Raw genomic sequence first — 288,358 nt, 5'->3', positions numbered from 1 at the left:
AGCAAAGTCCTACATTTCCTCCTTCCCATTTCCCATGATGCTAGAATATTACCCAGGAAATAAACATGATTGAAATTGTTTGTTTCCTAAAACCATGAGAAAAATGTGAACTGCTTGGAAACTTACACCCAAGGGAAAAGGCTCATACTGAGATCATTGATGTTGTGAACGTGTTTGGTTACTTTTCTCAAGAGTCCACTTCTCATCACTGGAATGGCAAGCCTGAAGCCCATGGAGAAATAGCCTCCTGTCCAAGGTCAACAGAGTTGGGGGAAAGGACTAAGCTTAATAGACCTCTCAAATGTTTAGTGATGTTGATGGTGGCAGAAATGTTGCACTCAACCTTCCACCTCTGTCAGCTCCTTGGCAGGGCACACATTTGATATTTTAAGTATAATTTATTAGATGCCTTCAAATCTAATCAAAGATTTGGATTACATTTCTTATCTTCTCTGAGCTGCCTTTGTTTACATCTGTGGCCTCGGCTCTTATAGAGTTAATTCTCTGTTTAGCTTGCTTGTAGTCAAATGTATAAATAAAGTGGCAGGCTGTAAAGGACTATTTGGACAACTGCCATTGTGAGAATAGGGAATCCACAAAGAGAATGAGAGGAGTAAGCAGCTCTGCTGTGTAATGGGCAGAACAGGAAAATATTGGAGGGAGGAGAAAGGAAACTGGAGAGCTCTGTGTTTGAGAAGTGTCATGAGAGAGCACAAGAGCATGGAAGGCACAAGATACATAAAGGAAATCAACAACCAAAATAGTCAAGATGTAGAACTCTAGCAAGGCACAGTGGAAGAGGAGGGTATCTAGTTTAATTATTTTGTAAAAATAGCTCTCACGTCCAAAAGGTCTGGAACCAGCTGAAAAGTTAACTGACTGAAAGGCAGGATCTATGGAGGATAAGGAAAATTCAAATGAGACTTTTCTTCACACTGTATTTTACTCTGGGTGCCACAAACTTTGAAATAAAATATTAGTGGCAATGAAGAGGGGCTTAAAAGAATACTTCAAATGTTGTCTCAAAAAGAAAACTCTCAAATCTTTTTCCTTCTCTTGAGAAAGCTTTCCTATGTCGTTCATTGCAGTTTCCTTGCTCCTGGTGACACACTGCTTTCTGAGTTTGGCTTTGCTTATTAATAGCTTTCCAGCTTGTGACTGAGACTGTTTTACTCTCTGGGGTCCATGTCCCTTTCTCTTGAACACTAATATCTCATTTTCTATCTCCCTGTCTTCTTGATCAGATGCCTGCTGCCTACTATCGCATGATTTTCCCATCCATAGAAATTAACATAGAATTAAGGCAGAATCATGGCATGACATGTTCACTTAGCTACTATTAATGTTGCAATAATTTTAGAATGCAATTGAGGGATCACTAGCAACTAGTTAATTCTTCATATTAACTGTTGAAAATGCTAAGGCCCTCAATTTTCTCTTTTTATCATTATCCAGGTTCTTTTCAAAATGTTTTCTTAATAAAATGCAGGTGAAGGAGTCTAGAATATGTCACTGTGACATAAAAATTATTTTGTGCAGAAGATATTTGAAATAGGCTTTTTTTCTGAATTTCCTTATCTGCCTAAAAGTAGAGCCTCCCAAAATAATTTCATTGTCTTAAATCCCCTTCCTAGGAGTTTCCCAGAACAAGGCAAGATTGACTCTTCCAACTAGAGGAAATCACACACCATACCTAAATAGACATTGTCTTAAAACTATGATTATCTCCTATCTATTCTCCTAAAGACCCATTCATCTTTCCTAAAGGCCATTTGTTTTCTCTTCTCTCCTTTCTTTCCTCTGCTAAGATGACCTATAAGCCCCAAATTCTAATCATCTCCTTGATATACATTTTTCTGTGAACTTCTACATGATTAAAATTTGCCTTTCACTAGTCTGTCTTTTGTCAGTTTAATTTACAGGTCCCCAATATAAACCAAAGAGGGTAAAGGTAAATTTTTTCCTCCCTGACACAGGCCATTCAGTACGAGCTTTTCAATGTCCTACTGCCATTTGTCATCTGATAAACTTGTGTGTTTGTCCACCCACTCCTCCATTCTGCAGGGGTCCTTGCTCTCCTCTTTGCCATTTCTGGTGAGCCTCTCTGTCTGCTTGTCAACCTCTATTTAAGAAATACCTTGTCAAAATGACAAGAAATAACAAGTGTTGGTGAGGATGTGGGGGAAAAAAAGTAACCCTTGTGCACTGTTGGTGGGAAAGTAACTTGGTGCACAGACTCTGGAAAACTGTATGGAGTTTCTTCAAATTAAAAATAGAAATACCATTTGATGCAATAGTTCCATTACTGAGTATTACCCAAAGAAAATGAAGACGCTAATTTGAAAAGATATATGTACCCAATGTTTATTGTAGTGTCATTATAATAGTTGAGATACAGAAGCAACCCATGTGTCCATGAATAAATGAATGGGTAAAGAATTAGTGTGTGTGAGAGAAATGGGATATTATCCAGCTGTAAAAACATTGAGATTCTTCCATAAAGCATAATAACATCCACATTATAGGGATCTCAGATGAAGAAGAGAGAGGTAGAAGGGAAGAAAATTTATTTGAAGAAATAATAACTTAAACTTCCCTAATCTGGGGAAGGAAACAGATATCCAGATCCAGGAGACAGAGATCCCCCCAAAAGTTCAACTCAAGGATATCCACACCAAGACACATACTAATTAAAATGGCAAAAAGTACTGGTAAAGAAAAAAATTTAAAAGCACCAAGAGAAAAGAAGACAGTTACTTACAAGGGAACCCTCATAGAGCTACCAGTAGATTTTTCAGCAGAAACTTTACAGGCCAGAAGGGAGTGGCATGATATATTCAAAGTGCTGAAAGGGAAAAACCTGCAGCCAAGAAAACTCTATCCAGCAAGACTATCATTCAGAATAGCAGAGATAAAAAGTTTCTCAGACAAACAAAAACTGAAGGAGTTCGTGACCACTAAGCCAGCTCTAAAAGAAATATTAAAAGGGACTCTTTGAGTGGAAAGGAAGTACCAAAAGAGGGAGTATAAAAAGTAAAAAACATAAAAGCAGTAAAAATATTTCTGTAAAAATCAGTCAAAGCATTCATAAAATAAGAGGATGTAAGATGACACTATAAACCTAAAACGCGGGAGGGAGAGGAGTAAACAATTGGGTTTAAACTGGAGCGCCTGGGTGATTCAGTCAGTTAACCATCTGATTCTTTTGGCTCAGGTCGTGATCTCACAGTTTGTGAGTTCAAGCCTCGCATTGTGGGCTCCACACTGACAGTGTGGAGCCTGCTTGGAGTCTCTCTCTCTGCATCTCTCTCTGCCCCTCCCTCACTCATTCTCTCTCCTTCTCTCTCTCTCTCTCTCTCTCTCTCTCTCTCTCTCAATAAACTTTAAAAAATGGGTTTAAATTTAAACCATCAACTTACTATATATTGCTATATGGAGAAGATGTTATATACAAACCTAATGGTAACCACAAATAGATAATAGATATGTAAAGAATAAAGAGAAAGGGATCCAAGTATGTCATGAAAGAAAGCCAACAAACCATGAAAGAGAGCACACAAAAGAGTAAAGGGGAAGAGAGAGAGAGAGAGAGAGAGAGACCAACAAACAGACTCTTAACTATAGAGAACAAATTGATGGTTACCAGAGACTGGGTGGGTCAGGAGATGGGAGAAATAGAGAATGGGGATTAAAGAGTACACTTACCATGATGAAGATAAAATGATAAAAAGAAAAAGAAAAAGAATGAGATCTTGCTATTTTCAACAACATGGATAGACCTACAGGATATAGTCGTAAGTGAAGTAGGTCAGAGAAAGATAAATACCATATAATTTCACTTATGTGTAGAATCTAAAAAGTAAAAAAAAAACAAAAAAAACAAAAAGCAGAAACAGACACATAAATACAGAGATAAACTGATGGTTGACAAAGAGAAGTGGGGTGGGGGATGAGCCAAGTAGGTAAAGGGGAGTGAGAAATACAGTCTTCTAGTTATGAAATGAGTAAGTCAGGGGGATAAAGGGTACATAGGGAATATAGTAAAAGAGGAACAAACTCATTTGAGGAACAAACTCTAACAGTGAGAATAGCTAACATCTCATTGAGCACTTACTATGAGCCAGACAGTGTTCCTAGAAGTTACATTAACTTACTGGAGGTCACACTGCTCCTGGTGACTGGGCAGAGATTCCAGTGCACTAACCTGGGGCATAGCTCACTCTCTTTGACACTACACTTGATTATACTTCCTGCCTTGCTTTCAGGAACCAACATTTTAATAGAACCAGGTATAAGATAATAGAAAATTTTGTGGCCTGGGACCAAAAAAAGAGGTCATGCCCAACAAAAAGCATTGAAAGTCAAAATTTAAAAATACTTTTTTAATTTTTTAATTTTTAATTTTTTTGCCGAACAAAACCATTGTCTTCTAAATTAGGACTACTGGGGCAGGCTATTTTGTGGTCTCTGCCCCACAAGGTATTTACCCACCTTGGTAAACACCAAACCTTCATACTCTATTTCTCTCTAGAGAATAAGATGAGAATAAGATGTCTCTCTAGAGACAAAATACCAAAGATGGATGTATGTTCACTGGCATTTCAAACTCATAATGTTCACCAGCATTCCTGCACTACCTCCTCATGATGAATTGTCTTTTTGGTGTTTCTGGTTCCATTATTCTGTAATCTGTTCAAATTACTAACCAATTGTTGACTCCTTTCTACTGTATCCCAAATACCATTACAGGTGAAATCAAATTTCTTTTTAGCATATCAAATCATTTCCTCTTTAAATTGTAATAGATAAAGACCTAGTTCACATCTTATTCTTCACACCTAAACTAACCTTTTAAAGGGTATTTATGCTTCTAATCTCTCTCTGTAATCCAACTCATTCAGTTGGCTTCAGATTAATTTTCCCAAACAACTATTGGAGCTTCAATTGTTCCTCTGCTAAATAAAATTCTAGAAGGTACTCTTTTGGTAATAAAGGCTGAAAGGAATGTGCATATAGGAATCTGGAAAAGACTGCATAAGCTAAGGCTCATTAGAAGCAAGTCAAGGCAATTCTCAGATTGAGCTGCTCTCCTATCTTTCTCTCCTTCCTCATTTCTCTGCTTTTCTTCATGCATCAGCCACAGTGTTCCCCCTCTCCAACACCTGATTTCCTTTGCTTATTCATAGCCTGAATCTGTACCATGCCAGGACCAATTCTGCCTGACCTCTCAGGTTCAGGGGCCACCACCACTTGCAACATAGTCTCAGTTCCCCAATTTCAAAGTCCCTGAAAAATAAGATGACTCACATGTTTATTGTTTATCATTCACTTCTAGAAGGAAACCTGTATTTTCCCTTCTTATGTTGTTTTAGGATAGGTCTCTATTTGTCTCCTGAGGTGGGAGAGTATAGGAATCAATACTTCAAGTTTTTCTCTATTCTTTAACTGTCATTGGGTGGGGGTCCAAAGTCTTATGTCAACAGTGAGACTATAAAGATCTTGGCTTCGGGGCGCCTGGGTGGCGCAGTCGGTTAAGCGTCCCACTTCAGCCAGGTCACGATCTCGCGGTCTGTGAGTTAGAGCCCCGCGTCAGGCTCTGGGCTGATGGCTCGGAGCCTGGAGCCTGTTTCCGATTCTGTGTCTCCCTCTCTCTCTGCCCCTCCCCCGTTCATGCTCTGTCTCTCTCTGTCCCAAAAATAAATAAAAAACGTTAAAAAAAATATTTAAAGGGGCGCCTGGGTGGCGCAGTCGGTTAAGCGTCCGACTTCAGCCAGGTCACGATCTCACGGTCCGTGAGTTCGAGCCCCGCGTCGGGCTCTGGGCTGATGGCTCGGAGCCTGGGGCCTGTTTCCGATTCTGTGTCTCCCTCTCTCTCTGCCCCTCCCCCGTTCATGCTCTGTCTCTCTCTGTCCCCAAAATAAATAAAAAACGTTGAAAAAAAAATTAAAAAAAAAAAAATATTTAAAGATCTTGGCTTCTTTGGGCTATCTTATCAGTAGGAGGGATCATTTGCTCCTCAAACACCCTGCACCTTGGTTCTTTCTCTCCCTTCCCTCTTCCTTCCTCCCCCTCCCCCATACACTCTCTTTTCTCTTCCTCTCCCTTCTTCTGCCTCTTCTTTCCTCTTCTCCCTTTGTCCTCCTCTTCCTTCTTGCCTCACTTCCTCTCCCTCCCTCTCAGCTGCACATAAAGAGCCAGGCTTGCCTTATATGTGCAATCTCCATGAAGTAGGTGTAGGGAAGGAAAATACCTTTTTCCTTTGCCCTTCTAAGTTCTTGGCTGGGACCCCTGTAACAAAAGACATATTTGCAAGAGAAAAACACAAGTTTAATGTAAGTTTTATTTGACACAGGAGCCTTCAGAAGAAGATGAAGACCCAGGAAGTGGTTAAATCTGAGTGTTTTTGTGCTGGCTTTGATGAAGAGTGAAGAGTTGTAGAAAGATGTTATAGGACAAGGGTTTGAATTAAGTGTTGTCAACTGGGAATCTAAACCGCAAGGCCTGTTTGTTTAGATTCCTCTCTGTGTCCTTCTGTGTCTTCAAAGATAAGGATCCTCTTTTCCTCTGGGTATAGGAGGGCACTCTTACATAAAGTTTTTATGACCCATATCGGAGGAAGGTCAGAAAGTCTTTCCTATATGTGCTGTTTCTCAAATTCCTTCAACTTAGAAAATATTCAGTATGCCAAGGGGCCATGTTTCAGGGTAGTGTGTTCTGAACTCTGTTACAAGCAAACCAATGCATGTAGCTAGACCTCCACTTTTGAGTTCCAGTTTTCTGCCTGCACCTGAGTTAACCAGACTTATCCTTCTCAAGGAGTTAATAATCTTCAGTCTAAGGGAAAGCTCCAATTTAGCTTCAGATCTGAGGGGTTCACTAATCCAATGTCACCAGGGAGACTCGTACTTTGAGAATTACTGGGCCTCCACAGTAAAACTTGATCTCCATTGTTATCTCTTCTTAATTTGTTAGATCCAAAAATATATATTATATTTAACATATATTTTTATATATATTAATATATATTAAATATATATTTTGGATATAACAAATATATATATATATATATATATATATATATATATATATATATATATAATTTTCTCCCTTGGCCTCTAATAGAGCCCCCAGACCTGCCTCTATTTGAGATGGGAGTCAGGTATACAAGGGCTGGGTCATGTAGTCTCATTCCCAAGGTTACACTACCTCCTGGTTTGCCAGGGATAGCCCCAGTTTACAACTCATGACCGTACTGACTTATTAATATAGCCCCCTCTTTCTTAAAACTGGGTTCCAGTAAGGACAGGTGATCTCATCACTCTATCTGTTGTCTACCCAACAAGGGCTATCCATCTGCAGATTCCTTCAGGAAGGGATATATGCTTAGCTATCACTACTGTAGTTTGTACCAGCTACAGACTTCTTGGTTTGGCATTCAAGTGCCTCCATACTCCTTCCCCTGACTATCGGCTTATATGCTTTTTATATTTCAGCTAATGTGACTGCTATTTTTTGTGGTCACACTATTTGGTTTTCTACCTTTATTCTGCTTTTGTTTTACTCTGGAAATACCTGTCTCTTCTGTTTTTCATTCTGTTTTTTACAGAGTCCTAGCCATCTTTCCAAAGCCAGCCAAAATGCTATTTTCACCATGAAACATAAGAGTTCAGATAGAAATAACATCGATAAACAAGGACTTGAGCTTCTGTTCCATTACTTATTAACTGGGTGGACTTGAAACGTTTAATTGTCCTCAGTCCCTGTTTTGTCATATATCTAATGGGGAAACACCTACCTAATAGTTTTTTTTAAAGATTAAATGAGATAATTGCTTATGTAAAAACATCTGGCATAGAGTAGTTGGTAAATAAAGATGAGTTAATTTCCTTTTATTCCCCTGAATTCATATAGTACTTTTGGTATACTGACTTATAGATAATTGTATATGGGTTTTACCACTTAGCTAGATTTCTTAAAGTAAAGGCTCATGATATGCATATGCATATATATATATATATATATATACACACACACACATAAATACATACATACATATATATGTGTGCATGATATGTATTTTGTGTATGTGTGTACATATGTATGTATATGTGAGTGTGTATGCACACATAGTGTGTGTATACACAGAAAGCATTTTTTCTACATATTCATTCAATAAATGTCCAAACTGAGACCCAGAGATGTTATGACTTGCACCCAGCTAATTAGTTAATTAAGGTTGCCTCCTTTTCTTTCACCTAAAGTTTTTATAGAAGGGAAGTGTGTATCCATATATAGACTTATACTCTAGAGAAGTCCATATAATATATTGATTGAACAGCACAGCCTGGAAGTTGAAACCATACTGGCACACACTCTTTATGTATATGGACACACCATCCCGCATACACCATGATCTCCCTGTTGACTGCAGTTGGGCTAGTTCCATGCCTCTACTGACTTGAGTCCAGATCAGTGATATGGACACTGTAGCAGAGTGTCCAGGTTAAACTGGGAAACTTCTGTAGGGGTAAATCTGTTTTGAATCCTGGGTCTCCCATTTCCCAGTTTAAGACCTTGATAAAATTATGAAATATTTCTGTGCTTCACTTTTGACATCTGAAAATAGTATCTATTTCATACGGTTGAGTGTTAAATGGACCAGACCTTCAAAGAACTTAACCTGGCATATAATTAGTACTTAATATGAGCTGTCTTCCTTCTCCTCCTCCTTCCTTTCTTCCTCCTCTAATAGGTGATACTACTTTAGAGTTTAAAAGTTGGTGGGAGCTCCCCACTACTTGCTAAATAGGATGCTGCCTGATTCATGAATAGCTTAATAAAGCCAATTTGATCTTTAAAAGGAGGAGGCAAGGGGAAAATATTTCATGTGAAATATTGTATGACATGTGAAAAATATATGAAATTCAAATTTTGGTGTTTATTACTAAACTTTATTGGAAGGCAATCATACTTATTTACTAAATATTGTCCTATGGCTGCTTTCACACCACAATAATACAGTGAAGTAGTTGCATCGGAGACTGAATCCTACAAAGCTGAAAACATTTACCAACCGGCCCTTTAAAGAAACATCTATTGATCTCTGCTTTTTAAAAAAAATTTTTGTAATGTTTTTATTTATTTTTGAGATCGAGACAGAGTACAAGAGGGGGAGGAGCAGAGAGAGAGGGAGACACAGAATATGAAGCAAACTCCAGGCTCTGAGCCTGATGCGGGGCTCGAACCCATGAACTGTGAGATCATGACCTGAGACAAAGTCAGACGCTCAACTGACTGAGCCACCCAGGTGCCCCTGATCTCAGCTTTAAGAGGTTAAATGACTTGCCCAAAATTACAGAGCTTGTAGCACCAATATCTTGCAATTTGAATCCAGATCCTTTCACTATCTCAAAAAACAAGCTCACTGACTAGATATCTCTTTACTTTTTAGACAAAAATGTGTGTGTGTGTGTGTGTGTGTGTGTGTGTGTGTTGAATTTTTTGGGGACTGCCAGTCTTCTTAGCTTCAATTTCACTTGTAAAAAGTTCAATTAGGGAAGTGCAAACTCTGCAGATGCAGCCTCTCGAGGATGGTTGCCACAAGTACCACCTACTCCCCACTTCAGACAGCCCCACTTCTCTGTCTCAAGCTCTCCTCAAAGCTGAAGTGTGTCACTGCAGGATACTTGTCTCTTCCAGCAGCACCATGATGAGACTTATTCTTAGCCTGACCTCAGCTATAATACTTACCAAGAGTATTACACCCCTCGGTGCTCTTGTGATTAAGGAAAATCAAAATAACATATTATCGGATGGAGGAAAATACCACCCTCCTATTATACCGTAATAATGGTTTCTCCAAAAAACAATTTTTTAATGTTTACTGATAGTATCTCCTCTGTTTAACATTTATACAGAGAAAGCTTTAGAAACTCATATGCTTACTTCTTCTGCTTCAAAAGAGGTTTGTTGATGGTAGGTAAACTTACAATAACCTGGAAGACAGTCATCTGTTCTCAACAGGAAGTAAGTTGCCCAGAAGATTTAATCAGGAGCAAGATGGCCAATTTTGGCAGTTTCCCAAATATTTCTGGGTTGGCCCATGGTACCCATTATTTTGTCTTTTTGTATGAGTTCTCAGAATATTAATCATATCCCCATTCAAGCTAAATAACCATATTCCAAAACCCAGTTAATTTTGGAAACCACCTAAATTTTGGTATAAAGCCCATTCTCCCTTCTTTGTGTTAATGCTGATAGCCAAGAATTGAACTTCAGTGGTAGAAGACAGGGTATATAACTTCTTTCCCAAATATTACATTAAGTACATCTAGTAGTACTAAGGCCAGTTATCCATTGGGCTATGATTTCTCATGCATATTATAGTTATTAATATTTTTGTCAAGGGAAAAGGCAAAACACACATACTATTTTATATATATATATATATATATATATATAATATATATAGTAGCAAGTCTCTAAGATATAGCTATAAGGTGGTTTATTTCATTATCATCATCACCATCATTATTACTAATAAAGGCCTATCAGAAATACAATAGGACTGATTCTCTACTAAGCTATCAGTCAGGGAAACCTCCTCCAAGGCAGTAATTCCTTAAGAGTAGAGAGAATGACTACAGCAGAGATTGCATACCTTGCCTTTGTTACAAGTTGCACCGGGTCATGGATCCCTCCTAATACTATACAATCCATTGTGTAATTTATCTGGCCACTGAAGGTTTTAAGTTTTCACTTTGAAATGATTTAAGGCTTACAGAAAAGTTGTGAAAATACTGCAAAAACAAATTTCCCTAAACTCTTCACCCAGATTCTTCAAAAATTAACATTTTATATTTGTTTTATCATTTTTTAATAAATTGATATAGATAGATAGATAGATAGAATTGTGGTTTTTGCACCACTTGACAGTAAGTTGTAGATATGATGCTCCTTTATCACTAAATACTTCAGGGTGTATTTTCTAAAACCAAGGGGATTTTCCACATAACCAGAGCACTGTCATCAAAATCAGGAAATTAACTTTGATACAGTTAAGTCAGGAAATTAACTTTGATGTATGGAGCTCATTCAAATTTTGCCAGTTGTCCTACAAGTATCTTTTATAGGAAAAGAAGAATAAATCTGATTTAAGATTCACTCTAGGAGCACAAATTATTGTTTGTTTACTTTTCTCTCTTTAGTTTACTACTTTAGTCTGGAATCTCCAGTCTGATGATCTTGACACTTTGGAAGAGTCCATGCCATTTATTTTGAAGAACACCAATTTGTAGATTCTGATATTTTCTCATGAGTAGATGCACACTATACTTTTGGGGACTGGAGTATCACAGTGATATTTGGCTCTTAGTGCATTGTATCAGGAGATACATGATGTCTACTTGTTCAATTGTAGGTAATATTAATGTTGAACACTTAGTAAGGTAGTGTCTACTGGGTTTTTCCACAGTCAATTTTCCATATTTTCCTTTTTTTTAGTAAATATTGTATCTAGAGACTGTGTAATATCTTCTTTCTCATCAAACTTTCAACCAGTAATTTCTTGCCTGAAACAGTTATTGCTATAGAAGTTGCCAAATGGTGATTTTCTAATTTCATCTTTCCTTCTACATCTATGACTGTATGGAGGAGCTTTCCACTCCTTGAACATTTATTTATCTATTTATATTAGAATAAACATTAACTCTTATTTTATTCAATGAATTATAAGCCATACATGTCATGGTTTATTTTGATGCATAAATTGTTCCAGTTTTGCTAGTGGGAGCCCCCACTGAAAATTTCTGGGGTGAGCAGTAAGTTCACCTGTTTATGATTATTCTGGCAGCACTGTAAAGAGCATTTTAGAAATATAAGACAGGATGTGGAGAAGAGATGACAAATGAGAGCATTGGGTATGGGAAGGACAGAATGGGTCCTAATACCTGGGGAAGCAGAATCAATAGGATTTTGAAACTGGGTGTAGAGTTAAAGGAACAGAGGTTTAGGTCTGGGTAATTGAGAAGGTAGTGGTGCTACAGGTAGAAGCAGAGATTTCAAATGAAGACAAGTTTGGATTTGCTGAGTTCATGTCTCCAAGGATACATCCATATGGAAGTTTTGTTGCTATTTCTTTGCCCCCCAGTCAGGAATTCTGCATTTTGGGACAATCAGATTCTACCAGAACAAGTCAGGAAGGAGTGAAAAAGTAAAAGGGTAGAATTCCCATACATTCCTTCATCCTGCCCCTTTCCCTAGCAGCATTCCGACCAAATGTTAGCTGGTGAACTTCTTCCCATTGGTAGGAAATGTGTGGTGACTGAGTGGTCTATGTTCTTATTGTTAGTGGGGTGATGGAGTGGCCTGAAAACCATACGCTGTGAAATTTGTTGTGTATTTTCACTCTGGAAAGCAAGATTGAGACAGACAGAGAGAGAGAGAGAGAGAGAGAGAGAGACCTAGAGTTCAGAAAAGAAATAATGGTAAAGGAGTAGTCGGTTAATCATCCAACTTTGGCTCAGGTCATGATCTCCTGGTTTGTGAGTCGAGCCCGCGTTGGGCTCTGTGCTGACAGCTTGGAGCCTGGAGCCTGCTTTGGATTCTGTGTCTCCCTCTCTCTGCCCCTCCTCTTCTCACGGTCTGTCTCTCAAAAGTGAATAAACATTAAAAAAAATAAAATTTAAAAAAATGTCAGTGGTAGAGTAAGGGAAAGACCCTACAGAAAGTAAGAATATCAGAGACAAGTTTTTGATTGGTCATCAAAACCTAGATAAAAGACATTTCAAAAAGAAAACAGTAGTAAATAAGTCAAATTCTGAGACTGAATAAAATGAAGGATGAGATGAGGCCATAAACTTGACAATTAGGAAGGGAGTGTCATCTTTAAGAGAAAAATCTCAAGAGATCAGTGTGGATAAGAATGAATTTACAGGTGAGTAAGATGAGGTGGTAAATTGACCACAGTGAATGTAGTCTACACTTATAACATCTAGGCATGTAAGGAAGATAGCGAGTGCCTTGAATGAAGTGGGAGCAAGAGGATATTCTTAGGGTGGAGGACCTGACTAACACGTTGGTCTAAAGTACCTAAAACGGGACAAGATCAAGAATGCAAGAGGCCACCTTTGGAAAGGAGAAAGTCTTACTGGACCTGGGACAGAGGGGAGAATAATGGATGTAATTACAGAGGAATCTTGAAGTGAAGAGGAAGGCTGGTGAGGGAAGCCCATGTTCAAGATAAGTAGCCTGCTTTTCTCAGAGTGGAGAGTGGAATCAGAGTGGAGGAAAGAAAAGGATTCAGAGATTTTTGAGGATTGGAAATGATTTGGAACAATGGCCATAAGGAGTGAAATATGCCCAAGGATAATGTAGCAGCATTATTGTATATAGGAGAATCTGATTGTGCATATGCCATGTTAATGATGGTTTGAGCATCTTAACACCTCAAATATTTCACAGATCAGAAAAAAAAACAAATGGATGGGTATGTTGTGTGTTAGGCTTTTCAGAAAGCAGATGTCGAGTCAGGATTAAATGTGCAAGAGGTTTATTCAGAGGAAATGCCTGTGAAGGATAGACAAAAGAAAGTCACAGAAGGTGAGGAAAGCCTTCAGACTGATGCGGGTCTGACCTCTGTGATGGAGAAGGGGAAGGAAGGAGGATTAGCTAGTAAGAGTCTCAAACTTCAGTGCAGTTCTCAGAAGTTTGGCCAAGCCAATGGGAAATCCATAAGCAAAGTCCTCTGTTAAGGAGTTTCCCATCTTGCAAGAATGGGCTAACTTTAAACTTTATTTATTTTGAGAGAGAGAGAGAGAGAGAGCGCACACACATGCAAGTGGGGGAGGGGCAGAAAGAGAGGGAAAAGGAAAGAATCCCAAGCAAGTTCTGCACTGCCAGCTTCAGAGCCCAGTGAGAGGCTCGAACCCACAAACCTTGAGATCATGACCTGAGCTGAAACCAAAAGTCAAACACTTAACCTGCTGAGCCACCCAGGTGCCCCTGGGCTGGCTTTAATATGCCATGGCCAGGCACTGGTTGGGAGCAGCTTGCAGAAAGCATGGAGTGGGCCTTGGGTTCCAGGGAGAAGGCAGCTCAATTTTTCTTTGCAATAGGGGATTTGAGGACCGCATACTCATGGCTGCCACAGTGGGCATGTAACAATATGTGTGTGTGTGTGTGTGTGTGTGTGTGTGTGTGTGTGTATATATATATATATATATATATATAAAGATCAATTCTCTGAGGGAAAGAAAATCACCTGATTGAGTTCCTAGCAAAAGCCCCCAAAGATGGGCCAAGATAAAAACCTTAGCCTGCAAGGACTTGTCTGCCTCTAATCTGCTGTGACATAGGGCTGGAAACTGAACCCCTAAGTGAATGCATTCAGGGGCCTGTGGAAGGTTTGAACTGCCGGATCCAAAGTGAGAGAAGCAGAACCTAGATAAAAGCTAGGTAGATCACCTTCTAGTAGTTCTGAGGACCTTGCATCACCAAATTTGAGTAGATAGACAAGAAATCAGGAAGGAAGCAAATCATACAAAGGTGCCTGAACAGCTGTGTTAATTTAATAGGAGTAAGGGCAGTGTTAAGGAAGAAAACTCCATTGGGAATATAAACACTTGGAAGAAGAAACAAGGATCTCATTTTTATTGCTTTCCTGATCAAACTTTGGATGGCTTTGTGCTCTATGTTAGAGAGAAGCCATTTTCGGATAGGTGAATTAAAAACAAACAAAAAAAAAGATTAGCTATAATTCAGGACCAGCTGAGAACAGATAAATTGAATTTTTAATAACCTTAGATAGCATAATTATAGGAGTCTTGGCAGAAAGTTAAAGATTAGCAAGCACTATATAGAGAATATATAGTGTTTGAAGGGGGTGATAATCAAAGATGTTGGTCATAACCTCCATCCATCCATCCCCCTTTGTGTTCTGTGTAGCCCCTGCTCATCCTCAACCTAGGATTGATGTCAAAAATAATTTCTCACGAGCTCCTGAAGAATTCTGACCCAGATATATACCAGTGCCTAGAACATTGCCTGGGACATAATAGGCATGCTATGATGAATGAATGAAACCAGGTTCACTGAGATTTTATGTGAGACATCAAAGGTCATTCTGAAGGACAAACCAGAAAACCAGGAAGTCGTTTCTCCTGGGTATCCCAGCTAAAGAAAGTTCATTTTCATTAATTTGTCATCTCTAGTATGTATCTTTTTACCTCTAAGTATCCTGTTGCTTCTGTTATAGATAATACTTAATAGATATCTCTAGGGGCACCTGAGTGGCTCAGTTGGTTAAGTGTCTGACTTCAGCTCAGGTCGTGATCTCAAGGTTCATGAGTTCAAGCCCAACATCTGGCTTTCTGCTGTCAGCATAGAGTCTGCTTTGGATCCTCTGCCCCCTCTCTCTCTGCCCCTCCCCTGCTGGTGTTCTCTCTCTCTCTCTCTCTCTCCCTCCCTCCCTCCCTCCCTCCCTCTCTCAAAATAAATAAACAAACTTAAAAAAACAGATATTTCTACTTTGAAAGTTGCTATATTAGTCTGAGTTCTCCAAAGAAATAGGACCAATAGGAAGTAAGTAGATAGGTACGTAGAGATGATAGATGATAGATAGATAGATAGAAAAAAAAGAAAGAAAGAAAGAAAGAAAGAAAGAAAGAAAGAAAGAGAGAAAGAAAATGTATTTATTGTAAGGAATTGACTCACATGATTATGGTGACTGAGAAATCTAAGATCTGTAGTCAACAAACTGGAGACCAAAGAGAGCTGATGGTATAAAGTAACAGCCCAAATCCAAAAGCAAAAGAAGACAGATGTCCCAGCTCAAACACAGGTAGAAAGAAAAAATTCTTTCTCATTCGGCCTTTTATTCTGTGTAGGCCTTCTACAGATTGGATGAGGCCTACCAATATTAAAGAGGGCAATCTGCTTTACGAAGTCTACTGATTCAAATGTTAATCTCATTCAGAAACACCCTCACTGACACACACAGAAATAATGTTTGACCAAATATCTGGGCACTCCACAGCCCATTCTAATTGACATAAAATTAATCATCATGGTTGCTAATTGAAAATCTAAAAACAACGTTCTGTAAATAAATGACACTTCCTTAGACTATTCCTATGAAGATAACTTCTCCTTGGGTGAATTTAACACAGATGGAAATAAAAATTAGACTTGGCTAATTCCCAAGTTCTCAGAATTACAAGGTTGCCTAAATGAGACCATTAATAAAGGCAGGACTTTGAAAAAGAGAGCACTTTCCATTTTAATACTAAGTGCCATTAATGTATGTAAAAGACATAAAGACATAAGGAGTTCAGTGACAGGCAGCAATCTCCTGGGTCAGGAAAACAATCTCAGTTCTGATTATGTATAATCATCCTCCAAGGTATGAGCAAGGGGGCACTTTCATTTTTAGCTAAAGGGTTATGGCATTTTAGAATAAATTCAATTACTTTTCTAACTCAGTGTCGGACTTTTAAACTTAACTGCTCTGAACTCACTTCTATTGTGCAATGTTTATGGGCTCACCAGCTTTCAGGTAAAAAAATAAGTAGAAACAATAAGACTACTACCCTATAGCTTGTCCACGTTCTGTTCAGGGTCAGGTTCAAAGAGGCTCAGTTTTGTTTTGTTTTTTAAGTAAGCTCTACGCCCAAAGTGATACTTGAACTCAGGACCCCAAGATCAAGAGTTGCATACTCCATGGACTGAGCCAGCCAGGAGCCCCAAGGAAGCTCAATCTTCATAATCTTCCTCGGATCTTTCCCAGGTTTGGGGGTTTTATATTTTTAACAAGTAGGTACAAAACTAATTTACAATTCTTCATTTGGAAAATATTTAATCTTCATTTAGAAGATTCTGTTTTCAGGTTTTTTAAGTGGGAAATTATAGGATTTTTTAATAGGAGACACAGTCATACCATTTTTAGTTATAAAGATAATATAACAATGACATTTCTTCATATCTGTTTTCAAAATTCTCATTCAAAAAGTTATTTTCTCATTCATTTTTTTTAAAACATCACCTTTTTGCACAGATGGATAAATTTTTTTTTAGGTAAATGGTACAGTCAGGTATAAGATAGAATCATTTTAACCTCTTAAAGTGGCCCAAGAAAGCTTGAGCTATGAATAAAAGAAGACTTATCTCTGCCATTTCCCTTTCATTTAGTTGTGCTTGCTGTATTGTTTCTATCTTTGATCTGAGATTTCTCTGCAGGAACATTTTTGAGGCTCCCTGTCCATTTTATGAAGATGAGTTAAAGCTAGATGATACAATCTATAAAGCCATTCATTTGTGCACATACAAACTGAACTTTGCATATGCTGAAAGCAAGTATGTGAACATCAAATTAACTCCACCCCCTTCCACAAGTAATCCTACCCTCTCCTCAGGATACATCCTGTACCAAACAGACGTGACATGTGACCATCTGATGGGCAGATGAAATCAGAGTGTTAGAACCAATCTCCATATTTACTAGTAGTGTTACGTCACTTACTGTTCACACCCCCCCCTCCGGAATCTATCTTCACCTTGAAGTCATTTGTGGGCCCATCCCAACAAGGTCAAGGAAATTCCAACTATGAATCACTGCAGAGACATTTAGATCCTGTAAATTCTTGAGAGCAAAGCTATGTCAAGACAAACAAACCTTCCTCTTCATAATATTGATATAACTCTCATAACATAACTTTGGTGCATTATTTTGCTAGTAGAGCTTCTTTATATTTTGTCTATCCTAAGCACTCCCCCTATGTAAGAGTGGATAGTAAGGAATAAGGGACTCAAGGAGAAAAGAAAAGAAAATCCTGTCCTGCTACATTATCAGGGTCTAGCATTTAGCATGTGCTCCACATTAAGTTGTCATAGTGATGTGCTACTGATCTTTTTTGTGATCTCATTGGAAGTTAGGTCTCACTTTGTGATATGCACAGAACCAAACTTAGACTGCAACACCCCCCTCTCACGCTGACATTCCTTGATCCTATGAATCTGTGTCCTTGATGAAAATTGCCTATGTTGACCAGCAGTGCTGTTCCTGAGTGATGTGCACACCGGTCTGAGTCCTTACTTGGCCCAATGTCTCACTCTGCTTTTGCTGGAATGCAACAAGAGCTTCAAAAGATGGGCCTGAAAATGGATATTCATGAGAATTAGAAACAAATCACAGCAGGGAACTAACAACATAAAAATACTTCAAACTGTGAGGAATTAAAGCAACAGTTCCTGTTGTGATGTACACAATGGACACAGCATGTGGGCAGCTATTAAAAAAAAAACTGGAAGAAAAAGTATATCTATGAGAAACAACTTTTAAAAAACCACAGAGAATTCAAATGTCTCATGGTCAGAGAACTGTAGGGTTGAAATAGTGAATCTGTGGAATAAGTTTAAAGTTTGAATCCTGAAGTATGTTTTGCCACAACTTGCCCCATCTCCTGGTGCCCATAAATCCCTCTCAGTGTAACCAAAAGTCCTCCTCCTATCAGTCCCCAAGAACTACATGGTTAAGGTTACCATGTCCATTCCAAAATCACTTAAGTACATAAAATTGGATGAGGAAGGTGGGTAATCCTGATTCAGTCCCCAACCTAAAACAAGGCATTTATGAGGCACCTGGGTGGCTCAGTCAGTTGAGCATCCAACCCTTGATCTCAGCTCAGGTCTTGATCTTGGGGCTGTGAGTTCAAGCCCTGCATTGAACTACCTGCTGGGCATAAAGCCTACTTAAAAAAATAAATAAGGCATTTCTTTCTAGACTAGTGTTTTAAGCTCAGAGTAATTTGTGACTTGTTATGTCTATGGGTGATTAATAAATCATATTACATCATCACCATATTATTTTTCAAATGTAAACCTACCCTAGCATCTCAAGGCAAGTTACTCTGAATTGAACAAAGAATGAAAATAAAAGTATAAGCTTATGATTATCATTTAATACTGTGTATGCCTCAAAGGGATTATTTTACTTAAGGATCACATTCTTCTGGGGGAAATTTTTTTAATAATATTTAATAAATCTGACAGTGACCCAGAACTCCCTTTGATATTGAAGAAAATAACTTTTCCTAGTTGGGTAACTAATGAGCAATTTATTACACTCAATCTGTTCTATAATCATGATGTCTAGATTGTAAAGTCCCAGAGGGCAATGACTGCACACTTTGTTCAGTGATTTAAAGACCTTCTCCAACTGGTATAGTATTAAATAAGAAGAACATTTTTGTATCACTTAGGATACTTTCAGCTGGAATTAATAGAAAACTCATTTCAACCTACTCAAGCATTAGAGAGATGCATTATCTTACATAACAAGTAGTCTAGAGTTAAAGGGAGTTATCAAGTGGCTCAATCATATTATCAAAAACCAAAAGGCTTTCCATTATATTCAGAATATCAGCTTTTGCTTAGAGGCCAGCTCCCCTCATGGTTGTAAGATGGCTACCATGTCCCAAGCATCATGAGGAAATGTATCAAAGTCTGATGGATAATATGGCCATCTCTTCCCATGCATCTCTAAAAGGAGGAAAACATTTCCCAGAAGCCTCCTACGTTCCCTTCTTCAGGAACTTGGTCACATGACTACTATTAAGCCAATCACTGGCAAGACAAATATAACCCAATGGTTGATTAATTTACGCCAATTCTAATTTAAGGTTTTGGCTCATGTTGGAAATATAGATAACTATATCAGTTAAGAATAGGTTAAGAGATCCAAAATAATTGAGACCTCAATAAGAAAGAAAATCACCCACAAAAAAAAATTGAGGGGCAAGCAATCCTGGACTATGTACAAGATACCTATTGCCACCCAATGTTTTAAAACAATAAATAATTGACTATGACTCTGAGAATGTTCTCTGGTCTCAGCTGAACTTCTGCATCTACTGTCGGTGGATATGTCAGCCACAGCAGGATTTATTGTTGGTGGATGGGTTTCTTCATATATCTGAGACCTCAACTGTGACAAGTAAGCTGCCTCAGATCTGTTCTACACTATCTCTCAACCTGAAGTAGACTAGTCTAGGCTTGTTCCCATGGCATAGGCAAAGGTCCAGGAGAGAAGCAGAAATATGCATATCTTCCCATTATAGCATAGCAAATCTCCCTAAAGTGTAATGGTTTGAAATAGCCACTTACTTAGTTTAACAGCCTGCAAACAGCAATTTAGGCTGGTCTCACCTGAGCTCCTTCATCTGTTTACATCAGCTGTGTTATGGCTAGATATCTCTGCTTTTGCAAGTCTGTCAGCTGGGAGCCCTCAGCTGGGATCTCTCATCCTCCAGCAGGCGAGCCATAGTTTGTGCTCGTGGTAGAAGCAAGAGTCCAAGGAAGAAAGTAGAAGCATGCAAGTGTATTTGAGATCTAGGCATGAAAGTGGCACAGGGTCACTTCTGCTGCATTCTATTGACCAGAGTAAGTCACAAGGCCAGCCCAGACACAAGGTGTGTTAAAAATATATTCCACTTCTTTTTTGTTTTGTTTTTTAATTTAATTTTAAATTCCAGTATAGTTAACATACAGTGCTATATTAGTTTCAGGTACACAATACAGTGATTCAACAATTCTATACATCAACCAGTGCTCATCACTACAAGTGCACTCCTTAATCCCCATTGCCTATTTTACTCGTCCTCATACCCACTGCACTTCTGGTAACCATCTCTTTGTTCTCTATAGTTAAGAGTCTGTTTCTTAGTTTACGTCTCTCCTTTTTTCCTTTGGTCTTTTCGTTTGTTTGTTTCTTAAATTCTACATGAGTAAATCATAAGGTATTTGTCTTTCTCTGACTAGCTTATCTCATTTAGCATTCATTATACTCTCTAACTCCATCCATGCCATTGCAAGTAGCAAGATTTCATTATTGTTAATGGCTGAGTAATATTCCATTGTATATATAGGTATACCACATCTTTATTCCTTCAGCTATCGATAGACACTGGGGCTCCTTCCATAATTAGGCTATTGTAAATAATGCTGCTATAAATGTAGAGGTATATGTATCCTTTGAATTCATGTTTTTGTATTTTTTGGAAAATACCCAGTAGTGCAATTACTAGATTGTAGGATAGGTCTATTTTTAACTTTAAAAAATGTTTATTCATTACTTATTTTGAGAGAGAGAGAGACAGACAGACAGACAGAGAGACAGAGAATCTCAAACAGGCTCTGTGCTGTTGGGGCAGAGCCTGATGAGGGACTTGAATTCACAAACTGTGAGATCATGACCTGACCTGAAACCAAGAGTTGGACACTTAACAGACTGAGCCACCCAGGTGCCCCCTATTTTTAACTTTTTGAGGAAAGTCCACACTATTTTACCCCATGGCTTCACTAGCTTGCATTCCCACCAAGAGTTCATGAGTGTTTTTTCTCCACATCTTCACCAATACTAGTCGTTTCTTGTGTTGTTGATTTTAGCCATTCTGACAGGTGTGAGGTGGTATCATTGTAGTTTTGATTTGCATTTCCCTGATGATAAGTGATGTTGAGCATCTTTTCTGGTGTCTGTTGGCAATCTGTATGTCTTCTTTGAAGAAATGTCTATTCATGTCTTCTACCCATTTTTTAATTGGATTATATGTTTTTGGGGTGTGGAGTTTTAGAAGTTCTTTATATTTTTTGGATACTAACCCTTTATTGGCTATGTCATTTGCAAATATCTTCTCCCATTCCATAGGTTGTCTTTCAGTTTTGTTCATTGTTTCCTTGAGTGTGTAGAAGCTTTTATTTTGATGTTGTCTTAATAGTTTGCTTTTGCTTTCATTCCCTTTGCCTCAGGAGACAGATCTAGAAAAATGTTGCTATGGCTGCTGCCAGAGAAATTACTGCTTGTGCTCTCTTATCTTCTAGTATTTTTATGATTTTGGGTCTCACATTTAGGTCTTTAATCTATTTTTAATTTATTTTTGTGTATGGTGAAAGAAAGTGGTGCAGTTTCATTCTTTTGCATATCGCTGTCCACTTTTCCCAGCACCATTTGCTAAAGAGCAGTCTTCCCATTGGATAGTCTTTCCTGCTTTGTTGAAGACTAATTGATCATATAGTTGCAGGTTCATTTCTGGGTTTTCTATTCTGTTCTATTGATCTATGTGTCTATTTTTGTGCTAGTCCCATACTGTTTTGATCATTACAGCTTTTTAATATGACTTGAAGTCTGGAATTGTGATGCTTCCAGGTTTGTTATTCTTTTTCAAGATTGCTTTGGTTATTCAGGATCTTTTATGATTCCATATAAATTTTAGGATTTTTTGTTCTAGTTCAGTGAAAAATGCCAGTGGTATTTCGACAGGATTGCATTAATTCTGTAGATTGCTTTGGGTAGTATAGACATTTAACAGTATTTGTTCTTCCAATCTATGAACATGAATTTCCTTGTGTCACCTTCAGTTTCTTTCATGAATGTTTTATAGTTTTTGGGATACAGATCTTTTACCTCTTTGGTTAAGTTTAGTCCTAGGTATCTTATTCTTTTGTAAAAAGAATCGTTTCCTTAATTTGTCTTTATTAGTGTATAGAGATGCAGTGGATTTCTGCACATTGATATATATCTTGTGACTTTATTAAATTCATTTATCAGTTCTATGAGTTTTTTTCAGTGGAGTCTTTCAGGTTTTCAATACAGAGTATCATGTTATCTGCAAATAGTGGAAGTTTTACTTCTTTCTTACTAATTTGGATGCCTTTTATCTCGTTTTGTTGTGTGATTATTGTGGCTAGGACTTCCAATACTATGTTGAATAAAAGTGGTGACAGCGGACATCATTGTCATCTTCCTGACCTCAGGGGGAAAGCTCTCAGTTTTTCCTCATTGACTATGAGGTTCACTATTGTTTTTTTCATATATGGCCTTTATTATGGTGAGGTATATTCCCTTTAAACCTACTTTGTTGAGGTTTTTTAATCATGAATGGATGTTATGCTTTGTCAAATGCTTTTTCTGCATCTATTGAGATGATCATGTGGTTTTATCCTTTCTCTGATGTGATGTTTCATGTTGATTTATTTGCAAATATTGAACCAGCTTTGCATCCTGGAAATAAATCCCACTTGATTATGGTGAATGATTTTTTAATGTATTGTTGGATTCTATTTGCTAGTATTTTGTTGAGGATTTTTGCATCTACGTTTATCAGAAATATTGGCTTATAGTTCTCTTTTTTAGTGGTATCTCTTTATTTGGTTTTGATATCAGAGTAACGCTGGCCTGATAGAATGAATTTGGAAGTTTTCCTTCTTCTATTTTTTGGGTGACTTTAATAGAATAGGTATTAACTCTGTTTTAAGTGTTTGGTAGAATTCACCTATGAAGCTGTCACGTCCTGGACTTTTGTTTGTTGGGAGTTTTTTTGTTATGATTCAATATCCTTGCTGGTAATCGGTCTGTTAAAAATTTCTATTTATTCCTGTTTCAGTTTTGGGGGGTTATATATTTCTAGGAATTTATCCATTTCTTCTAGATTGTCTAATTTGTTGACATATAGTTTTTCATAATATTTTCTTATAGTTATTTATATTTTTGTGGTGTTGATTGTTATTTCTTCTCTTTCATTGGTGATTTTGTTTGTGTTGTATTCTCTTTCTCTCTCTCTCTCTCTTTGATGAGTCTGGTTAGAGGTTTATCAATTTTGTTGATCTTTTCAAAGAACCAGCTCTTAGTGCAATTGATCTGTTCTATTGGGTTTTTTTTTTGGGGGGGGTGTTGGGTTTTTGTTTTGCTTTGTTAGTTTATATATCATCTATTTCTGTTCTAATCTTTATTATTTCCTTCCTTTTCTGGTTTTGCATTTTGTGTTGTTCTTTTTCTAACTCCTTCAGGTAATACACTCTACTTCTTGATGAGCATAGTGGCAAAGTCACATTGCAAGGATCCTGGATTCAGGGAGAATAGTTGGGTTCACTTTTCCAAACCAGTCTACCTCAGCAGTGGTTCTGCTCCTTTCAGCTCAGTAGTATGCTATCAGTCTGTGATCCTTGTCCTTTTGGTCCAAGATGTCAACCACCACATTTACGTGCCAGGCTGCAGCTTGGAAAAAGGAATAAAGAAGATGAGGTGATCTCTCTCTCTCTCCCTCTCTCTCTGCCCCTTCCCTACTCACATTCTCTCTCTCTCTCTCTCTCTCTCTCAAAATAAATAAATGAACTTAAAAGAAAAAGAGGATGAGGTGAACAGCATGCTAGCTGTCCTTTAAGGGACAGTCTTGGACGCTTCTAAGTGATTCTTTGTTTATATCCAGTTGGCCAAAACTTAGTCACTTGGCCACACAAGGAAGTTTGGGAAATGCAGCCTTTATTCTGCATGGCTAAAGGCACTGATAAATTCTATTCATTTGGAAGAAGGAGAATAAGCACTATTGTAGGATAAATGTCAATCATCCACAACACCCAAATATATCAATCAGAGAAGATGGGGAAGGGGTTGTATATAGGTAGCCCAACCAACTGTATCTGATACAATCTCTCATGTGTACAATATATAAAAATCATTTCAATCCAAGTTTTTTTTTGTTTTAACAAATTACCCCTATGATTAGAAAAAAAAAATCCACATTAATGTTATGACTTCCATTTTCCTTTTTCTCCAGAGGTGTGAACTGCTGTGTACTAAACCAAGCACAATAAAGATTCCCTTTCTACTCAGCTAAGTTTGCACTTGGATGGACTGCAGAATATCCCAGATGTCACTTGTAGCCCATCCTAGAGAAGAGTTTTGTTACAATATTTCCACACCAGTGTGATAAAATCTTGTCAAGAATTGTATTGTCAGAATATCTTCTTGCATTCAATTATTCTTCCTAGGCTTTTGAACCACAATATGCCTGTGGGGATCGAGAGAAGCCCTGATTTTAGAGAAAGTACTTAAGATTTTTCATTGCATCAGAAATCAACTCCAGTTAGCTTAAACAATAAAAAAAGAATCATTTAAAGGGGTAAGAGATGCTCATAGTATTGATGAGAAAGCTGAACAACAAGGACTGTCCTGAATGTAATAAGACAAAGCCAAGATTAGCCCCAGTCATGGCTACTTGGGACTTCACCTCTGACACTTTCCACCAGATTCTGGCTTCCAGACTCCATAGCAGCCACCTGGAACTCTCTTACTGACCCCATGCTTTCATCAATTCTTTAAGATCTAAAGTTCTAGGTACATCTAATTCAACACCTTTAAGTCAGCTGTCCAAGCTCTGGTTGCCAGGACAATGAAGAGAGAAATATCTACCCTTCCATCAATTTTTTTAAAAAGAAATCAGGCTGTTTCCCACCTGTCATTGGATTCTTTCTAAATAGGAATGATGTTAGGAAGCTGGTCAACCAAAACAGCAAAGGTACAGAGGCTATGGGTGCTACAGAGGAATAGAGTCATTTCACTCAGTTAAACAGGACATTGGGATGAAGGGGTAGAGAATCATTAGCCAACATTGGGTAGGGAAAATGAAATTTATGTGTATGTGTATTAGAATATATGCTGATTATCAGAATTTCAAGGGGAATATTTTTTTTTATCTTTAAACTAGAAACAAACACTCAGTTAAGTGAACGATGTGAATATAACATGGATTACATTTGAAAATCTTATGTATGTTAAGATGAAGTAGAAGAAATTTTAAATTGAGGGACACTCACTAATAGAAAAAAGTAATTATGAAATAAATACGACAATTTTTAGACGTGAAGATCTCAAAAGGTATTCACTTTTTATACCCTTTTCAGGAAGCCTCTAGGGTGTGTACTACACCAAACAAGAAGATAAACCAAGAAAGTGAAAAGCATAGGACACAGGAAACAATGTACCTAGTATAGGAGAGCACTGGAAGGAATTCCTAGCATGAGGGTGAAAAATCCCAGGAGAGAGCTATGCAACAGACCTAGACAGCCACCAGCTCATAGTGGAGCAGGAGGATGGCTCCAAAGTGTGGGAAATATCCATACATATGGATATATGTATGGAGATATTTGGAGGATAAGTTGGTGATAGACACATAAAAAACAAAGCAGATGGAAAATGATTTCATTATTAACTATGTAAGATATAAAATTATATAAGAAATGTAATCCCAGTCTACCATACTATATAGTTCAATTGCAAATAACTTGGTTAAAACAATGTTAACACTGAATATTGTTCTAATAAGAAATAGTGATTTTTAAAAAAAGAAATAATGATAAAACCAGGTTCTGGGATTTGCTTCAAAATAGTATGAGATGGTGGAGGAAGAGGGTGCTGGGTGGGTGGGGCAGGACCAGCCACAGGTTAATGGTCGTTGAGGCTGGGTGTTGGGTACACCAGGGTTCATTATATAATATACTTTTTGCGGATATGTTCAAAGTTCTCCATAATAAAATGCTTTTTAAAATGATGATATAACTATATTAGAAAGATAGTGGTGGGGGCAGTGATACAAGAGAACTAATCTTCATCTTCTATAGTAGGAAGCCCATAGACAGTGTCTAAAACTAAAACTCACATAGTAGCTGAAAAAGCATATTACCTAGAAATATGGACATAAAACACCATAAACTATAGCTAAGAGACAAAATCAAGTGCATTGAGGAGAAGGAATCAAGGATAAGGAGATTGAGGCTGCTGTTTTCCATTTTTGGCCTCGTAAACCAAGTTGACTTCTAAAGCTATGTATCTTTAAATCTTTTAAAATAAAAATTAAATTATTAACATCCAAATAAAAAAATATCTTAAAAGAAAGTAAAACAAAGTAGAGGAATTAGCCTGAAAAGGTCATACTTGCTGTGTACCACTGGAGGATCCTCTCTGAGCTGAATAACCAGGACTTCTGTAGGGGTAGAGGACAAGGATATAATCAGGCATGAGCTAGACTCCACCCACAGATGAGTTTCCCAATGGCTACCCAAAGTTTCCATTAAAGTTAACAAGAGGGGCACCTGGATGGCTCATTCGGTTGAGCATGGGGCTCTTGATTTCGGTGCATGTCATGATCCCAGGGTGGTGGAATTGTGCCCCCTGTCAAGCTCCGCACTGAGCATGGGACCTGCTTAAGATTATCCCATTCTCTCTCTCTCTCTCTCTCTCTCTTTTTCTCTTTCTCTCTCTCCCCCTCCTCTTCCTCCTCCTCCCCCTCCTTCTCCCCTCCCCCGCCCCTCTCCCCCATTCTCCCCACCATGCGCACACACGCACTCTCTCTCTCTCTCAAATATAAATAAATACATAAATAGATAGATAGATAAATAATAAGGTTAACAAGAAAGGCAATTAGGTAATTACAAATCTGTCCTTGGCATACCAATTATCTCATACTGGCCAGCTACTTACAAGCTAAATTTCTAACTTTAAAAGATGAGAGACACTAAATACTCCTGAAATTCTCTTAAAGCTTTTTCTCCTTCAATACATTCCTTCAACACATCTTTGGACTTTATAGCCTATCCTTTTCCTTGTGCCCTCCTTTGGCAGATAATTTTGGTTTGAGGAGATATTAAATATATTTGATGATTGATATGTCATAACAACTTAATCAGTATGCATGAACCCCAGCCCTACTGCAGAGGTGGGGGCCTCTAGGCTGTCTGCCAGACCAAGCCCTAATCATTTGGTCATTGGACTCTGGGGAGATTCTGGGGATTCCAGAGGCTACCAGGGCAAGGGTACAAGGCATACAGGGGGCTCAGGACATTAGCTAGCTATTTATGAACTTTTACCAATACTTTTCAACATTTTTAACAATCCTTCACTGCACTAGTACAAACCAACCAGTATCAGCTCTGTCTCAGGATTCTCAGCACTTAGCACCTAGGCCAAGATGGAATGGCCATATTTAGTCAGGTCTCAACCAACCTGCAGTTTGGATCTGCTTGAGACCAGCACCACAGATTTTAGCACTTCTATTGGAACTTAGCATTGGGAGATAAGGACGTGAACACTCTTTGCCTAAGAATGTATCACTGATGTTCCCTAGTCTGCTGAATGACACAATATCTTTTTTGTTTTCACTAGTTTGCCATTTTTCACCATTCTGCCATCGCCTTAATGCCTACCTTCCATGTATTACCGAAAGCGTCTTTGATTGCTCAAAGACACAATAATCCCAGGCACACAGGAGGCACTCGGTGAATGAATCACTATGGCTTCTAGGAAGGAGTGAAGGTATCTTGTGCAGAGAAAAGATATGAAGGAAAATCTAAAGAGAGATCCTGGAATTCTGATACTATCTTAAGAGAGGGCACTCTATGTATGGAAATTTTATCTCAATGACAGCACTCAGGATCCCATTCTTTTCTCAAATGGCAAGACTGCAAATCCAAGAGAAACTTAGATAGCTAGGTGTATTAAGAAAAGGGCAGTGGGTGATTACTGCTTTTGCATTCTCCTCAGTCCTATCTGTCAGCAACAGTCAGTCCATTTTGATAAAGAAAAGACACTGCTCTGCTTGTAGATAAGCCTAACTGCCTTATTCTCATCCCCAGCTGCTTCCCTAACTCTATCCAGTCTGAATGAGAACCTCTTCCCTATGACCCTAACATGCACTCCTCTTACTCCATCCTCCTAAGAGGCAGTTGTTTTTGGATTGACGACTGAGTCATGCATTAGTTTAATGCTTTTCTTCTGTTCTATGTCCGTCTCCAACGGTCATAGATTCTAAATCCAGGAAAGCAAGGAGTGAGTCTAATTAACTGTCCCATTTAAACAGTCATGCAAAGCACTAAATACAGTAATGCACTTTGTAGATTTTTAAAAAATGATGGTGAGAGACCCCAAAATCTGAAGCATAAGCTCATAATAATGATCACTTCTACAAACTGGGATTCTTTGTTTTGTTTTGTTTTGTTTTGTATTTATTTATTTAGTTAGTTAGTTATTATTTTTAATATATGAAATTTATTGTCAAATTGGTTTCCATACAACACCCAGTGCTCATCCTAAAAGATGCCCTCTTCAATACCCATCACCTATCCTCCCCTCCCTCCCACTCCCCATCAACCCTCAGTTTGTTCTCAGTTTTTAAGAGTCTCTTATGCTTTGGCTCTCTCCCACTCTAACCTCTTTTTTTTTTTTTTTTCTTCCCCTCCCCCATGGGTTTCTGTTAAGTTTCTCAGGATCCACATAAGAGTGAAAACATGGTATCTGTCTTTCTCTGTATGGCTTATTTCACTTAGCCTATGACCCAGCAGTAGCACTGCTAGGGATTTACCCAAGGGATACAGGAGTACTGATGCATAGGGGCACTTGTACCCCAATGTTTATAGCAGCACTCTCAACAATAGCCAAATTATTGAAAGAGCCTAAATGTCCATCAACTGATAAATGGATAAAGAAATTGTGTTTTATATACACAATGGAGTACTACATGGCAATGAGAAAGAATGAAATAAGGCCCTTTGTAGCAATGTGGATGGAACTGGAGAGTATTATGCTAAGTGAAACAAACTGGGATTCCTAATCTGGTATTCATAAATGTGAGTGGGGAAAAAATACATCTTTTTTAATATCTCTAACTGAAATTTATTCATTTCTTCCATAATATAAGCAATAAACCGGAAAAGCATCAGCTGTACATATGAATTTGTCTCCAGTAGAGATCACAGATATATTACATTACAGTTGCTGTAGATAGCTCAAAATAATGTTTACTAATCACTACTTCAAAATTATAATAGAATGTATAATAGAATTATAGTAGTTATTAGACCTTTCCACTAAATCTTGCTATTTGATGTGTTAATAAAGAAGCATGTATGTGGGGTACCTGGGTGACTCAGTCGGTTAAGTGCCCAACTTTGGCTCAGGTCACGGTCTCACAGGGGTTCGAGCCTGGTGTCGGGCTCTGTGCTAACAGCTCAGAGCCTGGAACCTGCTTCGGATTCTGTGTCTCCTTCTCTCTCTGCCCCTCCCCCACACACGCATGCTCACTGTCTCTCAAATAAACATTAAAAAAAAGTTAAAAAAAAAAGAAGCATATGTTCTAAATTTGTCTTTCACAATATATGTTGATAACTATGTTTAACATGTTTTATTTCCTTTGAAATTCTATGTGTTTTATTTTATGCTTTTTAAAGCATATTCTGAGAAGCAGTTCATAAGTTCAGGCTGTCAAAAGGGTCCACGACACACACACAAAAAGGTAAGGATCCCCTGCTCTATGCAAAGCACTTTATGTAACTATTTTATCATTCCAGTAACCCTGTGAGTTAGATATTCTCATTCACCATGGTACAGATCATGACACCGAGCCTTAGAGAAGTTAGTAACATGCCCAAAGTCACAAAGCTGAAAAATGGCAAAGTCAGGATTAGTCAGTCTGACTTCAAAGCCTGTGCCTTAATCACATCTACAGCACATTGTGGGAATGGCATGCAAATTATTATCTTATGTACTATAATAGGGTTAATTTCTGCTGTGAAATGAGTTTAAAAATATTTTTGGCCTTTGTCTCAAAAATGATTCTAGTTATTACTAAGACTTAAAAATAACATTTTCTGTTACAGAGGTACTATAGGGAATAAGGGTAAAGCAAAGTAGGATTACAGAATCTCTTTCCTTTAATATCTAATGAAATGAATGAAAAAGTTAGTCTAGGAGTCAGGCAGCAAATATTAATTTCCAATGATGTGACAGATGCCATTCTAGGTTCTGGGGGACTACAGCAATGAAAAAAGCCCTGCTGTCATTTAACACCAACTCAAAATTCACCCAGCAGCAAGCAGACATGGAAAGGGAAACCGCTTCATGGAACAAATGGCTTTCCAGGAAAGATCCTGATACGATGAGGCACAGTCAGACTGCAAATCTGGTCTCTGACTCCCAGAAGTAATGCAAAGAATAAAGGATGGATTTTTTTCTTAAAACGTGACTGGAAGATTGAGTAGGCAGGTGTAGTAAGTCCTCATGAGGACTCCTATATCCCACCAGAGTGAGTCTGCGAAGGCCAGAGCTAGCACCAGTGTTTGCAATTTTCATAGCACTAAAAATGCATGAGTTGGGGAATTTGCTGCTACACTCATTTGACAAGAATTTTTTTTTTTTTTTTTTTAAGTAGGCTCCATGCTAAGGGTGGAGCCCAATGCAGGGCCTGAACTCACAACCCTGAGATAGATCAAGACCTGAGCTGAGATCAAGAGTCGGGTGCTTAACCGACCGAGTCACCCAGGTGCCCCATTGACAAATATTTTTAAAATATAGACCTGAAAGAAGAAGCTGTGCATTCTAGGAATAGATAGTGGAGATTTTAGGCTGAAGAAACAGGGAATACAAGAACAAATTAAGAGGGTGTGATGGTTAAGTTATGTGGCAGCTTGGCAAGGCTGCAGTGCCCAACTACTCATCAAATACTAGCTTAGGGTGACTCAGTTGGTTAAGCATCTGACTTCAGTTCAGGTCATGATCTCATGGTTCACGGGTTTGAGCCCCACATCAGGCTTGCTGCTGTCAGCGTGGGGCATGCTTCAGATCCTCTGTCCCCCACCTCTCTCTGCCCCTCCCCTGTTCTCTCTCTCTCTCAAAAATAAATAAAAATTAAAAAACAAAACAAAACAAAACCATGAGCCTAGCTGTATCTGTGGAGGTATTTGGTAGATGTAATTAACATCTGCAATTAGTTAACTTTAACTAAAAGAGTTTACCCTGGATAATGAGGGTGGGTCTCATCCAATCAGTTGGAAAGCCTTAAGAGCAAAGACAGGTTTCCTGGAGAAGAGGAAAAAATTCTGCCTCAAGACTGCAGTACGAATTCCTGCTTAAGCTTTCAGGCTGCCCTGTGGATTTCAAACCTGTCAGCTCCATAACTGCATGAGCCAGCTCCTTAAAATACACACATACACATACACTCACTCCATTTGAATATCTGCTTCTGAAGGACCCCGCCTGCAATAGTTGCTTCCAAGAAATATATCACATTGATTCTGTTCCTCTGCAGAATGCTGCTTGATACAGAGAGTTTGAGGAACAGAAAGGCAGCCAGTATTACGGAGCACAGTGAAAGTGGAGTGGGGGCTGGTGGAAGAGTGATAGACAATGAGGCCAGAAAGGTAGGTAGTGGCCAGGTTACCTTAGGTCTTATATTCCACAAAATAAGAATCCATAGAAGAGATGAAAGCAACAGGTTAAGTGAGGAAAGACATCAAATGTTAATAGATCTAAAAACTAGGCATGCCTGGTGGTTCAGTCGGTTAAGGGTCCAACTTCAGCTCAGGTCATGATCTCATAGTTCATGAGTTCAAGCCCCACATACAGCTCTGTGCTGACAGCTCAGAGCCTGGAGCCTGCATCAGATTCTGTGTCTCCCTTTTTCTCTGTCCCTCCCCCACTTGTTTTTTTTTTTCTCTCTCTCTTTCTCAAAATAAATAAACATTAAAAAATAGATCTAAAAATTAAATTAGGTTTCTTGACTATCAGATTGGCAAATATCCCAAGACTCAACAACCACTTTGTTGGTAAGGCTGTGCAAAAGCAAGCACTCTCAAGTATCTATGGTGGGAAGGTAAAAGGGCTTAACCCCTATGGAGGGGAATTGGGTAATATCTATCAAAATTACATATACATTTACCACTTGATCAAACAGTCCCGATTCAAGGAATTTACAATGAAGACGTACCTTCATAAATATGAAAAACACAAAAAGTTCTTCTTCATAGCATTATTTGTAATAGCAAAATATTGGAAGCCACCTAAATGCCTAGCCATAGGAGATTGGTTAGTAAACTCTAGTACATACACACAGTAGAGTTCTGAGCAGCTTTACAAAAAAAAAAAAAAAAAAAAAAAAAAAAAAGATTTCTTTATACTGACAAAGAATGATTTGGGGGATATTTTGTTAAATAGAAAGCAAAAGGAGAAGTAATATAGATTGCTAACTTTTAAGAAGAAACGGGAAATAAGAGTGTATGTTTGTGTGTGTGTGCACATGCATCCATGCACATATTTGCTTATTTTTGCAAAAAAAAAAAAAAATCCAGGAAAAAAAAATTAGCAGGAACTAGAAAAATGTTCCTATTTCCTATGGAGTGGAAGAGATAGAGATAGGAATGAGACTTCCCTGGGTATAGCTTTTCACATGATTTTGACACTTACACTACGTGAACATTTTAAATAATTCTAATAATAAAATTAAAATGATATGGTAGATATTAATATGTGCTACCCAGATCCTCTTTTAAGGAAGCATGGGCTACCCAGCCATGGGAAGGGCAGACAGCAGACAGCAGACAGCCTGCAGCTCTCAGCTACTTCAGGATTTGCCAGCTGCAGATGAACTGCCTCATGCAAAGTCACACCCTTCCTGGGGCAACCACATCCTGCAACTGAGTGAAGCAGGGACATAAAGGCCCAATGCTGGATAGTAGTCCTGAGCTCCTGCCAGGTTGGCTGAGGCTTTGTTTGGGCTGCATCACCATTTGTCTTCTCCCTTCTCCTAAATCCTATTTCATTTCTCTTCACAGATATTGATCTCTAATAAACACCTTGCACCCTAAACTCCAGCTCAGCATGTTTCTGAAGAACCCAGCCTATAATAGTTGCAGCCAAGAAATGGATTACTCATCAACTGGCTGGTAATAAGGACCCCTTCACCGGTGGCAGGTGGAGCATAACAGCCCCTGGCACAAAGTGGTGATCCAGTTGTTCACTGGTGATGAATTGGAAGGATAGACCAGTGAAGGGAAATGCACTAATGCACTGTATCTCCTATCTGAGAAATATAGAGGAAATGGTAGTATTGTCAAACTCCATTGATGCCTTGCAGAAAGATAGTGAACAACTGAGGGCCAGTTAACCGATAATAAAAAAGGCTCTGGAAGCCAAAAGGCCTCTCTTTTTATTTACATACAAATAAGCTCATCTCTGTTGCTAGGAGAGCAGAGAAAGTTGAGGATGAAGTTAAGGTGCAACAATGTCAGGTAGGTTATGCCCTGGTGGGGAAAAACTGGGCCACTGACTCAGGGGTGGAGATACCAGGCCAATGCTTCTGAAGATTTTGACTCCCCAGATTCCTCTGGACCTTCTGAGCCTGTAGTAGTGTCCCACTACTCCCTATTAAAAGTGAGTATTCCTGGGGCACCTGTGTGGCTCAGTTAAGCATCCGACTCTTGATTTCAGCTCAGGTTATCATCTCATGGTTCGCGAATTTGAGCCCTGCATTGGGCCCTGCACTGACAGCGTGGAGCCTGCTTGGGCTTCTCTCTCTCTCCCTCTCTCTGTCCCTCCCCCTGCTCTCTCTCCCTCCCTCTCTCCCCTTCTCTCTCTCTCTCTGCCCCTCCCCTGCTCATGCACATGCTCATTCTCTCTCTAAAAATAAAAAAATTAAAAATTAAAAAAGAAAAGTGAGTACTCTAACCATTCTGAAGGATAATCATAGAGGCCTCTTTCCTAAAAGGCAGCAAGTTCCCACCTCAAGATTTGTCCCCACCCCCACTTCTAACCTATAGTCCTATGATTAGGGTTAAATCACAAAATAGCACAATAACACAGCGAGGAATGAGCTAGGCCTGATAAGGGAGGAAAGAAATCATATCCTAGAGTAACAATAAGACTATGCTAGCAGGTATTTGAAGCTGAGGAAATATGTACTGACTGGATTCTGAAGGTGCTGATCAGGGAAGAGTTTATTGGCCTGGGAGCACTTCACAAAAATACAGTATTTATTAGCCTTGCATGGGCCCCTGAAGAGGGTGTGACCTTGTTCCTAGAATGGCTCTTTGAAGCATGGAAATGGCCTGCTCACATGATGCTACATCATGGCCAACATTGAGCAAAACTGCAATGCCAGTGTTGCTGTGGTAAACAGTAGAGGAAGGGATTAAAAATCTTAGGAAAGTGAGTATACTTAAATGGATATACTACTATGATGAGAAGACTCTGCAGATGATTATGTCCCATAGGGAGGACCAGAAGACATACCATTTACCAAGGCTCTGAGAACAAACTGCGTGAGAGACACTGGCATCAATAGAAATTTCTAACAGGGTCAGGGATGATGGGAGGAGAGTCTATTACAGAACTTGGCTTACTGATAGAAATGGGGATGATAGAATCCCAAGAATAATAGAAGGCCTGAGGTGGCCCTAGGGAATAGCAATTATTGTAATGGCCAGCAAGATCAGAGGGTAAGCCAAGGGAGTCTGACCCACACAAAGTTACCTAGGTTATTAATGATGTACAACTGGCCCAGGGGTAAAGTGGATTGGAATTAGTTAGTTTATATCAGCAGAAGCAATGAAGGATAAATGACCAAGGGGTGAGTGGTATGATTCCTTGTCCAGTCTGATACCTGAGCCAGCTTTCAAATGAAAAACTTAACTGAAGAAGTGGCAGGATCTTGGGAAGGAAGAACTCTGCAACGCCATGACCAGTAAACATGGCTGATGGTTTTCCTAGTTCTTCCCCAAAGAGACTTCCAGCCATTTGTATGGGTAAAGGAAACTCACCAAGGTAAAGGAAATATCCAGACATGCAAGGACGGATGGGTCCAGGGTCTAGGTGAGTCAAGACCAGGCCAGTCAAGTCAAGACCAATGTAGTTGGGTTCTCTGAGTACATGTCCATCCCCACTGTTTACTTCTCTTGTCCCTGAATTAAGATTCATATGCTTGGCAGTTGGTATAAACTTTACATTGGCTTCTTGGTCTGTAAAGCAACAGTAGAGAAGACCAAGTGGAAACCTTTAAACTATCACCCCACCCCCAAGATAATAGATATATAATACAGTAATGCTTCCCAGGGCAGCAGAAATTAGTGCTGCTGCTCTTAAGACTCTAAAGGATATAGCAGTGGTGGGTTCCATACATTTAAGCCACTAGTCTGGCCCCTGAAAAAACTGGTTGAATCCTGGAGAATAACCATAAACAAGTTCAACCAGTTAGTACCCCTGATCACAGCCACCATTTCACTTGTGGTATCTTTTTTTTTAATTTTTTTTTTCAACATTTTTTTAATTTATTTTTGGGACAGAGAGAGACAGAGCATGAACGGGGGAGGGGCAGAGAGAGAGGGAGACACAGAATCAGAAACAGGCTCCAGGCTCCGAGCCATCAGCCCAGAGCCTGACGCGGGGCTCGAACTCACGGACCGCGAGATCGTGACCTGGCTGAAGTCGGACGCCTAACCGACTGCGCCACCCAGGCGCCCCTCACTTGTGGTATCTTTGCTAGAGAAGATTAATATGGCCTCATAAATGCACTGTGCAGCCATTGATTTAGTGAGTTCTATCCTAGTCAGGAAAAAGTATGACATGGAACAGTTTTGTCCCAGACATCTGTTAGCTCCCTTATCCTCTACTGTTATATAGCCTGAAGCCATCTGGACCATCCAGATATTCCACAGAATATCACATTAATTTGTTACATTGATGACTTCATGTTAATAAAGCCACATAAACAAGAAGTGGTTGGTGTGTTGGAGGCCTTAGTAAGACACATATGTTCCAGAGGGTGGAACATAAACCTTGCAGAGTTTCAGGAACATGCCACATCTGTAAAATATTTAAAATTTCAGTAGTCAGGGTTTGTTGGGATATCTCCTCAAAAGTAAAAGACAAATTACTGCCTGTTATACCGCCTACCATGAAAAAGGAAGTATATTAGCTGGTAAGCTTTGGTCCCTAAAGGCAACACTTTCTGGTTCATATACTGGGTGATGAATGACTGCCAGCTTTGAATGAAGCCCAGAGTAAGAAAGAGCTCTGTAATAGGTCCAAGAAGCTATGCAAGAAGTTATGCCACTGGGACCACATGATCCACAGAACCTACAGTGCGAGGATATCAGTAGTAGGAAAGGATGCTATGTGGAGTTTTTAGCAAGTCCTAGCAAGAAAATCAGAGCAGGACCCCTGAGGCTCTGGAGCAAGGCTATACCATTGATAGAAGAGAATTATGTACCTGGCATGCCACGTGGGCCCTGTCGAGATGGAATGCGTAACCATGAGAATCCAAGTGACCATGCATCTGTAATTGTCTCTCATGAGAACTCATAAATTTATAAGATTGAATAGCCAGCAATAATCTCTCAGAAGGCAGTAGTGGTATATCCAACTTTGAGCACGATGAGTGACAGAAGGCACAAAGCAAGCTGCATGTGCAGATAACCCAGACTCCCATGATACACACCACTAGAGCATTAGTGCCCTCTCCTAGGTGAAGGAGGAGGGAAAAAAATCTAACCTTAGTTTGTAGATAGGTCAGCTCTATATTGTGGGTACAAGCTGATGTGAAGGCAACTGCAGTATAGCCTCATTCAGGAATAGCTTCAACAGTGATGAGGAAAAGCTTATCTCATTGGGTAGAGGTCTCACCAGCAATGACTTGGCCAAGATCAGTGACAAGGAGGTCTGGAATAGAAGCATATGGATGGACATATGGAAGTGCACACAAGGTGTGAAGATTTTTATATCACATCTTTATACTCACCAAAAAGCATCCACTGTGGGAGACAACCAAGTAGACAAAATGATTTTGCCAGTTAATGTCAGCCGGCCTTTGTCAGTGCCCATCTAAGTACTGGTACGATAGGCACAAGGGTCAGGATGATACGTTCATTCCTTATCGCTAGCCACTGAAATGGCCTACCACCAATACTCCAGTAGTAATGAGTATAACTAGTTCCTAGATCTTGGTTTTTAAAATACCAAACTTGATTAAAAGGGAGCAGGATTCTTTAGAGAAATGGATTCCGGATCTGGGACAGAAAGAAGTACAAAGTGAGCCTGGAACATACTTTCATACTAACAAAGCAAGAAAGTGCTCAACAGGTCACAGGATCCAGCTTAAAGGAGTTCCCACCAAAGTTGGGACTGTCTGAGCATCATGTTAAAAAATGATATGAATGAGTTATAATTCATTGATAAAAAGACAGTTATAAGTCCATAGTGTTCTTTTTAAAAAGTAGGATGGAGAGAAGAAAAAGAAACCCCTTATTTGCAAGAGAATACAAGCAAATAGATGCAGTAGAAATAAGCAGGAAAATCACAATTTGCGAACAATTGACATAGGTGGAGATCATTAGTGAATGCTTAAACCTACAGGTAAAAAGTTTTTAGAGAACAGGATATTCACCCAGTTTTCAAATATCACACCACAGATTAATTATTCATTACAAGGAGGGAAATATATAATTTTATAATGGAGAGATGTGGTAGACACCATACAACCAAACGATCAAACTTTGCCTCATCAATAATGCAATTAGTTGTGATGTACTTAGACATGATATTACCTATGCTATGCTCTTGTCAGAATGTTTAACCTGAATCTAAACTCAAGGAAACCGTCAGATAAATCCAGATTATGGGATAAACTACAATAAAACAAGCTTTTCAAAATGCCCATTGCTAAAAGCAAAATAAAATGTAGGGGAACTGTTGCATATTAAAGATGGTTAAAGAGTTATGCTAACCAAATGCAATATGTGACCTTTGGATGTTGGATCAAAAACAAAACAAAACAAAAAACAAGTAGAAGACACATTTTGGGGGACAATTGGAGAAAACTGAGTATTGGACAGCATATTAAATAAAAAATATTATGTTAGTGTTAAATCTCTTGGATATAATAATGGATTATTAGCAGAATGTACTTATTCATAGGAGACACTTACCAAAGTATTTAGGAAAGAAGTGTCCTGTTAAGTAAAGGGAATGTGGCAAAATGTTAAGGATGGGCAAATCAGGTTGAAGGATAAATGGGTGTTAATTTTACTATTCAATTTTTCTGGATTTTCTTTCAAAATTAGCCATTGGAGGGGCACAAAGTTTTCAAAGGTAATTTGGCATATTCATGTTGCAAAACTGATTTTATGCCATAAATACGCAAAATGAAGTAATTTTAAAAGACAAAATATAAATTAGGAATCAGTGTATGGTATAGACAAGGCGGAAAAATATATGATTGACTTAGAGGAAAATCTCATGACTATCCCAGGAAATCCCAGGGAGATAAAGAGATAAGAAGAAGCTGCATATGTGGTACAATAGACCTTTCTGCAGCTAAAAGGAAAGTGTGTGCACAAATGATTTTAACCGGAATCTCCCCAAAACTTAAACCATCTTTTCAGGCAGAATGGGAAGTTTAGGGAAGGACAGTGGGTGTAATGGAAGGCAGAGGGAAGGAAAAGACAGAGTAAGTTTTATGTCACCATCACTGTCAGAATTCTCTGCTCTGCTACTGGTTTATGTGATTGCAGGGAAATGATACACAGACACTTTCAAACATATAAACCTGCTATACATCCTGGGAAAGAGGCCTGATTCAGAGGTTACCTTTGGACCTCAGTTTGTCTCTTGGCTTTTCTCTAGGTAGTAAATCACGGTTCCAACCATATTGGCAGCAAAGATCTAGGATCATCCTTTTCTCTTAAAGTTGTAGCAAGGTCTTTCACGAGCCCTGAAAATAAGCTCTGAGATCTGGGCAGTGCATGAATTGGATATTGAAGATAAACTATTGAAAAGCCAACACATCCTAAGCCCTTGTAACTATGGAATTAAGTTTTGGAAACATGTAAAGCTTTCTCCAGATGGGAAAGAAAGTATGATACATTTAGCATCTCTATTACTTTCTTCCTGTTGCATAAACATTGCCTCATTATCATTGCTTGGCAAATCAAGGTGGAGTCAACAGTGTAAACTTCTGTGTTTGCCTCTTCTGGGGACAACCACATACTCCACTACTGCTATTCCATACTGAAGAGGCTGACTCTTAGGAAAATGAAAAACTCAGCCCAGCAGCTATCTCACTAGTTTTCTGTGCTTTTCTTGAAAGAAATATTTTTACATTTTTACACACAGGCTCTGGTAATTCCAATTGTATTCCTTTAGTGTTGTGCACAATAGCTTTCTACACACCATTGCAGAGGAAAAAAAGATCTATAGATCAGGTCTTTAGGATACACGTGGCAAATACCAATAGCTCAGTGTTCCTGTCCTTGATGAATTTCCTCTCAAATATGAGCTAGGACCATGTCTTGAGATATTTTTCCTGATGGTTCTATGTATACCTTGAATGACAAATGATGCTGGACTTCTCATTGAAATGAGAATAGGCTGATGGGTCTTTAATGTGCTGGGTTGCAGGGTTACAACATCATATGCTCTTCCTCTTTTTCTCCTGCTTTACTGTTTCTGCTTCCTCTCCTTTCACCTCTCCAGCATCTCATTTCTTTTTTCTTTTTCTTATGTTTATTTATTTATTTTGAGAGAGAGAAGGAGAGAATATTCCAAGCAGGCTTTGCACTGTCAGCACAGAGCCTGAAGGGGCTCCATCTCGGGAACTGTGAGATCCGGACCTGAGCTAAAATCAAGTCAAACGCTTAACTTTCTGAGCCACCCAGATGCCCCTCCAGCATCTCATTTCTAATCAGAGAGGATCAGAGCTTTGTGAAGCAAATGTTTCCAAACTGTAAACTATAGTTGTAGGTATAATTGTTCTTTAAATGCATGGTTCTAAAAGGAATTATAGTTTGCAATGCTAGTGAAGGTATTAAAATAAAACAGGAGTGATAAAATTCATATTTTTTTCTTCAACAAGAATATGCCACATTTAGGCAGGAACAGATTTTGAAAATAAGGGGTCCAGTTGTTCTCAGGATTGAAAAATAAATTCACCACTTTTGTCTCACACTCATGTATATTAATTACTGTTTTAGCAAAATCTTTCATTGCTGTCTAAAGAATGTCTGATTTAAATACATTTTAGTTCTATTCAGAAAAAAATATCCAATTGAGTTGTTTCTCTTAATCTATTCTTTTTCTCACTGAAGCATAAAGCAATAAAGTGCAGGCTGAAACTCACAGTAGGAAAAGCAAAATTGTAGGATGTTTAGAGTTACAAGGAGCCTTGGAGGCCGTTCGGTGCAATCCTCTGGTTCATGAAACCCATACACAGTATCCTCAACTAGGTCAAGAACTGGATTTAAAATCCCTCCAGCAAAGTTGGTACTGGAGCTATTTGTCTTTCAGAGATCTTGAGAAAAACCATGTGATTCTTTTTTGAAAATTATGCAACTAAGTGTGAGAAGAACCACCTAGGATAGTATTACAAAAACAGTACTAGGAAGCCAAGTTTTGTTTTTAAAACAAAGTAATGTTCTTGCTTGGTTAGTGTAATAGGTCTGCTCGACCTCACAGAACAGCCTGAAAGTATTTCTATTAGATGAGTAATGCAATTCTATACATAAGAATGAAATATTCCTATATCTACTTGTGTATTTGTAGTATTTATTTAATTATCTTTCCTTTTCAGGTGCCTAGGGGAGAGTTGAGTTAATCTTATTCATCAGTTAGTACATTATCAGTATCTACCCCTAACCTTACTCATATTCTCTTACCCTAGGTTCCCATTTCTAATTAAAAACAAATACAAGGATGAATGTTCCTAACGATATATTTATCGTGGTAAAATATGTGGTACTAGGTGCAGGCTATCTATTACATGAATAAGGTAGGGATACAGTTGTTTATTTTTTTATCTACTGAACCAATTTTTCTAATACCCCTGTATTAGAATAAAATTCTAATAAGTGCTGTCATTTCTCCATTGTTTTGGGGTGTGGATTTCAAATATCAATTTATACACACACATACTATATGCTCTGTTTTACTGGCTTATTTATTTGTTCCTACTCCACTATCATACTGTTTTTACTAGTAAAGCTTTCTTTTTCTCCCTGATAAATGCTAGAGGGTAGTACAGCTCACTCCTGAGCTATTCTTTTATCTCATGACCCACTTTCCTGGGTGGGTGATGCAAGGCCCGTGCTTGTCTTTCGTTACCAACTATATGCATATAACTACCAAATATATGTGCCTGGTTAGGTATAGAAGGTCCTCTTAAAAATGAAAACACACCAGATAAACTAAAAAATCATATTTTTATTTAAAAACACAAAGAAGTAGGAATGAAATAAATTCTGAGAGGGACAAGCCCTTATGAAGGAGTAGAAATCTGGGCTGCTTCTATCCTTGGAGACATTTGCTGAATCTCGAGGCACAAGAGAATAGAGAAGTTAAGTCTTCCATAGCCAAAACTTTGCTAAGATAAGGAGAAACTAGTCCATTTTGAAATTTTATTTTTCAACTGTTTTAATGAGCTATAATTCATACTATTTTCCCATTCAAAATGTACAATTCAGTGTTTTTTAGTATACTCAAAGGATTGTGCAATCATTATCACGTTCTAACTTTAGAACATGTTTGTCCCCCCTGCCCCCAAAAGAGACCCCACACACATCAGCAGTAATTCTTCATCCCTGTCTTCCAGCGTAACTAACCACAAATCTACTTTCTATCTCTATGAATTTGAGTACTCTGGATACTTCATATAAATGGATCATACAATATATGGTCTTTTGTGACTGGATTCTTTCACTTAGCAAAATGTTTTCAGGGTTAATCCACACTGTAGCAAGTATCATCATTTCCTTCTTTTTTCTTTATTGCTTAATAATATTCCATTATCTTGATATGGTCCATTTTGTTTATTCCTCAGTTGATGATGTTTTAGTTTTCCCCTTTTTGACTATTATGAATAATGCTATCATGAATATCAATGTATAAATTTTATATAAACATACAATTTGAATTTTCTCAGATACCTACCTAAAAATGGAATTGCTGAATCATGTGATAACTCTACATTTAATTTTTTGAGGAACTACCAGACTGTTTTCCAAAGTGGTTGCATCATTGCATTCCTACCAGCAATATATGAGGGTTCCAATTTTTCTGCATCCTCTTCAACACGGTGTCTGTTGTTTTGATTATAGCTCTATTAATAGGTGTGAAAAGGTATCTTGTGGTTTTGACTTGCATTTTCCTAGTAACTAATGATGTTGAGCATCGTATATGCCTTATTAGCCATTTGTATATCTTTTGGGGTAGAGGGGCAGAGGGAGAAAGAAAGAGAATTTTAAGCAGGCTCAATACACAGCACAGAGCCCAATATGGGGCTTAATCCTATGACTCTGGGATCATGACCTGAGCCGAAATCAAGAGTTGGATGCTCAACCAACTGAGCCACCCAAATGCCCTACATTGCTTGATTTCTTAATGTAGAAACAGCCTTGCATACCTGAAATAAATTTCACATGGTCACATATATAATTTTTTTCATATGTCATTTGATTCAATTTGCTAATATTTTGTTGGGGAATTTGCATATATGTTTATGAAAGATGTTGCTCTGTAGTTTTCCTTTCTTGTAATATTTTTTATCTGGTTTTTATCTGGTTTTATCTGGTATTAGGGGTACGTTGGCCTTATGAAAAGAGTTAGGAAAGCTCCTTCTATTTTCTGAAAGTTATTAAAGGATAACTGATACCATTTCTTCCTTAAGTATTTGTGAGATTCACCAATAAAACTATCTGAGCATGGTACTTCCTTTTTTGGTAGTTTATTAGTTATTGATTCGACTTCTTTAATAGATTTAGGCCTCATTAAATTTCTATTTTTCCTTATGTGAGTTTTAGTAGTTTGGTCCTTTTCATACAGGTTATCAAATCTGTGGGCATAGAACTATTTGTAATATTCTTTTATTATCCATTTAGTGACCATGGAATTAGTAATGATGACCCCTCTTTCATTTCTGATGTTGGTAAATTATATCTTTTCTTTTTTGGTTAGCCTGGTTAAAGGTTTATTAAACTTATTCATCTTGTCAAAAAAAACAATTTTTCATTTTGCTTAATTTTCTCTAATTTTTTTCTGTTTAATTTTATTGAATTCTGCTTTAACTTTTAGTATTTATTTGCTTCTTACTTTCAGATCACATTGCTCTTATTTCTCTAGTATCATAAGGTGGGAGTATGTTATTGATTCTAGATATTTCTTCTTTTCTGATATTTTCTTCTAAATACTACTTTCACTGCATGTCACAAATTTGGTAAGTTGTATTTTTATTTTTATTAACTTCAAAATATTTTAAATTTTTCTTAAAGTTTCTTCTTTGATCCATGTCTTATTTAGAGGTATTTTGTTTAATTTTTAGGTAGCCAGGGGATTTTCCAGCTATCTTCTTGATTTCTAGTTTCTGTCTACTTGATCTATCCATTAATGGAGGAGGGTTCTTGAAGTCTCCCTTCAGTTGTGTCAGTTTTTGCTTCATGTATTCTCATGATTTTTTTTTTTTTAGGTTCATCCAGGTTTAGGATTGTCTTCTTAGAGAATTGACCCCTTTATCAATGTGTGATGCCCCTTTTATCCTTAATAATTTTCCTGATTCTGAAGTTTGTTCTGAAATTAATGTAGTTATTCTAGTTTTCTCTTGATTTGTGTTAGCATAGTGTATCTTTCTCCACCTCTTACTTCTAACCTATCCAATATTCATATTTAAAGTGAATTTCTGGGGCACCTGGGTGGCTCAGTCGGTTGAGTGTCCAACTTCCGATCAGGTCATGATCTCACGGTTCGTGAGTTTGAGCCCCACGCGGGGCTCTGTGCAGACAGCTCGGAGCCTGGAGCCTGCTTCAGATTCTGTGTCTCCCTCTCTCTCTCTGCCCCTCCTCAGCTTGCACTCTGTCTCTTCCTCTCTCAAAAATAAATAAACATTAAAAAAAAATTTAAAGTGAATTTCTTATAGGCAAGAAGTTAGGTCTTTTTTTAAACCTACTGTGACAATCTCTGTATTTTCACTGGTGTGTTGCAGTCACAAATATTTAAAGTGATGATTGATATAGTTGGATTAATACCTATGATGTTAGTAAACTTCTATTAATATTATTGTAGTGTAGTTGACATACAATGTTATATTAGTTTCAGATTTACAACATAGTGATTCAACAATTCTAAACATTACTTGGTGCTTGCTATGCTAAATGGTAGTCACCATTTGTCACCCTACAAAATTATTATAATATTATTGACTATATTCTGTATGCTGTAGTTTTCATCTCCATGCCTTATTTTATAGCTAGAGATTTGTACCTCTTAATCCCCTTCACCTATTTTGCCAACCTGTCCCTCCTTTGACAACCACCAGTTTGTTCCCTGCATTTATGAGTCTGTTTCTGGTTTGTTTGTTTGTTTGTTTGTTTGTTTTTTGGTGGGGGTGTTGTTTGTTTTGTTTTTGTTTTTTTTTTTTTTTAATTTTTTTTTCAACTTTTTTTTTTTTTTTTTTTTTTTTTTTTTTTTTTTTGGGACAGAGAGAGACAGAGCATGAACGGGGGAGGGGCAGAGAGAGAGGGAGACACAGAATTGGAAACAGGCTCCAGGCTCCGAGCCATCAGCCCAGAGCCTGACGCGGGGCTCGAACTCACAGACCGCAAGATCGTGACCTGGCTGAAGTCGGACGCTTAACCGACTGTGCCACCCAGGCGCCCCTGTTTTGTTTTTTAGAGTCCATATATAAGTGAAATCATATGGTACTTATCTTTCTCTAATTTATTTCACTTAGCATAATACCCTCTAGGTCCATCCATATTGTTGCAAATTGCAAGATTTCATTCTTTTTTTATGGCTGAGTAATATATATCCATCCCATATCTCACATCTTCTATATCCACTCGTCTATTGACCCCAAGCAACTTGGGTTGCTTACATATCTTAGCTATTGTAAATAATGCTGCTATAAACATAGCGGCACACATATCTTTTTGAATTAGTATTTTAGTTTTTTGGGGGTAAATACACAGTAGTGGAATTGCTGAATTATATGGTATTTTTATTTTTAATTTTTTGAGGAAACTCCATACTGTTTTCCACAGTGGCTGCACCAATTTGCGTTCCCACTAGCAGTGTTTGAGGTTTCCTTTCCTCCACATTCTCATCAACACATGTTATTTTTTGCCTATTTGATACTAAGCATTCTGACTTGTGTGAGGTGATATCTCATTGTGATTTTTATTTGCATTTTCCTGATAATTAGTAACGTTGAGCATCTTTTTTTTAACGTGTCTGTTGGACATATGTATGTCTTCTTTGAAAAAAAATGTCTATTCAGGTCCTCTGCCCATTTTTTAATCAAATTATTTATTTTTTTGGTGTTGAGTTGTACAAATTCTTTATATGTTTTGGATGTTAATCCCTTATTTGATTTAATATTGGCAAATATCTTCTCTGATTCAGTAGGTTGTTTTTTCATTTTGTTGATGTTTTCATTTGCTGTGCAAAATCTTTTTATTTTGGTGTAGTCCTAATAGTTTAGATTTGTTTTTGTTTCCTTTGCCTGAGAAGACATATCCATAAATATGTTGCTAAGGCCAATGTCCAGGAGATTACTGCCTATGTTCTCTTCTAGGATTTTTATGGTTTTATGTCTTATATTTAGGTCTTTGATCTATTTTGAGTTTATTTTTGTGTCTGGCATTAGAAAGTGGTCCAGTTTTATTCTTTTACATGTAGCTGTCCAGTTTTCCCAGTACCATTTCTTGAAGAGACTGTCTTTTCCCCATTGTATATCCTTGCCTCCTTTGTTATAGATTAACTGACATAATTAATTGATTAATCATAAATCTCTGGGTTCTCTATTCTGTTCCATTGATCTATGTGTCTATTTTTGTGCCAGTACTATACTGCTGTGATTACTACAACTTTGTAGTGTATCTCAAAATCTAGGATGCGGTACCTCCAACTTTGTTTTCTGTCTCAAATTGCTTTGGCTATTTGGGGTCTTTTGTGGTTCCCTACAAAATTTTAGTATTATTTGTTCTAGTTCTGTGAAATTGCTGTTGGTATTTTGATAGAAATTGCATTGAAACTGTGGATTGCTTCAGGTAATATGGATATTTTAACAATATTAATTCTTCTAATCTATGAGCATGAAATATCTTTTCATTTGTTTATGTCATCTTCAATTTCTTTCATCAATGTTTTATAGTTTTGGAGTACAGGTCTTTCACCTCTTTGGTTGAGGTTATTATTTGTTGTTTGTTTGTTTGTTTGGTGCAACTGTAAATGGGGGTGTTTTCTCTTTCTGCTTTCTGAGATCACAAGCTCACTGTGGACCCTTTTCTAGTCTGGGCTTTTAAGGTGGAGGGGGAGAGATTGTTCTCTTGGTTCCTTAGTTCTTTTAAACCACAACTTTATTTTTCCTGTGTCCCAGCACAACTAGGCCTGGTGTGACCTTGCAGACTGTGGGCTTGCTGAGGTTGCAAGCTTGCTGTGATGACCAGATCCATCAGTTATGGTATCTGGACCTTGCTCTGGTCTAAGCATTTAAGGTGGAGTGGAAACATAAACCATGCTTCTCCAGTCCTTCTGACCTAGAGAGTGTTCCTGCAGCTCCTCTACCATTTGGAAGAGTCCTAATGTTTTCTCTTTTATATGCTAGTTGCTCGCTTGCTTCCTGGTTTGTTTGTTTGTTTGCTTATTTATTTATTTATTTATTTATAAAATAAGTTTATTTATTTTTAGAGAGAGAGAGTGTGAGCAGGGGAGGGCAGAGAGAGAGGGAAAGAAAGAGGATCTCAAGCAGGCTCCACACTACCAGCACCTGGAGCTTGAACCCATGAACCATGAGATCATGACTTGAGCTGAAACCAAGAGTCAGACACTTAACTGACCTGGGCACCGAAGCGCCCCACTAGTTGCTCTTTTAAATTGCAGGGATTTTTTTTCGGTGCCTGAGGACAGAAGAATCTGTTCCCAGTACTGTCCCTCAGTACTATCTCCCTTCCATTGTTGTTCACAGTGTCAGGGTTAGGGACTTCCTTTTTACCATGTCTCTATCTCTCTTGCTGTTCTCTTTTGCTGTTCACTCTTTCTTTGGTTGCTCAGAAGCAACTGACTGTTCAGTCAGTCCTCTGTTCTTCTTCAGGAGGAATTGTTCTATAAATAAGTGTAATTTAGTGTGTTCTGTGGAGGAGATGAGTTCAAGGTCTTCCTATGTCGCAGTGTTGAACTGTATGCCATTTATTTATTTTTCTTGTCTGATTGCTGTGGCTAGGACTTCCAGTAATATGTTGAATAAAAGTGGTGAGAATGTATTGTTCCTGGTCTTAGAGGAAAAGCTTTTAGTTTTTCACCATTAAGTATGATGTTAACTGTGGATTTTTCCTATATGGCCCTTATTATGTATGATGAGGTATATTCTTTCTAATCCCACTTTTTGGTGAGTTTTTATCATGAGAGAATGTTTTTGTCAAATGTCTTTTCTGCATCTATTGGGATGATTATATGTTTTTTATCCTTCTTCTTAATGTAATTTATCACATCCATTGATTTGCAAATATTGAACCACACTTGCATCTCTGGAATAAATCCCACTTGATTATGGTGAATAATCCCTTTAATCTATTGTTGCTAATAATTTTGCTAATAATTTGTTGAGGATTTTTGCAACTATGTTAATTGAGAATAGTGGCCTACAGTTTTCTGTCCTTTTTTTTTTTTTTTTGGTAGTTTTTTTTTTTTTTTTTTTTTTTTTTTCTGGCTTTGATAACAGGGTAATGCTGGCCTCATAGAATGAATTTGGAAGTTTTTCTTCCTTTTCTATTTTTTTTGGAATAGTTTGAAAAGAATAGGTATTAACTCTTCTTTAAATGTTTGGTAGAATTCATGTGTGAAGTCATCTGGTGCTAGACTTTTGTTTGTTGGGAGTTTTATGACTTCTGATTCAATTTTGTTACTGGTGATAGGTCTTTTCAAATTTTCCATTTGTTACTGATTAGGTTTTGGAAGACTATATGTTTTTAGGAATTTATCCATTTCTTCTAGGTTGCCCAATTTGTTGGCATATAATTTTTCATAGTATTCTCATAATCTTTTTTTTTTAATTTCTGTGGTATCAATTGTTATTTCTCTCTCATTTCTGATTTTATTTACTTGTGTCTTCTCTCTTTTTTCTTCATGTGTCTGGCTAAAGGTTTATTAATTTTATTTATCTTTTCATAGAACCAGTTCTTGGTTTCATTGACTTTTCCTTTTTTTTTTTTGTCTCTATTTTATTTATTTTCACTCTAATCTTTATTATTTCCTTCCTACTTCTTAATATTCATTGCATTTGTTGTTTTCTTTTTATTTTTCCTCATCATTTTTGGTCTTCTCTGTTTTCAACTGAGCATTTTATATACTTCCATTTTATCTCCTCTCTTATCATATCAATTATACTTAGAAATATTTTAGTGGTTACTCAAAAATTTCAATACATATTTTAAACTATTCTAAGTCCATCTTCAAATAACACTGTATCACTTCACACATAGTGCAGATACCTTATAACAGTATTTCTAATGTCTCCCTCCCATTCTTTATGATATTACTGTCATTGTTTTCACTTATTTATCCATGTGCTATAATCACCCAACATATTGTTGCTATTCTTATTTAAACAAAGTTATCTTTTAGATTAAGAATAAAATTAATATAATAATTTACCTTCTTTCTTCTCTGGTGTTCTATCTTTACTTAAATCCAAGTTTCTATATCTATTTCTGTAACTATTTCTAGCCTATATCATTTTCCTTTTCTCTGAAGAACTTCTTTTAATATTTCTTATAAAGCAGGTGTGCTAGCAATGAATTCCCTATTTTTATTTTTTTGAAACAGTCTTTCTTTTACTTCCAAAGTTAATTTCTCTTGTGTATAGAAACCCAGGTTGGTAGGGTTTTTCTTTAAACATTTTAAATATTTCACTCCACTCTTTTCTTATTTATGTGATTTCTGATGAAAGGTATGTTGTAATTCTTTCCTTTTTTCCCTCTGAAGACAATGTGTTTTTTAACCCTCTCACTTTCTCAAGCTTTTCTTTTCGTGTTTGGTTTTCTGTAGTTTGAATATGGCATGACCATATGGTTTTTGCTTTTTGTTTGTTTGGTTTTTTTGTTTGTTTGTTTGTTTTGTTTTGTTTTGTTTTTTTGGTATTTGTCCTGCTTGGTGTTGCCTGAAGTTCCTGTGTCTGTATTTTGGTGTCTGTTATTAATTTTGAGAAATTCTCATCCATTATTACTTCAAATATTTCTATCCCTTCTTTCTTCTTATATTCCAAATGTACATATTTTATACTTTTTGAAATTGTTCCACAGTTCTTGGATGTTTTTTCTATTTGTTTTCATTCTTTTTTCTTTTTGCATTTCAGTTTGGGAAGGTTGTATTTACATATCTTTTTTGTGTGTGTGAGAGAGAGAGGGAGAGAGAACGTGTGCATACACACACACACACATACACACGTGCAAGCAGGAAAGGGGCAGAGGGAGAAGGAGAGAGAGAATCTTAAGCAGGCTCTATGCCCAGGCTGAAGCCTCATGCAGGGCCTGATGCAGGGCTCTACTTGGGACTTGATCTCATAAGGGAGAGATCAGGACCTGAGTCGAAATTGAGTCTGATGCTTAACTGACTGAGTCACCCAGGAGCCCCTGTATTTACATATCTAAACTCATTGATTCTTTCTTTGGTTACCTGCACTTTTCTGATGAATCTATGAAAGGCATTCTTCATTTCTGTTACAGTGTCTTGGGGGTTCTTTTGATTCTTTCTTAAAGTTCTCACCTCTCTGCTTATACTACCCATGTGTTCTTTAATGTTGTCTACTGTTTCCATTAGAGTCCTTGAAATATTAATCATAGTTATTTAAAATCTAGTGTCTGATAATTCCAGCACCTGTGTCAGTTCTGTGTTAACAAGCTGTGTGCAACTTCGAGAATGATTTCACGTCTGTTCCATGTTTTGCTTTGATTGCTCTTGAGTAGGTACAGCCTAGCATCCGTACACATCTTTCTGACCCCAGAGATGGCTATGATCTAGAAAAGGCTTTCTTGACTGCCTCTTTTCCTGGTTCTTTCCATTGAACTTCTGGCTGCTGTGCAGTTTTGTATGAGAACAAACAGCCTTCTCTTAATTGTTCTGCACCAAGATCTCAGTTGTTTTCAATAACAGCCTTAAGCACAGAATTCTCCACTGTCCCAAATAAAGTCAGTCCTTTTTTTATAAACAAGCTTAATCTGCAGCTCTAACGTTTTGATAAAGCATATTTATGAAATGATAAAACATTTTATCAAACATACTGTATGGAAAATATGCTGAAATTAGGAATATTTTAATTTCTTAATGACTATAATGGGTGGTTTTAAGTGAAAAAATATATAGTTAATATCATTTGATTAGTTTTGGTAAATTTCTTTTGGAATAAAAATGACTAATGATTAAGTAATAAGTCATTTTACAACAAGAGATTTCTGACAGGTTTCCAATTCTTAGTATTATAAGTGATGGGGTTTTGGAATGGTGGTAGGGATTCAGACCCAACAGCCAAGAAAGAATTCTTGAAGACATCTTTGATGCAAAAAGGTGATTTTATTAAAGCATGGGGACAGCAGAAAGAGCTGCACTGGTGTTGTGAAAAGTGACTGCTTATATATTGTGGAATTGGGGGAAGTAAAGTCAGGAGGAAGTTTCTTAAAGGGATTTCCGTATGCTAAAGAGGATTTACATATTAACTGATGCCTCTATTGTCCAACTAAAGTTGTTTTTCCCTCTAGCAAAGCATTCTCATTAAGATAGTAGGGAGTTCCTGGAGACTGGGCTATTGATAAGATTGCCTTTTTCTTGTAATATTACTAAGATATGTGTAAACTGATGGAGACTCTATCAGTTAAACCATTTGTTTTCTGTCCTTTCCTTTGTTCTTGGGCAGCCAGGAGTGCCGGAGGAATTTCATATATATCCCACAGTGTGTGTGGGGTGGGGGTGGGGGGACTGCTAGCTAGTGCTTGGTCCCTCATCATAAGGACCTAATCAAATAAGTAATTTTTGACATTAGATCATAACGTGATTTTTGGCATGTAACTCTAAGGGAATTAAAAGAATTAAGAGATATTGATGTAATAAGATTCCTTTCATCCCTATCTGTTTATATCAACAAGGTTTCTCAGAACCTACATCAACACACATGAACAAATAGGAATAGTCAGGCCTCCTTCAAGCAATCAATAAGATTCATCCATACATCAACTAATTGGGAAAAAAAGAACACATTTTTTTCCACAAAAGAGATACATTTCCAGTACATTTTACTTATTATATAATAATCATTATCAAAGTTTATAAAATAACTATTTTGGTTAATTGACTTTCACTAATACAGTTATAATTCAATGGGAAGAATTAAGAGGGGAGAAAAGTAACTATTAAAACTTTATGGCCACATAAAATTTTAGAAATTAAATTTATATTTATATATTTTGTTGCAGATAAGAGAAGTGCTTCATAAAAAAAAGTTTAAAATATTCAATGTATATTATATTAGGTAACAGTCTTCAGGGGAAATATGATGAAATTGCAAATTCAGAAAGAAAAAAAGTTACCATGCAATTTGCAATTATTAAAGAAAAATTTGTCTATTATCATTTTTAAGTGAATGATAGTGGATATAAATGCCTGTAGTATTTAGGTCCCATTAAATAAATTTTAAAAAGTGTTATTAAAATGTTATTTTACAAATATCAATATTTGTAATAGTCTAGATAATTGCATCCTAAGCTAATATGAAAAATTTAAGATATTAATGTATGTTGGGGTATATTGCTTATAAAATCTTTTAGGAACACATGAGCAAGAACATTTGAAGGCCACTGATCTGGACCTAGCTGACCTGACCTAGTTCACTAACTGGAGTTAAGCCCCAAAGAGCATGCGTAGAAGAAATCCTAAACCTTTGAAACAGCTCTCTTACTAAACTGCCAGAAGAGAGAAAATAGCCTGAACCAATTAAATAATGAGCCTTATGGAGATTGAAGTACAGTGTGAAGCAAATTGGGTTATCTCTTTTTAAAGTTCTTTAATGGCTTCCCATTGAATTTAGCATAAATCCCAAACTCCTATCACAGACTACAACCTGGATATTCAAGTTTGTTGCATGAAACAGCAGCAGCAATATCATCTGGCATTTTGTTGAATATGCAGAATCTCAGATCCCACCTCATACCTTGAATGAGAATCTGTACTTTAAAAAGATCCCCAGGTAATTCGTATGTATGTTAAAGTATATGGAGCTCTGGTATGCATGATCATACATGAGTAATTTAGACAATGTAGTGTTGGTCAAGGTATTTGTTTTAGCTTAGAAAAAACAACAACATATGCTAGATTTGAGGTTTAAAAATGAAGGAATGAAATCTAGTTAGTACAAAACACCCAAGCGCTTCTCCTGCTCCAACAACTTCATTCTCCTGTCCCAGTCTCTCCCCTGTTTACTGTGCCTCCAGCCAAGTGTATCTTCTATCAATTCCTTTTGCATGCCAACTTTCTCTTGCCTTGGGGCCTCTTTGGAAACTGTAGGAATTCCATCTGAAATGCTAGCCTCTCCTCAACAGATTGTACTCATCTTTCTGATTTCTGCTCAAAATCACCTCAGAGCTATCTTTCATGATCAGCTCTTTAAGTGTCCAATACTCTCACTTGTCCCCTCTTTCTTTCTTTAGTCCATGTTAGAACAATGTGTAAATTATGTATTACTTTTAAACTTTTTATATTGAAATAATTTGACTAGCAAGAAGTTGCAACCAGTACAGAGAGTTCTGTGTACCTCTTATCTAACTTCCCCATTGACAACATCTGACATAACCATATTACACTATTAAAACCAGAAAACTGACGTTGATACAGTAACCTGTAAGTTTTTGTTTGCTTAGTTCGCTGTGCTCACCCCATTTGAAGTTAAATCCAGTCATTTTCTACCACATTCCCTTAATTATTTCCTTATTTGTTCTCACATCTTGTATACACTATCTGAAACTAATTTATTTGTTTACTTGGATGTGGTCTGTCTCCACTTCTAGGATGTAATTTGCCTGAAGGCAAATGATTTTGTGCAGCACTGTATAACCAGAACTTATAATAGAGCTATAATTATTAAACAAAACTTCAGTAATGGCTTAATAAACATTGATTCAATAAATGTATGTAGGTAACAGATCCAATTCCAAATATCGTAGTTATTTGTATATTAGTAGTTGAGGAGCATGTTGCAACAATTAATCATGTGCAACCAATAGTTAAATAAGTTCTGGAGATCTAATGTACAGCATAGTGATTATAGTCAATGATATTGTATTATATACTTACAAAATAGATCTTAAAAGTTCTAACTACAAAAAAGAAGTTGTATGACATGATAGAGATGTTAGCTAAAGCTATGGTGGTAATCATGCTACAATATATAAATGTATCTATAATTTTTACTCCTTAAATGTACAGAATGTATGTGTCAATTGAAGATGCCTCCCCCCTGTAAGGGTTAAATTGTAGTGTAGGGCTAACCTGTAGCCTTGGGAAATAACAGCTTTGTTTTGACACTGTAGGTTAAGAGATAACAGCCTTGTCCTATCAATCAAGGGAACAAAAAAGTTCAAGGGAAATCAACTGGATTGGTGTTTGATTGGATTGGGACAAGGGCATGCTGAGAACTTTGAAAAAGTGGGCCAGAGGCAGGGTCAAGGAGGTCGACTGGTTGCTGGTTGCGGCTTAACCGCAGAAGGTCTGAACTGTTTCCACCCCCATCTGGGAACTATTTCTTTGTTCTGTTCCCAGGTGATGATAAGATGATGTGGTCGGCTATAAAAACTCTGTACTCCGGCTGTTCGAGGCTGCACTCTGGTCAAGACTGTCAGTCCCGATTGGTCGGCCTTGCCTCTCATTGCAATAAACTTTGTTGTGACTGTCACTGGTGCCCGTAGCATTCTGTTTCAGGAGTCGTGTGGATGCAACACCCCCCAAAAAAGCAATTGTAGAATTCAATACTTCTGATGACCACATTTTATTGCTGTCATATGTTAAATGGTGGGCAGGAAACATATACCCTCTGTTTCCTTGTCTACAAGAAGATACTCAGGAAATACAGTAATTCATACTTCCATAACTCTTTTCCTCAGTCAATAGCACTATTTTTTGTTGGCCTATTTGATTTGGATATGTACAAATGGTTTTTAGAATGAATATAGTATATACCATATTTCTGTAAAATAATGTTTTCAGGCAGATAATTTTCAGTTCTGCTTCTCTTTCATTGGATACAGGTGGCTACTTTTTGAAACTGTCTGAAAGTTGCTTTGTTCAGGTAAGAAGGAAATAACACTGATAGGGAAGAAAAAGCATTTCAAGGAAATAAAAGTGGTAATTATTCCGGTTTGCGTTGAAAATAGTGTCTCTTTCTGGCTTTGAGTTTTATTGCTACCAGTAGGTTCGAATGTCTCTGCAAAAATGGACACTTCTGTTTCCATCTTTATTCTCATAAGTGCTGATGCAATGTCAGCACTTTGGATTTCTTAATAAATCTGACTGTATCAGTACAACATTTTCTACTTAAGACTTCATATGAAAACTCCTTGACTCAACCAGTTTTCAACAGCTAAAACCAAGGCATATTTAGGTGTTAGTTTTACCTTGCTTTTTAATTTTTTAATTTTTTTTAATGTTTAAAGGTTTTATTTAAATTCTAGTTAATTAACATATAGTGTAATATTAGATTCAGGAGTAGAATTTAGTGATTCATCACTTACATACAACACCCAGTGCTCATCTCAACAAGTGCCCTATTTAATGCCCATCACCCATTTCATGCACCCCTCCTACCCCCACCCCTCCAGCAATCCTCAGTTTGTTCTCTATAGTTAAATCTCTATTATGGTTTGCTTCACTCTCTCTTTTTCTTTAGACAAGCCATGTTTTAAATATATTTTCTCTCTACATTTCCCTCTTTTTCTGTATTATAGACACATCCTCTGGGAGAATCCACAGGATACTTTTTTTACTGGAGGATTTGTTTCTTTCAATAAATTTATTTAAGTATAGTATAATACCATTTTTTACCTGATTAAAATATATTTGGGCTTTGAATTTGGACCTACCATCAGAGGCAAAAAAATACTCTTCAATAAAGTCCATTTCTCATGTATTTTTTTAAATGGTATTACTTGTGGAAAAAATAGCCATAAAACCATATTAGAGCAATATTTCTAATCACCTGGTTTCAAAATTTATGGTATTAGAAACTTGTGGAAAAAATTCAAATTGTATACAGAAATATATATAAATTTATTCAAGCAATTAAAATGTGTATTTCAGAGCCCATCAATAAAATTTGCATGTATTCTAGAAGTTAGTAAATAATGTATACGTGTTTTATACATGTAGCAAAAAATGACTGATGTAGTACTGAACTTGGCTGTCTTATTTGCATTGCTTTTTACACTATACCTTTTTAGATTAGGAAAGATTTAATTTTGGGGCACCTGGGTGGCTCAGTCAGTTAAGCGTCTAACTTCAGCTCAGGTCATGATCTCACAGTTTGTGAGTTCAAGCCCCACTTGGGGCTCTTTGCTGACAGTTCAGAGACTGGAGCCTGCTTTGGATTCTGTGTCTTCTTTTCTCTCTGTCCCTCCCCCACTCACGCTCTGTCTGTCTCTCTCTCAAAAATAAGCATTAAAATTTTTTTTAAAAAGGGAAAGATTTAATTTGGAACAAATTAATATATATTAAAAGGAAACACTAGCTCCTAGTCACATGTTTATTTGTAAGACATCTGCTTTCATCTCTATTGTATACAGATTTTAGACTGCCATATTTTTTTTGCAAGAAACAAATGAATTATTATGTCTAAAGAGATTAGGAAAAATATATTGGGACATGCTAAGTGCTCAATATGTATTAACTATAGCAATTATGATGATGATGTCACTCAGCAAATTTGAACATGTAGTGTTAGTAGAGAATGTACAGTCCTTCAAACATAAGAGCTGTTGGATTATTGCATTATATTTAAAATTTTTTTTTTAATGTTTATTTATTTTTGAGAGAGAGAGAGAGACAGAGCACGAGCATAGGAGGGGCAGAGAGAGGGAGACACAGAATCTGAAACAGGCTCCAGGCTCTGAGCTGTCAGCACAGAGCCCAACATGGGGCTTGAACTCATGAGCCATGAGATCATGATCTGAGCTGAAGTCAGCGCTCAACGGACTGAGCCACCCTGGTGCCCCTATTGCATGGTGCCCCTATTGCATCGTATTTCAAATTGAGAAGTATAGTCAACAGCCAGAAGCTCTAGGTAATAGTAATTTTATTTTATTTTATTTATTTATTTTTTTCAACGTTTTTTATTTATTTTTGGGACAGAGAGAGACAGAGCATGAATGGGGGAGGGTCAGAGAGAGAGGGAGACACAGAATCGGAAACAGGCTCCAGGCTCCGAGCCATCAGCCCAGAGCCTGACGCGGGGCTCGAACTCACGGACCGTGAGATCGTGACCTGGCTGAAGTCGGACGCTTAACCGACTGCACCACCCAGGCGCCCCAGTAATTTTAGTTTTAAAGTATTGTTCAGTAAGTAGAAATTCTGATACATGTGTGCAGTATTTCACATTTAAATGAAGGGTGCAATATTTATTGATTTTTAAATACTCTGATATGTTTGTTTTTATACAGATATTCTGTTATCTTAAACTATTCCTTCCTTCGTTTATTGAATAACCATTTATTGAATGTTTACCTTATGCTTGACACAATGCTAGGCCTGAATGGGATGGGAGACATTCCTGAGGAAATTCACAATCTAGCAGTAGGGCAAAAAGTTATTTAGAAACTGAGAAGCTGGAAAACTCTGGGAACACTGTGATAGGTCTTTTTGTAAGTTCAAGGGTGGGTTAACCATCAAACATTTATTTCTCACAGTTCTGGAAGCTGACAAGTCCAGGATCAAGACTGGCAGTTCCAGTATCTGTTGAGGGTCTGCTTCATGGTTTGTGGTTGGCTGTCTTCTCGCTGTGTTTTGTGATGTATCTTAATTGATGAGGTTATAGTAGCTTGACGTAGCTACTTCAGTAGCTCTGATTTTGGGGTGGAGTGTATGGCCAATGCTGGTCAATACCACTGCAGTCCCCATTGCCTTTAGGGGTAAGCATGGGACCCAAGAACAGCAAGTATAGTAAATGAGACACAAGGAGACTTTGGCTGAGATTTCTGGAGAAAAAAGCTCTTGTTCTTTCTGGCAGTATAAAAAAATGGAGAGGGTATAGGACCAGGGGCTCTGCCATTGTTTTACTACCCTCGGAAACATGAGATTGAAGCTAACATAGTGAATGGCCTTTCTGAGAGATATAGCCAAACTGGTCCTGGAGATACATACCGCTTGGACCTTCATGCCTGGCCTGAAGCCATTTAATTCTGGTGTTTAAAGTTTATGAGGGCCAGTACATTACCTTTTTTTTTTTTTTTTTTTGAATGTTTTATTTATCTTTGAGAGACAGAGAGAGAGACAGCGGGAATGGAGGAGGGACAGAGAGAGACGGGGACAGATGATCTGAGGCGGGCTCTGCACTGACAGCAGCAAGCCCCATGCAGGGCTTGAACTCATGAACTGGGAGATCATGACCTGAGCTGAAGTTGGACACCACCCAGATGCCCTAAAGGCCAGTACATTACCTTTACTTAGGCCAACTTATGTCAGTTTTCTATCACATACAATGAAAAGAATTTGAACTTAATATGGGTTAGAGGAAGAAAAATATAACCAGGAATTTTTAGAAGGCAATTATACATTAGGATTTAGCTTTCGGTTTATTCTGGATCGTTATCACTGACTGTAAGTTCCTCAAGGGCAGGGGCCATGTATGCCTTGATTATGTATGTACATCCAGGGCTTAGTCCAGTGTCTGGTATATAGATATTAAATATTTCTTGACTTAAGTGAATTGGAAAAAATAGAGACATGAAAAATCAAAATAGAGGAGACTTTGAAATAATTTTTTCACATTATGACCTGATGAACTGAGATATAGTGATAAATGATTAATGAATTGCAGAAAGACTGTAGCTACAAAAGCAGTAAGAGTTTATTAGAGAGATAAGATGCTGTCACTTAGGCTAGCACAAGCCAAGAGAGGGTATGATCAATAGTAAGAGATGAGGGAAAAAATCTCCACCTTTCAGACTTTTCTGGAACACAGACAAGATCAAATGATAACAAAATTTTGAAACTTCATGCTGTTTTAAAAAGAATAATAAGAATAAATGAACAAGATAATGAAATACAAAATAAGGGCAGCCAGAGTAAGATATGTGGAATGTATAGTTTAAAGAACTGTAGAAGAATGAAAAAGAGGCTAGTTCTAGGAAAAGATCATGTTTTTCAAATGTTATGGGCTGAAGTGTGTCCCCTCAAAATTCATATGTTGAAGCCTTACCCCACCCCCTACCCCCCCAGTACCTCAGAATGTGACTATATTTGGAGATTCAGACTTTATAGAGGTAATTAAGTTACAGTGAGCTTAGGGTGGGCCCTGATACAATGTGACTGGTGTCCTTGACACTCTGAGAGCCATCAGGCACATGCTTGCACAGAGAAAGGAACATGTGAGGACACAGCAAGAAGGCAGCTCTCCGTAAGCCAGGGGGAGAAGTCTCAGAAGACACTAACCCTGCTGATACCTTGATCTCAGACTTCCAGTCTCCAGAATTGTTAGAAGGCAAATTTCTGTTGGTTAAACCACCAGTCTGGGAAATTTTGTTATGGCAGTCTTAGCAAACTAATAAATATAACAAATGTAAATTCATCTTGGGTTTAGAGGAAGAAAGTAAAAATTGGTAGGAAAGCCAAAGAAAATGGTAGTTATATTTCATTAACTTTTTTTTAAGTTTTTAAATTTTAGTGATTTTTTTTATTTTTAGAGAGAGAATGTGCAAGCAGGGGAGGGGGTAGAAGGCGAGACAAAATTTTAAATGGATTGCATGTTCAGTGTGCTGAGCTCAATCCCATGACCCTGGGATCATGACCTGAGTCGAAGTCAAGAGTCAGATACTTACCCAATTGAGCCACCCAGGTACCCCTAAAATATTTTATTTTACTTTAGAGTAGGTAACACATGTACACATTACAAAATTCAGATATTATAAAAAATACACAGTAAAATAGAAATCTTTCTACAAACTCATCCTGGGCCAGGATACCCAGTTAATTATCCTTTCCTTTTCCAATTATAGTCTATACCAGTTTCTTCAGCATTTTTCCATATATAACCTATGCCTAAAAGTAACATATATATATATATATATATATATATATATACACACATATATGCATATGTTATATACATACATGCATATAACTGTTACTAAAAGTAACATATATATATATATAAAATACATATACATATGTGCATATAAATGTTACGTCCCACTATGTGCCATTGACTAGAAATTTTAACTCTTGTCCAATTGTCTTTGAGCAGTGTGTTTATAAGATAATTTACAGCTTTGGGGCTGTTTACTTATTACTTTTCATAGGTACATACATATTTTTTGCTATTCACCTTTTTTAAGTTTATTTTCAGAGAGAGAGGGAGGGAGGAAGGGGGAGGGACAGAGAGAAAGGGAGAGAGAGAATCCTAAGCAGTCTCTATGCTGTAGGCTCAAAGCCCCCGTGGGGCTGTAACGCAGGAACCATGAGATCATGACCTGAGCTGAAATCAAGAGTTGGATGCTTAACCGACTGAGCCACCCCATGCTCTTCATCTTTTTTATAATATACATAGCAGATCATCTCCTACCAGTGCATTTGTAGCTACCACATTTCTTTTTGCAACTCTATGGATGTTCCATAATTTTTCAACTAGTCTTCTAGAATTGAACATCTTTAGGTTGTTAATTTTTTTTATTTTTATGAATGATGTAGCAATGGATAGCTTGTACATTTTGGTCATGTGTGAAGATATCTGTATGATTCATTTCTAGAAGTGGAATAGCTGGGTTGAAACATATGGGCACTGACAGCTCAAGTTTATACATGAAGACATTGTGGTTTTAAGAAATTCTTAAATGATAGAGAAATAAAAACCTGAATTAAATTAAACATTCAAGCAACTTTAACATATTGAATTTGGTGGCAGTAAATTTCCTTTATGTGTTAAAATACAGATAACATGCTGCTTTAACACTGTTTTAAAATTATCTGTAAAGTAGTTGTGGTTTTACATTATTGTATGTTGATGTTCTACAATTCATAAGTTTTTTTTAACTTGGATCTAGTATAGCCTAGTGAAAGATAATAGGTGTTTGACTTAGACTCACTTGAGTTCAAGCTTTGGTTCCACTTTCTAGTTTGTGTGACCTTGGACAAGTTATTTAAGTTTTCTAAACTTCCTTATCCACAAGTGGTATTTACATTATGGGCTTGTGCAAATCAAATGAAATAGTGCATATAAGGCATTATTAGCCAAGTGCCTGGCACTTAGCATATTGTTAATTTTTAAAAATTTTCTTAACATGTATTTAGTTTTTGAAGCACATTTTATTTTACTCTACTGTAAAACATTTCATGATGAAAATATCAACGTAAATAGAAAGCAACTAAATTTGGATAATTTGGTGGCTGGCTACACCTGTGGATTGTTTTGAACGTAATCCCTCTCATCCTTAAATAATCCTTCCATTGTGCCTGAAACTACACCATTAGAGATTTATTCTGTTCAATCTCCATTTCTTTTCCCCTCTTCCCTCTTAGCTTCAGGGCAATTTAGTTCACTTTTTGAAACTGAACCACATCTAGGTAATTTCTAGTCCAGAGAATTTGTACTGGGACAGTTTCGCTCTTGGGCAAAGTAGGTAGTTTGGCTGTGACAAATTTTAATTCATGTGCGGTTCCTGGTGCCTTATTAGAGAACAAAGCTTGAGAATGATTGGGATTCTTACAGACTTTGAAAGACAGTTGAAATTAATGTCTTTGTAGAAGAGGAGAAATAAACTCTAAAGAGGTAATTCAAATAAGGGTGGTAGGAGTGTCGTGGCAGCAGGTGGAAGCAACTAAGATAGTATATGTTTTTCTCTTTTTGGCTTCTAGCCAGCCTTTTAAATCATTTCTGCCAGGGCCTCTATTTCCTTACATGCAATAAAAGTATCTTATATGCAATATGGTATCTCACATGTTTAACCTTTTCTGGCTTTATTTTATATTTGGTTTCACATCTGTTCCTTTTCAGGTAAGAGTGAAACTCCCACTTGAAAACCTTAGGAGATAGGGTACTTCAGCTCAGGAAGGAAGTCAGAACTAGAGTTTTAGACATTTAGAACTTGAGGCAGTATACAGTATACAGTAGTGCTTAATAGCATGAACTTTTGGAGCCACACTGCTTGGGTTGAAAACCTCGCTTTCCAAGCTATTTAATCTCTTCATACCTTCATATTTATGGTACAGTTTGGCAAGTTATTTAACCTTTCTGTACCCTAGTTTTTAATTTGTGAAATGAGGATAGAAGGGATAATGAGTATTTACCTTGCAGGGTTTGGGGAGGGTTAAATGAATCAATAAATATAAAATCTTAGAACAGCTCCTGGCCCATGCTTAACATTATGTTTGCTATTGCTAGCGTATCACTGTGCGCACTTCTAGTTGTCTTCTGTGCATATTCCACATCTGTCCCAAGCACTCAGAAAGCTTGCATAGAGCTAAGACGGCTTTCCACTTTCCTCTTCTTATCACAATTCGTACATAAGAAGTGTGCAATATATCTGAGATAATTCTCCAACTCTAGAAAGTCATTTGCCTTGGTTCACCCGCTAAATAATATTAAGAGTCTGTTTAAAAATGGTGAGCATCAAACCACTTTTCATTAATATAATAACAGACTCAATTGAGTCAATGTAGTTTCATTTCATACAATCAAGCACCTTATATTGATAAGGTCATAAAAATATTATTCTCTATTCCAAGAGGATTCATTTCACTTCATAGCACCGGTTTGATTGTCCTTTTTGTTAACGTCCTGGTCTTATCCGCGCTTCTCGGTCTCCTGGACTCAGGAAGGCCATTCATTGACCTCTCCCGTGGCTAAGTAGGGAGCGATTTTTCCAAACCCGCCCCGGACCTCCGCCAAGCGGCCCAGGCTCCACCCACAATGCGGGGACAGGGGAAGAGGAGGAGAGAAAAGGGGTGGGGCGCTGCAGATTCCTGGATGGGGCTTGGGTGGCGTGCCGGCGCCGTGACGTCTGACGCTACCAGTTGACGCAGCCGCAGCGACGCCTGGCTCTAGCTGGGACCCCTCCCATCCTTCTCCGCCCCTCTCTGTGTTAGTGGCTAGGGGCCCCCGGCCGGACCTAAAGCAGCTGGCCGGGGTGGCGGGGCTAGAGGGTGTGGGCGCGGGCAGAGCTTCCCCGGCCCGGGCCGGCTCGGCGCTGCTGCCGCTGCCCGAGGCCTTTAGCGTCCCTCGAAGAGGCCGGTGCGGTTCCAGGCCGCCCCGGCGCTCGCCCAGGTGAGGGGACGGGTCGGACTGGGCAGGGTTGGGTGAGCAGTTTTCCATCATCTCTGGAACTCAGCCAGGTCAGAGTCTGGAGGTTTGGCTTCTTCGCCGCTGTTGCGGCGTCGACTCGTTTCCTAGTTTGCTATTCTTACCTGCAGCACCGGGACCTGTAGACCGGGTGTAGAAGGTCAATGGGAAGGCCTGGAAGAGCCATTACAGTCGATGGTTGGGGGCGCCGACGCCGGAGCGGCCTCTGTGGATGGTGATAAGACGGGTGGGCGGCGCCCACTTGGTGTGTGGACTCCGCGGGCGGGAAGGACAAGCGCACCTGCAGGGTCCGGCTTTAGCCTTGCTGGGAGCCCTTGGCTGCGGCAGACCCCGAACTGCTTAACGTAGGGTCTACTGACCGATGGCGGTGGAGCCTTAGAACCTTCCGCCTTCCCAATCCAGGCGGGACGTGTGTTTATTGTGAGTTGGTGCTTGCTGAGTCTACACTATTGAAGAGTACATTTCAGCGGAAACAATATCTTACGGTCAAAGGAAGGTGAAGGGAAGTTGATTTTCCTTCTGCAGAGTATATTTTCTCCCCTCCTCCACACCTAACTCCCACCCCCATTGACCTTAGTTTTGACAGTAGACAGTTAGGGACGTTTGTTAAATGGAAAGAATTCTTGTAAATTTCCTCTGTAAGAAAATCATGTTTTTGTAACTGCCCAAGCGTGTACGTTTCAACTGGTTTCATGTTACTGCTTTCACCCTGTGTATGGCATTGAAGCTGATTTATTCTAAGTTAACCATAAACATTTAATATGAAAATAGATGAATTAACCAGAATATTCATTTTACATAATTGTTAAGTAAGACATATTTTATGTGCATGTTATCTCATTTAATCATCATAACGATCCTATCACGTTAGGTCTGTTATTACTCTCATTTTATAGATGAACTAAACCGTGCAGCCCTAAAAATCACCTTGTACAAAGTAGAGATGTGATTTAAACCAGGTAATCTGACTCCAGTTTAAGGTCCCATAATCAGTATGCTTTATCATCTCCCAAGTATCTGAACAGTTTGCAAAGTGATTTTCATTTGATAAAAAGTGTGCCAGGTGGTTGGAATAGGAAGGAAACTGAGGCACCATTCCTCCCAGCAGAGAACCAACAGTTTGAGAGGACAACTTTTTTAAGGCCACACTGAGTATGTTTTAAACATAGGATTTGACTTCTGGAACCTTGTTCTAAAAGCTTTAGAACACTGTAATTTGGAAACCGTGGTCTTATTCTAGTTTAGAAGTATTTCTTGTCTGGAAACTTTAAAGAAGGAAATGTGATATTGGAGTAACATTAAACACTTTCTTTGTGTGTGCATTCACACTCATGCAATCAAATAATTTATTCTGAAATGGTGCAAATGTTGATAAAGCCAAACTATCTTCTATAATTGGTTAAAATGTTCTTTTCAGGTTTGTTAAGATGAAACGCTGCAGGTGGGCCTTCTGAAGACAAGGAGAAAGAAAACACTGCAGACTCTGGAAAAAAATTGAGTAAATATTTTGGCCAAGTTTTTAAAAAAATAATTTCCAATTAAAGCTGAGATAGACGAAATCTGACTTTCTGTTTCAGTTGTGTTTTAAGCTGCTTGAATGGTCATAGAGTGAAGGTTGGGGCAGTATATAACATGACCTGCCATTCATCTTACCTCACTTTTGAATTGTTGATATCTGATTGACAATTAAGTTGTGTGCTTAGCTTGTGTATTGGGAGGAGAAAGCCAAGGGAAGCTTTGGCTTAATTCTCTATCAAGTGTTAACATTTTTTTCTTTCTTTTTCTTGCTCATGCCCATGTTATAAAAGGCTTTAAAAATAAATGAAGAAAATTAGTTGACTTTGGTTTGTTCTTCACAGGATACTAGGTATGTTGAAGTCAAGTATATTTTATATTATGAGTTCTATGGAGATTAGTAGAAGACAGTTAAACACGATGAAGAAATATTTAATTCATTTCATCAATATTTATTGAGTACCATATTTCAGGCATTATTTCAGGCTTTTAGTATTAGTGTTCATCATGGCCCTTGAGAATACTAGAGTAGTGAATTTTGCCTGGAAGGTAATATTTTTGTGAAATATCGTACATTTTTTTATTTCTATGTGCAAAGATGTTTTTGGTTTATATAAAAGACTAGAAAACAGCACTGCCCATATGGTAAATGTTTGTATTTATAATAAATCTTTCATAATTTTAGTTAATAAAGGAAGGTACTCTACTAGTGTTACTCTAAGGTACAGTGGGATACTGGGATTCTTCTAGACTTCATTTCATCATATTTTTTTTCATGTTAAAGATAATGATAGAATTTCAAAAATTTCTTGAGAGGTTAAGAAAATTAACTCTTTAATATGAGAAAATTTCAGGCAGTTTATATATAACGAATAGAAGTGACATGGTCAGGCAACAGTCTGGTGATGAGTTGGAGGGTGATGAGTTTGGCAGAGTGGTGATCATAAGAGGCATTGTAATAATTCAGGTGGCAAATGAGAACCAGAAGTACAGAGATGCAAATGGGAATTAAAGATGGAGATGGATTAGATAGATGCAAAGGAGATGTATTGAGTAGGATTTTGGGCTTGAGAGAAAGTCGAGTCTGGGCAATTTTTAGCTACTGTCATATGCAAGCACATAATAAGTGTATAATAAACATTTGAAGGACAAAGTAACTGATGTCTGATATCTGGCTTGAGAAACTGAGTGGATTCTGGGACCATTTACTGAGGCAGTATAGGAAGAACAACAGATTGGGGAACATGGTTGTGGGGCTGTTGTTATGAGGCATCTGTGACTTGCAAGAAATGTCATTAGGAAGCTGGATATAGATCTTAGTTAAGAAGACCCTGCTGGGGATATAAAATTTGGAGTCTGCTCCAAATTAGCAGCTAGATTGGAGTCTGCTCCATCTAGCAATGTGACTAGATGAGATCACTCAGGGAAAAAATGCAGAGTAAAAGAAAAGAAATGCGGATAGGGAAGACTAATAAATCCCTATCCTAGAAGGAAGACACACCTCAAAGGAGATGAATGAATGGATAAGGAAGCAGGAGAATCACAGAAGTCAGTGGAAGAACTGAGTTTGGAGAAAAGGAGTGAGTATTAAACACCTTTGAGATATCAGATAAAATGAGGACAAAGAAAGTATCTATCAGACATGTCAAGAAGTTGTTGGGGCACCTGGGTGGCTCAGTTGGTTAAGCATCTGACTTTGGCTCAGGTCATGATCTCTGCATCAGGCTCTGCTAGCAGCTCGGAGCCTGGAGCCTGCTTTAGATTATGTGTCCCTCTCTCCCTCTGCCCCTCCCCCGCTCATATTTTCTCTCTCTTTCTCTCTCTCTCTTTCTCTCTCAATCTCTTTCAAGAATAAATAAATGTTAAAAAAAAATTTTTTTTTTTTTTTAAATTTTTTTTTCAACGTTTTTTATTTATTTTTGGGACAGAGAGAGACAGAGCATGAATGGGGGAGGGGCAGAGAGAGAGGGAGACACAGAATCGGAAACAGGCTCCAGGCTCCGAGCCATCAGCCCAGAGCCTGACGCGGGGCTCGAACTCACGGACCACGAGATCGTGACCTGGCTGAAGTCGGATGCTTAACCGACTGCGCCACCCAGGCGCCCCAAAAAAAAAAATTTTAAAAAAGTTGTTGACCTGAGCAAGAGCGATTATATGGATGGAGCCAGTTCACAGTGGTAAGAGATAAGGAAATTGAAATAGGTACTGTCATTTACCTATTTCAGAAAGTTTGATTCTAAATTGAATAGAGAGGGGATCACTAGATATATGAGTTTGAGAGTTTTTGTTTTTTAAAGGTATGAGTGATATGATTTATAATCTTTATTTGCTGAGGATAAAAAAACATCAAAAATAAAATTTGAAGATAGAGGAGGGAGGGACAATAATTAGTGAAGCAAGGTCACTGACTAAGCTGGAAGGGATGGAAAATGAGGATGCAGGTCAAGGGTGCTTTAGATAGACTTCTGAGACAGGAGTTAAGGAGATGGTGATGATTACGGATACAGATGAATATGTAGAGGCAGGGTAGGGGTTGCTCCACAGAGTCCATGCAGGAGACTCTCACTTAAAGTAGAGAGAGGAAATGGTTCATTCATGGGATTGGTAATCTTCTTGGTGTGTTATTGCTGATTCCTCATCTTTTGGTAAGTTGGAGGAGAGTAGAGTGCATTAGTTTAGCTTAACATGACTGGTATGAACTATCAGAGTAGAGATAACTTGTAGTTATCTTGCAAAATTACTTTTCACATACTTTGTATTAGTTATCTATTGCTGAGTAACAAATTATACCTGAACTTAGTGGTTTAAAATATTTAGTATCTTAGTTTCTGTGAGTCTGGATTTGGAAGTGCCTAAACTCAGTCCTTCTGGTTTAGGGTCTGTCATGAGGTTGCAGCCAAAATCTTGGCAGGAACTTCAGTCATCTCAACTGGCAGAAGGATTTGCTTCCATGATGGCACACATACATGTCTGTCGGCTAGAGGCCTCAAAGCCTCACCATGCCGATCTGTCTAGGGCTTTTTAAATGTCCTAACAAGGCATCTGGCTTCCCCTGGGACAGATGATCCAAGAGAGAACAAGGAGGAAGCTGTGATGCCAGTTTTGACTTAGTTACACACCATTGCTTCTGACATACTCTTTTACAGCTAGCTGTATCACTAAGTCCAGCCCACACCTGAGAGGGGAATTAAGTTCTACCTCTTGAAGGGAGGAATGTTAAAGAGTTTTTGGACATTTTAAAACTACCATACATTTTATCAATTGTCAAGTTCTTTGGGGGCAAAAAAGCTCTTTAAAAGTCAGTGAATAATAGCCTTTATGATCAGGTGAGAGAGAGGTTCTAGAGGAGTGGGAGGTGGTTAAGTTAGATTTGGTTCGCTTTATAATTTGGCCTTTTTTGCTGCTAATCAGGCTGCACAACTTGTGTTACCACTCAGGGTTATTTAAAAAAAGTGCTTGTTGACCCTTGACTTAATAGAGAATCATTTTAGGTTAAAAAAAAATGCCATAGTGGGCAAAATATGAATTTTTTATGCCAAAATTTGAATTTTGTAGCATTCATATTAGCTTCTAAATGTAGAGGTGGGAGGAAGGATCTCATTTTTCATATAACGAAACTTAGAACTAAGAGATAATTACTGGGAACTTAGCTGTGTTTGTGCTTAGCTTCTCAGTGCCATAGTTTTCTCGTCTTTAAAATGGGGAATTGTTAATGAGTAGTTATTTGTGACAATTAGATGAGTAAATACACATAAAGTGTTTAGCACTGTGTCTAGCACACAGCAAACCTTGAATAAGTGTTGTAGCCATTGTTATGATAGCTATATTTTTATCATTTTAATGGTGAATTAATACCCTGGAATGAATGTTTCAAAGGGTAAGAGAGCATTGACCAAAATGTTTAAAGTCTGAATTTTAGATTATTGATCTGTTTGTACTGGGTCACTTTTTATGTATACGTAAAGTATATTTCTATTCATATCCATTTAAAATGCTGTGTCTCATATCACCAGTAGTACTGTATGCGTCATATCCACATAAAACTTCCCCAAAGCAGACTTCTTTGTTGTTTTACTTACATGAAAGTTCAGTTTCAGTTGTAGCAATATCATCAGCTCACAGGAATTGGCTGTTAAATGAATCTTGTGGGCTCTTAGGGTAGCAACATGCTAATAAGAAAACGTTTTCTTTGAACTTGATGTGAGGAGAGTGTTGGTAAACACATGTGACAAGTTTCTCCCTCTCCCCACATCCAAAGACCCTTTTTGGTTGGGTGAATAGTTTGAACATGTATTTGGGAGGGTTTCTGACTGAAGTGACATAAGGTAGAAGATAGAACCTTAAGAGCCAGATAGGAAAATGGAAATAGATTTATTACAAAAATCTTTTAGAATTTTACTTTGCTGGTGCTTTTTAGTGTTATGCCTTCTGGTGTATTTTTAATCTAAATGAAAGTTGATGTATTGAATTCTTGATTAAAAGAATTGAAGGAGGGGCACCAGGGTGGCTCAGTTGGAGTGTTCGACTTCTGCTCAGGTCATGATCTCAGGGTTCATGAGTTCAAGCCCTGCATCGGACTTGCTGCTGTCAGCTCAGAGCTTGGAGCCTGCTTTGGATTCTGTGTTTCCCTCTGTCTTCCTTCTGTCTTTCTCTCTGCCCCTCCTGCTTGTGCTTTCTCTTTCTCCCAAAAAATAAATAAACACTTAAAAAAAAAAAAAGAAAGGAAACTTGCAGAATGTGTTCACTAGTCAGTACAAAATGAAGACAAAACCCCACAACCAGTGAATGGGAAGTAAAAGTAAGAGGATTACATCTTTCACTTGGCAGTTACTATTGAGCTCTTTGCATTGCTGACCATGTCAAGGAATATGTTGAAGGTAGAAATTAGTTCTGGTGGATTATTAAAAGTGGATTGTATTTAAGAATCATGGTTTCTTCTAGGTTTGGAGAATTTGAGGTCTGTTCTTTTTACCCTATTACTAGATATGTTTTCTACAGATTTTTAAGAGATTTGTTTTGCTTTTAATAAGTATTTAGGTAAACCAGCATAAATTTCTGTCTATAGCAGTGAGGTGTGTTAAAGTGCAACATTTTTGTTGAATGATATGATTTCTGAGATGTTAAAAATTCTTTCATATATAACATAAAGAACAGTTTTTGTAGCATAGATTATGTTATTAAAAAGTATGTTTAGTTTGCAGATTTTTAGTGTTTGAATTGTCACTCACCATATCTGAATATTTCTTTAGCAATAGTTGCCTGGTAACTAGTGTATTTTGGTACTTGATCTGCTTCTAAGAATCATATCATACTCACTGTTATTTGTAGAACTATGTTATTCATATTAACTTAATTTCTTGATTGTTATTTGTGCCAACTAATTTTTTTGGTTATAAAATTCTGTTATTTAGCTAAGTATACGTATTTTTCTCATATATTGTAAGGAATGAAATGCATTTTAGTCATTGTCTACTGCTATGCATTTTATTTATTTTTTTTAGCTTTCACCTTTTTTGAGCTGATTTTTTCTTAAAGAACATTAATGATAGTAGCTTAGCACCACTGCTGTAATGTGTTTCTTGTCAAGCACTGTATGTTAGCTTGTTTGCTTCATGTTTTTAATGCCTTGAGCATCTCTTCAGAGAAGAGATGGCCGTTTGGAAACAGGCTTAAAGAGATTCAGTAACTTGCTGAAGCTATCTCACAGCTAAGGAAGGTATTGAAGGTATTGAAAGGGTAGAGCAAGCTTTCCATTTCAAATCTGACTGTAAAGCCTAGTTCCAGTATACCAGATGATTTCTGTTATTTCTGATAGAATGTTATTTTACCATTTAATTCTGTTGGGTTTTGGAGTTAGTTTAATAGTGAATTGTGTTTGTTGCACTTGGAATCCTGGGACTGAAAGGAACCTGGAATGACTTTCTCGGTAGAGATGATTATATACCTGGTCTAACTTAAGAGGATAATTGTCTATCTTGTTTGTTTAAATGAACAGAATAGGACATTATAGATTTTTGTTTTATTTTGAATTTTAAGAGATAATATTGGTTAATACTCCCCTTGAAGGGATGGATGGTGGAATTTAAAGCCTTGTATCCTGATAGGTAAAATAATTTAGTCAGATTGGGCTTTTCCAATCACTCTATGTTTAATGGGTAATAACCTTGTTAATATATTCCATTACTATCTTGTAATATAAAATTTACATATTTATTTTATGGAGATATTAGTTGTAGTAAGTACTTCCCTATTTTATATACTTTATTTATGAAGCATCATGGAATTGGAAAGTCATGTGTTTTAGGCCGTTTACCTTTAGATTGGTGAATGGTCAGTGTTTAAATGAATAGCTCAAATGTTCTAATCATCCTTGAAACGTCATTTTGGATAAAAATGTTGTCGTGACCTGATTTATGTTTTACTTTTGTTTTGGGATGTCATTATGTCATAGTAGAGATGAGCAGTCTGTTCAGACAGTTCATTTTTATTGGTATTTACTTAGATATTTGGGTCAGTTATCTGGCTTCTTAATTTTAAGGTGGACATAAATGGCTTTGAAATGGGGAACTTTTACAAAAGTATCTCCAGATAATTTGTTACATATGAGCAGAAATTAAACAGTAACTGAAAAATTCTCAAGTAAGTGTATGTATTCTGTAACAGTTACTGTAGATCAGTAAAATTGGCCAAGGGTAAGTGCTTTGTCCTAATAGGTGTTTAATTTTACCTGATGGTAAAGAGAATATGAATATTGATGAAGGTCAGAGGAGAGCTGTAAAGTTCATTTATTTTCCAACTTTTAAAACTCATGCAGTTTCTTTTATATAAAAGGAACTGAGGGCACCTGGGTGGCTCAGTTGGTTAGGTGTCTGATAATTGATATTGGCTCAGATTATGATCTCGCGGTCCTGAGACCGAGCCCTGCTCTACACTAACAGCTCAGAGCCTGCTTGGGATTCTCTCCCTTTTCTCTCTCTGCCCCTCCCCTGCTCGTGCATTTGCGTGTTTGCGCTCTCTCTCTCTCTCTTTCTCTCAAATTAAGATACAATACAATACAATAAAAACATTTTAGAAAAGGAACTATAATTAAATGCAGAGAATTTTAATATGATGGTCTGAAGATACAAAGAATTGTGATTTGTCTTTTTATACAAAGAATTGTGATTTCATTGTTGTGTGAGATTTGATTAAACTTTTTTCACATTAATTGGGTTGTTAAAAAGTTGAACATCCTCTTCTTAAACTCAAGCAAATGAAAACCAGATTTTCTTGAGAGTGAAAAGATCACTTAGGAATCTTTTTGGCTCTGGGTACATTGGAATACTCACTTATCTTTTTTTTTTTTTTTTAATACTCACTTTTGGCAATAGCTCATAATTATGTACTTTCATGATGATGTATTTATTTCATTCATTTCTGAAACAAGTATTTATTGAGAGACTTCTGTATACAGAACTTGGTTAGATATTACGCTTAAATGAGTAGGGCAAACCCATCCTTTTTTTTTTTTTTTTTTTTTTTTTTTTTTTTTTAATTTATTTTTGGGACAGAGAGAGACATAGCATGAACGGGGGAGGGGCAGAGAGAGAGGGAGACACAGAATCGGAAACAGGCTCCAGGCTCCGAGCCATCAGCCCAGAGCCTGACGCGGGGCTCGAACTCACGGACCGCGAGATCGTGACCTGGCTGAAGTCGGACGCTTAACCGACTGCGCCACCCAGGCGCCCCAAGGGCAAACCCATCCTTAAGAACATTTGTCTACCAGGGGAGACTTCTAAAGTAATAATTGTAATATAGTACGATAACTGCTAAGATACAGGTATTCATTCAAACAGCCTTTTTTTTTTTTTTTTTTAGTATTTTCTATATTGCCAGACATCGTACTAAAAAGGTTATTGTAAATATTCCAAATCTTATACTGAATACTCAGAATTCCTTAGCTGTATTACAGAATTTTTAAGCTCAATAAATATTTATTGAATGAATAAACAAAAAAAATAGCTCAACGTTATCAAGCAACTGTCTTAACTATGTTGTTCCAAAAAATCAAAATCAATATTTACTTTCCTATGACAGTACCCAAGAAAGCTCTGTCTCTTCATAACCAGATCTTCTCACATCATAGGTAATGTTATATATAGACTTGTTCCAGTTTAACCCTGGTATAGGAAAACCTTATACCTGAAATCCTGTGTCAAATTATGGGATGATATCTCTTCTTTTGGAAGAAGGTAAACTAACCAGTGCAGTGAAGTTTTCTTGACAAGCTGTGGGCAGGTGCACAGATCCTCCAGTTCCTCCCACTCACCCCTTTTCTGAGATGATAAATAATTATTGCTGAGGTAGGGTGGAATTGGGGGACTTGGGGTAAGCTGTGGTGATGAAGGCCCTCTTATTCATTATTTTCTTTCACCAACCACTTAGGGTCATTCTTCTTACAGTTGTCATAAACACAAAAGCTAAAAACTAAGAAAAATAGAAAAGGAACAGGTACTGTAGAAGTTATGGGACTAGTGCCAAAAAACTTGGAGTAATAAGTAAAAAAAAAAAATGAAATAGAAGAGATTTTAGATAAATATGAATTTGGCTTTTTTTTTTTTAATTTTTTTTTATTGAGAGAGAGAGAGAGAATCTCATGAGGGAGGGGGAGAGAGAGAGAGAGAGAGAGAGAGAAAGAAAAAGAAGTGGATGGAGCTCACCTGAAGAGGGGCTTGAGCTCACCTGATGCGGGACTCAAATTCATGAACCATGAAATCATGACCTGAGCCGAAGTCAAATGCTTAACCAACTGAGTCACTCAGGCTCCCTGAATTTGATTTTTCAAAAATCTATGGAAGCCATCAGATTCTTTCATCTTCTATCACCAGATCTCCCCATATCTTGGTCTTTCCTTTCCCTTCTTCCTGTTCAGATGAAGGAAATGTTTCTCTTTCTGTCATATATATATATATATATAGAGAGAGAGAGAGAGAGAGAGAGTATATTCCTTTTCTAAAGGAGAGTATCTTCCTTTTCTAAAATGTTTTTATTGTATTGTATACAATATATATGTATATATATACATACATATATATGTATATATATATATATATACACACACACACACACCCTGAATTAAAGCAAACTTTTAAAAGATATTAAATATTTAACACTGTGTCCTTCAAATGGTATGGTTTTATGATCTCTTTATTTTATTTTTTAATTTTATTTATTTTTTTATGATCTCTTTAAAGTACAGAATCATTTTTCATGTAAAAGAAAGCTATCCTCAGATTTAATAGGACTGGTAACAAACAAAAAAAATAGTTCCTTAGTTTAGGTCTTCCTAGAACCAATACCTGGATAAGGAAGGACTCAAGTACAGAAGTGATCGTAGGAAAGACTGGTAGGAGAATGGGGAAGTAAGAAAGGAAAGGGATTGAAGTCAGTAAAGGGCATTATCCTAGCAGTTACTACTGTGGGCATCTGGAGCTCACTACCATTGGTGAACTCTTGGGAAACCAAATGGAATATGCCTCATGGGTGCATGGGTGGCTCAGTCTGTTAAGCGTCTGACTCTCAGTTTCAGCTCTGGTCATGATCTCATGGTTGGGGAGTTTGAGCCCCGCATTGGGCTCTGTGCTGACAGCGTGGGGCCTGCTTGGAAGTCTCTCTCTCTCCCTCCCCGCCCCTTCTGCCCCTCCTCTGCTCTCTCTCAAAAATAAATAAGTAAACTTAAAAAAATACTATGCCTCAGAGTTATCCCAAATCAAGAACAAAGAAGCTGCAGTTGTGTATCCACCACTTTCCTAGCCGTCATTGATGTTACCTCTTTGGCATTTCTGGCTTGCCCTGAGTATAAGCTGAGCATGTTTCTGCAGTCCAAAAGCAGCCCTCAGTAAAGTATTCAGTTGTTCCAAATGAGCAGTCATCTTGTGTAGAGATGAATGCTAACAGTATGTGGGCAAGGCACCAAAAGCATTGGTTGCAATCAGCAAACATTTATATGGTGTATTATTTACTATGTGCTGGGTGCTATTCTAAATGGTTTACATACATGAATTTATCAGTTTTCACTATTCACCTCTGTCAGGTAGGTACTATTAGTGTTCTTGTTTTACAGATGAGGGAATAGAGCACAGAATGGTTAGGTAACTTGCCAGTGGTCACACAGCTATAACATTAGATCTGGTAGTTCTCACTTAGTCTAGTATAGTATCCATGCTCTCAATCCACATAATGTCCTGTTTCTGGAACAATATAGTCTGAAGCAGGATCTTTGGATTCTACTGTTTTTTCTTTGATGAGTGCCTCCTTCTCCCTTCCCCAATCTCTCTTAATGTTCTTTATGTCCTTTCTTGATGAAACTTACTTGTCTCCCCTTTCTAGAACAGTATATATTCCTTCCATTCTTACATTCAAGGCTGTCAATTCAAATAATTCTTGCTAAGGTGATCTTTCTGATGTTGTGATGAAGTTTGAGTTTGCTCAGTATTTGCACTTTAATTTTTTAAAAAGAGCTAAGTATTTAAGCACTGAAGAAAGACATGATGCTAGAATGACAGATGACTGAGTTGTTATTTTTGGGTTGGGAGACACCTATTTCTTGGTTGGTTATAAGAAGAGGTCAATAGATGTATGCTTGGGCAAGAAAAGTCTCTCACCTGTCATTTCCTATCTTCTAGTTACCAAATCTCCCTTTTTCTTTTTAAATTATGGAAGTATTATATGCCAATCGTAAAACATTAGACAATACCTAAGTGTCAAGAGTAAAAGTGGAAGTCCTGTTTCACTGTTTCTTTTCCTTCCTCCTGTCTTTCCCAATGCTCTCTCTAGAGGTAACGATAATATGGCTTCACTGTTTTTGCTGATTTAAAAAAGTGCGTATATATACACACACTCCATATATGTGCACATATATACATATGTGTGTATATATATGTAATATACATAATGGATAGTCTTTTTTTTATGTTTATTCAGTTTTTCTTGAGAGAGAGAGACAGAGCATGAGTGGGGAAGGGGCAGAAAGAGAGGGAGACCCAGAATCTGAAGCAGGCTCCAGGCTGTGAGCTTTCAGCACAGAGCCCGACGCAGGGCTTGAACCCATGAACTGTGAGATCATGACCTGAGCCAAAGTCGGACGCTCAACCGACTGAGCCACCCAGGCACCCCTGGTCTTTTTTCTTTTAAACATTAAGTGGAATGCTATACATTTTGTTTCTCAACTTGCTCTTTCCCTGCTAACATTACATATATCCTGGACTTTTCTGTGTATCAGCCCATATAGAGCTATCTCATTTTTTTAGAAAGGCTGCATATTATTTCCCAGTAAAGTATACTATATTTAACTATTTAATTATTTTCCTATTAATTGATATATTTTTTCAAATTTTTCAGTACACTGTGTAATGCTGTCCAAGTTAAAGTATACACATTCTTACAATATTTGAATAAATTGTTCTTTCCAAATGTAGTTTACTCCCCAACTGTGTATGAGTGCCCATTTTCCCATACTTTTGCTGAAGTAGTTGTTTACAGTCTTTCTAATTTTTACTTATATCACTATTGGGTGATTGTCCCAATGGTTAGTGATACTATCTTTCTCTGTAAATTGCCTACTTACATATTTTGTTCATTTGCCTATCATATTATTTATATTTTTTCCTACTAATTTGTGGGATGACCTCCATTTCTGAAGGACCAAATTAAGATTTTGAATTCTGTCTCTAAAAGTAATGTAAGTAATGTAAGTATTAGATGTTTGATAATTTGATTTTTTTATGCCAGTGAGAAAGAAATAAAATAGTTTGAATGTAGTATTTGAAAAGATTTTACAGGTAATTCACTTTGAAAAGTAATCATTTTGGAAAGGTATTTCCTAAAATGGTGGTAGTAGTGGTGGTGTTAAATTAGGAACTTTGATAAATCTCTAGTTTATGCTCTGTTTGCTTGAGCTATTTCACATTTTCATGTTTTTCTTTGTCACTAAAAACAATAATTGCCACAATTTCTATTTTAATGTAGACAGCAGTTTTGAATATCATGGATTTCAGGAAGAATAAAGAGAATATAGATGAGTCATGAAAATATTGAGGGGGTGTCTGAGTGGCTCAGTCAGTTAAGCATCCGATTTCGGCTCTAGGTCATGATATCACAGCCCGTGGTTTTTTTTTTTTTTTTTAATTTTTTTTTCAACGTTTTTTATTTTATTTTAGAGAGAGACAGAGCATGAACGGGGGAGGGGCAGAGAGAGAGGGAGACACAGAATCGCAGAATCGGAAACAGGCTCCAGGCTCCGAGCCATCAGCCCAGAGCCTGACGCGGGGCTCGAACTCACGGACCGCGAGATCGTGACCTGGCTGAAGTCGGACGCTTAACCGACTGCGCCACCCAGGCGCCCCTCACAGCCCGTGGTTTGAGCCCTGCATCAGGCTCTGTGCTGACAGCTCAGAGCCTGGAACCTACTTTGGATTCTGTGTTTCCTCTTCTGCTTGTGCTGTGTCTCTGTCTCTCTCTCAAAAATAAAGAAGCATCACAAAAAATTTTTTTAAGAAAATATTGAGAGAGCTTGTCTTAAAACATGTAGGTCAGATATTTTCTTACATAATAGATAAAAATACCATTTAAAATGATGTAATACTTGAAAACAGTGGCTGTGTTCAAGGCACTGTCACTGGTATTATGGATACAAAGATAAGTAAAACAATCCTTACTGATCATAATATATTGGGAGAGAGAGAAGCAAGATAGATTAAGTTCAAGTTATGTGTCTTTGGGAGGATGCTCAACTGACTGAGCCACCTAGGTGCCCGTCCTTTAATTCTTTTAATCAAGAATTCAGTATATCAGCTTTCATTTAGATTAAAAATATACCAGAAGGCATAACACTAAAAAGCACCAGCAAAGTAAAATTCTAAAAGATTTTTGTAATGAAACTATTTCCATTTTCCTATCTGGCCCTTAAGCTTCTCTTTTATCTTCTACCTTATGAACTTTTACTTTTATTAAATTTACCTTTTTTCCTGTCTTAAATGATTTCCTTTGCAGTTTAATAAATCTCTGATTCTAAATTTAATATATGAACTCTTTGGCCTTTAGATGCTGCTCTGGAAAAACTTCAGTAATGGATCAAAGGAAGAATGAGAGTATTGTTCCTAGTATCACTCAATTAGAAGATTTTCTTACAGAACACAATTCCAATGTTGTTTGGCTCCTTGTTGGTAAGTAGAATATATTTTCTTGTATTTTGTTTTTTATGTACAGATTAACAACTGTCACATTTTAAGCAATAATTAGCTGAAGTTGAAATGCTTACACTACCATTCGTTTATTTTTTGGAAAAAAGGTTTCAATCTGTATTTCTATGAATATTTGCTCTGGCAAGTGCTCTAGAGGGCTCTTTTTCTTAGGTTGCCTCCTTTTGTGTGAGTTAGGGGAGGTGGGAGGAGAAGAAAGACATTGCAATTAGTTTATCTTTCCTGTCGCAAGTCCACTCCTTCACCAAACCCCATCTCAGTGCGTGCACGTGTGTGTGTGCGCGCACACACACACATTTTTTTTGTTTTATCATGATGAATCCCTATGGTAAATATGTTTTTATAGCAAAATAAGAGTGTACATGCCTAGTTAATCTCATCTCTTTCCTTACTCTTTATACTTAACAGTGGGCTCTGCCAGTAAAAAAAAAAAATAAAAAAATAAAAAAAATTGGGGGCTAATACTCCAGTACCTAATTTCTAGGTACATAGAAATAATACAAAACAGTGTATAAATCAATGGCAAAGAGAGGGAGGGAAAATGAATGAATGAATGAATGAATATGAATAAGAGGAAGAGAATATTGTGGGCTGTTACTGTCCAGAAAGTTTTTGTGGATTTGAATTTTAGCATAAAAATTAGAAAGGTAGAGAGGAAAATAGAAAGGGTAAGATGGGGTAAGAAGGGAAAAAGAGGGTAATGATATTTATTGTGTATCTTCTGTGTGCCACATCCCACTGGCATTTTGCATATGTTGTCTCAATGCTCGGAGAAGACTTAAGGTAGGTATTATTCTTTTCCTTTTAACATGTTGGAGAATTGAGGCCCATAAGGATTAAATAACTTACACAGGTTACATAGCTCCTTTTTTTCTGAGTGCATGCTTATGTTTCTTTCATGACACCACAGGACGTGTAAAGAAATGGGTAGAGGTGAAGTATATATGGAAGGAATTATGATTTAAACTTTGAGTTCTGATTTTTTCTAATTGACAGAAGTGCCCTATTATAAATCATTCATTAAAGCCAAAAAAGTAAAATGAAATGCAAAATATTAATATGAAATAGAACTTCATAAAAGCAGCATTGAAAATTACCTTTTAGGTTAATTATGGTAGAATTCTTCCTTATTTCCTATCACTGTCTTCTCTTATTACCTAGAATTTCTGACTTTTTTCTGTTGTGTACAACTCCTTTTCTTAAGGAAAAAACAACAGCAACACCCAGAAAGACATTGAGTGACTATTTACTCTTGCTGTTTTACTAAGTGGCCTCATGATATTGAAGGGGTTTGAGAGACATGATAGAGTGAAAAGGCCACAAGTCTCAGGTTGTATAATACTAGAAGCATACTTTCTCAGCAGATACCTCTTGCCTTTCCGAATGACCCACAGTAACCTGCTGTCAACACAGTGATTTACAGTAAAAATTAGCACAAAATGTTTTTAAACTTAAAACATAATGACATATTCAAATCACTATTTTGTATACCTGAAACTAATACTATATTATGTGTCAACTATACTTCAATAAAAAAACCCAAAACACTTTTTTTTTAATGTTTATTTATTTTTGAGAGAGAGAGACAGAGTGTGAGCAGGGGAGGGACAGAGAGAGACGGAGACACAGAATTCAAAGCAGGCTCCAGGCTCCACGCTGTCAGCACACAGCCTGCTATGTGGCTTGAACCCATGAACCATGAGATAATGACCTGGGCTGAAGTCGGATGCTTAACCAACTGAGCCACCCAGGTGCCAACTCCCCCCCCCCCCCCCCCCCCGCCAAAACACTTTTTACAAACAAAAATACAATGACATATCATCAAAATAACTTTTCAAAAGAATTGTTCTAGAAATAATATTTGCAGACAAATCATAGCACTTATTACATCAGAGCTGTTACCGTCAATTTAAGCTACCCTGAGAAAATATATTTTGATTCTCCGTGACTGCTTGGTTTTATCCATGTTAAAATAACCTTTTTAAAAAGTTAGGAACTTAATGTGCTGTTGTTAAATGGTGATACATGTTAAATTGCTTTACGTTATTTTGTCCTAATTTGGAAAATAGCTATACTTCTAAAGTGAATAAGTAAAAGGAAAGTTATTATCAAAAACTGCTTTCTTACATTTTAATTTTTGTATATTAATGAACTAGGTTCTTTGTGGGAATATTCTGAATCCTGTAAGTGACTATAAGCTTTTCATGAAAAATTGTCAAATTTGAAATACCATTTACTGTAGCATATTCACTGGCATTCTTTAAAAGTAGGTTATTGTCTTATCTATTAGAGCAAAATAGCATAAGGTGGCCTGTTTAATATAGATATGCCTTTATGTAGAGTAAAACTCTCACTTCTTTACCTTTTATTAAAAAGCAGGAACTATTGATTAAAAAAAAAACACTGCTTTTTCTCTGATTTAAAAAAATCATTGGTTTTCATTCTTTTTAAATAACTGTAGCCTTTAGGACACAGCTTGGGAATGAGCTTTTAGCCTAATAAAGGTGGACATTTTTCAGAATATTTAGAAATAAGGGCTTTCTCTTTCCAGAACATCTTTATATATGTTTAATAACTAAAACAGTACAAAATAGTGAAAAAGAAAACAAAAAAAGGAAGTATTTCTTTAGTTAATCTGATTGGAATATGTGCTTTTCTGGCTAATACGTAAGGAAAAATGAGAAAAGATGGATAAGGTAGAATCAGTATCTGGTGTTAAAAATCCAAGTATTAAATTCTAAGAGGACATATTACTGTATAGAAGTAAGTCCTATCATTTCTGAATGTGATGATCTTTTACTAACAAGTTTTTATTAAGATATTAAAGTGATTGTAAAGGAAACTTATAGTGAGATTCTTTTGCATTTTTTTCTCCCAACAGCTACCATTTTGTCCTGTGGATGGATTATTTATCTTACATATTACAATTCTCGAAATGTTGGTCTTATTTTAACATTGGTTCTTAATAGATTATACAAACATGGGTATATCCATATTGGTAAGTTTGAGTAACACTGAATTTTTTTCTTCTGCATAACCTTGAGATTTATATTATAAATTTATATTTTATAAGTGATCATCAGAAATTACCTTTGTTTTATGAATGTTAACCTAACTGGAATTTCTCTCACACAGCACTCTATGACAGAAGATAAACTATCACTTGGTTAGGTTCTTTATCGCATTCTTGTTTCTTAAAGTGTTTCTATAGTAACTTTTGGATTTTTTTTTTTTTGCTTGTAAAAGATACTTATTAAAATAATTGGAAAAATATAGGCACATATAAAATATAGAAATAGAAATTTCTTAGGATACTACTATTCAAAGAAAGTTTCTAATGCTCACTGAAGTTTTTGCCGTTTTTTTTTTTTTTTTTCTTTCAGTAACCTCTACTTAAAAAAATCTATAAGTTGGAATCATTTTGTGCATTTCATTTTGTGGTCCACATTATTAACTTAGTAATGACTACTTATAAGTGGGAAGTTTTCAGATTCAAGGGTCTATCAGGAACCAATATGTTTTAGAAAGCCCTCGACCAGTGGGAAAAAGGGTTGAGAGGTCACTGACTAGAACCATCCTAACTTTCCTTAGAGTACTTCTTAGTGGTCGATATTAATAACATTTCCCTCAAACATAAGTCATCTTCCACTAATTTGAGACAATGACTGGTTCCTGGAATCAAAGAAATTAATGGAGAAAGATGGTGAATTATCACTGCTTTGGGATTTATTTAATAGTTGTGCATAATTAAGGGAATTATTCATATGGAGCAACTATTTAATGTCTTCATATGCGTATTTAGCAGTTTCAGTTCATAGTGATGGTACTTATTGTGCTTTTTGTTATATTTGAGGAAAGAGGGATAGAAAATTAGTAAGGCTGTAAGGACATCAGGAGGGAGCCAGGAGAGAACATTTAATTATTGAATAAATTGAATGCTAAGATTATTTTAAGCTTCAAGTACTCTACTCTGTATCAAAACAATTCCATTAATCGCTGTTGTTGTTGTTGTTTTTCCTACAACAGGCTCCTTCTCTTTCTCTGTTCTTTCTGGAAAAGTCATGGTTCGTGAAATCTATTATATTACAGAAGACATGTCTATTAGGTAAAAAACAAAAAAAACTCATCTTAAACTTGAAATATTGTAAATTTTTTTCTGATTATATTTAATATGACTTCTTCAAATAAAACCATAAATCAAAAATATTTTTTTCAGAGAAAGACAGATACCATATGTTTTCATTCTTATGTGGATCTTGAGAAACTTAACAGAAACCCATGGGGGAGGGGAAGGGAAAAAAAAAAGGAAAAAAAGAGGTTAGAGTGGGAGAGAGAGCCAAAGCATAAGAGACTCTTAAAAACTGAAAACAAACTGAGGGTTGATGGGGGGTGGGAGGGAGGGGAGGGTAGGTGATGGGCATTGAAGAGGGCATCTTTTGGGATGAGCACTGGGTGTTGTATGGAAACTAATTTGACAATAAATTTCATATAATAAAAAAATAAATTAAAAAAATTTAAAAAAAAAGAAGAAAAATAATTTTTTCAGTAAATTATATCCGGTGAATTGATGTTTAAAAATATTTTTATCAGATTAATTAGCTAAGGTTCAGACTGGCAAAAAGTTTATCAAAAGGCAGCTTGTAGGAATGAATAATCTCATTTCATTCCTATTATGAATACTTGAGCCATTAAATTACCTGACCATTTTTCTTGGAGAATTCATGGTGGTCGTTTGTTACATAAAACAAGGATCAGGGATGCTGATAATATTTTTAAGGTATTATAGGTAATACGTTTTAAGAATTGTTTAGTGTCTGTTAGCTATTCTAATTTTATTTATTTTTTTTTGTTTTGAGAGAGAGCAGGGGAGGTGCAGAGGGAGAAGGAGGGAGAGAATCTTAAGCAGACTCCATGCTCAGAATGGAGCCCAATGCGGGACTTGATCTCATGACCCTGAGATCATGACCTGGGCTGAAATCAAGAATTGGATGCTTAACCAACTGAGCCATCTAGGTGCCCCTCTAAATTTACTTTAAGAAGGATACACAAATCTGAATATAATAAAAAATGATAAATAATATATTAAATACATTCTTCTGTAGGCCTTAAAAGAAAAGCTTCCTCTAATTTTGTGATTTCCTAACATTTGATTTCTTAACTTAGGTAGAACTTGAAAGTTTTGAATTAGTTGAGAGGTGCTAGGGTTTGTCAACACTCACACCTCATTTAAAATAGTAGAGACAATTTCTTTGTGACTCTAACATTATTTTTTAAAGAAAAGTAAAAAGGTGAGAGTCTATAATTATGTTCATCATTTTGGGGCATGAGGTGCTTTATAATTGTAGAGATGAACGAGTATCTTCAAAAGCTTCTATTAGCATTTTAGTGTTCCCCGTTCAAGATTTGGCCTTTTATTTATATAGTTTTTACACCATTAAAAAAATATCATTTATAGAAGAAAAAAACTTTTTCTGTTAGCACATCATTTTCCTATTACATGTGATATGGTATTAAATTTTACCTAGAGTAATTTAGACTATGCAAATTCTCTTTCCTTATTTTTAACTGGGATATTATGAAACATTTATGTATACCAGAGATCCATTGAGAACTTTCTGTATTTTCATATTCATTACCAATTGCTTGCCTTTTATAACAACTAATTAAATGAATTAAGTAAATTGTTACTCAAGTTTTTATTTTGTAATTTATCTTGCATAGAATTCAAGATGGATTTATAATTTTTCGGTGGTGGAAAATGTATAATCCAAAGCAGAAGCAACATGGTGAGTCTTCATGTTTTTATGTATTTGAAATCTTTAATTATATGATGAGTGTTTTCACTTAATGGACATTGAAATATTTCACATTTTATAATAGATAAAAATATTTTTTAAAGTTTTGGCATTTAAAAACTCTGATTTTCTCACCAGTTGTCTGGAGATCTTTCAGCAGCTTTCCTCTTGCCTGGTTATATTTAGTTACTTTAGCATATTATTTATTCAGGGTTATCCTCAGTATGATCCTTACCCCTATGCATAGCTTTACCTCCTATTACATCTGTGGATCTAACCCATACTATAGTTAAAATGGACTTCCTAGTACTCTTTAATCCTTCTACTAAATCACTTTTCCTACTTTTCAGCTTCTGTGACTTTATTCATACTCCTGCCTGACACTGTTACTAATTTTCATTTATCTACTATGCTAAGGGTGAAGAGAAAAGAGGACATGAAAGCTCTAGACTATCTTCTGGTTCTGCTTTAATCATCAAAATTTTATCATCTCAGAGTTTTCTCCCTAGGTCTTCATTTCACAACTCTATAAGTGCTCCTGTGCCCCTAACCCTCCTACTTGATGTTAACCATACCAGTAGCTTCAAGGAATGTAGACCTTGACTTTACTCCCTAGAATAGTGGTTCCTAAACTTTTTGATCTCAGGAACTGTATGTACATTCTTCTATATTACTGAGGAACCCAAAGAGCTTTTATTTTTGTTATTTATATAGATACATATTGCATTCAAAATTACACCTGATAATTATAGAAACATTTTTGATTTCATTAAAAATTAAGAAACAAAACAGATGAACATAGGGGAAGGGAAGTTTCAAATAAGATAAAAACAGAGAGGGAGGCAAACCATAAGAGACTCTTAAATACAGAGAACAGATTGAGGGTTGCTGGAGGGGTGGTTGGTGGGGGATGAGCTAAATGAGTGATGGGCATTGAGGATGCTTGTTGGGATGAGCGCTGGGCGTTCTATGTAAGTGATGAATCACAGTTCTACTGAAACCAATACTATACTATATGTTAACTTACTTTAATTTAAAAAAAGTCATAAAGTTCCTTTTGGCACCATCCTCAAAATATATAATAAACCCTGTACCTACTAAAATAAACAACATACTTTATGAAAAATAACTTTTCCAAAGCAAAAAAAAAAAAACAAAACAAACAAACAAAAAAAAACCCCAGAAACAAAAAATAAATAATGAGAAGAGTGGTATTGTTTTATATTTTGCAAATCACTTTAATGTCTAGCTTAATAGATAATTGGATTCTCATCTGTTTTTATATTCAGTCTGTTGAAGTTCCATGTATAATACAGCCTTTCAAAATAACTCCACTGTCCATTCATGGGAGAGTAATTGAGAAAAAGTTAAACATCTTTTATAATACTATTAAAATAGTTTTGACCTTACGGTCCCTGGAATAGATCTTGGGATCCCTGCAAATGTCCGCAGACCATACTCTGATAACTACTGTTTTAGAAGATTTTAGGTGGGGACTTGGAGTATAGTGTCAGAAGATGATGACACTCCTGCACCTTTTCTTAGCTGTTAGCACATTCGGTGTTTCTGGCACCCCACACTGCAATTCTGAAATTGTGGTTAGGTTCTACAGAACTTTGGAACTTCCCAATTAATTTTTTCCTTTTTTTGGTGGGTTCACTTTAGGAACCTTGCTGTTATTTATAATTTTATTTCTATGGGAAATTAGATTAAAGTTCCAAAAGTTTTTAAACGTAGCACAGGATTGAGGTAGCCTAAATTACTTTTGAATTCATTGTTACTTCACTTTTAGTTTTGTTTTTTTTTTTTTTTTTTTACTGTCATTCCCTTGCTCCCACAAGCTTTTCCCCCTTCAACATAATCTATCATGTACCTTGAAATGACTGGCATAAATTGATGAGAATTTGGTATCTGTAGAATTAATGAAATAGAATGACTAGAAAAAATAATGGGCAGATTTCGTGTCTGGAAAAAGTTTTCTAAAAATTAGAGTTGTTTGTTGGATAATTTTGAGCAGAGATTGAGTGACTTCAATTTTTTTCAGTGTTTTAAAGATGTTCTTATGAACCAATGAAATTATAGGTATATGAGTTCAGTAGACCCATTTGAAAAAAACCCCTCCCACTACCCCATGCTTTTTACCCCAGGATTCTAAGGAACACAATTAGGGAACAACTGATTTTCTCAAAATCCTTTATCAATTTGGAAGCAACTAATGTTCTCAAAAATCCACATTTTGCAAATGGAAAAACAGAAATTCCTGTGATTAATAACTGATAAAACCAGAATGAAAACTGAAGTCTGCTGACTTCTAGTCTAGTGCTCCTTATATTATAAAACAGGCTTGTCAAATATGGCCCAAGTAGGTTCTTGGAAATTCTTATGTATAAACACTGATAGCAGCTTATGAGAGGAATGAATATGATAATTTGCAGTATCCAGAGGCAACTGCAAGTCTTAAAGCTAAGCCTAATGAGATTGCCCACTTTAGAATCTTCGTAGACATGCAAAATACTATCGTAAATTGTTAATAGCTTTTTTTTGAAGAAAATAATTGCTTCATTTTGTCATGAAATATTTCATCTCCTTAAAGTAGATTGCTTTACATCAAAATACATGGATGTGGTCAAGAGTAGCTGACCCAAGTCCTTCATGAAAAGAGGTAGCTTTTAATAAAAATCTTTACCTTATTTAACAGATATTGTGTATTCATTTTACTGATCCTTGTGTTAAGCTGAAAGGGGGGATTTAAAAAGGTGGAGTTGGGTGTTACTCAAATCTATTTCAGGATATACATGCATATAAGTAATTATCATTAAAGGATAGAGGGAACAGTGAATGTGTGTTGAGGAAAAATACCGTCCTCAAAGTTATCATTTTTAGTATGGCCCACCTGATGTGGTCCCAGCAGGGTCATGGTGTGATGACGATTAAAGTTATGCCCATATGTTAGGAGACAGAATGTTGTGAAAGTCCTATCTCTTAAGCAGCATGCATGATGACAGTGGGTAGGATTATGTCAAGCAGAGGTGGAATAGAAGAGAGTGTACCTCAGGCGAAACAACTGGTTTAATCAATGATGTTGAGGTTGGAAAACAGGGGTGTGTTTAGAAATTAGAAAGTAACTCAATTTGGTGGTAAATATAAGATACAGGAGTAATAGGGGATGAAACTGTATTGTGAAGGATATTGAACACCTGGGAGTCTCTGCCATTTAAGATTTTTGAGAAGGGGAGTGATAGGAACTTACCTCATTTCAAAGGATATAGCAAAATGTAATTACTACTTCTGATGAATACACCCCAGATTAATATAAATAGCTCATACAGTAGCCCTTCCTAGACTGGCTCTCCTATGCTGTTTTTTGTGTCTTGGATTCTTTTTGTTTTAATGTTAACATATTTCTGTGTCTCAGTTTTCTCTGTAATTGTCCTTGATAAAGAATAGAAATAAAATTTTTGGATATTTTATATCTTAATATATAAGAATATCTAAATTGAGGCACCTGGGTGGCTTGGTCATTTGAGCATCCAACTTTGGCTCAGGTCATGATCTCGTGGTTCGTGGGTTCGAGCCCCATATTGGCCTCTGTGCTGGCAGCTCGGAGCCTGGAGCCTGCTTCGGATTCTGTGTCTCTGAAGATTCTATGTCCCATTCTCTCTGCCCCTCCCCCGCTTGTGCTCTGTTTCTCAAAAATGAATAAATATTTAAAAAATTAAAGAATATCTAAATTATTTTTTCTTATTTTTGGTGTGCTAGTGCTTGCAATAGGAAAGATAACACACCTCATCTTATAGTGACGTTAAAAGTTGGTAGACTTTATTAGTTATCACATTTGAAATTCTAATTATTTGCTCATAGTTTTTCCTATATTTTAACATTTCTTTCTTTCTTTCTTTCTTTCTTTCTTTCTTTCTTTCTTTCTTTCTTTCTTTCTTTCTTTCTTTCTTTCTTTCTAAATTTATTTATTGTTTAATTGACATCCAAGTTAGCATATAGTGCAACAATGATTTCAGGAGTAGACTCCTTAATGCCCCTTACCCGTTTAGCCCATCCCCCCCTCCGAGAGGGGGGGATGGGCTAAACCCTTCCAGCAACCCTCTATTCTCTATATTTAAGAGTCTCTTATGTTTTGTCCCCCTCCCTGTTTTTATATTCTTTTTGCTTCCCTTCCCTTATGTTCATCTGTTTAGTATCTTAAATTCCTCATATGAGTGGAGTCATATATTTTTGTCCTTCTCTGACTAATTTCACTCAGCATAATACCCTCCAGTTCCATCCACGTAGTTGCAAATGGCAAGACTTCATTCTTTCTGATTGCCGAGTAATACTCCATTGTATGTATATACCACATCTTTACCCATTCATGTGTCGATTGACATTTGGACTATTCATACTTTGGCTAGTGTTGATAGTGCTGCTATAAACATTGAGGTGCATGTGCCCCTTCGAAACAGCACATCTGTATCCTTTGGGTAAATACCTAATAGTGCAATTGCTGGGTTGTAGGGTAGTTCTATTTTTAATTTTTTGAGGAACCTCCATACTGTTTTCCAGAGTGGGTACACCAGTTTGCATTTCCACCAGCAGTGCAAAAGGGATTGTCTTGTCCACATCCTCACTAACATCTGTTGCTGCGTGAGTTGTTAATGTTAGCCATTTTGACAGGTGTGAGGTGGTATCTCATTGTGGTTTTTCTTTGTATTTCCCTGATTGATGAGTGTTGTTGAGCATTTTTTCATGTGTCTGTTCACCATCTGGATGTCTTCTTTGGAGAAGTGTCTATTCATGTCTTTTGCCCATTTCTTCACTGGATTATTTGTTTTTTTTGGGTGTTGAGTTTTGTAAGTTCTTTATAGATTTTGGATACTAGCCCTTTATCTGATATGTCGTTTGCAAATATCTTCTCCCATTTCATCAGTTGCCTTTTAGTTTTGCTGATTGTTTCCTTTGCTGTACAAAAGCTTTTTATTTTGATGAGGTCCCAGTAGTTCATTTTTGCTTTTGTTTCAACACGGAGACATGCTGAGTAAGAAGATGCTGTGGCCGAGGTCAAAGAGGTTTTTGTCTGCTTCCTCCTCTAGGATTTTGATGGCTTCCTGTCTTACATTTACATCTTCCATCCATTTTGAGTATATTTTTGTGTATGGTGTAAGAAAGTGGTCCAGGTGCATTTTTCTGCATGTTCCTGTCCAGTTTCCCCAGCACCATTTGCTGAAGAGACTGTCTTTATTCCATTGTACATTCTTTCCTGCTTTGTCAAAGATTAGTTGGCCATACATTTATGGGTCCATTTCTGGCTTCTGTATTGTGTTCCATTGATCTGAGTGTCTGTTTATGTGCCAGTACCATACTATCATGTTGATTACAGCTTTGTAATACATCTTGAAGTCCGGGATTGTGATGCCTCCAGGTTTGGTTTTGTTTTTGAAAATTGCTGTGGCTATTTGAGGTCTTTTCTGGTTCCATACAAATCTTAGGATTGTTTGTTCTAGGTCTGTAAAGAATGCTGGTGTTATTTGGATAGTGATTGCTCTACATTTTAACATTTAAATCTATGTGTTGTTCATCAGGAGGAGCACAGCTTTGGTGAGGGTTGAAGAAGTTTCTCCAAGTGCTTTTAAAAGAAATTCTCTGTTACAGAGGATGATATTCTCAAGATGCTCATAGTCACACGTTTCAAAAGTAAAGTTATAAGGGGCACCTGGGTGGCTCAGTTGGTTAAGCGTCCAACTCTTGGTTTTGGCTCAGATCGTCATCTTGCATTTGTGAGTTCAAGCCCCACATCAGGCTCTGTGCTGATAGTGCAGAGTCTGCTTGGGATTCTCTCTCTCTCCCTCTCTATCTCTCTCTTTCTCTCTGTCTCTACATCTTCCCCACTCATGCTTGCTCTCTCAAAATAAATAAAGCTTAAAAAAAATGAAGACACAATGCCAAATAGCAACGTAAGAATAAGTGGTTTGGTCTAGGTACATTATTAATCTAGCATGATTCAGAGATAGAATTTAGAATATAGTATGTAGGGGATTGAGTAGATTGCAAACTAAACTTTTGATAAAAAGTTGGGCAGTATTATGGAGTTTATTAAAATGGTGGATTATGTTCACTAATGAGACCTTAATTCTAGATACTATTTCCTACTGGTTAAAGGCAGATCCATGTACTTTGACAGTTAAGCAAGCAGGAAGTAGAGATAGTTGACATTTCTTGGTGAAAAATTTGAAAGTCTAATTGGAGTGTGTACCTGAATAGATAATTGCCACTAACCTTCCAAGGAGATAGGCTAAGGTCTGTCTGTGGGTAAGGCTAAGATTTTCATGAGGAAGTTTTAGAACTGTTTTATTAGGAGAGAAGAGGAGTGTTCAAGTAGAAATTCTGTGTCATTGAGCTTGGCTGGGATAATTTAATCCAGGAGCAGATTTAAAGTTGTCAGTTCAGTTTAATCTTTTTTTTTAAAAAAGGAAAAGCAGATCTGATTTGTTTACCATAGCTTTTGTTGTAAAATATTTCCTAGGTCATGAAGTTAGTGATTTGGTTGTTGGCCAAAGACCAGTTGTTGAGGATATCCATCAAAAACCTTTATTTTGGTTTTTAGGATAGTTGATTTCAAGCCATTCTTTTGGAAAATAAGCAGGATCCATTGCTTCTTGATATGTGATGATACAGTGTTTAAATCAATACCGATCTGAATAATGAGGGATATATCTTTCTTACCCAGAGAAGTTCTTACATGGCTAAGAAGTGAAAGGATGACAGTAAAGTATGTCCCTTTCTGTCATTGTGTCACTTAGAAGTTTTAGCTTAATACACTCGAGTATTCTAAATTTGTAGCATCTAAATCTTATTTGTTTGTTAAATAAAGGAAATAGAAACCCCTGAACAATTTTTAAAAGGCCAGTATACTATTTTGTCTTTGTACTAAGTATTGATTCAAAGTATTACAAGGCCTTGGCAGCACTTCACACTATAGCTTTTTACTACAAATAGCATGTGTCCCAATTACATAATTAAATAAGTGCCTTTTTCCTAATTTCCCTTTGGAAAACAAGAAGACTCAATTAACTGTTTGCTCAGGAGACTTAAGCAGTTTTTCAACATTCATTTACCCTTTTTCTCCATAAATTAACTGCTTATTAAGTGAAGAGCCTTTTATATTTATAGTTTACATCTATCTAATTGAGTATTTTATTAACATATACTTTCAGGGAGTCCACTATGTAAATATTAGATGATAAGGAGTGTGAGAAAAAGATCTCTGCCTTCAAGGATAGAGCAATGTTAATATAGAGATGAGATTTAAAAAGTCAACTGATTATACCTTTCTTAAATTATATATAAATTACATTTTTTGCTTTGACTTTCAGCGTCATCAGAATGAATGAAACTTAAAATCTGCTTTTAAGATTCCCAGGAGAGATAAATATCATTGAGAGATCTAGTGTTACCAGAATTTAACCGTTTTAAATACTGCATTTAAGGTTTGACTGTTGATCAATTTTTCATAAAATTACAAAGAAATAACTGGATTCTTGACACATTTTTGTTTTCAGGGATTAATAACATTTTTTTGAAACCATCATTACATTTATTAATATAATTGATAAGTAATTTTATTTTGTGGTGAAGACCCAGTATTTAGAATCTTGGGTTCTTCTACTACTTTCTAGTCTTGCAGTCTTGCGCTCTGACTACCAGGGTTGCTGTGAGGATTAAATGAGATTGGGTGAGTAGAGTGCCTAGAACAGTGGCTGGGACAGAGCATGTCTTCAGTAGAGGTGAGCTGCTTTTATTATTATGAACATTGTATTACATGATGAAATGGAAGATTATTTAAAAAAAGAATTCAGTATAAATTGAAAGTTTAAAAAACCCATTATTTCTGTTTAATGATTTAACTAATTTATTGAGCACCTCTTATGTATCAGACATTATTTTAGACACCAGGGATGTAATAGTGAACACAATAGGAAAAATGCTTCTCTAGTGGAGTTTACATTCTAGTGGGGGAAGTTACAATAAATAATAATTAATACAAAAAAAGTTGGGTACATAGGGTAGGTATTGTTGAGGGGCTCTTCCAGTATTTTAGTATCAGATGTTTAGTGTTTGTCAGTGTTGTCAGAATACCCTTAGAGACTAATATCTTCTCTAGCTTTGTGCCTTGGTGTCCTTATTAAGTTAATGTAGTCATATTCATATCATGTCAGTTATATTGAAGGAAGAGAATTGCTTGTACATATCCAGAAAGTTACTTATGAATTGAGAGGAATCCTGTTTGCATTTTTATACGGTCACTTTGTTTATTCATCACCGCTGATCCAATTAGGAGCTAGTCCAGCCTCTTAATTTCCCCATTGCTGCTTCTGCAGCTCATCCAGTGGCTTTTATAGCATGGTCCTAATGATCAGGGCATTTATATTCAGGAATCATGATAAACTATTCTGTAAGTGAATTTGAAAACAAATGATCTAAATGAGTTTTGAGGTAAATTTTGATTGAGTAATTTATGACCTTGAAGAATTGTATAATAATTAATTCCTACTTATATAGATCAATGTGGGACTAGAAGAATATTCCATATTGCAGTTATTATGCTTCTACATGTGGGGTTTTCAAAAACTCTAAGATGTATTTGTGGATATTTTTGTTTTACTTAGGAGTATGATTTGTAGTAAGATGCTCTGTTATTTCATACAAATGAATCCTTTTATGTGCTGAGAATTGTCATAGGTACCGGGGATATAACAGTGAATAAAACAAGTCCCTTCTCTTACAGAGCTTTCTTCATTCAAGTTGGGAGGGATTCAGGTAATTAGCAAGTAAATATATATAGCATTGAGGAATGGGTGAGGAAAATATGGCATTGAGGAAAATAAAAACAGATTCAGTAAAATAGGAGTTCTGGTTTGCAGGGAGGGCACTGTTTTACATAGGGAAATCAGGGAATGCTTCATTGATTGGGAGTAGTTAAACAGAAACATGAAACAAGTAAGGAAATGAGTTGTAAATATCTGGGGGAAGAACATTTCCTGGTTGTTCTGTTCCTATTTAATTACCAAAATGGAGACCAGTTTATTTGCAGGGAAGATTAGGAGAGAAGAGAACGGTTTTTTTGTTTTTGTTTTTTTAAAATGTTTATTCATTTTTGAGAGAGAGAAAGAATGAGTGAGCAGGGGAGGGGCAGAGAGAGCGGGAGACACAGAACTCAAAGCAGTCTCCATGCTCTGCGCTATCAGCATAGAGCCTCATGGGCTTGAACTCATGAACTGTGAGATCATGACCTGAGCCGAAGTTGGATGCTTACCCGACTGAGCCACCCAGGCACTCCAAAGAGAATGGGTTTTATAGGTCACTCAAAGGACTTTGATATTAATCTAAGTGGGAAGGGAAGCCATCAGAAAGTGAGGGAACGGAAGAGTGACATGACTTCAGTTAGGTTTTTGTAAGATCTGGCCAATGTGTAAGGCATTGGCATAAGGGGAATAAGGGCAAAAGCAGGGAGACTAGTTATGAGGCTTTTGTATTAAAACAGGTTCAAGTTGATGGTAACTTGGGCCAGAGTGGTGAGAAGTGGTTGGATTTTAGATGGATGTTGAAAGGAAGTCTGACAGAATTTGCTGATACTATCTGGACATGAAAGAAAGTGAGCGTTTTTTTTGGCTCAAGCAATTGAAAAGATTGACATATTATTGATAAGATGAGGAATACTGTCGAGTAAGTTCGGGTGAGAAAATCAGATGTTTGGTTGGATATACCAAGTGTGAGATACCTGTCACCTGTCAACTTATCAAATTGGAGATATTTGAGTACTTTTCTGGATATTTGACCCTGGCATTTTGGGAAGAGGTTGTGGATGACTACTAAGGAAAGGTTTAAACCTTATGAGTGGTAGTGTTTGATGACTTACTTAAAAATGGATAATGATGTTTATTACTATCAAGTCTTAGAATACTTCAAATGTATTAAAATCCAGTGTTTCCTGTTCTTTTTATTTTAAGAATCTGACCTATAGCAAGAAGAAGGGGCAAAACACTTGACTGTAATAGTTTAGGGAGTTGCCTTAGTTTTTAATTTTTTTTTTTTTTTTCAACGTTTTAAATTTATTTTTGGGACAGAGAGAGACAGAGCATGAACGGGGGAGGGGCAGAGAGAGAGGGAGACACAGAATCGGAAACAGGCTCCAGGCTCCGAGCCATCATCCCAGAGCCCGACGCGGGGCTCGAACTCACGGACCGCGAGATCGTGACCTGGCTGAAGTCGGACGCTTAACCGACTGCGCCACCCAGGCGCCCCGCCTTAGTTTTTAATCCTGTAATAAATCTGAAGAAATAGGAGGGAACGTAAGTCAAGAGCTATTTTAAAAATGCCAGAAAAGTTACAGCCTCTAAACATTGTTTTTTGTTTTTTTAAGGATTAGGTTTAACTTTCCCCCCCCTCAATTATCTTAGGAAATAATGAAGAAAAAATCTAGATTGGAATAGAACTAAAAGTATTAACTCTGTAAAAAATGAATGTTGTTAATACCAATTCTTCTCAAACTATTTCAAAAAATAGAAATGGAAGAAAAACTTCCAGACTCATTCAATGAGGCAAGTAGTATCTTGATTCCAAAAGCGGGCAAAGATCCCACTAAAAGAATTACAGGCCAGTATCCCTGATGTACCCAGATGCAAAAAATCTTAACAAGATACTAGTAAATCAAATTCAACATTAAAAGAATTATTCACCATGATCAATTGGGATTCATTCCTGGGCTGCAGGGCTGGTTCACTATTTGCAAATCAGTCAGTGTGATACATCATATTAATAAAAGAAAGGAAAAGAATCATATGATCCTTGCAATAGATGCAGAAAAAGTATTTGACAAAATACCATATCCTTTCTTGATAAAAACCCTCAAGAAAGTAGGTATAGAAGGAACATACCATAACATCATAAAAGCCATATATAAAAGGCCCACAGCTAATATCATCCTCAATGGGGAAAAACTGAGAGCTTTTCCCCTGAGATCAGGAACAAGACAGGGATGTCCATTCTCACCACTGTTGTTTAACATAGTGTTGGAAGTCCTAGCCTCAAAAATCAGACAACAGAAAGATATAAAAGCATAAAAATTGGCAAAGAAGAAGTTAAACATTCACTCTTGACAGATGACATGATACTCTACATGGAAAACCCAAAAGACTCCACCAGAAAACTGCTAGAACTGAAAAATGAATACAGCAAAGTCACAGAATATAAAATCAATGTACAGAAATTGGTTACATTTCTATACACCAATAGTGTAGCAGCAGAAAGAGAAATCAAGGAATGGATCCCTTTGTAATTGCACCAAAAACTATAAAATACCTAGGAATAAACCTAACCAAAGAGATAAAAGATCTGTATGCTGAAAACTTTAGAGAGCTTATGAAAGAAATTGAAGAAGATACAAAGAAATGGAAAAACACTCTGTGCTCATGGATTGAAAGAACAAATATTGCTAAAATGTCAATACTACCCAAAGCAATCTATACATTCAGTGCAATCCCTATCAGTATAACACCAGCATTCTTCACAGAGCTGAACACACAATCCTAAAATTTACCAGAACCAGAACAGACCCTGAGTAGCCGAAGTAATGTTTTTAAAAAGAAAAAGCAGGAAACATCATAATTCCAGAGTTTAAGCTATATTACAAAGCTGTAATCATCAAGACAGTATAGTACTGGCACCAAATCAGATACATAGATTAATAGAACAGAGTAGAGAATCCAGAAATGGACCCCACAAACGTATGGCCAACTAATCTTTGACAAAGCAGGAAAGACTATCCAATGGAATAAAGACATTCTTTTCAGCAAGTGGTGCTGGGAAAACTGGACAGCGACATGCAGAAGAATGAACCTGGACCACTTTCTTACACCATACACAAAAATAAACTTAAAATGGCTGAAAGACCTAAATGTGAGACAGGAAGCCATCAAAATCCTAGAGGAGAAAACAGGCAAGAACCTCTCTGACCTCGGCTGCAGTAACTTCTTGCTAGTTATGTCTCTGGATGCAAGGGTAATAAAAGCAAAAATGAGCTATTGGGATCGCATGAAGATAAAAAGCTTCTGCACAGCAAAGGAAACAATCAGTAAAACTGAAAGACAGCTTACAGAATGGGGGAAGATACTTGCAAACAACATATTGGATAAAAGGTTGGTATCCAAAATCTGTAAAGACCTTATCAAACTCAACACCCAAAAAACAAATAGCCCAATGAAGAAATGGGCAGAAGACATGAATAGACATTTATCCAAAGAAGAATCCATATATGACTAACAGACATGTGAAAAGATGCTCAACATCACTCGTCATCAGAGAAATACAAATCAAAACCGTAATGAGATACCACCTCACACCTGTCAGAATGGCTAAAACTAACAACACAGGAAACAACAGATGTTGGCAAGGGTAGAGAAATGGGAACCCTTTGATACTGGTGCAGCCACTCTGGAAAACAGTATGGAGATTCCTGAAAAAATTAAAAATAGAGCTACCCTACGACCCAGCAATTGCACTACTAGACATTCAGGATGAATACAAAAATGGTGATTCGAAGGGCACATGCACCCCAATGTTTATAGCAGCTGTATCAACAATAGCCAAATTATGTAAAGATAATGCACCCCAATGTCCATTGACTGATAAATGGATAAAGAAGAGAGATATATATATATACACACATACACACACACATATACATACAATGGAATACTACTAAGTGATCAAAAAGAATGACATCTTGCCATTTACAGCAACATGGATGGAACTAGAGTGTATTATGCTAAGTGAAATAACTCAGAGAAAGACAAATATATGAATTAACTCATGTGGAATTTAAGAAACACAACAGATGAACATTGATGAAGGAAAGGAGAAATAAGGTAAAAACAGAGAAGGGGGCAAACCATAAGAGACTCTTAAATACAGAGAACAAACTGAGGGTTGCTGGAGGCGAAGTGGGTCAGGATATGGGCTACATGGGTGATGGGCATTAAGGAAGGCGCTTGTTGAGATGAGCACTGCGTGTTAAATTTAAGTGATGAATCACTGGGTTCTGCTCCTGAAATGAATACCACACTTTATGTTAACTAACTAGAATATAAATAAATAAATTTAAAAAAATGGAAGTTTTTGATTCATTTTCCATAGTTTATTTTTGAGGTATGAATAATAGTTTTTTTCATTTGTTTATTTAAAATAAAATTTATAGGAGCGCCTGGGTGGCTCAGTCGGTTGGGCGTCCGACTTCGGCTCAGGTCACGATCTTGCGGTCCGCGAGTTCCAGCCCCGCGTCGGGCTCCGGGCTGATGGCTCAGAGCCTGGAGCCTGCTTCCGATTCTGTGTCTCCCTCTCTCTCTGCCCCTCCCCCGTTCATGCTCTGTCTCTCTCTGTCTCAAAAATAAATAAAAAACATTAAAAAAAAAATTAAAAAAATAAATAAATAAAATAAAATTTATATTTATTTAGGGTGTTTGACATTTCATATGTTTTTTTGTTTGCTAGCTAACTGAAGAAGAGATTAATTTTGGTGAAATTTGGTACATTACTAAAGGTGTATATCTCATATAAAAAAAAGAGAGGGCAGCAAACCATAAGAGACTCTTAACTATAGAGGACAAACTGAGGGATGCTGGAGGGGAGGTGGACTGGGGATGGGCTAAATGAGCGATGGGTATTAAGGAAGGCACTGGTTGTGATGAGCAGTGGGTGTTATATGTAAGTGATGAATCACTGAATTGTACTCCTGAAAACAGTATTACAGTATATGTTAACCAACTAGAATTTAAATAAAAACTTGAAAAAATAAAGATAAACCACAGTGTAAGCTACTATAATGAAAGTTAATAACAGTTCTCCATAGTTCTTCTAACTGATCATATCTAATTTAATTGTCCTTCAGTTGAATTTGATAGGGAGAAAAATGGATAAAGGTTAAGAAAAGCACTCTCAAAAAAACAAACAAAACCCTAAAAACCCCTTGTATAACATAAGAAAAGATCATACAAAAGAAAGCACTGACTATGGTACCTTTTTCCTGACCATCTTTGGTTGACCTGTGATGCACTGTCTTAGATTATTTCTTCAGGAGAAACAAGTGCTTCATTAATCTCTTTTGTAGTTGGATTTATTAATTACTCTTGTTACTTATGTTTATGGTAATTATATCTTTTATTTGAGAAGATTATTATTTGAAGTTTCCAGTTTATAAGATCTTGGTTTTAGTATTGTGTAATTTTTAAAAATAAACTAGTTTTTATGAAAAGTCTTAGTTTCTATGATGTAAAAATTTAAATACTAATGTGATGTTTAAATGCATCATGCTTTGAACATTTTACTATTTATATTTTACTGTAATTTTATTGTTAGGATAAAGTTTTACTTTTAGTCTGTAAATGGCACTTTGCTATTATTCTTAGCATGAAGTCTTTAAATTCTGTCATTACACAGAAATATAAAATATATTACACAGAAATATAAAATATAGAAATTCAGGTTGTTTTAGAATGCTAAATTGAAATATTATAGTAACATCAGCTTTTTTTTCTCTTTCTGTTATTTTATATACTTTAAAAACTTTTATATGTTTATATGTTTTTATGAATTATGTGTTATATAAATTAAATATATATTTTTAAAAATTTAAGATTCTCTTTATCATAGAATTCTGTTTAAAATAAATTGAGTTAGTTTAGCTGTGAATGATTTTAATAAAACCTTTGACTAAAGCTTTTAAAAAGTTGACTAAAAACTTTTTTTTTTTATAATTGGTATCTTTAGATCCAAAGGCAGAAACCAGATTATACATCACAGTCAATGACTTTGAATTTCATGTCTATAATCGTTCGGATCTTTATGGACGTCTTCAAGAATTGTTTGGTTTGGAACCAACAATAATTCCACCCAAGAAAGAGGATGATAAATCACGGGAAAATGGAAGAACAAGAGCCCAGTCTAAAATTGAAAGGTTCATTGTCACACTTGAATTTTATTGATCTCCAACATTTAATCATTTGCTTTTATTAGAATATCACCAATGCTACTCACCTAAACATAGCCTAATCTTTTTTTGTAGTTTGACTAAGACTTGTATTTACAAATAATTCTACAATTCTTTTATAAGTTCAAATATTACAGAATTATATAATATAAAAAGCAGTCCTTTTCTGCTTTACTAGTGCTATTTTTCTCCAAATTGATGACTGTTGTTATCCATTTGGTTTTTTTCCTTTTGAATGCATGCACATGAATATATACACATGTATATACATTTATGGTGCATATACAAATATATGACTTTGTTTCATCTGTTTCTGGGCTTTCTAAGCTGTTACAATGACCTGTGTGTCTATTTTTTCACCAGTACCACACTGTCTTGATTGCTGTAGTTTCTTTTCTTTTTTTTTTTTTTTTATTGTTTCGTTACTTTATATACGTGTCAAAGTTTACCAAATTGTTAACTTTGTTAATTGTTAGATAAGTGCATTTTTTTGCATGTCATTTATACAAATTATACCTTAACAGAGCTTTGAGAAGTGGTCTAAAATATAAGCCCAGATATCCTTCTTTTCTTAGGAAATTAGGTTGGCATTGATCACTGTAGTTTTAAGCGAAGTCTTGAAGTCAGGTAGTGTCAGTCCTCCAACTTTGTTGTTTTCCTTCAATGGTGTGTTGGCTATTCTGGGTCTTTTGCTTCTCTATGTAAACTTTAGGATCAATTTGTTAATATCCATAAAGCAACTTTCTGGGATTTCAGTTGGAATTGTATTGAATCTGTAGATCAAGTTGGGAAGGACTAACATCCTGATCATATTGAGTCTTCCTATCGATTAACATGGGATATCACTCCATTTATTTGATTCTTTGATATCTTTCATCAGAGTTTTGTAGTTTTCCTTATGTACATCTTCTCTATATATTGTTAAATTTATATGTAAGTATTTCATTTTGTGGGTGCTAGTGCAAATGGTATTGTGTTTTAAATATCAAATTTCAGGGGTGCCTGGGTGGCTCAGTCGGTTGGGTGGCTGACTTTGGCTCAGGTCATGATCTCACAGCTTGTGAGTTCGAGCTCCACATCGGTCTCTGTACTGACAGCTCAGAGCCTGGAGTCTGCTTTGGATTCTGTGTCTCCCTCTCTCTACCCCTCCCACACTCACGCTCTGTCTCTCTCTCTCTCTCTCTTTCAAAAATAAACATTAAAAAATTTTTTTTTAAAAATCAAATTTCACTTGTTCATTGCTGGTATATAGGAAAGTGATGGACTTTTGTATAATATTAACTTTGAATTCCACAACATTGCTATAATTGCTTATTGTTTCCAGGAGTCTTTTTGTCAGTTCTTTCAGATAGTCTATACAGATTGTGTCAGATTGTGTCATCTGCAAACATTTCTTATTTCTTCCTTTCCTACCTCAATCTTCTCCAGCCTCAGTAAACAACTTCTGTGTTGCATATGTTTCTTCTCTATGGAAGACTCTTGATATTCTTTGCCTAACTCATTCACCCTTCATGTCCCAGTTGCCTCTGACCCTTCTTTGTGTGCCCACCGAATTCTGTTGTTCCCTATGATAACACTTCTTGCACTAAAATTGCCTCTTAACTATTCTTACTCCTATTCTAGGCTACAAATTCCCTCAAAATAGAACAGTTGTCATATTCTCAATATCCCTAGTCTCAGCGCAGTGCCTGGGACAGAATATCCATTAAATATATAATTGAGAATAAATGCCCTCATCTACTTAAAAAACTATTACGTATGCAAGGCTATCTCAGCATTCAAAAATCAACAGGCTAAAAATGAAAAATCAAATGATCATATCAATAGATGCAGAAGTATGTTACAAAATCCAGCCCCCATTCATGATTAAAATCTCACTGTAAACTAGGAATAGAGAACTTCTTTGACTTGATAAAGAATATCTACAGAAACCCTACAGTCAACAATAGTCTTAATGGTGAGAAACTAGAAACTTTCCCACTAACATCAGGTACAAAGCAGTGTTCCCTCTCACCACTCTTTTCCACTCCCAAGTACTACCTATTGCAATAAGAAAATGAAATAAAAGTTATACATTTTGAGAAGGAAGAAAGATGTGACAATTCAGGGAAAAGATTATCATCAAGTGGGTTGGTAACAAGAAGGGAGAAAGGTGGATGGATTCCATATATACTTAGGTAAATGAATGTGTTAGACAGTGATAGATTAGATGTGCAGAATGAGTAAGAAGGAGGAGTCAGTAATGAATCCAGCTTATAATTTAATCAGTGGTCATACTCAGGGAACCTTAGAGAAAGAAGTTAGAGGGGAAGGTAGTGGGGTCCGTTTCAAATTTAGTTTTAGGTACTGAGGACTACCTTAGTGGAGATGGCTTCAGAAGTGTGATTTAGGAGTTACTGGGTTATTGAAGAGATACGCCTTGAGTTCTCATCTGAAATCTTTAGTGATTTGTTGTGAAATTTGGTGTCTTGAACTTTTTGTACTTTGTGAGCGTCCACTTTCTTTTCCTTATTCTTGGCCTATCATTTTCATTTTATTTATTTATTTATTTATTTATTTATTTATTAATTATTTGATGTTTATTTTTGAGAGAGAGCACGAGCATGGGAGGGTATAATAGCAAGGTATAATAACAAAACTGTTTTTAGAGTGACAAGTTTTATTTTTTTTTAATTTTTTAATTTTTAATTTTTTTTTTGACATTTATTTATTTTTGAGACAGAGAGAGACAGAGCATGAACGGGGGAGGGTCAGAGAGAGGGAGACACAGAATCTGAAACAGGCTCCAGGCTCTGAGCTGTCAGCACAGAGCCCAACGCGGGGCTCGAACCCACAGACCGTGAGATCGTGACCTGAGCCGAAGTCGGCCGCTTAACCGACTGAGCCACCCAGGCGCCCCTAGAGTGACAAGTTTTAATGACAGAAGTATAAATTATGATATGCTCTCGTTACATTAATCATTATACTCATTGTATTACAACATGACATAAGACAACCTGAATTATTATTTTTTAAGGCAACTTAAATTATCGAAACTTGGTATATCATAGAATGCATTCCAAGAGCTATTTAAAGATATTAGTATTGTTAGATGCTGTCATTATTTTGTTTACTGGAGTAGTCGTTAGATGTATTTGGAAAGTTACAGCTGGTACTAATGTGTATTGTGAAGAAGCCAAGTGTATTCTTGGCTATTTAAGTTTTTCTTATGTTTGTCAATTTATTTTTTTTCCTCAGAGTTAAAGTAAAAACAGAATCTCAAGACCCCACATCTTCATGGAGATCACTCATTCCAGTTATAAAAGTCAATGTGAGCACAGTAAGTAAATTCTGCTGCCATGAATGTTTGGTGGGTTAATAACAGAGCCTCTTATTTTTGCAAAAAAAATTTTCACTTAAGAAAATAAAGTAATTTTTAGAGTTGTTTTGGTTCCAAAGTTCTTAAAGTGTGAAAGAATTATTTTAACACCAGTACTATCATAGCACAAATTTATTAGGTTGTTAGGGCTATTTATTCAAAAGTACTTAAATTTCTTTAAACACTAGTCTAAATTGATCAGTGGGGTAGTGTGAATAGTATATAGTGCTAAAGTGGAATTGTTTAGTTCTTATTTGAAATGTCTGTTATTAGGTCAATGAAGGAAAAAATATGGCCTGTATATTATGTCATAATATCTCTTGTCTACTTTTTAGGGACGTTTGGCCTTTGGAAATCATTACCAACCTCAAACTCTATGTATCAACTTTGATGATGCTTTCTTAACTTATACTACAAAACCACCTTCCAGTCATCTTGACCAATTTATGCATATTGTGAAAGGAAAGCTTGAAAATGTTCGAGTCATGCTTGTTCCCAGTCCAAGATATGTTGGTCTTCAAAATGATGAGTAAGAAAGTTATAAAAACTTATTTATATCTAATGTAGATATCAGAATCTTTAGCATCCTTTTGAGTTTTTTTGGTACAAATTGGGCAATAATTGAGTATATTCTCTGTTAAATCAGCTAGCAGTGTAATTTTACTTTATAAGATGAATGGATATACTCTTCATTGATGAACTCTAATTTTAAATATTTTGGTAAAAGATAATACCTATAATGGTACCTTTCTCCTTCTCACTGTATTTGGGAACCTTATTTTGGGCAATTACACCTACATGTTTGTATGTTAGAAAATATACATTACAGGTATATCTGTATTTCCAGAAGGGATGAATTAATAGTATATTCAACCAATGCAGTATAGTGGAGTACTATTTTGAGTTAATGAAAAGTTGAAAATTGAATCCAAATTACTCTTGGAAAACTGACAGTTTTAGAACTCACTTAACAGGTAATGTGTATTGTTACCTGTACAATACACAGGTTCTGGTCAGTTTTCTGTCTAGCTTTTCATATTTGTTTTGTCTTCAGTGAAGTAGTTGCTTCACATTGTATGAATGATACCCACTAGACACATTGTGTGAAGGATGCATGCTAGACTCACCCTCATTGTGGTGGGATGCTTTCATATGATTGGAATGGAACTCTGAAGAAATAGCAGACACATTACTCTCATCTAACTCCAGGCCACAGGCTCATGGGGGGATAAGAGCTCTCATGTCTTTATGTTATTATCAATCGCTGTTCTTTTTTGTGATGGAGACTCCGTGGTTGCATTTGTGTAATTTATATGTGTATATAATGGGTTTCCACTATGTCGCAGCTTTTATCTTTGTGTGTAGGCAATATAAAGTTTATGAAGTTATAGGAAGCATGATTATTCCTTCTTAGTTCTAACTTTTGGCTAGCTTGCTATTAGATTTTCTGGGGATTGGGTAGAATGCTGGAGAGGTTTTCCTTACTTTAGTACCATGGAGGCTTTGTGTTTAGCTCATCTCACTCTTCATAATCACAGATTTTGCTAAACATCTTGTAGAATGTGGGCTGTGTACACATTTCTATATTTATGGGTAAAAATTATAATATTGAATAAATCGGAATTTTGTGAAGATTACAAGAGTAAGATAAAAGAAGTTTTGCTATTAATTTTTGTAAAAAGATTTAAAATTGTATTTTTCACTCTTCAGAAGTAAGTGTGGAGATTAAATGATGATATTAAACATTAACTTTTGTCATTTAATACATATTCTTAAAGTTTATTTTGAGAGAGAGTGAGTCTGCACATGAGTGGGGGAGGAGCAGAAAGAGAGGGAGAGAGAATCCCAATAGGCTCTGCACTGTCAGCATGGAGCCTGACACGGGGCTGTATCCCACGAACCGCCACAAACTGAGAGATCATGACCAGAGCCGAAATCAAGAGTCAAACCTTAACTGATGAGCTACCCAGGTGCCCCCATTTAATACAAACTTAGAAGAAGGTTGCTGAATTTGTATATATTATCTGATGATTGAGAAGTTAATTTTGCTGTGGAAGGAAGATATGGTGGTGTATGGATGACAAAGAGAAGGATTGCTGAATCAAAGCAAATAAAAATTAGTAGTTTGTGAGAAAGTGATTGTAGAGAGACATTCATTCCACAATGTTTTCAAGTTGATCAACTAAATATTCTTGGAAATAGATAATATAAAGTTGTTAAAAATAAAAATGACAACATTTTTTAATTTAATATTTCTGAAAGATTAAAGTTTATTTTACAAATATATAAAATATTTCTTATTCAGTTGTAAGGTATTAATATAAAATGGTTGAATTTTAAGTTTAATTGTAAATTTTTATTGCAAATGCAGAATATAATTATTCTAATGATTGTTCTATTGTATTTAAACTTTGTTTAAATTGATTTCTCTCATTTAAAACTTAAAAAATGTAAAACAAATATTTTTTCTTTCTGAAACTAATATATTGACTAAAATTTTTTCAGTACCACTTTATTACTTAGTCTAACATGGAATATTCTTTAGTCTAGCTATGGAATACTTCATTGTCCATGTGAAAGATGTTTACCCTTTTCAGGATGCTACAGTTGATTACTTTTTAGATTTTTTTCTCTCTCTGTTTTCTCCTATTACTACCATAATTAGAATACTGAACATTTTATATTCTGGAGATGTACTTAGTTTGCCTTCTCCCCTCCTTCTTCTAGGCCACCAAGATTAATGGGAGAAGGTTTTGTGGTGATGCAGTCAAATGATGTTGACATCTACTACTACATGGATGAACCAGGTATTACTTTTCTCAAGTGTGTTTCGTAGCTACAATTCTGTCTTCTATGAAATATTGATATTTAATAATGTCTTAAGTCTCCTTAGTTATGATAAAATAAATATCAATAAATGGTAAATGTGGATGTAAGAATGCTTACCTAAAGAATGTCTGTGTCATTTGTCAAAAATTGAATATTTATTTCAGACCAAAGGAGAACAATATAGGAATCTTTGGTTCAATTCTGGTTTTACAAGTATACTTCAAAAATTGTGAATGTAAATGACCTTGGGTGAAAACCTTTAGAGAATGTGGTGACAGTTAAGGTAGTTTACACTGCTTAAGAAAAAAAAAATCATAGTATATTAGATTTGAGACTTGAAGTTTAAGGATTGAAATCTAGCTGGTTAGAGTACTTCACAGGTGGTTTGAGTTTTATAAAAGTAGCTAAACATGAGATTTTTACCTGTTTTTACCTACTTCTGGCCTTTTTATGCCTTTCATGGGATTTGTGAGGTCAGGGTATTTTCAAAATGAAACTAGAATGTTATTTGCCTTTTTCACCATATTGACACTGTTGGTACGAAAGCAATAATGGGGTAAGCTGATGGTACTTTAGCATGTACTGTTAATCACTGTCTTCACTGCCACACATTTATCGTAGAACAACAAATGCCAGTATCACTTTAAAATGTCTTTGATTAAACAGTAATAATTATTTTTATCAAATCTTGACACTTGAGTAATCTTTTCAATATTCGGTGTGATAAAATGGCAAGTACACATAATGCAAATACACAGTATACCAAAGTATACTGATGTTTGGAGGAAAAGCACTTGGGATAGTTGAGTTCTAACCCACACTATTTGCTCTTTTCATGGAGCACTGGTTTCACTTGAAGGAGCAGCTAGGGACAAACTATGATTTTGAGTTTTCATATAAAAATTAGAATTTTAGAAAATTTGGGGCTGCCACTGTGAGTGGGAGGATTTTTCTGATGAGACCAACAGTGATATTAACAAATTGATTTTTAAAATGTTTAATAATGAAGTTTATCAATATTTGGGAAACATATATGTCTCTGTGAACCAGTATTTTCCAAATGCATGATATTACAAAGTCATGCCATGGTTAAAAGATCTATTCAAAGTATAAGAGAGATAAGTAAAGTTAATGTATCAGGGTACAAAAAATGCAGTGATAGGGTTTCAGATTCCACATTGCAACTAACTTGTAAGAAACTACCACATGCTGAGTTTTGGTGTAGTGTCAGAGAAGAATACCCAAAATTATCTGCAAAAGCTATTAAAATACCTATTTGTTTGAGGCTAGGTTTGTCTTCATATCCTTGAACAACAGATTAAATACAGAAGCAGCTATGCGAATTCACTTATTTTCTATTAAGCTGGACGTTAAAGAGATTTGCCAAAATAAAAACAATGCCAACACTTATTACCAAATTAATTTGTTTTTGAAAATTTGGTTATTTTTCACTAAAAAGTATTTTCATTAAAAATGGAATTAAAATTTCATTTTTAAAAAAATTTTTCATATTCTCATTAAATTTTATTAAGCATTTCATTATTTCAACATGTAGTTAGTTTAGTTTTATTAAACATTATGTCAACATGTAGTGAGTTCTTTGTTACTTTAAAAGTAAAGTTTATAAAAATTGCTCAATTTCAATTTTGAATGCAGTAAATTTTGATAGAGATAACACCAAAAAACCCCACTTTGCATCTTCAGTAATTTTATGACTGTAAAGAATTACTGAGATCAAAAAATTTTTAGAACTCTTGATCTAGGGAATCTTTTAACAGTAATTTTAAGTAATTGCCTCTATATTGTGTATTCTGCAATACAGGACTTGTTCCAGAAGAAACAGAAGAAAATACTGAAGGAGAAATGAGCAGTGAGGATTGCAAATTACAAGATTTGCCTCCATGTTGGGGATTGGATATAGTTTGTGGTAAAGGAACAGATTTCAACTATGGGCCATGGGCCGATAGGCAGAGGTACTTGAGTAAATTATATTTATAGTCAGTCTTTAAGTGTATTAAGACAACACTATAATTTTTTTTTTTTTTTTCCAACGTTTTTTATTTATTTATTTTTGGGACAGAGAGAGACAGAGCATGAACGGGGGAGGGGCAGAGAGAGAGGGAGACACAGAATCGGAAACAGGCTCCAGGCTCCGAGCCATCAGCCCAGAGCCTGACGCGGGGCTCGAACTCACGGACCGCGAGATCGTGACCTGGCTGAAGTCGGACGCTTAACCGACTGCGCCACCCAGGCGCCCCTGACAACACTATAATTTTTATAAAAAGTAGCTTAATATTTTTATAAGATATTTTATTATGGCAGGGTAAGGTATCACTAAACATTTTAATTCAAATTATAACTTGTTTGTAGAGAAATTGGCATAAGCAAATTCATTCTAAAGGAGGGGCTAATTCATTAGAAAAATGGTGAATGAAGAGCATATTTATTGATTCCTATGTTTTGTCTTTTGTATATAATCAATGAATATGCCTGGAGTTGTTGGGGCTGTGGAGATTCAGAGATAAAAGACATCTATCATTCAGTTTTAGTGAGGAAAAAGAAACGGAAGTGTTCTATTAAGTGCTGTAAGAGAGGTAAAGGAAAAGCCTCAATGAAGAACTTAGGAAGGTACTGTACTAGTTTGCCAAGACTGCCGTGACAAAGTACCACAGACAGTGTGGTTTAAACAACAGACATTATTCACAGTTTTGGAGGTTAGACTTCTTAGATCAAAGTGTTGGTAAATTTGGTTCCTTCTGAGGGTGGCTGTGAGGAAAGAGTGCATTCAAGGCTTTTCTCCTTGGCTTGTTGATGGCCATCTTCTCTCTGGCCTTCCCATGGTCTTCCCTTTTGTATGTCTTGTAGGCCTCCCTGTCCACATTTCTTTGTCTTAGAAGAACCCCAGTCATATTGGATTAGGGCCCACCGTGATGGCCTCATTTTAACTGAATTACTCTCTAAAGATCCTATCTCCAAACATTAAATTCTCAAGTCCTCAAGATTGGAACTTCAACATATGAATTTTTAGGGGGACATAGTTCTTGCCATAACAGATACATAATTCATCAGAGGAGAGAAGAATTGGGGAAGACTTTTTAGTAGAGGTAACGTTTAAGTTGAATTTTGAAACCTAAGTAGGAGTTAGCCAAGAAAGGAAGAGGAGTACAAATAATGGAGGCAAAAGAAGAGTTCTGCAAATGCATGACGACAGTGGAGATTTGTCTTAAAGTTTCTATAGTTTGTTAGGAGATTTGTGGATAGTTAAGATATAGAAATTTTATAGTAGAGGTAATGGACAATGTCTGAAAATTTTTTTTTTATGTTTTATTCATTCTATTAATTTTGAAGTAATTCTAATTTTGATATTTTTTCTACTTGATGAAGAATTTTAAGCAAAGAAGGGGACATTTACCACTAATTATGAAGGAACATGTAAATTTTTATATAAATAGACATTGCCTAAAGTTAGTTTAGTTTTTTTGTTCATAAATTAGCTTGAATGGAGAAATACAAGGTAAATTGTTCACTGAAGCAGGTATTACTGGGCCATTGATGGACTAATGAAGAGTGCTGATAGTGACTTGATAATGCTGACTCTTTTAATACTTGTTTTAAAAAATGCTTTCTACCCAGCACTGTTAGAAGAAGTATATACTTGTTAACTGGAATGTTCTGTTAATCTTGGTATCTCTAGTATGTAGGAATATCTGCCCCATTAAATATGGGTAATATGCTAATACAGTACTTCATTGAGTTCTGGGTTAGGTTATTTGTTAGACTTGAAAGTAAACAACTTAGGGGCGCCTGGGTGGCGCAGTCGGTTAAGCGTCCGACTTCAGCCAGGTCACGATCTCGCGGTCCGTGAGTTCGAGCCCCGCGTCAGGCTCTGGGCTGATGGCTCGGAGCCTGGAGCCTGTTTCCGATTCTGTGTCTCCCTCTCTCTCTGCCCCTCCCCCGTTCATGCTCTGTCTCTCTCTGTCCCAAAAAAAAAAAAAAAAAAAAAAAAAAAAAAAGTAAACAACTTAAAATTTCAGGTTAGAAAACAAATGCTTTTCAAATTACTGGATTAAAATTTTCCTTTTATGACAAGGTTTTTCATGTATTACAGGAAAAATACAGCCATGCTGTATATACAGTGGAATAGTTGGAAATTAGGTTTTTTACATCCCATTAAGTAACAGTTACAAAATGTTATATTTGAAAGGAAAAAATTAAAAATCAGTGTTTTTTAATGCAGATACATAAAATATTTTTGCATTTCTAAGACTTCAATAAAGTATGATTATTTTTAAATTATATTAATTTTATTACATTAAAAAATATTAGAATATATTTACATGAAAATCCAAACAAATTCTTTTACTGTGTAACCGTATTCACTTCTGAGGTGATCTTTGTATTACATAGAGAAATGACAATGAAGTTAGTATAAAAGAAAAATTTGCTTTATGAACTGTTTTCAGTCGATCTTGCCATGCTAGGAGAGAACAGCAATACCTTTTTAATCTGGACTTAGCAAAATATCCATGTTTATTTAAAAAACAGAAAAGAAAAAAGAAAAGTTATTGTAATACTTTGCTTCTCACTTACATGTACAAATGGTGCATTTCCTCAGTTGTAGCCATTTCCTTTTCTTCTTCCCCATTTTGAGTTTCTATATAAATATGAATTATAATCAGAAGTGAATAGTAAAGTCAGTTTTCTTAGCATCTGCTAAGACGTAAGAAATTTAGGAAGAAATCTTAACTACTTTGCTATTGGATGGTTCCCTCAGTTTTGTGAAGTTTTTGATTTCTGATGTAGAATGACTTTTTAGCTTGTAGATTTTGACTTCATTTCTACCACCTTTACATGATTTTCTGAATCTTTAAGATATTCAGCTTTTCCTTCATGATATTTTCTTAGAGTTTTCGTGACAGAGTTTTTATGAGATTTGTACTTAATCCTTAGATGATAATTACAATAATGCAAACATTCCTGACATTGTCTAGTTTCTTACTGCTTTCACATAAGTACTTTCATTATATTTTCACAATTGGTTCTCATAACCGAGTGAGGTACACAGGACAGGTATGGTAAACTTATTATACCTTTGAGAAAATGGAGATGCAGAGAGGTTCAGTGATTTGGGCAAGATGATGCTATAACATCTAGAGCTGAGATTCAAACCAACCCTTTAAGTCCACTGTTCTTTTCATTATATCCTGCTACCCACCAAATAGTCCATTTTCATCTAATGATCATATTGAATTTTTTTTTGTCTTTTTTGTCTTTAATAGTCTTAGTTCTATATATCTGTGTGTTGTAGCCAAAACATTTGCAGGACTTTATTTTCTTTTCACACACACTTACTTAATCATGGCAAGTTAATAGTCTATGATGGGTGAGTTTGAAAATTTTGTTCTGTTCATCTAATTTTTCCCAATCTTATTTATTCCAAGTACCATTTTCTGTTACTGGCAACTCTGTTTTCAACCCTTCCTGTTTAAAATCCATAAACTGGCACCTGCTCTGAATTATGAATAACATTACATAATTTTGACTGACATAGGAGACTGAAATGGAAATTCTTTGGGTTCTTTCATCTTTGTTAAATAATGAGGGGAGGCAAATGCATTAGAGCTTAGCTTCTTTACTTTTTAGAGATCTGTTGCTGTGTAGACTCTTACTGATAGCATATTGATTAAAAAATAATGATTATGAGGGGCGTCTGGGTGGCTCAGTCGGTTGAGCATCGACTTTGGCTCAGGTCATGATCTCGTGGTTTGTGAGTCCAAGCCTCACATCAAGCTCACTGCTGTCAGTTGGAGCCTGCTTTGGATCCTCTGTCCCCCTCTCTCTCTGACCTTCTCCCGCTTGCACCTTCTCTCTCAAAAATAAATAAAAACATTAAAAAAAATTTTTTAAAATGATTATGAAAATAATAGAAATAATAGCCTTTTTTTCCATCAGCATGTACTGCCAAGTCTTTTCCATGTATGCTGTCATTTAATCATCAGATCTATTCTGTGACGCCAGTTATTCCTATTTTATAGACAAGAAAGCAGGTCAAGTATCCTCAGAAGGGTGAAGTAACTCAACCAGAGTGGAATAATGACTCCAATTACACCATCCTCCTTCAATTCTTTCTTTGCCTTTTGGACGATTGATATACTTGTAGAAAGAAATTAAAAGTCTTTAATTTCTCACAGAATACTTGAATAGTGAATAGTGCAAATTTGTTCTTGTCTAGATTCATTTGACAATAATATATTAAGTACTCAAAGCTTGTTGCTTTCTGGAAGTATAAAACATTGGAGAAAACAGTATTTTGGTTTTCATTGAAGAGAAATTAGAGTAGGTGTTCTTTTGTGACTTAATTTTTTTTCTATTTCATGTCCAATTGTTAAATGAGATAGCAATGATAGTACAAAGTTAGAATACTGATATTGCACCCTTATAAATGTAATTTTGCTTGAATAACAAGTTATTCTTTCTACTTCCTTATATAGAGATTGTTTATGGAAGTTTTTCTTCCCACCTGATTATCAAGTTCTGAAAGTTTCTGAAATTGCACAGCCTGGGAGACCACGACAGATTCTTGCTTTTGAACTGCGAATGAATATTATTGCAGATGCTACAATTGATTTGCTATTTACCAAAAATAGGGTAATTATTGAAATAATATACTAGAAAATAGTGTTTAAAATTTGAACATTATTTCCTAGGGTCTTTTTCTTGTGACTAGTTCTATACTTTGATTCATTTCTATGAGCTCCTACCACCTTCCCCCCTGCAATAATTATACGTATTGCTTTCATTAAGTGCCAAAAGTAGAAAAAATTAGTAATAGACCTTCCTTCTATGGTCTCGTTCATTTTCTCCCTTTATTCCTCGCCAAATTACTTTAGTGTATTTTTGGTAAAACCTTGAACTTTTGTTCTTAGGAACTTTTAATACCTATTTAATATTGATGATTATATTTTGTCTGTGATAATAACTGAAAAGGAAAAATGGGAGTATAATTACTGAGAAAATAATTGTTTTATATGAATTAATTTTTTTCTTTTGGTAGGAAACAAATGCTGTACATGTAAATGTAGGAGCTGGGTCATATTTAGAAATTAATATTCCAATGACAGTTGAGGAAAACGGTAAGCTGAAATGATTACTTTTCTATTTTAAATGATTAATAAAGGAATAATTAATATATAAATAATAGTTTGCTAGCCTATTTAGACTAACATTAATGGGGTTTTCTTTTTCAGCTTTCTATTACATTTACTTAACAGTACATATTACATAATTAAATTATTTGTGCACCGAGAGAGAAGGGAAAAAAATTTTAATTAAGTTAGGTCTTATGCTTTCATTATACCCTATACTTCTGTAAGACTTAGCATAATTTGTTTAACATATGTTTTCCCTATTAGTCTGTTGCTCTGTGAGAGCAAGTGCTGTGTCTTTTTTTTAAACTGATGTAAATTGGGTGCTGAACCCAGTACCTGACACATGGTATGTGGGCAGTACTTGATTGAATGACTGATAGGTTTTGTTTTAGGTTACACTGTTCATAGATTTTGTCAGAGAGTAAACCTGGTACTTTGAACAATATAGCTTTAAAAAGCAGAACATTTCATATTTAAAACACTAAATAATACTCTGATTGCTATAGTTTTAGCTGACCTAATCTAAATTCATTATGCATTTGAAATTTGGACTCTGATACAAGTTAATAATGTGATTAGATACATTTTGTTAAATTTATCAAAATATTATAAAGGCTTCTTAATTTTTTCTTCCTCTTCCTATTCTTTTGTTGTATTTGTAGTTGAGAGTAATTAAAATGAAATTATGCTTTATTTATTCACTTCCTTCAGAGTATAGAGAATAGCAGCTTACCCATATTTTGAAGTCCCTAGTCAACAATGTTACTATGGCTAAGTATAATTAGAGTAATTTTTGTATCATTCCTGGCTCTCTTCACTTGTTTCTGTCAACTTTTTTTTTGTTGCTGGTGTAAGAAAAAGGCTGGTAGAAGTTGACTATATTTATTAGCTTTCATATACAGGTAGTAACTGCGTCTGCCTGGTTAGATAATCAGTTGTGAAACGGTGACTGAGAATGGCATAGTGTATCTTTTCCCTGTAACTTTGAGGCTATTTAAATGAAGAGTTAAACCTTACATTTGCTAGTTTTTTTTTTTTTTTTAATTTTTTTTCAACGTTTTTAATTTATTTTTGGGACAGAGAGAGACAGAGCATGAACGGGGGAGGGGCAGAGAGAGAGGGAGACACAGAATCGGAAACAGGCTCCAGGCTCCAAGCCATCAGCCCAGAGCCCGACGCGGGGCTCGAACTCACGGACCGCGAGATCGTGACCTGGCTGAAGTCGGAGGCCTAACCGACTGCGCCACCCAGGCGCCCCCATTTGCTAGTTTTTAAAAGAGTAATCATACTGAGTCTTGAGATTCTTGTCAGATGCTTGAGATTCTCTAGGACTGGTTGATTGAGAGTAGTGCATTGGAAAAAACACCTTTAGGATAGTCTTAATTACAGATACATATTAGGAGGAAAAAGACAGTTGGCATTTGCACAAAGCTGAGAATGGTTCTCTTAAGGGAGTGCTTCTACAACTTGTAAACTGATATTGCACATAGGAAATACTTGTGCCAATTTTTTTGTACAATTATGTGTGCACAGGGGTAAGGGAGCCTCTGAGGGCTGAGGGGGTCAGTATTTCAAGCATACTTACTGTGAATTCTTTTAAGATGACTGAGAGGAAAAATAGACTTAAGTCTTAGACATTAGCAAAATATAATTCAAATATATTTAAAACTTTTTTCAGAGATTCAAGCGTTTGAAAAAACATGCCCAGAGCAGGATGCATGTTGAACTAGCCATATAATAATGACCATTGTGTTAGTGTGCTTAGAAGGGCAGCCCTTCAAGAAAAGAAGTGAAATAATCTATGCTTTTCTGTTTTTGTTTAGAATGGGGCTATGTTGTTTGCTGTCATTACATAAGGAATATCTGTTTAGAAACTATCATCACATATATAAGTTACAGTTGAAAATGTTGAAAATAGATACTGTTGAGTCCGGGGGAGAAGAAAAGACATGAGAATCATCTTTAATATTTAAAAACTGTCATTTAGAGAGTAGACTTATAGTTTTGCACTGGAAAGCAAAATCAGGATGGATACTCTATGAAGATGGAACTTGCCTCCTTTAGAGCTGTCCAAAATGAGAAAGGTCACCTATTAGGTAGCAAGCTCCCCTCATTGGGGTGTATTTATATAGTGTCTGGTCACCATTTTTTAGGGATTCATTCTTTGGGTGGTGATGGGGGTTGTTTACAGTACAATTTTTTAATGATATATATATATTTTTTAGGTTCTTAATTTTTATGTTTTCACTAACTAGGTTACACTCCTGCCATTAAAGGACAGCTCTTACATGTTGATGCCACCACCAGCATGCAATACCGCACCCTCTTAGAAGCAGAAATGTTAGCAGTAAGTCTAGAGTATACATTGATATGTATACATAAATAAAACATGAATTTGATTTTAATTTTTAATACAAAATTTTAATGACCAGGAAGTCATTAAATGGTTCACCTCATTCAAGAACCACCAAGTGCTCTTGGCCCTATTTTGTGAAGAGGAGTAGATTTCCAGTGCTGTGGACTGTGTTTGACATCTCTCTTTTGCTCTGCTTCTGCTTTTGGGCTAAGTGAATATAAGGCGCAGTGCTAACATGGTTTTTGGTCTTTAGAAATATGAAAAGTTGTTACAATATTATTTTTAAACTTCATTTTATGACTAAACTAATTCCTGTGTTGTAAATAAGATAATCTTTCACTATGTTTCTGGCCCCATTGGATTCTTTCTTATGGCTTAATACGTCATATTGCTTTTTACTTGATGAATGAGATAAAAAGAAGAAAATTTTATTGATTCCCTAGAGTGCTCCATATTATAAAGAATATATGAATGTTTATGATTAAAATCACAGATTGGAGACTTGTTTCGTTAATCAGGCAGATTCTTTATCAGGGACACTAAAAATAATATCAAAAGCCACTATCTAGAATGGCTGATATTAAGAGAGGATTCTTTTATAAGATGGTATCATTGGGTCCTTAATTGTTTAAAAAAAAAAAAGCATCTATATTTATAGATGATATATATGTAAAGTAAGAGGAGAATTTTACAATTACCAAGAATATATTGAATATCATAAATGTATATTAAACTGGCATATTCAGCATTTTAATGAATTCCTGAGCTCTTGCTGGTAAACAGTGCTGCAGTAATGCTTTTCCTGGTCAGGCAGCTCTTGCCCAACTTTGATAGATGTAATACATAACAAAGCACCATGTCAGATCAATAATTACCAAACTTCCAAATGGGAACCTGGGAGGCACTGGTGACCACACATCTGTGTGATAGTATATGCATTGTGCTCCCCATCCCCAACCCTGAGACTCACATAACCGATTAGATTTAAGGAGGAATGAAGGATATTGGCTATTACTCTGTTAGTTTAGCTAGAGTACAGTATCAAAACTGTAGCCTGATTTGTTGTTCTTAAAGTTTTCTGGCCACGTCATGGCTTAGTATTTCAAGGAACTGGATGTAACCATGGATACTGACGTTTAGTCACATTAATATTAAAATCTTTGAGGGATCTTCTGTTCAGCTCAGCAGGAAAATAAGTTTTAATTACTCACAAGTGTGTGTGTGAGTTTATTTCTAGTGCTGTTCACACAATATCACATTGTAAGCTCTAACATTTTTACTTAACGTTTTGTTTGCAGTTCCACATCAATGCCAGTTACCCCCGAATATGGAACATGCCACAGACATGGCAGTGTGAATTAGAAGTTTATAAAGCCACCTACCACTTCATCTTTGCACAGAAGAACTTCTTTACTGGTAACTTTCTAATAAATGTAAATACAGTGAAATTCATCACAGTGAACTTTTTTATATTCAGTAAGTTTTGCTTTTAGATTCAACATGGGGATTTGATGATAGAGTTCATACTTTATTTTACACTTCTTTTTGAGCTAAGCATATAAAAGGGAAAATTTAAATATATTTTGTTTTTTCTTTTACCTCAAACAAGGAAAAGATGAACCCAAAATTGGGCTTAGAAAAAAAAATGAAAGAACTCATCTTAGGCAGGTGCTTTGTGTCAGTCTAGTGGGGAATAATTTGGGGAGGATGAATTAATTTCTTTCTTTACCTGAATTAGGCATCAGCATAGTTTCATTATTTTGTTTCAATTATTGTAATCTACAAAAGGTATATTCAAATAGTCAAGTATGTTGTTTTTTAATTTTTCTTTAAGTATGGTTGACACATTACATTTGTTTTGGTATACAACATGGTGATTCAACAACTCTATATATTATGCTGTGCTCACCACAAGTGTAGCTACACTTTGTCACCAATGATATTAGAATGCCATTGCCTGTATTACCTTTGCTGTGCCTTTCATTCTCATGACTTGCTCATTCCATTACTAAAAGCCTGTAACTCTCACTCCCCTTCAACTATTATCCTCATCTCTTTACCCCCTTCCCCTCTGGCAGCCATCAATTTGTCTTCTGTAGTTATGGATCTGTTTCTGCTCTTTGTGTTTATTTGTTTGTTAGATTCCATATGCATATGGTATTTGTCTTTCTTTGTCTGATTTATACCCTCTAAGTCTGCCTATGTTGCTACAAATGACAAAATTTAATTCTTTTTTATGGCTGTGTAATATTCCTCTCTCTGTGTGTGTGTGTGTGTGTGTGTGTGTGTGTGTGTGTGTGTACCCCAGATCTTCTTTATTCATCTATTGTGGGCACTTAGTTTGCTTTGATTTCTTGGATATTGGAAATAAAGCTGCAATAAACATAGGGGTGCTATGAGTTATGTTTTCATTTTCTTTGAGTAAATACCCAGTAGTGGAATTACTGGATCATATGATATTTCTATTTTTACATTTTTGAGGAACCTCCATACTGTTTTCCACAGTGGCTGTACCAATTATTCCAACCCAAGTAGTCTGGCTCAAGAATATGTTATATATATAGCTTCTTCGGCTGTAGCCATTTCCCTTTCACTTAAGATTTTGTATTTTTTAACTTTGCTAAGCTTTTATTTAAAAAAAAAAAAAAAGTTTATTTACTTAGAGAGAGAGAAAAGGGAAAGGGCAGAGAGAGATGGAGAGAGAGAACCCTGTGCAGGCTCCATGCTGTCAGTGCATAGCCCAATGTGGGGCTCCATTCCATGAATAGCGATATTATGCCTTGAGTTGAAATCAAGAGTCAGATGCTTAACCGACCGAGCCACCCAGGCACGCCACTTTGTTAACCTTTTAAAATAGATTCCTATTTTCAAGCATTTAATCCTTCACATTTCATATTCTTAGACATTAGCAGTACTAAAAATAGTTTGGTTAGATTATTCCTCAAGATACAAAATTTTTAATTTTTGAGTAACACTTTCATTGAGACTGAGCATTGTATTAGTCACTTTTAAACAGCCAAGTACACATTTCACAAATTACAATCATCTTTTCCCTAAATTATTTTCTTTATCTCTAATCTTTAAGTTTATACCTATTGCAATTCATTTTTTTTTTGTTTTTTTGTTTTTCTAAAATTTATTTGGAGAAATTTAAAGAAAACAGGTACAAAACGTAAGTTCTCATATCGCAGAGTTTATAGCTCTAACATTTAGTCATATTTCTTCTATTGCTTTCTAGAATCCTTTAAAAACTAATTTATTCTTGGGGCGCCTGGGTGGCTTGGTCGGTTAAGCGTCTGACTTCGGCTCAGGTCATGATCTCACGGTCCATGAGTTCGAGCCCCGCGTCGGGCTCTGTGCTGACAGCTCAGAGCCTGGAGCCTGTTTCAGATTCTGTGTCTCCCTCTCTCTCTGCTCCTCCCCTGTTCATGCTCTGTCTCTCTCTGTCTCAAAAATAAATAAACGTTAAAAAAAAAATTAAAAAAAAAAAACAACTAATTTATTCTTTAATAAGGATGACTATTATAGAGTAGTATAGGTTTAGCCTGGGAGTGAACATACTTAGTCATAGTGTTTGAATTGCTTTTCTCTTCACTCAGTTTTATATTTCCCTATTGACAGAATTCTGTAGAAAGCACATTATCTAATTTGGAATGAGGGAATGCCTGATATTCCTCAATAACCATTCTTAGGCCAATTATTAGTGAGACATAGTTGTTCTTAAGAGATTTCAGCATGGGACAAAGATAGCTTCATGATAAGTATAGTAAAGAGTCTCAGGAATAAAAGATATAAAACAAAGGCACAAGTGAATTCTCTTCTGGTAACATCAAAAGTGATTTAGATTTACTCTGATAAGGGGGAGAAGAAAACAATATTAACAATTATTGCAAAGCTGCAATACAATTGACTGACATTTCATAGGGTGTTTGTCTAACAACCTAATTATAAAGTGAGTTTTTCCACATGAACATTTAGATTACCAACTTAATAACTTATTTTTTTAAATTTTTATTTAAATTCCAGTTAATATACAGAGTAATATTAGTTTCAAGTGTACAATATAGAGATTTAGCACTTTCATACAATACCCAGTGCTCATTACAAACTTAATAACTTATAAAAATGTGGTGTCTAAATAAGTAAAGCAGTCATCATGAAAGTGCTCCCTTTTTTATTTGTATTATTTTTTTTAATGTTTATTTTTAAGACAGAGATAGAACGTGAGTGGGGGAGGGGCAGAGGGAGAAGGAGACACAGAATCTGAAGCAGGCTCCAGGCTCCGAGCTGTCAGCATAGAGCCTGACATGGGGCTCAAACTCACAAACCATGAGATCATGACCTGAGCCAAAGTATGATGCTTAACTGAGCCACCCAGGCACCCCTCTGCCTTTTTTAAATTAAATTATTTCATAAGATCCATCTGCTAATGAGAGCAGCTTTTGGTTTAAAGAGAAATATATAGGGGCATCTGGGTGGCTCAGGCGGTTAAGCCTCCAACTCTTGATCTCAGCTCAGCTCTTGATTTCAGTATCCTGAATTCAAGTCCTGCACTGGGCTCTGTGCTGGGGTGAAGCCTACTTAAAAAAAAAGAGAGAGAAATACATATTAGAAATAGCAGTAGAGGCTCCTAGTAAAAATATTTTATTACCATAGTTTTTAATATTTATGAGTAAAGGTATTTATATGGTGGTAAGGTAACCATATTGAAGAAAACCTTGAAATTTCAAATAAAATATTGAAGAAAAAACTAATAACACTTGATAAGATAGAAACTGGCTAATAACTTTATATAAAACTACATTGGTTTCCTGAGGTGATTATTGGATTATCTGAGTTTATGTTTGTTGGACTATCAGTATATCTCATTCTTTTTTTTTTTTTTATTTTAAAATTTAATTTATTTTTAAATTTACATGCAGGTTAGCATCTAGTGCAACTTGATTTCAGGAGTAGATTCCTTAATGCCCCTTACCCATTTAGCCCATCCCCCCTCCCACAATCCCTCCAGTAACCCTCTGTTTGTTCTCCATATTTAAGAGTCTCTTATGTTTTGTCCCCCTCCCTGTTTTTATATTATTTTGCTTCGCTTCTCTTATGTTCATCTGTTTTGTATCTTAAAGTCCTCATATGAGTGATGTTATGTATTTGTCTTTCTCTGACTAATTTTGCTTAGCATAACACCCTGTTCTTCCATCCGTGTAGTTGCAAATGGCAATATTTCATTCCTTTTGATTGCTGAGTAATACTCCATTGTATATATTTACCACATTTTCTTTATCCATTCATCCATCAATGGACATTTGGGTTCTTTGCATACTTTGGCTATTGTTGATAGCGCTGCTATAAACACTGGGGGTGCATGTGTCCCTTCGAAGCAGCATACCTGTATCCCTTGGATAAATCCCTAGTGCAATTGCTGGGTTGTAGGGTAGTTGTATTTTTAGTTTTTTGAGGAACCTCCATGCTGTTTTCCAGAGTGGCTGCACCAGCTTGCATTCCCACCAACAATGCAAAAGAGATCCTCTTTGTCCGCATCCTCGCCAACATCTGTTGTTGCCTGAGTTGTTAATGTTAACCATTCTGACAGGTGTGAGGTGGTATCTCATTGTGGTTTTGATTTGTATTTCCCTGATGATGAGTGATGTTGACCATGTTTTCATGTGTCTGTTAGCCATTTCGATGTCTTCTTTAGAGAAGTATCTATTCATGTCTTTTGCACATTTCTTTATTGGATTATTTGTTTTTTTGGGTGTTAAGTTTTATAAGTTCTTTATAGATTTTGGATACTAGCCCTTTATCTGATATGTCATTGGCAAATAACCTTCTCCCATTCCATCATTTGCCTTTTAGTTTTGCTGATTGTTTCCTTCACTGTGCAGAAGGTTTTTATTTTGATAAGGTCTCAATTATCATGCTCTTGTTAAAGATGGTTAGAGTTTTCTTTCAGCAGAGAGGATACCAAAGAGTATACTTATTTTAGATAGGGCAAATATGATGAACTTGAGTAACAGTTCAGAACTAAAAATATTTATGAAGAAGAAAAGTGAGAAAATAAGCTTGATGAATGATAAGTTTATATTGTAGAGTCAATTCCATTCATGACTTTTGGGTATCTCTCAATTGCTAACCATTGTGCTGAAGAATAAAGTAAGAAAATTGGGATGACGTCATGTTAGGTAGGGTGGCACATGGCAGTAAAAGTTTAGAAGTAAGCATAGATAATGCAGTATGATGAACCACTGTGATTGCTTATTAAGTGAAGTAAAAATATATTTAAAGTAAAAGTGTCAAGTGGAATCTTCCTTTATTCATAGAACAGATTAATTGCCACATGCCTTTTATCGATGATATAATAAAACTGCATATTATTAATTTAAATCATTGGCATTTGTAAGAACTTTAAAAAAAACTTATAAACTTTTGACCTAGCCATTCTACTTCTGGAATCTATACTAACAAAGTAATCCTGAATATGTAAAATATCTTGCATGAGAATAGAAATAAAATATAAAACACAAAAATTTGGAAAGGATCTAAATATTCAAGATTATTAAATGGTTGAGTAAATCCTAGTAAATCTCTTTAATGAACTCTCATTAAAATTTTTGTTAATGTGTGGATGGAACTGGAAGGTATTATGCTGAGTGAAATAAGTCAGTCAGAGAAAGATAGATATCATGTTTTCACTTATATGTGGATCATGAGAAACTTAACAGACGACCATGGGGGAAGGGAAGGCGGTAAAAATAGTTACAAACAGAGAGAGAGGGAGGAAAACTACAAGAGTCTCTTAAATACAGAGAACAAACTGAGGGTTGATGCTGGGGAGGTTGGGGAGATGGGAAAATGGGTGATGGGCATTGAGGAGAGCATTTGTTGGGATGAACACTGGGTTTTGTATGTAAGTGACGAGCCATGGGAATCTACCCCAAAAACCAAGAGCACGCTTTACACACTGTATATTAGCCAATTTGACAATAAATTATACTAAACACACACACACACACACACACACACACACACAGCCTGTATATAAAATTAAACATGAAAAAAATGCCTGGCTAATAAAAGCAGAGTACAGTTTCTGGCAGAAGCATTATTTTCCATTGTAAATACTATGGTTATTAACTCCTTGTGTGATTTTTGGCATCTTTTCATTTTTTTGGAGGATATTTTCAATAATTTTGTTTCTGTCTGACTACCCTTACATGACTTTGTAATGCTATTTGGGGGAAATTATGGGAGCTGAGAGGCTCTAATAGAGAATATAAAAAGCATAATCTCAGAGTGTTTTAACAGTTGTCATTGGTATTTTCAAAATGCTGTTTCTGGTGTGTTTTAGCTACATACACAAATTGTGACGTTCTCTGAGAAATGTATTATATTTTATAATGTTATAAGCAAAGAGTCACTGACTTGGATTCTATTACAAATATATTGACATTATATTATAAAAAAGATTTTGTTAATGTGTATGAAATAACATGGAAAATTTTTGAGTTCAGTGAGAAAAAGCAATATGTAAAATATGGGCATCTAAGATAGTATAAAAATGTACATAGAAAAAAACTAGAAGGAAACATATGCACAATGATGGATATTTGGGTGTGGATTACCAGGTGATTCTTTTTTCTTTTGTCTTCTAAAGTTTCTTTAAAAAATAATACGTATATGAAATGTATAAAATTTCTCTTATTTGGAACTGTAATTGGTAGGTAAACATTGGTTTACTGTTAATCATTTAGCTATATCTTAATCATCTTTTAATATTTCAGCATAAAACTTCTTCTTACAAAAGAAAAAATTTATTTTTGGCTGGTGTTAGAATATTTATATTTTGTTGTCTGAATTTCAATTAATTTTGCTTTCTGTCTCCCACTCCCGTAATTTTAGATTTAATTCAAGACTGGTCTAGTGATAGTGCTCCAGACATTTTTTCATTTGTGCCATATACATGGAATTTTAAAATCATGTTTCATCAATTTGAAATGATTTGGGCTGCTAATCAACACAATTGGATTGATTGTTCCACTAAACAACAAGAAAATGGTAAGAACATGAAAATTAAGTTAAGTATTCTGTTCATTAAGACAAATGCCAAAAAAGGAAATTGATGTTGAATTTATAGTTTTAATGGAAACTAGAATTGATCTTTTTTCCATTGTCTTATAATACTTTCAGGGAACTATTTCAGAGTTTATTAGACTGAGCATATGGTCTTTAATTTTTTTAGGTATGTATTTAAAGCAATTTTGATTTCAAGTTTTATTGAAGTTAATTTTTTTTTCTCTTTCTGTTAGTGTATCTGGCAGCCTGTGGGGAAACATTAAACATTGATTTCTCTTTGCCTTTTACGGACTTTGTTCCAGCTACGTGTAACACCAAGTTCTCTTTAAGAGTACGTATAATTGCATACATTCCTTATTCCACAGGTTTATTAGTAAGTTTGATTTCCCAAAGCTTACCTTTACTTTTCCCTGCCTATCCCATTGCCATCCTCTAGTATTTTAGCTTTCCACCATTGTTTATGAGCTTCATTGTCACAGAAATGCTGCTGTTTCATTTTTGCAGTCAACTGTGATGTTCTGTCATTCTAAGTTTCCCAACTTCCCCTGAGGAGTTGGGCAATAAAAAGAAAATTCCAAGTTGATTATTTTCTTACAGTTCATTTCTAACCCTTGTGGCTAACCTACATGTTCTTTTGAAAACCCCCTCTAGCTCTAATGTTTACAGTGTATGAACTAGGTTTTACACTTCCCTGTATTCCATTACTAATTGTAAACATGAATTCAGGGAATAACCACAAATACCTTTTTTCCTTTTACATGAAAGGCAGCTCTAATGTTAAAAATTCTGTGGAACACCTAATTTTAGCATATGGGCAATCAGAAGTTGTTGTTGTATTGATGGAGGTGTGGTGGTAAAAAAAATAGCAACAATAATAATAAGAACTGCTAACACCTATTAAACATTTTGTGTGTTCTGCTGCTTCCGGTTCTGTGTCTCCCTCTCTCTCTGCCCCTCCCCCGTTCATGCTCTGCCTCTCTCTGTCTCAAAAATAAATAAACGTTAAAAAAAAAAATTTAAAAAAAACTGCTTCCGGTTCTGTGTCTCCCTCTCTCTCTGCCCCTCCCCCGTTCATGCTCTGCCTCTCTCTGTCTCAAAAATAAATAAACGTTAAAAAAAAAAATTAAAAAAAAAAAAAATAAATAAAAAAAAAAGAAGGGGCGCCTGGGTGGCTCAGTCGGTTAAGCGTCCGACTTCAGCTCAGGTCACGATCTCGCGGTCAGTGAGTTCGAGCCCCGCGTCGGGCTCTGGGCTGATGGCCCAGAGCCTGGAGCCTGCTTCCGGTTCTGTGTTTCCCTCTCTCTCTGCCCCTCCCCCGTTCATGCTCTGCCTCTCTCTGTCTCAAAAATAAATAAACGTTAAAAAAAAAAAATTAAAAAAAAAAAACAAAACAAAAAACAAAACATTTTGTGTGTTCTGGACACTATTCCAAGTGCTTTATGTGTATTAACTCATTTCATTTTCAGAACAATCCACTTGAGGTAGTTGTTTTACCTGCATTTATGAAATAGGAAACTGAGAAGCTGAGTTTATGTAACTTGTCATGTGACTAGTGAATGGCTGAGTTGGAATTTGAATCCAAGTGGTAAAGGTTAAGGCTCCATTCTCTTAACCACTCTACTATGCTGCCTGTTAAGAAATCAGGCATCAGGAGCATTTGGGTGGCTCAGTTGGTTAAGCATCTGACTTCAGCTCAGGTCGTGATCTCAGGGTTCATGAGTTCGAGCCCCATATTGGGCTCTGTGCTGATAGCTCAGAGCCTGGAACCTGCTTCAAATTCTGTGTCTCCCTCTCTCTCTTTGTCCCTCCCCCACTCATACTCTGTCTCTCTCTAAATTAAACTAAATAAATATTAAAAAAAAATTAAAAACAAAAAAGGAAATCAGGCATCATGGCCCCCTGATGTTTATTGCAGTATTATTACAATAACCAAATTATGGAAAGAGCCTACATTTCCATTGACTGATTAATGGATAAAGAAGTTGTGGTATATATCTACAGTGGAATATTACTCAACTATAAAAATGAGTGAAATCTTGCCATTTGCAATGACATGGATGGAGCTAGAGTGTATTAATGCTAAGCAAAGTAAGTCAGAGGAAGACAAATACCATATGATTTCACTCGTAGAATGTAAGAAACAAAACATATGAACAGGGGGGAAAAAAGGAGAGGCAAACCATAAAACAGACTCTTAACAATAAAGAAGGGAGGGTTGCTGGAGGGGAGGTGGGCAGGAGAATGGGCTAAATTGGTGATGGGAATTAAGGATGGTACTTCTGATGAGCACTAGGTATTATTACCTGTAAGTGATGAATCACTAAATTCTACTCCTGAAACTAACATTACACTATATGTTAACTAACTGGAGTTAAAAATTTTTTTTTTAACGTTTATTTGTTTTTGAGACAGAGAGAGACAGAGCTTGGGAAGACAGACAGACAGACAGAGAGACAGACAGACAGGGGAGGGTCAAAGAGAGAGGGAGACACAGAATCAGAAACAGGCTCCAGGCTCTGTCAGCACAGAGCCCGACCCAGGGCTTGAACTTATGGACCACGAGATCATGACCTGAGCTGAAGTCAGACGCTCAACCGACTGAGCCATCCAGGCGCCCCAACTAACTGGAGTTTAAATAAAAACTTGAATAAAATAAAATAAAATAATTTAATAATCAAAGCTGAAAAAAAAGAGAGAGGGAGGGGGAGAGGGAGAGAGAAAAGAAAGAAAGAAAGAAAGAAAGAAAGAAAGAAAGAAAGAAAGAAAGAAAGAAAAGAAAAGAAAAGAAAAGAAAAGAAAAGAAAAGAAAAGAAAAGAAAAGAAAAGAAACGAAACGAAAAGAGAAAAGAAAAGAAGTCAAGCATGTCAGGCTGACTGCTTGAACAAAATTAGGGCACCGACCTATAAGGAAAAAAGTGAAGCCAAATGAAGATCCTTTGGGGTATCAATTCAGAATTCTTCTCCTTTTAAAAAAAATGTTTATTTATTTAATTTGAGACATAGAAGGAGAGCACAAATTGGGGAGAGGCAGAGAGGAAATCCCAAGCAGGTTCTATACTTACAATCGTAAGATCATGACCTATGTTGAAATCAAGAGTCTGACACTCAGCCAACTGAGCCACCCAGGCACCCCTTCAATTCAGAATTCTTAAAAGCCAATTGATGAACCAAGACTTAACTAGAATCAAGAGACAATCATATTTTAAAAATTAATAATATGCAGAACATATACCACCTGAACTTAGCTGGTTTAAAAAAATTTTTTTTTTTACTGAATTACATGTGAAATACCCATGGATATCATCAAAGATCATCTTTTTTACTATTTTGTGGAAACCATGCTATTTATTTCCTTGATTTTCTTAACTTTCTTATCAGAATTTAGTTATAGTCTATATAAAATCTTACTCTGTTATTTAACTGACTGTTCATGGTAAAATCTGCCTTTTGTATTTCTTTTGTATTCTGAAGATTGTTATAGATAGGTTTGGCTATAATTAGAAATTTAACATCTTTGTGTACCTATTGTATTACTTTGGCTTATAATAAATTCTTTTTTAGGGAGAAGATGTTGATCTTCATTTATTTCTACCAGATTGCCACCCTAGTAAATATTCATTATTTATGCTGGTGAAGAATTGCCACCCAAACAAAATGACTCATGATACCGGTATTCCTGCTGAGTGTCAAAGTGGGCAGAAAACTGTTAAACCAAAATGGCGGAACATTACACAAGAAAAGTGAGTATTTTGTGTTTGTATGTGGAGAAATTATTCTTCTGATTCTTTCAAAGAATAATGATAAAAGTTAATTATCTGTAACTAGCGTTTGGATACAATTAAAGGAATAAGTACCTGACTAGAACTTAATTTTTTGTTCTTCACAGAGCTGGTTGGGTTGAATGCTGGACTGTCCCAAGTGTCATGCTCACAATTGATTATACATGGCATCCAATTTATCCGCAAAAAGCAGATGAGCAGCTAAAGCAATCGTGTAAGTGTTTTTGTATAATTTGTACTTTGAAACATCTGGTTTTATGATTGATAACTATTAAAGGTATAAGAAATTGTTTTTAATTTTGGAAATGCATCTGTTCTTTTGTCATAATTGTATACATTTAAAAATCTGTTAAGTAATTGTGGCATAATTATAACTAACTTTCATTGAGCATTTACTGTGTATCAAATGCAGTAAAACCTTGGTTTGTGAGCGTAATTCATGCTTGTAATCCAAAGCACTTGTATATCAGAGAAATACAAGAAATAATGGAAACTTAGATGATTCGTTTCACAACCCAAAAATATTCATATAAAAATGATTGCAGTGTTGTAATTTTGTAATACAAACTATTAACGAAAATACAAAATTTAAAGAGAAATAATTTGGCTGGTGTGAGGGAGACAAGAGAGAGGAGGGTTATTGTGTAGGATGACTTTCACTATCAGTAACAGAATCACTGTTATTGGCTTAACGGAATATTTTTCTGGAAAGGGTACACACTTGCATGGATGTTGACTATAGTACAGTATTAATAAACTCTTGTCATGTATCGTATTTAATGCAACTGGCAATAGGGCAGCAGAGAAAAGGGTTCATATCTTCAGGCAGCCTGATCTAGAATGAAGCAAAGCATTCCCAAGCTTACTCTTGAATGGAAAAGCAAAGGACTGTCCGTAGGTGCTTTGAAGTGACAAAAAATACACTAGTGCCAGTTGTGGGCACTTTCCAACTTGCTGAAAAATCACTGATTGCTGCCAAACATCATGGCCTGAGACCAAGCACCAAGCATCCGAGCATGGGAGATGATCACTCACAATCCTGCAGAGAGAGGGAGAGAGAGAGAAGAACCATTGACTCAGTTGTGATCATGTGACATTTGGCATCACATGCTACTCATATTGTAAGACATCGTTCATTTATCAAGTTAAAATTTATTGGAAATGTTTGCTCATCTTGCAGAATACTGGCAGAGCAAGTTATTTGCAATCCAAGGTTTTACTGTACTAGAATAAGCTATTTCCTGGTTTACATTATCTCATAATCCTTATAACAACTCTGTGAGATAAATGTTATTATTGTCATCGTAGAGTTGAACAAATAATGCTTAGAGAAAGTAAATAATTTTTTCAAGTTCTACCAACTAGAAACAGAAGAGCTGTAATATCAAGGTGCATGTGAGTATATACATAAACCACTTGGTTTCATGAAATGTTATTTTTTTTGAAATGTTAGTTTTTTTTAAAATATACTTTCACAATTATCATATCATTTCATAATTATTCCAAACTGGAATTAGAATCAAGTGATTTTTAATTTGTATTTTTCCAGTGAGTTAAGAGTTAAAGAATAGTTTTCATAATTGTTCTTATGTTTGGAGCTTGATAATGTCACACTGTATTTGAATTACAAAAAAAAAAAAATCAAGTTTATTTATTGTGAGAGAGTGGGGGAGGAGCAAAGAGAAAGAGGGAGAGACAGAATCCCAAGCAGGCTCTGCACAGCGCAGAGCCTGTTGCAGGGCCTGAACCCGTGAAACCGTGAGATCATGACCTGAGCCGAAACCAAGAGTCAGACACTTAACTGACTGAGCCACCCAGGTGCCCTGATAATGTCACGCTGTATTTGAATAGCTGTTTATGTGAAAACAACTTAGTACTTTAGTGCCCAAGTATAGTTAAAGCCTAATTGTGACCTGAATTTATATTGCAGGGACTCAAGAATGTTAATAGGAAATTTTCATTGATTCTGTGCCATCTGGTTATGTATTTCTACACATATTTCTGTGAAGTCTTCTATTGTGTATTCTTATTAGTCTTGCAGGTCTATTTTCATTAGATATTATAGGTACTATATCAAAGATTGTTCATGAAAAATTGCAAAATAGAATCTCTTAGTGAATAGTTCCTTAAAGAACTTCTAAGAACTTCCCCTCCCCAAGGCATTCTTCTCTTTTTTCTTAATTTTTTCCAGTGTCAGAAATGGAAGAAACAATGCTATCTGTATTAAGGCCATCCCAGAAAACATCAGACAGAGTTGTTTCTTCTCCTTCTACTTCGTCACGCCCACCTATTGATCCCTCAGAACTTCCACCTGATAAACTTCATGTGGAAATGGAACTTTCTCCAGATTCTCAAATAACTCTATATGGACCATTATTAAATGCCTTCTTATGTATAAAGGTATGATTTTCAAAAGAAGTCACACATTTTTAAACATAGATAAAATGGTTAATATCTAATTAAAATTGAGTCCATTTGAAATAGCCAGTTAGATGGTTTAAAGTTGTTGAGGATATATCATATATGTTGATTAGACTTGTGGTGTTAGACTCGATTACAAATTCATTTATTAAAAATGGTGTACTTCTCAGTTGAGTTTTTGTTTTGTTTTTTTAGCATTGACTATATTCTAGGAATTGTACTAGTTGCAGGAGAGAGAGATGATAACAGCATTTTTTCTCAAGGAGGTAAGCTAGAGGATATAATAGGATAGACATATATAGGGGCAAATTTTTAACAGGTTGTAATATAAGAGCAAAAGAAGTACAAGAGAACCTTGTTATCTGAAAATAATAAAATCAGTGAATTCATTAAAAACAAACAACTTTATTTCACTCTTATGTGGATCCTGAGAAACGTAACAGAAACCCATGGGGGAGGGGAAGGAGAAAAAAAAAAAAAAAAAAAAAAAAGAGGTTAGAGTGGGAGAGAGCCAAAGCATAAGAGACTGTTAAAAACTGAGAACAAACTGAGGGTTGATGGGGGGTGGGAGGGAGGGCAGGGTGGGTGATGGGTATTGAGGAGGGCACCTTTTGGGATGAGCACTGGGTGTTGTATGGAAACCAATTTGACAGTAAATTTCATATATTAAAAAATAAAAAATAAAAATAAATAAATAAAATTAAAAAAAAAAAGAAAAGAAAAATAACATATGCTGTTTTATCCTAATATATAATTGTTTTAATATTATTTAGTATATAAAACTTGATTTCCATAAAAATGTTTCAAGAATTGCCTCTTAAAATAATGAAGCACACATAAATGTGAGTCAAACTACTGAATTCCAAAACAAATGTAAAAAAAAAAAATAATAAAAACAAACAACTTTATTTCATGCTAAACAATAAGCAAAGATATGTTTGGAGCACTTTCTTAACATTGAAGCAAATATATGAAAATAAGGTTTTTTTCAGAGTATGACAAATTTAGGTTCTAAAGAAGTATGCCTTCTTTGAATAAAGACTGAATCAAATGTCAATTCATTTTGGTATAATTTTTCCCTTGAAGTTGTATGATTGCATAGTATGATAGCTCTTAAAGGTTGATCAAGCATGATCAAGGTCAATCAAGTAGAGAGGCTGTATTAAGATAAATATGTGAGCACTTTGTCAGTTTTCTACACATCACTCTTCTCTTGATATTCAAATCATGTTTTACAAAAGTCCCCAGCAAGTCATCAATAACTCTTAACTGATTTACTCATTTTTATAGGTAACTGCTCTAAGCCTTCTAGATCCGTACTTTAGCACTGATAGCTTTACCTGTGATTTGAGCAGTTGTCCAGCATCACTTTTAGCAACTTCATAAAATTCTGCATTTTTCCAGGATTTTGCCAATTCACTTTGCTTTAGATTTTCATTATACTGTTCAATGTTCTACCACATCTGATAATCAAAGTGAGACTAACTGTCCAAACATTATCAATCATGAGCGTTAGAGTTACTTGTGGGATAGATTTTTGTGTGAGTCTAAATTTATCATTGTTTATTTATTTGCTTCCTTGTGTAATTTCATAACTGGAGGTTTGGATATTGAATGCTTAGGTAACAGGCAATCCGATAATGTACAGTGACAGGAGTAATTAATTCTGGAAAGGGTCTAGGATGATCAGGGTTATCAGGAAAGGACAATCAATGTTTGTTAATAAAGGCTCTCTGGAAGAAGTACTTACTAGCTGAACAGATTTTGTAGGTATCTAAAATTTTTATATTTGATATAATGTCTTATATTTACTAAAAACTACCCTAAAGCATCAGATGATATAACTTAAGATAAAAGATGCAAGGGACAATGTGTTTAATATTTGTGGAATCTAAGGTGTCTGTTTGGTTTTAGGAGAGATTCCTGAAGGAGTGATTCTTCAGATTCAAAGGGGAGAAATACCACCCCCCACCCCACACACACATTTTTTTTTACCTTGTGACCATTGTTTGACCTAAAATATTCTTCACATATTTCTCCCAATATCTTGTTTTCTTGGATTGCAGGTGAATAACTATGAAGGATTTAAAATGCATTTTTCATGTTAAAGTTTCCTTGAAGAGGCTGAACTATATTTTAATTTAAATGTAAGCAATGATTTAGTAAGTGAAGATGGTTATATTGTTATAATACGAGTTTTGAATACCAGCAAAGAGATATTGACACTGTTTTTTGCATTGCTCTATGTATATGAGCCTCAATTTTTTTCTTCTAAAAATTCCATAGTAATATATATTCATCAAAAATAAGAGTACTGTAACAGAAAAATAAAGAGAAAGGAGTATATGCCTTCTTTGGACTTCTTTACAAATTCTATTCCATAAACGTAACCTCTGTTGATAGTTTGTTTTGATGCAGTCCTTTTCATACATTAAGATATAACAACTGTCTAGTATTGTCAAAAGTTTGTTGTACTGAACTTTGTGTTAGTATTTACATTCATCAAATTAACTCAGAACTTGTATGTAATGTCTACTAAAACATATTAAAATTTTTAAGGTTTTGAAATGTTAAAAAATATATATATATCTAAAATATGACAAAAGGTTTTTTAGGCCAGTGAACTCTATGAACTCTTTATTAGGAATACAAGTAACTCTTTAAGTCTTTTTTTTTTTTTTTTTCCTTCTTTCTTTTTTTCCCTTCCTCCTATATAGCTTAGGTGTCATGCTGGTATGGAGATATTATCTGATCTTAAATAACTCTCTTTAAATTACTTTTTAAAAATTTGTTTTAATATATAACTTATGTTCTACTTAGTGTCAGTGTTAGAATGTATGTATCTATAAATAAAAGAAGACAAAGAGAATGTGAAAATTCATGTAACTGAGATTGTATTTTCCTTAGTTACTAGATTTAAACATCAAGAAATTTTAAAGGATAGGTTAGGAAAAAAATGAATCATTTTATATTTGTTTGACTGTAAAACTGATTTCCAAAATCCATAAAAGAAACTAGGCTTACTATTATTATTACTAGAAACTCTGAGGAGAATATATACTAACATGCATTAAAATCAATGAGCATATTTTATGGAAATGTCTACATCTTCTGAATTGACTTCTCTTTTTACATTTTTTCTTAATGGAAGAATGGAAATCTGAATCTAAATACTGATAGCATGTCAGTGGTAGTCAGTAGTAACTGTGGATTAAGGGTGGGTATAGTATGTATGTTTTTCTTACTGAAAAAAAAGTTTTAGTGGTCTTAAACAGAAGCCTGGCTATCAAATTTCCATGAAAAAAATTTGAATACTGGAAACTGAGTACCTGTAGATTTTTTTTCTCCCCCTGCATCTCTGAATTTATTAGCTGTCTTCTTTTAACTATTGTAATAATTCTTCTTTTTCTTCTTTTTTGAGAAATGAGTATCATTACATAAATATGAATGTTTAGGCTGGGGAAAAAATGATAGTGTCCTGTTACTTGCAATAGTTACTTGACACTAATAAACTATCTCTAGGAAAATAAAATTTCATAGGACTCTTAAGTAGTTTGAAAATATAGCTTATTTTATCATTTTAAAATTCATTCATGCCACAAACTTGACAAAGTAATATATTTTCCCAGTTAGGTAAGTCATTGTTCTGTTTTGTTTTTTTCCTAGTGTTGTTTTAAAGATAGTTTTAAAGATAGTTCAGTTTTGCATGCCACTTACCATAACATCGAAATGGAATTTTTGTCTTTGTAAATATTTGTGTACATTTATTAATCTTAAAATACTATAAAAGTTTGCCATAATATATTACTACTTATACTTCAGTCAGCCTTCTGGTAATTTTTTTTTAGTGAACCCTTAAGAAGTTAACCCTTACAGATGGAGTTCATATACTAAAAACAAAACAAAACAAAAACAAACCTAAAATGAAAACAAATAAAACTTCAGTCACACACTCAGCATTAAACATTTAACACAAGGCTAATGTTTTAAAGGAGTTATGATTTTATCACTATCTTTAATTTTTAAAATTTTTTAAAAAAATTATTTATTTTGAGAGAGAAAGAGAGAGGGAGAGAACGAATGTGGGAGGGATGGAGAGAGGGAAAGAGAGGGAATCCCAAGCAGCCTCTGCACTGTCAGCGTGGAGCCCTAGGCAGGGCTCGAACCCATGAACCATGAGATCCATAAATCATGAAGATCATGAGATCATGACCTGAGCCAAAATCAAGACTCAGATGCTCAACAGACTGAGACACCCAGGTGCCCCTTAACAGTAATTTTGTCAATAATATTCAATAGGTTCAGACATGATAACTCATAAAAGACTCCTAGAGTGTTTTAACTCTAAAAATAGTCATTGGCATATTTAATAAAAATTAGCAAATGTCCTCTACCATGTTAGGGATTTCAGTATTCCCTAAAGAATTTGCTATGAGTTATTTCTGTTTTAGATAATTAAATGGAGATTGGTTTGTTAGCAAATTGAACATTAGGCCCAAGAGAATATTTTTCTTTTAATTTTAATAATCTATAGTAATTTTCTTTTTTTAAGGTTAAAAGTTACAAGAGACTGTAAGAGACTACTAGGGAATCTTTTAAAAATAAGATATATAGAGTAGGATTATTAAAAATTGGCTAAAATGAGCATGACTTATTTCTGTTGATTTGTTGGTAACTCTTTGTTGAAAGCTAATAAACGTGAACAACTGTACTCTGACTCCATTGATAAGTTGTGTGGAGGAAGGGTGGAATAGAAGTGATTGGGTCTAGTGGCCATTTACAGTTAAATTCACTGAAGAAACCATTCTTTCCATCTGTCTCTGGAATGTATACCTGTTGGCAAACCTACTGAACTCATCTCCAGGACTGGAATGGAATGTATATTTTGAAAAGGCTTCTCAAATGATCTAAGGGAAGACCGTGGCTCTGAATACCTCTAGATCTTTAATGTTTATTGAAATCAGTTAGGGGCGCCTGGGTGACTCAGTTGGTTAAGCATCTGACTTGGGCTCAGCTCATGATCTCACAGTTCATGAATTCAAGCCCCGTGTCGGGCTCTGTACTAACAGCTCAGAGCCTGGAGCCTGCTTCAAATTCTGTATCACCCTCTCTCTCTGCCCCTCCCCTGCTGGCGCTCTGTCTCTCTCAAAAATAAATAAAAACATTAAAAAAAAAAATCAATTAGACATTTATTTTTCATTTTAAAATTTTAATGTTGGAATTTAGGATAAAAACCAATGTTTATTTACATTTATATTTGTGCTTGAATTTGTCCATGGTACAGAGTTATATAATAAAGGCAATTATCAAGATGTCAAGCAGGTTCTAAGTAGGACCTGTATTAGAGGCAGGTAACGATAGAGAATACAGGAAAAAACATTAGTTTTGTGAGTCAGTAGCTTTGGGATTTTAATATTAGTCCTGCCACTAATTAACCAAATGACTATATGCCCTGCAACATTCTTTCCTATTAAAAGGTATTTAATTGGCCTGATTAATTGACTAGTCAGAAAATAAATGTCAATAAGTAAAATGCAGAATTTATCAAAATACTGACTTGATTTCTAATATTCAAGAAATATAGTTAACTGTGCTAACAGGAATATTTTAACAACTTTTGATTGCTACTGACAGATCAAATTGGTAAAATTTAAATGCAGAATAATGGTAAGATAAAAGAATTTCATTTAAAATACATCAGGTTAGAGGGGCACTTGGGTGGCTCAGTCAGTTGAGCTTCTGACTTTGGCTGAGGTCATGAATCTCACGGTTCATGAGTTCAGGCCCAGCATCAGGCTCTGTGCTGGTGGCTCAGAGCCTGGAGTCTGCTTCAGATTCTGTGTCTCCCTTTATTTCTATGCCTCCCCACGTCTGCCCCCCCTTCTCTCTCTCTCTCTCTCTCTCTCTCTCTCTCTCTCTCTCTCTCAAAAATAAAAACATTGAAAAAAATTAAAGTCAGAGAGACAAATACCATATGATTTCACTCATATGTGGAATTTAAGAAACAAATAAGCAAAGGGAAAAGAGAGAGAGAGAGAGAGAGAGTCAGACCAAGAAAAATCAGACCAAGAAAAAGACTCTTAATTACAGAGAACAAACTGATGGTTACCAGAGGGGAGGCATGCAGATGGGAGGGATATAGGTGAGATAGGTGAAGGGGATTAAAGAGGGCACTTGTGACAAGCATCACTAGGTGTTGTATGGAAGTGTTGAATCACTATATTGTACATCTGAAACTAATATGACACTGTATGTTATTTGGAATTTAAATAAAAAGTTTTTTTTTAAGTTTATTTATTTTGAGAGAAACAAAAAACAGAGTGAGTGGGGGAAGGGAAGAGAGAGAGAGGGAGAGAGAAGAGAGTCCCAAATAGGCTCTGAGCTGTCAGCATGGAGCCCAATGTGGAGCTCGATCCCACAAACTGTGAGATTATGAACTGAGCTGAAATCAGGAGTCAGACACTCAACAGACTGAGCCACCCAGGCACTCCTAAATAAAATGTTTTTTAAAAAGGAAAATAATAATAATAAATTTAAATTCGGGTATAAAACGAACCAAGATATTAATAGTTAAAATACTTTGCATAAGGAACCAGGATGAACTATGTGAAAGAAGTTTTGGTAACCATCAATAACATGTTTTTATCATCAGGAACCAAAATTGGACATTCCTATTCAGGTTGTTAAAAGCACTTTTGATATTATTTCACCCAGAATATATGAATTGTGGTAGTTAGCTAATTGTATTTAGATTGATTTTCAATGAATTGAACTTCCTTCAAAGGATGTCTTTTGGGTATTGTTGTCTCAGAACTCTGAGAAAGATTGAAAACTTTTGAACCTTACACATCTTCAAAGTTTTCTTAGAGTTTTTGCTATAATTGGAGGTGGTTTGTCATGAAGCTTTACTATAAACTTAGGTTATTTATTTATTTATTTATTGTTACAGAATGCTTATTTGCTAAGTAGCTAAGTAGGTGTATGTCACAAGCATATGTATCTCTCTCTCTCTTTTTTTTTTTTCCTTTCAAGGAAACAGACCATATACTTTTAACCAAAGAAAATAGGGAGATGCTTAGTTTACAAAATTCAGGCTCTAATTTGAAAAGTTACTGTTACATATCTCTTTGATAGCAATTTGTTCTTAATATTTATAGGAAAACTACTTTGGGGAAGATGACATGTATATGGATTTTGAAGAGGTTATTTCAAGTCCTGTTCTGTCACTGTCAACATCATCCAGCTCTGGGTGGACTGCTGTTGGAATGGAAAATGACAGAAAGGAAAATGAAAGTTCAGCCAAATCAATTCATCCGCTTACCTTGCGTCCTTGGGATATTACTGTACTTGTTAATTTATACAAAGTTCATGGGCGTCTTCCTGTTGTAAGTGTTTACATAATCAAAATAATCTGGAGTGTATTATGAAATTCACCCAACTCAGACAACTATATGTGTGTGTACACACATGCACACACTAATAAAAAAATTCAGATTCGAAAACTTTAAAATTTATCCTTTTACCTTTATAAAGCTAGTTTATTATTTTCTTCATAATGCGATTACTTAATCATTGATAATTTTCTGTTTCTCTTCTTTCACTTTAGTTCCTTCTTTGCTGTTCTGTGTCACGTTAGAACATTTTGTCATGATGTTGAGTTGCTGGGTTTATAGTTAGCTCGACGGATATTCTAGGATTTATGTTGTCTTATCCTTTATCTCCAACTCTAGACCATTGGGTGCCTTATGGTGAACTTACTACAAAATCAAGATGCAGATTGACCCTGGAGATTGAATTGTTTTCTGGGGTTTGGATCCAGCACAGAATCCTGGTTCAGTCTAAGGGTGACCCATGGACTTTTGGGGCTGACTTGCAATGGGATTATATTGCCCAGAGAACCCAGGGTTGTTGGAGTGAGGCCAGATAGGGAGGGTGAGGCCCTAGAGAATTGTGCTGCCTCCTGGCTCCGTGTCATGTACCTACGGTTGCACACCAGAGGAGTCCTCTCTGGTGCTTAGTAAACCTAACGATCTTAGTAGAGTACAGAACAGTTTTGTCAGTAAACTTCTGCTTTTTAAGAATCAAAAATCTCTTAATTATGTAAGTGTGATTTTTATTTCCCTATACTGCCTTGATCTTTATTTTTTCTATATCTTGATTATGGTATTTTGTTTGACTTTAGCATGGAACCACTGATGGTCCTGAGTGCCCTACAGCATTCTTGGAAAGACTGTGTTTTGAAATGAAAAAAGGATTTAGGGAGACCATGCTGCAACTTGTCCTATCACCCCTGAATGTGTTTGTCAGTGACAATTATCAGGTAATGTGAAAGTGAGTCATGGTAGGGGCTTAGAGATGAATTATTACTCTTTACAGGGTTGATTCAGTGTGTTAGCTTCTGTGTATGGTATAGGTAGCTCTTTAAATTAGAAGCTTTTAATTTAACCATATTAAGAGGTTTTGTATATGTATGTGAGTTTTTCAAGAATCTCAGTCTTGTTTGTTTTTTTTTTTTCTGCTGTTTGCTATTTATGTGATCCCATACAATTGTACTCTATTGTTTTTAGAGATGAAGAGAAATATTTTATAACTTTTTCATGTTTATGGAAGGGAAAAATATATAAAATTTTGGTGGACTCTGTTGAAAATGACAACCTGAATATTCATCTTATCCAGTCCTATAAATCTCCAAACATACATATCCACATGGCCAGTAGTTTATTCTTTTCATGTAACACACTTAAAAGATACTTTGTTAATCCCTTCAAGATATCCCCGGGGCTGTTTGGAAGAGAACCAATAATATTCACTAAAAGGGAATAATTTACAATCTTGGGTAAATCATCACTTTGTTGTTATTTTTTAATGTCAAATGGCTTCACTTTTCATTTACCAGTACTTTAAGGCTCTTCCCTACTTTATTCAAGTTGTGAGCTTTAGAAAAATAAATGGATTTTAATATAAGGCAAAGTAAAATTATATATGGAAGGATGAATCTGATACCCCCAAATCATCAACTGATGATAACTTGCATGGTTTCTATGTAGTAACTGATCATTTTATTTAAAATAGCCTATCCCTTCTTAACTCCTTTGCCACAACTGACCATATTTTTCTACATAGAATCTAATTTTTTCATATGTATATATTTTTGACATAGCTGAGCTCATAATGGCTCAGACTTAACATATGCTTATTTTTGCCACAGAGAGTGTTTCTTTTATCAACTTTTATTTTTAAATAATAGGCATACCTCATTTTATTGCATGTTGCTTTATTGCACCTTGCAAATATTGCATTTTTTACAAATTGAGGTTTGTGGCAACTCTGCATCAGGCCAGTCTGTCAGGGCTGTTTTTCCAGCAGCATTTGCTCACTTCATGTCTCTGTGTCACATTTTGGTAATTTTCACAATATTTGCAACTTTTTCATTATTGTATTTGTTATGGTGACTTGTGACCACTGATCTGTGATGTTACTTTTGTAATTGTTTCAGGGTGCCACACACTGCCCATATAAGATGGCAAACTTAATTGATAAATGTTGTGTGTATTCACCAACCAGCTGTTTTCCTGTCACTCCCCCTCTTCCTGGGCCTCCCTCTTCTCTAAAACACAAAGGTATTGAAATTAGGCCAATTAATAACCCTGCAGTGGCCTCTGAGTGTTAAGTGAAAGGAAGAGCTGTATGTCTGCCACTTTAAATCAGAAGTTAGAAATGATTCAGCTTAGTGAGGAAGGCATGTAGAAACCCAAGGTAGACTGAAAGCTAGGCCTCCTGCACCAGTTAGCCAAGTTGTGATGCAAAGGAAAAATTCTTCAGGGAAATTAGAAGTGCTGTTCCAATGAACACACTGATGATAAGAAAAAAAAAAAAACAGCTTATTATTATTATTTTTAATGTTTATTTATTTTTTGAGACAGAGACAGAATGCGAGTGGGTTGGGGCAGAGGGAGAGGGAGGCACAGAATCTGAAGCAGGCTCCAGGCTCTGAGCTGTCAGCACAGAGCCTGACACGGGATGCGGGGCTCGAACTCACAAGCTGTGAGATCATGACCTGAGCCAAAGTCGGATGCTCAACCGACTGAGCCACCCAGGCACCCCCACAACAGCTTATTTTTGATACAGAGAACGTTTCAGTGGTTTGGATAGGAGATTAAATCAGCCACAATATCTCCTTAAGCCAAAACCTAATCCAGAGCAAGGCCCTCACGCTCTTCAATTCTGTGAAGTCTGAGAGAGAGGAGGAAGTTGCAGAAGAAAAGTTTGAAGCTAACAGAGGTTGGTTCATGAGGTTTAAGAAAAGAAGCCATCTCCATAACATAAAAGTGCAAGGTGAAGCAGCAGGTGCTGATGTAGAAGCTATAGCAAGTTATGCAGAAGATCTAGCTAAGATAAGTAATGAAGATGGCTACGCTAAAGAACAGATTTTCAAAGTAGATCAAACAGCCTTCTATTGAAAGAAGATGACATCTAGGACTTTCATAACTGGAGAGGAGAAGTCAATGCCTGGCTTCAAAACTTAAAAGGACGGGCTGATATTCTACTTAAGGGCCATTTATAACTGGTAACTTTAAGTTGAAGCCAATGCTCATTTACCATTTTGAAAATTCTAGGGCCCTTAAGAATTATGCTAAATCTACTTTGCCTGTGCTCTATCAGTGGCACAACAAAGTCCGGATGACAGTGTATCTGGTTACAACATGGTTTACTGAATATTTTAAGCTCACTATTGAGACCTACTGCTAAGAAAAAGAGGGTTCTTTCAAAATGTGGGGGCTCATTGACAATGCACCTGGTCACCCAAGAGCTCTAATGGAGATGTACAGTGAATTTCATATTTCCATGCCTATTAACACAATATTCAAATTTGCAGCCCTTGGATCAAAGAGTCTTTTTGACTTTCAAGTCATATTATTTAAGAAATACATGTTGTAAGACTATAATAGCTGCCATAGGTAGTGATTCCTCTGGTGGATCTGGGCAAATTGAAAACCTTTTGAAAAGGATTCACCGTTCTAGATACCATGAAGAATATTCATGATTGACAGGATAAGGTTGAAATATCAACATGAAGAGGAGTTTGGAAGAGTTGCTTCCAACTGATTGATGACTTGAGGGGTTTAAGATTTCACTGGAGGAAATAACTGCAGATGTAATGGAAATAGCAAGAGAACTGGAATTAAAAATGGAGCCTGAAGATGGGACTGAATTGCTGCAATCTCATGATCAAACTTTAATGGATGAGTTGCTTCTTAGGGATGAGCAAAGAGTGGATTCTTGAGAAGGAATCTATTTCTGGTGAAGATGCTGTGAAGAGTTTTGAAGTGACAACAAGGATTTAGATTATTACATAAACTGAGTTGATAAAGAAGCAGCAGGGTTTGAGAGGATTGACTCCAAACTTGTAAGAAGTTCTTCTGTGGGTAAAATGCTGTTAAACAGAATGGCATGCTACAGAGAAATTATTTGTAAAAGAAAGAGTCAGTCAGTGCAGCAATTTATAGTTTCGTATTTTAAGAAATTGCCATAGCCACCCCAACCTTCATCAGCCACCATCCTGATCAGTTATTAGCCATCAACTTGGAGGCCAGGCTCTGCACCAGCAAAAAGATTATGACTTGCTGAAAGCTCAGATGATGGTTAGCAGTTTTTAGTAAAAGTATTTTTTAATTAAGATATCTTTGTGTATAGTTTGTTTTTAGACATAATGCTGTTGCACCCTTAATAGACTATAGTTTGGTAGACAATTTTTATGTGCACTGAGAATCAAAAAAAATTTTATCTGACTTGAGCTATATTGTCATAATTGGTTTATAGTGGCAGACTAGAACTGAACCTGAAATATCTCTGAGGTATGCCTATAATTATAGATTCATAAGGAGTTGCAAAGATAGTACAGAGAGGTCCTATGTACCCTTCACCCAATTTCTCCCATGTAGATCTTTTACATAATAAGTGTAATATTAAAACCAGGATTGATATAGGTACAATGTGTGTGCATAGTTCTTGCCACTTTATCACATGTGTAGTTTCATGTAACTGCCATTGAAATTAAGATACAGAACTATTCTGTCATCACAAAGATCTCACTTGCGTAACACTAGTATTTTAACTTACTATAGAAACCTTAAAAATCACTCTCAGAACACTTGGGTAGCTCAGTCAGGTAAGCATTGGACTCTTGATTTCCACTGAAATCAAGGAACACTATGCCTTGTGCTGATGGCCTGCATACACCTACCAAAAAGATTACTGTTGTAAAATTAGCTTGGGAATTATCTGTGAGCTGTCTTAATATATATTAGTATACTGAATTCTCTGAAAAGACTTGCTGTGATATATAGTCACTTAGTGGTATCTACCTTTTGTGGTCACTGTTAGGTGCAGTGGGATAAGTGGTAAACAAGACAGAAATGGTCTTTACCCTAATAAACCTGGTGAAGAAGAGAAATATTGAGGAAATTAATATAATAAATAGTGGTCTTGAGACAAGAACATGATAAGATTGGCCTTCTTAGATTTCTGTGGTTGTTTTTGTAGAATATGTAGGAGACAGATGTAAAAGTGAATGCTGGGAGGCTTTGCAAAACCCTAGCAAGAGGTCATATTATTTGGACCATGTTGATAGCAGTGAAGATGGAAGAAAATCAATGCATTTCTGAGAGATTGGGAGTATAGTTTACAGAAATTGGTGACTGATGGGTACGGCATGGCCGAACATGTTTTGATTCTCTATTACTAATAATATTTTGTGAACTAGTGTTCTATGGAATACCCTATTTTAGGACATATCTTTTAGCTTTCTGAATAAATCCCAGAACTTTTCTCTTTGAAATATTTGCTGCTTTTTAGTAGTAAGTATATAATTTCCATAAGGTAAATCTATCCTTTTTATATTTATATATAGTTCTCAAAATCTATATGAAAGATAGCTTTCTTCCCTAGTTCTTCATTTCTTGATCTTATTTATTGGTCTCTGTTCTTTTTTGTTTTTTTATTTTTAATATTTTTACAATTTATTTTTATTTACTTTTTGTAGAGAGAGAGTACAAGTGGGGGAGGGGCAGAGGGAGAGGGAGAATCTCAAGTAGGCTCCACACCTGGTGCGGAGCCCAGCATAGGGCTTGATACCACGATGCTGGGATTATGACCTGAGCCAAAATCAAGAGTTGCATGCTGAACTGACTGAGCCACCCAGGCGCCTCTCTTTTTAATACGTATTTTAATCTTATTATTCCAGCCTTCTCACCAAAGACTGGTCTCTTATATGCCCTGTCCGTCAGAGTACTAGTTCCTTTTTATTCATTGAGGCAGTTATCAGAGAGGTCTCATTCTTTTTAGGACTTTGCTATCTTGCTTTGCTGTTGGGCTCTTATGGATACTGTCACTAAAGGAGCTTAAATGAGACTCCTTATGGATCCTTAAGTCATATTTTCCAGATAGCATGATTTTACTTAGACTCTGGAGAAAAAAAAAAACAAAACTAGAAATTATAATGCTGATTTTCTTGTACTTCTTACGGTCTTACTATTGTTTTCAGCAGCGACCCCCTGTGGATGAAGTACTCCGGGAAGGTCACATCAATTTGTCGGGTCTCCAGCTGAGAGCACATGCTATGTTCTCAGCAGAAGGTCTTCCTTTGGGAAGTGATTCTTTAGAATACGCATGGTTAATTGATGTGCAGGCTGGAAGCCTTACAGCTAAGGTCACAGCACCACAGGTATGATGCTCTGACTACTTTTCTTCCTTTGCTCACCCACTTCACCAAGAGTAAGTTGTATACCTGTTTAAACATTCATTGCATTTTCACTATTGGCATTCTGATGGCCAGACAACTCATTGCCTTTTGGATTGGAGTCATTCTTGCCATTCAGAATTGTCTTAGCAATGGATGAGTCAGAGACAAGTTTCACTTTTTGAGTCACATAATATTGAAGGGTGTAATGTTTTATAGTTCTTCATAATGCTTTCAAGATCGAGACTTTGGGGAGTCTCGATATATCTCAGTATGAGGACTGTTCTGGAAATTTTATGTATTCTTAAAATTACATTAGTTTGCTCATTGTTAAAATTTTCTTTTCCCAGTATATGGAATACTTTTTTAAGAATTTTTCTTTCTTGTTTATTTCTTAAGTAGGATTTGAAAATATTATTTATGGTGTTAAGGATTAGGTAGCTTGGTTTTTTTACTTGTCATATCTCAAAGCAAGATAACGTCATTTGTATCTGCTATTAATGACGTGGATATTGATTTTAAAAAAATAAAAACAAATTTACTAGTTAGTAAACCGATCTAGAGTGTAGGTTGTGATCCTTCTGGATAAAATCCCCCCTCCTCTTCATTGTTCGCCTTATTCTTTATGACTCAGAGGTCATAAGGATTATTTAGTTCTAGAAATGGACCACTGAAATTTAGCCAAATAACCATGTTACTGTAACATTTCACCTGTTGAGCCACATATTTTTTTAAATGATTTTTTAAAATGTTTATTTATTTTGAGAGAGAGAGCACACACAGGGGAGGGGCAGAGAGAGAGTGAGGGAGAGGGAGAATCTGAAGCAGGCTCCGTGTTTCCAGCACAGAGCCCAATGAGGGGCTTGAACTCATGAAACGTGAGATCATGACTTGAGCCAAAATCAAAAGTCATATGCTTAGCCAACCGAGCCACCCAGGCGCCCATGAGCCACATATTTATAATATGCATACTTTTTGTGGCATTTCAAAAGTTTGGAATGTGGTCTTGAATGTGTTAAATGTACATACTCAATTTTAATAAAAGTTACAGAATGTGTATGAATCATTTAGAGGTAGGTAGTAGCAACAAGAAGGTGGATGAAGACTCTAGGTGCCTTGTATATTTGTAACCAGTTTTTGGAAGACAGCACAAATTAAGATTCTAGAAATAAGAAAATGGAATTGAAAAGGGATATTTTATATAAAAGTGGATAAAGAAAATATATAACAGAATATATAAAAGCGGATGAAAAGAAATATTCAGTGCTGACTGCCATGACGACTGTCTTCCTTTATTATTGTCTGCTATCTCTTTTCTCTAATGTACAAGTAAAACTGAAACATGTAAAAAATAGCTTGTTCTTTAACAAACATGGAATAAAACCATGCTTATCCTGCTAAACTGGGCACAATTCCTTTAATCTAACAATTGTTAAAATCTCATATGTTCATAAGTTGTTCTTATTACAACACAAAACATTTCTCTTCTGCATTAGAATTTTGGCATCACTATTTCAGTGAGTGTTTCATGAATCCATAGGTGCTTTTAATGTTTATTCCATCCTTTGTGTATTTTAAAAGTAAAATTCATGTTTTCCAATAGTAGAAATTCGTACTTTTTTTTATGGAATAATATCTGTCTATCCATGTTTCAGTGTGTTTATTATTAACACCTTTAAATCAATTATAAAATGAAGGTAGTTTTGTAAACTGAAGATTTGATGAAGAATTGATATATTCTTCAGTTTCTATTTACATAAACAAAAGTGCCTTAATCTTCAAAATACCTGATTTTACGAAATTGTAGCTCCCTATGATAGTTAGATTCAAATTTCAGATCAAAGCTTTATTATTAGATAGAAATTTTAGGTGTTTTTCTGTGCAGAGGATACTGGTTAGTCATTTAAGAAGGAAGATATTACCTTGAAGAAAAGTTCATACTTTGTGAGTTGTTCAAGTTGAATTTTTCATTCTCGCGCATTCTGTCATTCACAAATGAAAAAAGTCACATAAACTTACAAATGATGTCAAGGTAGAAAAATCATGATTCTGGCTAATAATTAGATTATGTAGCAGCAAGTATAAAATAGCATTTGGGTTCTTTCAAGCTGGATTATTCTTGATAAGCTTTAGAACTGTGAACACTTGTTTAGATTGCTAACACTGCTGTCAACCTGTCACTGCTTATTTTGTAGCTGGCTTGTCTCTTGGAGTGGGGACAGACATTTGTTTTTCATGTGGTATGTCGGGAGTATGAGCTGGAAAGACCCAAATCAGTAATAATATGTCAGCATGGAATTGACCGTCGGTTCTGTGAATCCAAGGTATGTTAACAAATATGTTAGCAGTATTGTAAACATTTATGGATTTTTTTAAATGAAAGATTGACGTATCAGCTTTAAATCAAATGCACATGGCCATAAAGTAAACATCATAGTTCAGTTTTCTCAATTAATGAAATTATTTTTCAGATTTGTAGCCAGTTGTTATTTAGTTGTAAGCATCTAACATATGAGGTAATTATTAAAACAAATTCACAAATAAATGGTGATATAAAAATTATATCTAACCTCTTAAATTTTTACGATAAACTCTTGTTTTCTTGCATTATTACACTCTTTCAGTTATGGCCATATATTTATGTAGAAGATTAAGAAACTGAAGCAAGAGGAAGGTTAAATTCCTTACATGACCTTGTTTATATGACTGTTAATATACCTGTTATACCTGTTCCTCTATAAGGTGGCTAGCAATGCTGGCATTTGCCAAGAAAACATGGCAGTTTAAAAAAAAAAAAATTTACCCTAATCTTATAACAGAGCTAACTATCGTTAACAGTTTAGTTTTTGTTTCTAGTTTCTTCTGTGTATTTTTTTCCTTTTTTTTCTTTTGTTATACACACTGTTTGCCATTACATTAGTGTGAATTGAAAACAATTCATCCTGCTTTTATTCATCCTCCAAAAAATCTATAACCTATGCTTACTCCCAACAATAAAGGAAACCATTGTAACTGGCGATAAAATTATTTTTTTCTTGCTGTAAAACACATTGCCAGGATTCAGGGAATTCTCAGTTATGTGTCAACAAATTAGTACCTTATGGATAATTCACACATCTTGCAGGCTTCTCCTCCTCCCTTTTTTTTTTTATTTTTGTTTGTTTTTTTAAAGACTCAGAGCTTTTATGCTGCATTAAAATCTTTAAGAATCAACTTTAATGAGGCATAATTTACATACAATAAATTAACCCTTTTTAAGTTGTACAGTTGGAGTTTTGATACATATTTTATCTATAAGGGTATAACCATTACCATCAGTGAAGACCTAGAACATTGGTATCGCCTTAGAAAATTACTTTGGGTCCCTTTGCCATCAGCTATTCATTATTCCATGCAACCATTGGTGTGCTTTCTGTCATTTCAGATCAGGTATTTTTAGGTCTGTTTTGTGTGGAGGGAACATACACACCTTTTATTGCATTTCATGAATACTATGGGGTTTTTTGTTTTGTTTTGTTTTTACACATTGAAGGTTTGTGACAATCCTGGGTCAGGCACATCTATCAATGCCATTTTTCCAGCAGCATTTGCTTACTTTGTGTCTCTGTTTCACATTTTTTTTTTCTTTTTAATGTTACAAATTTTATTTCACAGTGTATTTTTTTTTAATTTTTAAATTTATATCCAAGTTAGTTAGCATATAGTGCAATAATGATTTCAGGAGTAGAATCCAGTGATTTATTCCCTATGTATAACATCCAGTGCTTCTGCCAACAAGTATCTTCCTTAAATTTTTTTTTTCTTAATGTTTATTTATTTTTGAGACAGAGAGAGACAGAGCATGTATGGGGGAGGGTCAGAGAGAGGGAGACACAGAATCTGAAAAGGGCCCCAGGCTCTGAGCTGTCAGCACAGAGCCCAACGCGGGGCTGGAACTCACGGACCGTGAGACCATGACCTGAGCCGAAGTCGGCCGCTTAACCGACGGAGCCACCCAGGCGCCCCACAAGTATCTTCCTTAATGCCCCTTACCCATTTAGCCAATCACCCCACCCACAACCCCTCCAGCAACCCTCAGTTCTCTGTATTTAAGTCTCTTATGTTTTGTCCTTGTCCCTGTCCCTGATTTTATGTTATTTTTGCTTTCCTTCCCTTATGTTCATCTGTTCTGTATCTTAAATTCCACATATGAGTGAAATCCTGTGATACTTGTCTTTCTCTGACTTAACTTATTTCACTTAGCATAATACCCTCTAGTTCCATCCATGTTGTTGCAAATGGCAAGATTTCGTTCTTTTTGATTGCCAAGTAATACTCCAGTGTGTGTATGTGTGTGTGTGTGTGTATATATATATATATATATATACACATATATATACATACCACATCTTCTTTATTCATTCATCTGTCAATGGACATTTGGGCTCTTTCCATACTTTGGCTATTGTTGATAGTGCTGCTATAAGCATTGCATGTGCCCCTTTGAAACAGCACACCTGTATCCCTTGGATAAATACCTAGTACTGCAGTTGCTGGGTCATAGAACATAGAACATAGTTCTGTGTTTAATTCTTTGAGGAACCTCCATACTGTTTTCCAGAGTAGCTGCACCAGTTTGCATTCCCACCAGCAGTACAAAAGAGATCCTCTCTCTGCATCCTCGCCAACATCTGTTGTTGCCTGCGTTGTTAATGTTAGCCATCCTGACAGGTGTAAGGTGGTATCTCATTGTGGTTTTGCTTTGTATTTCCCTGATGATGAGTGATGTTGAACATTTTTTCATGTGTCGGTTGGCCATCTGGATGTCTTCTTTGGAGAAGTGTTTATTCATGTCTTTTGCCCATTTCTTCACTGGGTTGTTTTTTGGGTGTTGAGTTTGATAAGTTCTTTATAGATTTTGGATACTAACCCTTTATCTGATATGTCGTTTGCAAATGTCTTCTCCCATTCTGTCGGTTGCCTTTTAGTTTTTCTGATTGTTTCCTTCGCTGTGCAGAAGCTTTATATCTTGTTGAGGTCCCAGTAGTTCATTTTTGCTTTTTTTCCCCTTGGCTCCAGAGACATATTAAGAAGTTGCTTCAGCCAAGGTCAGAGAGGTTTTTGCCTGCTTTCTCCTCTAGTATTTTGATGGCTTCCTGTCTTACATTTAGGTCTTTCATCCATTTTGAGTTTATTTTTGTGTATGGTGTAAGAAAGTGGTCCAGGTTCATTTTTCTGCATGTCACTGTCCAATTTTCCAAACACCATTTGCTGGAGAGATTGTCTTTATTCCATTGGATATTCTTTCCTGCATTGTCAAAGATTAGTTGGCCATACGTTTGTGGGTCCACTCTGGGTTCTCTGTTCTGTTCCATTGATCTGAGTGTCTATTCTTGTGACAGTAACATACTGTCTTGATGATTACAGCTTTGCAGTGCATCTTGAAATCCAGGATTGTGATGCCTCCAGCTTTGGTTATCTTTTTCAGGATTGCTTTGGCTATTGGGGGTCTTTTCTGGTTCCATACAAATTTTAGGATTGTTTGTTCTAGCTCTGTGAAGAATGCTGGTGTTATTTTGGTAGGTATTGCATTGAATGTGTAGATTGCTTTGGGTAGTATTGACATTTCCACAATATTTGTTCTTCCAATCCATGAGCACGGAATATTTTTCCATTTTGTTTTTTGTGTCGTCTTCAATTTCTTTCATAAGCTTTCTATAGTTTTCAGTGTTATAGGTTTCTTACCTCTTTTGTTAGGTTTTTTTTTTTTTTTTTTTTTTCCCCCAACGTTTTTTATTTATTTTTGGGACAGAGAGAGACAGAGCATGAATGGGGGAGGGGCAGAGAGAGAGGGAGACACAGAATCGGAAGCAGGCTCCAGGCTCCGAGCCATCAGCCCAGAGCCTGACGCGGGGCTCGAACTCACGGACCGCGAGATCGTGACCTGGCTGAAGTCGGACGCTTAACCGACTGCGCCACCCAGGCGCCCCTGTTAGGTTTATTCCTAGGTATTTTAAGGTTTTTGGTGCAATTGTAAATGGGGTCAATTCTTTGATTTCTCTCCTGTTGCTTCATTATTGGTGTATAGAAATGCAACCAATTTCTGTGCATTGTTTTATATCCTGTGACTTTGCTGAATTCACGGATCAGTTCTAGCAGCTTTTTGGTGGAATCTTTTGGGTTTCCCATATAGAGTATCATGTCCTCTATGAAGAGTGAAAGTTTGACTTCCTCTTTGCCTATTTGGATGCCTTTTAATTTCTTCCTTTGTGTTGTCTGATTGCTGAAGCTAGGACTTCCAATACTATGTTGAATTACAGTAGTGAGAGTGGACATCTCTGTGATGTTCCTGACCTTAGGGGGAAAGCTCTCAGTGTTTCCCCATTGAGGATCATATTAGTGTTGGGTCTTTCATATATGGCTTTTACGATTTTGAGGTATGGCCTTTTTATCCATACTTTCTTGAGGGTTTTTATCAAGAAAGGATGCTGTATTTTGTCAAATGCTTTCTCTGCATCTATTGAGAGGATCATGTGGTTCTCATCCTTCTTTTATTGATGTGATGTATCACATTGATTGTGGATATTGAACCAGCCCTGCTTCCCAGGTATAAATCCCGCTTGATTGTGGTGAATAATTCCTTCAGTAGATTGTTGGATCCGGTTGCTAGTATTTTGTGGATAATTTTTGCATTCATGTTCATCAGGGAAATTGGTTTGTAGTTCTTCTTTTTAGCAGGGTCTTTGGTTTTGGAATGAATGTAATGCCGACTTCATAGAATGAGTTTGGAAGTTTTCCTTCCATTTCTATTTTTTTTTAAATTTTTTTTTTTTTCCAACGTTTTTTATTTTATTTTTGGGACAGAGAGAGACAGAGCATGAACGGGGGAGGGGCAGAGAGAGAGGGAGACACAGAATCGGAAACAGGCTCCAGGCTCCGAGCCATCAGCCCAGAGCCTGACGCGGGGCTCGAACTCACGGACCGTGAGATCGTGACCTGGCTGAAGTCGGAGGCTTAACCGACTGCGCCACCCAGGCGCCCCTCCATTTCTATTTTTTGAAACAGCTTCAAAAGAATAGGAGTTAATGCTTCTTTAAAGATTTGGTAGAATTCCCCAGGAAAGCCATGCAGCCCTGGGCTCTTGTTTTTTTTGGGAGATTTTTGATTACTAATCCAGTGTTTTTACTGGTTATGGGTCTGTTCAAATATTCCATTTCTTCCTGTTTCAGTTTTGGTAGTTTATATGTTTCTAGAAATTAGTCCATTTCTTCCAGATTACTCAGTTTATTGGCATATGATTGCTCATAGTATTCTCTTATTATTGTTTGTATTTCTGCAGTGTTGGTTGTGATCTCTCCTCCTCCTTTCTGATCAAACTGGCTAGGGGCTTATTAGTTTTGTTAATTGTTTTAAAGAACCAGCTCGTGGTTTCATTTATTTGTTCTACTGTTTTTTTTTTTTTTTAATTTCAATAGCTTTGATTTTTGCTAATCTTTATTATTTCCCATCTTCTGCTGGCTATGGGTTTTATTTGCTGTTCTTTTTCCAGCTCTAAATTTAAGGTGTAAGGTTCAGTTGTGTATCTGAGACCTTTTTTCCTTCTCTAAGAAGGCCTGGATTGCTATATACTTCCCTCTTATGACTGCCTTTGCTGCTTCCCAGAGGTTTTGTGCTCTAGTATTATTATTTTCTTTGGCTTCTATGTACTTTTTAATTTCCTCTTTAACTTCTTGGTTAACATATTCATTCTTTAGTAGGATGTTCTTTAGTCTCCAATTATTTGTTGTCTTTCCAGATTTTTTCTTATGGTTCATTTCGAGTTTCATCACGGTGTGGTCTGAAAATATGCATGGAATGCTCTCAATCTTTTTGTACTTGTTGAGGGCTGATTTGTGTCCCAGTATGTGATCTATTCTGGAGAATGTTCCATGTGCACTCAAGAAGAATGTGTATTCCATCTGTGTCTCATTTGGGTAATTCTTGCAATATTTCAGACATTGTCATTACTATATTTGTTACAGTGATCTATGATCAGTAATTATGACTTGCTGAAAGCTCAGATGATGATTAGCATTTTTTAGCAATAAAGTCATATACGTATTTCCTATTCATATGCTGTGGCGCATTTAGACTATAGTAAATAGTGTAAATGTAATTTTTATGTGCACTAGGAAACCAAAAAAATTATTTTTTATCTTTAATAATATTTTTAAATTTTATTTTAATTCCACTATAAAAACATGTAGTATTATATTAATTTCAGGTGTACAGTGTAGTGATTCAGCAATTCCATATATTACTCAGTACTTATCAAGAGTACCCCTAATCCCCTTTGCCTATTTAGCGCCCCCTCCCCCCCACTGCTTCTCTAGTAACCATCTGTTTATTCTCTATAGTTGAGTCTTTTTTTGTTTTCTCTCTTTTTCCTTTTATTCATTTGTTAAATTCCACATATAGGTGAAATCATATGGTATTTGTCTTTCTCTAACTGGCTTATTTTGCTTAGCATTTTACTCTCTAGATCCATCCATGTTGTTGCAAATGGCAAGATTTCATTCTATTTTTATGCTAATATTCCATTGTATACACACACACACACTACATCTTTATCCATTCATCTGTTAGTAGATACTCGGGCTGCTTCCATAATTTGGCTATTATAAATAATGGTGCAATAAACATAGTGGTGCATATATCCTTTCGAATTAGCGTTTTCATAATCTTTGAGTAAATACCCAGTAGTGCAATTACTGAATCATAGGATAGCTCTATTTTTCATTTTTTCAGCAACCTCTATACTGTCTTCCATAGTGGCTGCACCAGTTTGCATTCCTGCCAACAGTGTTTTTTTTCCACATCCTGGCCAATACTTGCTGTTTCTTGTGTTTTTGATTTTAGCCACAAAAAATTTATTTGACTTGCTTTATTGCGATATTTGCTTTATTGCGGTGGTCTGGATCCCAACCCGCAATATCTCTAAGGTATGCCTTATTATTATAGAAAACTGATTATAAGACAAGACACCTGTGTTCTAGTCCTAGCACTGCCTCTAATGAGCAATTGCATGTTATTGAGCCAATAATTTACTCAGTGCTGCCATTTCCCGCAAGGAGTTCATTGAAGTAGGTGATATGTATGTTTTCTTCCAACCTAACCATGACCAAATCTGTTTTAGGAGTAAAGCAATGTTGGGGCGCCTGGGTGGCTCAGTCGGTTAAGCGTCCGACTTCGGCTCAGGTCATGATGTCACGGTCCGTGAGTTCGAGCCCCACGTCAGGCTCTGTGCTGACAGCTCAGAGCCTGGAGCATGCTTCAGATTCTGTGTCTCCCTCTCTCTCTGACCCTCCCCCGTTCATGCTCTGTCTCTCTCTGTCTCAAAAATAAATAAACATTAAAAAAAAAATTAAAAATAAAAAAGGAGTAAAGCAATGTTAAATTTCTGTGGATTATTCTAGACGTCATAATAAAATTTACAGTTGACATATTTTTAAAAAGAGGATTGTGTGTGTGTGTGTGTGTGTGTATATAATATAGAGTACTCATAAGAAAATCTTACAATTTTAAACTGCTGTACAGTTCTTATAATCCGGTGACACTTATTACTTACCAGTTTACTTTGACTATGTGAGTTTCAATAATAAGTTATATATGTATTCTGTCAATTTAGACCAGCTACTTGCCCATTTGAATGGAAATGGTACATGCTTACTTATGATTAGTTTCTAATTGGCAAGACTTTAATCACTGATGATTTCATTTATCATTATAAAAAATGAAATTTAATTGACTACTTTTTAAAAATACACATGTAGCCAGAATTTTATTTAATAAGTATCTAAATGGTGAAAAATTAACACTCATTTCATTTCCATTTTAGTTGAGCTGTATTCCTGGGCCTTGTCCAACTTCAGATGATTTGAAATATACTATGACTCGTTTAGCAGTAGATGGAGCAGATATTTATATTGTGGAGCATGGCTGTGCTACAAATCTAAAGGTACACATTTGTCTATTTCTTGGCTAGTGTAGTTCTTTTTCCTTTTTACCAAACCATACCTCCATTTCTTGAAATAGAACACACATTTATAATTTGCCATCTCACAAAACACTATAGAATCCCAAGAGATAGCTCTTGGTGTTTTGCCTGTCCATGTTCTCTTCTGGTGTGTTTCTTAAGGCATACTTTCTTTCACTACTATTTCACTCTAACTGAATTATCATGACCTTGCTTTACGGCAGAGATGTAAACGTGTAGCTTGCTTTTATGGCAGGGATTAAATTGGCAGTGTTTTTAAAAGATTTGATTTTAAGTGCCTTTAGGTATTATATATTTATATCCTGCCTGGCTCTTGCAAACATCTATTTGCCACCTCTGCTTTATGGGTTACTGCTTAAAATTAAGCCTTATTAAGAGTCTGTAATTTTTATTACTTCCTACCCTTATAACTTTTCTTTCCTCCTTCTCTCTTTTGTTTTCCTTTGGACTTATGTTCTTTTCCTTTTATCCTCTTTTTTGTTTTTAATTGAATGTCTATTTTCATTCTGTTGCATTTATCTTTTCTGTTTCCCTTCTTTTTCTTCTTCTGTCTTTCATGCAGTTTGAAATAATTGCCTATTCTATAGTTTATTCTAAGTTGATTAAGAATATGGAGACCACAGTTTTATTTCATTCTCTTCATTCAATTTAGATGGGTGCAATTCGAGTTGCGAACTGTAATCTCCACAATCAGTCGGTGGGGGAAGGAATAAGTGCTGCAATTCAGGATTTTCAAGTGAGACAGTACATTGAACAGTTAAATAATTCCAGAGTTGGACTTCAGCCTGCAGTGCTACGGAGGGCCTATTGGCTTGAAGCTGGGTCAGCCAATTTAGGACTCATTACTGTTGATATTGCATTAGCTGCAGATCATCATTCTAAACATGAGGCCCAAAGACATTTCTTAGAAACTCATGATGCCAGAACTAAGAGGTAAGTTAAATTTAAGGATGGTAATAGTCCCAAGCTCAGATGAAAATTAGCCTATAATTATAGAGCAAATTCTACTGTTAGGAATGGAATAAGAATATTTTATATAAAGACAAAATATGATTGTGCTGGGTACACCTCAGTGGATATATAAGAATTTGATACTTAAGTAAATACATTATATATCTCATCTGTGGTAATTGTGTGGTTGCTGGAAATAACATTGTTTTTTAATGTATTTCTAAGCTCATACTATGTGTATTAGCAGTGAAATGAGTTTAAACTATTGGTTCCCAAATAACATTTTATAGAGCACTATCCTCCTTTCTTTCCCATGACAGCCATCCACTTCCAATTCATCATTTCTAGGAAACATCATTGCTATCACTGTGTACTCTACAAAATTCCTTTTATGGGCCCTCATGACTGCAGGGGAGACTAAAAAAAAATATGGCACCTAATTCCTAAGGAATGGTTGTTAAGAAATAATTTTATCTGCCATTCAAAAAGTTGCCAGAGCCTCTTACTGACTCATGTCCATTTAAAATACCAGGACATGGGAATGCAAGCTGGTGCAGCCACTCTGGAAAACAGTATGGAGGTTCCTCAAAAAATTAAAAATAGAACTACCCTACAACCCAGCAATTGCACTACTAAGTATTTATCCAAGGGATACAGGTGTGCTGTTTTGAAGGGACACATACACCCCCGTGTTTATAGCAGCACTATCAGCAATAGCCAAAGTATGGAAAGAGCCCAAATGTCCATCGATGGATGAATGGATAAAGAAGATGTGGTGTATATATACAATGGAGTATTACTTGGCAATCAAAAAGGGTGAAATCTTGCCATTTGCAACTAGGTGGATGGAACTGGAGAGTATTATGCTAAGTGAAATTAGAGAAAGACAAAAATCATATGACTTCACTACTATGAGGGCTTTAAGATACAAAACAGATGAACATAAGGGAAGGGAAACAAAAATAATGTAAAAACAGGGAGGGGGACAAAACAGAAGAGACTCGCAAATGTGGAGAACAAACTGAGGGTTACTGGAGGGGTTGTGGGAGGGGAGATGGGCTAAATGGGTAAGGGGCACTAAGGAATCTACTCCTGAAATCATTGTTGCACTATATGCTAACTAATTTGTATATAAATTAAAAAAAAATAAAAAATAAAATTAAAATAAATAAATAAAATACCAGGTTAATTTTTTCCATCCCTATGTCTGCCATTATAAAGTTAATATGAGCTTATTTTATTTTATTTATTTTTATTTTATTAAAAAATTTTTAAAAATGTTTATTTTTGAGAGAGAGAGAGAGAGAGAGCAAGCAGGGGAGGAACAAAGAGAGAGAGAGAGACACAGGATCCAAGCAGGCTTGGTGCTGTCAGCACAGAGCCCGGTGTGGGGCTGTAGTCCACGAACTGTGTGATCGTGACCTGAGCTGAAGTCAGACGCTTAACTAACTGAGCCACCCAGGCACCCCGAGCTTGTTTTTAAAATAGAGGAAACTATTCCGAAATAGAGGGAAATAATTTCCATAACCTTATCACACTGAATTTGTCATATTTCTTACCCGTATTTTTAGTGTATCTTTCTTACACTTGAGATCATCTTGTATTTATATTTTAAAATTCAGCATGTTGTATTAAACTTACACCCTAACCATCTGCCCAAATAATAGAAAATTTTATAAAGTTCCTTTCAAATAAATGATAATACACAATTAGAAAGATAAATTGTACTTTATTTAACCATTGCCCTTGTTATATTAGATATGTAGATAGTGTTTCTAAATTTATCATTTTAAATAACAGAGGAACGTTTTGCACATAAAATCTTTTCTCACATGGTCTTTAAATTCCTTTTATTTTTTTAACTATCTTTTTAATGTTTGTTTATTTTAGAGAGAGACAGCCTGAGTGCACAGGGGATGGGCAGAGAGAAAGGGAGACAGAATCCCAGCTCTGGGCTGACAGCTGCGCTAAGACGATGTGGGGCTCGATCTCACAAACTGTGAGATCATGACCTGAACCCAGATCAAGAGCCACCCAGGCACCCCTAAATTCCCTTTAAATAGTTTCTTTAGAAAGAGATGTGACGGTGCCTTTTGATATGCCTTCCCAAATTACTTCCCAGAAAGATTATTTCAGTTTATATTCCCAGTGGCTTTTAGGAGCCTCTCTGTCTCACTGCCCTTTAAGTGTTTTATGAGAGTTAAAACGTGGTATCTCTTTGTTTTATTTTGCATTTCTTTATTTCTGAGATTTACACTTTTTTTCATGTATTTATTGGCTGTTTTTATTTCCTCATTTGTAAATTGCACGTTATTATTCTATGTATATTTATTTATTGGCATATTGTATTTCTTAAAAATTTTTAAGAGCTCTTTATATAGATTACCATCCTTTTAATAGTTCCTGTTGCTAATATTTTGCAAATTGTTTCATTTTTAATTTTTTTAATCTTACAGATTTTAATTTTTGTATATTAAAATATGTCAGTTTTCCCCTTTGTAATTCTTTTACTAATTTGCGAAAGTATTTCTTTTGCTAGTAATCCCTTGGCACCTGTATTTTCTTATTTTTTTCCTATCTTTTTTTAACTCTATCTGGATTTTTCTGCAAATATCTTCTCAAATACAGAAAAATTCATACCTAATACACATTTATTTTTCCATTTCATCACAAACGTTTAGGTATTTTTATCTATTAATTTTCCCAAGGAACTATTTTTTTTAGTTAAAAAATTTTTTGAGGTTTTTATTGAGGTTACATTTATCTTTTAAGTTACTTTAAGATCCTGACATTTTATAAAAGTGAGTATGGAAGCTCATGTGTGGAGAATATTGTTTTAAAAACTTTGATTTCTTTGATAATTATTTCTCAGGAAGCCAGTTAATGTGAACAAAGCGCTTGCGTCTAATTAGCTGAGATGGTAGAACAAGGTGCTGATGAAGCTAAGGAGGTGGCATCATGTGATTCAGGTTCCAGGTGTTCAAGTAAATCCAACCATTTAGATTGGTTTCAGTGCTCTGATTGGTTAATAATTGTGAAGAGTCTGGGATTTTATCCTACTTGCGAGCTAACAAGTTGGCTTACCACAGTTTCATGGCTGCTGGCAGAAAACACAAGACCTCTGGCCAGAGACAAAGGACTTTATTACTTACAGCAAAAGCACTAGCCAGAGTCCTATGTGCTTGCATTGGTTCTCTGTGCCCTCAAAGTAGGGTTTCCAGATGAAATACAGGAAGCCCAGTTAAATTTGAATTTCAGGGGCGCCTGGGTGGCTCAGTTGGTTAAGCATCCGACTTCAGCTCAGGTCATGATCTCACGGTCTGTGAGTTTGAGCCCTGCGTTGGGCCCTGTGCTGACAGCTCAGAGCCTGGAGCCTGTTTCAGATTCTGTGTCTCCCTCTCTCTCTGACCCTCCCCCGTTCATGCTCTGTCTCTCTCTGTCCCAAAAATAAATAAAAACGTTAAAAAAAATTTTTTTTAAAAAATTGAATTTCAGATAAATGATAAACAACAAATAACTTCTCAGTGTGTCATATTGCCCCATACATTGCGTAAGAAAAACTTATTTACGTTTATTTATTTATTTTGAGAGAGAGAGCACACACGCACGTGCGTGTGTGTGAGTGGGGGAGGGGCAGAGAGAGAGGGAGAGAGAGAATCCCAAGCAGGCTCTGTGCCTGATGCAGGCTCGATCTCACAACCTTGGTGTCATGTACTGAGCTGAAATCAAGAGTGTAGCGCTTAACTGACTGGCTCACCCAGGCGGCCCTTTACCACTTTTGTAGTAAGTGGAAGCAAGCCTGCTCTATTTCAGGATGAGACATTACCTCATCTTTTAAGGTTGTTTACTGCTAGTACATCCCTGAGAAGTGGCACGGTCAGAGCTTCACTTTCTTGGCAAGAACAGGTAGGCATGTTTAGGCATACTGGTGATTGCCTCTCCTAGCATGTAGGTATCAGAGGTAACTCACTGATCTTCAGCTTTGGCTGGCTGCCTTTGTGCATATTTGATTCCCAGGAGTTTTGGGGCCTAGATATATTATTTTTTCATATAATTGGAGAAGTTGCTGGACACAAAGGTCATTAGTTTCTTTAGGTCAGTGTTTTTGAAAAGTATACTTCCCAAACCACCACCACCAGTGTGTCCTTGGAACTTGTTAGAAATTTATATAATAAGACCTTACCATACTTCATTCAGAAACTCTGGGGGTGGTGCCCTGCTCCCCATATTGTGATAAGTCCTCTAGGTGATTCAAATGCAAGCTAAAGTTTAAGAACTAGTGCACTGAACTATAATAAAGGTAAGGAAAGGGAGCTTACATTTGTTATGCAACTTCTGTATTGCAGGTTTTATATCAGGAGCTTTACATATGTTATATCATTTAATCTTCAAAACAGTCTTATTAGGTATATCAGACCATAATTTTACATTTGAGGAAACTGAGGCTCAGAAATTAACATGTCCAAAATCCTAGAGTTATTAAGTGGCACCACTGGAATTAGAATCCATGTCTAGATGACAGCAAATCCATGCATTTTGCTAAGCTTTTTGCTACACAAGTGAGGTAAAAACTGTGTGGAATATATAAGATCTTTTATTTTGATAGTGCTTAAAATAGTTTGCTTAGTGACTGAATCTTAATACTTTATAATGGAGAAGTGATTTGCATTTGATAACATTTAATTGCAGTAATACCTCAAATTTTCACTAATCCTAAGGCTTTCTCATGTATTTTTCCTTCTGTCTTCTCTAGACTGATGTTCCACTTCTAACTTGATATATTTCATCTCATCTTTCACATCTCAAATATTACTTTTTGAAAGTTTCCTTCTTTTTCCTTATCACAATACCCTGTTTTTTTTTTTTATTACTTCATAGCACTCAGTATAATTTATGATTAGATTTTTTTGTTTATGGCTTGTCTGTGCCTCTGTACTCTAAACTTCACATGGATAAGACTGTCACTTTCACCTAGCACAATACTAGGCACATATAGATATGTTCAAGAAATATAAATGAGTGAATGTAAAATGAAAATGATAATACCTATTCTGTCTTCCCTTGAGGGCCCTGAGGAGACAGTGAGATAATGCGTGTAAATATGTTTAGCAAAACAGACTTAATATGAGATGGTTTTATCATTTAAAGTTTGAAGAAGAGGAATAAAGATATATCTCCTATATTTGTATTATATTTTTTTAAGAAAGAGGATAGTTAATATACTGACAGGCTTATGTATGGACCACTCACAGAGCCTGAAGACTTTTACGTACATTTTCTCCCATTGCCTTAATTCTTAATACTTCATTTGAAGTCCTCATTACAAAATTATTACAGTTTTTTTCTCTAAAAGATAGAATGCATCATTTTGGCCTTATACATCATTTTGGCCTCATTGAGAAATAATTTCCTACTTGTCCCACATTTATAGTATTTTGGTGTATTTACCATGTGAAATAGGCTGTGAAGTGCTAACGGTGATAAATTATTAAGTATAATCTATACCCATGGTTTTGTCCATTTTTTACATTAATGTTTAAAATTTTTAGTCCTTTTGAGAATATTTAAATATTCTCAAATAACATTTAAATAAAAATATTTAAAACTGCTATTTTAAAATTGGATTTAAATGTCTGATCTTTAACATTTGCTTTTTCTAACATATATGTATATATATACTTAGCATATATATATATGTTTGTAGCATATGCTACATCTCTCTTCCTGTTCCTGCTTACTTTCATCTCACCATGGTGATATTGGGTTTTTGTTTTAAATGTTTATTTGTTTATTTAGAGAGAAAGCAGAAGGGGGAGGGACAGAGAGAGAAGAGAGAATATGAAGCAGGTATTGGGACTCAATCTCAAGAACTGTGAGATCATGACCTAGCTGAAATCAAGTCAGATGCTTAACTGTGCTACCCAGGTGCCTCCCAGACTGTTGTTTTTTTTTTAAGAAAGACAAAATGTTAAAAAGACATTCCACAATAAAAATAAACTTTTATGTTTGTGTTTACCTTGTCTTTTACAAATATTAACAATTAACTTATTTTTAATTATTTGCCAAAAAGTTTTTTATTTCTTAATGAGTTTTTGTTATGTTGTTGTTTTTGTTTGTTTCTGTTTTGGGTTCCGTTTAGGTTGTGGTTTTTGTGGCCAGACGATACCCTGAAGAATAAGAGGTGTAAGAACAAATGTGGTTGTCTTGGTGGCTGCAGATTCTTTGGTGGCACAGTAACTGGCCTAGATTTCTTCAAACTTGAAGAGTTGACACCTTCCAGTAGTTCTGCGTTTTCAAGCACGAGTGCAGAGTCTGATATGTATTATGGACAGTCTCTGCTACAGCCTGGAGAATGGATTATTACTAAAGAAATTCCCAAAATTGTAGATGGTAATGTGTTGTCACTTGTGCTAATCTTTTATTATCTTTATCTTTACATCATTCTGAGAGAGCTGTGTTACTTTGTTCAACTCAATTTTTTGAGCAGTCTTATAGGTAGAATTCATTATAATCTGCCTTTGTTTTGCAGATGATTTAACTAAAGCCAGTTAAGACTAATGAGTTTGTTATAGTTATACAAGGCAAAAGTAGGCCTACTCTTTGGATCTCCCATTGTTGGTATTGGTGATCTTCCTAGCCAACTGTATTCTGAGTATTACATATCATTTCCTAGAAGTCAGCTTCCAGAGGTGCACTTACGAATAGCTGTGTTCCAAGGTAACAGTTGTTTTATCAAGGTTACTTTTATAGGAAAACTTGTCAAGAGTAGTATTTATACTGTTGGGCTTCATGTTACCAACTACTTTTGCAATATACTCTTATCACTAAAAATTGAACATATCAAGAAGAGAAATGTGACCTTTCCTTAGATCCAGTAGCATAACTTTGTAAATATACAAGTTTGGTATGAGCAGTAAGTGGTGGTTTTAAGTATATTAGACTTAGATTTATCTAGTGTCTTTTCTCTAAAGACTTCACAAATGGATTTTCCTTTGGATTTTTTTTAATTGTGTGTTCCTACAATGAAGTGCAGTGTTTACTGCTTAAGTTGCCATGCTGTCAAGAAGTGAAATTTAGAGAAGTCTTGGTATTTTACTAATATTAGCCTTTTCCTCTAGATCTATTCAGAAGCATTGACAGCACTGCCTTTTGTCTGTAGACAAAAAGGGAGGGAAGAAAGTGTATTGATTTCCCATGTATAAGGAGCTCTTAGAGGAAAGAGCTGAGCTACATACGTCAAACTCTTGTTTTAATGATATTTCACTAAATATTAATACATAAGTATGTACATCTTATTTAAAGTTGACTTCTGTAGTTTTGGCTAGAATAACAGTACATTATTATTATTTTTTTAAATGTGTATTTATTTTTGAGAGAGAGACACACAGAGCACAAGCTAGGAGGGGCAGAGAGAGAGGGAGACATAGAATCCGGAGCAGGACCCAGGCTCTGAGCTGTTGGCACAGAGCCTGACGTGGGGCTCAAACTCACAAACCGTGAGATCAGGACCTAAGCTGAAGTCAGACGCTTAGCCCACTGAGCCACATAGGCGCCCCAATAACAGTACATTATTGTATAAAATCTGCAAACATTAAAACTTCTTGACATTTAAAAGATAGGAAAGATGCTAAATAAAATATATCATTTTTCTTATAATATTACTTTCTTACATTTGAATAATGTTTGTTTTTAAAAGTTTTCACAGGCATTTTCTCATTTAATCTTCAAGCTACCATGTGAGTTCTATATTTTCCTTGTTTACAGTAAGGAAAGTGAGGCTCATCACTGAGACTGAGTTGCATGAAATCATATAGCCAAGTAGATGGCTAAGCAGAAACTAGAATCAGGGCCATCAAAGCCACTTCAGTGTTGTTTCTGCTGTACTACAGCTGGCACTAATTTCAACACTGCTTGATTTTCTAATCTGGATGAAAATTTAACCATCACAAATGGAAGGCAGAAAATCTACAGGGAATTTACACATAGTGGAAAAGAGGGAAGAGAACAAATTCTCCAACTGAACAAAGCAAAGCTCATTATAACTCTTATAATGTATAATAATAAGGATTTTCTGTATCTCCTGTTGATTCAGGAGTGACTTATAATTCACAAATTGCTATAAATTTGCTATAGATTTAACCACTATGTAAGTATGTGACTTTCTGATTGTTGTAGTTTCCAGGAGCCAAGTATAGATGTGCAGTGTTAGGATAGAATCAAGGAGGGCACATGGTAGAACTCACGATTTCCTTGGAAGGTCAGTGAACACTAGTTTCCTACCACTTACAAGTGAATGAAACTCCGTTTTGACTTTTACTGCTTTGATTTTTCCATTTGTGGTAAGAGAAGCAAATAATATTACTTACATTGTAAATTCTTAAGTCTTCTTACCCCTTAAATTCCATCTAGGACTGCATTCTTCTTGGAGAGAAGTTTTCTCCTACTAGCAGATTCCTCTTTCTTGGATAACACAGGGATGGTTGGAGGAGAATAGAAACTGGGCCAGACTTATTTTTTGGATCTAAGCAGCTGTAGAACTCTCTTTTCATTCTCCTTCTCCTCCATTTACATAACACATCACAGGGCTCTTTTAAAAGGCTGAGGAAATGTTCCACATTGAAGAATACATGACAACTGAATGCAGTAATATATGATCTTAGATTGAAGGGGCAGAGGTGCTTTAAAGGACATTATTGAGTCAATTGAAAAAAATGGGAAGCACATCGCAGATTAGATAACAGTATTGTATAAATACTAAATTTATCAAATTGACAATTATACAGTGGTTATTTATTATTCTTAGGAAATAAACATTTAACTATTTAGGGTAAAAGGCCACAATGTCTGCAAATGACTTTCAGTTCAAAAAGCACTATGTATATATTATACATAATAGAGAAAATGGGGCAAAATGTTTAAAATAGGTAATTCCAAGCAAAAAATTTATGGTGGCTTTGTGTTATTCTTTAAAGTTTTCTGTAAGTTTGAAAATTTTCAAATAAAGGTTAAAAAAAAGAGGAAGAAAAATTTCAGTGACTATGGACTCTGGATCCATACCTAATGTAGATATCTTTCTATAGTGTTTAGCATATTGTTATGTGAAACTGAATACTTTTGCTGTAAAAAATGATTATGTTTATAAAAATAAGAAATTGGATTAAGTGTTCACATTTTTCACAAATTGGTTTTGAAATTATGTTCATATAACCTACTTTTTTGTTTGTTCAGGTAATGTGAATGGCATGAAGAGGAAAGAATGGGAAAACAAATCAGTGGGAATAGAAGTAGAAAGAAAAACTCAGCACCTTAGTCTTCAAGTACCGTTACGATCTCATAGCTCATCTTCTTCCTCAGAAGAAAATAGTAGTTCTAGTGCTGCACAGCCTTTATTGGCTGGAGAAAAAGAAAGTCCCTCTTCTGTTGCTGATGACCATTTGGTTCAAAAAGAATTCTTGCATAGTGCGAAAAGAGATGATGGCCAAGTAAGGTCAGTCAGTATTCAATTAGATTTAGAAACCTGATCCTAATAAGATAGTTATTACCAAAAATTTTGGCAAGAAAATCTTTTTTCCTCTCAACTCATACTATAGAAAATTTTCTCTTCCTGAACATATTTTTAAATGTTAGTTTGCTGTTGTCTGGTTACAAAATTAATACATATTCACTGCAGAAATAGGAAAATACAGAAAAGTATAATGAAAAATATTTCTTGTCATCTCACAGATATGAACATTTCAGATTTTCCTCCACTCTCCTTGGCTATTTCTTCTTATTCCCTATTTCCATGTCCTCCATTTTTCACCCTTTATCTCTTCTTTCTCTTCCTCTTACAACCTGCCATTGGTTGGATGTTATCCCTCAGGACTCTGTTCTGTATCTTTATCTCTACTCACTCTGTGCTGTTTCCCTAGATGGTCTCAATAATGGTTTGGCTTTAATTAAGATCTTTTAAATCTGAAACTCCAGCCAAAACTTTTGTTTCTATAAGCCCAGCTACTTTTTTTTTTATATTTTTTTACTTGGATGTTTCATGGAGACCTCAGACTCAACCTATAAAAAATGAACTAGTACCTCTCATGCTCAACTTGCTCTGCCTCAGTAAATGGCACTAGCATCAGTTGCTGAAGTTGGTGATATTGGGGTTATCTGTAACTTCTTCCTTTCCTTCAATGCCTCTCATTTAATCAAAGGCCTTGGTATATTTTGTTGGACAGACTTTTAAAGGATGTAAAAAAAAAGTTGTAAATGCATTAGTGTCCACAAAATATGGATTGAAGATTATACTTTGGGTTTCTTCAAGTTTGTATTTTGCTGTAAGCTGCCTCAATTTTTTCAGAACCACATGGGGTATGAATACATATTGTGCTGTTGTGCTACTTTGTATATTTTATTGTAAAATTTTAGATTTTCCTTTATTCATAAAAGAAATGATTAAAATTACTAAAAGAGTTTTCTAAGTGCTTCTCTTTGTACTTATATGATGTATAGTAAATGGTAATAGCTTTGCTTTCTGCTTTAGTATTCCTACAGAGATATCAGGAAATAGCCCCGTGTCTCCTAATACTCAGGAAAAGTCAGTAGGTCAGTCTCCTCTGAGATCTCCCTTGAAACGACAAGCCTCTGTATGTTCCACTCGACTTGGAAGTACCAAGAGCCTTACTGCTGCTTTTTATGGGGACAAGCAGCCTGTTACAGTTGGAGTCCAGTTTAGTAGTGATGTCTCCCGAAGTGATGAGAATGTGCTAGACTCACCAAAGCAGAGAAGGAGTTTTGGTTCATTTCCATACACACCATCAGCAGACTCCAATTCATTTCATCAATATCGATCAATGGATTCCAGTATGTCAATGGCTGATAGTGAAGCCTACTTTTCTGCAGCTGAAGAATTTGAGCCCATTAGCAGTGATGAAGGCCCGGGAACTTATCCAGGTAGAAAAAAGAAGAAAAAGCAAACACAGCAGATTGACTACAGTAGGGGTTCCATATATCACAGTGTGGAAGGGCCACTTACTGGCCATGGAGAAAGCATTCAGGATCCCCGAACTCTGCCATTCAAAACTCATCCTTCCCAGGCTTCATTTGTTTCTGCGTTAGGTGGAGAAGATGATGTTATAGAACATCCGTATGTTGTAGAAGTTGAGAAAACAGTAGAGAGTGAACAGATTACTTCTCAACAACCTGTGATGAACTGTTATCAGACTTACCTTACTCAGTTTCAGGTAATTAATTGGTCAGTGAAGCACCCTACTAACAAAAGAACCTCAAAATCCTCATTGCATCGTCCCCTCGATCTGGACACTCCAACCAGTGAAGAAAGTTCATCATCATTTGAACAGCTTTCTGTTCCAACTTTTAAGGTATAAACCAAGCCATTAGTTTCCACTGATACATTTAGTTAGATAAATCAGTTTTTAAGATGTTTCCAAAATTATTCTCTCAGTCATTTTAACTACCTCTCAGAAAGGTAGAATTTCTGAAATCATGGCTTCATGTGTAACAGTAAATCTTAGGGTTATCGATGAGTATTATAAGTTTAAGCATATCAAGTTAAGGAACAGTTTCAGACTTGATTGTCACAGTGTTAATTAATATATGGTCTCTATACACATTATGCTCTAAGATTAAGATCAAGTCTCTGTGATTCAAATTTTCACATGTCTTGAAAATAAAATTTTGTAATTGTTTTTAATAGCTGGTGTTCTTTCTACTCAATCTGTAACTGCTTCTAAAAAAAAAAAAAACTCTAGTTGCTTCTATGCAAATCCATTTTCATGTGCTTGACATTTGAGACCTTCTAATTTAGCAGGAATTGGTTATTGTCCATTTCTGTAATGTATTCTGTAAATAGCTTTTTAAAGGAACACTAAAAATGCATCAAAATAAGTTTAGTGATAATAGCCAATATGAAAACTACTTTTATAAAATTATACATTTATAAGAGATTTTTAAAAAATGATTTTAAAGACCAAAATTAAGCATGTAAAATCTTATGAAACGATTAACAGTGTTTAGGAATTTTATGTGGTGTTTACTTACATAAACATACACACTTATTTAAAGTGTCTAAATGTTAATTTATTCATTCTTAATTCAGATATTATATACTACTGTGTGCCAGGCATTTGATGTACAGTGATGAGAAAAACAGACATAGGACTTAAAGTTTAGGTTTGGGACCCAGACAGTTAATAGAAAAACAGATAGGTATATGATTACAAATTGAGAAGAGTCTTATGAAGATAATCAAAAAGAGAATAATGGGGGATGGGGCTACCTATATTGTATTCACATTAAAGATCTACTGGAGGAGGTAATATTTGCACTGAAACTTAAAGTATGAGAAGAAATTGATGATGGGAAGACGTAGCACAGGCATGAGCCTTGCTAAAATTCTAACGTGGGAAAGAAGTCAGTGCACACTGAACAGTTAGTTAGCAGGGAGATTGCTCATTTTGAGGCTAGAGACCTAAACAAAAGACAGATCATTAAGGACTTAAAAACCACAGTTGCAGTAGTTAAAATTTCATTAGGAAACTTGTGAGAACTTTAAGGAAATGTGATCTTACGTACTTTAGCTACTAAGTAGAATTGAATTGACATTAAGCAGGAGAACAAGTGGGATAATCACTTAGGAAGCTGTTGCAGCAATCGGTGCAAGAGGTGACAGGGCTGGACTTAAGTAATGCTGGAAATGTGATAAATGGAGTTGGAATACATGTATGCATTTGAGCAATATTTGTTGAAGGAAGAAGAAGCATTAGTGACCATGACAAAGTTTTGGTTTTAAGGTTGTGCCATTTCTTGCCCAAGATGAATGACCCATGTTAAGATTTCAAAATGTTTTCTTTATTCCATGTGAAAATATGTTGGTATATGAATTTTCCAGTATAAAAAACATATGGTACTTCCATACAGAATAGTAACTGAGAGGTTAGAATTACTTTAGTAATTGCATAAATCTTTCTAGTTTGGTTAGGCAATCAACTCTCTGGAGTAAATAAGTCAAGGAAGTAATTCATATCTTTAGATAATTTCAAAATAGAATATAGGCAATAAGAAAGTCATTTTTCTCTATTAAATCTGAATAACTGGCTAGCATTTAAAAGAGTTCAGTTTGTTTTGAATAACGAAGTGCATTATTAATTTTAATTGTTATATGTTATCTACAATCTAGTTTTTCGTATAACTTAATGTTTCTCTGGGATTCTTTCTCACTTAAAAGTTGATTGTGTTAGGAGAAGGTTCTAAAATTAGTTTAAGAAAAGCTCAGAAAAGGAACTTCGGAGTAAAGACATTTGAAGCACTTATTTTTAAGCTTTAGTTATGTAGTCTTTTACTATCATTATTGAATCCTCACAGCCCTGCCCTCTCATTTGTCTGAATAATCAGAAAATGAAAGTGCCAATTCCATATTTTATATGACTTTCTCAATTTGTTAAATATTTTTATTGTACATATGAAAAGCATATTAACAAGGTAATCTGGATATTGACAAATACCAGTTGATAGCATAAAATTAGAGAACAATTATTAAAATTCTAGACTATAATGTTTTATATTATTTTAGGTTATCAAACAGGGGCTCACCGCTAATTCTTTACTAGACAGAGGAATGCAACTTTCAGGAACAACTTCGAAGTAAGTAGAAATTACATACTTTTGAAGTTTAAAGTATGTAATTTAATGATATGTGGAGTTTATTCTGAGGAATAACCATTCTTTACTTACTTGACTGTAAACTTTATCTTTTATTTATTTATTTTAAAATTTTCCTTCATAATTTAATTCTTTGACCCATTGGCTTGTTCAGAAATGCAGTGCTTGATTTCCACATATTTGAGAATTTTAAAGATAGCATTTTGCTTTTAATTTCTAATTTCCTTTGTAGTCACATAATATATTCCTTATTATTTTGGTCTTTATATTTGTTGAGACTTGTTTTGTACCCTAGCTAGTATTCCGTGTTGGTGAGTGTTCCACAAGCAGTGGAAAAGAAAGTGTTTTCTGCAGTTGTTGGATGGAGCCATATTGTGCATATGGCAGAGTTGGTGGATGGTGTTGTCTGATCTTCTCTAAGCTTACTGGTTTGTTGTTCACCATTTCTATCAGTTGCTGGGAAAGTAGTATAATCTTAACTAAAGTTGTCAATTTATCTATTTCTTCCTTCAATTCTGTCAGTTTTTTAAATGTATTTTTTTGATGTTTCTGATTTTATTTTTATTTTTTTATTTACTTTTATTTTTTTAATATTAAATTTATTGTCAAATTGGTTTCCATACAACACCCAGTGCTCATCCCAACAGGTGCCCTCCTCAATACCCATCACCCACTCTCCCCTCCCTTCCACTCCCCATCAACCCTCAGTTTATTCTCAGTTTTTAAGAGTCTTTTATGGTTTGGCTCTCTCCCTCTAACTTTTTTGAAACTCTTAGTAGATTTTACACATTGTTCTGTCTGCTCACATTGTTTTATCATTACAGAATATCCTCTTTGGCTCATGTAGTAATTCTTTTTTTTTTGATATTTGATATTTGATATTTGATATCTTTGATATTAATCCAGCCACCTCAGCTTTCTTATGCTTCCATGATACAAATATATTCATGGAGTATCTTTTTCCATTATTCTTATTATTTTTACCTTCTACATGTCTATAGTATTTATACTTCAGTTGCATTTCTTGTAAGTTATAAATAATTGACCTTGCATCTTATTTTATTATTTGTTTTTCCAGCTGATTTATTCATTCTTACAAATAATATTTCATTGGCCATCATGTGTCAGGAATTGTCCAAAGCCTTGGGAAAATGAAAGAAAAAGAAGATTAATTCTGGAACTTTTTTTAAAAAATTTTATTTGTGAATTAATTACCACAAATAATTCAACTCTGTTGTCTGTCATGGCTTTGCCAACATTTATAAGCAGCCTGTAGCATTTCTGTTAGACATACTATGTTAGACATACCATAACTTGGCATATCAAAATTGGGAACTAACAAGAATTCAGTATTGTAGTTTTCATATTTTGGGAAAGCCCCATCAAATAACTATACCAACATTTTTTTTTTCTTACTTGATGTATTAACCATCTTTGATCAGTTTTCATTTTTGTACCTCACCTGTCCTGTCTCTGAAAAGCATTTGGGACATAAAATATCTAGTTCAATTCCATGAAGTTTTTAGTTGAAATAAATATACATTTGAGTGGTCATTCATCTTAAGGAAACTTTAAGTTCTATTCTTTCTCATGATCTTTTAAACCTGTATTTTGCTTGTTAAATTGTATAGTACACCATATACTCCTCTGGAAAAGAAAACTGTTGATAACACAGATGATGAAACATTAACAGAAGAGTGGACCCTGGATCAACCAGTCTCTCAGACCAGGACCACAGCCATAGTTGAAGTAAAAGGGACTGTTGATATTGTTCTGACTCCCCTGGTGGCTGAAGCTTTGGACAGGTATTACTTTTGTTTACAAATATAACTATTTCATAAAATTATAAGTGTATGTGATATGATTAGTGTATGTGTTAATAAAGAAGATTGTTGATGATGGCTATTTTGATTGAACAAAGATGAAAGTATGTTTAAAAAGGTTTATCATTTGTTACTTTTTCAGCATAAATAATTATATTGCAATATTGTAATAATTCTATTGCATTATATTTTCTCTTTTTTACTTTGGGATGATGAGCATAAAATGTAACACCCAGGAACTAATTAGTATGTTTGATATTCTTACTAGTATCTACTTAATGAGAGGAAAAAGGGGAAATAATAGATTTCTGTGTCCTGCAAGGAGCTTATAGCCCAGCAAAGGAGACAAAACTAACACGAATAAAATCTAGAGTGGAACATAATGGGCCTATTTAGATAAACTAGACTGTAGTATTAAGTGATATTTAAGTTTTTCATTTACTGTTTTTTTTTTTTTTCCCTCAGATATATTGAAGCGATGGTTCATTGTGCTAGTACCCGCCATCCAGCTGCAATTGTAGATGATCTCCATGCCAAAGTCCTCAGGGAAGCTGTCCAAAATAGCAAGACTACCTTCTCAGAAAATGTAAGAAAATTTTTATTCAGTGAGTGTAGCCAATTGAATACTCTTCATGTGTACATGATATTTAAACTTGAAAAAAAAACATGTATTAAAATTTTATTAGCCCTTTAAATTGGAATACATAGACATTTTTTTTTAAATGTTCATTTATTTATTTTGAGAGAGAGAGCATGAGGGAGGGGCCCAGACAGAGAGGGAGAGAGAAAATCTCAAGCAGGTTCTGTGCTTTCAGTTCAGAGCCTGCCACGGGGCTCAATCTCATGAACTGTGAGATCATGACCCGAGCTGCAGTCAAGAGTTGGAAGCTCAACCGACTGAGCCACCCAGGCACTCCAAATCCATAGACATTTCTGAATAGTCTTCGTATGTTATTGGCTCCTTAAGAGATACCATATATAACTGTACTGTGAATAAATAGCAATTAAATATTTATTAAAGTGTTTAGCTTTATTTTTTCTTTTATATCAGAAGTAACTTAATTCTAAGCCTTTCCTAAAGAACTTTGGTCCTAAGTGAATGAGCAATCGTCAGGCTGGTACATTGATTTTCTAAGAAGGCAAAGCTGCATATTATCTTGACTTTTCTCTGTGATTAGATAACTTGTGTCTTAATATTTTTGAGATTATTTTTATTTTATTTTTTTAGAGAGCAAGAAAGCGTGCATGCATGGGCACACATGCACAAGTGGGGGAGGGGCAGAGGGAAAGAGAATCTTTTTTTAAAAAATACTTTAAAGTTTATTTAAAAAAATTTCATTATTTTTATTTATTTATTTATTATTTTATTTATTTATTTATTTATTTATTTATTTATTTATTTATTATTTTTGAGACAGAGAGAGACAGAGCATGAATGGGGGAGGGTCAGAGAGAGGGAGACACAGAATCTGAAACAGGCTCCAGGCTCTGAGCTGTCAGCACAGAGCCCGACACGGGGCTTGAACTCACAGACTGTGAGATCATGACCTGAGCCGAAGTCGGCCACTTAACCGACTGAGCCACCCAGGCGCCCGTAAATTTTATTTATTTTAAGAGAGAGCATGAGCAGGAGAAGGAAAGAGAGGGAGAGAGAGAATCCCAAGTAGTTTCTGCACTGTCGGTGCAGAGCCCAATACGGGCCTTGATTTCACAAGCCTATGAAATCATGACCTGAGCTGAAATCAAGAGTCAGTCGCTTAATGGATTGAGCCACCCAGGTGCCCCAAGATTATTTTTGTTCACTTCAGTGAATTAAGTCATCATCTCCTGGTGTGTGATATTCTACTTATGTTGTAGTGCTAGCCACTGAGCCAGTTTCTTAGCAGTCGTATCATGGTGATTCTCCATTTGACTTTCAAATTTATCTGGGTCATATTTGGGCTAGAGACTAGAGGCAAGATAAAGTGAGGTTGGTTATTTTTAATGATCCAGTTATTCAAAACATATTGGCATTTCATGTGACAGGTAGTTAGGGTATGAATGTACATCAAAAGAAATTTGAAAATATCCTCAGCCAGTAAGGAGCCAATTATCAAAAACCAAATCTGTTCTTAAATTAATACATTTTACTGATTCTAAAATAATACCTATTGCCATTTTTTTTGTGTTTCTCTGTAGGGTGTTTTCACTTTATTTTATATCACTTCTCTTCAGCCCTGAAGCTACTAGTAGTGTTGCTAGCTTTTCTAAGGTTTGGACTTTAAGAGTGTGGTTGCTGAAGTGGATGGCAGCTGGCATATAGATGGGCATAAAGGAGCACATTGGATAAACAAGTTGCAATTGTGGATGATGTGGAAATTATGAAAGTTCTCTGAAATAATAATTCTACTTTAATCTCTAGCTATCTTCCAAACAAGATGTTAGAGGAACAAAAACTGAACATACTACCATAGGAACTACTAACCAAGGACAAGCACAGACAAATCTTATAATGAAGCAAGATAATGTAACAATTAAAGGTCTTCAGGCTAATGTTAGCATACCAAAGGTAACAATTTAAAAAATTTTCCAGAAAGAGGAAAACATTTTGGTGGGTTTTATCCTTTGTATTTACTAAGCTGAATGGTGGTAGAATAGATTATATCAAAAATATATATTTTATTTTTTGATGATCTAATGGAAAAATTAATATAGTTTACTTAATTGGAATATGGGGTAATACTTATAAAATATTCCACATTCATCCAATAAGAATTGAATTATGATTATGAGAGTCTATCAGACACATACATACATGATTCTTAACAGTAGTTTTTCAGTTTCTTGTATATTTTATGTTTAAGTGATAATTTTTAAGTTTTTAACTCTGAAATTTATGACATTTTGTGTTAGGTAAACTTATGTTTGTTACAAGCCTCCGTGGAAGAATCTCCAAGTGCAGCTCCTAATAAAAGCGTGACTCATGTTTCTCTAGTAGCATTGTGTTTTGACAGAATTGCTACACAAGTTCGTATGAACAGGTAAAATTTATTAATTTGAGCCATAATTTTCTTGTTGGATGTAAAAGCAAGAAACAATCATCATTTTAATATATTTCTGAAAACTGGTGCTAATACTCAAAATTTGTATTGGAATTTCAAATATCACTTTATAGATATGCAAAGTAGGTTTTTAAAAGTTCATACTGTTTTTACACATACTATTTTTCAGTAAACACTGAAAAATTTGTTATGAATATTGGTTTAATTAAAACAGTGGAATTAAAAAAAATTTATTAAATGTTTTTACTGAACTATATTGTTTACATGTTAACTGTCATACTTCTTTTTTTTTTCTTTTTCCATAAAGAGGTGTGGTTGAAGAGACTTCAAACAATGCAGAACCTGGTAGAACATCAAATTTTGATAGGTATGTCCATGCCACTAAGATGCAGCCTCAGTCATCTGGATCTCTCAGATCAAATGCTGGAGCAGAAAAAGGCAAAGAAATTGCAGCCAAGTTAAACATTCATCGAGTTCATGGGCAACTTAGGGGTCTTGATACAACAGGTAGGATTCTACAACAGATATTTTTCTTTGACATGTATAAATGTAAGAAGAATTTGCAAAAGGAAACATGATTTTTAAAAATATTGCTACAATTTGAGTATTTTATAAGAGAAAGGTATTTCTGCATATATTGAACACATGGTATTTAATTGTTTAGTTACTCGTGTTCTATGACAGTGGAAGGTAAACTGTGGTAGGAAAGTAAGTGGTATGGCCCAAATTAGGAACTGCTTCTGTCTCCTCTTTTTTCTTCATAGTATCTGCTGGCTCATTATAAAACAGAGAGTATGGTCTTTATCATCTTTCTTACTTTTTAATCATTCTGTTGGCACAACTTCATTAAAAAGAATTAATTGCAAGGGGCACCTTCGTGGCTGAGTTGGTTAAGCGTCCCATTCTTGATTTCGGCTCAGGTCATGATCTCACGGTTTGTGAGTTTAAGCCCGTCAGGCTCTTTGCTGCCAGTGCAGAGCCTGTTGGGATTCTCTATCTCCCTCTCTCTCTGCCCCTCCCCTGCTCACTTCTCTCTGTCTCTCTCTCAAAAGTAAATAAGTAAATGTAAAAGATTATTATCTTATATACAAAAAAGAATTGATTGCAATATCAAAAGCTGTTAGTCAAATCTATAAAATATAGTAGCAATAAGAACAATAGCTGTGTCTCTTAAAGTCCCTCTTGAGGTGAAAAACTAGAGATGTTACATATCCTTTTAATATTTTTTATGTAATTTAGTGCATAGCTCGTTTTAAAGGCTTCAGTGATCTCAGATAGTCAGAGATTCAATCTAGAAAAAATGGAATTTGTCACTCTTACTTGAGATGATTGCTATGTTAAAATCTACATATAGGACAGGTGACCAATCCTGAATGAACAAATGATTATCTTGAGTTTGCTCATTGTATTCTGTGAGCTCTGAAGTTTCCATGATTCTTGTCTATATCCTGGGTCTATGTAACTGCTGTGGCTTTCTCAAAGCTTATTTCACCATCCTTGTGTTTGAGGGCAAAGCATTTTGAGGATTCCAAATAAAGAGACTTTTCATGGCTGCCTGAGATCTATTGTCCTAGAGCTGGTACAAAATACAGTGGCTTAAATATAAAAAGGCTCAGTTTGCACTGGTAACCAGTTTGCACTTGGGTGTTGTAGAGACTGTAAGAAGTAATTAAATAGAATTTTAAAAGGCACGCTATGTAGAAAAAAGTCATTAAAGACAAAACATAGTGTAAAAAAGCGTATGTAAAAAACATAATGTTAAAAAAAATGTAATTGTCTTTATATGTGCATAAGATATCTGTGAAAGGATTCTCAATAATCTAATGACATTTGTTACCTAAAGGGAGGGGAGGTGGATGTCCGAGTGTGGTATTGGAGCTTTTCATTGCATACACTTTCACACATTTTGGATCTTTGATTTATGCAAGTAATTACCTAATCCAAAAATTTCAGTAAAATTTAAGTTAAATTCTCACCTTATATCATACATCAGAATAAGTTCAATGAAAAAATAAATAATGGAAAAACATAGAAAAATGTAAGTGAACATTTAGTCTCTGACAAGGGAAGACTTTCTAATCATAAGTGCAAAATACAGTGTTTTCGTATGATGGGATGTTATGTAACAATTAAAATAGTATCTTTGAAGAATTTTTAATGCCCTCAGGAACTTATCATGGTTTACTGTTACTTGAAATGTGGGAACCAAAGCTGGTTTGTTTGTAAAATAATCTCTAAAATGCTAGAAAGAAATTTAATTCAAATGTAAACAAGTTTATCTCTGAGTGCTAAATTTACGTGTTTTTTTTAAACCTTTTTTTTTTTTTTCCTTTTCTCTCTTAGCTGTAATCACAGAAAGAAATGAAAAAAGTAAACTTAAAGCCTTTGCCAGGCATGCAGGATGTTAGTTTCCATATTGCATATTGTAAGCAGTGGAATTATTATGGCAATGTCTGTTATGAATTGTAATTATATAAAATGTGTTACCATAAAGTAATCTTTTAGTAAAAGCTGTAATTTTCCTATTTTCTAATGTTTTTCCTAAAGCTGGGTAATTAATTAAAATAATTTTTTTTCTAACATGATGATGTAAAAATAGTTTACCATGAAACTGAATTATTCAGGAGCTATTTTAGATTTTTAGAGTGCCTATAATCTTTCAGAAATGAATTCATTCTGCCTCTGAGCAATTATTTGTTAACTGTGGAATCCCTTTTCCTCCCTTTTACTTCAGTGAGATTCTGGCACTTTTTAAGTAGTAAGATATTAGGCATTATTTTAGAAGTTGGTTGGTTCATTTATTTTTCTTTTTGACAGAGTATTAAGATATCTTTTTAAGATATGCCAAATGTTTCTTTTTTTTTTTTTTAAATACAAACCTCTCTGTCTTTAAAAATGGTCGTCTTGTTCTCTTTTGATAGTAGATATTGGTACCTGTGCCATCACTGCTATTCCTTTTGAGAAATCCAAAGTTTTATTTACTCTTGAAGAGTTGGATGAGTTTACTTTTGTGGATGAAACTGATCAGCAAGCTGTTCCAGATGTGACTCGCATAGGTCCCAGCCAAGAAAAATGGGGTTGGATAATGTTTGAATGTGGACTTGAAAATTTAACCATAAAAGGTAAGCATTCTTAAAAAATTCTGCTTAAATGAGGGACAGATTGGCCCCATGTTGCTGAAATGTTTTGAATGATTGTGATTTTTAATAACCTGAATCAGCATATTTAAGCAGAAAGTGTGGTATGTGGGACTATTTACCAGGGTGGGTGCTCCATCCCAATTGCATAAGTGGAACTTTCCCTTCGTTGTGTGATTCAAAACTAACAGAGCATGTAGACATACAAAGCATCAGTGGTTGAACAGAAAAATCTGTGGTTCAGAAAAAATTTTTGAATAAAATATAAAGCCACCCAGCTTTTGAAAGTTTGTGTCTTTGTAAACTGGATTTTTGATTAGTAGAGATTTGCAGGATGAAAATACAGTAAATCCTTTATTCAGTGAGACACACTGACTTACAGTTACGTTTGTTTTCTTTTATATTACTGAATAATATACAAAAAAAGGGAAGGCTGAGTTGTATATAAGACTTTAGGTTTAGTCATGTATGATAGTAATTTTATATGCTCACAATTCTTTATCTGATAATCTATTCTTATGTGACTTTTATGGATAAGGAGAAGTTTTGATGAGAAAGAATATCTTCATGAATTTTTATTTTTTGTTTTTATCTTTATGGATACTGTAGAGTACAGCATTTATACACCTACCATTTTTAATAAATATATTCTTTCATTTTTAAAGGAGGAAGACAATCTGGTGCTGTTTTATATAATACGTTTGGAATTATGGGTAAAGCTAGTGTCACAGAAAGAGGTGGAGTGCTGACATCCAATAATTCTTCTGATTCTCCAACTGGCAGTGGCTATAATACTGATGTTTCTGATGATAATCTTCCTTGTGATCAAATAAGTCCTTCTTCAGACTTAAATGGAAATTCTGTTTCAGATGAACAAGTTGGTGAATTTTTAATAGTAATAGCGCTTTGAAAAATAACAGAAAACTGCACACCCAATTCAGAGTTAATTTCTGGAGTATATTTGCTTCTCTTTCCATATTTTAGATTTTGCTTAAATAGTAATCAAAGTATTTTGGTGATTATATACTACTACTAGAGTGTAAGTTCTGAAATGTAGGTACCATACCATAGATCTATTTGTATCTGCTGTAGTGCTTTGCTTTATACCTTGCTCATATTAGGCACTTAATATTTGTTGAATTATTAAATTAATAGAATATCAGAAAAGTAGTCATTGTTTTTATGTTGTTTCAAGGATTTTATATGCAATTCATTTATTGTTTTTATAATGGTAGAATGTCATGATGAATAATAGCAATAATGAAAATATTCAATATCCTAGATTATAGAAGAGTTGTACCAGTGATTGGTGCAAGTTATTTCATCTCCGAAGTTTCTTCATCTGTATAGTATTATAATGATATTGACCTTCTAATTTGTTAAGATTAAAGGAGATAATACATATGAAAGGTTTAACTCAGTGTCTGGCACATAGTAAGAACTTGATAGATGTTGTTTTTAAACACATATATACATATACTTCTAATCATTTGAAAATTAGACCAGTTGAAGAGGAAAGAAACCACCTTTTAAGAAATGTCATGGATATCCAGTATCCATTGGCATAATGAACTCTGAACCCCAGGTTTCTAGGAATTTAGTTTTGAAACATTTATTTTGATTTGAGGCATAGTTCAAGAGTTTAATCACAGTTTTCTTGTGAGGTCTTTGGAAGTATTTGGATGGTGGTTGGGAATTAGCACTTTAATTAAGGAAATTAAAAAATCCAATAGGTTCTCACTGGACAAAAGAACTGGGAAAAACCAGCTGTGCTCTCTTTGTCCTTCTATCCTGCTAATATACTTGACAGAAACTCAGGTGTTTTCCTTGGTCTTTCGGATCCTACTCTCCTTGCTGAGTATCTCTAAATTTTGTAACATTGCTTACTTTGGCTTCTCTGACTTTTGCTGGTCCATGTCCTTATTCAGTTCTTTGTCCTTAAATGTGGGTGTTCACCCCACGTTCTCTTTTTGGCTACTTTGCTTTTTTTGCTATTTGTCCACTCCCTGATTTATTTCATTTCCTAGTCCTGCTCCATAATTTGATGATACTACTCTTGCCCATCGGTTATGCTTTTAGCACTAACCCTTCACCTGAGCTCCCGAAGTACATGCATTGGCCTTTAGCTGTCATCAGTTACACATACCATAGGTGCCCAAAATTCGGTCAACCTAAATCTAAGTGTATTACTGCTTTGCTTCACATATTATTATAATTAGTTGCTTATTACCTACAAGCTCCCTTCCCTTTTTAAAATTTGAGTTCTTGAAGACTTTCTTCTCACAGCCTTGTCTGAAACCCACAGGTCAGGTGTATTTGAGAATTCAGACTTTTTTTCCTTTAAGAGAAAGGTAATAACTGTGTGTGGTTTATATGTTACACAAACGCCTAGTGGAATCTGAGATAGCACTGTGTCTTGAAGTATTTAAATACTTATGTAGCACAACACTAATAAAAATGCCAAATGGGATAAATAGCCCATCACCAGTTCAGATCAAATTTTGTTGCCACATTTACACAGAAATATTTAGATTTTTCAGAACATTGTAATTTTAGAATTGCAGATAAGGAATGTCGACTTATATTTAGTGCCTGCTAACTTTAAAATTACTGTTGCCTATGGTTCAAATTGTTTTATTAGCACTTAGGATTCAAACTATTTTGTGGATACTCTAGATTCCTTAATCATCCCACAAGAAAATGTCAGTCTTTTCTTCATCTGGATCACAAGTGAATCAGAGAGCTATAAGTAGACATTACAGGCTGTAGACTTTTTTGTTTCCTTAATATTATTCTTACCTCCTTGCATTCTAAAGAGTGGTGATTATACATTTAAAAAATACTCCTCTATTTCTTAATACTGATTCAGACTGCTAGCATATAAGATAACTCAGAATTTTTGATTGTAGAGTGTTATTTATTTGAACATGGACTACACTACTATTTTTATGGCACTTTATTTGGAAGGTTAAAGTATTTTGTTAAACTGGAATGGAAAATAGGTTGTGGTGGGAAGCAGAAGACCTTAATTCTATCACTCATTCTCCTACTTAATATTGTATGACCTTTTGGCAAATCACCAAACCTCTTTCTCTCACTTTCTTCACGTGGAAAAAATAACAGTTAAACATCTCTAAACAAATGTGATTGAATGAAGTGATCATGAGAAACCCTTCAGTTCTAAGATCTCTTGATTTATGGTTTGTTACAGTGCAATGGCTTCTCAGACTATGATCCTTGGAGCTTCAAGGGTCTCTAGATATTTCTCAGAATCAGGCTGAGCAGGGTTTATGTTAACTGTTTTATATAAAGGTGTTATCTGTAGAACTTGCTTTGTTGGGAAGATTTTGTGCTTAAAACATTAACCTTTGCACTAGTGATTTTAAGGAGCTAAGTTTTTGGTTTTTGAATTTATGTAGGATGAAGGAGTTGAATCTGATGATTTGAAAAAAGATCTACCTCTGATGCCTCCACCTCCAGATTCATGTAGCATGAAGTTGACCATCAAGGAAATATGGTTTAGTTTTGCAGCTCCCACCAATGTGAGATCTCCTACACATTCATTTTCTAGGTAAAAAGTTTTTAAAAAGTAGTACTATTCCTTGATGTTACTTTATTTTAAATAACATAAAATTCTGTCTCATGTTTTTTAAATTATTTTTCTGATATATCTAGCATTAGGGTTGCCACTTTCTTACCATATTTCCTACTTTCATGCTTTCTATAGACCTTATTCTTCTCTTGTTTGACTCTTTTTCTTTTCTAGGTCTTTAGTTTTATATGTCACCTCACCATGCACTTCTTACTTTCACCTCTAATAGGTTTTAATATTTTTCTTTTTTTCCTATTATCTGTTCTTGGCATTTCTACTTATATGTTCATAATGTATCTGGTAACCAAAAGGAAACGAAATTTTGCCTAAGTAAAATAGCCACTAAGTATAGTAAGTATGGGTTATTGTTTGAAATACAAATCTTGACACTTGTTTTTGTATTTTCTTTTTTTTAATATTCAAAGGCAGCTGAACCTTTTAAGCACTGCAACTCCAGCTGTTGGTGCATGGCTTGTTCCCATTGATCAACTCAAATCATCCTTAAACAAATTAGAAACTGAGGGCACTTTGAGAATTTGTGCTGTTATGGGATGCATAATGACAGAAGCATTAGAGGTATGTCTTTCAACAATACAAGGTATCATACAGAATTTATTATTGAACATGATCCCTTATTGTTCATCATTGTTGGAAAACATCAGACCTGCAAGTTCTTGATTACTAGATATCTTCTATTTGCACTGTCTTTGATTTATATAACTCTAAATCTGTTGTTTTTGCTTTGTTTCAGAATAAAAGTGTACATTTTCCGCTGAGAAGTAAATACAACAGACTTACAAAAGTTGCACGTTTTCTCCAAGAAAATCCTTCATGTTTGCTGTGTAATATACTACATCACTACCTGCACCAGGCAAATTACTCCATCATTGATGATGCTACAATGGTGAGTTATGGAAACCATATGTGAAACCATAGGTTAGTTTTAAAGAAGTCTCTATTCTTTAGAGGAGCCATTCATTGATCCATGGGGTTTGAGATGTGGATGAGAAGTCTAGAGGAGAAATACAATTAGAAATACCAGCTTATAGACAACAGTGGGCTCAGATGAATGATTTGGGAGTTGCCAACATGAAAGTGTTAGAAGCTGTAGATGAAAACTTCTAGATGGATGAAACTTCTAGGGATGATGGCGTCTAGGGATGATGGCATGTTGAGGGAGAAACTGGTCCAGAATGGATCCCTGAAGAATACCAAAATTAAAGTGGGGTGGCGAGAGGGTGGATAGAGCTACACAGAATGCTGAGGAGGGAAAGTAACAGGTAGGAGAATCAGGAATAAATGCCTTAGAAGCCAAAGGTTTAAAGAATTTCAAGCAAAAAGTAATCACCAGCATCAGATTTCACAGAAATGTTTAATAAAATAGGGGCTAATTAATGGTTAAGGGGAGAATGTATAATAATACAAAATAAATACAATATATGTCTGCCTCTAGAAAAGCACTAGAGAAGATAACATGTCATCATTAGAGGTTTAGAACTTGATGATCTCTCTTCTCTCCAAGCTTTAGGTCAATAGAAAATGCATGAGAAGTTTAGCCAAATTAGGGATCATTGTATCAGTATTTATTAATGATAACCTCCAATGAGAGAATCTCTAGTAAATGATGGATTAGAAAAAGGTACTTAGACCTGAGACTAGTATAGTGCTTTCTACTCCTACCCTGGAAATTGAAGGCTGGAGGTACACAGTGCAAGGCTAGCTTGCCCATCTACTCATAGGCAGAGACACTGGAACTGAAATGCCACCAGGCATTTCTTATGTATGGATGCTTTGCCAAGATATGCTTTATATGTAAGAGGAAGAAGCACAAGATGGTCTAAGAATTAAAGGACAGGCTAAGAGATCTGATGTTGCTCAGAAAGCAAGTGAGGTGATTTCTGCTGTCTAATAAATGTCTGTCTTCAATCAGAGCATTTCTCCCAACACAAGGAATTACAAGAAAGGGGATGGAGAGGAGTTGGATGTTTTCCTCTTAGGAAATTAGGAATTAGCCAAATTTTCTTTCTTAAAATCATCATCATGTGGAATAAAGTATATTCTAAATTATGTAATTGTTACTGATAATACCTTTAACTTTGAAAGCAGTTACAAATTCAACTGTGTTCAGCATTTAACCATAGTAATTTATTTATTTTTAATGTTAAAATAGTGGTGGTTACCTAATCTTTGAAGGGAATAATTTCATTCTATTTGTTTAATGAATATTCCAGGTAGCTCAGAATACATTTGATTTCCTCAATTGAGTAAAAAAGGTACAGTAGACTGAATGCTTCTTAAGGAGAATCCCAATTTTGTGCCTCATGTTTAGCTTCTTATTCACCTGGTAATGTGTTATGACAGAAAGATACAATGTTGTATTTAAAGAATGAGTTCTATAGTCAGTTTGAAATGATCTCTTTTGTAACCTTGAACAGATTATATCACATAAATTCTAGCTTCTTCATCTCTAAATGGGAGTTATGGGGTTTAAATGAATAAATGTATGCAAAGCACTTAAATAGTAACTTACTATTAAATCATTATTGTTACAGAGTGATGGACTTCCTGCTTTGGTAACTTTAAAGAAAGGTTTAGTTGCACTGGCAAGGCAGTGGATGAAGTTTATTGTGGTGACACCAGCCTTTAAAGGAGTTAGCTTACATCGACCAGCTCAGCCCCTCAAACCTCAATCAGCTGTGGATCACGAACATGAAGATGGACTTGGGCTGGACAATGGAGGTGGTCTTCAAAGTGACACCAGTGCTGATGGAGCAGAATTTGAATTTGATGCAGGTAATCTGTAAATATTTTAGTTAGATATTATACCTTCGTAACATAGTATATGTGATAATTTTAATCATTTGTGTGCCAAAATTTGAAATTGTCATGGCTTAATTACATAAGTATGATTTGTATTAGTCCAAATAAATGATGATAATATTGGAATTTTTATACTGACTTTTGAGTTTTATATTTAATTTCATAAAATACGATAGACTTCTCCTAATCTATCCAGTACAATAACAGACATTTTTCCATAGCTAGAATGTTTTGCGTGAAGCACATTAAGTTTCTTTTAAAATTCACATTTGTATTTGTTCATTGTCTTGTCTATGACATAGTCTTTTAAAGAAGCCTTTGAATTTTACCTGGTGCCTGGTTGATTATGTATTTATGTAATGTTTAGAGTCATGCTTTCAGCCTGTAATTTTATCATCATAATGGCTGTGCCAGAACACAGACAGTAGATATGCTTTTCAAAATTATATGTGCACACTTTAATGCTTTTTCAGAGGTTTTCTTTTGTTATCATGACATGTCATTTTCAATTATACTGAATTATCATATAATATTTTGAAAAAAATATTACAAGTACCATGGAAAAGGACAGTAGCCTTAAAATTAGAGCTTTCAGAACATTGATATATCAAAAATCTCCCAACAAACAAAAGTCCAGGGCCAGATGGCTTCTCAAATTCTACCAGACATTTAAACAAGATTTGATACCTAGTCTTCTCAAACTATTCCAGAAAATATGAATGGAGGAAAACTTCCAAACTCATTCTGCCAGGCCAAGCATTACCTTGATCCAAAACCAGACAAGGATCCCACTAAAAAGGAGAATTACAGGTCAATATCCCTGATGAACCCAGATGCAAAAATTCTCAACAAGATACTAGCAAATCAAATCCAGAAGTACCTTAAAGGAATTATTTACCATTATCAAGTGGGATTTAATCCTGGGCTGCAGGGGTGGTTCAATATTTGCAAATCAATCAATGTGATACACCACATTAATAAAAGAAAGGGTAAGAACCATGACCCTTTCAATGGATTCAGAAAAAGCATTTGACAAAATATAGCATCTGTTCCTGATAAAAACCCTCAATAAAGTAGGTATAGATGGAACATACCTCAACATCATAAAGGGCATATACAAAGACCCACAGCTAATACCATCCTTAATGAGGAAAACTGAGAGCTTTTCCTCTAAGGTCAGGAACAAAACAGAGGTGTCCACTCTCACCATTACTATTTAACATAGTACTGGAAATCTTAGCCTCAGCAATCAGACAACCAAAGGAAATAAAAAGCGTCCAAATCAGCCATGAAGAAGTCAAACTTTCACTATTTGCAGATGACATGGTATGCTATGTAGAAAATCTGAAAGACTCCACCAAAAAAATTGCTAGAACACATGAATTCAGCAAAGTTCAGGACACAAAATTTGTGTACAGAAATCGGTTGCATTTCTATACACCAATAATAACACAGCAGAAAAAGAAATCAAGGGATCAGTCTCCAAAGTTGCTCCGGAAACCGTAAGATACCTATGAATAAACCTAACTAAAGAGTCAAGAGATCTGTACTCTGAGAACTGTAGAACACATATGAAGGAAATTGAAGAGGACACAAAGAAATGGAAAAGCATCCCATGCTCATGAATTGGAAGAATAAGTATTGTTAAAATGGCAATACTACCCAAAGCAATCTGTGTATTTAATGCAATCCCTATCAAAATACCACCGCCATCTAGAATAAAATACTAGAATAAATAATCCTAAAATTTGTATGGAAACACAAAAGACCCTGAACAGCCAAAGCAATCCTGAAAAAGAAAAGGAGAGCTGGAAGCATCACGATTCCAGACTTAAAGCTATATTAAAAAGCTATAATCATCAAGACAGTATGGTACTGGCACAAAAGCAGACACTTAGATCAATGGGACAGAATAGAAAACCAAGAAAGGGACCCACAACTATATGGCCAACTAATCTTCAACAAAGCAGGAAAGACTATCCAATGGGGAAAAGACAGTCTCTTTAACAAACGGTGTTGGGAAACCTGGACAGCAACATGCAGAAGAATGAACCTGGACCACTTTCTTACACCATACACAAAAATAAATTCAAAATGCATGAAAGACCTAAAGGTGAGACAGGAAACCATCAAAATCCTAGAGAAGAGAACAGGCAGCAATCTTTTTGACGTTGGCTGGAGCAACTTCTTACTAGAGATGTCACTAGAGACAAGGGAAACAAAAGCAAAAATGAACTATTGGGATCTCAGCAAAATGAAAAGCTTTTACACAACAAAGGAAACAATCACCAAAATAAAAAGGTAGCTTATAGAATGGGAGAAGACATTTGCAAATGACATATCTGATAAAAGGTTAGTATCCAAAATCTATACAGAACTGATCAAACTTCACACTGAAAAAACAGATAATAGACATTTTTTCTTTTTTTTTATTTAAAAATTTTTTTTTTTCCCAACGTTTTTTATTTATTTTTGGGACAGAGAGAGACAGAGCATGAACGGGAGAGGGGCAGAGAGAGAGGGAGACACAGAATCCGAAACAGGCTCCAGGCTCCGAGCCATCAGCCCAGAGCCTGACGCGGGGCTCGAACTCACGGACCGTGAGATCGTGACCTGGCTGAAGTCGGACGCTTAACCGACTGCGCCACCCAGGCGCCCCAATAGACATTTTTTCAAAGAAGACATCCAGATGGCTAACAGACACATGAAAAGATGCTCAACATCACTCATCATCAGGGAAATAACAAATCAAAACCATGATGACATACCACTTCTCACCTGTTAGAATGGCTAAAATTAACAACAGAAGAAACAACAGATGTTGGTGAGGATGTGGAGAAAGGGAAACCCTCTTGCACTATTGGTGGGAATGCAAACTGGTGCAACCACTGTGGAAGACAGTGTGGAGGTTCCTCAAAAAGTTAAAAATAGAACTACCCTACAACCCAAGCAATAGCACTACAGATTCGAAGGGGTACATGTACCCTGATGTTTATAGCAGCATTATCAACAATAGCCGAACTATTGGAAGAGTCCAAATGTCCATCAGCTGATGAATGGATAAAGATGTGGTATATATATACAATGGAATTTTACTCAACCATCATGAAGAATGAAATCTTGCCATTTACAACAACATGTATGGAAGTAGAGTTTATTATGCTAAGCAAAATAAGCCAGTCAGAGAAAGACAAATACCATATGATTTCACTCATATGTGGAATTTAAGAAACAAAGCAGATGAACATAGAGGAAGAAAAAATAAAGAGGGAAGTAAACCCTAAGAGACTCTTAACTATAGTGAACAAACTGAGGGTGAATGGAGTGAAATGGGTGGGGAGAATGGGCTAAATGGGTGATGGGCATTAAGGAGGGTACTTTTTACGATGAGCACTGGATGTTATATGTAAGTGATGAATCACTAAATTACGCTCCTGAAACCAATAGTACACTGTATGTTAACTAACTAAAATTTAAATAAAAATTTGGAAAAAAATCTTTACCCAGGTTTTTTGTTGTTGTTTTTAAAAAAACTTTATATTTAAAAGTGAATATGCTATGAATAATAGGCTGGATTTCAAGTCTACCTGAAAATTGGAAGAATAGTGTAATAAACATCTCTTCTAATTAGTTATCTTCAAATGCCTAGGTTAATCTGAAGATTATGTATTTGCAGCTTAGTTGAATTGTTTTTTTATCTCTATACCATTTGGGTGGCCTGTGGAGGCACTGAATAGAAGTTATTTGTTCCTTTTTTAAGATGAATGAGAAGATTGGGGTTGGGAGAGTAAAAGAAAAATGTGAATTAATATTATAGTTTATTCCACAATTAATTTCAAGGAAATTTAATTAATTTATTTATTCAAGGCATATGTAAAGTTGAGTGTAGTTACACCACTAGGTGTTGATGTTTCAAGAAAATGTCTAATAACCTATAGCCTACATATTCTTTTGCACTATTTCAGCCACAGTCAGTGAGCACACAATGCTGCTAGAAGGAACAGCCAACCGGCCTCCACCTGGTAGTTCTGGACCTGTAACTGGAGCTGAAATAATGAGGAAACTTTCTAAGACTCATACTCATAGTGACTCTGCATTAAAAATAAAGGTACATTATTATTACTATTTTTAGTTAGAGTAGTCTTCTAGAGAAGATCTAAATTTTTGATATCTCAAATTCAAATACTAGGTATTTAAATTTAAATCTTCAAATAGTATTTCTATATTCAGTAATTAATAATTCAATAATAATAAATATCCTTATGGTGAAATTAACATGATTAGTAATTTAATATACAGTTAGAGTTAGGCTATTTTATGAATTTATTTACACTGTTGAGCTGGACCACCTTGGGAGCCAGACAGCCTTGGTTTCAATTCTGCCTCTGCCACTCAGTTGCTTTGTGACTGAACAAGTTACCTGTACTGTGTGTCTGTTTCGTTATCTGTCTGATGGAGATTACAGTAATAACTTTTTCCAGAAAGTCAATGTAAGAAATAGCTGTAATATATGGAAAATGCTTAGAATAATACCTGGCACATAGTAAGAATGTAAGTTATTTGTTGTTGTCATGGGCTATGTATTTTTTGTTAGTTTCCTTTTCTGAGCAACGAAAACGACAGTTAATATATTAGCTTTCTTTGAAAATCTAGGTATAGACTTATATTAATACCCAGAATCCATAAGGTAAAAGGTGATAATTTTGCTTATATTAAAATATAAAGTTTCTACACAGAAAAAAATAATGTATCATAAACAAAATAGACAAATGACAAAGGACTAATTTCCTCATATATATAAAGATCTTTTTCTAATCATTAGGAAAAAAGAGCAAAACCAAATGGAAAAATGGTATATGGGCAGTTCACATAGAAATGTATATACATATGTGAATATGTACCCTCTTACAATTAAAGAAATGTAAATTAAAATGAGATTTCCATTTCCACCTGTCAGATTGAAAACAGTAAAACATTTGAATAGTGTATATTGTTGGTGAAGATGAGAAAACAGACACTCTCCTACACTACTGGTGGGAGTGTAAACTGGCACAACCTCTTGGAAGAATAATATGACAATTTGTATCAAAACTTAAAATGTGATCTTCTCTTACCCAGTATGTTCATGTCCAGGAATTCATTCTAAAGAAATGGATGTTCTAATAATTCAAAGACACACATCCAATAATGTTTTTACAACACTGTTTATCATAGGAAAATAATAGAAGAAACATAAATGACTAATCATTAGAGGACTAATAAACTAGTGTACCCTGATACAGATGTATACTATGAAGACTTAAAAAATTGTGTTTAAAAGATAAAGGAGATCTCTAAGTGGATATGGAATGGTCACCAGAGTGCTGGATTAAAGTAAACACAAAATATGGGATAATGTGTATCTGTGTGTTAAAAAAAAAGGATAAATATGTGTATGTGCTTGTACAGTCATAAATTATTTAAAGAAGGATAAGAAATAGTACCTTTGGGGGAAGGGATATAGTAGACTGGAGTGAGGGGATACTTTTTATTGAATAATCTTTTTGTGCTTTTAAAGTCTTCATTCTGTGTACATATTGCTCTTTTAATTAAACAATTCAATGATTGGTATACATTTGTTAAGTTTGGAATATTAGGCTTACTCTATTTCTACAGCATAGTTAGAAGGAGGATACTTTTAAACTCTCAACTCCTTAGTTTCAGGGTTTTTTTTGGTTGATGATTTTTCCTTTCTCCACAAACAGTCCTTTGTTTATGGATCATAAAAATCCTCCAGAGAATTGAATTGCAGTGCTTTGTTTCAGATCTCTTCTTTTATAGGCTTTTCTTGTACTATTTTATACTGACCTGAAATTCTAATCTTAGATGTGACAGAGCAAATAGAGATGGGCAGTTCTGTAACTTTTTATTTTCCTCAGAGAATTTCTGAAAATTGTTTTTGACATATTAGAACTCTACAGAGAATCTCTCACAGTTTTTCATTATCAGGGTACCAAGAAAAGTACTACAGTATTAAGAATTTCAGTATAGAAATCTTGCCACAAGACACACTCTTCAGATTTCAAAGGGAGTTAATAATTCCTTGTTAAAATAATAAAGGCTGTTCTTTGCATTGTACTATAACGTTTTAAAACATTTTTACATATACTTGAGATTCACCGTAGTCCTAGTAGGCACAATCTGTGTTGGTATTAACGTGAATAGTAACTAGCAGTAATAGCAACAGTAGTAGTAGTTGCAGTTATTAGCAGTCATTGTTACATACATAAGAAAGAAAGAGCCCTGTGTTGTTCCTTTTGCAGGGCATTCACCCATATCATTCTTTGAGCTATACCAGTGGAGACACTGCCACAGATTCTCCAGTACATGTTGGACGTGCTGGGATGCCAGTTAAGGAGAGTCCAAGGAAGGAGAGCCTACTCAGCTATCTGACTGGAAGCTTCCCAAGCCTGCACAACCTCCTGGAAGGGACCCCTCAAAGAAGTAGTGCAGCTGTAAAAAGCAGCTCCCTAACAAGAACAGGTACATGCTTAGTTTAGACAATTACAAGTTTACTTCTATGCAAGAATTAAAAACAAACAGGACTTAAGTTTATTTTGATTTATACTTTGGTTGCATAACTAATCTATCTATGTATGACACATAGAAATCTTTGAAAAAATATTTTGGGAAACTCTTCTCTTTGTAACTTTTGGTGTCTTCATGCCTTTAATTTGTATTTCTAAATTGCAGCATTTGACATTACTGTCAACCTAGTCATGGTATGTCAAAACCAGCTAGCGGTGCATTTCTTCTTGTTATATTAAAAATAACTTATTTATTAATGCCTTAATATCTAAATACCAACATCATGCAGTGAGTTTGAAAACATCTGCAAAAGACAATTTAACCTGACTTTTAAAAATTAATTACAGGGGCGCCTGGGTGGCACAGTCGGTTAAGCGTCCGACTTCAGCCAGGTCACGATCTCGCGGTCCGTGAGTTCGAGCCCCGCGTCAGGCTCTGGGCTGATGGCTCGGAGCCTGGAGCCTGTTTCCGATTCTGTGTCTCCCTCTCTCTCTGACCCTCCCCCGTTCATGCTCTGTCTCTCTCTGTCCCAAAAATAAATAAAAACGTTGAAAAAAAAAATTTAAAATAAAATAAAATAAAATAAAAATTAATTACATAAATCATATTTTATGCTTCCTTAGTATGTAAGTAATACATAAATAATAAACAATAAAACTTTATTTTCAGGAAATACAATGGCCACTGATATGTTATCCGAACATCCCTTGCTATCTGAGCCGTCTTCTGTGAGTTTCTATAATTGGATGTCAAATGCTGTTGGTAATCGTGGAAGTGTGGTACAGGAATCTCCTGTTACAAAGTCTGCACATAACAGCCTTCCAACAGGTATTGAGCTACGTGTTATTTTGCTTAACTGTCTAAGGTGCATACATAAATTTTAGCAAAATCCTGTTTTTCAAGGAATAGTCAGAAAATCTGAAATGTTTAATAGTGTTTAGTTGAAATTTTCCCATTTATGAAATGTTTTTGTTAATATCAAGTTAAGAGAATCGTAAGCTGTCACTTGGTGTTCTTGTGGAAAGACAAATATGTCAAATGTGAGATTGTATATAATTTAAAGAGTTTAAAATGTCCAGTTAATGTGGCTGGTTTAATTTTCTAAATACCAAAAGGCAGTAAATGAAAACATGCAAAGTATATGGCATAATGTACCTACAATACAGAAAAATATTTTTAGTTTATTCACGTTCCTCAGAGAAATAATAACTAGCATTCTTTTACTCTTTTTAGTAATTAAGTATTTAATTAAAATATTTAATTAAAATCTAAACGAGTACTAAGAGGAATTAAAATAAGATTCTTGCCCTTGAGGAGGAAACGAGGGCAACTTATTTTATTTTATTTTATTTTTATTTTAGTTTTATTTATTTATTTTTAAATTTTATTTATTCTGAGAGAGACTGACAGAGAGAGAGAGAGAGAGAGAGAGAGCGAGCATGTGTGCATGTGCATGAGTTGGGGAGGGGCGGCAGGAAGAGAGGCAGAGAGAGAGAATCCCAAGCAGGCTCCATGCTGTCAATACAGAGACCGATGGAGGGCTTGAACTCACGAACCATGAGATCATGACCTGAACCAAGATCAAAAGTCAGATGCTTAAGTGAGCCACCCAGAAACCCTGGCAGTTTGTTAATTTTAAAAGAGTGTGTGTAAATAGTAAGAAGACTGGCAGGGAATTCACAAAGAAATATTGGTGGCTATCTCCAGAAACAGAAGAGGTGCCACCCTTCATTTTCTTTTTTTTTTTTTTTCAACGTTTTTAAATTTATTTTTGGGGCAGAGAGAGACAGAGCATGAATGGGGGAGGGTCAGAGAGAGAGGGAGACACAGAATCGGAAACAGGCTCCAGGCTCCGAGCCATCAGCCCAGAGCCTGACGCGGGGCTCGAACTCACGGACCGTGAGATCGTGACCTGGCTGAAGTCGGACGCTTAACCAACTGTGCCACCCAGGCGCCCCGCACCCTTCATTTTCTACTTTTTTTCTTTTTTGGGGGTGTTTTCCCAAATTTATTAGATGCATGTATTATTTTCTTGTAAAAATTTTTTTTTAAAGGCTGTGAAATAGGCTTTGGTCCTAGTTACAGAGGGCAGCTGAAGTTAATCCATGTAACAGCAATTTGCATTGCTAACAAATTCTGTTCATATAGAAAATAGGAAATTATGAAATGTGGTTGAAACATGACTTTAGTTTTTGGTTTTTTGTTTTGTTTGTTTTGTTTTTGCTGGTGTGTGGCGTACTTTTGAACCTGGAACCGATTCTAATTATGACTACATTCCAGTTCTTAGCATTGGCTCTTGGTTGAAGAAGAAAGAAGGATGATGCTTCCACCAGCTCTCAGTACTTTTCTAAAACTAGTCTCACTACTGTGCAGTTGAAATTTTAAGAAAACCAGAAAAGAACATTTCCTCTTTAGCATGCGTGGGTCTTTTGCCTGGGGAGCTAAAGGGTAAAGGGAGTACATAGGAAAAGAAATAGTGTCATTTTATTTTTCTTTTGCCTCAGGAAAGCATAGTTGGGAAGAAATTTATATGTGGGACTCTGTGACACCCATTGCTTTTATCCTACTGCTACCTATGACTGCGCCTCAGTGCAAAGCTGAGGGAGTATCAAATGCTTTTCAAAGATATTTTAGCCATAAAATTCTGTACTGTGGACTGACTGGTTCTAATACAGACTTCATGTATGAGGAAGACTAATATTTTCTGAAATTATACTTTGATTTCATTTTTATTAGTAAATCATGCCTCTAAAATAACCCAAAAGTGCTGTTTTTTTTTTTTTTTTCTTCATTCAATTAAGATGGTCTGGTAATACTACTATAATACAGACTTCATAAGTTTACTTTGCTGTGCCCTTTAAGTTGTTTTTATTTCCTCACAACTTAAGTTTTATTTTTGAACATTTACTCTGTTAGGTGTTGCACCCAATCTTCCTACGATACCCTCAGCTTCAGATTTCAACACTGTCTTATCTAGCGACCAGAATACTTTGGATGGAACGCATTCTCAGCATAGCACTAGTCAGGATGATGTGGCAGGTGTAGAAGAAGCCAACCAAGGGTTTCCTGCTGTGCAGCTTGCTGATGCACAGGTGAGCCAGTCTCTTTTTCCATAATTATAGTAATCCCTCATTAGATGGTACTAAACAGCTGGAACCACCAAGTCATGTGCACCTTGGAAATTCTAGGGCAAATCTTTTTTTCTGTGCTTCTCTGCCTAAAGCCTTCATGCAAAAAAAGGAGGAACCTTTTAAAAGTACATGGGTTAATTATAAATGCAAATTTAGCACTTGTAGATGTTCATTAAACAGAAGAGTGGTATATAGTTATTAGTCTCATACAGTAACATCTTTGTTATTTGGAGATACAAATTGACTAAAACACATGACTAGAAAGCTAAATTTAACCACGTCATATAGAAGGCTATATTAAGTGCTATGTTAAGACTTTATTGAGTGAGCAGTTGGGAGGCACTGAAGATTTTAAAGCAAGGAATAAAGTGACTAGAACTGTACATGTAGAAGAAATATTATATGGTAGCAATGTGTTAATGGATTGAAGTAGAGAACTATAGGTGAAAAAAATGAGTTATTGAAATAGTTCATGCAGTGGTAAATGAGGCTTTTAACATAGATGGTTGTGACTTTGATAAAGTGATGGTAAAATATTCTGGAGGTCTTTATTTAATTGATTAAAGATAGGAGTGGACAGCAAAATCCTTTGACTATTTTGGTTTGAAGGATCACAAGGCAAGTAGGCGAGTGAGACCGTGGCTATTAAGAGGTGTTATTTTTTCAGGATGAGAGAGACTCAAGCATAGATACTTAGGAGGAATTAGGAAGGTCCTGATCAGAAGAAGAAAAAAGAAGAGTAAACTGATAGAGCAAGATTCAGAGAGGGATGAGGAGTGTTGGAATTTACAGTCATTTATAGAGAGAGATGTTTTAGACATAAAAAAATACTTTTGTCCTCTGAGAATTTCCTCTGAGAAACTGAGAAGGCAATAAAGACAGTTCACAGCTATACAGGTAAGTTTGCAAATTGGTAGCTTCAATTTTCTCTTACAGTAGAAGGTAATTTATGTTAAGAAATGTGTCAGGCACTTTAAAATTTTCCTGAGATTTACTTCTCCAGTACATTAGACTAGTTTTTAGGGTCTTCATTTTCTTTTTTAATGGAGAGGGGGAAAAGAAATAATTTTGTTGTTGTTTTGGCCTATAGAATACATTAATTGTATTTATTAGTATTCAATACATATTTTTAGAGATAACTATATTGTTTTATAGACTCTAAAATCTACTAGAAACATGAATATTAAATAATATGGTAAAAAACTCTGTAAGGTAATTTAGATATGTGTAAACGTTGGAGTGAATATGGAAGAGAGCTTACCAAACAGACACCCTAAAAAGATTGTCAGATAGTGCTGAGGGCCTGGTTAAGAGTTTAGGTTAGTGTTAGGGTAGCGATGAATGCAATTATATCATCTCCTCTCATTGTTCCTAGCAGCTCAGCTATAGGAGTAGAAGATCATTGATCCAAAGCAGATATAACAAGAAAAATGTGGTGATAAGATATAATAAACAATCTAGGAAGTTGGTGAAATGAAATTAAGCAAGATTATAGGGGAAAAGGAAGTCATATAACTTTGTACTGAAGTGTTGGTTATCTTCATGGTCAAAGAAGTCATTCAGGATTATAAATTGGGATTGAAAAGAAACAGGAGAAAATAATCAAGGTTTCTGGAATCAAAGTTTTTGAGAGGTATGGAGCCATAAATAAATGACAAAGATTAGGAAAGAAGGTGGTTTGAACCTTGAAGAGGGTAGAGTTTTTCCTTTAGAATGAACGAGCAAATCCAAGAGTAAAGGCAAGAAAGAATATCCCAAGCAAGTATAAAAGGGAGAAGAAATTTATCCCCAAAGTTCCAATCTACAGTAGAACTGTTTGAATTCTCTGTTCTAGTTCTTTAGTCCTTAGAAGAGTAGCCTTTCTTCCCAAGCACAAACAAATGAGATGTCCTAGAGGTAATTGAACATGTAGACTTGAGTCTTAATACATAAATTGCACTTGTCCATTTTAATAATAATATTTAACTTTCAGGAAAAGATCACTAAAGGAGAGTGTACAGTTGAAAGGGTTAGGGGAGGGCCATGGAAAGCACTGGGTAGCACCTATATTTTATTTTACTTAAAAAATTAATGTTTATTTTTGAGAGAGAGAGAGCACACGTGAATGGAGGTGGGGGAGGGGCAGAAAGAAAGGGAGTCACAATCTGAAGCCAGCTCCAGGCTCTGACCTGTCAGCTGTCAGCCCGATGTGGGGCTTGAACCCATGAACTGAGTCCCATTTTCAGGGACTCATGGGGCTTGAACCCATGAGCTGAAGTCAGATGCTTAACCAACTGAGCCACCCAGGCGCCCCATAGATAGCACCTATATTTTAGATGTGGAAGGAGGGAAAGGAACCATGCAACAGAGAATAAGTAAATTGATTATAGTAATCAACTACTAAACAAATTAGTTGCTTCTGTTTGAGTTAGCTCTTCATGACTACAACATAAGTTAACAAGACATTTAATCAGAGTGATGTATTTCTATAAGCATGTGTAGTACTTAAAATATAAAGGAAGTTTTTTGTCAGGAAATAAATATTAAATGACTGTTATAACCAAGTGATACCATTTAAAAATAGGTCAGATATTCATAATATAACATATGAAACATTTTTATATTAACATAGATGTTGATAAGCTATTCTAATATACCACATTTTTATGGAAACACAGTATACATGCCATTTTTAAAAACAGGAAGTAGAATAATTTAAACTAGTTCACAATTTTATTTTCCTTGTACTTTCAGACACTCAGGCAGGATGGAGAAATGTTCTTCCTTGTGATTAACTTGAAAATGAGTGGCACACAAGAGGTGTTCAAAAATACTGTTAAGTTTTAAGTAAAATTAGAGCTTAACATTTTTTGTACAAGTTCCCCCCCCACCCCCCGCCCCCTGCCTTTTTTTGCTTCACACTGTGATAATAATATATGTATTCAGTTAGGATAAGAAAAAAGCCACAGTAAATGATGGATTATAAGTTAAGCTAATTAATGAATGTGTTATGTCTTCCAGGTTGTTTTTAAACCTCTTCTGAGTCATACAGGGATTCAGTCACAGGATGCAATGCCACTCTGCTACCGAATGTACTTTGGAGAACACCTTTCATTTTCAGGGACTTTGGACTGCCTTAGAGCAGATATTGTGGATTCAGACACAGCCAAAGAGAGAAAAGGCAAAAGAGCAAGAAGGTGTCTTGTTTATTGATCTTTTTGTGTAAAATTTTGTATATAGGTTATAATACCTTTTTTTTTAACTTTGTTTTCCTCTATGCTAATGAGAAACTATTTTTAATATCTTAATAATGAGAAGGTAATTTCCACTTGTCAAAAACAGACTTATTTTAATAACCTGTTGATTTTATAGATGAGGAGGCCTATTTTTAGGCGTAGTTTTGTACCATGTTAGCACATGTATGTGGGTTAGCCAAAGTACATTTGCTGTATATATACTCAGAATGTGTTTACTATTGCAGTAGTTGATTTTTATGGTCTTATACATTGTAATTTTATATATTTTACTTACAATTATTACTAACTTTGCGTAAACTTTTAGTATTTTCTATTGGATACAGAGTAGAAGTTATATTTAAAGTATAGCCATTGGAAACAAATACATAAGAATGCTGAATGTAGCATGGTGAAAGTGAAGAACTACCTTTTACTTTCATTCTTTATATTATCAGAGATAGTTTCTTCAATTTCTTTACTGCTTGAATAGGAAATATTATGCTCACTAAAGATTTGACTAATCTTTTGTGAACTTGGAATTTTACTTTGAGTGGGTCTCGCTAATGGATATAGGAATCATAGAATATGGACACACATGGCATTTGTGACAAGTTTTGCAACATTCTTGGTTTGATCCAATTTGTGTTTTTGCAGGGTGGTAAATTAAAAGTAAAATGCACTAAAAAAAGCAAAATGCCCATGTATCCAATATATGACTAAATGAAAAATGTTTTCCATATGAAATATTCTATTTAAAATTTTAAATAATTTGACAAAATCAGTTTAAACATTTTTATGAAATTTTTTTTTAGATTTTTTTTTTTTTTTTTAGTGTTTATTTTTGAGAGAGAGAGAGAGAGAGAGCGTGAGTGGGGGAAGGGCAGAGAGAGACGGAGACACAGAATCTGAAGCAGGCTCCAGGTTCTAAGCTGTCAGCACTGAGCCTGATGCAGGGCTCGAACTCACAAACCGCTAGATTATGACCTGAGCTGAAGTTGGACGCTTAACCAACTGAGCCACCCAGGCACCCCTATGGAAATTTATTAATAGAAAAATATAGCTTTCTTAAATTTTGTTTCAGGTCTAGATATCTAAGGATTTTCTAATGACACAGGAATATGGAAATTGCATTGTCTTTTCTATTAAATATAGGACAGTCCTTGCTTTTCACAGTAGAGTGGTATCATAACAATGACTGTGCAAGCTGAAGCACCACAAAGTGACCTTAATGATTATTAAGATTAGTGGGGAGGGACACCTGGGTGGCTCAGTCGGTTAAGTGTCTGACTTCAGCTCAGGTCATGATCTCACGGTCTGTGGGTTTGAGCCCTGCGTCGGGCTCTGTGCTGACAGCTCAGAGTCTAGAGCCTGCTTCTGATTCTGTGTCTCCCTCTCTCTCTGCCCCTCCCCTGCTCACGCTCTGTCTCTCTCTCTCTCTCAAAAATAAATAAAAATTTTAAAAAAATTAAATGAAATGAGATTAAATATGTAAATAATATATTTAACAGAGGTGGGGAGAGGTTGGCTAAGGGAGGTACCCTAATCGACCTATAATTAACTTTAAATTCCAATACCATTGGGGTGCATTATCACATTGGTAAGAAAAAAGGTTTTATTACTTCACTGAAATAATTAACATAAATTTGATTTTAACTAGTCAGTTGTGGAATAAGATCCAGGGAGAAGACGAATTTTCCAACTTATAAAAAATTGGCCTAGTGAATAATAACTTGAGCTCTTGCTTAAAATTATCTAAATGGCTTATAACGTGTTTTGCCTTGGAGATTTTTTGCTAATAAACTAATAAAGATTGTGCAGCTCTGGAAAAAAGGAAATAAAACCTTGCCATTTTTTCTTTTTTTTTTCTCCATTTTTAGGCAAGGTCATGTGAATCTTCCTCCACTTGAGTTCAAACCAGCATTAATGTTGGAAACCTTTAGCATCAGTGCTGTTGTAATGGAAAAGTCCGTTTGCACCCCTCAGAACTCTACCAGTGCTCTTTCTTTTCATGATCTCAACAAGCGTTATTATAATACCTTTCACTGCAACTTTACAATTTCTTGTCAGTCAATAAGCCAGCATGTAGATATGGCTTTGGTTCGTCTTATTCATCAATTTAGTACCATGATAGATGACATCAAAGCCACTCAGACTGACATTAAACTTAGCAGATACACAGCTGGATCAGCTTCCCCAACACCCACCTTCAAAACCAGAAAACATCGGGATTTTCGCTCATCTGACTTCAGCCGCAGTTCTAGAGGAAGTCTGAATGGTGGCAATAGAGTAAACAATGCAAAGAACAAACGGACCAACAATGAAAATAACAAAAAGGAATCTCGAAACAAAAATTCGTTAGGAAGATCTGAAAGAAGAACTTCCAAAGTGTCCAGGAAAGGTTCAAAAGATGTGGTGGACCATATGACTATTCATATGGATGACTCCGATTCAATCACAGTGTCAGAACAAAGTGAGCCTTCAGCTGAGTGCTGGCAGAATATGTATAAATTACTTAACTTCTATTCCCTTATCTCTGATCCAACAGGAATATTGGAAAAATCTTCAGAAACATTTGGACCAGCAGGTAATGAATATTTTAATATTAAAAAAATTTCTTTTTAGAGTAGCAATAATACTTAAACAGATAGGTGCTTTCTCAATGTTATAAGTAGATCATTGAAATGCCAAAGACCTGGCAATCACCCATGGAAAAAAAATAGTAATGGCAGTCAGATAATTTGCCTTCCCATTTCCCGTCCTTTCTACCCTGATACAATATGGTCTTAAAGATTGAGATATACCTACTTTCCAATATCTGACTCTATTATTTATTTTCAATGTGATGATCGGAAATTGTTGAAAACGTTAAAAAATCATTTTGGTGAAGAAGAAGGCTGGTTTGGCATGTGAAGAAAGGTAAGATGATGTTTGGAGTGTCCTTCCATGTCACAGTTTTCATAGCTAAATCTGTATGTTTTTGTTTATTTATAAAGGAGTTCGGAGCCCTACAGAGCCAACATGTAAAGTTGTGTTTGAGAATGAACAAGACAATAACAGTTTGACTAAGACACAGAGGAAACGTAGCTTGGTAACTTCTGAACCTCAGCATGTTACTCTAATCGTGTTTGGGATTGGCATGGTGAACCGCACACACCTGGAGGCAGACATTGGTGGGCTAACAATGGAATCAGAGCTGAAGAGGATTCATGGCAGCTTTACACTTAAGGAAAAAATGAAAGGTATGACGATGTCCTAACACTGTAGTCCTGCTCTTCTGAAAAAAGCCAATGCCATCTCTCCGAAATTTCTAGTTGGCAACTTTTCTTTTTTTTCTTTTCTTTTCTTTTCTTTTTTTTCAGAAAATGAACTTTCCCATTTATATGGATCAAGAGTGCCAGTTTATATAGTTTCTGTTCCTATTCTTTTTTAATTTTCCAAGTTTTCTGCACTAAGTATTACTTCTGAGACTTAAAATGTCATAAGGCTAGGGGTGCCTGGCTGACTCAGTCCGTAGAGCATCCAACTCTTGATCCCAGGATTGTGAGTTCAAGCCCCACATTGGGCTTGGAGCCTGCTTAAAAAATAAATCTATAAATAAATAAATCAATAGCCATTAGGCTCTTTAATACACGAATGGCATATTGAACTGTGTATTTAGCATTATTTCTAGTTTTGACATATAATATGTATGTATGAGTACATAGAAATAAAAACTTTGAGGTGCCTGGGTGGCTCAGTCAGTTAAGCATTTCGGCCTAGATTATTGTCTCATGGTCATGAGATTGAGCCCCATGTCGTGCTCCACACTGGGCATGGAGGCTGTTTAAGATCGTCTCTGTCCCTCTCCCTCTGCCCCTCCCCTGCTCACGCTCTCTTGCTCTCAAAGGAAAAAAATAAAAACCTTCACTAAAAGGTTTTTAAAAGTAGTTCTGAAGTAATTTAAATTTTATTATACATAAAACTTTTTTTTTTTTTATTTTTTATTTTTTTTTAACGTTTATTTATTTTTGAGACAGAGAGAGACAGAGCATGGACGGGGGAGGGTCACAGAGAGAGGGAGACACAGGATCTGAAGCAGGCTCCAGGCTCTGAGCTGTCAGCACAGAGCCCGATGCGGGGCTCGAACCCACGGACCGTGAGATCATGACCTGAGCCGAAGTCGGATGCTTAACCGACCAAGCCACCCAGGCGCCCCGAAACTTTTAAATTATCTCTCATCATTGAGCATATTATATGAATAAAATGCAATTTTAATACAAAGTACAATTATTTCCAGAAATCATATAATTCTTTTTTCTTACATTTAAGATGTTTTACATCAAAAGATGACTGAGACATGTGCCACTGCTCATATTGGTGGGGTTAATATTGTGCTGCTTGAAGGGATTACACCAAATATACAGTAAGTGTGTCATTTTTTCATTCTTTTCTTAAACTTGTTTAGTTTTATAGTATAGGAAACTTAAAATTCACTGGATGAATTCCATACCTGCTGAGTTTTGAGATTTATATACATTATGTTCCCAGATACTGTGATTTTTGTCATTAAGGATATCACCGCATGAAATGTTTTCAAAAAAATACTTTTTTCCCATTTTACAATTGGTGTGCTACTCCTCACCCCCACCCCTCCAAAAAACTGACTCCTTGTACGTTGTAAGAATGTCTAACAAGAAAAAATGATTACAACACAAATTTCAGTTAGACATACAACCTGCAAAAACTCACATGATTCAAATAGTTAAAACAAAATTTTAGTCAAAGAATATAAACTGTCTCTTGATTTTATGTTAAGTAATTATCACTCAAATTCGTGCTGGGTTTGAAAACTGTGTCTTGCCATTTTTTTCACTTAAAGAATTTAACACTAGAAAGCCTATAAGACTCTTGTAATAATATAGGTAAACTTTTTATAGTGGGTATACCATACCATATCACTTTTCTTTTGATTCTTTGCTCTTAACCTTTTTCTTTATAAGTTCTGCTTTTGGGTCTGTTCAGAATTGTTCTGATAATGATTACCTTTATATACAATATATTCAGATCATTAATCTATTATCAGTATATTTAAGTGTTGACTTTGTTCATACACTTGGGAGTATACCTTAATTCTTAACTTCTCAGTGGAGCAGCTTTATGCTGTAACAACAAACTATGCTTTGATAATTTAAGTCAGATTTTGAGAATTTGTTCTTTCTAAATATTATAACTACTTAATGTTCTATCATCTTATAGTAAATCTGTCATGCTAAATACTGACTAAATAGAGGATTTTGTTCAGCTTTATGAAAATTAAATATTAATCATGTATTGATGAGTTACAGTTCTATTCTTATTTTACACATGGGTAATGTGATAACGGTCTTGGAGAACATTTCCTTGAAATGGATGTACAAGGCTTGCTGGAGTAGTTTGGATCTGTAAATCAAGAACCAAAAAGTATATTTCTATATTATAGCTGCCTAAGTGGTCCAGATTGCATTTCCTAAGCAGTCTAGAAAGACCAGGAAATTCCAGTAGTTATGACAGACAAGATCTTTTCTGATCATTCAGTGTGGGGTAAGGGGTCTTATGATGTAGTAATTGCAATCTTAACAAGTAGCTACTGTGAACCAGGAGCCTCACATAGATTATTTTATTTAATCCTAGTCACAGTCCTGTGAACTGGGGTGGTTTTATCCCACTTTACAGAACAATAAATTGAGATTCAGAGAGATAAAAGTGTTTGCCTAAAATGCTTAAAATCCTATAGTCCGCAAGAAGAGTTGTCTGAACCTGTGCTGCTGCTAAATGTCATTACAGACCTTCAGTTCCAGGATTCCTTTACTGGCTCTAAATTTAAAGTACCATGGTTTACTTTAACCAGTGCAGCAAATAAAACAAATTTCTTCAGTTGTCTCAGGTGTTTTATTTACTCTAGCTTCCTGAACCTTTTGTCTCTGTTATCTCTTAAGGGCTTCAAATAGCCTCTAGACTTACAAAAGTATTTAGTATTTTTACTAGTACATAGTATTTATAAAAGAGATTTTTAAAAGAATTATTATATAGCTATATTTCTTGCCTTTAGGAAAAAAAGGCAAGATGCCTCAACTTTTTTTTTTTGAAAAATAAAAGTTACTGTTCACTGCCAAACTATAGTAGTTTTAAGACTTTCTCGATTTATTCTTTGCTGTTCATTTCTGATTTCAATTAAAGGGAAATGAAACTTAAAAAGTTGAAAAGTTTCTGTGAGGGAAAAATTTTAATGTGGGAAATAAGTAAAGTCCAGATGATTGGTCATACTGTAACTAATTTATGTATGAATGTTTATTTGCTTCCTTTTTGTTTTCCTGCTTTCTCTTGAATCTTCATCTGTAGACTGGAGGATTTTCCTACATCTCCTACAAGCACAGCCAAACAAGAGTTTCTGTATGTCCTATTACTTTTTTTCCCCCATGGGCTTTCTGATTAACATAATATTCAATAGTTTAAAAGAAATACTTTAGATTATCTGCATGGCTGTGAATGTATGTAGTTAGTTTTTATTTTGTAGCTTTAATGTAGATCCTTTTATAGATTAAAGCTTACTGACATTCAAGGAACAAACATAAAGAGGTAAGAGCTACCTTTTGGTAATTCACACATTATTTTGTTGGTGAAAGATTTTAACACTGTAGTTATGTGTTGATTGTGCTTTTTTAAGATGCCTCATTGTTAAAATTTATATTATCATAAATCTTTCTTAAGGTTTGATGTGATAATAGAAACTAAAAAATTTCACTTGCAAAAGAGTTTTCACTAATTGCAAAAATAATTATTAAAACATTAATGTATGAAAACATCTACACATCTCAACTTTATAATTTTGCTTTTAAGGTGAAGAGAATTTACTACTCTGTTGACAGATTTTATGTATGGTTTTCAGTATATGTACTTTTGTATTTTGAGTGGCTTGATTTGACCCATGTATATCTGATATCTAGTTGGTGTTTTTATCTATCTATCTTTCTATCTATCTATCTATCTATCTATCTATCTATCTATCTATCTATCTTTGAGAGAGATACAGACAGAGTGCGAGCAGGGGAGGGACAGAGAGAGAAAGAGGGAGACACAGAATCCGAAGCAGGCTCCAGGCTCTGAGCTGTCAGCACAGAGCACGAAGCGGGGCTCAAACTCGAGAAAGTGAGTTTGTGACCTGAACCGAAGTCAGACACTTAACCGACTGAGCCAGCCAAGCGCCCCCTGGGTGCTTTAAGTAATTATTACATGAGTCTTACATAGGGGTGGAGATAGAGTAGAGATAATGAAGCCCCAAAGTAAATCCTCAAATTATTCACTCAGCCTGTTGGAAAGACAAGGATGGGGCCTGCATTTAAGACCCTATAGCCTGGACTCAGGAAATAACGGAAGATGAGGAAAAAGTCCTTGCCTCATTAGGCACTGTGGTCGTTGTAGCTGTCACAGTGGATCTATCAGAACCTTGTAAAGGTAGACTGCCATTGTCAATTAATTCTTTTTTTTTTTTTTTCCAATGAATTCTTTAACAAGATTCCTTGGTCATTTGCCATGAATTTTTTATGTATATGAGGCATGCCTCGCGTGCTACAAGTTTTTATAGTCTTCTCTTTAGAGAGATTTTGACCACTTCTTTCTTGTTTAAAAGTTTTATATATATTATATGACCTAGCTTAAGTGACAACCCTCTTCAAGAATTAAAATTATGAATAGACAGCTCATTTCAGGTCTTCATTCTGGGTCTTCTTATGTCTTTAACATGTAGTTTGACTGGAGTTAATCAGACATCCTCTACAGTTTTTTGGCTCAGTTTGATCAGGATAAGTCTATCATGTTGTCCAGCTTAGAAGAACACCACTCACACTGTAAATGGGGGCATCATTTACATAGACTGCATTGTGAACGGGGCCCTCTGGCATTGAACAACACAGAACACCTGAAGTCCTTAACATCAGAACTTTCACTGGAAATATCATAGTAGGATCCTCAATAGGAGAGCATTCAGCTCCATTAAGTTTCTACTCTTTCTTTTGCTGCACAAGTGAAATTCCAGTGTTCTACATGTGCTTATATATGGTTATATGTACTTATATAATTGAAAGTCAGATAGGTGTAGAATTTTACTATCATGATAACAAGACACATTTTTTTGTGTTTTAGTTTAATTCAGTAGATGGTTGCTGTTCACAAGTAGAAAGCCATTTGCATTTTAGCACCATCTGAGTGTTCTGGCTTATGTTGAAATTAAATTTAAAATAAAATCTCATTGATGATAAAAGTAGCTTTATTTATTATAATATTTAAGAAAATATTCCATTCAGTAAGTAGTCAGTTTCCCAGAGTTTTCTCTCATGCTGGCTAGACCAATTTTGTAGATAACTTTTTTTTTTCTAGTCAGTGAGAGTATCTGAGAAATAGTTGCCTTTGTAGAAGAAAGCAATATAGTTCTCTAGTAATCATTCTTGAATTTTATATAATACTTGGATTTCACTGTCTGTAAATAATCAGCACCTCTGATAGAGCCATTGTTATACTTCTCGAGGTTTATTTTAATAGAAGTTAAATGTGATTAATTGATTTGTTAGATCCTTGAGACTATAAATAAATTCTCAATAAATCCTCTACAGCCTAAGTAGAGATAAATGAATGTGAACCAAACTGTGGTTAATATGAAATTTGTTTTATGTGTTGTTTTGCTAAATTAAAAATCATTAAGTTATTCAATAATTTTATAATTTAATGTATTTATAATTGGTTATAATTTAATTACTTAATATCAAAAATAACTTAATAATTATTAAATTATTGTCAAGAATCCCTTGCCCACGTGAAAGATAATATTTATATTATAAATATAATTATATATAAAGCTATAATTTTACTAACTGGGCCTTTAATGGTGCAGTTCATGAACCTTTCCATTGTGTACATCAGACTGCTTCATAATGGCTTCTACATACATGACTTAACACATGTTATCTGTGGAATTCCACAGCTATAATGTTGGGAGACATTCCTGTGCTGTACTTCTTTCTGCCCCTTCATTTTACAAAATTCAGTGAGTGCATACCATGTTGAAGGCACTGTTGTAGGCATTGGAAGGGAGAACCAGAAATCAAGAAAGATAATGTCTCTGCTTTATGTCTGTATCAGTAAGGCTTACTAATTTTTAACTAAGTAGTAGTTACTTATTATGAATTGGAATTCTATCATTTCTTTGCCACTTATTGAAAATTTGAAAATTGGAAAATGCAAGTTAAGTTTCTTCCTTCCTATTAATTTTTTTCAACATATTAGATGATGGATGAATTCCTTTGATTAGATTCTAAGAAGTATAGTATTTTATTATATATTCAGCATCTATGCTTCCTTAGTGGTTGTACATATCCCTAAAATAAATTGGGGGCAAAGAGAGGAGTTCTGAATGGAGGAAAAATAAAAAGGGGATTTTGTATGTTGTAAACATGTAATATGTCGGTATTCATTCTTTTACCTTTGAGCACATACATATTTTCTTCAGTAATTGCTGTTAAAGATATATAATGATATTCAGTAAAAAACAATATAAAATAAATGTATTTCAGTGTTTTTAGAAAACATTTCCTCAATATACTATTTAAATGTATGAAAAATCTTAAGTCATTTAGTTCATTGAATGATTTAAAAGTATTGTCTTGCTTTTAAAATACTTTTTCAACATTTCTCTTTATTGGGCTATATTTTAATGGCCTTCTTTCTTTATTAATAGAACTGTGGTGAAGTGTAGTATTGCCAAGTCACAAGCCCTCTACAGTGCCCAGAGAGGTTTGAAGACTAACAATGCTGCTGTGTTCAAAGTAGGGGCTATCAGCATCAACATTCCCCAGCACCCTGCCACCTTACATAGCATGATGGTTCGAAGTTCCCACCAACTGTCTAAGCAGATCTCAGATCTCATCAGACAGCCTTCTACAGCGTAAGTTATTTCTTCAAGTTCTATGGTTCCGTGTAATGTGTTAAGTCAGTTTTTGCTGTTAATAATAGTTTAAAGGAAGACAGAGGGTTTCATCTACGTATTGACCATTATGAACTATGGTGCAGATGGAAAGTAGCCAAATGTGTGTGGGAGAATCATATTGGGTGTAAGGTACTTGGTCACAGATGTAATTGTCAATGTTCTCTCTTGCATCAGTAAAGCTTAAGAGATCCTAGAGATTGTGGACAACATAAGAGTCACTACAAAAGCATATTGACAAAATCTAGGACTGTATCAATCCTTATTTACTTTAAACTCCCTAAAATTTATGACTGCATAGGTTTAAAAATTGCAGTGGCCATTTATGTCCCATAATGGTTTTGTGTTGTCCTCTATATGAAATTGTTGTACATAGTTCAAGGCAGGATGTGATCATGCCACAAAAGTATTTTAAAGGAGAGAAAACTGGACCTTTGTACATTGACTTCTGTTGCCTGTGTCTGTAGCCCTCATTCATGGGTCTGCATTGCTAAGCTTTATTCCTAGTCCTCAAAGCAACATAACTAATGAATAATTAATAAGAATATGGTAAGCAAAAGTTAAAAAAATTGTCTTCTTATAGTTCCCTTTTCCTAACCTATAAGTTAAAAAAAACAGTGTGTCTTTTTACAGTATCCTAAAGCAGTGATATTTCTAGTTGTACTATCTAGATCTTTAATTCTGATTTAATATACATGTCTGGTTGACAAAGTAGTAATAATTTAAATGTGCTTCTCCTGTCAGTGGAATATGGAATCCAAAATGTGTACACAAGCCTTAGTTTAAAAATATACTAAGGAATCTGTCCTTATTATAGTGTACTGGCAGTAGAGCATAGTAGTTAAAAAAAAAAAAAGTCTCTTGTCACAGTGAGTTTAAATCCTGATTTTGCCACTTTCTAGCTATACTTCCTCTTTGGAAAGCAGATAACAGTACCTACACAAGGTCTTTGCGAGATAAATGAATAAATGATATGAAACACACAAAGCATTAAGAATATTACCTGGCTCATAGAAGCACTCAAATAGTTATTGTTGGGGTTGTTGTTATTAATAGTGGTAGTAATAGTAGCTGCAGTAATAGTAATATTACAATCAACACTAAGTCATAGAATTTAGAATCAGACAAACATGAGTTTTAACTCGTTTCACACTAATGATATGAATGAACTTTAATATTCAAGTAATATTCAAGTTTGTGTTGTTATTCTTGTTTACTTTTCTAGATCATCATTTTTCAATGGCTTCTTTAAGGAAGTCTTAATGTGATCTGGTGGTAGAAAGAACATATCTGTTTACAGTTATTTCTTGCTATTTTTCATTGAGAATTCCAATAATTTTATACAATAAAATGGTAAATTTTCTAATTGTCTTTTTTATTTTTATTTATTTATTTTTAAAGTTTATTCATTTTTGAGAGAGAGGAGAGAGAGAACACAAGCAGGGGAGGGACAGAGAGAGCCAGGGGAGAGAGAGAATCCCAAGAACTGATAGTGTGGAGCCATCGTGATGTGGGACTCGAGCGCATGAACTGTGAGAACATGACCCAAGCCAAGAATTGGAAGCTTAACCAACTGAGCCACCCAGACTCCCCTAATTGTGTCTTTTTGAAGTTATTTTTATTTATTTATTTATTTTTTGCTTTATAGCCCACAGCCTGTGAAAGAAGATATTGCAACGCCTCTACCTTCTGAAAAAACCCCAACTAGTGTTAATCAAACTCCTATTGAAACGAATGAATTTCCTCAGCTACCGGAAGGTTTAGAAAAGAAGCCTATTGTTCTTAAGTTCAGTGCCATGTTAGATGGTATAGCCATAGGAGCAGCACTTTTACCATCTCTAAAGGCAGAATATAAAATGGGAAGAATGAGGAGTCATGGAATGACAGGTAACATTGAATTTTAAGTTCAGTCTCTTAAAATTTAAGATTGGTTTGAAAAATTAGTAATATTTTGATGAAAAGTTACATTTGGTTTTGTAGATATTATATGAAAATGTAAATCATTTTAATCAGAACACTTTTAAATTTCATTAATGATGTTCTTCAGTCAAGTGAAAAATATCAGTTACATCTTCCCTGAGTGACCAGCAGGGACACTGCTTTTATTTGAAGTCATCAAAGCTATTCAGTTATTGAGGCCATTTCTAATTTAGAAGTTGAATAAATTACTATATCCATTAGTTTCTTTATAGCCGGAATAACTTGGTTTATTTTCACATTTGGTGCATTTAGCTTAAATCACAGGTTATTTGGTTTCTTCAAAATAGCTACTTCTATAAGGTTTTGTGATCCTTATATACTCTTCGAAATTCTTTGCTGTTGTATTTTTATTCTGAAGTTTATCATATATACAAAAGTATGTAAATTATATACACACAGTTTCAAGAATAATAAAAAAAAATGTGACCTTACCAACCCATTACACAAACTAAATGAAAATATTGCCAGTGCTGTGAAGGCTCCATCAATGAATATTATCCTTACCAGCTTTTCTTAATGACTGCTCATGGAATAACTGTTAACATGAATTTTGTGTTACCCATTCCTTTGATTTTCTTTATAATTTTACCAAATATGTATATACTCATAAATGGCTTATGTTTTGAACTTTATTTGTATGGACTCCCACTAATGTATTTTTTAAAGGGAATTTTTTTTTCTGTACATTTTGTTTGAGATTCATCTGTTCATTCATGTGTGTACAGTTCATTCATTTTTCACTGAAATAGTCTGTTACGTGATTATATTACAGTTTATCCACTCTGCTATTGATGGACCTTTGACTCATTTTACTTTTTTGCTATTATAATTATTCTCATGCATGTCACTTGGTACACATGTGCACAAGTTTCTCAAGGGTAATTACTTTAGGAATTATACACCTAGACTGTAGGGTAAATGCATCTTGAGTTTTATTAGGAAGTACAAAACTGTTTTCCAAAGTACTTGTGTTCACCAGTATTTACTGCCCTGCCAGTATTAGATGAGAGTTCCCATTATACCATATGCTTGTTAACACTTAATATTATCTGGCTTTTAAATTTTTGCTTTGTCTGGTAAATGGGGAATTGTATCTCACTGTGGTCTTAATTTCTATTTCTATAATTAATGAAGCTGAACTGTTTTATGTTATTAAGATATCTTTGTATGTTTTTTGTATGAAGTGCCTATTAATGGTTCTGTGTGTGTGTGTGTATGTGTGTGTGTGTGTGTGTGTGTGTGTGTGTTTGTCCGTTTTACCATTGAGTCATTTGTATTTTGTTTTGGTTCACAGAAATTATGTTTTGTATGTTGAGCTTTTGATGTTATAAATTTAACATATATTGTCACCCCATTAGAAACTTATTTCACTTTGTTGTCTTTTGATCAGTAGATATTCTTAATTTTCAAGTAATTGAATTTACCAGTATTTTCTTATATGATGTGTATTTTTATATCTTAAATCCTTCTCTTCCCAGGATCATGAAGATATTTTATTATATTTTCTATTAAATGTTTTTAAATTTTTCCTTTTAAGTTCTTCATCTATATGGAATTGATTTTTTTTTTTTAATTTGGTGCAGATTAGTTTAATCAATTATTTCAGCATCATTTATTGACTTTTCTTTTTTTCGGTGATACATAGTCCATTTTGGTCATCTATTACATGTTGATACATGTGGGGTCTGTTTCAGAGTTATTTATTATGCTTCATTGGCCTATTTGCCCCATTACTGGTGACCTCTTTGCACCAGCTATTTTCAGTATCATATTGCTACCTGACATTTCCTAGGAGTTATCTTGGTTATTTTTGGTTACTTGTTCCTTCACATACATTTTATAATCAGTTTGTCAAATTCTCTGAAAAAGCCTATTTGCATTTTTATAGGAATGTAATAAAATCCATAGATTTACTTGGAGACAATTGACAGTATTGACTGATACCAAGAATTGATGCAATATTTACCCTCCTATTCTTGAATATGTATTTCTTTGTCTCTTTAGGTTTTCTTCAATGCTTTTCTACAAAGTTTAAAAATTTTGAACTTAAGGTTTTTGTGCCTCTGTTACAAGATATATTTATTTGTGTAGATACCCCCTACCTTGTGTTATTGTTGTTGTTTAGTTACTACAAATGGGATATTTTGTAAAATGGCATTTTCTAAACTGGTGGTAGTATGTACAAATGTGCTTGATCATTTTATGTCAGTTTTATACTCAACCATATTAAACTATTTTTTTATTGGTAATAAGATAGTTTGGAGTTTCCTAAGTAGATACTTGTACCATGTGCAAATGAGGCTTTCGTTTCTTCCTTTCTAGTCTTTAAGAATTTTTCTTTTTCTTACTGTGCTTCTGCTATAATGTTCAGAAAAAGGGGGTATTATGGGCATCCTAATCTCTCATTCTTTTAAGGGAAATCAATATTTCGTCAATGAATATGATGTTTGCTGTAAGGTTTTGCAAGTTTCCCTTTATCAGGTTAAAAAAATTTACTTCTATTCCTAGTGTGCTAAGTGTCTCTATGAAGAAAAGTAGGTGAATATTATCAGATGCTTTTTGCTACAGCTGTTGAAATTAAAATGTTTTTTTCTCCTTTATGCCATTAACATGTTATATTAGTAGTTTAAAAATTTGCATACATACACATATATATAAATACATACACGTGTGTATTTATATATATGTGTATATTTTTATTCCAACTCCGAACATTTTAGGGTTTTTTTTTTTGTTTTTTTTTTTCTTTTCTTTTTTTTTTTTTTTTTATTGAGAGGGATTTTTCTGAACATCTAGATCTTTTTGTTAACTAGAAGAAAGAAACACTGTGAAGTGAGTTTCCAGAATTAGCAGAGTCAGAAGATCAGGCCTTCAGATATTGGCCTGACAATAGGGTAGACTCATCTTGGCCATTTATTCAGGGCATCCAAGAAATAGGAGAGTTGACAGAGGGCAGTAAGTCAAAAGCCAATAGGCAGTTTGGAACTAGGAAGATACAAATATTTAGGAGCAAAGTAAGTGTATTATCAAATATCCAGACTGATAAGAACATATAATTCTTCTTGAAATGAAGGAAAGGGACAGAAGTAGTAAAAGAATGACTGTACTAGTGATAAGAGATGACCTGAGGCCTAGGATTACTTCAATCTTGATGTTTTTATTTGGTAATTCTGGTGTTAGTAATGGAAGTGGTAGTTACTGTGGTAAATAGCCCTCACCTTTTGCAGCTTGCAAGTGATGGTCACTGAGGCTGCCTTGTTGGAGTTAGTAAGAGAAGATCAGAGCAGTCTTGACCTATCTGGCTATCCACAATTGCACCAGTTGATGAAGGAGCATTTTTCTATTTATGGCTAACTCATGTTATTGTATAGTGAGTGAATATAGTGAATGTAACATATAGGAAGGAGGTGACCTCCTACTAGTATTTTGAAAAAAAGAGATTTCTGGCACAATTGAGAACACTAGGAATGTTTATTACATTTTAATATGTATGTAGGCAAAATAGGCTATTTAATGATGTTTGAGTGTAAAGAATTGGTAACGTATAGAACAATATAAGATTTTGTTGTTGGAAAGGCACACACGTGTATATATTAGTATACAGTACTATACTAGTACAGTGTATGCAATGGGCAATAATAGATTCTTGATTTTAACAAGGCTTCTCCTACTCTTTAATGCCTTCAGAAATAGTTGGAGAGATATGGCTTGAATAACAGTGTAGGTTGCATATTATAATTGAACAACTGCATGTTAGATTGTTGATTTAAGTAGTTGTAGTAAACTAAAACTCATACCATATTCTTATTTGGCATACGGAACCATTAATAATTATTGTTAAGGTCACAACTACATGGGATTGTATAATTTTATGCCTGATGAATTTATATTGTAATTTTATACCTGAGTACAATTTAATGACTTGACAATTTTCACTATTTACTTCCATACTGAATCAGGATCAGGAAGCAAGTTGTTAACTGCTAACTTCTCTGTTAATAAAGCAATATGAATGTGAATGCGGATTGGAATTCTTTAATACTTAATTTCTCATGTTAAAACTCTTCTGTGATAAGGGCAGTTTCTTTCTGTTCTACCTTCTATGAAATAAAGAATATTTGTAAGGGTCTCTCTAATACCTAACGCAGTGCTTGGCACCTGGTAGGCTTAGTAAATATTTGCTGGCTTAATAATACTGACTGACTCTTTATAGTACCCACACATATATTTAAAGATTTATTTCATTTGGGATATATATGCATTTTTTTAGAAACCATGTTTTGAACAAAGGAGTGGATGAGCACCTGAACAAACAAACAATAACTTTTCTTATTTTTTACAGGTGCACAGACCAGATTTACATTTGAGCTGCCAAATCACAGATTACGTTTTACTTCGAAAGTTTCTGCCACGGATATGTCAACCATTCCTCCTTCTGCCAGTCTCAACCTTCCTCCTGTTACTATGTCAGGAAAATATATAATGGAAGAGCATGATAGTTATTCAGATCAGGTGTGGAGTATAGATGAACTACCTTCTAAACAAGGGTACTATTTACAGGGAAATTACCTACGTTGTGTGGCAGAAGTAAGTTTACTTTTTAATTTTCTTACACTCTATCATTTAGGAGTCTTTAAGGTTTAGGCGTATCAAAATATGTAGTGATCCAAACTTTTAACACAGATCATTAAATCGTTTATTCTTATAGAATTCTGAACTGAATCTGGTGTGTGTGTATGTGCACATGTGTGTATATATCTGCCTCTTTCTCTATAGTTTCATTTAAACATTTCTTTTCTGTATTAGTCATCTTTGAATTTATATTTCTTATATTAGATTTCACATCCATCTCTGTAATATTTTTATGGCTCATTTGATTATAAAAAAGCTAATAACATTTATATGCATTGACTTGTACAATACTTAAATCGATCCTAAGAGGTAGGTATATTCTCATTTTGTAAGTGAAGAAACTGAGCCTTCAGGAGGTTACACTATTCATCAGGTATACATAATTATTGACAATATAAAGGTGATACAGACAGATAAAATAATTACAGTCAAATTCACAGACTAATTTCTTTACTAAGGGAAGTTGAAAGCCAGCATACCTGATTTTATCATTTTTTCACTTTATATTGGCACAACTGTCACAAGTTTAAAAAACATTTGGATATATATTTTTTGTTTGATTTGTGTTCAGTAGGTCATCTGTTATTGTACTAATTTGGTACAGTAGAAAATTGAAGCTGAGAGAAATTAAATAACTGTCCCTAAATCTCCCCACTATCAAGTGAGAGATGTAGGATTCATACACAGTGCTGTCTCAGCTTCCTTTGTCAGTTTGTCAGAAACAATTTCAACTTTATCAAAGGGCAATTTTATAACTATTTGTTTTCTGAGTTTTATTCTTTAGAATGTGAAGCATTTATGAGAATGCTCTTGAGCTCTTTGCTAGAAATATTACAGCTATGGGAGATATTTAAGTCTGGTTTGCCTTCGTTAGACCCTGCTTACCCTAGCATCTCTCTAATAGTTGGGATTTCTTTGTGTGAAAAATGTACAAAAAAATGTGTACAAGATTGTAGAAGTCACATATTTATTTAAAAGGTAGATTATAGAGGTGCCTGGTTGGCTCAGTTGGTTAAGTGTCTGACCCTTGATTTCAGCTCAGGTCATGACCCCAGGGTCATGGGATCAAGCCCCATGTTGGACTCTGTGCTGAGCATGGAGCCTGATTAATATATTCTCTCTCTCCCTCTCTGTCTCCCTCTTTCTCTTTCTTGCCCTCCCCTCCCCCACTAGCTTGCTTTCCCTAAAGTAAATAAATAAAACTTAAATAAGTAAAATTAATGGGTAGATTATAAAGCATATTGCATTTGTGCTTTCTATTCTGAAAAATAAGCACTCCAAATTCTAGTTTAGCAATACTATTATAAATGTTTCATTTGACAGAAAATAAATCCAATGCAGTATGTTGCATAATTCCTTACTAATATTAGAAAGGGATAAAGTTTGTAATTGAGGCAGAACACAATCCCAGATTTTCTAAGAATGCAGTTAATTATAAACACTTGAAGGAATCTAAAATTGCATTCCTCAGAGAGTTGCCTGGTTTACTATGGCCTGAAATAAACACACATGAAAATCACCTTAGCCCATTTTGGACTATTCTATAAAAAATAAAGTGTCCAGGGCAACTTAGACTTTATGTGACTTCTCATTTAATTAAAGACTACTGAACCTATTTTGCGCTCTTAATTTTTGATAAAAATATGAATGCTGTCAAAGTAGCAAATTTGAAGCATTTCCTTTATTCATAAGGGTGTTTCAAACTATCTTTACTATAATACTCAACTTCAGTTAGGACCTGCTTTCTGTTCAATCTGTTTATTAATTTTCCCCAGAAATTTTATGCCTTATACTAATCATAGGGCATATATTAAAGCTCATTGAGTATATCTGATTAGTTAAATCATGCAAATGTAAGCCTCATGAGAGAGAGAGAGCCATAATTTTATTGTTTTTATTCACCTTAGCATCTAATGAAGTACACAAAGTAGATGGTCAATAAATATTTGAATGAGTAAATTTACTTTCACATGTAATGATACTTGTCCATGGTTCTAAACACTATAACAGTAGTCATTGAAAAAAGACACTACTCTGGACAAAATTCCGATTTGATATTAGCAGGTAACATAAAGTATAAATTTCATTCTTTTTCAAAAGATAGAAAACAAAAAACCTTATTGGCCACTGTTATTTAAAAAATAAATCTAAGGAATGGCCTATAATGTCAGACCAGTAAAGTATTGGGCAATGTGAATATTTTATAACCTTTCTCAAATAGTATGTAGATAATTCATTGTTTTTCTTCAGAGTTTGGATGACTTATGTGAGCAAAAGATGTATTTAAAACAAATATAGTCAGTAGTGTTAATCTAGTATTCTGATTTTGTTTTGGCAGGTTGGCTCTTTTGAACATAATCTCACAACCGATCTGCTAAACCACTTGGTATTTGTGCAGAAAGTGTTCATGAAGGAAGTTAATGAAGTAATACAGAAAGTTTCTGGTAAGATAATCTCGTACCCTTCAATGGTATGAGCGTTCATCCTGTCATTTAGATATATTTAAACTCTGCATTCCTTTTCTGGCTTTTCCACCTACAGATTCTTTTGCTTATTACTTACTTTTGTCATGTGTAATACATACGTTTATGATTTATAAACTTCACAAAACTCCTTTATACTTTCTCTGCCTGCCACCACAAAAAGAGCGAGTAGTGTATGTCTATTAACCAAACTAATCTTACACATTTGGGAAACAAGATTTAGATCAATATTAAGATTTTGACTTTATACCATATGGTGACTCTGCATGCTCTATAGCAACCCTTTTTGTTATGCCTCAAGAGTAGATTACAAATGGGCTTCTTAATTACAGTTTTACGTCTTAATAGGAAGTGTATGTTTGATTTTAAAAATGTTTAACTGATCTTTAATTCACAAGATAAAGTATTAAGTATTAGGATGGAAAATAAGTTGACTATGTAAGCATCCTTGAGGCTAAATATTTCCAGTATGGATATAATCACGTTAAAATAATAGTGAAACCAGGGGCGCCTGGGTGGCTCAGTCAGTTGAGCGTCTGATTTTGGCTCAGGTCATGATCTCTCAGTTTGTGAGTTTGAGCCCCGTGTCGGGCTCTGTGCTGACAGCTTAGAGCCTGGAGCCTGTTTCAGATTCTGTGTCTCCCTCTCTCTGCCCTTTCCCCACTCATGCTCTGTCTTTCTCTATCTCTCAATAAACGTTAAAAAAAATAATAATAGTGAAACCACATCTATAAATTGTCATCAAGAGGAGATTCCTCCATGTTGGTGAATAAATTCATTTATTCATTTAACAGATTTATTAAGTATCTGTGTATTCAATTATAATTTTAATGAGTTCTATGAATGAAAAGAACAAGGTACTATGTGTCAGAGAAAAACAAAGGAATCAGAGAAGGCTTCACAGAGGAAATCAAATCCAAAACCTTATGAATGAAATCTAGTTTGGCAAGAAAGAAGTAGAGAAGGTGCAGGCAAAGCTTATAAACCAGTATTTAATAAGGCCCCAAACGGGGACAAAACTCATTGCATTAAGGAAATAAATTATGTAGCACTTGTATGAGTAACAGATTTTCCTGCTTCTCATGAGGTGGTTCTGATTTTATCTGAGGTTGGGAAGCTCCGAAATGATTATATTGAAGAAACCCAATAGAGCTATAGAATTTCATAGGTTAAGTCATAAAAAATCAGATCGTTGGTAGCTTTGGAGTTTTCCTGAAAAGGGTTGAATACAAACCATTAAGGAGGAAAAACATAAATAGCAAAGCCCTTTCTGCCAATGAAGGTGTCTCTATTTGGGGAATATACAAAAGTATTGATGTGGCCCATCTACCTGGTTAAAATCACATTAGAACATTGGAATATGGAAGTTAATATTTTAAGCTGGTTTATGAGTTCTAAAGAATATTTTCAAGTCTCTTATTGCTGAATATATATAATGAAAAATATATATAATGAAAAAAATATATATAATGAAAATAGACTCAAAGTAACTAATTTTGTATCTTTCATGGTTAAAAAGCTAGCATTGTAGAGTGCTAGTATCAGACTGCCACTATACATTGCCCTTAAGATGGTTTTTTTGAAGGAGAAAAGCTTTTTCTTAAAATCTTTTTTTTTCATTTTTTAAATTTTTATTTAATTTCTTTTTTAAATTTACATCCAAGTTAGTTAGCCTATAGTGCAACAATGATTTCAGGAATAGATTCCTTAATGCCCCTTACCCATTTAGCCCATCCCCCCTCCCACAACCCCTCCAGTAACCTTCTGTTTGTTCTCCATATTTAAGAGTCTCTTATGTTTTTGTCGCCCTCTCTGTTTTATTATTTGTGCTTCTCTAACCTTATGTTCATCTGTTTTGTATCTTAAAGTCCTCATATGAGTGAAGTCATATGATGTTTGTCTTTCTCTGACCAATTTTGCTTGAGTGAAGTCATATGATGTTTGTCTTTCTCTGACCAATTTTGCTTAGCATAATACCCTCTACTTTCATCCACATAGTTGCAAATGACAAGATTTCATTCTTTTTGACTGCTGAGTAATACTCCATTGTATATATACACCACATCTTCTTTATCCATTCATCCGTCGATGGACATTTGGGTTCTTTGCATACTTTGGCTATTGTTGATAGTATTGCTATAAACATTGGGGTGCATGTGCCCCTTCAAAACAGCATACCTGTATCCCTTGGATAAATACCTAGTAGTGCAATTGCTGGGTTGTAGGGTAGTTCTATTTTTAGTTTTTTGAGGAACCTCCATACTGTTTTCCAGAGTGGCTGCACCAGTTTGCATTCCCACCAGCAGTGCAAAAGAGATACTCCTTCTCTGCATCCTTGCCAACATCTGTTGTTGCCTGAGCTGTTAATGTTAGCCTGACAGGTGTGAGGTGGTATCTAATTGTGGTTTTGATTTGTATTTCCCTGATGATGAGTGATGTTGAGCATTTTTTCATGTGTCAGTTGGCTATCTGGATGTCTTCTTTGGAAAAGTGTCAAATCATGTCTTTTGTCTATTTCTTCACTGGATTATTTGTCTTTTGGGTGTTGAGTTTGATAACTTCATTATAGATTTTGGATACTAACCCTTTGTCTGATGTGTCATTTGCAAATATCTTCTCCCATTCTGTCAGTTGCCTTTTAGTTTTGCTGATTGTTTCCTTTGCTGTGCAGAAGCTTTGTATTTTGATGCGGTCCCAATAGTTCATTTTTTTATTTTTTAAAATTTATTTATTTATTTATTTATTTATTTATTTATTTATTTATTTATTTATTTATTTATTTATTTTGAGACAGAATGCAAGTGGGTTGGGGCAGAGAGAGAGGGAGGCACAGAATCTGAAGCAGGCTCCAGGGCTCCGAGCTGTCAGCACAGAGCCTGATGTGGGGCTCGAACTCACGAGCTGTGAGATCATGACCTGAGCTGAAGTCGGACGCTCAACCAACTGAGCCACCCAGGCGCCCCTCAATAGTTCATTTTTGCTTTTGTTTCCCTTGCCTCCAGAGACGTGTTGAGTAAGAAGTTGCTGCGGCCAAGGTCAAAAAGGTTTTTGCCTGCTTTCTCCTCTAGGATTTTGATGGCTTCCTGTCTTACATTTACATCTTTCATCCATTTTGAGTTTATTTATGGTGTAAGAAAGTGGTTCAGGTTCATTTTTCTGCATGTCGCTGTCCAGTTTTCCCAGTACCACTTGCTGAAAAGACTGTTTTCATTCCATTGGATATTCTCTCCTGCTTTGTCAGAGATTAGTTGGCCATACGTTTGTGGATCCATTTTTGGGTTCTCTATTCTGTTCCATTGATCTGAGTGTCTGTTCTTGTGCCAGTACCATACTCTCTTGATGATTACAGCTTTATTTTTTTTTTAATTATTTTTTTATGTTTATTTATTTTTGAGAGAGACAGAGACAGAATGCGAGGGGGTTGGGGCAGAGAGAGAGGGAGGCACAGGATCCGAAGCAGGCTCCAGGCTCTGAGCTGTCAGCACAGAGCCTGACATGAGGCTCGAACTCACAAGCTGTGAGGTCATGACCTGAGCGAAGTCAGACGCTCAACCGACTGAGCCACCCAGGTGCCCCGATTACAGCTTTATAATACAGCTTGAAATCTGGGATTTTGATGCCTCCAGCTTTGGTTTTCTTTTTCAAGATTGCTTTGGCTATTCGGGGTCTCTTGTGATTCCATACAAATTTTGGGATTGTTCTAGCTCTGTGAAGAATGCTGGTGTTATTTTGATAGGTATAGCATTGAACGTGTAGGTTGCTTTGGGTAGTATTGACATTTTAACAATATTTGTTCTTCCTACCCAGGAACATGGAATATTTTTCCATTTTTTTGGTGTCGTCTTCAATTTTTTCATAAGCTTTTTGTAGTTTTCAGTGTATAGATTTTTCACCTCTTTGGTTAGATCTTTTCCTAGGTGTTTTATGGTTTTTGGAACAGTTGTAAATGCAATCAATTCCTTGATTTCTCTTTCTGTTGCTTCATTGTTGGTGTATAGGAATGCAACTGTGCATTGATTTTATATCCTGTGACTTTTCTGAATTCATGGATCAGTTCTAGCAGTTTTTTGGTGGAACCTTTTGGGTTTCCCATATAGAATAACGTGTCATCTGTGTAGTGTATCGTGTCATCTGTGTAGAGTGAAAGTTTGACCTCCTCCTGGCCAATTTGGATACCTTTTATTTCTTTGTGTTGTCTGATTGCTGAGGATAAGACTTCTAATACTGTGTTGAATAACAATGGCGAGAGTGGACATCCCTGTCTTGTTCCTGACCTTAGGGGGAAAGCTCTCAGCTTTTCCCCATTGAGGATGATATTAGCGGTGGGTCTTCATACATGGCATTTATGATCTTGAGGTATGATCCTTCTATCCCTATTTTCTTAAGGGTTTTTATCAAGAAAGTATGCTGTATTTTGTCAAATGCTTCCTCTGCATCTATTGACAGGATCATGTGGTTCTCGTCCTTTTATTGATGTGATGAATCGCACTGATTGTTTTGTGATATTGAACCTGCATCCCAGGTATAAATCCCACTTGGTCATGGTGAATAATTTTTTTAATGTATTGTTGGATCCGGTTGGCTAATAAGCTTGTTGAGGATTTTCGCATCCATGTTCATGAGGGAAATGGGTCTATAATTCTCCTTTTTTAGTGGTGTCTTTGTCTGGTTTTGGAATCAAGGTAATGCTGGCTTCATAGAAAGAGTTTGGAAGTTTTCCTTCCATTTCTATTTTTTGGAACAGCTTCAAGAGAATAGGTGTTAACTCTTCTTTAAATGTTTGATAGAGTCGGGGTGCCTGGGTGGCTCAGTCGGTTAAGCAGCCGACCTCGGCTCAGGTCATGATCTCATGGTCTGTGAGTTTGAGCCCCGCATCGGGCTCTGTGCTGACAGCTCAGAGTCTGGAGCTTGTTTCAGATTCTGTGTCTCCCTCTCTCTGACCCTCCCCCGTTCACGCTCTGTCTCTCTCTGTCTCAAAAATAAATAAACGTTAAAAAAAAAAATTTTTTTTTTTTTTAATTTTTTTTTCAACGTCTTTTATTTATTTTTGGGACAGAGAGAGACAGAGCATGAACGGGGGAGGGGCAGAGAGAGAGGGAGACACAGAATCGGAAACAGGCTCCAGGCTCCGAGCCATCAGCCCAGAGCCTGACGCGGGGCTCAAACTCATGGACCGCGAGATCGTGACCTGGCTGAAGTCGGACGCTTAACCAACTGCGCCACCCAGGCGCCCCCAAAAAAATTTTTTTTTAAATAATAAATGTTTGATAGAATTCCCCTGGAAAGCAATCTGGCCCTGGACTCTTGTTTTTGGGGGAGATTTTTGATTACTCATTCAGTTTCTTTACTGGTTTTGGGTCTGTTCTAATTTTCTATTTCTTCCTGTTTCAGTTTTGGTAGTTTATATGTTTCCAGGAATTTGTCCATTTCTTCCAGATTGCCCATTTTATGGGCGTATAATTGCTCATAATATTCTCTTATTATTGTTTTTATTTCTGCTGTGTTGGTTGTGATCTCTCCTCTTTCATTCTTGATTTTATTTATTTGGGTCCTTTCCTTTTTCTTTTTGATTAAACTGGCTAGTTGTTTATCAATGTTGTTAAATCTTTCATAGAACCAGCTTCTGGTTTCATTGATCTGTTCTACTGGGTTTTTTTGTCTTGTTTTGTTTTGTTTTGTTTTTTGTTTCAAAAGCATTGATTTCTGCTCTAATCTTTATTATTTCCTGTCTTCTCCTGGTTTGGGGTTTTATTTGCTATTCTTTTTCCAGCGCTTTAAGGTATAAGATTAGGTTATGTATCTGAGACTTTCTTCCTTCTTTAGGAAGGCCTGGTTTGCTATATATTTCCCTCTTAGGACCACCTTTGCTGCATCCCAGAGATTTGGGGCTGTGGTATTATCATTTTCATTGGTTTCCATATACTTTTAAATTTCCTTTTTAACTTCTTGCTTAGCCCATTCATTCTTTAGTAGGATGTTCTTTAGTCTCCAAGTATTTGTTACCTTTCCAAATTTTTCTTGTGGTTGATTTCGAGTTTCATAGCATTGTGGTCTGAAAACGTGCACGGTATGATCTTGATCATTTTGTACTAGTTAAGGGCTGATTTGTGTCCCAGTATGTGATTTATTCTGGAGAACGTTCCATGTGCACTGGAGAAGAATATATATTCTGCTGCTTTAGGATGAAATGTTCTTAATGTATCTATTAAGTCCACCTGGTCCAGTGTGGCATTCAAAGCCATTGTTTCCTTGTTGATTTTCTGTTTACACGATCTGTCCATTGCTGTAAGTGGGGTGTTGAAGTCCCCTACTATTATGGTATTATTATCAATGAGTTTCTTTATGTTTGTGATTCGTTTATATATTTGAGTGCTCCACATTTGGAGCATAAATGTTTACAGTTGTTAGGTCTTCTTGGTGGATAGACCCCTTAATTATGATGTAATGCCATTCTTCATCTCTTGTTACAGTCTTTATGTTTAAAGTCTAGATTGTCTGATATAAGTATGGCTACTCCAGCTTTCTTTTATTGACCATTAGCATGATAGATGGTTCTCCATCTCCTTTGAATCTGAAGGTGTTTTTAGGTCTAAAGTGGGTCTCTTGTAAACAGCATATAGATGGATCTTGTTTTCTTATCCATTCTGTTACCATATGTCTTTTGTTTGGAGCATTTAGTCCATTGACGTTTAGAGTGAGTACTGAAAGATATGAGTTTATTGCCATTAATGTTTCTTGGAGTTTCTTGGAGTTTCTGGTGGTGTTCCCTGGTCCTTTCTAGTCTTCATTGCATTTGGTCTTTCCCCGCCCTCCCCCCGCCCCCCATCTTTTCTCCCCTGAGAGTGTCCCCCTTAAAATTTCTAGCAGGGCTGGTTTAGTGGTCACGAACTCCTTTAGTTTTTTTATAGCCTCGCTGGATAAAGAATTCTTGGCTGCATATTTTTCTGATTCAGCACATTGAATGTATCCTGCCACTCCTTTCTGGCCTGCCAAATTTCTGTGGATAGGTCTGCTGCAAACCTGATCTGTCTTCCCTTGTAGATTAGGGACTTTTTTTTCCCTTGCTGCTTTCATGATTCTCTCCTTGCCTGAGTATTTTGTGAATTTGACTATGATATGCCTTATTGATGGTCGTTTTTTGTTGAATCTAATGGGGGTCCTCTCTGCTTCCTGGATTTTGATGTCTGTGTCTTTCCCCAGGTTAGGAAAGTTTTCCGCTATGATTTGCTCACATAACCCTTCTACCCCTTTCTCTCTTCATCTTCTGGGACCCCTATGATTCTGATGTTGTTCCTCTTTAATGAGTCACTGATTTCTCTCATTCTTAAATTGTGCTCTTTTGCCTTAGTCTCCCCCTTTTTTTTTGCTTCATTATTCTCCTTAAGTTTGTCCTCTGTATTGCTGATTTGCTGCTCTGCCTCCTGCATCCTTGCCACCACATCAACCATTCAAGATTGCAGCTTAGTTATAGCATTTTTTATTTCATCCTGACTAGCTTTTACTTCTTTTATCTCTGCAGAAAGGGACTCTAATCTCTTTTCGACCCCAGCTAGTATCTTATTATCATGATCCTAAATTCTGGTTCAGACATCTTGCTTGTATCTGTGTTAAGTCCCTGGCTGTCATTTCTTCCTGCTCTTTCTTTTGAGGTGAATTCCCGCTGAGTTCTGTGGTTCCGGTTGTGTAGATTGTTGTGTTAATCCTCAAATCAGTTTTCTAGGTGTGCAGGATGGTTTAGTATTGATCTGGCTGCATTTCATGGATGTGAGACACAAAAAACAAAACAAAACTTCCATGCTATTCCACCATCTTGGCTCCTCTAAAATCTTTTTCTTTTAATGTTTATTTTATTTTTGGGAGAGAGAGTGAGTGAGCATGCACAAGCAGGGAGAGACAGAGAGGAGGACAGAGGATCCAAATAGGGCTCCACTACTCCTCAAACTCAGGATCTTTGAGATCATGACCTGAGCCACCTAGCAACCGAGAAAGGCTTTTCTTAACCTTTGAATTGCAATCAATGAGGAGTTAAAGTATATTCCTAAGTTTATGAAGAATGAACTGGAAAAGAAGACTAAAAATCAATATTCTAACCATGAAGACTTACCAATCACTGTGGAGAATTCAGAAATAAGATTCTGATTCTAAAGTCATTTAGTGGCTAGGTCTGATCCTTGAGTCATTCCTGACTGGAGACAGCCATGAACTCTAGGAAAATAGCTGAAAGTAAGTTGTGTATCATCTAGCTATCACCAGAACCTCACAGAGTGGAGATCTTATCAAAACCAGAGAAGGTACTCTTTACTGAGAGGGAATGCTTTGAACCCTTATAACCAAGTTTCTTATTATTCTAATTTCGGTATTGCTTCCCTCGTCTACCAAATCTTCATAGTTTTTGTCCTTATTTCTTTTTTTCTTATACCTTTTTCTCATGCTTTTCCTTAATATTACATTTAGCTCTAGGACATTTTCTCAATATTACATTTAGCTCTAGGAATACTCATTTACATCAGTCATCAAGTTTGTTAGGAAATTCTTTTTTGAGGAATCAATTCTTGTAATCTTACTCTCACGGACTCCCTTGATTTTAGAAAAGCATGGATAATCACTGACCTAGTAAACATAAAAGATTTATTTTTGAATATGTACAGTCATCTTAGAAACATATAAGGAAGTTCCCTTCTGAGAATTGGGCCTTTCATATATTTAATTCATAATGAGGTAAAAAAAAAATGAAGTTAATGTGACTAACAGTATCTGATATTTCTATAAGCTAAAATTATTGTGTAATCCATTTGTAAGAGATGGAGCTCTTGCTTTTACATTTTAAGAAAAATAAATTTTTCTGAAACTACTAAAAGATATTCAAGGCTGTGATAGATCAACAAAAAAATAGGCGTTTAAAAAAATGGACTTTACTTATTAGAGAATGTTTAGGTCCATAGCAAATTGAGGGAAGGTTACTGAGATTTCCCAAATATCCATCTCCTTGTGTCCAGTCATGTATAGCCTCCCCCATTATCAGCATCCCCCACCAGAGTGGCACATTTGTTACAAATGATGAATCTGCATTGGCACACCATTATCACCCAAAGTCCATAGTTTACATTAGGGTTCACTCTTGGTGTTGTACACTCTGTGGATTTAGAGAAATGTATATTGACATTTATTTGCCATTAATAGTATCCTACAGGGTAGTTTCACTGCCCTAAAAATCCTTGGTGCTCCACCTATTTATCCCTCCCTTGGTTGCTTCCATATTTTGGCAATTATGAATAAAGCTATAAATATCTGTGTGTAGGGTTTTGTGTGGACATAAGTTTTTAGCTCCTTTGGGAAATAAAAGGAGCATGATTGCTGGATCATATGGTAAGAGTGTGTTTAGTTTTATGACAAACTATCAAACTGTCTTCCCAAGTGGCCATACCATTTTGCATTCCCACCAGGAATGCATGAGAGATCTTGTTGCTACACATCCTTAACAGCATTTGGTGGTGTCAGTGTTCCAAATTTTGGCTATTCTAATGGGTTTGTAGTGGTATCTTAAGATTGTTTTGATTTGCATTTCCCTGATGATATGATGATATGTTTAAAGCATCTTCCCTTGTACTTATTTGCCACCTGTGTATCTTCTTTGGTGAGATGTCTGTTAAAGTCTTTGGCCCAATTTTTAATCAGGTTTTTTGTTTTCTTATTGAGTTTTAAGAGCTTTTTGCATGTATTGGAAACAGTCCTTTATCAATTATACCTTTTAGAAATATTTTTTCCTAGTTTTGGCTGGTCTTCTCATTCTCTTGACACTGTCTTTTGCAAAGAAAAAATTTTTAATTTTAGTGGAGTACAGTTTATCAGTTCTTTCTTTCATGGATTATGACTTTGGTATTATATCTAAAAACTCATCGCCGTACTGAAGGTTTATTTAGGTTTTTTTCTTACGACATTTTATAAAACTTTTATAGTTTTGTGTTTTACATTTAGATCTGTGATCCATTTTGAGTTAATTTTTGTGAAGCATGTAAGGCTTACGTCTAGATTCATTTTTTTTTTGCATGTGGATATCCAGTTATTCCAGCACCATTTATTGAAAAGACTATCTTTGCTTCATTATATTGCCTTTGCTTCTTTGTCAAAGATCAGTTCACTATATGGATCTCTTTCTGGGTTCTTTGTTCTGTTCCAGTGACATTGTCTCATCGTTCACCAGTCCCACACTGCCTTGATTACTGTAGTTTGTAGTCTTGAAGTCAGGTAGTGTCAGTCCTCTAGCTTTTTTCTTCTCCCTAATTGGCTATCCTGGGTCTTTTGTCTATACACACCTTAGAATCAGTTTGTTGATTCCCACAAAATAACTTGCTATGATTTTGATTGGAATTGCATTGAATTTATAGATCAAATTGGGAAGAACTGACATCTTGACAGTATTCAGTCTTCCTATCCATGGACATGAAATATCTTTCCATTTATTTATTTTATTTATTCATTCATTCATTCATCCATTCCATACTCTTGTTTGATATCTTTCCTCAGAATTTTGTAGTTTTCCTCATGTAGACCTTGTACGTATATTATTAATTTATACCTAAGTATTTAATTTTTTGTGGTGCTAATGTAAATGGCATTGTGGTTTTTGTTTTTCTTTTTGAGAGAGAGAGAGTATGCACACACACACGCATGTGTGGGGAAAGAGCAGAGAGAGAGGGAGACAGAGGATCCAAAGCAGGCTCCGTGCTGTCAGCACATAGCCAGTTGTGGGTCTTGAATTCACAAACTGTGAGATCATGACCTGAGCTGAAGTCAGACACCTATCCGACTGAGCCTAGCATTGTGTTTTTCATTTTAAATTCCACTCTTCATTGTTGGAAAGTGATTGGGCTTTGTGCATTATTAACCTTATATGCAACCTTGCAGTAATTGCTTATTGGTTCCAGGAGTTTTTTTGCCAGTTCTTGCAGATTTTCCACACAAATGATATATATAATCCTATCATTTGTGAACAAAGACAATTTTATTTTCTCTTTCCCAATTTGTATACCCTTTATTTCCTTTTCTTGTGTTGTTGCATTAGGTAGGACTTCTTGTATAATGTTGAACAAGATTGGTAAGAAGAGTCATCCTTGCTTGTACCTTATCTAAGTGGGAAAGTTTCAAGCTTTTGACCATTAAGCATGATCTTAACTCTAGATTTTTGTAGATATTATCTAATTGAGGAAATTTCCTCTATTCCTTTTTATTGAGAGTTTTTATTATGAATGGGTGTTGGATTTTGTGAAATGCTTTTTCTGCATCTCTCTCTTTTATTTAAATTTCTTTTTTTCATTTAAATAATCTCTATACCCAACGGGGACTCTAATTCATAATCCCAAATCAAGAGTTGCACAGTCTTCCAAATGAGCCAGCCAGGCACCCCTTTTTCTGCATCTCTTGATATGACCATGTGATTTTTCTTCTTTAGCCTATTGACGTGATAGATTGCATTAATTTGATTCCCTAGTGGAGAAAACTTCTCATCCCATATGTATAATATGCTCCCTGGGATGATGCTAAACTGAGCATACATACAAAAAGATTAATCACTTTAAGATGGAAAATTTAAAGATTATATATGCAGAAAAATTTTTTCATCAAGAGGAAGAAAAGTGGAAATAGAAGTTATACATTAAAACATCAGAACATTATTTTGTGGATGTCATATTGATGGACAGCAAATGATATTAATAGGAACTGTATCCCAGGGTCTCCTACCCCATGTTTTTTTTAAATTTATAGGACCAACCTTTGTTGACATACTCTTTATTATTAGCACATATTAGCTTATGTTTAAAATTTCTCCACCTTTATTTTTTTTATTTTGTTTGCAGCACATCTAAATGTAAATAGCATTTTTGATTGAAGAAATTAGTCCAATTTACTTTTTTCCCATAAATGGAAAAATGAGACATATAATTACATTTGTTTAGTTTTATACATAATGTTTTAATTTTGCCCTTATAAAATGTTCTTAATAAATGCCTACATGTGCAGTATTATCCCTATCTTATACCTATGGCAGGAAATGTAACATGGCTAAGGTTCCCTAATAACAATTGGATTAATAATCAGAAAACAGAAAATAACCGTTCTATATTTTTTTAAATGAACAAAATAATTATCATTTTCCTTTTAAAGTGATTTCCTCACACCCACATTTACTTAGGTGGGGAGCAGCCTATTCCTCTTTGGAATGAACATGATGGGACGGCAGATGGAGATAAGCCTAAAATTCTACTCTATTCCCTGAATTTGCAGTTTAAGGTAACATACAAATAATTATACTTTTCAAAGTATTTTTCTAATTTTTTAATTCTAAATTTCTAATATTTTAGTTATAGAAAACTCATATTATACATAAATGTGCCAAGTAGAAAATAAAAATGAAGTATAACCCCATCCACTCAAGAGAAAAGGCTTTAACAAGTGAATATTCTTTAGTACTTTTTTCTATTTGTATTTTTACATATGCATATTATTTATGAATTTTAAAAACTTTGGATACCTTTCCATGTCAGAACATATAGATCAACTTTATCTTCCTCAACAACTCTACTATTTATTATGTAGTTGTAACAGTTTATTTAACTGTTCCCTACTGGTAAATATTTTAATTTTTTTTCTAATTATTACAGCTATAAGTTACTCTGTAAGATATATTTTGTACATTTGTTCAATTAACAATAATACCTTAATAGAAATCTTAATATTTCAAATATTTAAGATATCAGCATTGTTAAAAATATCATTATTACCAAATAGTTCTTTAATTATAATTAATGTTTTTAACCCATGAACAGTTCAGATGTTAAATACAAAATACTAAAATGAATTTAATAGCTAAAAAATCCACTACTAATATGAGAAATTAAGGAATGTTGACAGCTTTTTCAGCTCATTAGACAACCCATATGTATTTTAAACATGGCTATTTATCATATATTGAAAGGTGTCATTTAAGTGAGTGTATATTGTTGATTTCAGATTCTTTTTTTCCCTCCTAACATAATCTCCTAGGGCATCCAAGTAACAGCCACAACTCCATCAATGAGAGCTGTGAGATTTGAAACTGGATTGATAGAGCTGGAACTTTCAAACCGACTTCAAACCAAAGCCTCACCAGGAAGCAGCAGCTATCTGAAACTGTTTGGTAAATGCCAAGTGGATTTAAATCTGGCATTAGGACAAATTGTCAAACATCAGGTGAGTACAGAATTTGCTGACATTAGAATTTTGGCTTTTAATTTTGTATATCAATTTGAACTACTTTAAATATTACTATACTTTAAAAAAAATGTTTTTAATGTTCCTAAAATTTTTAATTGTAAATTGGAGTGAAGAAGCCTCATTTAAGAAGGCCTTTACAGTTTTAGTTTGGCATTTTACTTAGTGTTTTGGGTGTTATATTATTAGTTTATAGTTTAGTGCAAATGCAATCATGTGAAGCTTAATTCAGCATCTTCATAAATATTTGTTTATAATTTCTTTTTATTTTGTTAAGCATTATTTTTTTATTTCAGCACTCAGTACTAACATTGGCCAACTCTTAAAATGTTACTAAGTTTCTTACTATTTAATATTGGTAAGTTTTTCTTGCCATAATGTTAAACATAAAAAGTTAAATATATATGCACACACAGCAATAAATCAGATTTTATTTTATAAAAATTTAACTTTCACAGCTCATGGGGGGCTTTTTTGTTACTGTTGTTTTATTTTGCTAGAAATTATTAAAATGTTTAGTTTTTTTTGTCGGAACATTTTCCATTACTTGATTTTATTGAGCCTTTAATTTTATTTTAGGTTTATGAGGAAGCTGGTTCTGATTTTCATCAAGTTGCCTATTTTAAAACCAGAATTGGATTAAGAAATGCCCTCCGAGAAGAAATCAGTGGTTCTTCAGATAGAGAAGCTGTGCTTATTACCTTGAATAGACCAATTGTTTATGCACAGCCTGTGGCCTTTGACAGAGGTAAGATAAAGTCCATCAACACTGTCTTGTTGGAGTTAGAAACGTTTTGGAAATGTTGGATAAGAATCATTTGTAGTTTACCGGTGTAAATACTTGACAGCTAAATGTCTCCTAAATTTGAAATGTGAACATCCAAGAAAAGTTTGTTGTTTATATCAGCTTTTAAAGTTATTTTATTTTTTAAAGTTATTTGCCTTCTACATGGGATATATAGGATGTCTGATTCAGAATTCTGATTGTAATGCTAATAAGGTTTCCTTTCAAAAACGAATGTACCCATTTGTTTTGACACTGTCTATTCACTTACTCTGTAAACATTTCCTGTCTGGGCATGGAATACAAATAAGGAAAACAGGATCTTTGCCCTCAAGGAACTCTCAGTCCAGTGGGAAAGAGCAAAGTACATACACTACAAAAAGGAGTTAGAGAGATACATGTTCTAGTATCTGAGTGAGCCTCTAACTTTGCCTGTTCTTCTTAGAGGGAAAACTAATTCTTCAGATTCGACTTGGAGTTAGAAGTTCACTAGGAAGACAACGAAATGACAGCTTGTCTTATTTATCTTGGTATCTGAAGTTTTAGAACAGTCCCTGGCTTATAGTAAGAACTACGTAAATGTTTACCAAATGAGAGAGAATATGAATGAGTATATATGAACGCAGAGGTCTAAAAACTATAGCAGCTTTCATAAAAGAAAATAATAGGAAATAAGGCTGAATAGATACAATCTCATTACTGTATATTGGGCAAATATGTTGGAATTGTAACTTAGAAGTAATGAAGAACCATTTATGACGCCATTTAAGATTTAAATTGGTGTAGGCATTGGCTGGTGATAAGTCTGTTAGAAAACTGTTCTTTTGGCAGTGTTATGGATAACATTTTATTTTGTTAAATTCTGTGCACTTACTTTTCATTTCACATCTTACCTTTCATCAGCTTTCAACAGTTCTTAAAGTACTTTGCATTCTTTGTGTCCAGGATACTTGCTTTTCTTTCTACTTCTCTGGCTCCTTCATGTTTACCTCCTCTTTAGGCTTCTCCCTCTATACACAGCATTAAATGGAGGTTTTCCTTAAGGTTTCATTCTTATTACAGACTCAGATGTCTTGACTTTTGTAGGTCACATCTTTTTAATGTATACTCCTACTGTTATGTACCTCTCCTTCAGGAATTTTTAACAGTTGTAACAGTAAAGTCTACAAAGTTGGGGACCATGTTTTGGTTTCATTTGTTATTGCATCCTGTTGCATAGCATCTAATTGGCATTTCACAAATAATTTATTACATGAACAAATGGACCTGGATTATTTTCTTTTTTCTGCCATTATGCATTTGCCTGCTTTCTGCTTTTTTTTTTCCTCTGTCAAATTGACCATATCATCTTAGATCCTAATTCTAATGCTGTATTTTTTGGTGGCAATAATTTTAGTAATAAGCCAGATTTTGTAGCTATTGAGGTTTACTTGCCTTACAGCTTTACAGCTTTCATTTAAATTTTCTTTCCTCCCTGCCTTAATTATAAAAAGCTGTGCTGTTTTGGCTGAATTATAAGGCTGCCTATGACAACTGGAATGAACAACGAATGGCTTTACATAAAGATATCCATATGGCTACAAAGGAAGTAGTAGATATGCTACCAGGTATCCAGCAAACATCAGCCCAGGCCTTTGGGACTCTCTTCCTCCAGCTTACTGTGAATGATCTGGGAATATGTCTGCCCATCACAAATACTGCGCAGGTACAGAAAATCAAATCATAGTCTAAGATTAAGAGTGAAACATTCTACTAACCATTTCTATGTATATAGAGTATAACAATTTTTTCAGATTAACAATTTATAACTTGGGTTTAGTAAATAGCAAGTAAAATTGAATTCCTTCAGCCATTATTCATCCACAGTGTATTAAATAGGTATCTCATGAGACTTTGCTCTGAAGCGCTCTTCATCAGAATTATGATGAGATTGATACCCATCTAATAAGCCTTAATTTTTACATTGGAAATAAACAGCTTAGTTTTCAGAATCTTTTTGTTTTGTTTTTTAGCAAATAAGTCTTTGGCATGCACTTGTTAATAAAATAGAAGCAAAAGAACATTTAAGAATACTGTGTAATAGGGTTTAGTAACCTCATCTAAATTAGAGTAGGGAATTTCAAAATGCTTTTAAGCTGAAATCGTTGGTAATGAAACTTCCAAAGTATGTGTGTTGGATAAAGCAAGAGTTTTCATAATTTAGGACTAATTCTTAGGAGTACATATTTGCGTGGACACGTGTATGAGACAAAAAAGGGCTATAAACCCCTATCAGGCTTAAGAAATTAAAATTAGAACAAATACAGAGGTCTATTTTACTGTTAAAATTTACTGTAAATAACCTGTAACCTGTTGTCAAATGGGTTTATCTTTTAGTATTTTGTTTGGCAACACACTGTGAAGAAAAGCCCTGGGTTGAGGATTGGCAACATATATTTATGCCTCAGGAGTTGAAAAATGGTAGTTTTTTAACGGCATGATGGACAGAACTCAGGAAAGCCATACACACTGACGGTGGTTGTCATAATGAGAATGTTCCCCACAACTAAATCAGAAGCTTGAGATAGAAAACTAGATAATTAACCTTTTGCGAGTTAAAAAAGAAAAAGACGCACATGGCAAATGTATTTCACTTCAGTAATTTTTAAAAGCATCTTTTTATGGTACTTTCTAATTAAACTTTCTAGGCTTGACGTTTTCCAGACTTTTGTTCCTAGGAATTCTGTGAAAATTTCCAAATTTAAAAAAGTGTTGTATTTTGTCTTATTTTTTTCTTCAATATATTTTGCAGTCTAATCACACTGGAGACCTTGACATTGGTTCTGCTTTAGTATTGACCATTGAAAGTACTCTCATCACTGCTTGTTCTTCAGAATCTCTGGTTAGTAAAGGGCATTTCAAAAACTTTTGTATTCGTTTTGCTGATGGCTTTGAGACGTCGTGGGATGACTGGAAACCAGAAATTCGTGGCGATCTAGTGATGAATGCCTGTGAGTGACTTATTTTCTGTATGATGTTTAGAATTTGTTTAAATTGAAAAAAAAAAAAAAACAGAAATAGTGTCTATTTGTAAAACCAAAGGATGCTCAGCTATAGGAATGTTCTTGGACTTTGTGAAATAAGAACTATTTCTAGTTAAATGTTCATATTTGTGAAAAATGTCTGGTTTCAGTAGTTTGGGTAAGTAAACCAATTAGGCATTCTGCTTAATAGTATAACAGTTGAAGATTTTTTTACTACCTGATTTGTTCCTGTAGTTGATTCATGAATGACCAGATAAAGCATCTTTGTTCCGTGGAGATCTTGAAAGAAAGTGATAATTGTGTAAGAACTAGTTCATCATATAACATAGAACAGGCTGTAGATAACCAGGAACAGGAACTCCAGCCACAAAATATTGACGTTAATAAATCCACATGTCTAAATTTGTAAGCTACAGAGTATAACTTGTGTGAATTCTTCCAATTCCATAATACTGGAGGTTGGGAGTTACTAAAGCTGTGTTTATATACAATTTTGAAAGTATATGGGCTTGTTTTTATTTTAATATATTAAATATTATAGCAGAGTTAACAAATCACCATTAATATTATAAAAAAGAAAAAACTGCATTTGAGGAATTAAAGGTTGTGAACTAAAATTCCTCAGCCAGTCTCTAAGCCAAAATTAATACTTACTCTACAAAAGGTAGCATGCGGTTGTTTATGCAGTTCTTTTGCCCTCTCCACTGGAAGAAAATCTTTCCAGTTCTGGGTATTCTTTAAAGAACAAGAATATTCTTCATTATTTTTATATCAAAAATTGAAGTTTTGACATTCCATGTTGATTAAAACTTAGATAAAACTATAGGTGAAATTCTCAGTATTGTATGCTTCTCATTTAGGTAATTCATATAAAATACTGGGATTTCTCTGAAATACTTCAGGTTACTAAGAAGCCTTGATATCAAAGTACTTATGCCCAATATTCAAAAGACCAAAAATAGCCTGGATCAGAAATCTTTACAAATAATATTTTACACAGTTGTTATATTTATTTTTAAAAATCACTGTAACTCCGGACGCCTGGGTGGCTCAGTCAGCTGAGTATCTGACTCTTGATTTAGGCTCTGATCATGATCTAACGGTTTATGAGATCAAGCCCCATGTTGGGCTCTGAGCTGAGAGCCTGGACCCTGCTTGGGATTCTCTCCCTGTTCCTCTTTCTCTCAAAATAAAAATATTAAAAACTTTTAAAAATCACTATAATTCTTGTCTATTTTTTTCTTAAAATAAATTTAGATCTACTGATTTGTATTAAGATGACATCTTTGCCATTATTATTTTTTTTATTTAAAAAAAATTTTTTTTAATGTTTATTTTTGAGAGAGAGAGAAAGACCAAACATGAGCTGGGGAGGGGCAGAGAGAGAGGGAGACACAGAATCTGAAGCAGACTCCAGGCTCTGAGCTGTCAGTACAGAGCCTGATGCAGGGCTCAAACCCACAAGCCGTGAGATCATGATCTGAGCTGAAGTCGGACGCTTAATCAACTGAGCCACCCAGGCGCCCCTGCCATTATTATAATCATTAAAATGGATAGAATATTTTGGAAGCAAAGGAAGAATACCTTTCTTAAACAGTTTATTATAAAAGGAAAATGCATGAGAAATGTGCCTCTGAATCAAAATCAAAAATATATTAAAAATGCATAAATAATAACTCAGCACCTCAGAGTATATATACCAAGTAGAATACAAACATGCTGATAATTGTGATAACAATCATGGTTTATTTTAGGTTTTGTAGGATATTAAATGACTTGTTTATAACATGTTTTTGGTTTGGTGTCTTGGGAAGGAAGCAGACGAGTGGTTGCTTCATTGATTTAAGAATTCTAAATTATAAAAGGGGCAGATTAGTTTTTGTTAGTAATAATAAATAGAATATAAACAACGTTTAATATTTTTGACAAAAAAGGGTTGAGTTAGGGTAGAGAAACAAGGAAAGGTAGAGTTATGCCTTAGGATTTTTTTTTTTTACAGATCATTTTAAAATCAGGCCCTAGAAAAAAGATGGCACAGTGGAATTGCCTCTCTAGGGTGATAATGTTTTCTAGGAATTACAGTAAAAATTAGAAAGGACAATCTATAGGAAGAGTTCAAAGGACCCTGTAAGTAGATAGAAAAGATAAGACTCTGTTCAGTAACATGTATTTATAGAAATTATAAAAACCATTAGAAGTTGAAAATGTAGCATGGAAAAAAAAAGTTTGAAAGACTTCAAGCTCTTTGATTAGAGTGATTTAGTTGATTCCCTTCTCCTCACTTTCAGCATTTGGATCTACTCCTAAAAATCTTAATATTCCTTTTTAACTCATCATGGCTCGTAATATATGATTTTATATAATTTTTAAAACTGAATTTAAAAAAAATTCTCTGATACTTCTTAGGATTAAAAATCCTAAAAGTTTTCTATCCTTTTTTTTATTTACTAGCTTTCATTTGGCCTAAATTATGTTACTCAAATTTCAGAGGGTTTTCTTTTCATTCTGGCATTCTTAGATTTGAAGAGTTAACTAAGTTTCTTTTGCTCTGTTTTATACCCATGACTATAAAGGTGAATTGGGCAATATTTTACCCTAGGACAAGATCTAGTTCTCTCATATTCTATAATTTGTATGTGAGGTACAGGTAACATACGTCTCAAACTATAGATTTTAGTTATTGGCATCATGTTAAAAAAAAAAAAAACCCACATAATAGAAATTTTCACTTAATAAACTCTTTCTCCCAAATATGTTGTAGTATTTCTGCAACTCAGATTTGAGTAGCTATCAAAGTACCATTCCAATGATGGCACAAATTGTCAAAGCCTCTAGAAACTAGAATTTCAGGGTCAGTCAGGTATTGTCACATGCAGAGTGTAAAGATAAAGTTGCAGTTAAGTTCTCATAAGCATAAAATAAAAAATGTTGAATTATGAAATATTATGAGTCATCTAAGGTAGTCGTTTCATTCTGCAGATTAGAAACTGAAGCCTAAAGGGGCCCCTGGGTAGCTCAGTTGGTTAAGCGTCCTGACTTCGACTCAGGTCATGATCTTAATGTTTGTGAGTTCGAGCCTTGCATCGGGCTCTGTGCTGACAGCTCAGAGCCTGGAACCTGCTTCGAAATGTGTCTCCCTCTGGTACTGTCTCTCAAAAAATGAAAAATGTTAAAAAAAATTTTTTTAAATAACAAAACGAAGAAACTGAAGGCTAAAGAGGCTAGTGATTCTATTCTATTTATATTTAGGTATTAATCTTTGGGCAAAACACTGCAGTATAATATTTAATCACAAGCATAATTTTATTGAAAACTATTTTGGGGGGTGGTTTTTTGTGCAGGTGTAGTTCCAGATGGCACCTATGAAGTATGTTCTAGGACTACAGGACAAGCAGCTGCTGGTAGGTTCACAATTGGTATAACTTTTTCTTTTTTCTTCTTATATATATGAGATAGAATTCTGCGCTTTTATACATATATATACATATCTATATATGTATATTTATAGCCTTTATGTTAACAGTAAGAATTTTTTATTTAAACTAATTCTGATGTTCCCTGATTTTTTAAAACTATTTTTGTAATATTAGCATATTTTTATTTATTTAACAATTATTTATTAGACACTTGCTGTGTATAAAATATATGGCAAAAAGTTTTGGGAAAGACAAAGATGGATAGGATATACTTTCTACTCTGTATAAATTCTGATATAGTTAAGGCTCTGCAGCATAATTAAGCTATAATAAGTGATAAGTTCAATAAAATATAAAATTCCAATTGCCACTGAAATTTGTTGAAGAGAGAGAAAATTTTCAAATTTGTAAGGATACTGGAATCAGAAAAAGCTTCTTTTAATATTTTAACAAACGTGAACAGGGACTTGACAGATAAAATTATTTCTTAAGCAATAACTGGAAGGCATGGATTAGAAAATTCAGGCAGACAGAATATTAGTCATGCTGTGAAAACAATGTCTAGTTAGAATTGTCCAAACTGGGTGGAACAGAATTATGTGAAAAATAATATTGGAAAAAAATTAAGGAGTCTGGACTTAATTTGGTGGACAAAGGGAGAGCCATTGAATTTTTTTTTCTCCCTTGAGCAAGAAAGCAGAACCTTTAAAGGATTAGAGAGAAAAAGTATCTTAGGAAATAAGTTAGGAGATAACTCTAAAGTTATAACCTGTCTTGACTAAGATGATTTCATGGCGTAAATTTTTATTTATTTTACTTATAACTAAGTTACGGTAAGCTAAAGGGAGATATTTATTTAAGGGCTCTTAAAATGTCAGTGGGAGTAGAAGCTGATTAAAGTTAGCAGATTTCCTTTCTCTCCTTACTATTCCCCTTATCTTCCCCCAAGCCTAGCGTTGGTACTCATCCTAAGTAAATTGTCTCAGAAAGTAGTAAGGCCACTAGTCCCACTGACAGAGAACTGAAAAAGTTAAGAAATTTCCAGGAGTAATGTTAGAAGGAAAGGGTGATGACTGAGGTAAACATACTTATTTGGAGAAAGGTCACATAAAAGTCTTTTTCAGAACTCAGGTTTATAAGTGACAGCAACCCATTCAAACTAGCTTAACCAAAAGGGATTTATTAAAAGGATATATACGGATCACAATTAAACTTAGGAATGGCTATCTCAGTGAAGGTAAGGAACCAGCTCAATTCAAGGAGCCCTCAGGAACTACAGGAACCAAGATTTCAACTCCCACTAGGACTCTTCTTTGCTCCTCCCTGGCTGCTTCATTTTCTTCATAGTGCTGACCTCCTCCTTACACATGGCAGGAAACACGGCTGCCAACAGCTCATGAGCCTCATCTCTCCAACCTCAGTCACTAGAAAGGGACCACTGGTTTTGAAGTCTAGGGAAGGGATTTTAGTTTTCCAGCTTTGACTCTTACTTGGCCTAATTATCTAATTCTGGCTAATGAGTGAGGATTGTGGCAATTCCCACTACAACCATAGAAAGGTAGATCAGCTTGGGGGTGGGGAGAAGAGGGAATCTATAGTTCACAGGAGAAAGAAGGGTGCTGCACAGAGGAAACAAGAGATGCACACTTTGCAAAGGGAAGTCAATCCCACAGTCTGATGTTTCTGAGAGACCTAGCTGTGAGATGTTAATTGTTACACAAGGCTATCATCCATTTTATTCCTTAAATATAGGATTATTTAAACGTTTATACTCAAGACTTAACAAAATGCCACTTCTTCATTTAAACAGAAAGTAGTAGTGCTGGAACATGGACGCTCAATGTATTATGGAAAATGTGTGGGATTGATGTCCACATGGATCCTAACATTGGCAAAAGGCTTAATGCTCTGGGCAATACCCTTACGACACTGACAGGAGAGGAGGACATAGATGATATTGCTGATCTCAATTCAGTGAACATAGCTGACCTGTCCGATGAGGATGAAGTTGATACTATGTCTCCCACTATCCATACTGTAAGTAAACTTACTGTTAGACTTTTCTAGACTGGCCTTTACCCTGAAATAGGGATTTGATTAACTCAGTGTTATTTATTATATTGTAGTTGCTAAGTGTAAAGGAAGAGAATGGTGGTTCCATGTGTCTGCATTTTGTAATGCTGGTTTTTGCTTTTATAATATTGTCTTTTAATTGATAGTTTTCATAATGACTGTCAACAAACTTGTGCCTTAACTTAAAGGTAATGTACTAACATTAAAAGCAAAGTGCAAGCAAACCTGTAGAGACAGAAAGTAGATTAGTGGCTGCTGAGGGCTGAGAGAGTCGGGGAGGTTTAGATGGGGAGAGAGACTGCTGTTACTTTTGAGGTTTCATTTGGGAGATGGTGAAAATGTTCTAAACAGATTATGATGATGGTTGTACAACTTTGTGAATATACTAAAAACCACTGAATTGTACATTTTAAGTGGGTAAATTTTATGGCACGTGGATTATATGTCAAGAAAGAAAGATGCTAAAAAATGGATCTCAAAGCAAAGTGCATGCACACAAAATGAAGTATACACTTAAAAAGATGTATTTCCGTCTATACATTTTATAGTATAAATTATTTGGTAGTTAAAAATCAAGTTACTCACTACTTTCATTCTGGTACTGACTTAAAACTTTTTAAAACAAAATATCCTTTAACTCTTGTTTCCTGAAATAGTCTTGTTCTTGGGAAGAAATTTTTTAAAAATTAATGTTACTGTTTATCATTTAGAGTTCAGATGGAAGTTCAGTAAGTGGAGATGGCCACAAGCTCACCTTTGGGCAGCGACTTGTAAATCACCTGCTAGGCCTGACGCCCCCAAATCAGCGCTATTCTGTTCCTGCAGAGTATCTGTGTGACCCAGAGATGTGGGGCTCCCCTCAGTCTAGCCAGTCCCATTTGAAAGCATGCAGAGCTCACTCATGGGGAAACGTAGGTAGCCACTAAATAGATTCCTTGTGAAAATGAAGGGATTTGAATCACTGGAGAATTCTAATCATCGTACTTGATATAGATGGCTTTGATTCTTGCATGCTTCCTTTGATTTAAGGTGTCATTTTTGTGATAGTATAGATTAGCTATGTGACCTGAGGGTGGTATTGACAGACATGTTTTGATTTTTCAGGAAGCTGTAGATTATCGAAGACCAGGAGCATCATGCAGCCAGCCAGGAGAACTTAGAGGAAGAAAAATCATGAAGCGTATAGTGGATATCAGAGAACTGAATGAACAGGCCAAAGTAATAGATGATCTTAAGTATGTGTATGATTTTTAATGTAACAGAATATTTTTAATAGTAGAATCATAGAATTTTCAGTGTGGAAAAGACTGGACTTGGGGCAGTACAATCCCTTTAATTTATAAATGAGATCACCAAGGTCCAGAAGAGTTTGGTAACTTGCATGAAACCATACATTCATTAGTGATGAAGTTAAGCGTGAAGTCCTAGTCTGGTGCTAATCACAACTCCCCATTTCTGGGCAGTTTATGACTGACTTTATATTCCATATATGTATCTCTACATGTGTATACACACTTCTATTTTCACATGTGCATATTAACATTTGCACTAGTCTTTTGCTAACGTTGGTATTTCTGGAATATAAATTTTTAAGGGAGGAAACAAATTTAGCATTTATTAAGTACCTATTGTGAATCTGACATGTTATTTCAATGTAATCCTCACAGGATTTCTGTGTGGCTAGATGGCATTATCCAAACTTTATAGGTGAGAAAACTGGCTCAGAGAGTTTAAAAAATTGAAATTTGAACTTGGGTGTGTCTGAATTCAAAGTTCATGCTTTTTTTTTTTTTTTTTTTTCCTGCCTGTACTAGCGGTTCTCTAGAACTAGGGTGGATATAGGGTGAATAGAGAGAGAGGAGTGGGTGGTGGTAATTTTTTTTCTTTATTAGTTGCCTGATACATAGTACTGAGTAAATAACTTGCTCTAGAAGACTAAATATCCTGCCTATCAAACTGACATTTTTGTTTTCCCAGGAGGTGATATTCACGCTTTATCTTTTCTAATCTTCGTACACCTATGCCTGTGTTTTTTGCATTTGAGGACTTTAGACAAATATATGCATTTAGACAAATAAATGCATCAGACAAAATGCATATATTTGTCTCATATTGTTTAGGTATTACCTAAAAACTATTCATTGAATTAATTATGATATAATGATTCACATTTTCCTGTTGACTTACATTACAGTTTGAGTTTTGCTCTTAGGGGTTAAAAATGACTTGAAGGAAACTATACTTCCCTAAAATCTTACTTGAGGCTTAAATATATGTAGAATTTTACATACATTCTTCTGTAGAGTGGGTCCATAACTTTCATGAGATTATCAAAGATTCTTTTTTTTTTTTTTTTTTTTTCAACGTTTTTTATTTTATTTTTGGGACAGAGAGAGAGCATGAACGGGGGAGGGGCAGAGAGAGAGAGGGAGACACAGAATTGGAAACAGGCTCCAGGCTCCGAGCCATCAGCCCAGAGCCTGACGCGGGGCTCGAACTCACGGACCGCGAGATCGTGACCTGGCTGAAGTCGGACGCTTAACCGACTGCGCCACCCAGGCGCCCCTCAAAGATTCTCTTAATGCAGAAATGGGAAAGAGCCATTTCCTAAAATGTTAGAGTTTTTTTAATTAACTTTATGGAGGGTTTTGGTCTGTCCATATATAATCTTCGATATTCTGAGAAGTGAAAGAATTAAAAAGGAGCAAGTAAAAATCAATCTTACTTTGTTACTACTTTACACTAATTGCAGTATTTGTTTTGCATCCAGAAAATTAGGTGCAAGTGAAGGAACCATAAACCAGGAAATTCAACGTTATCAACAATTAGAATCTGTTGCTGTGAATGATATTCGAAGAGACGTTCGTAAAAAATTACGGAGGTCTAGTATGCGAGTGAGTAGACATTTAAGAAGAATTTTATTATTAAAGTAGACCATTCTTTTATTTTTTAGTTTATGAAACTTTGTAAGGATACTTATGTTCTCTTTCTTCCTCCATTGCTAGTGATAATACCATTTGATTTGTATGTCTCATATCTACTATGTACTAGATGCTATTTAAAGCACTTTATATTTAACAACCCACTAAATCTGTACAACAGCTGTATGAGGTAGCCTGTATTATTTTCCTCATTTTAAAAATGAGGAAAGTACTCGCAGCACTTCATTCTTTTCCCTTCGTTCGTTTAGTTGTCCGTACTAGAATCTGAGTCTCTTAAAGAACAAGTTATTTACCTTTGACCCCACTTCCCACCACATTTTTTGGGATTTAGTCCAGTTGCTGAACAAGTAAAATAAATATGTAGATAGATATACTATAAACATACAGTAGAAAATAATTCTAAAATGTATTCAAATAGAGGTAGGTTGCTTTGGGTTAAGGTGATCTTGTTAGTGGAAAAAGTACTTAAAAAAAAAATAGATTCTTAACCTTTCTTTTTTTAATAATCAGCAGAACCTCTATTTTTTTTTTTTTTTTTTTTTTTTTTACCAGCATAAGGTTTTTGGGTCACACCCCAGTACATAAAAAACATTAAGTCAGAGTTGCTAGGGCCAGAGGAAGTGGAGAAAGGTTGTAGAGATCCAGGGTTCATTGACTTGAACTTTATTTCCTTGATCATCCCAAACTCCCAGATACCCTAGTTTGAATACTGTTATAAATTACTTATTTAAACTGAAAATAAAATCCAATCTGAGTTATTCATCACTGGCTTCTGATAATAATAAATGGATAGTTATGACTTCTAATGCATAAATCTGTGTTTAAAATTTTTCCTACCATATGCCTAACAATCATATAATAGAATTAAAATACTGTTTTCATACTGTTTATGAGGTAGTTTATACTTGGTAATTGACTGTTGATAAAACTAGGTAGAGAGGATTAGGGAAATTACCAAAATTGTATCAGCATTCTTAACATTTACCTCATTTGTCATTTCCCCCTCAATTCCCCTTCAGTCCTCTTGCATTCCACATTTCCATTGTATTTGAGTCTTTTCAATATCTAGTTCCCAACTAGATACAGATTTGGAGAAGAGGGATTTGGAAACCAATAGAGTGTTGAAGTCACCCTTCCCTTTCCTTTTTCCTTTCCTTTCCTTTCCTTTCCTTTCCTTTCCTTTCCTTTCCTTTCCTTTCCTTTCCTTTCCTTTCCTTCCCTTCCCTTCCCTTCCCTTCCCTTCCCTTCCCTTTCCCTTCCCTTCCCTTTCCCCTTCCCCTTCCCCTTCCCCTTCTTCCTCCCTTCTATCCTATCCTATCCTATCCTATCCTATCCTATCCTATCCTATCCTATAATGGAGTTCTGTCACAGGAGTGCCTTTGGGTAGTACTTGAGATGATTGATGGCCCTCAAACCCAGCCTTTCCCTCTCTCCCTCCTGCTTTCCCTTAATCTCTCTTTCTCTTCCACCCCCAACCTAGCTTTCTCCCAGAATCTGTCTTTTTAATTCTCATTTTCTTTTGCTGTTCTTTACTTTTTAATCATTTCTTTCTTCTCACCTTATTTCTGTACCCCTCACCCCTGCTCCCAATCTTTCTCTTTTCTCTTGCAGGCCAGCTGGTGACTCATATTTTCATTGTACACTCCTTCTAAATGACATTAGGTCCTGCTCTACTTTGATCCACCTATACTGTTAAGTGACATTTAAAGTCAAATTTAAAGTAACACATTATCAGGGCACCTCAGTGGCTCAAGTTGGTTGAGCATCCGACTCCAGGTCATGATCTCACTGTTGGGAGATCAAACCCCACATCCAGCCTCACATGGGCTGTGCTGGGTCCGGACCCTGCTTAAGATTCTCCCTCTCCCTAGGGCCCTCCCCTGCTCATGTGCATGTGTACTCTCTCTACCTCTCTCTCACTCTCTAATAAAAAGTAAAAATAAAGTGACATGTTATTGACCTGGGGGAAAAACAGACTAATTTGTTGAATAGAATAATATTTTATCTGTAGTCAGATATTACAACACCATCAGTTGTTTAAAGTCACTCTTCTCCCATTTCATTAGGCTGCTTCCCTAAAGGATAAATGGGGTTTGGGTTACAAACCAAGTTACAGCCGTTCAAAAAGCATTTCTGCTTCTGGAAGACCACCTCTTAAACGAATGGAAAGGGCAAGGTAATATATATTTCAACCATTGAAACACATAACAAAATAGCTGACTCCTTTACAAATGTCCACTACTTATTTATTGTGTTCTAATTGGGGAAATTACATAATTAAGGGAGCAGAAATAAACCTCATTAGTCAAATACTGGTAATAATGGATACTGTCAAACTAAAAAGTTTGAAGAATTCCTCTATCATATTTATACCACAATCATTGTGTGCTTTTCAGTAAAGAAGTACATTGCTATTTAGACAAGTTTATATGTAAACTTATAGACTACTCAAAGAAATGAGTATTTGCATATTATTAGCTGCTGCTATAAGTTTGTCACTTTTAGATAAGGTGTGATTACATACACATTTAGCATAGGAAGAAATGGAAATTTTACATATTAAAGAAAAATACTGTCTTACTAATAAATGAGCACTTGAAGTAAGAAGTATAAATTTTTACATGGTTTAGTTTCAGAAAATCTCATGTTAATCAAAACCTTCAGTGCTTTTTTAATAGTATGCTACAGGTTAAGAAATGGAATACCAAAAATTTAACCCTTGGATAAGGTAAATATTTAGAAATCTTTAGAATGTTAATGTCATTTGTGAGACTTCTGTAAAGTCCAGGGGCTTTTTTAAAACAATACTAATGTTTTGTAACTTTATATTTTCCTTACAGTTCTCGAATAGGAGAAACTGAGGAGCTCCCTGAAATCCGTGTAGATGCAGCATCTCCTGGACCCAGAGTAACTTTCAATATCCAAGATACAGTAAGAGAGATACTATTGGTTCAAGATACACAGTGCAAAATAATTTTTATTAATTACAAAATTATAGTAGTTACACAATTTCAAAATACTAATTCCTACCTACAATGAAAGTGTGGATTGTGATGACTGAAGTATCTAAAAATTACCAAACAGCAGGACACTGCCTCTGTGCCATCATTTGAGAGCCATGCTGCAAGTGTTGTATGTCTGACATCATTAGTTGTATGTCCTAGTGCAAGACTAGTGTTTTGCACCAAGAATAAAGACTCTACTGCTTGTTCTTAGGTAGAAAGATTTTGTTGAGTAATTTTCCTTTCAAGTATGAATCCGCATTAGGTCTTTTACACAAGTGTAAATGCAGAATGTTTATACTTTATGTATTTATGTATTTTATTATGTATTTTGGTTCAGAATGTATAGTGATAATGGTAGAAACCAGAAGTCAGAAAAGGTCAGCTTAAAAGTTACATTTAATTTTACGTATGTTAAACTTTATGTTAACTTTATGTTTGTTTTTGAAGATTTGTTTACTATTAAACCATTGTTTATTTTTCACGAGTTTTTATATATTTTCTTATTATTTTAATTAAGTTGAAAAAAACAATATGGGGAAGTACACCACAATCCAGCTCTCCTGGGGAAGGGTATTTTCAGGTACTTATTAAGAACAACATAAATTTTGCTTTAAAACTAATTAACCACCCTCAAATCTGCTTTCACATTGTCTTTCTCTCATTTTGTACTAAACTCAGGCCTCAAAAATATTTTACATAAAGCTTTAAGATTGTTTGAATTCTTTTTCACCATGTATGTCTTACAAGCTCTTGCACAAATACATTTTATTTCTATACTTTGTACAGTATTATTGAATCTCCAAAATTAAAGACTAAATCAGCTTACCAAATTGACCAAATCATAAATCAAAAACTGCTATTTATTAGTTATTTGCTAATCCCTAAGTGCATCTCTTTTTCCTGCATTCAACTACAAAATGAATCTTTTCTTTAAAAAAATTTTGTTAACTAATTGAAACTAGAATTAAACTTCTCTCAGAAAACAAATTAATCCTTGAATGTTATTTCTTTGGAGTCACTGGTATAAAAAAGCATACATGTATAAAAGCAATCCATTTAAAAAATACTCTCATGTTTGGGGCGCCTGGGTGGCTCAGTTGGTTAAGCATCCAACTCTTGATTTCGGCTCAGGTCATGATCTCATGGCTTGTGAGATCAAGCCCTGTGTCGGGCTCTGCACTGACAGCATGGAGCCTGCTTGGGATTCTCTTCCTCTCTCTCTCTCTCTCTCTCTCTCTCTCACTCTCTCCCTCTCTCCCTCTCTCCCTCTCTCCCTCTCTCCCTCTCTCTCTCCCTCTCTCCCTCTCTCCTTCTTTTCCTCTCTCCTTCTCGCCCCCTTTCCTTCTCTCCCTCTCTCCCTCTCCTTCTCCCTCTCTCCCCTCCCCTCCACACACTCTCTCTCAAAATAAACATTTAAAAATACAAATAAAAATTAGTCTCATGTACAAACTGTGGAAAATGTGCTACACAATCATTTATAAGTTGAATTAACATTTTTATGAACCATATATTTTCCCTAAATATAAGTCATGAAAGTAAACTGAATTTTAAAAATATATCTGTAGGGGTGCCTGGGTGGCTCACTCAGTTAAGTGTCCAACTTCAGCTCAGGTCATGATCTGACAGTTCATGGGTTCAAGCCCCGCATCAGGTTCTCTGCTGTCAGCACAGAGCCCAATTCAGATCCTCTGTTCCCCCTTCTCTCTGCCCCTTCTCTGCTTCTGCTCTCTGTCTCAAAATAAATAAATATTAAAAAAATAATTTATAAAAATATAGCTGTATACTAGGTATATAAATCCTTGTCTAAGAATTTTCTGTCAAGTTACCTTACTTTGACATGTATTTTGTTTCCCTTTCCCCACCCTTTTAAGTTATAGTCTCAGTATATATCCTATAGTTACACTGAATTTAGTCAAACTGAATTTTGTTTTAGAACTATTAGATTATAGTGAGCTTGATAAACATTTTTTTTCTACAAATGAACTTGGAAGTAAGTTATTTACAGAATTGAACTGAGTGATTCTACTAATTGATTTTTCCCCATCTAACTTTCTTTTTTTAGTTGAAATATAATTGACATGTAACATTAGTATCAGACATACAACTAATGATTTGATATATGTTTATATTGTGAAATGATTAAGTGGTTCTTAAGGGCATTAATATTTGAATTGGTTCAAATCCTATTTTTAAATAGTAATGTATGCTATTTGTAAAAAGTAGTATATAAAAATCATAAATTACAAAATAGATTAAGGCATGGCTAAATATAAAATAAATATAAGACAAAGGGATATTCACACAAACTCATACTACACTTTTAAAAATTGAATATGTTCTGATAAATAAAACCTTACATATTTACTAAATAACATGTATATTATAAAAAGTGAGGAAAAGCTGGACTCTGCATGTTTGAAATTTTGATTATAATAGTCTATTTTTATGTATCTAATTTTGTTGTATCTAATAGTAGAATCAATAGATTTCATTCCTTTGCACGTTACACTTTACAAAGGCTTTTCACATTTTCAAGGGATATTTAAGCAACTCTCAAAACAGGGAATACAAATTAGATCATAGGAAGTTTTTTTGTTGTTGTTTTTTTGTTTTTATTTTTTTTTGACCTTAAAGACAGTGGCCTCCTGGTGAAATCCTCAGTGACACAGTGTTTATAATAAACTATTCATCTTAAAAAATAATATTCTTGAGTTTGATATCTTAATTACATAACTATTTGCACATCTGTCTTTAATCAATTAGGAACTTGTTTCTTCAGCTCAGGTCATGATCTCACAGTTTGTGGGTTCGAGCCCCACATCTGGCTCTGTGCTGACAGCTTGGAGCCTGGAGCCTGCTTTGGATTCTGTGTCTCCCCTCTCTCTGCCCCTTCCCTGCTCACACTCTGTCTCTGTCTCTGTCTCTCTCCAAAAAAAAAAAAAAAAAAATTAAAAAATAAGTAAATAAAAATAAATAAAAAAAAAGCAGGGGCACATGGGTGGCTCAGTTGGTTAAGTGTCCAGCTTCAGCTCAGGTCATGATCTCATGGTTCATGGGTTCAAGCCCTGCATTGGGCTCTCTGCTGTCACCAGAGAGCCCACTTCAGATCCTCTGTGCCCCTGTCTCTCTGCCCCTCCCCAACTCACACTTTTTCTCTCTCTCTCAAAAATAAATAAACGTTAAAAAAATATATCCACGTAAGAGACTCTTAAATACAAAGAACAAACTGAGGGTTGATGGGGGTGGGTTAAATGGGTGACGAGCATTAAGGAAGGGCACTCTTCGGGATGAGCACTGGGTGTCATATATAAGAGATGAGTCACGGGGTTCTATTCCTGAAGCCAAGATTACACTGTATATTAACTAACTTGAGAATAAAAAAAATAATAAAATAAAAAGTAAAAAAAAAAATTTGCTTTAATGCAAAAAAGTATATATCTACAAAAAGCATCTAGAAGCATGAGGTACTTTCTGTACTGACACTGCATGCTCTTCTGTTGCTAATTGCTCTCTTGCCCTTCTGATTTACAGTTGATCACATTATTTGCTTTGTCCCCATAGCATGTTTAACTTAAACAATTACACAACATGTACTAATTAACAGGATGATAGAGGCTTCTGTAAAGTAAATTTCACTCTGTCAATCATGTGACTTTCCTGCTTCCCTCCTCGGTGTGCTACTTCATGTTCATAAATCTGACCTTTCTTTCAGTTCAGAGTGAGGAAATTCAAGTCTGAGGGAATTTTAAACGTTTAAACATGTTCTTTCTCTTTCTCTTTTTTTAATTAAGAAAAGATACATAAAATGAACCTGATTTCATGTTTTCTCTTTTTACAATCAGTTTCCAGAGGAGACAGAACTGGACCTTTTGTCAGTAACCATTGAAGGTCCCTCCCATTACTCATCAAACAGTGAAGGATCATATTCTGTGTTCAGCTCTTCCAAAACTCCAGGAGGCTTTTCAACAGGCATTCCATTCCAACCTGAAGAGGGCCGACGGGATGACAGTTTGTCTTCCACTAGTGAAGATTCTGAGAAGGATGAAAAGGATGAAGATCATGAGAGGGAAAGGTTTTATATTTACAGGAAACCCTCGTAAGTAGCCTTTTTGTTTTGAGATGCTCATGCAGTATTTCAGAGTTTAGAACTGATCTTTAAAGCATTATGTGTAACTATTAACTTTTATAGAAAGAAATCTTAATTTGCCTCACCAGAGTGAGACTAAGAGACATATCTGTGGCTTACTAATGTAATTTAGCTCCATGTGGCATAATTTTTTTTTTTTTTTAATTTTTTTTTTTTCAACATTTTTTATTTATTTTTGGGACAGAGAGAGACAGAGCATGAACGGGGGAGGGGCAGAGAGAGGGAGACACAGAATCAGAAACAGGCTCCAGGCTCCGAGCCATCAGCCCAGAGCCTGACGCGGGGCTCGAACTCACGGACCGCGAGATCGTGACCTGGCTGAAGTCGGACGCTTAACCGACTGCGCCACCCAGGCGCCCCATAATTTTTTCTTTCCCTATTCTTCAGTCTTTTAATAAAATCAGGAAAGTAACATTTTACAATTTTCCAATACGAAATCTCCTTGAAAATGTAGACTATATTTCATACACCAATATTTAGACACCTTAATAGCAGTGATGCTGTCTGTGTCATCAGCACCTAGCATGTTGCTCAGCACGTGATAGTTACTGAGTGCGTCGTTGCTGAATAAAATGTGACTCCATCAAACTTCGGAAAATCTTCAATAGTATGAACTAGTTGAGTTGTATGTATGAATTTATAAAATAGTAAAATTTATTTACAGACTGTTGCTCACGTAAGATATTGGAAAATAGTTTGTTGAAAATTTTTTCGATTTAATACAGTGTAATGATCAGTTTTCTTTCTCTAGACATACATCCCGTAAAAAGGCAACAGGTTTCGCCGCTGTTCATCAACTATTTACAGAACGCTGGCCCACAGCTCCAGTCAACCGAAGTCTTAGTGGCACAGCTACAGAGAGAAATATTGACTTTGAACTTGATATACGTGTTGAAATTGATAGTGGAAAATGTGTGCTACACCCAACTACCCTTCTACAAGAACATGACGAAATAAGTTTGAGAAGGTAAGAAATTGGTCAGAAAATGGTACGTGTAATTTCATTTGTTAGAAATACTATTTATATATCACTGAATTACAACAAACTTTCCACCCATGTCCCAAAATGCAGATTTAAAGAGTGGATTTAATCATACCTGCAAAGTTTGAGTGGTTATTTGTATAATATACTATTTCTTTAAACAAGTGTATAAAATTTTCTGGCAACTGGAAATGGATGTCAGATTTAGATTCTAGCAATTTATTTATTTATTTTATTTATTTATTTTTTTTTTTAATTTTTTTTTTTTCAACGTTTTTTATTTATTTTTGGGACAGAGAGAGACAGACAGAGCATGAACGGGGGAGGGGCAGAGAGAGGGAGACACAGAATCGGAAACAGGCTCCAGGCTCCGAGCCATCAGCCCAGAGCCCGACGCGGGGCTCGAACTCACGGACCGCGAGATCGTAACCTGGCTGAAGTCGGACGCTTAACCGACTGCGCCACCCAGGCGCCCCTGATTCTAGCAATTTAACTAAAAGAATTGTATCTTTGGAATTCTCCTTGTATCGTGCACATTTCTATTATAAAGACAAGTGCAGTACACTGAGACATCTTGGTTATTCAGAATTTTGATGAATTCAAATAGAGATAAAGATTGGGAAACAGTGGCACAGAGGCCTCAGTATACTGGACTGTCGTTTAGGATATAACTGCAGCTTTACCATTTGTTTCCATCATTTAAAAAATGGTGGTATAAATAGGTTTAAGATTAGATTATTTTTTCTTGAATTTTTTCCTTTGCTTTTCTTTGACCTAATCTAAAAAAGAGCTAAAGAGGCACGCACCTGGCTGGCTCAGTCAGTTGAACATCCAGCTCTTGACTTTGGCTCAGGTCATGATCTCAAGAGTCGTGAAATCAAGCCCCATGTCGGGCTCTGCACTGGACATGGAGCCTGCTTAAGATTCTCTCTTTCTCGCCCTCTGCCCCTCTCCCCTGCTTGTACTCTCTCTCACTCTCTCTCTTTCTTAAAAAATAAATAAATAAAAACTGAAGAAAATAACAATTGAAGGGATGGGGAGGAGGTAGAAATGTAGATTTTTAAAAAAGGGCAGAATGCTGACAGTTGTTGAAGCTGGAGCCTTAGGGGTTCACTGTACCATTCTGTTTACTTTTTGAATTTTTCATAATAAAAGATTTTTAGGGGCACCCGGCTGGCTCAGTCATTAGGGCATGCAACTCTTGATCTTGGCATTGTGAATTTGAGCCCCACATTGGGTGTAGAGATTACGTTAAAAAAAAAAATTTTTTTTTAATGGTCTATTTGTCTAAGGAGGGTTTTATAAAATGAATAAAATGAGAAGATGAAAAGACACACAATTGAATTCCTACAAATGTAGTAGTAATGATAAGAATGTTAATTTGTTATAATAAATTGCCGATATTCAGCTGTTTTTACCTACGTAAAGGGCAATTTCATTTGCCTCAGCCTGCTATGTTCATGTGAAACAATTGCGGCCTCAGGAAAGAATAAAGATAACTCCCCTATGTAGTTAGGGAAAATACAACATAAACATCATCCATGCAAGGCATTAACCAGTTTAGCTAGAGATGCTAATAAGCTTTACTTTTTCAACTTTATTAATGAAGGATTACATTCCACTTACTGTATAAATAAAAGTTTGATTTTAAACAAAAGGAGATAAATGTCCTTTTTAAAAAAGATAAAATATTTTTCTGTTTATAGGAGTTATGATAGAAGTTCCAGGAGCTTAGATCAAGATTCTCCTTCAAAAAAGAAGAAGTTTCAAACTAATTATGCTTCTACTACCCATTTAATGACTGGCAAGAAAGTGCCATCATCTCTACAGACAAAACCTAGTGACTTAGAAACAACAGTATTTTACATTCCTGGAGTTGATGTAAAGGTAAAAACCTAAAAGTCTAGGTTGTATTATATGCATCATTAATTATCTTTATATTCTAATATTAATATATCATTTATTAATGTTAATTATATTAATATTAATATGTAATTTCTATCCATCTAGGGTTAGCTTATTCTTAGTGGTGTTCATTTTCTATCATACACATTCTTCCCTTACCGAGTATATTAACATGAAACTTCATTTTTCTCGATGCAGCTATATTTTGAACATAAGAACATCTAAATTATAGGTTGCCACTTCTTTTATATATCTTTTCCATTAAATTTTGGCAGTAAAAAGTTACTTTTTTATACAGTGAATATTGTATAAACCTTTACTGAACCTTTCCAAGTCCAACTTAATTAAACATCTATTTTTTAGATTCTAGAATTATAGAATGCTGTCACATTAAGCTAGAAAAGAATTTATTATCTGGGATGACTTTTTAAATTTTAAATGAAAAAAAGTTAAGAATCTTACTAGCATCATAACATTTACTTGTAAAATGGGTCTTCTGACTACTGGATTGGTGTTCTTCCTTCCTCATTTTTCTACATTTGTTGGTTTTCTTCATCTGGATTATTTTAATTTTGAAAGTTTATCTGTCTTCATACAGTTGCATTACAATTCCAAGACACTAAAGACTGACTCACCTAATGCCTCCAGAGGATCTTCCTTGCCAAGAACACTCTCTAAAGAGTCCAAGCTGTATGGTATGAAAGATAGTGCATCATCTCCTCCTTCTCCTCCTTTACCCTGCACTGTCCAGAGCAAGACTAACACCTTACTTCCTCCCCAACCCCCACCTATTCCCTCAGGTATTTCAGGAAAATATACCTTATTTTTAGTTTTTTTTTTGTAACTTTTTGATCATCACCTATTTGCTCTATTGAGAATTTCTTTCAAGTATACATGTTTAAGAAAAAAGGACATAGATTTGCCAATAATGACTGTATAAAATTCATATATGGAAATGTGGCCCAACTACTTTTGGATATTTTTCAAATTGATACTACCTTAGAATATCAGTGTTAAAAAAAATTTAATATACTAAATAGTTTAACTTTTATACACGCACACACATACACACACACACACACACACACACACACAAATGTATTTAGAAAAAATTTTCTGCAGTTAATATGTGGGAGCTTATGATTTAGATGGAAACATTAAACTTACACATTTAAGACAAAGTACATTGGTCTTAACCACACTTATTATCTATTTTTGCATAATAAATGATCCCAAATCTGGTGGCTTTTAACCTCCAACACAGTTTGTGTGGATCAGAAATTCAGCAGCAGTTTGGCTGGTAAAGTCATTTGTGACATTGCAGTCAAGGTGTTGGCTAAGTCTGCAGTCATCAGAATGCTTGACTCGGTCTGGAAAATCTGCTTTCATCACTTCCCATTCACATGGCAGGCAAGCCATGCTTTCGCAAGCTTTCACAAGCTGGTGCTTTCGTACTTCCCCACTTGGGCCTGTCCACTGGGCTGCTTCAGTGTTCTCATAACAAGGGAGCCAACTTCCTTCAAAAGGAGTGACCTCGAAGAGAACGTGACTGAAGACGCAATACCTTTTATGGCCTAGCCTCAGAAGTCACAAACCATCACTTCCACAATACCTTGTTGATCATACAGGTCAGCCCTATTCACTGTGGGAGAGAACTACACAAGGGCATGAATGCCAGGAGGCAAGAACCACCGGCAGCTATTTTGGAATCTGGCTATCACACCACATGAATACCTCAAATATACATTAGAATTTCCAAAACAAAAATTAAAATTAAAAAATAAAAAAAAAAGGAATATCAGACAATTATTTGAAGATGTTTCGTTTGAGAGATGGAACTTGATACATAAATCCTTTAAAATAGCCAGTAGTCATGATAATCATATTTTTTATATCCCTTTTCAATTGACAGGGAACATCTATGCCCATTTAAGTGCAGGACAAATAATATTATTCCCATTTTATAAATGAGGAAAGCTCAGGTTCACAGAAGTTGAACTGCTTTGCTAGGTTTACAAAATTGATGTATGTTGGGGGTAGAAACCTAAGCCAAAGTTAACTAAGTCTTAGTTAGCTATTATACTCATCTGCTGACACAGAATATTTGTTATGTAGGAGGAAAGAGATGGCAGTCCATGTAGGGGAGCATTATAAGTATCTATAAGCTAAAAACAGAAGAACATAGGAAAGCCTGAAAACAACATTTTTCTTCACTTACCACAAAATATTGTTAGTCAACACTCTCTATATCTTCTTAAGTGGACAAAATAATGCTAAATGAAATACTAAGCAAAGCATAAACTTGAAAAATTGAACCAAAATTTGTGACCTAGAGCAAGCAGGAGTAACTGTGGTATTATGTGCATCATTAATTATCTTTATATCCTAATATTAATATATCATTTCTATCAATCTGCTATTTTTATTGCATTCTTGTATGGTTTATGTATAAGGTGCTTCACCTGATGAAACTGTCCTGTAGTTCTAATTTCTCATAGAATTATTGTATGTTTTATGGGAACTATTAAATTCACCTCACATTTGTAAATGTTCTAGCCAAAGGAAAAGGAAGTGGAGGAGTCAAAACAGCCAAACTGTATGCTTGGGTAGCACTTCAGTCATTGCCAGAAGAAATGGTTATTAGTCCCTGCCTATTAGATTTTCTGGAAAAAGCTCTAGAAACTATCCCAATCACACCAATTGAAAGGAATTATACAAGTAAGTATTCTCCTTATACATTTACTTCTCAATCACTTATATTTTAAAAATTCTATTACTTAGAAGAATTTTTAGTGCTATTATATATTATTATATACTCTATTCAGTGATCATGAATTACAGAACTGAAAAAGAACTTGAGAAATCATCTCGTCCTCATTTACAAATAAAGAAATCAGGTCTTGGTGAGGTTATATGATTTTCCCATGGCCACAGCTAGTTAATGACAAAATTAACATCCTTAATTCCTACATTAGATTCTCTCTTGGACTGGAAACTTCTTGAGGGCAAATACTTAATTTTCTCTGAACAGTGTTATAACAGGAATTGGAATTTGGAGAAACAAGCAAGAGGTTTGAATAGGGAAAGATTTGTAGAATGATGGGCCACAGAAGCAAGTTTCTGTGTGTTCATATCCCTGATCTCAGTACTAGCATAAGAGAAAAGATCTTTTAGTAAATAGTTTGCCCTTGCCCTAATAATAAAACTAAATATTTTAACAGCTGTCAGTTCACAAGATGAAGATATGGGACATTTTGAAATACCTGATCCTATGGAAGAATCAACAACATCATTAGTATCATCTTCAACATCTGCTTACTCTTCCTTCCCTGTAGATGTTGTGGTTTATGTACGAGTTCAGGTGATACACTTCATTTATTCCTTTTTGTTTTAAAGAAAAATGTTTTTCTTAAGTTTATTTGAATATTTCCAATATTATTTTCCTTAAAGTTTCCTTAATCTTGGTTCATGGACCTTTAGTATATCTATCAGGGCCTAGAGATTGACATATGGGAAGTTTATATACAATTTTATATGTGTATTAACTTTTCTGCTGGGCTATCAAATCTTAGATTTCACACTGTTATGGCAAAAATAAAAATGTTTACATTAAACCTCCTTTTTTACAGCATTTTATTCCTTTTTTTGTTAGGACACCTGTATTTCTTTGCCATTATGGTCCTTTTGGGGCAAATATAAAGTGTAATTGAGATATAAGTCACATAATAGTACCTTTGTTAGATTTTTGCTAAGTTATGGAATTTTTATTTAGTATTTTATTATAAAATACAGTCTTATCAGTAGGCCTTTGGGAGTATATATTAGTATCTGATTGAGTCCATTTATTAAAGAGGACTTGAAAACCACTTGTAACCAAACCTCAGGATTTTTTTTTTTTTTTTTTTTAGTTTATTTATTTTGAGAGAGAGAGAGGGCAAGCAAATGGGTAGAGGGGCAGAGAGAAGGAGAGAGAGAATCCCAAGCACATTCTGCACTGTCTGTGCAGAGTCCAGTGTGGGGCTCAAACCCACAAACCCATGAGATCCCGACCTGAGCCGAAACAAAGAGACGGATGCTTAATCGACTGACTCACCCAGGTGCCCCCAAACTTCAGGATTTAGTTAACCTTCAATTAAAACCTGATAATCTCAAGAATAAAAGAAACTGATGGCCATCTGTTCAAACTATTTTCTACAACAGCAATTTGGCCAAACGGGCTTCAGTCTGATCTTCTGGAGTTTTGCATTAGTCTTTTGAAAATATGATGAAAACATGTAACGGATGACAGCTAGAGAGTTTATACAACTTCTGTTACTACAACAGCTTTTTAAAAATTTTAGTATAAGAGGAATTATTTCCTTTAAAAAACTTAATTATGAACAAGTATAATATGAACACAGACACCTTTAAATGTTTTGAATTACCTAAATGTCTAAATATGTATCACTCAGAGGTACCTCCTCAAATATTTAGATTTTTTTAAATGCCATTTTATTAATACATTTTGGTTAATATATCATGTATCTGTTTGATAAAGGCTAGGACATTAAACACAAAATACTTTTGTGTTTGGCATATGTGGAATGAAATGGAAATTAAATATAAATTTGGAATCCAGTATGAAATGTTTTAACTTTTCTAGTACCTAGAAACTTTTTTGGTTTTCTGTGCTTTTTAGCCCTCACAGATCAAGTTTAGCTGTTTACCAGTATCAAGAGTAGAATGCATGCTGAAGCTGCCATCCCTGGACTTGGTGTTTTCTTCCAACCGAGGAGAACTAGAGACTTTAGGGACCACATATCCCACAGAGACTTTATCCCCTGGAGGTAATACTACCCAGAGTGGAACAAAGACCTCTTCAAGCAAAACTGGAATACCAGGTATAGAAACACTCTTCATTCCACTGGTGTAAAGCAAATTCTACTTTTTAAACAAACATTTTACTAGTAATTAGTATGTATTTCTAAAAAATAAATTTGGAAAAGGAGAATATTTGAGAATTAGAGTATATACGGAAAAAATACAGAGATCAAAGTTTTTTAGTCTATTTTGTACTAATATATTTAGTATATTTTGGTACAAGTGAATGACAATTGAGTAACATTTTTGATTGGCTTGGAGGTATACACTCCAAGCACTATGAAATAACTCTCATGTTATTATACATCTAAGTACTTCTGAATATTTTATGTTATGCTCTATTTTTACATTTAAGAGTAATCAGTGTTGCAAATGGAAAGTAAGAGATGTAGTTATCTTGCAAGAATTGATCACAGTGAAATAAAATTGTATGAGGTAGTGTGTATACACACACACACACACACACACACACACACACACACACACATTTAATGGTAAATTTTGTTGCCTGACTCAAATGTCCACTTTATGAAAGGTTTTGTTTTTAAGACAGAACCTATGATTTCCTGGTGAGACACTTACTGTTCACTAATATATTAAAGCTGTCATTTCTGCCCTAAAAATCATACATCACATATGCAAATCATAAAGATTTTATTCTTAAGAGACTACAATGAATGAAATGGATACTTATGAATAAGAGAACTATCATTAAAACAATGGTTCATAACCAGGGGTGATTTTGCCCCCAGAGGATATTTGACAATGTCAAAAGACACTGGAGAAATGGCAAAGCATTTGGTTGCTGTGTGAATCTTTGAAAGTTTCACCATAAAATAGGAAAACAAAAGTTAATATTTTAGAAATAACTTTTGCTAATGTGGTTGCCCACTGTTATACTTAGCTCCAAAATATTGCTGCTAGAATTGTGTTGCAGTCAACAAAATATTGGATTGGTAGTGTCCATTTTTGTAAACTATTTTTTGATTATAAAATTAACTCGTTCATTATAAGAATACAGAAAACAGAAGAGTGCTAAAAATGAAGATAATAATATCCTTTTATAATAAATAACCAGTATTATCACTTCCTACTTACTTTCCAGCATTTTTATAGATAGTCTTCTTCCTAGGCAAAATTTAAATATGAACTCTTCTGCTATGTATCTTTTAAAAACTTAAAATACAGATTTTCCCAAATTATTAAATATTCATATGTAAATAACTTTAATGATTGCATGATATTCCGTCATTTTGATCACATATTTGAGACTCCCTGGGCTTTTTGTTTTCTATTTTGTAAGTAATATTGAGATGAATATCTTTGTATATAAGTTAACATCCTTAGGATAAATTCTTAAAAGTGTAACTCCTGAGTCAGAGAGAGTAGACATTTTTAAAGCGTTTGATATGTTTTTCTCTTCTTAAATATAAAGATTTATATTTTATTTTATTAAAAAAATTTTTTTTAATCTTTATTTTTGAGAGAGAGAGATAGAGTGCGAACGGGGGAGGAACAGAGAGAGGGAGACACAGAATCTGAAGCAGGCTTCAGGCTCCGAGCTGTCAGCACCAAGCCCAATGCAGGGCTCAAACTCACAAACTGTGAGATCATGACCTGAGCTGAAGTCGGACGCTTAACTGACTGAGCCACCCAGGCGCCCCAAGATTTATACTTTAAACATAAGATTTAAATATATCTTCAATATAAAAGATTTAAATATATCTTAAACATAAGATTTATGCATCCTCACCACAGTGTGTGTAGACACCAAGTTCACTGTATTCTTCCCAACATTATGCTTTAAATTTATTTTTAATCATTGGTTAATGTGATGGACTAAAAATGGGATTTTATTATGTCTTATTACTTTATTGGCTAATGAGGGAGGGGGATAAATATGCCTATGTCCATTTCTCTGTTGGGATATTCACATTTTTTCATAATGACAAAATGTCACAAAGTATTGATACTTAAATTATTATAACAGTATATATGTGCTGTGCTAGGTATATGTAGTGAAAAGAATATGAAATGAGTGACTATTTGTTATGCCCACATTTTGATTCTTGAGAAGGTAAAGAAAAATGAAGTAGCATCCCTCATTTTATCATCATAAAACATGCAGGAAGGACTGATGATGAGAATAAATGTATGAGAAGTATAGGTTATGACAGTATCCATTCTTTCAGAGGGTCTTTGTTGAACTTTACTGGGGTCTGGCTAAGTGCTAGGTTGGATATATGGTAGTGAACCTCACTAGCAGATATGTCCCTGCTAATGTGGAACATAAGTTGAATTTGGAGAAACAGATAATAAGCAGACAAGCATATTTTAAGTGGAAATGGGAAGTCGGCGAGTATCAATTAGCCAAGCAGAGAGCTGGGGTTATGAACACTTTAGGTAGAGAATACAAAATCCATGAGGCAAGAAAAAATTTGGCAAGTTTAAAAAATGAAAACAAAAATACAAGTGTAAGTAGAGTGTGGCAAACAAAAGGTGGACTGGCTTTTGAAAAAGATTTTAAAGAGATAAGAAACAGCCACATCTTGTGGGGAAGCCATTGAAGAGTTAAGCAGGAAAGTACATGTGATTCTGATTTATGCCTTTAGAACACTCTAGAGTGGCTACAGTGTGAGAGCTGATTGGAAGAGAACAAGAGTAGAAGGAAGCAGGGAGAACAGTTGGCCATTTCAGCAGTCCAGAACTGATTATTGCTTAGCCTAGAGTAATAATAGTGAAATAAGGGAGATGGACAGTCTTGATAAATGCTCTCAGACATAGTAATGATATGGTGATAAATTGCATGATAGGGAGTTAGAAGTGGGAAGGATGACAAATAACCCCCAGGATGACAAACCTTGAGCTGTTTGCTTGGAAATGTCACTTACTGGAGATGGGAGACCCTGGAAGAAAAACAGATTGGAGATAAAGATCAAGAGTTCAGTTTCGGACATGATAAGATTTAAATGCCTGTGACACATTCTAGTAGGATGTCAAGTAACCAATTGCAATATGAATTCAAAGGAGGTCTATATATTTTGGAGAAACACATTTCAGAATTATCAGCAAAATCATATAATGTTCTATTCAGATGCTTTACTCATATTTTGTACATTTAAAGCGTATTTTGAATAAACGTATCCACCCATGGTAAGTGTTGCCAGTGAGGCTTTCTCAGGGAAAAGAGACCTTTAACTTTCTGCATTTGTGTACCTTACTCTATTTCCACTGCTTGCTTCCATTTCTTTCTTTAAATGTGGACTCTAGTTATATGATTTGGACTTTTTACAGTTCTCCTCCCCCTTTGTTTAGCCTCAACTGTTTTGTACCTCTTCCACTGCCTGCTTCCAGTGGAACAAAGGAGAAAAGTAACAGCAAACCATGGAGTTGGCCAAAACATATGTATAAATGTTTCAAAGATGAACAGACTATTCAACCCTGGTTTATAGAATAAATTAATTGCAAAGTACATCTAAGTCTTTATTTTCATTTCAAGGATTTAAATATATTGATCATTTAATAATGTTTGAGTATTTCCATTTTAATTTCAAGTCTTGTTTGGTTCATAAGAATGTATTAAGTGACAGGCTTTTAAATTTTTCTGTGGCTTGTAATTTTTGCATTTTTTGTGTTCACTACAGGTTCATCAGGACTAGGCAGCCCTCTTGGCAGAAGTCGACACAGTAGTAGTCAGTCAGATCTAACCAGTTCCAGCAGTAGTTCATCTGGTTTGAGCTTCACTGCATGCATGTCTGATTTTTCCCTTTATGTATTTCATCCATATGGAGCAGGGAAACAAAAAACTGCTGTTTCTGGGCTGACTCCTGGATCAGGAGGACTAGGTATACTTAGAGTGTTTGCATCTTTTTTAATTTAAAGCAACTTTTTTTTTTTTAATGTTTATTTATTTTTGAGAGAGTGACAGACAGTGAGTGGGGGAGGGGCAGAGAGAGAGGGAGACACAGAATCTGAAGCAGGCTCTAGGCTCTGAGCTGCCAGCACAGAGCCTGACACAGGGCTCGAACCCACAAACCACAAGATCATGACCTGAGCCGAAGTCAGACGCTCAACAGACTGAGCTACCCAGCTGCACCTATAGCACCTTTTCAAGCTTGGATCTTTTCAGAAATCATAACACCTTTAATAATGCATATAAAACAAGATCAGAAAGTTTATTTTTCTTGTTGCTATCTATTCTGGCTCTACATAATAAGTAGAATATAAAATAAATAGTTTAGATGATTATACAAGAATTTTAAAACTGAGTATTTCATAAGTGCTATATGCAGCACAATAATCTTTTGATTTAAAAGGATATTTATGTTATTTAAATGTTTAAATGTTTTGCCAAATCATTATTCGTATAAGAAATTGTATTATACAAACAGTAAATTTTTTAAGTGTGTGCATCACATTTGTCAATTTAAACTGAAACCCTTCTCCTCCTCCCCTTCCTCCTCCTCCTCCTGGTCATTATTTAACCAACTTAAATTTCACTGTCATTTTAAAGTGCAGATTTGGCATGCCTGGATGACTCAGTCGGTTAAGCTTCCAACTTCCTCAGGTCATAATCTCACAGTTGATGGGTTCAAGCCCTGCATCAGGCTCTGTGCTGTGCTGTGACAGCTCATTCTGTCTCCATCTCTGTCTGCCCCTCTCCTGCTCGCACTCTGTCTCTCTCTAAGATAAATAAACATTTAAAAAAATTGTTTAATTAAAATGAAGATTTATCACTAAAAATGTAAGAGACATTGATATTAGTGAATTTCTCTTGATTTACTTAGATAACAAAAACATATTCTCCATGTCAAGTCTTGCTTTTATTGGAGAAGGGTTGTGAAAATCATCACTATTGTTCATGGGCTTGAAACTATTAATCGACTGTCAAGAATGCTCATTAGATCATTCTTAAACTTTTACCTCACTTCAAATGATTTTAATTGACGGTATATTCCAGTGTATTAGATAATTTCATATAACTAGATAGTTGTACGTATGTATATGTACATGTATATTTGTGTGTGTGTGCTGTGTTTTTTTATTTTTTAAAGGGAATGTGGATGAAGAACCCACTTCAGTCACTGGTCGAAAAGACTCACTCAGTATAAACCTTGAATTTGTAAAAGTGAGTTTGTCTCGGATAAGGCGTTCAGGAGGTGCCTCATTTTTTGAAAGTCAGTCTGTAAGCAAGTCTGCAAGCAAAATGGACACTACACTAATCAATATATCTGGTACCTAACTTTATAGTTTTTTAATTAAAATACTGTTTTTCAGAATTAAGTAAGGGCCTCCTTTTTTTTTTACAATGTTTAAATATTAAATATATTTAATAATATTAAGCTTTTAGTGATATAGGATTTAAAGGAGAGGAATAACAGTCCAGCCTAATTTACTATCTCAGTCTAAGTAATCAATGTTAGGAATATGATTTCTAGATAAATGCATAGAAATACCACCCAAAGGCCAATATATGCCTAATTAAATCACTGAAAATCACTTCTTTTCTTCGCTTCTCTAACATGAATTGGTAAAATTTCTGACTTATTAGTTTAAATTAATTTTCTGATTGTAAATCCTTAAAACACTAATGAAGGATGAGGGGTAAATAATTTTTACTTGGTTTCATGAGATCTTAAGTTGTATGCATGTATATTGCTACCTTTGTCACTAGCTATATATCTATGGGCAAATCACTTGCACGTTTTCTTTATATTGTGATTTGAGTATTTAAAATTAAATGCATATGGAATATTTTGAAGAATTTGGAGTACTACGTTAATGAAAACGTTTAAAGTTAACTGCAGAAATATAGTAAGTATACTTTAACCCAATATTCATTCAACAAACATACATTGAGCCTATATTTAACAGTGAACTTGTGCAAGGCACTCTGCTCAACGATTCAGGGTACAGGCATGAATAGGCAAGGTCTTATAAGTAGAAAAATAAATGACACTGTCATGGGATTAATGCTGTAATGGAGGTTTATATAAAAAGGAGGAAAAAATAGTTTTATTTAAGAGATCAGACAATGCTTCACAAAAGAAATGATATTTGGGCCAGATTTTCAAAATTATGTAGGAAAATTCTTGGCTATAGTCACGTGTTATATAATGGTACAAAAGCATCAGAAAGTATGCTTTTGGATCATACTTTGGTTCACCGAAGCAAAACACAGGCGTAACTGTACATTTAACTGGTTGTATGGTTGAATGTCCAGGAGGAGAGAGGAATTGGCTAGAGGTAAAGCTGGCAAAATAGACCAGGACTAGATTGTAGGGGGCTCAGATGCCAGGCTAAAAGAACAAGGTTCTGATCCTTTGGGCAATGAGAAGCCATTAGAGGTTTTTAAGAAAAAGGTTGACAGCATTGTGTTTAAAGATGACAGTACTGTATTATACATTTAAAAATCTGTGAAGACAGATCTCATTTTAAGTGTTCTTACCACACAAAAAAAATTGTATGTGGATTATAAAATAAACATGTTTTCATTAAAAAAAAAAAAGTGGGAAGATGCTTCAGATTGGTGTTTTAAAAAGAGAGTTGACAGTAGCATGAAAAATGGAAAGATGCTTGCAAAGGCTGTTGAAATAGACCAAGCAATAGGGGATAAAGCTCTGAACCGTGACAGTAAAAAAAGAAGAGGGAATGATTTTAAGAGAACTATAAGAGAATCTACATGCTTGAGGACAAACTGTGTAAGGAGCGATAGAGAAGACAGGGATGCCTCAAGCTTTTAGCTTAGGTGACAGAAGGGGCAGTGGACCATCATTAACTTAGAAAGTAAGGAAGTGCCTAATAGGACATTAGGTGGGAGAGTCTGGTAGACAACTGGCTGATTGGCTGTGTGGATACGGACTTGGGCTGAGACAGAAATGTTAGATTTGGGAGACACTGGTGTGTAAATCCTACAGAAGCTATGCAGAGGAACAGAAGAGCACGCAAAGCAGGAGCAACAGAATGCTCAGAGCAGAACCCCAAGAGGTGGCCATCAGAAGAATGCTTTCAGACTGACAAGTCTAAAAGGAAAATAGTAGTTCTTGCCACACACTGTTTAGTTTGCAACTAATTTTGAGGAAATTTGTATCCCCTGCCCATCCTGATTATTCAATTTCCATATTTGAGAAGAGCTCTATGTTAAAGTTGAAAGCTGTCAATAAGTCTGATCTTTAGAACCTCTCAGAATTTCATGATAAAGTGATAAAAGAATTTCAAGTTGCCCTCACTTCAAAAAAGGAAATGGAATAATGTAAGAATGTGCTATTTTAATCATTTGTGCAAGAACAAATATCACTTACTAATCATACCATGTAACTTATTTTGATATTTCATTAATTAGTTGTGTAACATGTCATGTTATGCTTACCATGTGAAAAGACTTTTAAAGTTTTGGAAATCTGTTCTAACAGATTTTATTTATTTCTTCATCAGCTGTCTGCGATATAGGATCTGCCTCCTTTAAATATGATATGCGTCGACTCAGTGAAATTCTGGCATTTCCAAGAGCCTGGTATAGGAGAAGTATCGCAAGACGCTTATTCCTTGGAGACCAAACTATAAATTTGCCAAGTAAGCTTGTTATGTAACTGTAATTATACTTAGGTTGCTTTTAATTATGATTACAATAATAACAAGAACCTCGGATTGATAACCCAAGTTTTGTTAAGTTGTACAACAACTTGTTAAGTTGCACCATGCAATTCATTCACCCACTGAATAAATGTCTATTGAGCGCCTCTAATGTGCTAGCTAACCATTGGGGATACATTAGTACTGGAGATCACAAAAAGCTTGCCCTTTCAGAGATTACATTCAGCTGACTTATATTCTGCAATTATTCTGTAATCTTTGTAAAATCTAGAAATGCAGAAATACATTTAACCATCCAAGTTAATCTGGTTAGTTAAGCATGAAAAACAAAATGTTGGGGACATGTTACCATATTGCCTGCATTTTTTCTCTAGGACTTACATATTGTTGTACTAGTATAGTGTGTAAGTGAAAGGTAGAGTTGGCATGATACAGTAGAAAATATTAGAAATCCAGGTCTGAGTCTATTCCCTCATCTATAAAATGGACCTGTCTTGCCCTTTTCATGAGTTTCTGTAAGAATTAAATAACTTGCTGGAAGGTATTTTGCAAACCATAAATTACTGTACAGTTACCAACTAAAGAACTAGAAGGCATATATAATTATAAATGGTGGAGTGGTGAAATTTATTATTTTATAAGATGGAGACTCTACCCTGGTTAATTCTGTATCTGTTTTCCACTTTTCTAATAGCATCTGGCCCAGGGACACCTGATTCCATTGAAGGGGTAAGCCAACATCTTTCCCCAGAATCATCAAGAAAAGCTTACTGCAGGACCTGGGAGCAGCCTAGTCAGTCAGCCTCCTTCACCCACATGCCTCAGTCACCTAACGTATTCAATGAACATATGACAAACAGCACCATGTCACCAGGGACAGCAGCACAGAGCCTAAAGTCCCCAGCTTCCATAAGATCAAGGAGCGTGTCTGATTCTTCAGTTCCCCGAAGAGGTAACACTGCTCTCTTTGTTATCAGTATCCCCACCCAATGCCCCCAATATAAAAATCTTAATTCATTACTCTCAGATTTTTGCCTCAACTGTAGAAAAATATACTCTTGCAGACTTTTATGGAAGATGATTGTGGTTGGGGGGCGGGGGGTGGAATACCCAAACAAAAAAACAAACACTTCAAAGTATTTGCCAGCAGAAGAGGTGGGTGGATGGCTAGTAGTTTTGAGAGAGGAATGAGCATATTGTTAGTTTGCTCCACATTGTACCCTTATTCTTAGAAGTAAAACCAACTGGGGCACCTGGGTGGCTCAGTCTGTTAAGCATCCAACTTTGGCTCAAGTCTTGATCTTGCAGTTTGTGAATTCGATCCCTGCACTGACAGCGCAGATCCTGCTTAAGACTCTCACTGCCCCTCCTCTACTTGGATGTGCACACTCTCTCTCTAAATAAATAAGTAAACTAAAAAAAAAAAAAAAGTAATACCAACCTACAGTGTTGTTAAGATGTCTGATATTGAAAATGTTAATCTTTGGTATTTATTCATTCAGTCATTCTTTTTATTCAGCCACTGTTTCTTGAACTCTTTTGTATGTTCAGCACTGTTTATGTCTTAACATATAAAAGTGATGTAGTTCATGTCACAAGCTTAGAGTATGATGAGTAAATGAAGGATTCAAGATACACACTGAGCCCACAGGAACCCAGAAGACAGGTGCCTCAGCAGGTGTCTGCATTTCAGAATAGTCCCTGCCTTCAGGTCCTCTATTTGGCAGCAGCACCTTCTGGTTTTCTCCTTTGTTAAGCAAATCTGAGGGTGATGATCTGTGTTGCTGTATCCCACGCACATCAGAATTTCCTCATAGAAAATGGAGATCATACGGAACTTCATGAGCTTTCAAGAAGTAAGACTATCAGCTCTTACTGAACACTCATTCAGTAAATGGTAGCTAGTATTTTAGAGGCAATGTGACAGATATTAAATGTTAGGTTTTAATTCAGAATACCATATTTTTATTTTGGGGATTATAGTGATAAGAGTGATAATTTTTAATTGTCCATGCATCTATGTGAATGAATATGCTTTTGATTTTTCTATTTTTAGATTCACTTTCAAAAACATCAACTCCTTTTAACAAATCAAACAAAGCAGCAAGCCAACAAGGGACCCCATGGGAAACATTGGTCGTGTTTGCCATCAACTTGAAGCAATTAAATGTTCAAATGAATATGAGTAATGTAATGGGAAATACAACGTAAGCTATTCAGATAAAAGGAAAATTAATCATTAGTTGTAATTTTTCTTATATTGTAGTAAAGCAATTTAAAACCTTTTTAATACTGAAATGTTTGAGACAGTAAAGACAGTAGAAAAAAGATGTAAATTGCTTTATCCTGAAAGTGGCCTTATCAAAGATACGTAATCTAGTATATGTGCTGCCGAAGTGAGCACAAAGATATGTAATCTAAAACAACATGGAATATGTATTCTAAAAAGAGAAAATTATAAATAGTGTAATTTGCTAGGTAAAAAAGCTTTATCATCAATATTAATATTCAAACATTTACCACAATTTTTATAAGAAATGTATTGTTTTGTCAAACTTTTTAAAATCCTCTAACTCCTGTTTTAATTCATGACACTGAAAGCTTAATAACCCTTTTTCTTTTTTTCAGGTGGACAACTAGTGGTTTGAAGAGTCAGGGCCGTCTGTCAGTAGGAAGTAATCGAGATCGAGAGATAAGCATGTCTGTTGGTCTGGGAAGATCACAGTTAGATTCTAAAGGAGGAGTAGTGGGAGGGACCATAGATGTCAATGCTTTGGAGATGGTTGGTATGTTGAAATTTTACAACTGAAAACAAGTTTTTTAAAATTGATTTTGGTATTTCCCAGTAGGCATTTCTGTGAAAAGTAATTATTGTTTCTATTTTAGCTCATATTTCTGAACATCCAAATCAGCAACCCAGTCACAAAATTCAGATTACTATGGGTTCTACAGAAGCTCGTGTTGATTACATGGGCTCAAGTATCCTTATGGGTATCTTCAGTAATGCTGATCTCAAGCTTCAGGATGAATGGAAAGTAAATCTGTATAATACACTGGATTCAAGCATGACTGATAAGAGGTATTTAGTAAAATGTTACTTTTTGAACACTTTATAGGACTTCTCCTAACATGTTTTCTCTCATCCAGTTAGAAAACACAAACAATTCACTTTTCTTGTAAAATGATTTTCTATTATGGAACAATATGAATGAAAAAGCTGGGTGGGTGAAGAAGGGAATTTGGTTTTTGTTTTGTTTGTTGTTTTTTTAGCTGTTTTGTATAAGATATATGATACTCTGTTTTATGCTTTAGTGAAATATTTGTCCATGGAGATCTGAAGTGGGATATTTTCCAAGTAATGATATCAAGATCAACTACACCGGACCTGATAAAAATAGGAATGAAGCTCCAGGAATTTTTCACACAACAGTTTGACACCAGCAAACGAGCTCTGTCTACCTGGGGACCTGTTCCATATCTTCCACCTAAGACAATGACAAATAACTTAGAGAAAAGTTCACAAGAACAATGTAAGAATTAGAACTAAGCCTTTATATATGCTTTATCTTTCACTACAAGTTGTGTTACAATTTTAATTTAATATATATACTACCTATATATCATACTTACAAAGTGGTTCATATGCTTTTTATTCTATTCACTCAGCAAAGTACCTGATTTCCTGCCCATCAATGGAATTAAAGTCCATCATTTGGGAAGTCATCATTTATTATCTCCTCCCCCCCTGCCAAACTCACCCATAACCATACCCACTCCATGCTCCTGAATACTAACTATGACAATACTATGTTCTGGTTTAGAGCTTGGGCTGTGTAATCAGAATGTCTAAGTTTGGATTTATTAGATGTGTCATATTAGGCAGATATTCATTCACTCAGTAATTCAATCAGCAAATCAGCTATGTTCTTAAGCACGGTTTTAGGCATAGGAGATCTACTAGTAGACAAAGTTCCTACCCACATAAAACTTTGTTCTAATGGGAGAGATAGACCATAGTTAATTTACTAACTTGGTAATTTCAGGTAGAAAGACATGCTGAAAAAGCAGGGAAAAGAGATAAAGAATTCTAGTGTGTGAGGCTAGCTAGTGTAGAAAGGGGGTTCAGAGAAGCCTTTTCTGAAGTGAAAGATCTAGACTAGAAAGATCTCTTCTGGGAAAGAGAGTTGTACGCATAGGGGCCTACTGAAGAGTGCAAAGCTCCTACAGAAGAAAGTTGGCTTATTTGAGGATGATTAAGGTGGCTACTTTGTTGGAACAAAGTGAGCAAGCAGGAGAATGTTGGACATGAATGGCCACATTCATAAGATTTTTAATATGATGGATAGCTCCATTGGAAAGTTCTGAACAGATTTGATATTTGATTTACTTTTTCTTAAACTTTTTTTAAAAGGATATTTTATTTATTTGAAAGAGTGAGAAAATGAGATTCCCAGGTAGGCTCTGGGCTGTCGATAAGGGGCTCGATCTCACAAACTGTGAGATCATGACCTAAGGCGAAACCAAGAGTTGGATGCTCAACTAACCCCTTAAAATACTCCTTTTTAGAGAATCATTCTGACTGCTGTGTAGAGAATAGACTATAGGTGGTTAAGAGTGGAAGTAGAGACCATCGCAGTAATTACCATTACCATTATTGGACACATAGTAACAGTAAGGAGACCATTGGAAGAGTTCAGGCAACAAATGATGGTGGCTTTAGAGAGAGGTAAAAGTGGTGAAAAGTAGTCAGAATCAGGATAATTTTAAATAATATTTTAGGGGCGCCTGGGTGGCTCACTTGGTTGAGCATCTGACTCTTGGTTTTGGCTCAGAGCATGATCTTACCGTTTGTGAAATTAAACCCTATGTAAGGCTCTGCACTGAGAGCATGGAACCTGCTTGGGATTCTCTCTCTCCCTATCCCCCACTCAAGCATGTGCACTTTTTCTCTCTCTCAAAATAAACTTAAAATATAATTTTTTATAATCACAGAAGCAGTACATATGTACTGGAAAAGCCTAGAAAATAAATACAAGCAAAAAATAGAAACCTCACATTCCATCCAGAAATCAACACTCTGAACAGTTTATATGCTTTCAGATAATTTTCTATGAACCTATATACACATGTACTTTCTACCAAAATATTGTTCATACTGTTTCGTAACCTTTTCTAGTGAACAATATCCAGTTTTCATTTTGTTAATTATCTTCTCTAGCCTTCTGAGGGCTATATATGTATACTGGTTTGGACAAATCAGTTGTAATATCAGTGTGTGTGTGTGTGTATGTATGTATGTATGTATACACATACATACACACACATATATATAAAATTCAAGATCCCAATTTAAATCTGGTTATGTTCCTTTACTCTCTTTTAAATCAGCATAGTCCTTTTTTTTATGACCTGACTTGAAGAGACTTGGCCAATTTTCCTACAGAATATCCTTCTAGATTTTTTTTTTCAGTTGTTTCCTTGTGGTTTCATTTATCTTGTTCCTCTCGTTTCTGTATTTCCTTTAAACTAGAATTGGTGTCAGGCACATTACAAATTAGAGAGATGTTCCCCAAAATGCCTGGCCTGGATTCTTCAAAAAAGTCCTTGTCATGGAAAACAACCCAGGCATAGGGAATTGTTTTAAAGGAAACTAAAGACACATACCAACTAAAAGAATGTATGATCCTTGGTTGGATCTGGAATGAGAGTTGTGGAAAACAATCAAAAAGGACATTATTGGGATAAGTCAGAAATATAACTAGTGCTTCTCAAACTTTAATGTGCATCTGAAACACCTGGAGATCTCATTAAAGTGAAGATTCTGATACATTAGGAACAAGGTGGACTTAAGAATCTCCATTTCTAGGGGGCGCCTGGGTGGTTCAGTCGGTTAAGCGTCCAACTTAGGCTCAGGTCATGATCTCACGGTCCGTGAGTTTGGGCTCTGTGCTGACAGCTCAGAGCCTGGAGCCTGTTTCAGATTCTGTGTCTCCCTCTCTATCTGACCCTCCCCCCGTTCATGCTCTGTCTCTCTCTGTCTCAAAAATAAATAAATGGTAAAAAAAAATTTTTTTTTAAATAAAAAAAAAAAGTCTGTTTCTAATAAGCTGCCACATGATGCTGATGCTGCTGGTCCTGAGGCCACTTGAGTAGCAAGGGTATAAGAGAATTTTAAAAAATCAGGAGATCTGCATTTGATTTCTAGGTCTTCTAGTCACTTGTTCACTAAACCCCTCTTCTTCATTGAAAAGAATATAGATGAAATACCTAATTCACAGAATTATTGTGAGAATTGTATAAAATTTCATGCAAGTACTTTGTAAATCATGAATCATTATAGAAATGTTAGTTGTAATTATTATTAGCAAGTTACTACTTTTCTTAATTCTATCCTTCCTTATGAGCATCTTTTCCCAGACTATATTTTTACCAGCTTCTGCTTAATGTTAGCCAGGTGTTGGATTGTTTTCATCCCTTACCTGCATCACTTCAGCTGTAGAAAATAGCCACCTGCTGCCTTTCCACCTGCCATTCAGGATGTTTGAGAGGCACTTGAGGATAAGTGGTTTTTGGTTTTCTTGCAGTGCTTGATGCAGCTCATCATCGACATTGGCCTGGAGTATTGAAGGTGGTATCGGGATGCCACATATCCTTATTTCAGATTCCATTACCAGAAAATGGAATGCAGTTTGGAGGATCAATGAGCTTACATGGAAATCATATGACACTAGCTTGTTTTCATGGTCCAAATTTCCGTTCAAAATCCTGGGCCCTTTTTCACTTAGAAGAACCAAATATTGCTTTTTGGACTGAAGCTCAGAAAATCTGGGAAGATGGTAAATGGACACATTTGTAACTTTTACCTTTTCTTATGATTAACTTTTACCTTTCTGATATGAATATAAACGACAGAATAATTTTGCTTTCTTGTATCTTTTGTATGTTTTCCTTATATTACTGAAGTCCAACCCTGTTTGTTCTCATGTACTTGACATGTCAAGGAGTTCATTGCCAATGTGTCAATATAGTCTGGGACATGCTTAAGCACTTACTTCTGAACTTGCCATCTTATTCTGTTTCTTAAGCAATTAAAGTTTCTGCACTGTGTCTGGCCACAGTCATAATAAGTTATTGTAAATTTTTCTTATAAAAACATGATAAAAGACACATGGTGGTAGTTTAAGGAAACTGTCAGTCAAAACTATTATAAAACTTTTATGGGTAAGGCTATGCTTTTACCTCTATTTACAGTGATAAACCTCCTTCCTTTTAGCTTTAATTTCCTAATCTGTGGTTTCTTAATAATAAAGAAAAAACGGTTGATGCTCATCATCTTACTGGGGACAAATCAAGTTATAACTAAAAGAAAGAAAACCTATTTGTGATTTTTTTTTTCTCACTTACTCTTCAGTTTTACACTGTTTCGTACTTACGTACGAGTTAGCTTAAGTCTATTGCTCTAAAGCCACAACTATTTTCTTGCATCTAAATATAGCTTGTTAACATTAAGAAACCTTTTTTTTCTTCTAGGGTCTAGTGATCATTCTACATATATTGTACAAACGCTAGATTTTCATCTGGGCCATAACACCATGGTTACCAAACCATGTGGTGCTTTGGAAAGTCCTATGGCAACAATAACTAAGATAACAAGGCGTCGCCATGAGAATCCACCCCATGGAGTAGCAAGTGTGAAAGAATGGTTCAATTATGTTACAGCCACAAGAAATGAAGGTTAAAAGTTTATTTCTTTAAAGAGATTTGTTTTCTCTATTTGGTGCCCTGTTACCTGTGTTTAGAATTTAATTAGAGGGAGAATTTTCATTTATTTTAAATCAGTTTCATTTTATTCCTGATGACATAAGTACTAATGTTGTACATGATTCACCACCCTGGTTGTGCAACATCTCAAAAACTAGACACTATTTTAGATGTAAGAAAACATTCAAAAATAAAGTTGGTTTAAATAAATGAAGTTTATTATAGTTAAAATATTTTTGTAGTGATGCTAAATATCAGAGGTTTGGTGAAGTTATTACACAACTAAGTAATACAATGCCACAAACTTAAGGTTTGGGATGGTTGGTATAAAATGAAGCTAAATAATAATATTCCTATGAAATAAGTTTAAAAAGAGCACTTTTGGTGAATTTTTCCATTTGATTAGAATCACCAATCTTGTGATAATGTGGTCAGGAAAATTCTTCTTTTGTGGTTGTTTTTGTGTTCAAGTTTATAGTACTGGCTTTTACCAATCATGTCATCTGTCCTGGAAAGGTGACTAGATTCAGACCCGTGAAGACTTGAATGTTGTACAGAAATAACCATCTTTCAAAACTGTAAAGATGACTTAAGTCCCATTGAAAAAGTTACTATGGAATAGGTAATCCCAGGGGTTAGAGACTGTTGAAAATAATCTGAGAAGAAAAGGATAAGGAAGTAAATTAGAAGATTATGTATGTATTGACTATTCTGTATTGACTATTCTATCTTCCAATAGAATTTTTGGAGGAGGGAGTTCTTTTTGGCTGGTATACCATGTTGGGGCTATTAGCAAACTTCACTGCTACCTATATACCTAAAAAATTATTAACTTTTATAAGAAAACCATAGCACATATGTTGGAGAAAATCAGAACTTCTACCTGATTTCAAAGTCAGGAACATATTTAATTGCAAATTCTCTTAAGAGTAAAGTATTCACAATATGAATGAAACTTATATGTGGAATTTAAGAAACAAAACAGAAGAACATAGGGAAAGGGAAGGAAAAATAAGATTAAAAACAGAGAGTGGGGGGCAAACCATAAGAGATTCTTAAATACAGAGAACAAACTGAGTGTTGCTGAAGGGGAGGTGGGTGGGTGATGGGCATTAAGGAGGGCGCTTGTTGCGATGCACACTGGGTGTTTTATGTAAGTGATGAATCACTGGGTTCTACTCCTGAAACCCGTACTACACTGTATGTTAACTAACTTGAATTTAAATAAATAATGTACTCTTAAAAAAAAGAGTAAGGTATTCAATCTATGGAGAATTCTGAGCTTAATTAAACTCTTAAATTTAAACATGAATTTAGTTAAAAATAATATTCATTTTAATGTTTGAGAAATAAAAAAATATATTAGACTTATCCAAAGTCATGTTATAAAGCTTTAGTCATGAGAACAGTGATAGAATCACTATATATATATATATATATATATATACACACACACTATATATGTGTATGTGTATATATATACATATGTAAATAAAACTGTACATATATAAACATATTACTATATTTGTAAATATAAACAAATAGATAATAAATATATTTAAATAGATAAATACATTTAAATAGACCAAAGCTTTATATGGCTCTATTTTTTAAAATGTGAATCATTATTTTCCAAATGATATGATAATTTCTAAAATGATAAAATGATAAAATGATAAAAATTCTGTGAAAATTATATGCTTATCAATGTCTACTGGTTTAATTTTATTCCTTTTGTCTTTATTATTATCCACGTAGAGCTAAACTTGCTTCGTAATGTTGATGCTAATAATACTGAGAATAGTACTACAGTGAAGAATTCTAGTTTGTTGAGTGGATTCAGAGGAGGTTCTAGCTACAATCATGAAACAGAGACTATCTTTGCTTTACCAAGGATGCAGCTTGAATTTAAATCCATTCATGTTCAAGAGCCACAAGAACCTTCATTACAGGGTATGTAGAAAAATAGTTTCTAAAGTTACTAAGAAAATTCTAAAGGAACTTCAGATTACTGTGTTCACACAGGTTGTGTAATAATATAGTGTAATGAAATTGATTTGCTTAGTCAAATTTTCTTATCAGCTATATGGCTTCTGGAAAATGATTTAATCCATTTGTACCTCTTTCTCTTTGGGAAAATGGGGAGTAATAACAGGACCTCATTCATAGGGTTTTTATGAGGAATAAATGGTACATATTTGGAAAGTGCTTAGTAAATTATCATCATTTGTAAGTCACATACAGAAACTACTCATTTCTCTGTAGTTGCATTTAAATGGATTCATTTATATGAACCCATGTAAAATCCCTTATTAAGAGAAAGGGACTTCTTTCATTAAGTCTTTTACTATAGAACTTTGCCATTGCAGATGCCAACCTGAAGCCGAAGGTAGAATGCAGTGTGGTGACAGAGTTCACTGATCACATTTGTGTGACTATGGATGCTGAGCTCATCATGTTCCTTCATGATTTAGTGTCAGCTTACCTTAAAGAAAAAGAAAAAGGTGGGTAGCATATTCTTTTTTCTTTCTTTCAAGCTTCAGGAAAGGCAGTTGTCAGTGCCATTTATATGGATTTTTATGGTCTAATGATAAAATGACTGGAATGTGTCTCCGTCCTTTATGAGTTGTATGTATCAATGAAATATATTGGTAAAACTGTGTGACAGACTATCTACTATGTACATGACACTCAGTAAAAATATACCTCACACTGAATGGTGTTTTATTACTTTACCAAATGTTTCCATATAAGCTATGTACATTATCAGGCCTTGTAGGAGAATCAAAGAAAGAAAGAAGAGAAAGAACATTTCTTTGAGGAAACACTGCTAGTCAAAGTGAAATGGCTAAAGAAACAACTACATAATAAAGTAGCATGAGTTATAAACATAATTGGGAAAACTCAATTAAGTAGATAAGTCTGTTTAGAATTCAGAGAACATTATCTTTTTAGAAATAAATTATTTAGACCTCATTGGTGGGGTTTTGTTTTTATGAGCTAGCTAATATTGGTTTACTCACTGGAAACTTACATGTTTGTCCATTAAGAAACAAATGGCAGGGCGCCTGGATGGCTCAATCGGTTAGGCATCCAACTTCGGCTCAGGTCAGTATCTCACAATTCATGATTTCGAGTCCTGCGTTGGGCTCTGTGCTGATAGCTCAGAGCCTGGAGCCTCTCTCGCTCTCTCTCTCTCTCTGAAAAATAAACATTAAAAAAAATTTTTTTTTAAGTTTAAAGGAACATGTGGTGACCCTAATATCCATATAGAATGGATATAATAGAATCCATTCCATCCTCTGTAGCTGTTGAAAAGAATGAGGTAGTCTGAAATGTAATGATATGGAATGCCTTCCAAATATATAGTCTTTATTCACCCAATAAGTATTTATTGCACAAACCTATGAATATATAGTGGTAAAACAATAGACATGATTTTCTTAAAAAGAATTTTTTTTTAATGTTTGTTTATTTTTGAGAGAGCAAGACAGAGCGTGAGCAGGGGAGAGGGAGACACAAATCTGAAGCAGGCTCCAGGCTCCAAGCTGTGAGCACAGAGTCCTATGTGAGGCTCAAACTCATGAACCATGAGATCATGACTAAACCAAAGTGGGATGCTTAACCGACTGAGCCACCCAGGTGCCCCAGGATGTGATTTTTGTTTTAATTGCTTAGAATACATGCTATTTGTTTAGATCACCCTGTAATACTTCATTTTCTTCATGAATAAATATAAAATTTTTCTAGCAGTATTTCAAAATAGCCTCATGATTGATAAATGTTTGAGTGAACAAAACAGATTATTAAAAAAAAAATGCAAAAGCAGCATAGCACAGATTGAATTGTTGTTCCATTACTATTAAATCTAGATGTGTCAACAATTCAGTGAGAGTAAAATCAGTAATGATGACTGAAAGAAATCTATGAGACAGGAGTTGAAACTTAAATGACTGAAATCATTTAATAGGAAATACTTTATATAAGTAGATCCAGTCTTCACTTATAGCACCAACATATAACAGGCACTATTGTAATCCTCCTGTTTTTCTCTCTGCCTTAACATTTGAACTTAATGTGGAAAAAAAAAAATATTCCAAGTAAATCTGTGAAGCTCAGAATTCTTTTCTAGTATACCTGTATATAAAAGCCTGCCAGATTTCTTTCTCACAGTTATGTGAAACCTTTGTCACTTCACGAAATACTGTGTTTGTCTTGGTCTGCTATGAACTGTGCATATTATTTTTAAAAATCTTTAAATACAAACTGTTGTGCACACACACACACACACAAAAGAGAAACAGACTCACTGAGAACAAACTGGTGGCTCCCAAAGGGGAGAGGAATGGGAAGATAGGGGGAACAGATGAAGAGGATTAAGAGCTACACACTTCCAGTTATAAAATAAGTCATGGGTATGAAAAGTAAAGCATAGGGAATATAATCAATAAAATTTTAATACACTGCTTGTGGTGAGCATTTCAAAATGTATATAATTGCTGAATCACTATGTTGTATACCCGAACCTAATATATATGTAAATTATTTTTCAATTAAGAGTAAAAACACAAACTTGTTTAATATCATTTCATGGGAAAGAGGAAATGGGAATTTGATTATCAGACTTACAGTAACCAAGTGTTATTATTAATTCTATGTGGATTTCAGTTATAAATAAAAATATTTTAATGGTTATATTTTGTTATTAAAAACTAAAAGAAATTAGTTTTGACCAAAATAAGTATAAACATGCCAGAGAATATTATTAACAGCATGTAAGACTAGACCAAATCAACATATTTCTAGAACATCAGATCAATTATAGCACCATAACCATTACCAATAATAAAAGCAGAGCAACTGAGCAGGCAGTAACTGCCTATATTCTTATGTGGTGTGATAGTGTGACAATAAGTACAGTTTTATTCCTAAGCTCTTTCCCAGTCCATGTGTCACCCTGCTGCTAATCTATAATAAAGTTAAAAACAGGCTACACAAATTTATTAAAAGTACATTACATGAAGACTATATTTCAGATTTGATTTTGATTTTATATATATTATGATCACCAATTTAAAAAGAACTTGTCTTTCATAAAACATTTGAGTATTCACTTATAAGAATGAAAGGCTGCTTATGTAAAAAGCTTAGAACCAGTGTTCAAATATATATAGACATTTACATCCTAAAACTACTGAGTGATACACTTTATTGAGACACAATTCACATATAATACAGTTCACTCATTTAAAGCTATTTAAAATGTCCACCTATAGTCATTCTTTAGGAAACTTTTAACTGTCAATTTTAGTGCCCCATGCCTGTTGTCAAATCTTGTCATTCTTTACTATTAGTGTTAAGCACAGAAATATATATAAAATATATGCTATTCCTCAAAAATATGACATGTTAACTTTAATACTGTCTTTCTTTAAGAAATACCAATAACTGGCACTTGTTTATGGCTTATTTTTAAATACTAGTTTTTCAGAAATATTAAATGAGGCTTTGGCCAGTTCATAAGTAAAATGATAAATGGAACTAATTATACTATTCATATGGTGATTTAAGATAAATTTATTATATACTTGCAATATTAATCTATGATTTTCATCATAGCCATTTTTCCACCTCGGATTTTATCTACTCGACCAGGACAAAAAAGTCCAATTATTATACATGATGACAATTCCTCTGACAAAGACAGAGAAGACAGCATCACTTATACTACTGTGGACTGGAGAGATTTTATGTGCAACACATGGCATCTAGAACCCACTCTTAGGTAAGTAGAAGGTATATATATTTACCTATATCCTACAGGATTATTATGAGAAAAAGGTTATAAATGATGTAGTAAGTTAAATATGATTTACCAAAAACTTTTTAGAAGTTAGCTACTTACAACATCTCTAACTTCTGGCTATGCTTTCTGCTCCTTTCTGCTTTTTTAAGTTCTTCTAGTCAGGGCAAAAGAAGCACAAACACTGCAAATAGCTCAGCATCCTCCACTGTGTAACATTCTTCCAGTTAATCACTAAAATATGAGAGTAACTCTACTTCCACCATTGCTGCTATGTTTTTACCAGGATATTAATTTCAGGTGTTTGAGGTACCTACAGTTAACTTTTTTGTTACTAAGTTTGGGTAGATACAGTAGCAGCCACACATTATCATTAAGGAATTATTACAATTTCTCACATATGTCATGACAATGTAATAGAACCTGCAATGTCATAGTTTGCATGCTAAGCAATTCAGAACCATCCCTGAAATGTTGACTTTAATGCTGTCAGATTCAGGTTCATTTACCGAGTCATATTCTAATACAATCATGATGCCAATTACATCAACTTACTTTCATATTAAAATGTCAGTAGTATTTTCTAGTTTTAATTACATTTATAATGGCTGCTATTAACTAGTGATACTTGCACTGTGTGTCCTTGTTTATGATTACCACTTATGACCTTCCTATCATTTTTCCCTTTCCTTTCATCTGCTTTGCTAATGAAATCTTAACTGTCTGAATCATGGAATAATGGTATCAAAAAAAGGTCATCATAAGAAAATTCTAGCATATTTCTGCATAATGATACAGATTTCATTTAGATAAGGTTATTCAGACATATTTATGCCACAAAATAATTCCAAACTAACAAAATATCCATTATACAGTAGACTCTTGTAAAAACAGAAAGTAGTGACTTTGTGCTAATTTGTATTCAATAAAATTTGGTATGAATTAATAGTACATATACTCGTGAAAAGTATTAACAGTGTCAGTGCTCAGGAACAGAATTAAATATTGCAGAGGTTCTAATGCAGAAAACTACTTAGAAAATTTGTTTTGTATTTGTAAATCTATGATGAAATTAAATACCTTTTCATTTGAACTTAAAAAGTTAAAAAGTGGTGGAGAGCATGTTGAAGAGCTCTGGCTCTAAGTCCAGGTTTACAGATAGCATAGTAACTAAATTATCTTGGCCAGAGGATCTAACCTAGTTCTGCCTCAGTTGCTTCATATGAACAATTGGTAAACAGTATTACCTACCTTGTAGGGTTGTTACAATGGTTAAATGAGTTAATGCAAAATGCTTGTAACTATTAGAGTTTTAGCAGATCAATGCTTTTAATACCCTCTTTTTCCCTTCCCAAGTTCAGAAGCAATTAATACAGTGGGAGAGAGGCAGCTGCAAATCAAAATGGCAGTTTTAATACTGATAAGGCTCATAACAGAGAATGTGATTTCTATGTCTGGAAACAATGGCTTTCTACTACAAAGTCCAAGTTTGGACTTACCTACAGGGCCTTCATGATGGAGAACTCAGGGTGGAGGCAGGTGTACACCAGAATTGTGCAGTTGACAGCTCTGTGAACTCACCTAGCTACAGGCAGCCATGAACAGTCTTGGGTTAACCTATTTAGGAGTCTGTCCTTGAGAAACCTATTGCGTGAAGGGACAGATCAAAATGAGTGGCTCTTAAGAGAAGGTAGGGAAGAGGGCACTAAACTACACTATATGGTTCCTCTGTTAACTTGTCAAACAGATAAATCATCAATAAGGGAGCAGAGAAAGGTCAGTAGTGTTTCACAAATGGCTATTCCTCTCTAAGGAAGGAAATGCCAGGAATAGGGAAAAAACTGTGTCCTTCAGACACGTTTAGCCCATAGCAAACAATACATTTTAGCCTTTTTCCCCCCACCATTATGCCACATATGTTGTACTCTCAGTTTTATTGAGATAAAACTGACAAAACATGTAAGGTATTTTAAGTGTACAGGGTTATAAATTTTATATCTGTAAACCTTGTAAAAGGATTCCTGCCATCAAGTTAACGTCTTTTAGAATGAACCAGATGTTCTTTAAATATTAAGATGACCCTGTAACTTAAGCCTAAATCAAAATGAGATGCATTTAGTCCACTGCTGTCAAGGATGCTTATAATCACATTTTTTGAATGCTATTATAGTGAACCCAGGAATTGTAGCTTAGATTACTCAAATGCACCTACTGAGAATATTTTGTCCTATGCATATTATGGAGGTGTAGTGATGTTCTTGAATCTACCTTCAGGACTGTGTTAGGGCACTGTACTCCCAAATAACTATTATTTATACTTACAGATTAATTTCTTGGACTGGAAGAAAGATTGATCCAGTAGGTGTTGATTATATTCTTCAAAAATTGGGCTTCCATCATGCCAGGACTACAATTCCTAAATGGCTTCAAAGAGGAGTCATGGACCCACTTGATAAGGTTCTCTCAGTTCTTATCAAAAAACTTGGTACTGCACTACAGGATGAAAAGGAAAAGAAAGGAAAAGACAAAGAAGAACACTAAAAAAGTAACTCATCTGTGAACAAACTGTGATTGTGTCCGTTAAGTTTTATTACACTGGAGTGTTTTTTCTTTTTGTATAGTACACTTATTTCCAATATAACTTAAAATAATTCTAATTTTGTGGTCATTACATTGAGAGTTTGTAAGTTAATCTGTTTATTCTAGTTCCACCATTCTGTATACAGTGAAGTATTGCATGGTAATGTAAATTTTGTGAAAAACTAGATTAAAATATATAAATCTGCTTGGTAGGGTTTATAATTGTATTATGTGCAATATGATTCCTCCATCTTTAAAATATTTTCAGAGTAACTGTGAATTTCCTTTGATATTGGCCATAACTTTTAGGAAAAATCTTGCTGATAATGTGATTTTTTTTGGTCATTAATTGTTTTTTCTTTTTTTAAAAGGTAGCCTTGTATAAATACCTATTTGTATATAGTTTGAGTAATTGTGATATGATTGAATACCACTAAAATATTGTTTGTAACTATTGTAATAAAGTCACAATAATTGGTTTCACTCTGTAGTTTGGGGGTCTTTTCTTCTTTTGATAGCTTATTTTTATAATTCTTGCAAAAATGAAATCCTTATAAAGATTAGCTCAAGGAGGATGCAATCAGGAAGAGGCACAGCAGAGGCTTAAATTTAGATATTGTTCTATATATATATTTATTTAGACAGCAAGGCACACACGTGAGAGCAGGGGAGGGGCAGAGAGAGAATCCCAAACATGCTCCATGGTGTCAGCACAGAGCCTGACTTGGGGCTCAATCCCACAAACTGTGAGATCCTGACCTGAACTGAAATCAAGAGTCAGAGGCTCAACAAGCTGAGCAACCCAGGCATGCCATTATTCTTTTTTTTTTTTTTTTTAAGTTTATTTAAGAGACAGAGGGAGGGACAGAGAGAATCCCAAGCATGCTCCATGCTGTCAGCACAGAGCCTCACCAGGGGCTCAATCCCACAAACCTCTGAGATCATGACCTGAACTGAAATCAAGAGTTGGATGCTTAACTGAGCCACCCAGGCACTTCTCTATTTCTTAAACTAGTGGTGAGTACACAGCTGTTATGTTCTTATACTGTGTATGTAAATTTATGTGTATCCTTTTTAAAAACTTTATATATATAAGCTTTATATATGTATATGTATATATAGTATGCATGCAGAAGGATAATAAGATTTTAAGAAGACTAGCAAACTAAAGAAATATTCAAAAGTACTTATAATCAACTATATTCCTCCCCCCATGCCCCCACAACTCAGGTTTGAAATCTAACCAAGGCTGTACAGTCAGTTTAAAGGTTGGGTAAAAAGTACAACTGAAAAATCCTAGAGCTAGAAAATGCCTCAAAAAAGCCCGTGATGCAGACTCTTGCATAAGGTAGACAACAAAGTGTCTGACAGATTAAAAATAATAATTACAGAAGAGCCTCTTGCATATGCGCGCGCACACACACACACACACACACAAGTGTTGGTAGGGGAATTAACTACTATCACACAGCAATTTAGTAACAACTAAAAGCCTAGTATCTAGAGTCATAATTTCATATTCTTTCTGCTAGACCATCTTTTCTATCATCTGCCAGTTTTCTGCATCACCATTACAGTTGGGGGCTACATGTACATAATTACTGGTCAGGTTTACCAGAGAAGCAAATTCTATGTCTAATATGGATCTAGTGTCTAAGATAAACTACCAGAAAGTTACTTCATAAAACCAACTAAAAAAGAAATTAGTTCCTTGAGTCCTACTCCAGGTATTTATTCTCTGCTTTAAAGAAACAGTATGCTAGTTATAAATGTTAAAAATTTCCCATGGCTTTATATATTATTGACGTATGAGCTAACAAAAAAAAAATGATCTAAGTATAAACTTACTCGATTTCTAGCACTGTGATAATGTTTTACTGTGATAAAAACATGAAACCATAAGAATTCTTGAGAACACAGGCAGTAACCTATTTGACATTGGCTGTAGCAACTTCTTTCTAGATATGCCTCTTAAGGCCAGGGAAACAACTACTGAAACTTCATTACAATAAAAAGTTTCTTCACAGTGAAACAAAATTAAAAGGTAACCTAGGAAATGGGAGAAGATATTTGCAAATGACATATCTGATAAAGGGTTAGCACCCAAAATCTATAAAGGAATTTCTACAACTCAACACCCAAAAAACAATAATCCAATTAAAAAATAGACATCAACATTTTTCCAGAGAAGATACACAGATGGCCAACACACATATGAAAAGATGCTCGGCATCACTCATCATCAGGGAAATACAAAACTACAATGAGACATCACCTCACACCTGTCAGCTAAAATCAACACAAGAAAAACAGATGTTGGCGAGAATGTGGAAAAAGGGGAACCCTCTTGCACTGTTGGTGGAATGCATACTGGTGCAGCCACTCTAGAAAACAGCATGGAGTTTCCTCAAAAAGTTAAAAAAAGAACTACCCTATGATCCAGCAATCTCACTACTAGGTATTAATCCAAAGAATACAAAAATACTAATTCAAAGGGATACATGCACCCTGATATTTATAGTATCTACAAGAGCCAAATTATGGAAACAACCATAAATTATTAGTCAAATTATAGAAACAGATGTGGGGCTAGATCTCATGAATTGTGAGCTATGACCTGAGCCTTAACTGAATGAGCTACTTAGGCACCCCAAGAGAATGACTCTTAAGAGAACAAACATGGTGACCAGAGGGAGGTGGGTGGGGGGTGGGTGAAATAGGTGATGGGGATTAAGGAGTGCACTTGTGATGAGCACCGGGTGTTGTATGCATGTGCTGAATCACTACATGCACACCTGAAACTAATATTACACTGTATGATAACTGGAATTTAAATCAAATATTTTTTTTAAATTTTTTTAAAAAGAAGAGGGCAATTTAAATCTGTAACTTCAAAATTTCTGTGGCTCCACTGGACAAAGCTATAAAAAAAACTATATTTGTGTATTACTGGTAGGAATGTAAATTGGAACAACCCCCATGGAGAAAAATTAGGCAAGAGCTATGAAAATTACAAAGGCATATAATCTTTGCCTTCTCACTGCAGGATGTATCTTCATGTGTGTGAACTATGTAAGAATACTTTTTGCATTATTTGTAATAAGTCGTTGAAAACAATTCAAATATCCATTCAACAAAAGACAGGTTAAATAAAATATGGCAGGCCCTTTTGGTGGAATAATATGCAACTGTAAAAAAAAAATAGTAAGGATGATGTTTGTCTAATATTCTTAAATGAAGCAAGATGCATCCAGCTATGTAGATTACAAGGTTTCCAGTCTATCAAAATTATTATCTTCTTCTATTCCAGGAAATCACATGATACATCCAGGTTTTCTGTAAAATTCCAATAACATTTAACAAAACCTTCACAGCTGTGATTACAAGCTATAGTAAAAAATAATTTTTTTTTAAATTACCATGTGAAACACCAAATCTATGAAGTACCAATCTAAACTACCAACATAATACTTATAAAATACAGTATGAATCAATTATTCAAAATAAAAAAATTTAAAAAATGCTCAAGGACATATAAAATACAAGCTCAAATTTTTAATTATTAGAATCAATTTTATTATTACACCGAAGTGTTGAGTTCTACTCATCCCTAAAGAATTTCAAAATAACAGTAACAGAACATTGACAATTCATGGAGTGGCCTCAGTCCATGGGCCATACTAAATAGAACTGCTTTACAAATTTCTCCATCTTTATTATGGAATGGTGTCTTCTGAAGTTAACTGGAGTAAACCTGGTTACCTGAGTATTCTGGTCATTTTCTATGACAAATGATACTGCCAGAATGCTTGTGCCCTCTGCACAGTGAGAGCTAGATATTCATCTCATGTCACTTGCACATGTTCTAAAGTCTGTTGAGAATCTCTTTTGTTTTTCAATTCAGACCTCAAGAACATAGTATTCTTACCCAAAAGTGTTAAATGGCTAGATAGTCCTCAATTGAAAAAACTAATAAATTCAAGTTTTGTGAATTTTGTCTGCTTTACCTGTGCAGACCAGAGTCAAGCAACTCAAGGCCAGGAAAGGCCCTTTTTGCATCTCTCATCACTGAAATGCAGCCAGATCAACACTAAACCATCCTGCACACCTAGAAAACCGATTCGAGGATTAACACAACAATCTGAACAACCTGAACCACAGAACTCAGCAGGTACATGGCACAGAGACGTAAACTGGGAGAGAGAGAAGCTGCAGAAGGCAGGGAGCTGTTTTTTTCTTTACGAAGAGAGGGCAGAGACAGGGGGAGAGTAGGGGAAAAGCACCCTGTGCTCCAAAGTAGTTGAAGAGAAAGTGGAAAAGTGGAAACAGCTGCAGGGACTGAACAAAAAAAGGGAGAATGGAGAAAGGAGAGGGTTTAAATTCCATTAAGATAAACGGGGAGCGCAGTCTGAAACTCCGCAGCTTGATACCTGGTGGTGCTCCGGTGGGAAGGGCAAAGCCCAGGAGCAGAGAGATCCAAGGGGTCTTCAGGCCAAATGGGGAGGGGCGGTTCCCCTGCTGGGGAGACATTTGGTCGAGGCTATGTGGCCACTCCACAGGCAAAGGTCCCAGTGAACCCTAGAGAACCACCACATTCGCTGGTGCTGGAACAAAAAAATTAAGGGGGAAGCCTGGCACCAGATGTGTGTTGTGATTTTCTATAATCCCCGAAACGCTGCTGCTACATACCACGTGAACTTCTTCTGGGGTTGGCTGGCACCCAGCTGCAGTCTCTGGGCATCAGCAGTAGCATGGTCCTGTGAACATTCCTGGGGGTGTGCGGGCACCCAGCCATTGCTTGCTGAGACCCTCCCCAGGAGGTCTGAGTGAGTCAAAGCTGCAGTCCCACAGAAGTGAGGGGTTGGAAAGTACAGCTGCATCTGAGATAAAACTCAGGAGAGAGGTGCCACCTAGCAACGTGATGGCTTGGTTTTGGACAGCGTAAAAGCAGGAAGTGGACGGAAGCCGGGACAAAGGAGGGGTGTGCAAAAGCTGGTTGAAGAGAACAGAATTCTGATACTAGAGACTGGGTAGCTGGGTGACGCCATTTTCACCCCTCCCACGCATGCACATACACAACTACAGGTAACACAATGCCACTACAATCCAACCCAGTAAACTAAGCAGTGCCATCTAGTGGAGAACAGAGCCGTTACACTAAGCCCTGCCCAACTGCACCAACCTTGCTCTTCAGGAATACCACAAGTCTCTCTGCCTGCTTAGTTTACAAACTGTTAAGTGCTTCATAGTTTGACTTCTAGGGGATACCGATGTAATTTCAGTATTTCAGGCTGTTTGCTGGTCTATCTGTTCAATTTTTTTCTTTTTCTTTTATTCTTGAATACAGAAAGAGAAGAAATTTATTTTTATTTTCAAATTTTATTAATATTTCTCTTTAATTTTCTACTATATTTCTAACTTTTTTGTAAATTTTTCCATTTCCATTTTACTTCAATCATTTCACTTTATTCTATTTCATTGTATTCATTTTTCTAAATTTTCAAACATTTACTTTTTTTTCTTTGCTTTTTCTTTTTATTCTTTTCTTAACTTTCCCTTTATCTCTAATCTATAAAGCTCCTTTCAACAACCAGACCAAAACATACTGAGGACATAGCATCATTTGTTTCTTTTTGCATGTGTGTATTGTTTTAATTTTTTAATTTTAATTTTTTTTGCCTCATTAATTCCTTTTCTTACTGCAAAATTACAACACAAAGGAATTCACCCCAAAAGAAAGAGCAGGAAGAAATGACAGCCAGGGACTTAACACAAATATAAGCAAGATGTCTGAACCAGAATTTAGAATCATTATAATAAGAATACTAGCTGGGGTCAAAAAGAGATTAGAGTCCCTTTCTGCAGAGATAAAAGAAGTAAAAGCTAGTCAAGATGAAATAAAAAATGCTATAACTGAGCTGCATCTTGAATAGATGCCACAGCGGCAAGGATGGATGACGCAGAGCAGCGAATCAGCCATATAGAGGACAAACTTTAGGAGAATAACAAAGCAGAAAAAAAGAGGGAGGCTAAAGCAAAAGAGCATGACTTAAGAATTAGAGAAATCAGTGACTTATTAAAAAGGAACAGCATCAGAATCATAGGGGATTCATATTATGGGAATAAGATGAACAGAGAGAAAAAGGGATAGAAGGGTTATATGAGAAAGTCATAGCCGAAAACTTTCCTAACCTGGGGAAAGACACAGACATCAAAGTCCAGGAAGCACAGAGAACTCCCATTAGATTCAACAAAAACTGACCGTCAACAGGCATATCACAGTCAAATTTACAAAACACTCAGGCAAGGAAAGAATCATCAAAGCACCAAGGGAAAAAAAGTCCTTAACCTATAAGGAAAGATCAGGTTTGCAGCAGACCTATCCACAGAAATGTGGCAGGTCAGAATGGAGTGGCAAGATATATTCAATGTGCTGAATCAGAAAAATATGCAGCCAAGAATTCTTTATCCAGCAAGGCTGTCATTCAAAATGGAAGGAGAGATTAAAAGTTTCCCAGACAAACAAAAACCAAAGGAGTTAGTGATCACTAAACCAGCCCTGCTAGAAATTTTAAGGGGGACACTCTCAGGGGAAAAAAGATGAAAAAAAGAAAAAAAGACCAAACAACAAAGACGAGAAAGGACCAGAGAACACCAACAGAAACTCCAACTCTCCAGGTAACACAATGGCAATAAGTTCATATCTTTCAGTACTCACTCTAAACGTCAATGGACTAAATGCTCCAATCAAAAGACATACGTAACAGAATGGATAAAGAAAACAAGATCCATCTATATGCTGTTTTCAAGAGACCCACTTTAGACCTAAAGACACCTTCAGATTCAAAATAAGGAGATGGAGAACCATCTATCATGCTAATGGTCGACAAAAGAAAGCCACAGTAACCATACTTATATCAGACAATCTAGACTTTAAAATAAAGACTGTAACAAGAGTTGAAGAATGGCATTACATCATAATTAAGGGGTCTATCCACCAAGAATACCTAACAACTGTAAAAATTTATGCTCCAAATGTGGAGCACTCAAATACATAAATCAATCACAAACAAAAAGAAACTCATCGATAGTAATACCATAATAGTAAGAGACTTCAACACCCCACTCACAGCAATAGACAGATCATCTGATCAAAAACTCAGCAAGGAAACAATGGCTTTGAATGACACACTGGGCCAGATGGACTTAATAGATATATTCAGAACATTTCATTCTAAAGCAGCAGAATATATATTCTTCTCCAGTGCACATGGAACGTTCTCCAGAATAGACCATCTATCATGCTAATGGTTAACAATAGAAAGCTGGAGTAGCCATACTGATATCAAACTTTAAAATAAAGACTGTATCAAGAGATGCAGAAGGGCATTATATCATAATCAAGGGGTCTATCCACCAAGAATACCTAACAACTGTAAACATTTATGTGCCAAATGTGGTAGTACCCAAATATATAAATCAATTAACCACAAATATAAAGAAACTCATTGATAGTAATACCATACTAGTAGGAGACTTCAACACCCCACTCCAGCAATGGACAGATAATCTAATCAAAAACTCAACAAGGAAACAATGGCTTTGAATGCCACACTGGACCAGATGGACTTAATAGATATATTCAGAACATTTCATCCTAAAGCAGCAGAATATATATTCTCCACATGGAATGTTCTCCAGAATAGATCACACACTGGGACACAAATCAGCCCTGAACCAGTACAAAATGATCAAGATCATATTGTGTATGTTTTCAGACCACAATGTTATGAAACTTGAAATCAACCACAAGAAAAAAATTTGGAAAGGTAACAGATACTTGGAGACTAAAGAACATCCTACTAAAGAATGAATGAGCTAAGCAAGAAGTTAAAAAGGAAATTTAAAAGTACATGGAAGCCAATGAAAATGATAACACCACAGTTCCAAAACCCTGGGATGCAGCAAAGGCGGTCATAAGAGGGAAGTATATAGCAATCCAGGCCTTTCTAAAGAAAGAAGAAAGGTCTCAGATACACAACCTAACCTTACACCTTAAAGAACTGGAAAAAGAACAGCAAATAAAACCCAAAACAGCAGAAGACAGGAAATAATAAAGATTGGAGTAGAAATCAATGCTATCAAAAGCAAGAAAACAGAACAGATCAATGAAACCAGATGCTGGTTCTTTGAAAGATTTAACAACATTGATAAACCACTAGCCAGTTTGATCGAAAAGAAAAAGGAAAGGACCCAAATAAAATCAAGAATGAAAGAGGAGAGATCACAAACAATACTGCAGAGATACAAACAATAATAACAGAATATTATGAGCAATTATATGCCATAAAAATGGGCAATCTGGAAGAAATGGACAAATTCCTAGAAATACAAACTAACAAAACTGAGATAGGAAGAATTAGAAAATTTGAACAGACCCATAAAGAAATTGAAGAAATTGAATTAGTAATCAAAAATCTCCCAAAAAACAAGAGTCCAGGGCCAGATGGCTTTCCAAGGGAATTCTACCAAACATTTAAAGAAGAGTTAACACCTATTCTCTTGAAGCTGTTCCAAAAAATAGAAATGGGAGGAAAACTTCCAAACTCTATGAAGTCAGCATTACCTTGATTCCAAAACCAGACAAAGAACTAAAAGGAGAACTATAGACCAATTTCTCTTATGTACATAGATGCGAAAATCCTCAATAAGATATTAGCCATCTGGAACCAACAATATGTTAAAAAAATTACTCACCACTACCAAGTGGGATTTATACCTAGGATTCAGGGTTGGTTCAATATCCATAAAACAATCAATGTGATACATCACATCAATAAAAGAAAGGACGAGAACCACATGATCCTCTCAATAGATGCAGACAAAGCATTTGGCAAAATATAGCATACTTTCTTGATTTAAAAAACTCAAGAAAGTAAGGATGGAGGATCATATCTCTAGATCATAAAAGCCATATATGAAATACCCAATGCTAATATCATCCTCAATGGGAAAAACCTGAGAGCTTTCCCTCTAATGTCAGGAACAAGACAGGGATGTCCACTCTTACCACTGTTATTCAACATAGTATTGGAAGTCTTAGCTTCAGCAATCAGACAGATTGCCAAATAGGCCAGGAGGAGGTCAAACTTTCACTCTTCACAGATGACATGATACTCTGTATGGAAAACCCAAAAGATTCCACCAAAAAACTGCTAGAACTGACCCATGAATTCAGCAAAGTCGCAGGATACAAAACGATGCACAGAAATCGGTTGCATTCTTATACGCCAATAATGAAGCCACAGAAAGAGAAATCAAGGAATCAATCCCATTTACAATTGCACAAAAAACCATAAAATACCTAGGAATAGATCTAACCAAAGAGGTGAAAAATCTATACACTAAAAACTATAGAAAGCTTATGAAAGAAATTGAAGAAGACACCAAAAAATGGAAAAAATATTCCATGCTCCTGGATAGGAAGAACAAATATTGTTAAAACGTCAATACTACCCAAAGCAATCTACATATTCAATGCAATACCTATCAAAATAACACCAGCATTCTTCACAGAGCTAGAAGAAACAAACCTAAAATTTGTATGGAACCATAAGAAACCCCGGATAGCCAAAGCAATCTTGAAAAAGAAAACCAAAGCTGGAGGCATCACAATTCCGGACTTCAAGCTGAATTACAAAGCTGTAATCATCAAGACAGTATGGTACTGGCACAAAAACAGACACATAGATCAATAGAACAGAACAGAGAACCCAGAAATGAACCCACAAATGCATGGCCAGCTAATCTCTGACAAAGCAGGAAAGAATATCCAATGGACTAAAAACAGTCTCTTCAGCAAGTGGTGCTGGGAAAACTGGGCAGCAACATGCAGAAAAATGAACCTGGACCACTTTCTTACAAGATACACAAAAATAAACTCAAACTGGATGAAAGACCTAAACGTAAGACAGGAATCCATAAAAATCCTAGGGGAGAAAGCAGGCAAAAACCTCTTTGACCTTGGCCAAAGCAACTTTTCACTCAACACGTCTCTGGAGTCAAGGGAAACAAAAGCAAAATGAACTACTGGGACCTCATCAAAATAAAAAGCTTCTGCACAGCAAAGCAAACAATCAGCAAAATTAAAAGGCAACCAATGGAATGGGAGAAGATACTTGCAAATGACATATCAGATAAAGGGTGGGTTAGTATCCAAAATCTATAAAGAACTTACCAAACTCAACACCCAAAAAACAATTAATCCAGTGAATAAATGGGAAAAGACATGAATAGACACTTCTCCAAAGAAGACATCCAGATGGCCAACGGACACATGAAAAAATGCTCAACATCACTCATCATCAGGGAAATACAAATCAAAACCACAATGAGATACCACCTCATGCCTGTCAGAATGGCTAAAATTAACAACTTAGGCAAAAACAGATGTTGGCGAGGATGCGGAAAAAGAGGATCTCTTTTGCATTACTGGTGGGAATGCAAGCTGGTGCAGCCACTCTGAAAAACTGTATGGAAGTTCCTCAAAAAATTAAAAATAGAACTACCCTACAACCCAGCAATTGCACTACTAGGTATTTATCCAAGGGATACAGGTATACTGTTGCGAAGGGACACATGCACCCCTATGTTCATAGCACTATCAACAATAGTCAAAGTATGGAAAGAGCCCAAATGTCCACTGATGGATTAATGGATAAAGAAGATGTGATATATATATATATATCACACACATACATACA

The 288,358-nt window shown here is 35.4% G+C and overlaps 1 protein-coding gene across 10 annotated transcripts; it reads left to right on the top strand.

The window, feature by feature from the left end:
- Positions 1-62,874: 62,874 nt before the first annotated feature.
- On the top strand, positions 62,875-278,078 carry BLTP1 (bridge-like lipid transfer protein family member 1). 10 transcript variants are annotated; one of them, XM_058721462.1, is made up of 89 exons: positions 62,876-63,125; positions 64,579-64,659; positions 64,970-65,028; positions 77,757-77,878; positions 80,796-80,912; positions 81,941-82,019; positions 83,636-83,700; positions 98,521-98,707; positions 101,978-102,059; positions 102,434-102,627; positions 104,826-104,905; positions 106,750-106,900; positions 111,419-111,575; positions 111,982-112,060; positions 114,331-114,422; positions 115,730-115,847; positions 122,328-122,483; positions 122,735-122,832; positions 126,063-126,241; positions 126,388-126,494; positions 128,472-128,680; positions 135,859-136,086; positions 136,884-137,021; positions 142,245-142,424; positions 144,635-144,763; positions 152,296-152,415; positions 153,107-153,387; positions 159,545-159,795; positions 162,634-162,892; positions 163,925-164,762; positions 166,973-167,043; positions 168,693-168,866; positions 169,350-169,470; positions 171,286-171,432; positions 171,777-171,904; positions 172,233-172,432; positions 174,847-175,047; positions 175,728-175,939; positions 178,482-178,633; positions 179,080-179,230; positions 179,406-179,558; positions 181,207-181,447; positions 185,440-185,582; positions 187,777-187,996; positions 188,711-188,869; positions 190,958-191,133; positions 194,173-194,348; positions 196,265-196,971; positions 197,381-197,626; positions 198,696-198,789; positions 200,745-200,795; positions 204,133-204,339; positions 206,027-206,265; positions 210,701-210,945; positions 213,329-213,434; positions 225,664-225,761; positions 226,515-226,700; positions 227,301-227,469; positions 228,999-229,210; positions 230,297-230,495; positions 233,870-233,929; positions 235,755-235,981; positions 236,728-236,928; positions 237,122-237,252; positions 238,788-238,911; positions 241,026-241,135; positions 241,800-241,890; positions 242,482-242,544; positions 245,807-246,060; positions 246,863-247,078; positions 248,800-248,980; positions 249,597-249,798; positions 251,555-251,716; positions 252,220-252,359; positions 253,677-253,878; positions 257,503-257,703; positions 258,913-259,092; positions 261,293-261,430; positions 262,146-262,403; positions 263,508-263,658; positions 264,080-264,237; positions 264,338-264,530; positions 264,764-264,981; positions 268,036-268,287; positions 268,982-269,185; positions 270,971-271,165; positions 271,582-271,716; positions 274,832-274,997; positions 277,340-278,078. In XM_058721462.1, the coding sequence occupies exons 4-89, from the start codon at positions 77,782-77,784 to the stop codon at positions 277,554-277,556; spliced, it is 15,285 nt and encodes a 5,094-aa protein (XP_058577445.1). In that variant the 5' UTR covers positions 62,876-63,125; positions 64,579-64,659; positions 64,970-65,028; positions 77,757-77,781; the 3' UTR covers positions 277,557-278,078. The 10 variants fall into 10 exon arrangements, with proteins under 10 accessions (XP_058577454.1, XP_058577445.1, XP_058577447.1 ...); XM_058721464.1 differs by lacking the exon at positions 64,970-65,028 and having other exon boundaries at positions 142,248-142,424; XM_058721463.1 differs by lacking the exon at positions 64,970-65,028 and having other exon boundaries at positions 174,850-175,047.
- Positions 278,079-288,358: the final 10,280 nt, after the last annotated feature.

The sequence above is a fragment of the Neofelis nebulosa genome, chromosome 3, assembly GCF_028018385.1.
Source record: "Neofelis nebulosa isolate mNeoNeb1 chromosome 3, mNeoNeb1.pri, whole genome shotgun sequence".
Classification (NCBI taxonomy): domain Eukaryota; kingdom Metazoa; phylum Chordata; class Mammalia; order Carnivora; family Felidae; genus Neofelis; species Neofelis nebulosa.
This window is presented reverse-complemented; position numbering and strand designations above follow the sequence as displayed.

Excerpts from the sequence above, each read along its gene's own strand:
- BLTP1 (XM_058721461.1), top strand. The coding sequence starts at position 77,782 with ATGGATCAAAGGAAGAATGAGAGTATTGTTCCTAGTATCACTCAATTA. Across the intron at positions 178,634-179,079 it reads CCTACACATTCATTTTCTAG|GCAGCTGAACCTTTTAAGCA; the intron begins GTAAAAAGTTTT and ends TAATATTCAAAG. Across the intron at positions 274,998-277,339 it reads CATCTAGAACCCACTCTTAG|ATTAATTTCTTGGACTGGAA; the intron begins GTAAGTAGAAGG and ends TTATACTTACAG.